General features: G+C 42.8%; 32 protein-coding genes and 3 non-coding genes across 64 annotated transcripts; 19 read left to right on the forward strand and 16 right to left on the reverse strand.

The window, feature by feature from the left end:
* Positions 1 to 12,169: 12,169 nt before the first annotated feature.
* On the reverse strand, positions 12,170 to 59,010 carry tou (bromodomain adjacent to zinc finger domain 2B toutatis). 9 transcript variants are annotated; one of them, XM_070210130.1, is made up of 18 exons: positions 48,481 to 48,658; positions 43,233 to 43,406; positions 28,858 to 29,092; positions 28,505 to 28,756; positions 27,172 to 27,650; positions 26,230 to 26,960; positions 24,885 to 26,160; positions 24,556 to 24,828; positions 24,075 to 24,431; positions 23,947 to 24,012; positions 23,825 to 23,869; positions 23,218 to 23,259; positions 19,008 to 23,135; positions 17,148 to 17,698; positions 16,394 to 16,891; positions 15,094 to 15,706; positions 14,915 to 15,036; positions 12,170 to 14,844 (listed from the first exon to the last, which is right to left on the reverse strand). In XM_070210130.1, exons 3-18 carry the CDS (start codon positions 29,000 to 29,002, stop codon positions 14,688 to 14,690), a joined length of 9,735 nt encoding a protein of 3,244 aa, XP_070066231.1. In that variant the 5' UTR covers positions 29,003 to 29,092; positions 43,233 to 43,406; positions 48,481 to 48,658; the 3' UTR covers positions 12,170 to 14,687. The 9 variants fall into 9 exon arrangements, with proteins under 9 accessions (XP_070066231.1, XP_070066230.1, XP_032291846.1 ...); XM_070210129.1 differs by having other exon boundaries at positions 43,233 to 43,419; XM_032435955.2 differs by lacking the exon at positions 48,481 to 48,658 and having other exon boundaries at positions 24,885 to 25,852; positions 26,066 to 26,160; positions 43,233 to 43,722.
* A 238-nt stretch (positions 59,011 to 59,248) lies between these two features.
* Positions 59,249 to 61,752, reverse strand: Egm (acyl-CoA dehydrogenase family member enigma). The gene is made up of 3 exons (XM_002050091.4): positions 60,633 to 61,752; positions 60,215 to 60,539; positions 59,249 to 60,145 (listed from the first exon to the last, which is right to left on the reverse strand). Exons 1-3 carry the CDS (start codon positions 61,703 to 61,705, stop codon positions 59,621 to 59,623), a joined length of 1,923 nt encoding a protein of 640 aa, XP_002050127.1. The 5' UTR covers positions 61,706 to 61,752; the 3' UTR covers positions 59,249 to 59,620.
* Positions 61,753 to 62,313: 561 nt separating this feature from the next.
* Positions 62,314 to 76,699, reverse strand: atos (atos homolog atossa). The gene is made up of 8 exons (XM_002050090.4): positions 76,176 to 76,699; positions 73,690 to 73,732; positions 68,928 to 70,264; positions 68,728 to 68,864; positions 66,280 to 67,654; positions 65,286 to 66,209; positions 64,883 to 65,211; positions 62,314 to 64,360 (listed from the first exon to the last, which is right to left on the reverse strand). The coding sequence occupies exons 3-8, from the start codon at positions 70,143 to 70,145 to the stop codon at positions 64,165 to 64,167; spliced, it is 4,179 nt and encodes a 1,392-aa protein (XP_002050126.2). The 5' UTR covers positions 70,146 to 70,264; positions 73,690 to 73,732; positions 76,176 to 76,699; the 3' UTR covers positions 62,314 to 64,164.
* Positions 76,700 to 76,849: 150 nt separating this feature from the next.
* LOC6627207 (F-box/LRR-repeat protein 20) lies at positions 76,850 to 97,190 on the reverse strand. Of its 3 annotated transcripts, XM_032435958.2 has the most exons (11): positions 95,004 to 95,296; positions 90,782 to 92,023; positions 90,202 to 90,318; positions 90,055 to 90,138; positions 89,883 to 89,977; positions 89,403 to 89,580; positions 89,147 to 89,335; positions 88,394 to 88,687; positions 88,123 to 88,335; positions 84,605 to 88,065; positions 76,850 to 80,361 (listed from the first exon to the last, which is right to left on the reverse strand). In XM_032435958.2, the coding sequence occupies exons 2-10, from the start codon at positions 91,484 to 91,486 to the stop codon at positions 87,958 to 87,960; spliced, it is 1,983 nt and encodes a 660-aa protein (XP_032291849.1). In that variant the 5' UTR covers positions 91,487 to 92,023; positions 95,004 to 95,296; the 3' UTR covers positions 76,850 to 80,361; positions 84,605 to 87,957. The 3 variants fall into 3 exon arrangements, with proteins under 3 accessions (XP_032291849.1, XP_032291851.1, XP_002050125.2); XM_032435960.2 differs by lacking the exons at positions 90,782 to 92,023; positions 95,004 to 95,296 and adding an exon at positions 97,055 to 97,190; XM_002050089.4 differs by lacking the exon at positions 90,782 to 92,023 and having other exon boundaries at positions 95,004 to 95,280.
* Positions 97,191 to 97,298: 108 nt separating this feature from the next.
* Positions 97,299 to 125,884, reverse strand: Roc2 (Regulator of cullins 2). Of its 2 annotated transcripts, none has more exons than XM_002050085.4 (2): positions 125,625 to 125,874; positions 97,299 to 99,643 (listed from the first exon to the last, which is right to left on the reverse strand). In XM_002050085.4, exons 1-2 carry the CDS (start codon positions 125,776 to 125,778, stop codon positions 99,462 to 99,464), a joined length of 336 nt encoding a protein of 111 aa, XP_002050121.1. In that variant the 5' UTR covers positions 125,779 to 125,874; the 3' UTR covers positions 97,299 to 99,461. The 2 variants fall into 2 exon arrangements, with proteins under 2 accessions (XP_002050121.1, XP_015029923.1); XM_015174437.3 differs by lacking the exon at positions 97,299 to 99,643 and adding an exon at positions 123,235 to 125,540 and having other exon boundaries at positions 125,625 to 125,884.
* LOC6627206 (small integral membrane protein 12-A) lies at positions 98,508 to 98,925 on the forward strand. The gene is made up of 2 exons (XM_002050088.4): positions 98,508 to 98,644; positions 98,706 to 98,925. Exons 1-2 carry the CDS (start codon positions 98,515 to 98,517, stop codon positions 98,840 to 98,842), a joined length of 267 nt encoding a protein of 88 aa, XP_002050124.2. The 5' UTR covers positions 98,508 to 98,514; the 3' UTR covers positions 98,843 to 98,925.
* Positions 98,958 to 99,030, reverse strand: TRNAR-UCU (transfer RNA arginine (anticodon UCU)). Its single transcript has one exon. It is a non-coding gene; the product is annotated as a tRNA-Arg (tRNA).
* TRNAM-CAU (transfer RNA methionine (anticodon CAU)) lies at positions 99,240 to 99,312 on the forward strand. Its single transcript has one exon. It is a non-coding gene; the product is annotated as a tRNA-Met (tRNA).
* On the forward strand, positions 102,643 to 103,319 carry LOC6625105 (uncharacterized). Its single transcript, XM_002050087.3, has 2 exons — positions 102,643 to 102,702; positions 102,762 to 103,319. Exons 1-2 carry the CDS (start codon positions 102,643 to 102,645, stop codon positions 103,242 to 103,244), a joined length of 543 nt encoding a protein of 180 aa, XP_002050123.1. The 3' UTR covers positions 103,245 to 103,319.
* TRNAM-CAU (transfer RNA methionine (anticodon CAU)) lies at positions 108,808 to 108,880 on the reverse strand. Its single transcript has one exon. It is a non-coding gene; the product is annotated as a tRNA-Met (tRNA).
* Tret1-1 (Trehalose transporter 1-1) lies at positions 113,629 to 123,428 on the forward strand. 2 transcript variants are annotated; one of them, XM_032435821.2, is made up of 8 exons: positions 113,629 to 113,674; positions 116,439 to 116,732; positions 117,557 to 118,632; positions 118,760 to 118,910; positions 120,978 to 121,103; positions 121,470 to 122,255; positions 122,326 to 122,611; positions 122,686 to 123,428. In XM_032435821.2, exons 2-8 carry the CDS (start codon positions 116,610 to 116,612, stop codon positions 122,871 to 122,873), a joined length of 2,736 nt encoding a protein of 911 aa, XP_032291712.1. In that variant the 5' UTR covers positions 113,629 to 113,674; positions 116,439 to 116,609; the 3' UTR covers positions 122,874 to 123,428. The 2 variants fall into 2 exon arrangements, with proteins under 2 accessions (XP_032291712.1, XP_015029277.1); XM_015173791.3 differs by lacking the exons at positions 113,629 to 113,674; positions 116,439 to 116,732; positions 117,557 to 118,632; positions 118,760 to 118,910 and adding an exon at positions 120,606 to 120,886.
* Positions 125,885 to 126,709: 825 nt separating the features above from the next.
* Vajk4 lies at positions 126,710 to 128,522 on the reverse strand. The gene is made up of 4 exons (XM_002050084.4): positions 128,392 to 128,522; positions 128,075 to 128,317; positions 127,531 to 128,010; positions 126,710 to 127,460 (listed from the first exon to the last, which is right to left on the reverse strand). Exons 1-4 carry the CDS (start codon positions 128,398 to 128,400, stop codon positions 127,185 to 127,187), a joined length of 1,008 nt encoding a protein of 335 aa, XP_002050120.1. The 5' UTR covers positions 128,401 to 128,522; the 3' UTR covers positions 126,710 to 127,184.
* A 2,600-nt stretch (positions 128,523 to 131,122) lies between these two features.
* Prosalpha5 (proteasome alpha5 subunit) lies at positions 131,123 to 132,243 on the forward strand. Of its 2 annotated transcripts, none has more exons than XM_002050083.4 (3): positions 131,123 to 131,280; positions 131,344 to 131,488; positions 131,553 to 132,243. In XM_002050083.4, exons 2-3 carry the CDS (start codon positions 131,356 to 131,358, stop codon positions 132,155 to 132,157), a joined length of 738 nt encoding a protein of 245 aa, XP_002050119.1. In that variant the 5' UTR covers positions 131,123 to 131,280; positions 131,344 to 131,355; the 3' UTR covers positions 132,158 to 132,243. The 2 variants fall into 2 exon arrangements, with proteins under 2 accessions (XP_002050119.1, XP_032291714.1); XM_032435823.2 differs by having other exon boundaries at positions 131,149 to 131,287.
* A 140-nt stretch (positions 132,244 to 132,383) lies between these two features.
* Positions 132,384 to 138,289, reverse strand: cnk (connector enhancer of ksr). The gene is made up of 3 exons (XM_002050082.4): positions 138,090 to 138,289; positions 137,777 to 137,940; positions 132,384 to 137,556 (listed from the first exon to the last, which is right to left on the reverse strand). Exons 1-3 carry the CDS (start codon positions 138,145 to 138,147, stop codon positions 132,994 to 132,996), a joined length of 4,785 nt encoding a protein of 1,594 aa, XP_002050118.1. The 5' UTR covers positions 138,148 to 138,289; the 3' UTR covers positions 132,384 to 132,993.
* A 533-nt stretch (positions 138,290 to 138,822) lies between these two features.
* l(2)k01209 (lethal (2) k01209) lies at positions 138,823 to 145,261 on the forward strand. 2 transcript variants are annotated; one of them, XM_002050081.4, is made up of 8 exons: positions 138,823 to 138,984; positions 143,086 to 143,372; positions 143,426 to 143,532; positions 143,603 to 143,773; positions 143,963 to 144,099; positions 144,162 to 144,348; positions 144,410 to 145,003; positions 145,063 to 145,261. In XM_002050081.4, exons 1-8 carry the CDS (start codon positions 138,920 to 138,922, stop codon positions 145,177 to 145,179), a joined length of 1,665 nt encoding a protein of 554 aa, XP_002050117.2. In that variant the 5' UTR covers positions 138,823 to 138,919; the 3' UTR covers positions 145,180 to 145,261. The 2 variants fall into 2 exon arrangements, with proteins under 2 accessions (XP_002050117.2, XP_032291713.1); XM_032435822.2 differs by lacking the exon at positions 138,823 to 138,984 and adding an exon at positions 139,017 to 140,253.
* On the reverse strand, positions 145,242 to 147,153 carry LOC6625895 (threonylcarbamoyladenosine tRNA methylthiotransferase). The gene is made up of 2 exons (XM_002050080.4): positions 146,009 to 147,153; positions 145,242 to 145,944 (listed from the first exon to the last, which is right to left on the reverse strand). Exons 1-2 carry the CDS (start codon positions 147,002 to 147,004, stop codon positions 145,279 to 145,281), a joined length of 1,662 nt encoding a protein of 553 aa, XP_002050116.1. The 5' UTR covers positions 147,005 to 147,153; the 3' UTR covers positions 145,242 to 145,278.
* A 20-nt stretch (positions 147,154 to 147,173) lies between these two features.
* Positions 147,174 to 148,826, forward strand: Mtap (Methylthioadenosine phosphorylase). Its single transcript, XM_002050079.3, has 3 exons — positions 147,174 to 147,534; positions 147,635 to 148,414; positions 148,469 to 148,826. Exons 1-3 carry the CDS (start codon positions 147,484 to 147,486, stop codon positions 148,505 to 148,507), a joined length of 870 nt encoding a protein of 289 aa, XP_002050115.3. The 5' UTR covers positions 147,174 to 147,483; the 3' UTR covers positions 148,508 to 148,826.
* A 185-nt stretch (positions 148,827 to 149,011) lies between these two features.
* Positions 149,012 to 150,733, reverse strand: Bap55 (Brahma associated protein 55kD). The gene is made up of 3 exons (XM_002050078.4): positions 150,402 to 150,733; positions 149,499 to 150,341; positions 149,012 to 149,441 (listed from the first exon to the last, which is right to left on the reverse strand). Exons 1-3 carry the CDS (start codon positions 150,601 to 150,603, stop codon positions 149,206 to 149,208), a joined length of 1,281 nt encoding a protein of 426 aa, XP_002050114.1. The 5' UTR covers positions 150,604 to 150,733; the 3' UTR covers positions 149,012 to 149,205.
* Positions 150,734 to 151,481: 748 nt separating this feature from the next.
* Positions 151,482 to 152,676, forward strand: Lhr (Lethal hybrid rescue). The gene has a single exon (XM_002050077.4). It carries the CDS (start codon positions 151,609 to 151,611, stop codon positions 152,584 to 152,586), a length of 978 nt encoding a protein of 325 aa, XP_002050113.1. The 5' UTR covers positions 151,482 to 151,608; the 3' UTR covers positions 152,587 to 152,676.
* EDTP (Egg-derived tyrosine phosphatase) lies at positions 152,613 to 168,261 on the reverse strand. 2 transcript variants are annotated; one of them, XM_002050075.4, is made up of 6 exons: positions 167,432 to 168,261; positions 155,350 to 156,134; positions 154,649 to 155,287; positions 154,073 to 154,264; positions 153,631 to 154,008; positions 152,613 to 153,253 (listed from the first exon to the last, which is right to left on the reverse strand). In XM_002050075.4, exons 1-6 carry the CDS (start codon positions 167,546 to 167,548, stop codon positions 153,118 to 153,120), a joined length of 2,247 nt encoding a protein of 748 aa, XP_002050111.1. In that variant the 5' UTR covers positions 167,549 to 168,261; the 3' UTR covers positions 152,613 to 153,117. The 2 variants fall into 2 exon arrangements, with proteins under 2 accessions (XP_002050111.1, XP_070066234.1); XM_070210133.1 differs by lacking the exon at positions 167,432 to 168,261 and adding an exon at positions 157,258 to 157,344.
* LOC6625856 (glucose-induced degradation protein 8 homolog) lies at positions 161,490 to 164,125 on the forward strand. Of its 2 annotated transcripts, none has more exons than XM_002050076.4 (3): positions 161,490 to 162,269; positions 163,261 to 163,398; positions 163,452 to 164,125. In XM_002050076.4, the coding sequence occupies exons 2-3, from the start codon at positions 163,293 to 163,295 to the stop codon at positions 163,979 to 163,981; spliced, it is 636 nt and encodes a 211-aa protein (XP_002050112.1). In that variant the 5' UTR covers positions 161,490 to 162,269; positions 163,261 to 163,292; the 3' UTR covers positions 163,982 to 164,125. The 2 variants fall into 2 exon arrangements, with proteins under 2 accessions (XP_002050112.1, XP_015029278.1); XM_015173792.3 differs by lacking the exon at positions 161,490 to 162,269 and adding an exon at positions 162,966 to 163,107.
* A 315-nt stretch (positions 168,262 to 168,576) lies between the features above and the next one.
* On the reverse strand, positions 168,577 to 169,134 carry robls54B (roadblock similar 54B). Its single transcript, XM_002050074.4, has 2 exons — positions 168,976 to 169,134; positions 168,577 to 168,917 (listed from the first exon to the last, which is right to left on the reverse strand). Exons 1-2 carry the CDS (start codon positions 168,997 to 168,999, stop codon positions 168,615 to 168,617), a joined length of 327 nt encoding a protein of 108 aa, XP_002050110.2. The 5' UTR covers positions 169,000 to 169,134; the 3' UTR covers positions 168,577 to 168,614.
* Positions 169,135 to 169,208: 74 nt separating this feature from the next.
* On the forward strand, positions 169,209 to 169,786 carry robl (dynein light chain roadblock). Its single transcript, XM_002050073.4, has 3 exons — positions 169,209 to 169,344; positions 169,399 to 169,477; positions 169,547 to 169,786. Exons 1-3 carry the CDS (start codon positions 169,342 to 169,344, stop codon positions 169,756 to 169,758), a joined length of 294 nt encoding a protein of 97 aa, XP_002050109.1. The 5' UTR covers positions 169,209 to 169,341; the 3' UTR covers positions 169,759 to 169,786.
* Positions 169,787 to 170,401: 615 nt separating this feature from the next.
* LOC6625852 (AT-rich interactive domain-containing protein 1B) lies at positions 170,402 to 177,911 on the forward strand. Of its 2 annotated transcripts, none has more exons than XM_002050072.4 (2): positions 170,402 to 170,600; positions 174,347 to 177,911. In XM_002050072.4, the coding sequence occupies exon 2, from the start codon at positions 175,242 to 175,244 to the stop codon at positions 176,853 to 176,855; it is 1,614 nt and encodes a 537-aa protein (XP_002050108.1). In that variant the 5' UTR covers positions 170,402 to 170,600; positions 174,347 to 175,241; the 3' UTR covers positions 176,856 to 177,911. The 2 variants fall into 2 exon arrangements, with proteins under 2 accessions (XP_002050108.1, XP_032291678.1); XM_032435787.2 differs by lacking the exon at positions 170,402 to 170,600 and adding an exon at positions 173,574 to 174,026.
* Positions 177,912 to 189,670: 11,759 nt separating this feature from the next.
* On the reverse strand, positions 189,671 to 193,136 carry Tes (testin LIM domain protein). Its single transcript, XM_002050071.4, has 4 exons — positions 192,708 to 193,136; positions 191,997 to 192,649; positions 190,721 to 191,636; positions 189,671 to 190,664 (listed from the first exon to the last, which is right to left on the reverse strand). The coding sequence occupies exons 1-4, from the start codon at positions 193,012 to 193,014 to the stop codon at positions 190,048 to 190,050; spliced, it is 2,493 nt and encodes an 830-aa protein (XP_002050107.1). The 5' UTR covers positions 193,015 to 193,136; the 3' UTR covers positions 189,671 to 190,047.
* A 173-nt stretch (positions 193,137 to 193,309) lies between these two features.
* qkr54B (quaking related 54B) lies at positions 193,310 to 197,344 on the forward strand. 4 transcript variants are annotated; one of them, XM_032436177.2, is made up of 9 exons: positions 193,310 to 193,533; positions 193,999 to 194,387; positions 194,449 to 194,573; positions 194,862 to 195,349; positions 195,409 to 195,510; positions 195,575 to 195,844; positions 195,926 to 196,245; positions 196,336 to 196,727; positions 197,095 to 197,344. In XM_032436177.2, the coding sequence occupies exons 2-6, from the start codon at positions 194,072 to 194,074 to the stop codon at positions 195,816 to 195,818; spliced, it is 1,275 nt and encodes a 424-aa protein (XP_032292068.1). In that variant the 5' UTR covers positions 193,310 to 193,533; positions 193,999 to 194,071; the 3' UTR covers positions 195,819 to 195,844; positions 195,926 to 196,245; positions 196,336 to 196,727; positions 197,095 to 197,344. The 4 variants fall into 4 exon arrangements, with proteins under 4 accessions (XP_032292068.1, XP_032292067.1, XP_032292066.1 ...); XM_032436176.2 differs by having other exon boundaries at positions 195,968 to 196,245; XM_032436175.2 differs by having other exon boundaries at positions 195,575 to 195,810; positions 195,968 to 196,245.
* Positions 197,345 to 200,060: 2,716 nt separating this feature from the next.
* LOC6625225 (fatty acyl-CoA reductase wat) lies at positions 200,061 to 202,987 on the forward strand. Its single transcript, XM_002050069.4, has 5 exons — positions 200,061 to 200,228; positions 200,745 to 200,857; positions 200,928 to 201,438; positions 201,497 to 202,217; positions 202,286 to 202,987. Exons 1-5 carry the CDS (start codon positions 200,153 to 200,155, stop codon positions 202,371 to 202,373), a joined length of 1,509 nt encoding a protein of 502 aa, XP_002050105.1. The 5' UTR covers positions 200,061 to 200,152; the 3' UTR covers positions 202,374 to 202,987.
* Positions 202,988 to 203,314: 327 nt separating this feature from the next.
* insb (insensible) lies at positions 203,315 to 204,167 on the reverse strand. The gene has a single exon (XM_002050068.3). The coding sequence runs from the start codon at positions 204,162 to 204,164 to the stop codon at positions 203,562 to 203,564; it is 603 nt and encodes a 200-aa protein (XP_002050104.2). The 5' UTR covers positions 204,165 to 204,167; the 3' UTR covers positions 203,315 to 203,561.
* Positions 204,168 to 205,589: 1,422 nt separating this feature from the next.
* LOC6625223 (protein 5NUC) lies at positions 205,590 to 208,727 on the forward strand. The gene is made up of 7 exons (XM_002050067.4): positions 205,590 to 205,642; positions 206,426 to 206,654; positions 206,712 to 206,862; positions 206,932 to 207,185; positions 207,248 to 207,542; positions 207,598 to 207,895; positions 207,958 to 208,727. Exons 1-7 carry the CDS (start codon positions 205,633 to 205,635, stop codon positions 208,443 to 208,445), a joined length of 1,725 nt encoding a protein of 574 aa, XP_002050103.2. The 5' UTR covers positions 205,590 to 205,632; the 3' UTR covers positions 208,446 to 208,727.
* A 2,157-nt stretch (positions 208,728 to 210,884) lies between these two features.
* On the forward strand, positions 210,885 to 214,000 carry LOC6625222 (protein 5NUC). Its single transcript, XM_032435691.2, has 7 exons — positions 210,885 to 211,034; positions 211,832 to 212,056; positions 212,116 to 212,266; positions 212,325 to 212,581; positions 212,642 to 212,936; positions 212,996 to 213,293; positions 213,350 to 214,000. The coding sequence occupies exons 2-7, from the start codon at positions 211,839 to 211,841 to the stop codon at positions 213,907 to 213,909; spliced, it is 1,779 nt and encodes a 592-aa protein (XP_032291582.1). The 5' UTR covers positions 210,885 to 211,034; positions 211,832 to 211,838; the 3' UTR covers positions 213,910 to 214,000.
* A 1,043-nt stretch (positions 214,001 to 215,043) lies between these two features.
* On the forward strand, positions 215,044 to 219,507 carry LOC6625221 (protein 5NUC). Of its 2 annotated transcripts, none has more exons than XM_070209736.1 (7): positions 215,044 to 215,159; positions 217,309 to 217,545; positions 217,602 to 217,752; positions 217,820 to 218,076; positions 218,160 to 218,436; positions 218,494 to 218,794; positions 218,861 to 219,507. In XM_070209736.1, the coding sequence occupies exons 2-7, from the start codon at positions 217,322 to 217,324 to the stop codon at positions 219,346 to 219,348; spliced, it is 1,698 nt and encodes a 565-aa protein (XP_070065837.1). In that variant the 5' UTR covers positions 215,044 to 215,159; positions 217,309 to 217,321; the 3' UTR covers positions 219,349 to 219,507. The 2 variants fall into 2 exon arrangements, with proteins under 2 accessions (XP_070065837.1, XP_070065838.1); XM_070209737.1 differs by lacking the exon at positions 215,044 to 215,159 and adding an exon at positions 215,524 to 215,542.
* Positions 219,507 to 220,968, forward strand: LOC6625518 (protein 5NUC). 3 transcript variants are annotated; one of them, XM_032435695.2, is made up of 5 exons: positions 219,507 to 219,709; positions 219,767 to 219,902; positions 219,958 to 220,214; positions 220,274 to 220,550; positions 220,658 to 220,968. In XM_032435695.2, the coding sequence occupies exons 1-5, from the start codon at positions 219,507 to 219,509 to the stop codon at positions 220,679 to 220,681; spliced, it is 897 nt and encodes a 298-aa protein (XP_032291586.1). In that variant the 3' UTR covers positions 220,682 to 220,968. The 3 variants fall into 3 exon arrangements, with proteins under 3 accessions (XP_032291586.1, XP_032291585.1, XP_002050100.2); XM_032435694.2 differs by lacking the exon at positions 220,658 to 220,968 and adding an exon at positions 220,607 to 220,656; XM_002050064.4 differs by lacking the exon at positions 220,658 to 220,968 and having other exon boundaries at positions 220,274 to 220,656.
* Positions 220,969 to 223,293: 2,325 nt separating this feature from the next.
* Positions 223,294 to 226,425, forward strand: LOC6625517 (protein 5NUC). Its single transcript, XM_002050063.4, has 7 exons — positions 223,294 to 223,446; positions 224,243 to 224,467; positions 224,527 to 224,677; positions 224,736 to 224,992; positions 225,053 to 225,347; positions 225,407 to 225,704; positions 225,761 to 226,425. Exons 2-7 carry the CDS (start codon positions 224,250 to 224,252, stop codon positions 226,318 to 226,320), a joined length of 1,779 nt encoding a protein of 592 aa, XP_002050099.1. The 5' UTR covers positions 223,294 to 223,446; positions 224,243 to 224,249; the 3' UTR covers positions 226,321 to 226,425.
* Positions 226,426 to 227,449: 1,024 nt separating this feature from the next.
* On the forward strand, positions 227,450 to 233,957 carry LOC6625516 (protein 5NUC). 4 transcript variants are annotated; one of them, XM_032435688.2, is made up of 9 exons: positions 227,495 to 227,570; positions 227,729 to 227,786; positions 229,707 to 229,943; positions 230,000 to 230,150; positions 230,217 to 230,473; positions 230,557 to 230,833; positions 230,891 to 231,191; positions 231,244 to 232,480; positions 232,548 to 232,683. In XM_032435688.2, exons 1-8 carry the CDS (start codon positions 227,510 to 227,512, stop codon positions 231,813 to 231,815), a joined length of 1,914 nt encoding a protein of 637 aa, XP_032291579.1. In that variant the 5' UTR covers positions 227,495 to 227,509; the 3' UTR covers positions 231,816 to 232,480; positions 232,548 to 232,683. The 4 variants fall into 4 exon arrangements, with proteins under 4 accessions (XP_015029281.1, XP_032291579.1, XP_070065831.1 ...); XM_015173795.3 differs by lacking the exon at positions 227,729 to 227,786 and having other exon boundaries at positions 227,450 to 227,570; XM_070209730.1 differs by lacking the exons at positions 227,495 to 227,570; positions 227,729 to 227,786 and adding an exon at positions 227,868 to 227,943.
* Positions 233,958 to 235,300: 1,343 nt separating this feature from the next.
* Positions 235,301 to 241,364, reverse strand: nw (narrow). Of its 4 annotated transcripts, none has more exons than XM_070209979.1 (4): positions 240,760 to 241,364; positions 237,789 to 238,164; positions 237,543 to 237,692; positions 235,301 to 236,491 (listed from the first exon to the last, which is right to left on the reverse strand). In XM_070209979.1, the coding sequence occupies exons 1-4, from the start codon at positions 240,809 to 240,811 to the stop codon at positions 235,588 to 235,590; spliced, it is 1,482 nt and encodes a 493-aa protein (XP_070066080.1). In that variant the 5' UTR covers positions 240,812 to 241,364; the 3' UTR covers positions 235,301 to 235,587. The 4 variants fall into 4 exon arrangements, with proteins under 4 accessions (XP_070066080.1, XP_002050096.2, XP_002050097.1 ...); XM_002050060.4 differs by having other exon boundaries at positions 237,543 to 237,695; XM_070209980.1 differs by lacking the exon at positions 235,301 to 236,491 and having other exon boundaries at positions 237,389 to 237,692.
* Between the last annotated feature and the right edge of the window lie 3,118 nt (positions 241,365 to 244,482).

Raw genomic sequence — 244,482 nt, forward strand, 5'->3', positions numbered from 1 at the left:
GATATGACGTTCCAAAACGACATAACTCCGCGCGGAGATATGACATTCCAAACCAACATAACTCCGCGCGGAGATATGACGTTCCAAAACGACATAACTCCGCGCGGAGATATGACATTCCAAAGCAACATAACTCCGCGCGGAGATATGACGTTCCAAAACGACATAACTCCGCGCGGAGATATGACGTTCCAAAACGACATAACTCCGCGCGGAGATATGACGTTCCAAAACAACATAACTCAGCGCAGAGATATGACGTTCCAAAACGACAAAACTCCGCGCGGAAATATGACGTTCCAAAACGACATAGCTCCGCGCGGAGATATGACGTTCCAAAACGACATAACTTTCATTCAAACAAATTAATCATCAATGGGTTGAAAAATGTTTTTGACATAAAACCGATTCGTTCGTAATTCAACCATTTTGATGATTTTTTTGAATATTTCCGTCAAATAACGTCGATTTTGGAATTTTATACCAAATTTGAATCGTAAGGATCAGTACTATCGATTGGCATCAAAAAAAGGAAATCCAAAATTTTGACCCAAACGACAAAATGGCAAGGGGTTATATCACGTTTTTTCTCAAAATCGAGGTCAGTTCGAAAATCGAAACTTGTTCGATGATTTGCTTTAATCTCTCGGGTAATAGCTCCGCGCGGAGATATGACGTTTCAAAACGACATAACTCCGCGCGACATTTTTCAAAATCGAGGTCGGTGCGAAAATCGAAACTTTTGCGATGATTTTTTTTTAATATCTCGGGTAATAGCTCCGCGCGGAGATATGACGTTCCAAAACGACATATCTCCGCGCGGAGATATGACATTCCAAAACGACATAACTCCGCGCGAAGATATGACGTTCCCAAACGACATAACTCCGCGCGGAGATATGACGTTCCAAAACGACATAGCTCCGCGCGGATATATGACATTCCAAAACGACATAACTCCGTGGGAGATATGACGTTCCAAAACGACATAACTCCGTGGGAGATATGACGTTCCAAAACGACATAACTCCGTGGGAGATATGACGTTCCAAAACGACATAACTCCGCGCGGAGATAGGACATTCCAAAACGACATAACTCCGTGGGAGATATGACGTTCCAAAACGACATAACTCCGCGCGGAGATATGACGTTCCAAAACGACATAACTCCGCGCAGAGATATGACGTTCCAAAACGACATAACTCCGCGCGGAGATATGACGTTCCAAAACGATATAACTCCGTGGGAGATATGACGTTCCAAAACGACATAACTCCGTGGGAGATATGACGTTCCAAAACGACATAACTCCGCGCAAAGATATGACGTTCCAAAACGACATAACTCCGTGGGAGATATGACGTTCCAAAACGTCATAACTCCGTGGGAGATATGACGTTCCAAAACGACATAACTCCGCGCGGAGATAGGACATTTCAAAAGGACATAACTCCGCGCGACATTTTTCAAAATCGAGGTCGGTGTGAAAATCGAAACTTTTGCGATGATTTTTTTTAATATCTCGGGTAAATAATGTCTGATTTTAAAATGTTATACCTTTCTGAATGCGTACGGAACCCTACTATCAATTGGCATTCAAACAAATTAATCATCGATGGGTTAAAAAATGTTTTTGAAATAAAACCGATTCGTTCGTAAATTCAACCATTTTGATGAATTTTTTGAATATCTCCGTCAAATAATGTCCGCGCGGAGATATGACGTTCCAAACCAACATAACTCCGTGGGAGATAGGACGTTCCAAAACGACATAACTCCGTGGGAGATATGACGTTCCAAAACGACATAACTCCGCGCAAAGATATGACGTTCCAAAACGACTTAACTCCGTGGGAGATATGACGTTCCAAAACGACATAACTCCGTGGGAGATATGACGTTCCAAAACGACATAGCTCTGCGCAAAGATATGACGTTCCAAAACGACATAACTCCGTGGGAGATATGACGTTCCAAAACGACATAACTCCGCGCGGAGATAGGACATTTCAAAAGGACATAACTCCGCGCGACATTTTTCAAAATCGAGGTCGGTGCGAAAATCGAAACTTTTGCGATGATTTTTTTTAATATTTCGGGTAAATAATTTCTGATTTTAAAATGTTATACCTTTCTGAATGCGTACGGAACCCTACTATCAATTGGCATTCAAACAAATTAATCATCGATGGGTTGAAAAATGTTTTTGACATAAAACCGATTCGTTCGTAAATTCAACCATTTTGATGATTTTTTTGAATATTTCCGTCAAATAATGTCCGATTTTGGACTTTTATACCATTTTTGACTCGTAAGGATCAGTAGTATCGATTGGCATCAAAAAAAGGAAATCCAAAATTTTGACCCAAATCGACCAAAAAGCAAGGGGTTACATCACGTTTTTTCTCAAAATCGAGGTCGGTTCGAAAATCGAAACTTGTTCGATGATTTGCTTTAATATCTCGGGTAATAGCTCCGCGCGGAGATATGACGTTTCAAAACGACATAACTCCGCGCGACATTTTTCAAAATCGAGGTAGGTTCGAAAATCGAAACTTTTCCGATGATTTTTTTTTAATATCTCGGGTAATAGCTCCGCGCGGAGATATGACGTTTCAAAACGACATAACTCCGCGCGACATTTTTCAAAATCGAGGTCGGTGCGAAAATCGAAACTTTTGCGATGATTTTTTTTTTAATATCTCGGGTAATAGCTCCGCGCGGAGATATGACGTTCCAAAACGACATATCTCCGCGCGAAGATATGACATTCCAAAACGACATAACTCTGCGCGAAGATATGACGTTCCCAAACGACATAACTCCGCGCGGAGATATGACGTTCCAAAACGACATAGCTCCGCGCGGATATATGACATTCCAAAACGACATAACTCCGTGGGAGATATGACGTTCCAAAACGACATAACTCCGCGCAAAGATATGACGTTCCAAAACGACATAACTCCGTGGGAGATATGACGTTCCAAAACGACATAACTCCGTGGGAGATATGACATTTCAAAACGACATAACTCCGCGCGACATTTTTCAAAATCGAGGTCGGTGCGAAAATCGAAACTTTTGCGATGATTTTTTTTAATATCTCGGGTAAATAATGTCTGATTTTAAAATGTTATACCTTTCTGAATGCGTACGGAACCCTACTATCAATTGGGATTCGACCAATTAAATCATCGATGGGTTGAAAAATTTTTTTGACCTAAAACCGATTCGTTCGTAAATTCAAAATTTTTGATGATTTTTTTGAATATTTCCGTCAAATAATGTCCGATTTTGGAATTTTATACCATTTTTGACTCGTAAGGATCAGTACTATCGATTGGCATCAAAAAAAGGAAATCCAAATTTTTGACCCAAATCGACCAAAAAGCAAGGGGTTACATCACGTTTTTTCTCAAAATCGAGGTCGGTTCGAAAATCGAAACTTGTTCGATGATTTGCTTTAATATCTCGGGTAATAGCTCCGCGCGGAGATATGACGTTTCAAAACGACATAACTCCGCGCGACATTTTTCAAAATCGAGGTCGGTGCGCAAATCGAAACTTTTTCGATGATTTTCTTTTAATATCTCGGGTAATACCTCCGCGCGAAGATATGACGTTCCAAAACGACATAACTCCGCGCAAAGATATGACGTTCAAAACGACATAACTCCGCGCGGGGATATGACGTTCCAAAACGACATAACTCTGCGCAAAGATATGACGTTCCAAAACGACATAACTCCGCCCGGAGATATGACGTTCCAAAACGACATAACTTTCATTCAAACAAATTAATCATCAATGGGTTGAAAAATGTTTTTGACATAAAACCGATTCGTTCGTAATTCAACCATTTTGATGAATTTATTGAATATTTCCGTCAAATAATGTCCGATTTTGGAATTTTATACCATTTTTGACTCGTAAGGATCAGTAGTATCGATTGGCATCAAAAAAAGGAAATCCAAAATTTTGACCCAAATCGACCAAAAAGCAAGGGGTTACATCACGTTTTATCTCAAAATCGAGGTCGGTTCTAAAATCGAAACTTGTTCGATGATTTGCTTTAATATCTCGGGTAATAGCTCCGCGCGGAGATATGACGTTTCAAAATGACATAACTCCGCGCGACATTTTTCAAAATCGAGGTCGGTGCGAAAATCGAAACTTTTGCGATGATTTTTTTTTTAATATCTCGGGTAATAGCTCCGCGCGGAGATATGACGTTCCAAAACGACATATCTCCGCGCGGAGATATGACATTCCAAAACGACATAACTCCGCGCGAAGATATGACGTTCCCAAACGACATAACTCCGCGCGCAGATATGACGTTCCAAAACGACATAGCTCCGCGCGGATATATGACATTCCAAAACGACATAGCTCCGTGGGAGATATGACGTTCCAAAACGACATAGCTCCGTGGGAGATATGACGTTCCAAGACGACATAACTCCGTGGGAGATATGACGTTCCAAAACAACATAACTCCGCGCACAGATAGGACATTCCAAAACGACATAACTCCGTGGGAGATATGACGTTCCAAAACGACATAACTCCGTGGGAGATATGACGTTCCAAAACGACATAACTCCGCGCGGAGATATGACGTTCCAAAACGACATAACTGCGCGGAGATATGACGTTCCAAAACGACATAACTCCGCGCGGTGATATGACGTTCCAAAACGACATAACTCCGTGGGAGATATGACGTTCCAAAACGACATAACTCCGTGGGAGATATGACGTTCCAAAACGACATAACTCCGCGCAAAGATATGACGTTCCAAAACGACATAACTCCGTGGGAGATATGACGTTCCAAAACGACATAACTCCGCGCAAAGATATGACGTTCCAAAACGACATAACTCCGCGCGGAGATAGGACATTTCAAAACGACATAACTCCGCGCGACATTTTTCAAAATCGAGGCCGGTGCGAAAATCGAAACTTTTGCGATGATTTTTTTTAATAACTCGGGTAATAGCTCCGCGCGGAGATATGACGTTCCAAAACGACATAACTCCGCGCAAAGATATGACGTTCCAAAACGACATAACTCCGTGGGAGATATGACGTTCCAAAACGACATAACTCCGCGCAAAGATATGACGTTCCAAAACGACATAACTCCGTGGGAGATATGACGTTCCAAAACGACATAACTCCGTGGGAGATATGACGTCCCAAAACGACATAGCTCCGTGGGAGATATGACGTTCCAAAACGACATAACTCTGCGCAAAGATATGACGTTCCTAAACGACATAACTCCGCGCAAAGATATGACGTTCCAAAACGACATAACTCTGCGCAAAGATATGACGTTCCAAAACGACATAACTCCGTGGGAGATATGACCTTCCAAAACGACATAACTCCGTGGGAGATATGACGTTCCAAAACGACATAACTCCGCGCGGAGAAATGACGTTCCAAAACGACATAACTCCGTGGGAGATATGACGTTCCAAAACGCATAACTCCGTGTGAGATATGACGTTCCAAAACGACATAACTCCGTGGGAGATATGATGTTCCAAAACGACATAACTCCGCGCGCAGATATGACGTTCCAAAACGCATAACTCCGTGTGAGATATGACGTTCCAAAACGACATAACTCCGTGGGAGATATGATGTTCCAAAACGACATAACTCCGCGCAAAGATATGACGTTCCAAAACGACATAACTCCGTGGGAGATATGACGTTCCAAAACGACATAACTCCGTGGGAGATATGAATTTCCAAAACGACATAACTCTGCGCAAAGATATGACGTTCCAAAACGACATAACTCCGCGCGGAGATATGACGTTCCAAAACGACATAACTCCGTGGGTGATATGACATTTCAAAACGACATAACTCCGCGCGACATTTTTCAAAATCGAGGTCGGTGCGAAAATCGAAACTTTTGCGATGATTTTTTTTAATATCTCGGGTAAATAATGTCTGATTTTAAAATGTTATACCTTTCTGAATGCGTACGGAACCCTACTATCAATTGGCATTCAAACAAATCAATCATCGATGGGTTGAAAAATGTTTTTGACATAAAACCGATACGTTCGTAAATTCAACCATTTTGATGATTTTTTTGAAAGTTTCCGTCAAATAATATCCGATTTTGGAATTTTATACCATTTTTGACTCGTAAGGATCGGTACTATCGATTGGCATCAAAAAAAGGAAATCCAAAATTTTGACCCAAATCGACCAAAAAGCAAGGGGTTACATCCCGTTTTTTCTCAAAATCGAGGTCGGTTCGAAAATCGAAACTTGTTCGATGATTTGCTTTAATATCTCGGGTAATAGCTCCGCGCGGAGATATGACGTTTCAAAACGACATAACTCCGTGGGTGATATGACATTTCAAAACGACATAACTCCGCGCGACATTTTTCAAAATCGAGGTCGGTGCGAAAATCGAAACCTTTTCGATGATTTTCTTTTAATATCTCGGGTAATAGCTCCGCGCGGAGATATGACGTTCCAAAACGACATAACTCCGCGCAAAGATATGACGTTCCAAAACGACATAACTCCGTGGGAGATATGACGTTCCAAAACGACATAACTCCGTGGGAGATATGACGTTCCAAAACGACATAACTCCGCGCGGAGAAATGACGTTCCAAAACGACATAACTCCGTGGGAGATATGACGTTCCAAAACGCATAACTCCGTGTGAGATATGACGTTCCAAAACGACATAACTCCGTGGGAGATATGATGTTCCAAAACGACATAACTCCGCGCGGAGATATGACGTTCCAAAACGACATAACTCCGTGGGAGATATGACGTTCCAAAACGCATAACTCCGTGTGAGGTATGACGTTCCAAAACGACATAACTCCGTGGGAGATATGATATGAATTTCCAAAACGACATAACTCTGCGCAAAGATATGACGTTCCAAAACGACATAACTCCGCGCGGAGATATGACGTTCCAAAACGACATAACTCCGTGGGTGATATGACATTTCAAAACGACATAACTCCGCGCGACATTTTTCAAAATCGAGGTCGGTGCGAAAATCGAAACTTTTGCGATGATTTTTTTTAATATCTCGGGTAAATAATGTCTGATTTTAAAATGTTATACCTTTCTGAATGCGTACGGAACCCTACTATCAATTGGCATTCAAACAAATTAATCATCGATGGGTTGAAAAATGTTTTTGACATAAAACCGATACGTTCGTAAATTCAACCATTTTGATGATTTTTTTGAAAGTTTCCGTCAAATAATATCCGATTTTGGAATTTTATACCATTTTTGACTCGTAAGGATCGGTACTATCGATTGGCATCAAAAAAAGGAAATCCAAAATTTTGACCCAAATCGACCAAAAAGCATCACGCTTTTTCTCAAAATCGAGGTCGGTTCGAAAATCGAAACTTGTTCGATGATTTGCTTTAATCTCTCGGGTAATAGCTCCGCGCGGAGATATGACGTTTCAAACCCACATAACTCCGCGCGACATTTTTCAACATCGAGGTCGGTGCGAAAATCGAAACTTTTTCGATGATTTTCTTTTAATGTCTCGGGTAATAGCTCCGCGCGGAGATATGACGTTCCAAAACGACATAACTCCGCGCAAAGATATGACGTTCCAAAACGACATAACTCCGCGCAAAGATATGACGTTCCAAAACGACGTAACTCCGTGGGAGATATGACGTTCCAAAACGACATAACTCCGTGGGAGATATGACGTTCCAAAACGACATAACTACGCGCAGAGAAATGACGTTCCAAAACGACATAACTCCGTGGGAGATATGACGTTCCAAAACGACATAACTCCGCGCGGAGATATGACGTTCCAAAACGACATAACTCCGCGCGGAGATATGACGTTCCAAAACGACATAACTCCGCGCGGAGATATGACGCTCCAAAACGACATAACTCCACGCGGACATATAACGTTCCAAAACGACATAACTCCGCGCGGAGATATGACGTTCCAAAACGACATAACTCCGTGGGAGATATGACGTTCCAAAACGACATAACTCCGCGCAAAGATATGACGTTCCAAAACGACATAACTCCGCGCTAAGATATGACGTTCCAAAACGACATAACTCCGTGGGAGATATGACGTTCCAAAACGACATAACTCCGCGCAAAGATATGACGTTCCAAAACGACATAACTCCGCGCAAAGATATGACGTTCCAAAACGACGTAACTCCGTGGGAGATATGACGTTCCGAAAGGACATAATTCCGTGGGTGATACGACGTTCCAAAACGACATAACTCCGCGCGAAGAAATGACGTTCCAAAACGACATAACTCCGTGGGAGATATGGCGTTCCAAAACGCATAACTCCGTGGGAGATATGACGTTCCAAAACGACATAACTCCGTGGGAGATATGACGTTCCAAAACGACATAACTCCGTGGGAGATATGACGTTCTACAACGACATAACTCCGTGGGAGATATGACGTTCCAAAACGACATAGCTCCGCGCAAAGATATGACGTTCCAAAACGACATAGCTCGCGGAGATATGACGCTCCAAAACGACATAACTCCGCGCGGAGATATGACGCTCCAAAACGACATAACTCCGCGCGGAGATATGACGTTCCAAAACGACATAACTCCGCGCGGAGATATGACGTTCCAAAACGACATAACTCCGTGGGAGATATGACGTTCCAAAACGACATAGCTCCGCGCAAAGATATGACGTTCCAAAACGACATAACTCCGTGGGAGATATGACGTTCCAAAACGACATAACTCCGTGGGAGATATGACGTTTCAAAACGACATAACTCCGTGGGAGATATGACGTTCCAAAACGACATAACTCCGCGCGGAGATATGACGTTCCAAAACGACATAACTCCGCGCGGAGATATGACGTTCCAAAACGACATAACTCCGCGCGGAGATATGACATTTCAAAACGACATAACTCCGCGCGACATTTTTCAAAATCGAGGTCGGTGCGAAAATCGAAACTTTTGCGATGATTTTTTTTAATATCTCGGGTAAATAATGTCTGATTTTAAAATATACCTTTTAGACCTTTTTGAATGCGTACATAACCCTTCTATCATTTGGCATTCAAGCAAATTAATCATCGATGGGTTGAAAAATGTTTTTGACATAAAACCGATTCGTTCGTAAATTCAACCTTTTTGATGATTTTTTTGAATATTTCTGTCAAATAATGTCCGATTTTGGAATTTTATACCATTTTTGACTCGTAAGGATCAGTACTATCGATTGGCATCAAAAAAAGGAAATCCAAATTTTTGACCCAAATCGACCAAAAAGCAAGGGGTTGCATCACGTTTTTTCTCAAAATCGAGGTCGGTTCGAAAATCGAAACTTGTTTGATGATTTTCTTTTAATCTCTCGGGTAATAGCTCCGCGCGGAGATATGGCGTTTCAAAACGACATAACTCCGCGCGAATTTTTTCAAAATCGAGGTCGGTGCGAAAATCGAAACTTTTTCGATGATTTTCTTTTAATATCTCGGGTAATAGCTCCGCGCGGAGATATGACGTTCCAAAACGACATAACTCCGCGCAAAGATATGACGTTCCAAAACGACATAACTCCGTGGGAGATTTGACGTTCCAAAACGACATAACTCCGTGGGAGATATGACGTTTCAAAACGACATAACTCCGCGCGGAGATATGACGTTTCAAAACGACATAACTCCGCGCGGAGATATGACGTTCCAAAACGACATAACTCCGTGGGAGATATGACGTTCCAAAACGACATAACTCCGTGGGAGATATGACGTTCTAAAACGACATAACTCCGTGGGAGATATGACGTTCCAAAACGACATAACTCCGCGCAAAGATATGACGTTCCAAAACGACATAGCTCCGTGGGAGATATGACGTTCCAAAACGACATAACTCTGCGCGGAGATATGACGTTCCAAAACGACATAACTCCGCGCGGAGATATGACGTTCCAAAACGACATAACTCCGCGCGGAGATATGACGTTCCAAAACGACATAACTCCGCGCAAGGATATGACGTTCCAAAACAACATAACTCCGTGGGAGATATGACGTTCCAAAACGACATAACTCCGTGGGAGATATGACGTTCCAAAACGACATAACTCCGCGCGGAGATATGACGTTCCAAAACGACATAGCTCCGTGGGAGATATGACGTTCCAAAACGACATAACTCCGTGGGAGATATGACGTTCTAAAACGACATAACTCCGTGGGAGATATGACGTTCCAAAACGACATAACTCCGCGCAAAGATATGACGTTCCAAAACGACATAACTCCGTGGGAGATATGACGTTCCAAAACGACATAACTCCGCGCGGAGATATGACGTTCCAAAACGACATAACTCCGCGCGGAGATATGACGTTCCAAAACGACATAACTCCGTGGGAGATATGACGTTCCAAAACGACATAACTCCGTGGGAGATATGACGTTCTAAAACGACATAACTCCGTGGGAGATATGACGTTCCAAAACGACATAACTCCGCGCGGAAGATATGACGTTCCAAAACGACATAACTCCGTGGGAGATATGACGTTCCAAAACGACATAACTCCGTGGGAGATATGACGTTCTAAAACGACATAACTCCGTGGGAGATATGACGTTCCAAAACGACATAACTCCGCGCAAAGATATGACGTTCCAAAACGACATAACTCCGTGGGAGATATGACGTTCCAAAACGACATAACTCCGTGGGAGATATGACGTTCCAAAACGACATAACTCCGTGGGAGATATGACGTTTCAAAACGACATAACTCCGCGCGGAGATATGACGTTTCAAAACGACATAACTCCGCGCGGAGATATGACGTTTCAAAACGACATAACTCCGCGCGGAGATATGACGTTTCAAAACGACATAACTCCGCGCGGAGATATGACGTTTCAAAACGACATAACTCCGCGCGGAGATATGACGTTCCAAAACGACATAACTCCGCGCGGAGATATGACATTTCAAAACGACATAACTCTGCGCGGAGATATGACATTTCAAAACGACATAACTCCGCGCGACATTTTTCAAAATCGAGGTCGGTGCGAAAATCGAAACTTTTGCGATGATTTTTTTTAATATCTTTTTTGGCATCAAAAAAAGGAAATCCAAAATTTGGACCCAAATCGATGATTTTTTGTGTATATCTCGGCCAAATCATGTCAGATTTTGTAATTGTATACCATTTTTGACTCGTAAGGATCAGTACTATCGATTGGCCTCATAAAAACTAAAATCTAGATATGACGTTCCAAAACGACATAACTCCGCGCAAGGATATGACGTTCCAAAACAACATAACTCCGTGGGAGATATGACGTTCCAAAACGACATAACTCCGTGGGAGATATGACGTTCCAAAACGACATAACTCCGCGCAAAGATATGACGTTCCAAAGCGACATAACTCCGTGGGAGATATGACGTTTCAAAACGACATAACTCCGCGCGGAGATATGACGTTTCAAAACGACATAACTCCGCGCGGAGATATGACGTTTCAAAGCGACATAACTCCGCGCGGAGATATGACGTTTCAAAACGACATAACTCCGCGCGGAGATATGACGTTCCAAAACGACATAACTCCGCGCGGAGATATGACATTTCAAAACGACATAACTCTGCGCGGAGATATGACATTTCAAAACGACATAACTCCGCGCGACATTTTTCAAAATCGAGGTCGGTGCGAAAATCGAAACTTTTGCGATGATTTTTTTTAATATCTTTTTTGGCATCAAAAAAAGGAAATCCAAAATTTGGACCCAAATCGATGATTTTTTGTGTATATCTCGGCCAAATCATGTCAGATTTTGTAATTGTATACCATTTTTGACTCGTAAGGATCAGTACTATCGATTGGCCTCATAAAAACTAAAATCTAAATTTTGACCCAAATCGACCAAAAAGCAATGGGTTACATCACGTTTTTTCTCAAAATCGAGGCCGGTTCGAAAGTGAAAACATTTTTGATGATTTTTTTTTTAATATCTCGAGTAAATAACGCCTGATTTTGGAATGTTGAACTTCAATCCCAATTGAATTATTGAATGAATTCATATTAAAATCCTCCTTTAAGTAAAAGACTTGAGAGTACATTTTTGATATTATTTACTTGTATTTGTTTCCATGAGTGCACAAATGTCGAAAGTAGCTTTTATGATTTTACTTTCAGTTTAGGGAATTTTGTTTATCGTAAGATTTGCTGTTTGATTTTTGTGTTTGGTTTTTCTTTGACCATAATCATATGTTTAATATTCTGTCATTAAATAGTTTGTATATGTACGATATTATTTATTATTAGTTAAATACGTTTTAAAAATAAATGTATTTCTGTAATGTATCACCAAAAACAACACACATGCGATTAGTTATTGTTTTTACTGTCGACAGCTTCAAGTTGACGTTTCAAATTGATTTCTTGGGCATCGAAAGGAGACGAAAGCGCTAAAAGTCCGACTAAACCTGAAGGATCCAGTCCTTCTAAGCGCGATATGCCAGAGATCCAATTAAATATATATTTTAATGTAGTCTGATCTTAACTGATCTATGAATGCCAAAAACCCAATTACCATCATTGTCATCTGTGCATGTGCGTTATGAGAGCTTCAAAATGCTGTCATGCGTATGTACATTGGGTTGAGGGTGTTTGTTTGTGTTGGGTTGTATGTGTGTGTGTGTTGGGTGGGGTGAAAAGTCTGAAGCTTTCTATTTACATGGGCAAAGTAATAACCCTTCAATTATTTCATGCGGCTACACACATCTATAAATATCAGTTTATGGCTTAACATGCAATATATGTAAAATGTTATGTTCCCATACCCTCAGTGGGTATTGGGTACTTGTGATATTTGTAGTACTTTATACATATACATCTATTTATTATGTCTTACAATTTGCGTTTTAACCAATTCGGATGTTTCTGTTGTAGGTAGTTCAATTGTTGAGGTTTTCTGTCTATATCTGGTTATGGATGCATCTGCTTCTTGTTGGATGGTTCAAGCTTCTACTCAGTCTTGAACAAATCGTCAGCTCAAGGTGAAAGTTTGTTTTATATTTCGATTTGGCTTAGCTTGAACATGATTTCTGTTTCAATTGTTTCTATGTATTTCTGTCAACGTTTATTTTCATTCAATTATTGTGCGGCACTGCAAATGATTAATAATTTATTTAAAAATTGTCATAATATAAATATTCTCGCATTTCGCATTTCTCGCATATATTTACTGTATGTATATTGTGATTGAGAGTTTAATTTGGATTTGTGTTCGGTTATGTATTTGATTTTTTATTATAATATTGATTTATTTAATTTGTCGTATTTACAGCTAAAATTGTGCAATTTGCAGTGGCTGATTCCTAATATGCCACATTCATTTAAATCGTGTCTAAGCTAAGCTGTAAAATTGCCTTAAATTTTCGATTGTTTTTCTTTTCTTTATTCATAAATATTTAGTTTGAAATGTGTGTGTGTTTCTGTGTATGTGTGTGTGTGAGGGTGAGTGTTGCTCTGTGTGCTTCCTTTAATACTGTATTTCTATGCGATTATGTGTCCTGCCAAGGCATGTAACTTGTTCTTTTGTTTTTTATTTGGCTCTTTAGAAATGCCCACTAAATGTTGTCGTGTTGTTGTTGTTGTTGTTGTTGAAATGTACACTCGGTATTATAATTTATATAAATTTAATTTAATTTTGAATTAATTTACAAAACGTTGCCGTCTACCTTTTGAGTATATTATAGGTAAGATTAGTTTTAGATTTAGGTTTTGGATTTGGATTTAGTCCATATATATATAAATACAATGAATGCTTGCGGTTGCAAACAGATGCGAACGGTCACTAAGTATAAGTACAGATACAAATTAAAACTTAAATGAGCGCTTCGTGATTTCTATCAAATCAAGTACAATGTAATTCATAAAGCATAGATTTATAAGTAGATATAGTTAGAATTACAGTTACGGTTACAGTTATAGTTAAGTCGACTACTATCCAAATATCTAAATTAAATCAAATAAAATAACAAAGCAAAGCAGCTTTGTGCGCAAATACTGTTCAAATGTTGCATAGACACACGTAACTGTTCAGTTTGTCTGCTTCTGGCTCTTCTAATTAGTTTCGTTACCATTTTAGTTGTAGTCTAAATAGTTAGTTAAATGTTGCTGCTGCTTGCAATTTAACTAAAAACCGTTAACTCTTTCTTGGCAAAAAATACACATTTCATTGGGTTTGTTCGTGGCTATAGATATTCACAAGTTGAAGACCTCCTCCTGGAACTGGGACTGTCTATATTGGTGTATATATATGTTTTAATATAATGCGTAATAATACAAACTACAGCTACCTTCTTATGCTTAGCCTTCTAATAATTCTGCCTGCTTGCCTGCCTGCCTGCCAGCCTGCCTGTCTTTAGCTGTGCATCTTCATATATATACAAATTCTATATTCTCCTGATCTCTACCAGAATTGTGCTGCTGTTGCGCTTGTCTGTGGCGGCATTGTCGTCGTTGTACTTCCAGTTGCTACAGTTGCAACAGCTGTTGTTGCTGCTGCTGCTGCTGCTGTTGGTGCTGCTGTGCCTGTTGCTGGATTTAGCTGCGGCAGGGGAGGATATCAGGAGTGCTTGTCGGTGAGCTCCGTCCAACGTGACTCGAAGAACTTGCGCATACCATGGCCCGCTTTGCCTACGGGCGAGTCATCCTCGTTGAACATCTCGCAGTTGTCAAAGATTTGCCGCACATCCACGCAAAAGTCCTCGCGGCACTTGTAGCTGCGCATCAAAAAACGAGATAAAATTCTGTTAAAATCAAACCCAGATTAAACACAAATGATTTACACACCTCAAATCCTGCAGTTTCTTCTTGATTGTTGACAGATCCATGGGCGCTTTAATGATTTTGCGATATGTGGGAAACTGTTTGGTGTTCACAGGCAACAGAAATGGCCACGAATCCTCATGAAGCTATCGAAGCATATGTCAATTAACCTTTTGTAATTGCTTTTATTTTGGTTTCCTTACCTCCATTTCGCCCAGCAGCGTCTTGCAGACGGCCAGCTCCTTGATCAGCTTCTTGGTGGCATGCTTCTCCTTCTTCTCCTGCTTCAGCTTCTCCTTGGCCTCCTGTATGGCGTGTATGTTAATGGGTGGCGGCGACATTTGCGTCCCAGCCCCAGCACCAGCAGCAGCCGGCGGTGTTGGAGTGCATGTCCTCGGCGACGGCATGGCCATCAGCTGCTGCTGCGGAGGCGACTGGCAGGCAACGTTCAACAAAGCCGTTGGCGATGCCTGCATCAAAACAGGCGCCGTTACGTTCGGCGTCGGTGGCTGTAGCGGCGCTGACAGCGCTGGCGGTGGTGGTGTTGGTGCCGCCACGGGCGTGGACGTCGGCGTGGGCGTAGGTGTGCGTGTGGGCGTCACCTCACGCGGTGACATGGCCGCAAACTGCATCGCCTGCGGCACAGACACGACGCCAAAGTTACTCGGCGCTGCATAGCCTGTCGCAAAGGAGCCGCTCTCCTCCAGCTGCACGCCTCCGTTGTTATTGCCGAGATGCGCCTGGAAACGGGTGCCATCAATCGAGTTATTGTGATGCTGCTCATCGTACGTGGCCGAGGCAATCGAATGCGCCGGACTGCAAATTGTAAACGAAAGTTTGTTTTTACAATGGGCGACACATACTAGTCATATATGTAAAATGGAATTATGTAAAATGGTCCAGAGTGTATTCAAATAGAGGCTATCCTAATACTCCAAATTGCTAGATGTATATCTATGCCTATTCTATACAAAGATAGTTAAACTAAGTTTTGGGAAATGCCGATACACATACATATCTTACCATTTGCCAGATTTCCGATCAATTCTACGTAGAACAGGGATGAAAAAAGTAAATATTTCACCTTTGATTTCGGTTCGAGCAACTGTTTTTCCACATTTAAAAACTTTGCTTCCGTTTCGTCACATTTATCATCAGATTTTTATCAATTTCATAACCAAATATATCTTTTTTGTTCTGTACATTCTACTGAGACATTAGCTAAACTATCTCGAAGACTGTTGCTAAAATAACTTGAATACAATTTTATGCTGCTGGAGCGTAGCGAATAATATTTGAATAGTTTGTTAGGTGCTTGCCCATGATGTGAATCAAAAGTGCGAGAGGAGGTTATTGTTGTGCATGTATTTGAGATATGTATTATATTATTTGAAAAATGTATGTATGTACACGATCAAGTATTATGTATTTGAATAACTGTTGTTTTACATAATTGAATGCTTGGGTTCGAAAGTGGAATATGTATTTGAAAGGGTCGCTCACCTAAGCGGCGCTGGAAGGGATGTCATGGACTCGTCATGCGACGAGTTGAGCGACTGCTGTGAGCCATGCAGCAGCATTTGCTGCTGCTGCTGCTGCAGTTGTTGCTGCTGCTGCTGCTGCTGCTGCTGCAGCTGCTGCTGGTGTGGATCGATGGGACACAGATGCTCCATGCTGCCGGCCGAGGCCAACAGCTGATGTTTGTCGCTGCCGCGCCGCTTTGCCGCGGTGCTGGCATCGCGATCCCGTCGCGACTTGCTGCTGCTGCTGCCGCTGCTGGCGGCGCTTCTCTTTTTGGGTGGCGGGGCGCGGGTGATGCAGCCGTGGCAGTACCACTTGCCGCGCGGCACCTTCAACAGCGGCGGAATGTAGCAGTCGGCGTGATAGGCGCGCGGGCACAGATCACAGTAGATCATCTTGCCGACAGGCGAGGGCCGATGCCCGCCGCAGACGATGCACTTGCGCTCGTTGGTCGCCTTATTGACGCACTCATAGCAGTACCTGCAAGCAGAAGGATCTCATTAGTTGCGCACAAACAGGACAGAGACCAGGGCGATTGGGGAGCGGGACGCGGTACAGTGCGTGGCGTGGACTTGGTGGACTTGGACGCGAGCGTACAATAAAACGAAAGTAAACAATTCAAGACGATGCGACAAATGTGCGAGGGATGAACAGATTGATGAGGACCAAAGGGCTGAGTCGGATGAAGAATTTGGCTTGGTTTGGTTTGGTTGGGTTGGGTTTGCTTTCTACTCACCAGTCGCCATCGGGTATGTTGTCCATTTTGGGCTTGAAGCAGTAGGTGTGGTAGCCCTTGTCGCAGCCATCGCAGAGCAGCAGCTTGTCCTCGTTCTCGCCCGAGGTGCAGAACTGGCAATTCTGTAAGGAGTTTGAATATTTGCAAGAGTTTGTAGTAGTGCCTGAACGTCGTCCTTGTCGTTTGCGTTTGCCGTTCGAATACGAATTGCAGTCAGTGTCCGAGTTCGAATCGGAGTCAGAGTTCGAGTTTGAGTTCGAGTTCTGGTCACATCCGTTCTGCGCCAAGGCTTTCAAATTTATTTTTATGGTCATCGAAGGAGTTTTTGCTGCAGCTGGCGCCTCTTTAGCATTTTCCATTTGCTTTGATTTCTTCGGTGTTGCTTTGTTTGACTGCTTCTTCTCCTTGTCCTTGTCCTTGTCCTTTTTGGACTGCTTTTGTTTTGAGCCGCTCTGCTCAAGTTGTTGTTGCTGCTTCTTCTTTGGCGTAGCCTGCTTTTTGGCGCTGCCTTTCTTCTTGTTGGACTTGTTGTTCTTTGCGGGCGTTGCATACTTTTGTACGCAGCCAGATTCAGATTCAGTTCAAGTTGCGTTCGAGTTGGAGTTGCGTTCGAGTTGGGGTTGCGTCCGAGTCGGTTTGAAGGAAATGTTGCGTTCGTTGCAGCGGGCAAACGGGTAAACGGATAACGGCAGCGGGTATGGCAACAAAAGCATTCGATTGTAAAACAAATGGCGTGTTTATGTATGTGTGTGTGTGTGTATGTATATGGGTGTATGTTTATGTGTGTGTGAGTGTGTGTGTGTGTGTGTATGAAAGCGTTAAATTCGTTTTTTGATTTTGAACAAGAGAACACCATTGAACACCACAAACAACAAACAAGTCAAACATTCAGCGAAAGTGTTAAGAAAGAAACAGAACAAACAATAAAAAATTCGAATTAATTTCAAGGCAGTCAATAATTTTGTTCAATTAAGGACGACAGTTGCAAAGGAAAGATAATTCTACATAAGTTTACATGCAAAACAAACAAAATTGCAAATGCTAGATGATCCTAAAGAAAGCACTACTTGGGAACTTGGAACGTCTACAAGCTTCGAATAGTTGGGCATGATATTGGGCTACAAAAAATATAACTACTAATTGCGGCAAGACAAGCACTTGGAAAGCGAATCCTATAAATATCTTGTAGTTATCTATCATTTTGTTACTATAACAATTTTAAACAATACTTTTTAGCTAAGATAGAGCCGTATGAAAAGGCGTTTTGTTGGCTAAAATCACAAACTGATTGTGGAATTCACAATTATGAAAAATTGATTTGAAAACTAATTGGAGGAAAACTTTCTTATTTTTTGCCCAATTTAGAAAAGTATATTATAATCAGATATATTTAAGAAGCCTTCCAAATGTTACGAAAAAAAACCTAGAAAATGCGAGCTGCTGCTTGAAGAGCATAGAATATTATATGAATATTCATATGTCTCTACTACTGTCAGACTATTTCTTTGCTTTTCTTCTTCGGACCACAGGCATTCGAAGGAAACAAGGTACGATTTAAAAGAAAACTGGTGAAAATTGATTAGTGCATATGTGTGTGAGTGTGTGTGTGTGTGTGTCTGTGTGTTGGTTATGGGGTTACAATGTGAGTATATAGATGTATGAATGCCAAAAACTAAATGGGGAATGAAAGGCGTCTGACTGCGGCATGAAGGAGTAGGGCTTCAAGGCGCAATGTCAGTGTTGAATGGTTTTTAGTGTTGGGTTGTTGGATTCGTGGGGTTGGTGGGCTGATGGCTGGATAGTGGTGGGGTGCCAAGCTAAGAGATAAGCAAAAGCAAAAGACAAAGAGCTGAAACTTACCGCCTTCATGATGCTCTTGTCCCATGCCACGCAGGACTCCAGCACATAGAGGGCCATGGCCAGCTGGGCGGTGGTATGGGATCGGGCGACGGCATCTCGCCATTGCACCAGGCCCTTGGGTATATTCTCCACCTTCTCGTCCTTGTCGCTGTCGCAGTTGCTGGCCGGCGATGCGGCGCCAGAGCAGGACTCCAGGGTTCCGGCTGGCGGCACAATCGTCTCACAGGATGTGGACGCGACGCTGGTGCTGGGAGCAGCTGCCGCAGCAGCCGCGGCCAAGGCCATGGCGCGCTCGTTAAAGACGGAGGCGTTCAGATTGTTGCCGGGCTGTTGGGTCTGCTGCTGGGCCATCAGCTGTTGCTGCTGCTGCTGCATCTGCAGCAGATACGCCGCCGCCGAGGCGGAGTTCTGCGTCTGTGTGGAGGTCTGCTGATTCTGGGCGATGACGGCCAGGTGGGCGTCGCCGGTCTGGGAGCCAAGCGGCGGCTTCAGATAGCGTCGCTCGATATTTGCCTCCAGATCGATGATGCGCTCCCTTATCATGGGTATGATGCTCACAAAGTCCGCCTCGCACATCTCCTCCTGCTCGCCCAGATTAATGTCATTGTCGCTGCGCGTGGGCAGTTGCCAGTTCTTTAGCTGCATCGATGCGCTGGCAATTTTATCTTCCAGCGATTCGAGCTGCTCCAAAAGTGCCAACTCGACTCGCCTGGCCACCTTGGGGTTCCAGTCGCCCGGACGGTCCGGCATCATGTACTCGACCAGCTCGGCCTGAGCCTCGTTCAGCTTCAGCTGATAGTTGACGCCCAGCGGCTGTTCGAGTCCGAGGAAGCGCGTCAGATTCTCCTGCAGCTCGCGCTCGCGCAATCCCGACGGATTCAACGTTTTCAGCAGCTGGCGCAGCTTTTGCTCGTCGTCCAGCTGCCACCAACCGTAGCGCTGCCTGCGCGGCACATACACGCCGTGCACCTTCTCCGGAAAGCCGGCCAGCTTCACCTGCTCCAGCAGCCGGTGCTCGTCCGGCGTCATCGACAGCGGCAACGGAATGTCTATCGGTATATAGGTCTGCACGCTGCTCAGCGACATGTTCGCTATGTTGTGGTAATACGCCTGGGACAGGGCCTCATCCAGACGCAGTTCAATCTTGGGCTTCAAGTCCGGAGATTCGACGCTCCCGCCGCCCGTATCTGGTGCGGCATCAGCGCGCAAACGAAAAAACGCTTCCGGCTCGGATTTGGACTTGGACAGCTTTAGTAGCTGCTGCTGCTGCTGCTGCTGCTCCTCATCGGTTGGCTGGCCACGATGAGGAGACGCCAGACCGTTTTTTGACACCGTTAACTTGGCCTGTTCGTACTCATCCAGCTTGGCCTGCATCTGCTTCTCGTCCAGTCCCGACAGCGTGAATATGCACTCCTGACTGAACTTCGTCGGATCCACCTTGCACTCCTCCATGGGTATGCTGTAGTACTGCATGTTGTTGATCAGATCCCACGGATGGCCCTGCAGCTGCAGCTGTGCACTGCAGTGCTGGTAACTGGCATAGCTGAGCTGCAGCTCTGTGGCCACCACGCCACCCTCCTCCGCCGGCAGCTCGCTGACCAGCGGCACCTCGCGCTTAACAATCGAGAACCATTTGGGCGCGGCGTCCTCGCCAATCTGCGTTGTCGACACAATGATGCAGTCGTCCTCCTTCTTGAGATCCTCCTGACTCATTGCCTCCGCCTTATCACAGTTGCCGTTGCTGCTGCCGACGCCTCCGTTGTTGTTATTGTTGTTGTTGTTGTTGTTGTTGTTGTTGTTGTTGTTGTTGTTATTGTTGTTGTTGTTGCTGAGAGTTGGTATTAGACCCGGAATGGTGGGTATCTTGATCTCGGCCTCAAAGTCGGTTTTCGTTGAGATGACCGTGGGCGGCGGTCCCATTAGCTCCATCTCCGATTTGACCTTAATCTCTGGCCTGGCCACGACAGGCTCTGTGGCCTTCACAACGCTGGGCAACACCTCATCATCATCGTCGCCAAGGTCCACAATCTCCGGCTCCACTTTGTTGATCTCCGTCACATCATCGTCATCGTCGTCGTCCTCCTCGTTCTCGTTCTCGTTCGCGTTCACCGGCTGGTGATTCGCCAGCTGTGCTTTGACACTATCCAGTTCCGCCGGTTCATCGACCTCCATTTGCTCTACTGCAGCTGTTGTTGTTGCTGCTGCTGCTGCTGCTGCTGCTGCTGCTGCAGGGACATTTGCATCCGGCAGCTGTGTGGGCTGTTCTTGCTGCTCGGCGCCATCAACTGCCACATTCTGTGTGTCGCTGGGCGTCTCCTGCTGCGTCTGTTGTTGCAGCTGTTCGTCCATGGCCTCCAGCGCCTCGTGGTAGCCGCAAATGTCGTTCTGGGCCGACTCCAGAGCCTCGATGAAAATGCCGCCAGCCTTTGGCAGCTTCCAGTAGCGTCGCCAGAAACGATCCTGGCCGAAGCAGGCGGCCCGCAGCTGATTGGTGCTCTTCTCCAGCGCCTCCTTGCAGTTGAGCGAGGCGCGCACAATCTTGTCAAGCTTCTTTTGCAGCTCGTCGGCACTCAGGCGATTGTCCTCGTCCTCCTCAACGTTGGTTATCTCTGAGTCTAAATCGGACAGGTCATCCTCAATGATGCTCACGTCGTGGCTCTGCGAGTGCCCATCCTCATTGATGGAATTGCGTGCGCCGCTCTTCTTTGCCTGCAGCAGCGCCGTCATCCCGACATCTGGCGCTGCTGTTGCTCCAGCTGCCGTTCCGCCGTTTTGCTGATACTCCTCCAGCTTGGCCAGCTGCTTCGAGGGACTCACCTCGGACATGGGCGCGGCGGAAAGCGGTGCCACTGAATCGCCGCTACTGGAAATCAGCACTGGAGCATCGCCATCCAGTTCCATGGGCTGTGGTTGCTCCGTGTCTGGAGTCTGCTGCTGCTGCTGCTGCTGCTGGTCCTGCCTGGTTTTCTCCTCCTGTGTTTTTTCCTCGCTGTTGCACTCAGCACCTGGAGTTGGCTCTGCCGCAGCAGTTCCCTCAGCCGGCGACTCGGTCGTTGCCTGCTTGTTGGCCTCTGCCTCCGCCTCGGCCTCTGCCTGCTTGGCGAGACGTTCGCGTTCGCGTTCGGCGTCGAGCTTCTGTTGGGCCAGGAGCGCTTGCATGGCCGCTTCACGCTCCGCCTGCGCCTTCTCGTAGGCCTCGATGCGAGCCTTGCGCTGGTGCAAGGCCTTGTATTTGCGCACCTTCATGTCGGTCATGTACTTCTCCTTGCGCATCTGGGCGCAGGTCTCGAGGCTGCCGTCGATCTGACGCAGCACCGCCTTGTTCATCAGCAGGTCGTTGCACAGGTGCGCCAGCATCTGTGCCTTGCGTGTCGGATTGAGCGCCACGAAGGGCCGATCCTTGAGTGCGTGCGAGAGCTTCCATGTGTCGTTCTCGTGCAGCAGCTTGTAGTACTCATGATTCTTGGCCGAGTGCGTGGCCGTATCCGCGTCCAGTTGGTGGTGGTCGGGCACGCGTCGCTCGCGCTCCCTGTCCACAGTGATGCCGTGCATCTGGCGAATCTCGCCGGTGGCGGTGGCGTACAGGTAGATGCGCAGGATCTCGGACACGTTTGAGTTGGTAATGTCCGCGTTGCGCAGCGACTGGCCCAGCAGCGTGGTGTGCCGGCCAGGATTGGGCACACCCGGATCCTCGATGGCACAGACCAGCAGGTGCGTCATCACCGAAAGCAGCTCCTCCTCGGCGTCCGCATTGCTGTCGCTGATGAGCGCATCGTGCAGGTTCTGCAGAGACGGCAGCGACTCCATGTCAAAGCCGAGCGTCTCGCCAAAGTTGTGCAGGAACTCGAACACCATCAGCAAATCGGCCATCGCCTGTCCAGGCAAACGATTGCCAGCGATGCGCTCCAGTTCCGGCACGTTCAGCTCCTGCGGCAGCTCTGAATCCTCGCTGGGTTTGCGTATTAGCTGCAGTATCTCCGCGTCCCGCTTACGCTCAGCCATGCGACGCTCGCGCAGTATCAAGCGATCCAGCACCAGCTGGTGCTTCTTCTTTTCACGCTCTTCGAATTTGCGCCGCAGCTCGAGCATCCTGATCAAGTTCATGTGCTGGCGGCGTCGTTCGCGCTCCTACGAAAACAAGTTGAAAACAAAGAAAGATAAGGAAAACAAAGAAAACGCTGGAAAAATGAAAAGCAACCAAATCGCTTACCATTTCGGCAGCCAGCAGTAGCTCCTTTTGCTTCTGCAGTTCCTGTGTAAGAGAAGAGACAAAACAAACGGATGACAAAATTTGATTGAATGGAAGCTAATCGCAGCGCTAAATTTAGAGAATATGACAACTAATGCATCAGATAATTATAAATTAATAAGTTATTATAAATAACTTTAATACAGAACTATTCAGGATAGCAAATATTTGTAAATAATAAAAATACAAACACAATTTTATAATCCTGCAAACCAAAGCTTGATTGTCTCACTGAAATCTTTAAGTACTAAAGCTTGTCAAAGAAGAAGTCTTTAAAGAAAGTATATATCAACTATTAAAGAATATAAATAAATTATTAAAAAGTTATTCGATGGAGCAGACTTTTACAAGCAAGCAAATTTAACACATATTTTACACTTTGGATTGTTGAAAGTGAAATTAAAATTTGAACTAAAGAACAAACTGCCGAATCTTAACTAGAAAGTTTAGGTAAAATCAGAAACATTATAAAATGTTTAAAACAAAACAAAAAGCATGTGCAGAAGAAGGAGGAGCACAAGAGACGCAGCAGAGAGTGGCAAACGTGAAGGCGAAATTGATGCTGTACCTGTTCTTTAGCTAGAATAGCTTCCTGACGTCGCTTCTCTTTCTCCTAAATATTGCAAAGAAAATGCCAATTTGAAAAGGAGTTCAAACAGAGACAAGCTCTTGAATAAATTGGAAACTGACCTGCTGCTTCTTGAGCAACTCCTCCTGCTTGAGGCGATCCAGTTCTTCCTGACGCTTTTTGCGCTCCTGCAAAATGGGATTTAGACGTAAGTAATTGAAGGTGCGGGAATTTGGTGTGCTGTGCTTACCTCGATGGCCTGCTGGTTCTTCAGTTCCTTCTCCTTGCGCTGCTGCTCCAGCTTGGCATTCTTCTCCTGGCGCGCCTTCTCCTTGTTGCGGGCCAGCTCCTCCTTCTGCTGTTTCTTGGCATCGCGCATCGCCTGCTGCTGCTTGGCGATCTCAATGCGCTGCTCCACGTTGAGCGTCTGTCGCGTAAATACTTTCAGATCCTCCAGCCGCTTCGCCACATCCTCGTCCGTCATTCGTATGTACTCGCCATCGTTGGCATAGGGCGGTGGCGCGGGCTGCAGGAACGAGCCCACAATGGCACGCGCCGAGAAACTAAAGTTCTCGCGCGTCAGACTCGATGGCTGCTGCTCCAAGAGCTAAACAGGGACAAAAACAAAAAGGGTACATGTTTTACTCTCGACATTTTCGCATGTAATAAAATGTGCTCCTTCAGCTAGTGTGTCGCGTATTACAAATTACAAATGCGCCCTACAAACTCACAGCAAACACTTGGCCAATGGTCTTCAGGGGCAGGGTGCTGCCCGGTGCGTAGTAGGTGACCTCGCCGCGTATCTGACCCTGCTTGGTTAAGCCGCGTATGACTGTATCTCGCTTCCAGCCGAGCTCTAGGGGCACACGCAGCTCTGCCACATTCAGTATGTTGGCATCCTCGCTCTCCGACTCCGAAAGTCCGCTCTCGGCGGCGACGCTCTCCGAGTCCGTTGACGTTTCCATGTGTGCGTTAGCCTCGCTCAGCGCCAAGCGTATCTTTTCCTGCACGAAATAAAAGCAATTAGCCAAAGCTAACCAAGAGCAGTCTATAGCCTTACAATGTCCGCGCCCTGTTGGAGCAACTGCTGCGTGGCCAGCATTGGCTTCAGTCCCACGGCGCGTGACTGCGCCAGCAGCGAGGCCACCGTGTTCTTCTTGGGCTTGGACACGCCACGGCCCAAGTTGCGCGGTCGTCCCTCCTTATATGTGGAGGAGCCAGACCCAGAGCCAGAGCCAGAGCTAGACGTGCCCGACGCAGCTGGCATGCTGCCCTGTGCCGGCGAAGGCGAAGCACCGCCTGCTCCACTGCCGCTGCCGGAAATGGATCCGCCAGGCATGCCACCGGTGCCGCCCAAGGCAGCGGTTATGGAGCTCAAGCTCTGCAAGCTATTCGAACCGCTGCCGCCGCTGCCCTGCGCCTGATAGTCGCTGGCCAGATTGCCCAGCGCCGAGGAAGCCGCTGAAGAGGCAGCAGACGATGCTCCTGCTGCTGCTGTGGCGTTCATGCTGTTTGAACTATTTTTGTCCGAGGGTTTCATGGACAGATTCAGTGGTGCATCAAAGTCGTCTATGGTAATGGGATTGGAGGCGGAGCCAATGGCGCCGGTGGCGGGCAAAGCACTCGACTTCAAGCTGAGATTAACACCAGAGGCCAGTGAAGGGTCGGTGGTCAGGTCGTGCAGCTCCTTGCCGCAACCCTTGTTGGACAGATTGTATGCGCCGTTCGAGGTAATGGTCGGCGGCAACTTGATGACCTCCACCCGATCGTTGGACGCATTCTGGCTGTGACTGTGGCTCTGACTGTGACCGGCTGTGGAGCCAGCCGTGCTGGTCACCGTCGACGATGACGACGATGCGGAAACAGCCGCCTTAGAGACGCCACTTAGCTGATCCATGGGACTCATGCCCAGACCCATGGGCATACCGGCGGCGCCCAGCATGCCGTGCAGATGCTGCTGCTGCTGTGCTGCTGCCGCCATTGCGGCGTACTCCATTTCGAGTCTGGCGCGCTTCGACGGACTGAGCCCTGGAAATGCAAGCAGAGAGGTAATTGCATTTGTTGTGCTTTCTAAATCCTTTTGCTGCTGTTGCTGTTGTTGTTGTGTAAGGTGTTGTTGTTGTTGTTGTTGCTGTTGTTCTGCTTGGTGTTGTTGTTGTTGTTGTTGTTGTTTCTGTGTGGACTGTTGTTGCTGTTGTTCTGTTTCGGATATGGTCTTCTTGCGACCGCGTGAAGTACTACCGGGTATCTTGGGGCCCACGATGGAGGACGTGTACTTGATAATCTCCGTATCCGGCGGCAGTCTCACACCCAACAGCGACGGATGTTCGCTGCCGCTGCAAAGTAGATGCAAAATTGATTAGTAATTCACTTGCTTCTGCTCGAAATTCTGAGCTTCCGCTCACCTGCTCATCATGGCCGCATTGCTCATGTAGTCCTTGGCGCTGCCTTTGTTCCCGCTGCCGGCCATCGTTGTGCTGGCCACCTGCTGTTGCTGCTGCTGCTGTGACAGATGTGCCGCGGAGGTGACCGTGGCGCTGGCAGCGGCTCCGCTGCTCGCCGCAAACGCATTCATGGCCGCCTGCACGCTCTGCTGGGGCGTCATGCCGAGTGCGCCGAATTGTGAGAGCGAGTTGAGGGCATTGAGCGACGGATTGTTCTTGTCGCGATCCCGATCCTTGCCAGAGCTGCCCATGCCGCTGCCGGAGATGTTTGCATGCGGCGACATGGACATGCTCGGGTGCATGCCACTCAGCGAGGCGCCGCCGCTCGAGCTTGAGCTGACGTTGGTCGACGCCTTGCTGCTGGACATGATGCCACCTCCACTGCCGCCACCACCGCTGCCGCCTGCGCCCAGGCTCATGGCCAGGTTGGACAGACCGTGGGCATGCAGCGATGAGCCACCACCAGCTCCGCTAGATTTCTTGCCAGAGGAACTGTTGGAGCCGCCGCCACTGCCGAGACCCGACATGCCGCCCACGCCAGAGCCGGAGGCGGCCGCTGCGACGGCCTGCATGGCCAGCAGCTCTTTGTGCAGGGTGACCGGATCGTAGGCAGAGCCAGGATTACTCGCAATACTGTTGCTGCTGCCGCTGCTGGTCATTGTCGAGGGCTTGCCATACGCGCTGGCAGTGCTCTGCAATAAATTGAAGATTCAAGTGAAAACTAAGACAAATTACACAGAAAAACTATCCTTGGATCTAATTAATGTCAAGGTTCATGTCAAGAACTAAGAGAGGAGCTCTTTCAGCCAAGGGCTGTTTTGATCGAAGTAGATCAGCAGGCATATTGCCGAATGATAAGAGTTGACAAGAAATAAACAAGCTGCTCAGCAGACAGGGTCTCACCTTGTAGCCGCCGTGGCCCGCGCTGCTTGTCGAGATGGAGGCGCTGCTGCCGGAAGGCGGCATGCTGGTGCCCGGCAGTCCAAAGCCGTGCATGCTGGCCAAGGCCGCGGCGGGATTGTTGGCTGCTGCGGCAGCTGCTGCTGCCGCCGCGGCGTTCAGGCTGTTGGCCAGATTCTGCTGCTGCTGTTGCTGTTGTTGTTGCTGCTGCTGCTGTTGGGCGGCGCGTTTCTCCTTGCGCGACTTGTTCGACTTGCTGCTGGAGCCGCTGCCGCCGCCCGCGGCGCCACCTCCACCACCTACTCCGACCATGCCCGCGCCGCCCGCTGCGCCCGCACCGGAGCCCGTGCCGCCGCCACCCATGGCCATGGCGGCGGGCCCAAAGGCAGCTGCCAGATCGGGATGGGGAAACGGCGACAGTCCGGAGGCCTGCAGCCGGCTAAAGTAATCCTGTGCGGCCAACTGAGCCATGGACCACCAGCCTGCAAATTACATTTAGCATTAGTTTTACAAACAGATCAGACGATCGGCGGAAATTGAATCTATGTACAATTTATTGCTAATATAGGAATGTATATTTCTTTACCTTACAAAAGCCCAAAATACAAACAAATATCTAACAAAAACAATAAATTTATATTACACTTATTAACAAAAACATTCAAAGGAAATGAAATCAACGAAACTTAAAACAATTATCAGAGAGAATAATAACACAAGTATAAGAGAACAATTGTATAAGAATAATAAATTATAAAAATATGCTTGACTATTTATCGCTTTGTTGGCCAAGAGAGAGCAGCTGACAAAGCGTAAAGCTTTAAAACAGCAAGCGAAATTGTTGCTTTAGGAGCGTTTTCTTCAAGTGAATCGCGCGGATTGGACGAGACACTCGCTGTTGAACTCCAAACAAAGAAGAATATCACTCTATTCATCCTCCCCTTCTCCTCCTTCACTCACAACATCCTCTTATTAAATAATTTTGAATAATTGCACTATAATTCCCAAACAGCAAATACTGTGGTGTTAAAGTAAAGTTGATATTGAATTATTTTTGCTTTTATTTATTTTTCTGGGCTTGACCGGGACTCGAACTTGCGTCGGTTCTCTGTCAGAACTCTCGTTCCTTTCTTTCCCGCTCTCTTTTAAACGTGTCGCACGCACTTTTTAGCGGGCAGCGCCAACACAGCTGCTCTGCTGCATGCGTCGCAGTAGCTACTTATACCCTTTTTCACGTCTCGTTTGTTGGCCTTGTCGACTCGCATTTCGTGTAACGTTTGTTGTTGTTCGTATGCTAATTAATGTGGACGAGTGTCGATGCCGACATTTTACTCACTTGCTGGATGCAGACCTGCCAGGCTGGCGGCCTGGGAGGCCGCGACGGCCATTGTGTTCTGGTGATGGTGGGCGCCAGCAGCTGCCGCAGCTGCTGCGGCCATTGATGAGTAACGATCATTGGCAGCCGCTGCGCCGGCAGCATTTGGTAATAGGCCCAAGCCGGCGGCCGCGGCAGCATTGAACTGCGAGTTGAAGAGCGGATTTGAAGCAGCTGCGGCTGCAGCTCCAGTGGGATCTCGGCCCCAATACGCTGCAGGCAAGAAGCAGAACAAGCAACGCGCACAATTTACAAAATATGTTAACTACATGTGTATATTTTGTGTTTTTTTTTTTTTTTTTTTGAGCACTTACCAAACAGCGATGCAGCATCTAATAGTCCGGTGGGATCGTGGGGCCCGCCCGCCCCTGCGCCGCCACCCCCGCCGGAGCCGCCCTTGCCGTGATTGTTTGAGTTTTTGCCGTCGTTGCCGCTGCCATCGCCGGCATTTTTGTTCATGTTAAAGTGCAAAATTGGTGTTGTTTGTTTTTACAGTTGTTCTTGTTGTTGTTGTTGTTAATAATGTAATTATTATTGTGCTTCTTCTGTCTGCAAGTTGATAAAAGAGAGAGAATGCAAAATGTGGTTAGCTTATTAATTAAAATGTCAGTTACTCTCAATTGAACTCATCACGAATCTCACTTAGGCGCTGCTCTCACTCTTGTTTTCGCTCTTAATGTTGGCAACGCCATTTCGGCGACTCTGCGATGTGGAGCGCAAAGAGGAAGCACAAGAAACATGAAAATCAAAACAAAACTACAAAAAAAACTACACACACAACTTCCACACAAAACCCGAACGGAAGCGGGCAGCGGTCGCGCTCTTGTAGCTGTATGCGTGCGAGCAATGCGTGAGAGAATACGAACAGAGACGCCGTGGCTGCGGCTTGCTCACTCACTCACTCACTCACCACTACACCTGCATACAGGGGAAAACAGAAACAGAGCGAATTCGCAGCGTCGCGCAGCGCGCAACTCACACACAGCGTAACAGAAAAAATGCGGCGAACGGCAACTTATTAACAAATTGCATTGCAAAACGCAGGAAAAGTCAAAAAAATGCAACCTTTTTATAGAGCTATGCAAAAATATTAAACACAAATAATCCGATTAATCTATTGCAAGCAAAATCGACACACACACACACACACTCGCATTCACGGACCCCACAGGCGCATACATAAGCCGCTGTGCTGCGGCGAACTATGCATACACAAAGCGAAAGAAAAAAAAAAAGAAGAAAATGCCGTTCGATTTGCTTTGAGTAGCTTTTTAGCTGAGTACATTTTGTTGTTGTTTTTATACATATACATGTTTGGTTTCTCTTTTTGTAAATTTCATTCATAAATTGTTGCAGCTCAAGTTTTGCTTGCATTTGCATTTCACACATTCTGCATATGAACGCCGCCGCTACGCCGACGACGTCACCGCGCTGCCGACGCTGCTGACTAAGAGCCGACTGAGACACAGACAGTCTGTCGGCCTGCTTAAACAATAAATACAATAGTCGACGCGGATGCTTACTTAAAAAACGGCACCTTTCATGCATCAGCCGTATTTTCTGATACATTTCACATATTTTTTTTCAACAATTTTTGTTAGCGTTTTGTAGTTTTAATCCACAAATGAAATTATTTACGGACAAGCGTTGGCGAAAAGCAAACCAAATATCTGTGGGATAACGCGGCGACTGAGAGCGACAATGTGAGAAAACAAAAACGCGCTCGGTACGTTACAAGTGGAATTGAAACATGAGAGCGGTGCCGTGGCACGAGTGTGAGAGGCGCAATGAATGGACCGATGCCGACGCTGACGTTGTGTTCGACAGCGACAGCGACGGCGACGGCGACGGCGACAGCGACAGCGACGCGTTTTCACAGTGGTTGATAATTACACATTTTTTTTGTTGTTGTTTTTCTGTTGCGAAAAAGAAAATGCATAATTTTATGTATTTATCATTTTAATGAGCATACGTTTAGCAGTCCACAGTGCCACAATAAAGGTGTAGCCCACTTTTGCTCCTCTTGCCTTCTTAATAACAGTTATTGCGCTTTCTGCTGTCACGCATCAGCCGACAGATGTGTCTGCTTATCACACAGCATGTGGAGTCTGTCTCTGTGTGTGTGTGTGTGTGTGTAAGTGAGGTGGTTGGGGGCATTTACGAATATTAAATTGCTTAATATATCGCCACGATATGCGTCAATAGTAAAAGGAAAAGGAAAAGAACACAATACTTGAGTTAACGGTAATGTTGTTTTTGCTGTTGCCAGCGTTCCCCGCCCGCTTCTACTTGTTGTTGTTGTTGTTGTGTCTTTTCTTATGCTTCGCTTAAAGTTTTATGATGGCAACCGCACAGTTGGACCTCTGCTCGGGTCAAAACGTCGTCAACGGCAGCAGCAAAGTCTGTATATGTGTTCGTATATATTTGTGTGTGTGTGTGTGTGTGTGTGAGGGTGTGAGCTGAGCAAGCGCGCGCCACAACAACAATAGAAACAACAGCAAAGCGTTGGCAATATGATTCGAGCATTTATCGTTGACGCTGTCACCGCTGACAACGTCGACAGCGACGCCGTCGTCGACGCGCTGCCAATGAAAAGGTGCGCGAAGCGTGCGTATGGGAATGGGAATGGGAATGGGAATGCGAATGGGGGAGGGAGCGACCAAAGCGATTGCTGCTGCTGCTGCTTTTGTTGATTTTTTCTTTTCTTTTTTGCGCTAACTTGACGTGTAGATATATATGTATATACATATATATAGTGACATATCCATAGTCGCACCCACCCTTTAACATATCTTAGCACATAAGCATAAGCACAATTATAAACATTTCTAATATTGTAAACAAAGAGCCTGGTGATAACATCGACATTGGTCAAGATCAAACTGTCCCCCTTTGGTAGACATAAACAATTCACCCTAAATATCACGCCACTGTCAATGTTCCCATCAGAGTACTATCCCACGCATAATTGCTGACGCAGCTCAAACTTCACTCAATTTTGACTCAAACTCTCTCAAAGCGAAGTTTGCTAAGCGACCGCAACAGTTAGATAAATCAGTTCATATTCGGGAAGCAAATCTGAATGTACTCAACAAAAGTAGCCGTTAAGTGAAAATAATAAATTGAAATATATTTTTTTATAGTAACCTAACGTGTAAAACTTAATTGGCGCAGCCGGTAGGATACGTCGGGAAAAATTAAAGATCGCTAAAGGATAATTAATTCCCAGATCTAACGCACAATCGCGACCGAAAGTGTTGTCGGAGTGTAATAAAAATTTTCTCGAATACGTATCCGCACAAGAACCTTCGGGTCATTAGTAGCTTAATAATATTGACCCTTTGGGCAATAAAGCTACTACAGTTAATAACGACTGGCTTTGCATATCGTTTGATCCCTGCAATACGTTATTACTGAGTCTTTTTAAGACACACACACAAAAAAAAAAAAAAAACATTTACACAATAATCCATCACAAACTTTAACTTAAAATAAAAGTGCAAAATCAAAGAACAATAAAGTTCAAACCTACAAACTCAAAACTATTCAAAAAAAAGTGTATTACACCAAGATGACAATGGAATTATCAGAACAACACCTCAACCAGGCCCTTTCACAACTTAGACAGGTGCCAAGCTTTGACGGATCAACGGATCAACTAAACGCCTTCATTAAAAGGATAGATTACATCCTACACCTGTATCCAACCCGAGATGTTAGACAACATAGCATCTTATACGGAGCCATCGAATTGCAAGTCACAGGAGATGCTCAGAGAATATCACAAAGGACAGCAGCCAACACTTGGCAGGAGCTGAGAAACGCATTGATTGAAGAATACAAAGTGCAGACACCATTTGAAGAACTCCTTCGACGCTTATACAACACGAATTACCAAGGAAACGTCCGTAAGTTCATCGAGGAGCTCGAGAATAAATCTTTTGTTATATTAAATAAGTTAGCACTAGAAAATATACCTAGCAATACAACCCTTTATACAAATGCTATGAATAACACAATCAAAGATGTTATTACAAAAAAATTACCAGATAGGCTTTTCATGATGTTAGCCAGACACGACATTACGTCGACACAAAAACTAAAGCAAGTAGCTCAAAGAGAGGGATTATATGAAAATAGCGTTACTGAAAAACCTAAAAATAATAATGTTCAGGGAAATCCAAATAACAATCGTAGGAACATGGGAAATTATCAGCAAAATGCTAACCCAACCACCATTTCAAGTGGCTATTCCAACACGAATCAGAGTTATCACGCACAAAATAAACAGCATAATAAGTCCGAAGACAATCAGAAAGCTCACCACGAGTTCCAACAGAAATTAAGTCAAGGTAGATACCAAAATCCCTTAAACTACCAAAATCAGTCCCATTCACGCTTGAATGCACCAAACCCTCCGACTAAACGTCAAAGAGATAGTAACAGTGGGCAGATGAAAATGGATACATCCGAAAATTTTCATCAGCAAGCCTCGGAACAAACAGAAGAAATCCATTCATAAAATTGATTATGAATGACGAAGTTCTAAAATGTGTCATCGACACAGGTTCAACCATTAATCTAATGAAAACTAACCGCTTAAATTTTCCAGTTTACAACGAAACATTAAAGGTTCACACCATAAATGGTGTTATTGAATTAAAACAAAGTATACGATTAGGAGCAAGCAAAATTTGTCCGAGCAAACAAAAATTCTATATTCACGACTTCTCAGAGCATTATGATGTTCTGATTGGGAGAGAATACCTTGAGGCATGTCAAGCAAAAATAGACTATGCACAAGGATCCGTAACCTTAGGAGAATTTAACTTTTGTTTTAGATATAACGACGAAGAGGTCGAAGAGGACATGACCGCACAAGAGTGCCTTGATCCACCCTCAACAGAGGACAGACCATTTAACTTCGCTATAAATAATGAATTAATAGAAAACAATGAGTTTAGGCTAGAGCACCTAAACTCAGAAGAAAAAGAAAAAATAAAAAAAGTTTTACATGAATTTCGTGATATCCAGTACCATGAAGGTGACAATTTGACTTTCACTAGTACAATTAAACACAAAATTCTAACAAAACATGAGGACCCAATTTACAAGCGTCCATACAAATATCCTCAAATATACGATGAGGAAGTAAATAAACAAATAAGCGATATGATAAAACAAAATATCATACGTAAATCCAAATCCCCTTACTGCTCACCAGTAATAATCGTTCCAAAGAAAAACGATGCATCTGGAAAGCAAAAGTTCCGGTTAGTCATAGATTACCGCAATCTCAATGAACTAACTATTAATGATAAATACCCTATCCCGATCATGGATGAAATATTAGACAAACTTGGAAAATGTCAATATTTCACAACCATTGATCTAGCCAAAGGCTTTCACCAAATCCAAATGGATCCTGGTTCAATACCCAAGACCGCATTTTCGACTAAACATGGCCATTACGAGTACACTCGCATGCCATTTGGTCTTAAGAATGCACCTGCAACGTTCCAACGTTGTATGAACAATCTCTTAGAAGATTTAATTTTTAAGGATTGTCTGGTCTACTTAGACGACATTATTATTTTTTCCACTTCATTGGAGGAACACATTTTGTCGCTACAAAAGGTATTTAAGAAGCTTAGAGAAGCTAACTTAAAACTACAGTTGGATAAATGCGAGTTTATGAGAAAAGAAACTGAATTTCTCGGTCACATCATCACAACTGAGGGTATAAAACCAAATCCCAACAAGATACAAGCAATTGTCAAATTCCCAATTCCAAAAACCCCAAAAGAAATTAAATCATTTCTAGGATTATGTGGTTTCTATAGGAAATTTATACCAAATTTCGCTAATATAGTAAAACCATTAACACTTAAATTAAAAAAGGGAGCAAAAATCAATATAAAAGACAGAGACTACGAACTAGCGTTTGAAAAGCTAAAAGTACTCATAACATCCGACCCAATTTTAATATACCCTAACTTCGAAAAACCATTTTCATTAACTACAGACGCGAGTAATATGGCAATAGGGGCCGTCCTTTCGCAAGAGCATAAGCCTATATGCTATGCAAGTAGAACTCTCAACGAGCATGAGTTAAATTATTCAACGATTGAAAAAGAATTATTAGCAATCGTTTGGGCCACTAAATACTTTAGGTCCTATCTCTTTGGTCGACAATTTCAAATCCTTAGTGATCACAGACCACTCGTCTGGTTAAATAATATGAAAGAACCTAACATGAAATTACAAAGGTGGAAGATCAAGCTAAATGAGTTTGATTTCCAAATTAAATACGTCCCAGGAAAAGAAAATTATGTGGCAGATGCTCTGTCCAGAATTCAATTAAACGAAAACTTCTTAGGCGAAGATACAATTAGCACAAGAGCAACAATACATAGTGCTCAAGAAGACAACAGTAACCATTTACAAATCACAGAAAGACCACTTAATTATTATAATCGACAAATAGAATTTGAAAAAGGAACCGAGAACGAAACAAAAGTTACGAATTACTTTCACAAAACCAACATAAAAATTACGTACAAAGACATGACTAATACGCATGCCAAAGAATTAATAAAAGAATACTTATGCACAAAGAAAAGTGTGCTATACTTCCACAACGAAGCAGATTTTCCAATTTTTCAAGAAGCCTACTTAGAAATAATAAGTCCGAATAATTCAACAAAGGCAATGAAAACTAGTACAAAATTAATAGACCTTCAAACATACGCAGAATTCAAAGAATTAATATTAAAAAAGCACAAAGAATTATTACATCCAGGAATTGAAAAAACTATCAATTGGTTCAAAGAAACCCACTATTTCCCAGATTATCAAAATCTAATTCAAAATCTAATAAATGAATGTGAGATTTGCAACATCGCAAAAACAGAACACAGAGATACAAAATTAACTTTCGAAATAACTCCGGAAATCGCTAATATCCGAGAAAAATATGTAATGGATTTTTACATAGTAGGAGATAAACAATTTTTATCTTGCATTGATATCTATTCAAAATTTGCATCATTAATAGAAATAAAAAGTAGAGACTGGCTAGAAACCAAACGAGCTATATTACAAGTGTTCAACCAAATGGGTAAACCCATCGAAATAAAGGCAGACAAAGACTCAGCTTTTATGTGCACAGCTTTACAATTATGGCTAAAATCAGAAGCAGTAAATATTAATATAACCACTAGTAAAAACGGTATATCCGACGTAGAACGATTTCATAAGACAGTTAACGAAAAACTAAGAATCATTAACAGCGACTCAGACGTCGAAAATAAACTTACAAAATTTGAAACTATACTCTACACGTACAATCATAAAACAAAGCACAAAACGACTAACAGAACACCAGCGGACATATTCATATATGCAGGTACACCAGAGTATGACACTCAAGCTAATAAAGAAAAACTAATAAATAACCTCAACAAAAACCGAAGAAACTTTTAACAATTTAATTGAACAAAGTAAAGAATTCAATAACCTTATACAAATCGAATACCTAGTAGAAAAATTAAACAGAGAAATAAACGGCTTAAAAATAGCCAAACGTAGCAAAAGAGGTTTAGTTAACATAGTAGGAACAGCATATAAATACTTATTTGGAACATTAAATCAAGAAGACAAAGCAGAAATTGAACAAAAAATAAGCAACTTAGCAGAAAACAGCGTTCAGGTTAACGAATTAAATTACATAATAGAAGCTATAAACAAAGGAATAGAAATCATGAACGAACTAGATCAAGAGAAACAAAAAGGAAAGAAATTAGATATCCTTATATTTAACTTACAACACTTTACAGAATATATAGAAGACATTGAGATGGGAATGCAGCTCACAAGATTAGGAATTTTTAACCCAAAATTACTAAAACATGACTATTTGTTGCATGTTAATTCTGAGAAATTGTTGAATACAAAAACTTCCACTTGGTTTAAATCAGATACAAACGAAATACTGATAATATCCCATATTCCTCGAGAAATAATAAAAAGCCCGGTATTCGAAATAATTCCATACCCGGATGAAAATAATAATATTTTGACAGAAATAGCTCATGAAAAATATTTTACCCAAGATAAAAAAGTTTATAGCAGAGAAACAAAAAAATTAATTAATAATGAATGTTTAACAGGAATTTTAAACCAAATAACATCAGAATGTAGTTATACTAAAATTTTGCAAAATTTTCAAATCAACTACATAGAACCAAATATAATTTTAACTTGGAATTTACCAAAAACTATATTAAACCATAATTGTATAAATAACGAAATAACAATAGAAGGAAACAATATAATAAAAATCTTTAATTGTTCATTGCAAATTAATGAAATTTCAATTTCAAACAATATGTTAGATTATACTCAAAGCATTTACGTAAGCAATGATGTTATAAAATTAGAACCACTTTCGTTTGTACAAACGAAACAAATTATAAATGCACATACAAAATTTAACAATGTATTCCAGATAATTACAATAACCATATTTGTAATCATATTAATAAGTTTAACACTGTATTTGACATATAAGTTCAAAAGCATACCTAAGAAATTAATTATAAAATATAAAAAACCCAAAGTAGAAGAAACACCTACAATAATAGGAGATATACCAATTGTAAAAGAAGAAAATGTTACACTATATCCAAACTTAAACACCTGAGGACAGGCACTTTTCTAATGGTTGGGGGAGTGACATATCCATAGTCGCACCCACCCTTTAACATATCTTAGCACATAAGCATAAGCACAATTATAAACATTTCTAATATTGTAAACAAAGAGCCTGGTGATAACATCGACATTGGTCAAGATCAAACTGTCCCCCTTTGGTAGACATAAACAATTCACCCTAAATATCACGCCACTGTCAATGTTCCCATCAGAGTACTATCCCACGCATAATTGCTGACGCAGCTCAAACTTCACTCAATTTTGACTCAAACTCTCTCAAAGCGAAGTTTGCTAAGCGACCGCAACAGTTAGATAAATCAGTTCATATTCGGGAAGCAAATCTGAATGTACTCAACAAAAGTAGCCGTTAAGTGAAAATAATAAATTGAAATATATTTTTTTATAGTAACCTAACGTGTAAAACTTAATTATATATATATTTTTTTTTGCCCATAGCGAATGACGGACGCTGCCAGCCTGCCGCGACTCTCTCGACGCAACTGACCGACCCGTCGACCGACGGACCGACCGACCGCCTCTGCCCTGCCGCCTGTCGTTTCAATATTTGTGACTGACAGAGTACAAATGTGAAATTCTTTTTATTGTGCTCGACGCCTGACGCCGCCGCTGGCGTCGCTGCCAGTCGATACCCACACGCGACCCCTTCGCTTCGCTAACCATCCACGAGCTTTTCATGTTTGTTTCTTGTTGTTTTTTTGTTTTTTTTTTTTATTTTGTATTTTGCTCTTGATTATCTCTAGCTCAATTGGCAGCCGTCAGTCGCATTTTGAGCGTGTATGCGTGTGTGTGTATGTGTGTGTATTTCTATTGCTGTGTATCTTTGCCAAATGCCGCTGCTTGTGTATTATATGTACACATGTACACACAACGTCGTCGCCGCCGCCTTTTACAATAATTTGTTGATTTCTCATAAGACACACCAATACATTTACGCGACTCTATGCAAATTCTTGTTCCATTACAACTACTTGCACACATTGAAAGAGCTATAGGCACGCGCACGCACACACATGCGAACTCGTTATTTGTTGTGTTTACACTCGCGCATTTAAGGAGTTATTTAATTAAACTGTATTTGTTTTTTTTTTTTTTGCTTTGCATATGCATAAATATTCTGGGTTAACGTTATAGAAAAGTGAACGTTTATGAAATGAAACAGCTCGAGTGCAGTGTGCATATGCATGTATATGTGTGTATATGTGTGCGGCAGGAGAGCTTTGAGTGTGTGTGTGAGTGAATGAATTACTGAACTAGCGTGCGTGTGTGTGTGTGTGTGTGCGAGTTGCTTTGTTTATTGGCTGCTCTCGTCCCTTTGGCGCGTTTCAATTCCAACCGTGGCGCTTTCGCTACACACATACACACATACATACATATGTACGTACGTACACACATACACACATATTTATTTATTAATGTTCACTTGTTCGCGCATTCGTTGATCATCTTCGACGTGCAGGCACACACACACACACACACACACAGACTGCACATTTTAGATTTAGGTACAAATCGTTGTTGTTGTTGTTCTTGTTGCCGCCCCGCCTCTCATTTGATTGTTGGCGGGCGACTTTATAACGCTCCGACAATTTTGAGTTCACTTTGACTTTGCCTCTTCTCATTACTCAAGTTGACTCTTGCTGCGAGCGAGACGTGGAGTGAGCGGCTCATACCGCTTGTTCGCATGCTTGCTTCGTTCTTGTTCTTGCTGCTTCTCTGCTGCGGGGTTATTGACTCAAGCAAGCAACAGACAGAGACAGCTAAACTGAGTGAAAAGAGAACTTGCCGTTTGCCGTCATCGCGATCTTCATTTGTTAGCTCGGTCTTGGTCTTGGTCTTGGTCTTGTGTTTTATGCCCCACTTCTGCAACGTTTCTATCCAGACTGCAGCCGCAGCTGCGCCGCCAACAGCGACTGCGACTGCGACTGCGACTGCAGCAACAAGTAAACTGCAGCAGTAACATTTAACGATGTTGCCCTCTTTCAATGTTCTCTATGCGCTTTCGCCTTGGCCCGCCCCCTCCCCCCGCCAACGCCTTCTGCAGCTGACATAGCATTTTCTCTCAGTCAACCGCAAATCAAAATTTCATTATTTCCATAAACGAATTGCAAAAATATGCACTTTCCAGTTGTCGCATTTCATAATTTCTTAAGAGCATTAAATTTGTTATTTATTTTCTTATTCTTATTTCAATTGTCAAACGCAAGCGTGGCAACACTTAAGCTAAAAATCTATGCAACCCTGGTGTACAGTGAACTGTGCCTAAAGCGTACGGCAAACTCCAGACCTTGAATACGAGAGCGGAAGTGAACGGAACAACAATATTTTGTATAACAACTTTCAAGGTAACATTTAAAATGAAAGCTATTAAATATGAAATATGCCTAAATATCAACACAGACTCGTCTCTTTTCTTGTCGAATGTGTTTACATTTACAAACATATATATTTGTGTTTAAAAGTTGTTCTGTTGCTCTTTCAATTTATATACTCTTCCATCAATATACTCCTCCATTTATATACTCTTTCCGTTCGTTTCTCTGCCTCTTACAGTTGACGAAATATTCTTTGCTTTGAGGACATACAATTTATGTTAATTTATCTATATATATATATACATATATAATATATCTATATATATATTTGAATAGGTTGCAAATCAAAGTTGGAATGAGTTTCCTTTTTAAGTAATATTTACTGTACGCTTCGCCTGCCAATTCTGTTGTGGCTTGCAGGGTGAAGGCGAGAGCGGGGAGGGGAGGGAAGCAAGAGTGGAAATGAAATGCCCAAACAGAACCGGAATAAAATGAAATGGATTTGAGTGCAGCTGGAATGCCTAGCCAGGCAGGCAGGCAGAACTAGATGGGAGGGGGGGGAGGGGGGAGGGCGGGTGTTGGTTGCGTGGAAGATGTTGGCTCGTCCACTTGTTTTTTTTGGTGTTGTACACATTATTATCAAGGATATCGCTAACCAGACGAGGCGGGGGGGCGTTGGGTCTGTCGGCTGCGCGCGCTCAAGGAAATTGTGTAAAAAAAGGACACGGACACACACACACACACTCGCACAAGCACACATAAAATGTAAACTCTGAACCGAAACGGGGAGGTTGAGCCGAGCTATGAAGAGAAGGAGGCGGACAAAAGGGACACGGCACGCGGGACACGGGACACGGGCCAGCTCAGCCGGGACAATGGGTCGGGTCAGAGCCAGACCAAGTCCCAGCCAGAGCCATGGGCTGTCGCACGGTTTGGCGTGGCTTGGCAGAAGCGAGCGAGCGCACAGGAAACGAGCGCGCAAGGACACACGTTACGTGGGTGGCACAACATAAAGGGGGCCATTGTATAAGGGGGGGGGGGGGTGTGCAAAGGAGTGGAAGTTGGCTGTAACGAACCCAAACCGAACGAAGGCAAAAGCAAAACTAAAATTGAAAATGGCAACGACGCCGCCAGCCCCGAAAGGGGAAAAGGGGCAAAGGCAGCGGTGACAGTGACAGCAGCGACGCTGGCAGCGCTAGTAATAACAACAACAACAACAACAACAGCAACAACAACAACAACAACAACAACAACAAACAAATGAATTTATGCAGCCAACAGCAGCAGAAACTTGCATTTGTTGCGGTTGTTGTTGTTGTTGTTGTTGTTGTAGTTGGGTATTTATGTAACGGTGAAATAGTTGCTGTTGTTGTTGCTGCTGCAGCAGGAGGTGGAATGGAAACGGGGCACACACGACCCATAAATTAGAGCGAGAGAGCGCGCACGAAGGAGCAAGCGAGCAGATGAGCAGGCGAACGCAGGCGAGCAAATGGCAGCGAGAGAGTGAGAGTGAGCGAGAGAGAGGAGAGTGAGAGGAGAGTGAGAGGAGAGTGAGAGCAATGCAGCATCGGAGCGAGCGAACAGTGCGCGGGCGGGGTGCAGGAGTAAACGAGGTTGAGCCAGGCAGGCGGCATGCGGGAGGCATTGACGTATTTGCCATTTGCAACAGACCAAAGCCGCCGCCGTCGCCGTCGCCTGCCCACTCAAAACTCAAAGCGAGCTTCGGGCTATAAAAACAACAACAACAACAACAACAACAACAGCGAGCAGCAGGCAGCAGCAGAGACGACGACGCACAGTGCAAGCAGGCAGCATCTGTTCCAGGCCTGGCAGCAGTTGGAGCAAGTGCACAAATACAAACGGAAAAGCACACATACAAATACAAATGCATGGGCAGAGTGAAAGGGTAATGGAATGAGGTGGGGAGGGGGGAGCATGCCAAATAAAGTTGGGCGCGGGGGTTAGAGGTTAGGGTGTGTGTGTGTGTGTGTGTGTGTGTGTTGGGCGGCTTTGTGGCTGCACAGAATGCAACCAAATGTGCTCAGCTTCTGCTGCCCCATGTCATTGTTATGGCAACAACAACAACAACAACAACAACAAACTTTGATAACAAGAGAGAGAGAGAGAGAGAGAGAGAGAGAGAGAGAGAGAGAGAGAGAGAGGACGCTGTAACTGTACCGGCAACTGGGACAGGGGTGTTCACAGTTGGACATGTCGCCTGGCGTGGATTATCTCCAAATCGCAGATGAACAACATTCAGCCTGAAGTCAATCAAATGCGGCTGCTTCAAATTGGATCTTGAGCCACAAGAAGAGCTCTCTTAGGCGGACATTTCCTCTGGCACCACTATAATCCAGGCCACACTCATTACGGCTCTATTAGCCGGAGCTGAGTCAGTCTGGTCATGTCCGGCCAGCCGTTCGTCTATTTCGGCTATCCTTAAAGCTATAGACATCAAGTTGATATTCTGATATATGCGCATATATACGCAGTCAAGGTTTATCCTTATCCCGGATTTTGGAGCATAACTTGAAAACTCGCAGAACTGGATCACGTTTTGGAGAGCTTCAAACATCATGAGAATCGGACTATAAGCTCCGAATTTATTTAGGAACATTTTCTCATAGGGGAAATGGGATCTAAGTAAATAAGAAGAAGAAGCACAGAAAGTTGCATGCGTGCTTGTGTGTGTGTGTATAGAAGGAAGCTAGAAAGACAACTCGAAGTTGAGATCAGGGTATCTCATAGTCGTGCACTCCCCACTCGACCACACTAACTTATTTCTAAGAGTTTATGCATTTTTCCCAAACTTTGATAGGATAATTTTATGGCTATAGGAAAATAATACGAATTATCTCTTGACTAATGTTAACAACTGTACGAAGTGCCCCCCCCCCCCCGCGCACGTCTTGTCTGTGATTTCATTAGACAACAAATACAATTAAAACGCTTGTTGCACGTAATCAAATATGTAATACTTGACAGAGAGAGAGACCAGAGAGACCAGAGCAGGGGTATTTAATTAAGGCTTAAATCGGATTATTCAACAAAAGGATAAAGCAGCAGACGAGTCCTTGCCACAGGCAAGAAGCAGATAACCAAGAAGAACGCCAACTTGACAACTCGAGACGACAAAAACTTGTATCTGAGCATGAGATATCTGATTGGAATAGAAAACGATTAATCGTATTGAAAATTAAAAAATAAGTGCATTCGCAAATTCTTAAAGAGCCGCTCCAAAGGATCCATAACAAAACTTTCGGGCAACAAATACAAAGCTTTTTGGGCCAGCTTTTCGAGTTGGACATATGTGAAAAATTACAGAAACATTCCAATTGGAGTTACACTCGAGTCTTTTTGCCTGCCTCTTCGAAATGTCAACAAAAGAAAGAAGCGAAGAGCAAAAATGCAATCGATGATTTTTACGCTCGTTTCAAAAAAAATCTTTTCAATTCGCTTACAATTTAATTTGTTGGCCAACTAGTTCTTAACTGAAATTTGTATCTGCTACAAACTTTTATTTTCATGGATTTCATTTTACTTGTAACTATTTAACTTATTTAATATTTGTAAGAACTACTCTTCCCATTCCTCTCTCTCTCCCCCTCTCTCTGTTTATCTGCTGCCTTTGTTTTACTCACCAAAACAAATTTGTTTCGTCTTATTCGTTTTCCCAATTGGAACTCGGTTGTTTTATGGCTCTTCCTCTTGTTGTTGTGGCTTTTGTAGATTTTTGAATTCAAATTTTCATATTAAAACGATTAATTATGTCGCTCTTCTTCTTCTCGTATTTTGTGTGTGTTTTTGCTCACTCACTTGCGGGAAATACTTTGAAATTTGAATAATGATTTCATTTTAGATATTTGCCGGCTCCTCTTTGGCCAGTTTAACACACGCACACACAGACAACACACAAAACGATGTGTTTGTTCAGTTTTGGAATTATAATTGTAAAAAATGATGATTGAAATTAACAATTAGCGCGTTTCGTTGTTTTTTTTTAAAGGCAAAGGGGAAGTCCCGAGAGATCAGATCGAACGTAAACTCATCGAGCCGAATCCAAGTATCTAGATACAAATATTGTATGTCTACATTTCTACAGGATATCTTCCAGTCGTGCAGTCTTGTTTTCGTTGTTGCTTTTTGTGGACTTGTTGAAATTAAACAGATTAAAGGCGACCGCACAAAACTGACTTTGCCTCGTATTCGTTTAATAAATGTTTGTCACTCCGAATCAAAGAACCATACATCAGATACAGATAAGCATGTCTGTGTGCGTGTGTGTGTGTGTGTGTGTGTGTGTGTGTGTGTGTGTCGCATGTGAGTCATTGCACAGAGAACAATGACGCACATGTCGGTCAGCTCTAGAGCGCGTCAGTTGCCACTTTCGAGATAGATTCGCGCGCGGAGGGGTTGCGGCAAGCAAAGGGAACGTGTGCGCAAGAAAGCTAATTGGCAAAATAATAGAGACCTGCCACAGGCAGAGTTGCCACCTGAGCAAAACGTTTGCAACACAACATTTGGTGAACAATTGCCAATATTGCATCTTTTGAAAATCTTTCGCTCTCGCACTTTCAGTTTTTCAGGAAAATGTTATCATTTATGCAACTCCATTTTTCCAGTGTATCAATAGTTGATAAATAAATTTCTAGTTTTAGTATTTTTAGGCAATCCTGGCTGCGTTCCAGTGTTGGCAAATGCCGCTTCAAAAAATTAGCTAAATTCAATGTTAACAGCTCTTCGCAGACAAATTGTTGGCAAAAGCTGTTTTCGGCTACAGCCAAATTTTAGCCAGAAAATAGCCAAATTGGCAGCACTAACTCGTTCATTTATGAAATGCATTTCTTTTGCTGCAGCTGCGAACAAAGACAACGGAAACGAAACGGACCATGGGAAGAGAACGTGTACAAGGAAGTGTAGAGAGAGAGAGAGAGAGAGAGAGAGAGAGAGAGAGCGGGTTGAGCAATTGACCAGTGTGTGGGCAACTAACGGTTTGTGCTACTTTTCCAATGAAACGTCGAATTCGCAGTCGCGCTGCAACCAAAGACAAAGACATTCGGTTTATTGAGTAAGCGTAGCCAGAGCCAATTCCGCAGCTGATAAGAAACCAAGCTAAACTAACTGTTCGCGCGTTAAGAATGTAGAAGCAATTAAAGATAAGTCCAAAACAATATTCGACATTGGGTTATTTCCACATAGATCACAAACAAAGCCAATAATTTATTCAGTAAATCGAATTGCGTCACATTTGCGAATTCGAAGTTAACAGGAAAGTTGAAAGAAAGCAGAGGGATTTCTCAGTCTTTAAAGAGACAATGTTTCATTGTCCTAAATGCGACCGAAAAGATGAGAGATATATTTTCCAGCTAGTAAATGTTGTGTAAAGCTTTTGGCTGTATGGGATACATCGTAAGATTTCCACGAGCACGGGTGAATATTCCGAAAAGTGTGAAACACATTTCAAATTAATTTGAATAGTGCTCTTTGAAATTGAGCTTAAAGTCAAGCAAAAAGCATGCAAGCGTTTTCCGCGATTTTTCCACGCTTCCGGGTGGAATTGGCCTTACATTTGTAACTGCAGTTAACATTGTAAATCTCTAGCTCTTACGGTTTTGGCCACAGTATTGCTAATATATACTAACATATACTTTTCAACATATCTAGATACATATGTATGCGCATGAATACTTAATATATGTATGTATAATGGATCCGTGGAAATATATGTATGTATGTCTACGGTTATCTCATTGCCTTGCAATTGAAAAATATTTGTTGCTCTTTAAAGAAGGCAAAGAATATGTGACCAGAATACACACGCCCACGCTTATTTATAATTTATCACTGACTCGACATCGGCTCATTCCACTGGAAACAGAGCTCGCCTCTGCGTGTTAATGCCAAATGCGCCGCTGGAAGACGATCAAATGGCGGCCGATTTACTGGAAGGCCAAGAGCGTAAAGGGGAAGGGGGCGCAGCAAATGTGCAATATTTTTGCTCAGAGCTGCTTTAAAGATTCAAATCCAGATGCAGATGCAACAAGAGTGTGTGTGTGTGTGTGTGTGTGTGTGCGGCGAGGGTGACTGGCGTGAAACGGCAGGGAAACAGAGAAAAGGGCCCAAAGCAACTAAATGACTAAAATTAAACAAGAAAAACAAATTCATGATGAATGCCTCAAAAATGTGAGTTCAATTTGAAGGGATGATGGCGATAATAATGCGAAGCTGTGTGCAATGGACAGAGAACGAGCGAAGGTAAAACGGAACAACTAGAGACAGACACTGGAAATGCAGCAACAGCACGAAATGACGAATTCACAAGCGCACACACACACACACACAGAGACACACACACACGCACACACACATGAAACGACGGCAACGACCACAATAAAAACCAACGAAATAAATTAAACAATATGAAAAAGAAACACTGCACAGCGGCATACACCCAAAACGAGCTGGAATCGAGCTGGGCAAGGGGAATGAAAGGCGAAAGGCAAGGGGCAGGAGGGGGGGGGGGGGGGGGGGGGACAGGCCAAAGCAATCAGCGAGGAACGAGACAAAACCGCCACCAACGGCAGCAGCAGCAGCAGTCGCGGCGGCGGCGGCATCACAAAACTCGAACGACAAACAGACGGACGGACGGACAAACACAGACGGCAACTTTTTACGTGTAGAAACATTGCGAGAGGCAGCCAGAGGACGGACAACAGAAAATCCAACTAAATATCGAAATAACAAATCCGCAACTGAGCTGCGTTATAATAAAAGCAAAAGACAACAAAAACAAAACAAGCACAAAAATTGTATTTTAGAAACGAATGAGTGAAGTGAACTGCGCTGCGCTGCGCTGCTCTGCGCTGAGCCGAAATGAGTTGGATTGAGTGGAATGAGTTATTATAAACGCGAGTGAATGCAAACAGAAACTTAACTGGTCGACAAGTTGTCGAAGCGACATACACACACACATACATGCATAGCTAGACCAAAGTGCAGTTAGATTCCAGGGCGAATGTGTGTAAGTGTACAAGTTTTCAAACTGAAGAAGAGCGGCAAAGGCATCCACGCACTTTTCTATTATTTATACGCACACACATGCATATGTACATTAATATGTGTGTGTGTGTGTGTGTGTGTGTGTGTAAAACATAAATACTTCTCAATTTGCACAGTGGAGCAAAGCGATCGTCGCAAGGCAAGGGAGACGACGACGACGAGCCAAGGGGCATTCAACGCAAAACAAAAAGCGCAAAGCATATCCAACAACAACAACAACAACAGTCAACATCTATAGCCACAGCGACTGCGACTGCGACAGCGACGTTGGCAGCGCTGCGGGTCGTGTCATGCACACATTTGGTATACACACACACACACACACACAAACATATGTATGTGTACATGAAGGCATACACAAACAGAAAACATCGGCCAGGCCAGGCCGTGCCGGGTTGGGCAAGCAGCGCCAACGCCACGACAACAACAATAACAAAAGCAGCTAGCCAAGCAACAAGAAGAAGAATAAGAACAACAACAACAATAACAGCCACGGCAGCGAGACATAAAATAAATGAGCGACGCTGCCGCGCAAACATGTCTCCAATGATGTTGTTGTTGTTGCTGGTTGGCCTGCTCGTTCGGCCATTCGTTCATTGCGCCGCTGCTTCAATTTCGTTATTTTTTTTTTCTCTCAACGTTTCTTTCGCCGTAATTATTGATACATGAAAAAAATACAAACTGAAAACGCCGACGCCGAGTTGACGCAATAAATCCTATTGGAGTTGCAATAGCGCGCACACACACACACATGTGTGTGTGTGTGTATGAATGTGTGCAAGCAGCTAATTATTGCATTGGTCAGTAACTCGTTTAAGCATAGTAGAACAAGAAGCACAGCGAAAAGCTCTGCACTTGGCTATCTGCATCTCTTTTGCACATACATATATAAATGCTATGAAGTTTTTGATTAGCTTTTGTGCTTTGTCTAAATCTGTCATTTAAACAAGTTCATCAGCTTAGTATTGGAATTTTACAGTTAATGTTAATGGCAACTGTTAAACAGCAAAGCGCAGGCGAACGCTTACTGCGACGTTGGCGCTGACTGTGACAGCGACAGAGACTGCGGCGACACTTTGCTCGCGTTTTTATTGATTTGACAATTTTGTTTTGTGTGTATAACGTGCAGCAGCGGCAGCGACGGCGGCGGCGGCTTTAGATAACTGCAAATTGTACGTACACATGTATGTTTGTATGTATGCATGTATGGTTTGTATGTATAGCATATACATACATATAACAACAGCATCTCGCGCAACTGTGGACAATTTTAAATCCTTTTTGGTAGCGTCTTTTGAGGAACAAAAAGAGGCAAAGAGCGGGCATAGAGTTCACATACAACTGACAAAAGAATATACGGTGGCCAGGGTGCACACACACTCACACACACACACACACACACACACACACACTTGCACTGAGAGAGACACAAACGCACACACATGCCGCCTCGAGACAGACAGACAGAACTTGCTGCCTCTGCCTCTGCCGCTGCTTTGGGCTCTGCTCGCTTGGTTGAGTTCTCGCGCTAGCTTCGCTGGCTGCTTTGGATTTGGCCCAAACGATTTGGTTAGGTTTGGCATTTGTGTATCTGTAGCTGTATCTGTATCTGTATCTGTCGCACTTCCTGCGACCGACGCCATCAACGTCTTTTGGCCCATGCAATGCAATTTCTTTTGCTTTTGTTTTTGGTTTAGCTTTTTGCAATAATAAATAAATATCGAGTGGAGCGCACACTTTCTGCTGCTGCTGCTGCCTAGCTAACACTTTTGCTCCGCTATTTGATTCTCCCACTCAAACACACACGCACACACGGTCACACTCACATACATTTAATTTATTTCTGCGGCGCACAGGAAATTTTTCGTAATTTTTCTTAGCTTTGCCGCCCGCTTTTGGCATTTGGCATTGGTTTTGCGTTTGGTTTAGCTTCAGCTTCAGCTTTCAGCCGTCTGCCGTAGCTGTAGCTGTTGTTGCTTGCGCGACCGACGAGTTACCGAACTAAACTAACGAAACGACATCAACCAATCCAAGCCGAAGCCAAGTGCGAAGCGACGGCGACGGCGACGGCGACGGCGATGGCAACGGGCACAGGCAGTGGCAGCGGCAGCGACATCGACGCCGGCAGCAGAGCGCTGATGGAAACAACAACAACATTTGCCTTTAGTTGGGATGGGGTGGAGTGGGGTGCGAAGTGAGGGATAAAGAGGGGGAGCAAAATGACGATGACGACGACTGCGACGACGATTATATGAGAAAATTTATTCAGCATTTAACGAACGTGTTTGTTGCTGTTGCTGCTGTTTGAAATTGTGGGCGCAGCGCAGCGCAGTGACAGACAGGCTGACAGACAGACAGACAGACAGACGAAGGTGTCAGACCCTGGCGGTTGTCAGGGGCCAAAGTAGACTAGCAGTCACTCCGCAGAGCCATTTGTATTGTTTCAATTTCTTTTACATTTAAATATACATACATATATATTTTGGTGATGCGGTTGCGACAGCGGCGTCAGCGACGGCAGCGACGGCAGCGACGACAACGGCGCAGGCAAAGTCGCCCATTCAAGTGCTGGTAATTAAAATTGCTACAATAACTAAATCAAATGAGCGGTAGAGAGCAGCTGCGTGAGTGAGTGAGTGAGTGAGTGAGTGAGTGAGTGCGTGCATGCATGCATGCATGTTCGTGTGTGTGTGTGTGCATGTGGAAAAGGAACAAGTGAGAAATTAAGCAAAATGCATGGAGAAGCAGCAAAGCAACAAAAACTACAACACGCCAGGCGCGTGGAAGTGAGCAAGCAAATTTTGCAATGTTGCGGCTTGTGTTTGCTTGTAGTCGTCATAAGTAAGTGTGCGTGCGTGTAAGAGAGCTAGAGAGAGCGAGAGAGTGAGAGAGCGAGTGTAACGTAATATAAATGAGGCTGGCTAAAGGTGTTCGGGTGTAAGTCTGACTGTCTTCCTGCTGTTGCTGCTGCTCTTCGTTGCCGCCATGTTGCTTTTGTTGTTGTTGTTGTTGTAGTTGTTTCTGTTTCTCCTGCTGCTGCTGCCAAAACTTTTGCTGCGGAAATGCGTATTGCTGCTGGTTTTGCTGCTGCTGCTGCTGTTGCTGCTGCTGCGGAAGCAGCGATGCAAATTGTTGAATAATGTCAAGTAAAATTGCGCGCATGATAAATGGAAATGGTAAATGGACGAATTGTGAAAGCAGGCGACAAGATGCACCTACAACTTTATGCTTACATATACATGCGTACACACACATGCATACAAACATATGTATGCAAGCATGCACAAGACAGTTACGCCTCAATGCGTTGCTGTTAACATTGCTGCGCCAGGGGGGCGTGGCACAGGCGACAGTCTTTGTTGAGGCAGGCGTAAATATATATGCATGTATGTGTGTATATGTGCATATGCATGCTAGATAAAATGCCCCTATTTGTAGAGTGTGACTGCAGTCGGATAACATCTGATCAGCATCATTGTGTGTGAGTGTGTCTGTGTGTGTGTGTGTGTGTGCTGTAATACTCTCCAAAAAAGGGCATAGCTAACAGCAACAGCAACAACTACAACAAATAAATGCAATCGCGGGGCAGGTCAATGCGCAGCCAGCGACAGCGGCTGCAGCTAATGGAGCACTTTTGTTGCTGTGGCCAGTGGCCAGTCCAGGGCAGAAAGAAAAGTCAGCTAAAATCTAAATAAAATGTGTACACACTCATACCCATGCATATGCAAGTACACACACACACACACAAGCAAACACGAAACGGTAAGCATAATCAGGCAAGCCGAAGATTTGATACTCTTGTAACCATGCTCTGGAACAAGTTAACTAACCATAAGGCAGAGAGTTTAAATTCGAGAGGAATAGATATACTATGTATGCCAAATTGTCTACAAGGTTTAAATGTTGTATTTATCGAATATTGTTTTCTTTTACTTTTTGCTTAAAGCTGCAAGTTTCTATCTACTTTATGTATACATCTAGCTACATATCTATATAAATACTATCTTTAAATGTGTTTTCATTTATTATTTCTACTTAAAGTAATTCGACTATAAGAATACATTGAAAAGTGTGCGGCATTCTATTAAGCAAAATCATCTAGTGTTGAACAGCGTGCGAATTTTGACTGAGAGTGAGTGTAAATGTACCCCATAGATACTCTACTCTGCATATACAAATATATATTTATGCTCTCTCGTTTTTACTCAAAAGTGTTGTTGCATATTTTGGGTCAAGCATTGCATTGATTTCAACTTGTTCTCTTTCAATGAATCAAGTAACTATTTTGTAAAGATCGGAATCGGAACTAGCTCTATATGATTTCTTTCTGCTGAACAACTCGCAGCGACTCCGAATGTGTGAAGGGTATGAGGCACAGAATGTTTGTTGGACCTGAAGCGAACTGAAATGTAAAGGGCAACGAGAAGGGCGACAACGATGAAAACGCATAGTGCAACAACAGCAGTAGGGCGGGAAGGGAGGGGGAGGGGGGGGAGGGGGGTCAGGGCGGTTACAGACAAAGGCAGTGGCTGATGTCGAACATAGTTGGTTGGCTCGTTGGTTGCCTGGTTCGTTTGCTGCCTTGTTGGCGGGGGGGGGGGGAGAGGTGCACACAACAGGGACATCAGCAGAGGGCAGCGAAGGGAACTGGAGGCGGGGGGCAAAGTTGTTGCTGCAACAGCACCAGTAAAACAACAACAACAGCAGCTAAAGGCGAGCGTGCCAACTACAACAACAAGGATTACAATTCAAACTTGCTCGTCAGCCAGAGTTGCCACACTGCCCGCCTACCCGCCTGGCTGGCTGCCATTGCCGCGAGGCAGCGAGACCAAGCGGCGAGGGGGGCTCCAGAGGAGCTGTGCCATGCCGTGTCGTGTCGTGCCGTGCCGTGCAGAAGGTGGCATTGGCAGCAGCTACAACAACAACAACTGCAACAACACATTCCAAGTTTTGCTCTTCCTCTCTCCGCTATCCGAAGTAGCAGCAGCAACAGCAAACAAGAAGAAGAAACAGAAGAAGATGAATACACATGCATAAAAACTGTGCGAAAGAAAAAAAAAGTTATAAGTATGTGCGTGTCTGCTTGTATGCATGCATGTATGTGTGTGTGTGTGTGTGTGTGTGTGTGTGTGTGTGCGTGTACGTGCATGCATGCATGCATGTGTGTGTGTGTGAGTGTGAGCATCGTTCTTCTTCTGCCCGCGCTGTCGTCGTTTCTGTGGTCGCTTTGAAATGAAAAGGAACTGCGGCTTCTCCCGCTGCCGCCGCCGCTGCTGCTGCCGCGTCGCTGCTGCTGCGTCGCGCAAAATAAATGAGAGCCGAGCGCGGCCAAAAAGCAGCGCCCAAAGCAGAGCCAACAAAACGAGCGACGTTTTTGCTTTTGTTAATTTTCATCAGTTGAGCAAATGAGTGCAGCAGAGCCCACAAGAAAGAGAAGGGGGAAGGAGAGCGAGAGCGAGCAGTATAAATGCCCAGCCAAGGGCAGGAGGCGAAGGGGGGGGGGGGGCGGCAAGAGCCGCAGGCAAAGTTCCTGCTCGTTGAGTTTCCTCAAAGTCCAACTAATTGGCAACAGTTTGCAACTGGCAACTGATTACGAAGAAGAAGAAGAAACACTTCACGTCAAGGACATCTTGAAATTAACGGAAATTTAACTGTATTCATTTAATTTCTGATACGCATTTTGCAAAACCCAACAGCTGATCGAAACTCGAACTCGAATTCGAACTCGAAAAATCAGTTATCTTTCAAGTTGCCAAAGATTAAGTTCTTGCAAATCTTAAATGTTTAACATAATCTTCATTAAGAAACTAAATACCCTTGTAGAGGGTATCATGGTTTTGTCATTTCCCAAACTCATAATATATATAGATCGGAATACTATATCATATAGCTGACATTGGAATTTACTAAGAAACCTTGATCAAACTGGGCATTTATTGGTTCCATTATGAGATACTTATATATATATGCAAAATTTTATCAACATCAGGCAACTATATCATACAGTTGCTATAGGACAGATCGGTGGAATAGCATAATATAGCAAAATATGCTGTTATCAAAGATATTTGAATAGACTTCGCATTTTCATGCTGTGCTATTCTCAAATATCTACAAAAGGTAAATGTCCACAAGGGTATTAAATCTTCGACGTGCCGAAGATATCCTAACTTTCTCTTGTTTGTTTAAGAAGGTGGTTCAGGCTAACCACAAGTCGGGCACTTGCGACTCGAGCACTTTTAAGTTCTAGGATATTTTAGTCTACCCAAACTAGCTCAAGCTTTACTACTTAAGGGATATTTTATATGAACTAATTAAAGGCCCACCTGATAGATTCGAAGATACAACCTATTACGCGAGATAAAAGATGTATCTCAAATGAGCTTTGCCAATTTTTCACAGCTCTCGTATGACGAATCGGAAAGTCGACATCTGTCAGATAAATAAAGAATACAGGTATTCTCTTTAATTATCTGCCTGCACACCTGTAATTGGATGTTTCTCGCATATCTCAGCTAATAATAGACGATATTAACTTGTATTTGTTTTGTGTGGGCTCTATTAGAAAATAGTCTCAACGCCGAACTGCAGGACTTGCCAGTTATCCTAATTGACAGGTGAGTGGGTAGCATGACGTGCTCGTCAATTAGTTGGAACTCGGCCTGGTTGCTGTAACGTAACGTAAGTCTCCAAATGAAGAGGGACTTGCTCTAATTGCTAGCCGAGTCTGTTTCCCTCGACTGACATCTGCCCACATCTGTGCATTCGAGTTGATGCAACGTGCATTAATTAATTATTGATAATGTGCTCTGTGGGCGTGGCTCGTTTCGCCTGCCTCTTGCAGCTTTAGCTCAAGTGGGTGGGCATCACGGCCAGCCAGCCAGCCAGAGTTTCCCCCGCACGAGCTGCTCCGGGCAACTCATGCAAATTACAAGAATTTCCGCACACATCACACACAAATAGATACAAAATGTTGTCTGTCTGTTTGTCGTTTATTCTTCTGCATCGTGTGTATTCATCTAATGCAGCTAAAAGTGTGGCAAGGAGGTGGTAGTGGGTAGGGGGGGCTGCACATGGTGACAAACGCTGTCATGCTCGGCATCGTCTTTGTATAATTTGCACAATAGCAAAGAAAATGCTCGCTGCGCAGATACAAGATGCATACGCACAACATGCACACGCACAACACTAGGCAAGCGGGGGATAGCAGGTGGAGGAGGAGGAGCAGCAAGAGGCAGGCAGCAACAACATAGTAGAAGCCAAAGCTGGATCAGGCATTGCAGTTTGTGTGCCTGAAGAAGGAGCAGCTGCCCGGGCAACCTTCGTCGCATGCAAACACACAAGTTGCGGATACAGTATCCGCACTTATAGATACACACAGTCAGCCACATGTGCGAAACGAGCGAGCAGCAGCAGTCGCTCGTTTAATTCGTTGGATAACGGCCGTCCACGGCGTAGCCACATCCCAGTCACAGTTACAGTCGCAGTCGCAGTCACAGTCACAGTTACAGTCGCGGTCGCAGTTACATTTGCCACTTGCGCCCCGAGGCTATAAGCCGGATTCAATCCCACTCCCTTATCATGGCACACACACACGCTCACGCACACATAGGGTCACACTTGAACATTTGTCATGCCCATAATGAAGTACAGCGCAAAAGCTTTTGGGGTTGTGCCTTCCTTCCTCCGCTCTGGCCCTCACCCGCCAATCGTCTTTAGCCCTCCCTTGTCCAGGCAGCAGCAACAACAACAACTTCCACACAACAACAAGAAAAACATCGACAGTAAAGCGAGAGAACGACAACAGTTTTAGTTTATTTATTTATTTGGTTTGCACTTTTTCGTCGACTTGGTGGCAACTCTCACATAACCTTGCCAAGTGTTGTAAAATGCTCGCTGACAAGTCGCAAGTGTCGCCGTCCGGTTTCAGTATTGGTAAACGCTTGACTTTAGTTTAATACCCTTCGTTAGGCTCATAACAGATGTCAGCCAGTCGCATTATGGCCCAGCTATCAAAAGCAAAGTATCAGAACCTGTTTCTATGTCGTCGTCAGCATAATTGAATTGAAAACTAGACTGGAAATTCATGTAGTTAAATATCTGTGTTGATCCAAGATCTAGAGATAGCAAGGCACAAAAACTCAACCGAAATAAATTTGTGCATGTTATTGTTTCAAGTTTTCACCCATTTCACGATCGTGAAAGTTTAAATCTTTAGATACTATCTGGCACTCTTCATTGCCAAGTCCATCGAATTCAGATACATTTGGAATCAGAATTTTGATATTACTTTTTTCCTCTTTGACTCGCATTTTTCACCAAAAAGTGGTGGACATTGAGAAACGTGTGAAAAACTTTCAGGCAAACAGCGTACTCGGTTTTATATCTAGAGATGGGATTACTCTCTCTGCTCTTACATATTGAGAGATAACATATATTATACATTTTGTGGATGTATCTAAAAAAGGTTTGTTCATTTGATATGTTTCAAATGTATCTTAAAAGAAAAAAATCTATTTGTAGAGCGTATCTCAGAGCTTTCAAGCACTAGAGATAGACACAAATCCAGATTCCCTTTCCGATGCAAAAAAGTAATTTCTGAAGTCGCATATTCCTGCACCAGAAAATATTATTAGGATCTGGCTAAATACAGCTGATTTAAGAAGAAGCACAGCAGTTCAGGGTATATACCCTAGTCGTGCATACCCGATTCCAAGCAGACTATGTTTGTTGTTCGATTCGTACATGCATTCAATTACAATTCTTTAGGCAAAGACATTCAAGCGAATAAAATGCAATTAAATTGGCTAATTAAAAATGTTTTTGTAATTCACGCCGATAAAAACCAAAACAGAAAACGAAAAGAAACAAACAAATCCGACGAAAATGTACAAATCCAATGAAAAATTGTTTACCGTTAAAAGCGACGCCGACGCCGACGGCGACGCACACGTTACAAACGAAATAATTTGCGGTGCTTAGCGAGAGAGAGAGGGGGGAGCGAGAGCGAGAGTGTGATAAAAGGGAACAAGTGGGTGGCGGGGGAACTGCAATTCGCATTCATCTTTAGCATTTTGCAATTTACCGTTAGTTTGGCTGCAGCTGCACAGCATAAATTCAATTACTATCAATATTTGCAAAACGTTGCCAACAACAGCAAAAACAACAACAACAACAATGTGCAAAACAAATTTAATTTTCATTTATCCAACGACCCTAGCTATCCATCTGTCCGACTCTCTCTATTTCTGTCTCATTGTTGCTATCTCTTGCTCTCACACATTCGCGCGCGCGTGTGTGTGTGATTTTTTGCACTTTTAGCTTGCAGCTCAAATGTGTGTGTTTGTGTGCGTGTGCGTATGCGTGAGTGCGCCAAAAACAAATAAAATGTGTGCCTATGCATTACAATACTGGAGTATAGCACCCCGTTACCCCATCCCCTTTGCCCCCTTGCCACCTTGCCGAGACCAACATCCAATTAGTGGGCAGCCCCAACTGACATCAGTCAGAGCCAGTTTCGATTCTCACTCTCATTGTTCCAATGGGCCTCGCAACGTTTGCTTTTTATGGCCTCTCGATTCTGTTGCTGTTGCTGTTACTGTTACTGTTATTGTTGTTGCTGTTACTGTTACTGTTGTTGTTGCTGTTGTTGTTGCTGTCTGCATTCGGCATTTGCCATTTTGTGTCTTGTTGTTGTATGCCGAACTCTTCGCTTACGCTTATCTGCCATTAAACGACGCTGCTGTCGCTGCGCTTTACTTTGCTCTGCTCTGCTCTGGTTTTGCTTTAGCTTAAACATTCGTCGTTTCGATTTCGGTCGCCCGATGCCGTCGCAATTCCCGTTCCCATTCCATGTGCCCGCGCGCATCTCTCGAGTTGGAGCCCAAGGTGCAACATTGGCAACGGGCCTGGGCCGGGGCCAGCCAGACGCGGCGTGAAACAAATGGCTGGCACTCGCTAGCATACATACATATACAGCAAACTCTCTCACTGACACACACACACACACACACACAAGCGCACTTATGTATATGTATGCGACGCTGCTGCTGCTGCCGGCGCTGCTTCTGCCGCAGCCGTCGCCACCTGCCGTTAGGGGGCGCAGCATTTGTCGCCATTTATTTACACGATTAGAAATCGATTTTATGCGTTTGGATAATATTTCAAATGTATAAAAACACATACACACACAACAATAGGCATTGTGTGCGTGTGTGTGTGTGTATGCATTTACATGTATGTATGCATGTGTGTACATTCAATGTGTGTGTGTCGACATTAAAATGATTTATGTCAAACTTATCGGAAAGAGGGTTGCGAAATCGATTTATGCATGTGTGTGCGTATGTGTTGTATGGCAACACGCCCACATTAAACACCGCCCCTCTGCAGTCACATTAACCAATCCGAAGAATAAACAAACAAAAATCAAACTAAAAAGCTATTTACAATTAAAATTGACTGCACAACTAATTAGCGCAGGCGCAAGCAGCGAACCGTTAATATGCACTAATGCTCAAGTACAATCAAAAGGCTTAAGGCCCAAACACAAACTAAGCTCCCGTTCACACACACACACGCACACACACACACACAGTCACAGACTAACACAAGGCTAATTGATTAATAACTCGATTCGAAAATGAAGAAAACAAATACGTACAACTACTAGAAAAGAACACAAAGGTAATGCGCACTCATTTCCAGTCTGCGTTGGAGTGGGAGGGGCAAGTGTGAGATTGGACCATAAAAGAAACGAAAAGAAAGATGGCAAAATCCAAATTCAATCCACTCGGTGGCGCTGCGTGTCTATTCGTCTGTCCGGCATAGGCCAAATAGTATATGCCGTATACCAAACAACTACAATACACCCACATTGCCAATGTACACACACACACACACACACACACACACACGCTTCGTGAGCAAATCTCAAATAAAAGCAAGCAGAGTCAACGACGCGTCGCAACGTCGCTGCTGCTGCCGACGCTCCTCTGCGTTGATGGATTGTAGCCCACACTAATACACACGAGCAATACTCACACACACACACACACACACACACACGCACACGCGGCGGACCGAGAAAAATACACAATCCAGTGGAATCGTTTGGCCGGTGACTCTTTCGGCTTGTCTTGTGTTCCTTGTTCGCCCTTCGCTCCCCCTCTCTGCCCATACATGAGTGCACGTGTGTGTGTGTCGTGTGCCACTGCTCATGGCGTTCAGTGTCCCCGAGACCGAAAAGAAAAAAAATAACAAAACAAAAAAATTACATACTCTGCGGAACGAAACGAAATAGAAGGCAGAACTCTGCTTCTGCTGCTGCTGCTGTTTCTGCTTCTGCTGCCTGCCCGTTGCTGTTCTTCTTTTTTCTTTAGTGTGTATGTATGTATGTATGTGTTTCTTCTTCTGTCATTCTTTTTTATTGTTTGCGGCGGTTGATTTGTGCGTGTGTTAAGTTAAAATTGGCTCTCACGTTTCCTTCCACCATGTAACCGTTCCAATCTCTCAGTTTTTGAGGCATTCCATTTTTTTTACGGGTAACCCCTGCCCCTGCCCACTTTTGAGAGCAGTTCAATTCCCCTTGTGTGCCTGTGTGCTTTGTTTCGCATTATTGCAATAGTTGCCCATCCCCCCTCCCCCCTCTACCCCACCATCACAAGAGACCAACGACTTTTGCGAGCCGGCAAAAAGTGCGTATAAGAATTGAATTTGTGCGTAACACCCCACATTTTGGGGTAAAATTTGATGAGCAATGCGGCCGGATTGGCGTCTTGTGGAAAAAGTTTACCTGTAACACGTAAAACGCTGGTTAAGAGCCGCTGCGGCGCCGACGGCTGCTGTTCGCTTATCGCTGGCCCCTCTTTGTTGCGCACTTTCGTGTTTTGTTTGTTGTCTGCTTGTCTCACACACGTAAAATTGGGCGATTGCGTAGCTTTTGGCCTGTACGCAATTCCCAATTGATTTTCATCGCCTTTCCCTTTTGGCAAACAATTTTATACGCTCAATTCACTTATTCTTCTTGTTTCGCACACACACACACACACATATATATATATACACATGCATAAACACACACGTCGCTACGGAGCAATAATTTTCGCCGTGGGCGTTTTTCTTCTGCTTTGCCTTTGAAAAATTTCTTCCCATGCGCCGCTGTCGCAAGCAACTGTCACAAATGCAGCCGCCCACAAATGCCAGACATGCAGCGTTTTGCGCAAGTTTCCACTGCACTTAGTATGTATAATTTGTAAATTAAAAATAATGCTTACAGTTGCAACAAATACTTTTCGCACTTCTCACTGCCGATATTAAAACCGCGCGCGAACCGCACGACAACCGAAACGAAAATGAACCGATGCAATGCCATGGAAAATGAAATAAAATGGAATTGGATGCGTCGGGCGTCGAACGTCGGCAGCGCTGCCCGAAAGAGCGACAGCGTGAGCGCGAGCAGCGAGCAGCGAGAGTATAGAGAGTGCGACTGAGCCGACTTTGAGCATTTTTGTTGTTGTTTCCAAATTAAGTGTTGAGTTTATTTAACCGAATGAGCAAAAAACTGCGCTCAATAACTCTCAAGACTCAATATTGTACGTATGTATGTATGGCTGCATTCAAGCACTTTATTAAACAGAGGCTGTTAGCTGTTTGAGTGGAAACTCTTTTTGAGTGCATGTGTGTGTGTGTGACAATCTGTTGCCCTCTTTTAACCAAACTGAGATATGTTTATACCTTATGGGGTCAGAGACGTGTCCAGGTGTTACACATTTTATGACAAAATTATAATACCCTTAAAAGGGACTATCAAAGGGGTATAAGGCATAAATATGCACACTCAATATTTAAACACAATTCCAATTAGAACGCTCACTTATATGCTCAATATTAAAGATGATTCCAATAAGAAAGCGCACAATTGCATAAGTTTGTTAAGAGTTTAGGTTTAAGGTCTGGAGAGGATCAACACTTAAAAGTTAAAGGTGAGCGGATGCACGGCGAAGTAGCCTTTGCTCTTGGCCACCTGCGTGGAGAGCCGGATCAGGTTGTTGTCGTTGTTCACGTAGTTGCCATTGAGGATCTCCATGGCAAGGCGCAGCACATCGGCGCTGCCCTGGGTGCAGATGGCGTTGGCGGTCAGCAGCTCGTGATCGGCCAGCGGCAGGCCAATGCAGTAGGAGCGGGAGGCGCGGGCGGTGCTCGCCCACATTGCGTAAATTGCGGTGGAGATGTTGGCCAGACGCTGCAGTTCGCTCTGACGCTCCACAATCGCGTTGCCATGCCGGGTGAACATTATCTCGACGGCCATGTGAAGGCGCGCCACCGAATGCTCAATGCACTGTGCGGCCGCCTCGAGCGAGGGATGCACATGCTCGGCCAGCTGCATGCGCGTCTTGGGACTCTCCAAGCTGGCCGTGCTCAGGAATTTGCCGAATATGTGTCCGGGATGGAACAATGGATTGCGCGACTTGCGCACGCCCTCATTCATCCGTTGCTATACAAAGGAAATCAAATGGGAATTAGGCCAGGGAACAACATGTTCCAAGCTGCTCTCGCTACTCACGCCGGCATGCTGCAGGCCAGACAACGCGATGAACATGCTCAGCGTGCTCAGGGATTCGCCCTGCGTGCACAGCTGTGCACTGTCCCGCAGCGCCCGCTCCGCCGGCTGCCCGCTGTGCAGGCTGCCGGGTCCCAGAAGGCTCAGATTCTGCGTGGAAATCGCGTACAGCTGCTGCAGTGTGTAGTACTTGGTGATGGCGCTCTCGAGCGTCACATCCTGTCCATGGAACTCGTCCAGCAGGCCGGCCGTCAAATAGAGCATGCTCTCCATGGCATAGACGGAGCACATGCCCTGCGCCAGATTCACGCGCGTCAGCTCCAGATCTCTGCAAGGACATTTGAATTAAAATCTGTGTGATTCCTTTATGGTACATAATAGGTGCAGTCTAATCAGGACTCATTGATACGTGGCCACTCACTTGATCTGGACGCCGCACTGTGTTGTCTCCACGCTGAACGTTGTCAGCTGGTTGAGCAGCCGCTTGGACAGTGCGATGCCCAGGAGACTGCTGCGCAGACGGGCGAAGCGTACGAGCAGCTCCGAGTGCCGGTTGCCCTCGTAGCAGATGCCCAGGATCTGCTGCTCGCTCAGCTGCACCCTGTCGAAGTGGATGCGTCGCATGGGCGCCTCGCGGCAGCCGAAGGTCGCGTGCAGCTCGCCCAGACGCACGCCCGGCTGCTGGGCATCGACCAGAAAGAATGTGGAGCCACGGCCCACATCGCCGGGCACATTTATGCGCTGTGTCTGTGCCAGCACGAGAAACAATTGCCGTGTGCCGGCGGGCGCCACAACCACAAACGCCTTCTCGCCAGACAGCGACCAGGTGCCTGCGTCCGAGTTGTAGATGGCTTGTGTGCCAAAGAAGTCATCCTCGGGCGGCGTGTACTCGAAGATGGCGTCGGTGCCTATGAGCTGGCCACTGCCCAGGGCTGGCAGGTAGCGTTGCTGCTGCTCCGGCGTGCCCAGCTCGCGCAGCATGTCCACAACGACGCGATGCGACTGCAGGCCGAGCGCCAGGCTGGTGTGTGCCGATTCCGGCTCACTGGCCATGAGGCTGGCGCTCCATCTGTAACCCCTGCCGTCGTAGTCTGTGGGCACGTTCAGCCCGTACAGGCCGAGCTGTTTCAGGCTGTCCAGCGCCAGCTGTCCGGGCTGTTCCTCCGCAAAGTAATTCTTCAGCGGCAGCAGCGCGTTCTGCAAGCTGGCCATCTCCTCGCGCGCTATGACCTCTGGATAGCCGAGCAGCTCCTTGTCCGTAATGCCCACAAAGAAGTTCTTCACCAGCGGTTCACGTGCCGGCAGACCCTGCTGCTCTGCCGGCGACACCTCCTCCGGTGCCTGTGCATTGCCACCCCGCGGCTGTGCATGGATGCTGCTGCTGCTGGCGGTGGTTGCTTTGCTGCCCGCTCCGCGTGCCAACCGAAATGTTCCGCTTTTGCTCTGATTCTGATTCAATAATCTGACGGCACGCGAAAACAAATTGTAGCGCATCTTGAATTAGGTAATGTAATGTGCAGCGGCAATAGAGATGGGCAATCCATATTTATATTTACGTGCGCGCTAGCGCAAGTAACCGATAGTATCGAGTAACTGAGTGCCATCGTTGTGACATGTTTTGGTATTTAAATACAAATAACTTAATGTACGTTATTTTTGCAAATAAACATAGTGACAAACGTAACACAATTTTGTAGTATTAAACTTGCTTATAAGCATACGATAATTCGAGCGCCACAATATTGCTCATCTCTAGCTGCACTAATGCACCATCGCGAGCTATCGATATAGCAAAGCGATTATTTTTGTAATCGTTTTTCTAACGAATTTTTAAATCGTATCCAATTTAGAACTGCAAGCCTTCTAGCCTGTCGTTCGCCTTATTTAAATGTTCCATACAATATTCAGGGCCTTATCATGATACAAATATACATGTGTGTACTTTACTTAACCTTAAAAATAATAACATTCTGAATATACATTAAATATTGATTAAACAGTTGTTTTGTCATTTGGATTAAAAACACAAAACCCTTTATTTGATTCATTTTGTATATTGGTGTTATATAATTGCTATTGACTGGGCACATTAAGCTCTCTACTTAAAACAATTGAACAAATAAAGAAAGATTTGTTGTTTTTTTTTTTTTTTGTTTTAGTGTGTTGTGTATTCACTTTTGTTTATTATTATTTTTATATTCTTCTGTTTTTCGTGTTAGTTTCACTTGTTCGCGTGTGGAACTGTTTTATTTATTTGTTTTTGTTTTTGTTTTTTTTTGTCATTTTGTTTCTTATTGCTTTATTGTTTAATTTGTATACCAGCTAGATTGAAAATTTGTTAATAGCGGTAGTTAGTTATACGTAGTTTATAGTCAGGTATCAATGGAAATTAGAGTTTAGTATTAGAATTTAACACAGACGTATGTACATACATACATACATACAAATCTATAGCATACTATTGAAGTACAGTTGTGCTTGAAAGCTGCTCGATCAAACTATCAAGTGGACCAATTGGAAATATCGGCACTGATTAGTCCCGCTCCAATTGGAAACAAACTATTTACATATATGTTTCAAGCACTTATTGCATATGTGTTAAAGCACACACAGAAGAGATGAGAACAAAAACAAACTAATTACAATGTAAATTGCATTTGTTGTAATAAACAAATAAAACAAACAAACAAAACTGTTTAATTGTATTTAACTAAAGCCCTATGTTATTGAAATACCTCAACGGACAGCTCATATCGTATCACAGGCACGCTTTCAAAGACACGCAAAACTCAGAAGAAACAAAAAAAAAAAAGAAACTAAAGGGAAATTCAAAAACAAGGGCTCGGAAAATTCAATTGGAATCTGATTGGAAAACTAGACTGAAAATCGCACACTAAACGCTAACAACAACGATCGATATGAGCTGGCCAACACACACTCTTTCACACACACACACTCACACACACAGCCGCAAGCACAACATCCCAAATTCTGTTTCTGTTTTCACTTTAAATTTTCCTTTGAACACATTTAATCGATTGCATTTCTAAGCTCTACATACGCATTTATAAAGGATTATGCATACGAAAACTTATTCGTCAGTTAAGCTGGGCAGGATCTAAGCTAGGAAAACTCATTGCGATTTCCCTAAAAATGTTTTAGAAATAAAGCAGTGCTTCCTCATTCTGTGAGAGACTAGATCTAGCTCAGAATTCGATTGGATTCTCTCTGCTTACAGCTCGCTGATTGACTGATTGACTGATTGACCCTCGCTTGCAACTGGCTGCTGTGCTGCTAGCTCTGATTGCTCACTGAATACATTCACATTCACATATATATATTCACATTCTCACTCAGACACGCTAGTTATTCACTCGCACTCGTTTCTATATACTCGTATTGCATATGATTGGTTGTAACTACATCTTAGTATTGCTATGCGGAGCTGCTGCTCCTTTCCAAAATAATGTGTATCCTCAGGGATTCAGTGTAAATTGAGATATTTGCTTGTTTTTCTTGTGGTTGGCCCCTTCACAAAGCGAGAGAAATAGAGAGAGAGAGAGAGAGAGAGAGAGACAGAGAGAGTAGAGGCATTAATCTTTAGGTTGTTGTTGTTGCACATCGCAATGTTCTTTCTGCTTAGCATTAACACAATTTTCAAAAATTCAAACTAGAGGCCTTAAACTGACTTAAACAGAGTTGTGGTGGGGTGTTGGGCGTGGGGACAGAGAGAGAGAGACAGAGAATAAAACAGCGTCTGGTCGGAAATTTGTCTCGATTCCCGTTGTTAAGCTTGTCCAGAGAACTGCCCAATTTTCGATGCTCTACAGTTGATACTTGGGGCATTGCTGCCAGAGTTGCCAGCGCGCCTGCAGCTGCTTCCACAGGCGCCGCACAAGGTTGCCGCCGCAGTTGCCGTTGACACATGCCACGCCCAGGGCGCTCAGCAACTACTAAATCTTGCCGGGACTCTCCTGGCGCGCACTGTACCTGGGCTCGGTCGGCATCAGCGTGTCCGTCACCAGCTCATTGGGCGCCTCCACCATGCCCTTGGCGTGCGCCGCCGCCGTATCGCAGTCCGTCCGTCTTGAGATCAGCAGACGAATGTCCGTGTGCAGCGAAAGGCGGCCGGAGCGCGATGTCTGGAACCTGCGATGCACAAAGATCAAAGAGTTAAACATTTGACTAGAAATTAAAGTGAATCTAAGCTAGACAATGATTCACGGATTCCTTCCCAGCGCTAGTCAGTTTCGCTGATTCAAATCCTGGCTTGTTGAAAACTTTGAGTTTACAAATTTCAATTGCCCGAACCAAAGGCAATATAAACACGTCGGTATTCATTCGTCTGGGTTTTGAAGAACGGCTGGTATGTCGTGAAAAGTAGGAAAAGCCAGATGAGAAGCCATACCTGAACTTATTCAGCTGGCATGTCGTGTAACGTAGGAAAAGCCAGATGAAAAGCCAGGCTAGAAATTGTGTCGTGGCATGTTTTGGAAAAAAATGCAATCCTATCTCGACGTACTCAATGAAAAATCGGAAGAATATGTTGGAATAGCTTAAATTTTCTCCGAAACTTGAAACAGGTATTCGATGAAGGTGTTATATTTTCAAGTTTAACTCAGCCCGATTTCCCTGCCTTTTGCCCATTGCTATCCCATCAGGTTTACTGACCTCAGGTGTATAGAGTAGCGCAGTCGCTTCATCTGCTCGGCACTGATGAAGTGACCCAGTTTGCTGGTGGTGCTCATGGCTGTTGGGCTGCCCGGCTCCCTTTCCCGTTGTGGCTGCATGATGATGCCGCCGCCGCAAGGATTGGCGCCGGGCAGCTCCTCGGCGAGGATGCGCTGACGTATAAAGGTGCGATGCAGTGGCGGCATGTCGCGCATGTCGTAGGGTATGACAAACATGCGCACCACAGTGCCCATGGGATTCAGAAGCGTCGCTTGCACAGTGCCCGATCGCGGCACAAAGTAACCTTTGCGGGGCAATCGAATTTCGCACTGCAATTAGCCAAAAAGAATGGTTGTTAAGTGGATCAGGCAGAGCAGCAGCCAGTGCTGGGTAGGATACGCACCAGATAGGGCGTGCTGAGCGTCTCGCCGTGCAGCTCGTAGAAGTACGAGGAGGCCGGAATGGTCAGCTGTGTGGGACAGAAGCCACCCGAGGCGCCCAGCTGCAGACGAAAGCCGGCCACTTCGATCTTGGGCAGCAAACGCTTCTGCAGCAGCGACTCCTCCAGGTTGCCCAGCAGCGGTCGCCCCCCGAACTGTGTCGCTAGACGCGCTCGCGTCTTGAGCGGCGAGCCCGCCGGACTGCACATGCCCGACTCGAGATCCTCGTCCGACAGCTGCTCATCGGAGCCCAGCGAGCTGCGGTCCGACCGGTCGCTCAGATGTCGCGAGCGACGCTTGTAGAACGCCGCCTGCTTGGCGAAGCGCGGCGACACCGACAGCGCATTGGGCAGCGTCGGGGCCGAGTAGGACTTCTGCACGGGCAAATTGGACGCCTCCGGCGGTGTCAGCAGCGACTGTGATTGCGACTGCGTGTGGGCATAGCTCAGCGCTGGCGGCTCAAAGCAAAATGCCAGACCGCTGTCAATGGTAATGGGCGCCGAGCTGCTGCAGAAGATCGTCGTCAAATTGACTTTGGGCAGTGCCTTGCGCAGCAGCGGCGACAGCAACGGCGGCGGCGTCTCCCTGTCCAGCAAGCCGCCGCTGCAATTCAGTCGCAGCTGATTGGGCGCCTTTGTCGGCTGCCCCGTCAACGGCGGCAGCTGCTGCTGATAAAGTGGCTGCTGCTGCTGCTGCTGCGGCTGCGACTGCGACTGCGTCTGGAACTCCTGCAGCTTGAGCGGCACATGACTGATGGGCGTCTTGAACTGCACCACAATGCGCTCATCCATGGCACAGCCAGCCACATCTGTTGGCGTCTGACAGCGTTCCTGGCCAGCGTTCAGTGAGCAGCGATCAATGTTCGGCGTCAGCTTGGTCGATGCGCTCTGCGGGAATGAGAATGGGAGTAGGTTAGCAAAGCAAGGTCATTATGGTCATTATGCTGTGTCTGTTTACCTCTTCTAACTCCTGATCCATGCTGTTGTCGGCGCCCTCGCCTTCGTTATCTGCCACGTGACCGTTCGTTCCGTTCGACGGCAACTCCGTCTCCTTTGGAGTCGCCTTGCCTGCGCCAAAATTGTGCTGTGTCTTCTGGCGCTTGCACACCTGACACCCGCTAGTTGGCGCTGGCTTCAGCTGGTTGTTGTTCTGGTTTCGACTCTGGCCCTGTTGCACTATTCCAGCTTTGAGATCGTTAGACGCTGCTGCTGCCGCTGCTGCTGCTGCTGCTGCTGCTTTTGGTGTGGGCTTTCGGTTCTTTGGCGTGCGCTGTATGGCCTGGAGCAGCAGCTCGGCCTTGTTGCGCGGTGTGCCCACAATGAGATCGGAGCTGCTGAGGCTGCAGCTGGACGAGTCCTCCATTTCCGAGGCGCTAGTGTCGTCGCCGTCATCATTATCATCGCGCCCAGTCCTCGGCTCGGCATCGTCGGCGCTGCAATTGAGGCAGAGCAGGGTCTTCTCGCTGCCGCACTGCTGGCAGCTGCTCAGCGAGGTCTGTGTGCCCGTCGAGATCATCGCGATGCGACGCGGCGCCGTCAGCGTCAGGACCATTGCTTGCGTTTGCGTCTCCTCGTTGCCCTCGTCCATGGGTTCCATGTGCTCCAACTGATCCGAGGGCTTGCGTTCACGCTTCTTGTCCCGGCGCTGCATACGCTTGCGATACTTTTGCAGCTGCCTTTCCCGATGACCGTCCAAATCATCGCGAGCTCCGTCCTCCTCTGCCGCCGCTCCTGCCTCAGCTTCCCGCTCCTGCTGGTGCCTAGCTCCAAACTTATCACAGCTGCTTGCCGGCGGCGTTGTGCTGATGGCAATCCGTGCGCCCAGTCCGGTAGGCGTGGCCGCGCACATGCCCCCGCCGCCTGTGGGCGTGCTGGCCGCCGGCTCGGCTCGCTGTGTGCGCGGCTTGGACACCGCAGGCGAAACGTGCGGCAGGCCGCCGTTGAAGCGCGGAAGACTCTTGACGCAGACCGCCACGCTGAAGTTCTCGGCAATGTTCACGTGCGGAAAGTTGTGCACGTTCGCCTTGGCACTGAAGCCGCCATCGTTGTGGTTGCCATTCGCGCAGCTCAGGTCATGTGGCCGGATCCTGTAGAAGATGTTGAGACGCGGCCGTCGCGTCCCAGCCGCAGCCGAGCTCGTCGAGGCACTGTGCCCGGCCAGATCTCCGGCCGTGCTGCTGCCGCCGCCATTGGCAAAGATGACGCGCCCGCTGTCATAGACCGAGGGATCGCACTTGCGCAGCAGATCGCACCAGGCCACGATCTGTGAAAAGTAAAGCTGGCTGCGAATCGCGCTGCACAGCGACGGCAGCGTCATCGTCGGCGGCGGCACTCTGCGGGGATGGGCAAACAAAACAAGTTTCAGCATTAGCAAGAAACGAAGTACGCAAACAAGATTATGGAAATCAAATGAAACCGAATTTAACAATGCTTTGATCTCTAAACACATCAAGAGCGCCGCGTAGACCAGGACTAGGACTTGGCATTGGGATTGGAATTGGGATGGCAGCTAAAGTCTTAAAGTCAAACGGAAACATTATTCAAATCTCTACTGTCAGATTTCTACGCAATAGACATATGTGTGTACCATATATATGACGTGCATATACCACATATATATTTAAAAAAGTTCGATCTGACCAACTGATCTGACCATCTGATTAACGGACTGCTTAATAATTAATTAAGTAATTTGTGTTAATTGCACATTTCGAACTATTTTAATAGATATTTTCAGACATTTTAAACGAGATAAGCTGCTGCAGTAAATTTTAAATTTTAGTTGCGGGTGGAATAATAATTTCTAGAAACTGGAGATAGATATAAATTTAGAAGCTAGATGGAACTGGGCTTATGCAAAGTTGAATAGGTAAGAAATAAAAGTGCTCGACTTGGAGATAGGTTTTACTGCTGCCTGGTCCCTTAAAAACTTCCGTGTTTATTCCTTGAAGATTTGTCTGGAAAGCAGAATCACAACTGCATTATAATTCTAAGCTAAGTTTAGGCATTATGCTATGTTCTAAGGGAGGAACCCCGCTAACTTTTAAAGTATCCGACGCGACTCTTGATGCTGTCCGTTCAACAATATATATATAAATACTTTTTAGGATCGAAAATGCGTCCATCTGTGTTTGATTGGAGTAGTGCGGAACTGCGCATGGAGGCATGGAACTGATGAGTGCGGAAATGTGGCATTGATTCAGATTCAGGCAGATCGGAGCGCTGCATCGTAAAGTTGTCATGGATTGTTTGTTGTTAAGGATTCTTTGAAAATTGAGTTATTGCATGAAACAACTGTAGTTCGTATGGATTTGTATCTTTACAAATTCAATCTGCGATTTTCAAGATCGTTCAAACATGAACTACAGCCTAATATGAGAACTTTGTTGATCGGCATCACACTTACTTCTCCTTGCCGCTGATGATCCACTGCTCCAGCAGAATCTTGTGGCCAGCGGGGCCCAGATACACCTCGATGCAGACGGGCTCCCGGCGCGCCAGGATGGCCTCCATCTTCATGCAGTGGGCACGCCAGCGGGAACACTGCAAGAACGAAACAGAATATTAGATAATTGCATGTGGAAGAGATGACTCTGGATTACTCACGGTTATATTTACGTAAGACATATCACAGAAATGCTCCTCAGCGTCGGCAGACTCGCCCTTGGCGAGGCCCATCTTTCTGAGGAACTGATCACAGTGTGGCCCGTGTTTGGGCCGCGTGGTGCAGCTGGAGCTGGTTCCGTTTCCGCATCCGGCTCCAGTTGCGTTGTTGCTGGCAGTGGCTGTTGATGTGGCTGCTGCACCTCCTAATCCTACTCCTACTCCTCCTACAACTGCTACTCCTCCTCCTCCTCCTCCCAGCCCGTATCCTCCTCCGCCCCCTGGTGATCCGCTGCCGCCAGGCATTGTCCGGCTGCAGTTGTAGTCCAGCAGACTGGCGGCACTCACAGTTGTTGGTGCTGTTGTCGGCGAGCCAAAGCCAAGGGCCAGGCTCAGGGGTCGCGTCTCGGTGGACACAGCGGGTCCGCCGCGCAGACAGGTCGTGGCTAGCGATTGCAGCGAGTGCAAAATATTATCAGAGCCGGAGCCGGGTGAACTGGCAGCACTCGAGTTATTTGTAGCTAGCTGCTCTCCAGCTGCTCCCCCTAGACCTCCTCCGCCTCCGCCTCCGCCACCTCCTCCAGCACGATTCAACATGACGCGACGCACAATCTCAAAATCGCCCCGATCCGCATTCAGCTCATTAATCGCCAGTGACACGAGCTCCGGCTCGGCACTCATAGTCTGCGCCGCCGGCGAAACCTGCCGCAGCTGGCAGAGCTTCTGCGTCCAACGTTGATGCGTGGCACTGCTGCTGCTGCTGCTGCTGCTGCTTGCGCTGGCACTGGCACCATAACCATATCCCTGTCCCTGTCCCTGACCATGTCCATAGGCGAGCCCGTATCCGTGAGCATGGGTATACGCGGAACGGGGCGTGCCACTTGCCATGGCTGCATACGGATTCGTTGTTATGTTGATGGCTGCCCGCGATGTGGAGGGGCGTGGCGAGAGGCGACCACTGCTAGTCGCTGGCGTCACCTGTTGCTGTCGCTGCTGCTGCTGCTGCTGCACTTGGTACTCATCATCGGCTATGGGCCTGCCCTCCAGTATAAGCGAGGCCAGGCCCAGCACAATCGAGTTGTAGTTGCTCTGCTGTGCTGCCGCCGTCGATGCAGCAGCTGCTGCTGCTGCTGCTGCTGCTGCAGTGCCGCCAACAGCAGCTGCTCCATTCTGTGCCAAGCCAGCGGCTGGCGGTGAGTTGGTGACGCTAGTGGGTATCATGTGCTCCTCCCTCTGCTGTCCGCTCAACTGAATTCTCCCGGCGTATACTTCTGCTACTGATCCTCTTCCCCTTCTTTTAGATGTGGTTGTCGTCCTCTCGCACCTGCACCAGAAGTACACTGCAGAAGAAGAAAGATGTGTGTGATTAGCGATGGAATTGAATCTTATGGCAGGCAGCATAAACCAAGTCCTTTCGGTTCTTCAAGGTCCTCGGACTATGTACATACATATGTATATGTCTCCTATCAAGTATTACACGAAATGGCATTGGCTGCACTCACAGCTTGAATGTCAGCAACTATTGATGGAAACTGGGTCACCTGAGGCACCCTGTATGTCAAATTGAATTATGCTGTGAAGGTCCTCAGCATATACAAATGTACATTGATATGTGCACACATTTTACATAAGCTAATGGAATTTACTTTGGCCCAGATCCTGCGTTCTACAGACGGCGACACACTAACACGGCCTCAATGTGGCCCCCAAAAAAGCAGGCAACCAGGTCGTTACTTAATCAGGCAGCTGTTGCCATGTCACAGCACAGAACAACAGAGTGGCAGCGTAAGGGGGGCGGGCAATGCATTTGTGAATGCAGCTTTAGCAACACATGTTGCTAACGCTATGACGTCATTTGGCACTAAAAGTCAGGCTTAGCGCGCAACATGCAGTTTTTCTTCTTATAAACAATTTGCAACGTTTCGAAGGTCAAGCATCAGCAGAGGGGGGAGGGGGGGGGGGGGCGGCGGCACTAAAAAAGTGCTCAAGTCGCGCTTGGCAACAATTCTCAAGCACACAACGAAAACAGCTGTTCGTATTTGTGTTTGTTTGTTTTTTTTTTTTCTTGTTTAGGCATGTGTTGCCCAACGTTGGCAACATGTTGCCGAAACCAACACAAATGTCAGAGAGCACAAACGCGCCCTCTCTGTCGCGCTCGCATTCTCTGTCTGTCTCAGTCAACTGGTAAACATGTTTGTCTTTACTCTTGCTTTTGTTTTTTGCGTTTCTTCTTGACCTGCATACACAATATATAACTAGCGCGCGAGACGAGGCCTATTTGTCTGTGTATTGGTGTATACACATATATACAAAGAGAGAGGAAGAGAGGTGAGTATATGCCGTGTGTGTGTGTGTGAGTGTGTGTGTATATGTGCGAGCGCTATTAGAAAACATATGATTTTTGTGTTGGCTGGCTCACAATCAGTTGGCAATGTTTGCTCACACGTATTTGAGCGTGCATGTGAGCGTAAGTAGTTTTGTTTATGGTCGCTCGCGCACATTTACATACATATACACTTGGCCCACAATAGACACGCATTCACACACACACACACACACACACACACACACACAGCAACAACTAAACGTACGAAAATGAGGGCAAGCGAATGGAACGTAACAGTCCAAAAAGCAATAACCGCAACAGTAGCAGCCGTGGAGTTTAATAATATTTGATTACATTATCGCTGTTTCGCTTTTATTTTATTTTATTTTTTTTTTTTTTGTATAAATTATGTTTTCTTTTATTTATGTACTTATCTTATGTACCATAAATATGTATGCATATACAATAAATGTGATTGGGCACCAGGAAAACGGCAGATATAAATCATTTCAAGATATGACGCAGTTGAAATGCTCTACAAATTGTTGCGGAACGTAACAAAATTGAACGTGGCAGTTTGTTAAGGGAGTGACAGAGAGAGAGAGAGAGAGTGTGGGAGAGAGTGTGCTCTGCTAGCTGAGTACGAGTGTTAACTGAACGGTATTTTGGCAGACCGCAACAAAACTTGATCAATTGCACTTTTTGTTTTCATTGTGAACTAATTAAATTTCGCTTTGGTTGCCGTCCTTGGCATGCTTTTGATTTTGCAATAATCTGAGTCTGTGTGTGTGTGTCAATGTGTACATATGTGTGCATGTGTGTGTGTGTTTATCTATGTGTGTTCTTTAGTTTTGCTGAGTGCGTTCTGCTTATTCATTGCACATTTTTTTTGAGGCGTGTTGCAAAATTTGCATTTATGTATTTGATTGAGATGTGTGTGCGTGTGTGTGTGTGCGCCGTTATGCAAATTGCGGAAAGGAAGAAAACAAAACAAAACAAAGAGCTGTGGCAACAGTGAAAGGTAAACTATGTGCACATGCATACACATACATTAATGCTAGCTAATGTCGCCGCTAGATGGCGCTGCCGTCAACTGCCAACAAAAACCAGTTCACAATTGTATATTTGAAAAGCAAAAAGTGTTGCAACTTTGAGAAACAAGTTCCGACGCTGTCGTCGCCTTTCGCTTAGCTGCTGCACCACCACCCCCCCCCCCTCCCTCCAGTGCTGCTTCCTTTGCATTTGGATCTGCCATTTGATTATGAAATGCGCCAAAGGCAACGGATGAACCGAACCGCTGCCGACGTCGGCGAATGCAGCGAAAAGCGTTCAACGATATGGAAAAGTTTTCAAACATGTCATCCATTTAGTCTGTTTAGTCACCCCGCCAAATGCGTCATGACATCTGCATATACACACACACACGCACACATGCATATGCATGCATGCATGCATGTACAGGTATAAAGTTAACAGGTATTTATATTCAAGAACTCTTGCATTTAATTGTCAATTCATTTTGCACAAATGTGTCATATATGTCTCACAAACGACAACGACGCATCGCAACGTAATCAAGACAAGTCGGACGGCCATATATCGCGTGATATGTCACACAATGTATGTGCACATATATACATATATATGTATACAGATATCTATTGCTATATATCTTTATTATTTTCACTCATATTGAATGCCATTTTACACGCGTTACCCAATAATTACACAGGCATGCGCTTGCATGTACACTCATACACACACACACACATATATATATATATATATATATGTATATATATGTATATATATTTATGTAGCAGATGACTTTGATTAGACAATAGATCTTTTGAAATCGCTGTTGACCTCGTTGTCGACCTTACAAAGTACCCAACTATCTATCTAACTATCTATGTACATATACATATATATGTATGTATGTACATATATGGGGGTGGGGGTACACGTGAAGCCACAGCCCTCTTTGCCCTCTTTGCCGCCTCTTGGCGCTTCACAGCTGAGCCACCGTTGCGTTTCAGTGGGCTAGTCAAAGGGGCGCACCTTCGGCTATGAGTTCGCTTTGAGGTGCAATACATAAACAACATCTATGTATGTGCACACACACACACACACACACACACACACACACACACACATGCATGTCAACATATCATAGGTAAGACAGCGACTCAAGGTTTTTAAATCAAAAAATAAAGCAAAGAAAACCAAAGAAAACTTAAAAATGTAAATGGGTATGAACGACTAACAGTTGCCACGCAAAAAACATTAATTAAAAAGCTGTTTTTTTTTTTCTTTGTTAAACAACTGTTATCTGTTCGTCAAATTGTTATTTGTCGCGTTTCTATAGTTAATTGTCTCTACTAATTGCAATTACATTTCAAGTTTCTGCATTCGATATACGAAATCAGCATCACTTACCTTTTGTAACTTTGTTAAAATTCCATTATTTGTGCTTTGTGGGCTGCAATTAGAATGGGAGAATAAATGTGTGTTAATTGATTGGTATTATTAATTGCTGAATAAAGATATATAGACTTGCACATAATGTGGCATTGTTCAGATAGCGCCCATTAAATGGAGAATAAATTAATTATCATAGCCAAGCACAAATGTTAGAGATTGTCACACTGAGACACCCTGTTTCTTACACAATGCTCCGTCAAAGAGTTACACGGTTTTGCGCGCTCTCTCTCTCTCTCTTACACAACTACTCTCCCTTGCACACATACACATACACACATACAGAGCGTCACTCACATGTGCGCAGTAAATGGAAAAAGCAAAAACAAAACCTCACGGTAAATTGTAAACAAATACAAGGCAGCAGCAGCAGCAGCAGCAGCAGAAGCAGCAGCAGCAGCAGAAGCAGCGGCAGCAGCAGAGGTTGCGCTTACTTTTGCTCTTCCTCTTTGTCTGTAACGTGAGCACGTGAGTACATCTCGCTTCAACGAATGGGAGGGGGCCGTCTCCAGGAGAGAGGTGAACAGTGGACAGGACAACAAGACGCAATGACTTACAAGTGTGTAAGTGAGTGTGTGTGAGTGAGTGAGTGTGAGTGTGTGTGTGCTTGTTTTATTTTTAGCCAAAAATACAAAATGCTGCCGCTTTGCAAATTGAGAGCAAACGCACATTCACATTCAGAACATTGAGTTGACGCAACGTGTCGAGCAGCAGTAGAAGGAGGTGGAGCAGTAGGAGGAAGAGGAAGAGGAGCAAAAGCAAATGACCGCTCGACCGAGCCAAGTGGACGGAAAGCAAAGCAGAGCCAATGCCTCCTGCGCATTGCTCGATTTTATTTTTACTTGTTATTCTTTCGCTTTCTTACTCTATATTTGATTATGGAATACCAACAACATTTTCCATTCGTTTTTGCCATTCTGCGTCTCGCACACACACACACGCACACATGCACAGCTCTCTGCTCATACATTACAAACTGCGCACGTATAAAATTACACGCGATGCGACGAATTTTTGTTTTTTTTTTGTGCTCTTTCTTGGGCTTTTACAGTTTTACATTGCCTCAATCAAGCGACACCAACAAAACGAAAGCAAACATATTAAGCATATCTATATGTACATAATATATACCCTGTGCATGCATGTATTGGTCTCTGTCTCTGTGTGTGTGTGTGTGTATAAGCTAACAACAGCTGTTTGCAATCGGTTTTGTTTTGTGTTTTCATTTCGCGGCTGGCTCTCATTTGATTTTCCATTTTTGGGCATTCTCTTATCTATAAAGCACACGTATGCACACACACACATTAGTAGAAAGCTGTATTCAATCTAATTGGCATATAAAATAAAAGTGCAACTGTAAACTCGTGGGGTAACGGTTCCAATCAGTGGCTCGACATAATCTAGGCTTGAACCGGTTCGCATCTAACCTTGATATTTCAGCCACTGCTCGCGTATCTTTGTGTGCGTGTAGCTGGTGTTGCGCAACTGAGAGCTCTATATCTAATGTTCTTATCAACTGACGAGTTACACAAGGCCAGCGACAGACGCTGTACACGAGTTAACGAACAGCAGCTGCTGGCTAAAGCTCTAACTTACAACAACTGCACGACGATGTGGTTACTCTTGTTAACACCTGTGCCGTTACAGCTGATTGTGGCGCAAGTTGGCAGCGCCGCGCCTCAAAGTTGACAGCTTGATAAACGATCCACGTTTCATTCGCGTGCGTGTGTGTGTGTGTGTGTGTGAGCGAGCAAGAAAATATGGTAAAACGACGACTTAACGCCACAATTAGAAAATGTGTGTCAATTATAATACAAAAACTCAAAACCGAGTATTTTTCCTGACTTCAACACACACACACACTCAGTCTCTCAAAGAGAGAGAGAGAGAGAGAGACACACACACACACACACATGCTCAAGTAATTTGAGGGAGTGGAGCGAGCGAACAAGCGGGAGCGATATTTGAATTACTTTTCTGTTATTTATTTGTTATACAAGCGCAACGCCAACGCTGAAGGGGGCGTCGCATTGTCTCCCAGAGTGTATATCTGTAGGTGTGTATGTGTGTGTGTGTGTGTTTGTGCGATCTGCAATTATTCAACTTTGACGCTGACTGAAAAGCTTAACCGCGTGTGTCATTTTTATATTATATATATATATATATATACATACTCACACTCACACACACACACACATACATGTCTGCACATATGTGGGTGGGCAAGTTTAAAAGCTTTTTAGCTATTACGCTGTTATTGCCGTTCTTTGCCAGTGTATTACGTCACCAACACATGCGCAACGCACAGCTGAGTGGCTACAGCGACGTCACATAGAACGCATACATACACGCATGCAAGCGCGTGTAAATTAAACAATACATACATTCAAGCACACATACACACACTCACACATATATATACAAAGAGTTATACAAATACAAACCTTTATCTGAAATATGTAACTTTTAAACACGCTTTTGCTGGCAATGGTAGCTTTCAAAACTTTAGAATTTGCTCAATTTTGAATTCTGCTTTGCATTCTGCTTTGCAACTGTTCTTTGGGCTGGCATAATTTTAACTCTTTACTGCGTTTGCGGTTTTTTGTCGCCGTTGCTGTTGTTGTTGTTGCTGGTGTTGTTGTTGTTGCTGGTGTTGTTGTCGCTGATGATGTGTTTGCTTTGTTTTAGTTCTTAGCGGCTGACAACGGCAGCAGCATCCCAAATTTGAACGTAGCATTTGAATTTTCAACGGTTTTGCGTTGCGTTTTCAACGTGAATTGAATCGAATCGAATTGAATTGAGTTAAAAAAGGAGAACGTTCGCTTCACGCATACACGCTCACAGAAACGCAGAGACACGCACACACATTAACAAACAAAAACGGCTTGGGTATCAGTCTCTCTCTCTCTCTCTCTCTGGCTCTGTCTCTATTTATTTTAGTGTGTCTACTCCACACGAGAACGCGAAACAAAACATAAAAGAAAACAAACGTCAGCAGGCAACTGCGAGAGTGGTAAACTTTGCACTGGGCACTTGGGCGACTGACGAAGCGCACAAAAAATTATTGAAAAACTTGTTCACTGCGTTTTTTTTCTTTTTTTTTTTTGATATTTGGCTGTTGAGTTGTTCTTGGTTTTTTTTTTTCGTTGTATAATTTTGTTTTGTTTTTTTTTTGTTTTTTTTAGGTCTCTTGCACTTTTGCTGTGCTGCGCCAACAGCTACCCAAGTTTTGCCTTGCTTCGTCAGAGCTTTTGCGTTGGTGTCTCTCGCTATTGGACCTGGGACGTTTTGATGTTGTCGCTTGCGCTGTCGCTGCTTGAATGAACGTGTGCGCTGCCAGCAACTTTCTAAAACAGCTGAGCGAGCCTCAGCTAGCCAGCCAGCCAGCCAGCCACACGACGGCAGCAGCGAAACACACGCCAGATAAATACGTATGTATGTACAATTCGCTGCTTGCTTTGTTGCTTATATACAACGCGAACGTGACTTATATACTTGTATGTGTGTTAGTGTGTGTGTGTGTGTTATGTATGGAAACTACGTCGTTCATTTATTTATGTACTCATTTATGTAGCTAGTTTTTTGGCATAGCAATATGTCGCAGACGAGACACGTTGTTGGCAACATATGCATGTTGCTAAGGATTGTGAGTCAACAATGTTGCTGCGCATGTATACAAAAATCATCTGGAATTTCTACTCGGGTGAGAGTAAGAGAGCACACAAATAAGAAGCAGAAATCCAAAACATATGCGCGACAAGTAAATAAGAAATGAGTGCCTATGTGAATGCACATGTATGTATGTATGTATGTATGTATGTATGTATGTAAATATAAAGGCAAATTGTTGGTGGTGTTCGTGATAGCGTTTCAATAACAAAACCAAACCATGCAGACAACGCGACACACACACATACACAACAAGCTGGCACATACAACGAACCCGTTTCCATATGTTTGATGGCTGTTGCTGCTGCTGCTGCTGCTGCCGCTGCTGCTGCTGCGCTGCTTCTGTCGGGTCGTTAAGTGCTGATGTTGCTTTTGCTTTATGTACTCATGTTTGCATGTATGTTTCTGTGTGTGTGTATGTACATGGGCAGATTCTATTTTCTCAGTATGGTAGCGTGTGCATCGGTGTGTGAGTGAGTGAGTACTTGTTGGCTCACTTGCTTTGCAAAGTAAATAAACATCGCAAAAACGCATGCGTCGCCGTCAGCGACCCAGACAACAACGGCAGCAGCAAGGTTCGATTAATGTTTGTTTGCTTTATGATTTCTTTGCTTTCTTGCTGCGGACTGCATCAACCTCCTTATCAGTAACACCCGCACACACACACACACACACACACACACACACACACGCATGCATCCCGTATGTACACACATGCATGTACATAAGAAGTGTGTACATAATTTTTATTTTTCTCATCAGCCCGCTGATATGATTTGACTTGATGCTGCTTTACAGAGCCGTGCACACAAATACAATCACTTGTCAGAGAGAGGGAGAGAGAGAGAGAGCGAGAGTGAGAAAGAGAACAAACTTTAATGACCCAAGAAGCCAAAGTCGGAGGACACACGCCAGGGACGCGACAACAAAGACTCGTGCAAAGACTTCGCACAAACAAAGAAAACGCTCGCCGTCTTCTCCTGTCTGGTTCTGGTCTGGCCCGCTTTCCTCCTCTCCGCACAAGACGCACACACAGACACACACACACACACACACACATACATACATATATATATACATATATATATGTATATATACACGTACTTATTATGTCTGTCTCCTCCTGTGCCAAAACAGGAAAGCAAAGAAATTGTTGAACCCTTGAATTCGGGATTTGTCTGCCGCACGCACACACACACACGCACACATACACACAAACATAAGCGCACACCTACAGAGAAAGAAGTCATAAGTTTTAATACGAAGTGTGTGCATATTGGATTTCGACCCTGCTCTCAAGTATTTTAAATTAAAACTAAACGAGTTCCAATTGTCTCTGCTTTTCATAAGAAAAAACTCCATTTAGATATTTCTCATTGCTGATATGTTAAATATTTAATTCAAATATATATTTCAAAAGAGTAAAAACTGTTTCCTCGAGGCTGACCTTGCTCAAAGGTCGAATCTTTTCTGAGTTCGCAGCCAGGGCAAACATATTCTTTCCCTAAACTCGACGGAGAGGTCCGTCTTATCGAGCTCTATGGACAGATAACAAGCAAGTTTTCGACAAATATTGACTGGCTCGGTATTTTTTTCTCATGTTACGTACTTAGTAGTACAAATAAAACGTGTTTCTCCCAAAAAAAAAAAAAAAAAAGATGGGAAAGAAAAAACTCCGAGCGTAGTTCAGGCAACTGTTTGTTCCACGAAATCGTTTTCTAAAATTTTCCATGCTTCTTAGTCCAATCACAAAAACAACAAAACCCAACGGTTAAGAAGGTAGCTGCTGGGCGAAAAGGTGCGTCGCATATCTCACAGCTGACGAAAAGTGGACAGCCCCAACGAAATCGGTCGAGGGACAGCAAAAGAAAGATGAAGATGAGGTCACGCGAACCACAGACTCGCGACTGGAACCGTACATTCGACTTACATCCAATTAAAACTCTTCGAGGGGCAACTCTAATTAAGCCGAGCATGTTAAATAAATGTATCTTATTGTCAAAGTGACAAGAGCATGACTATATGAATACCTCTATTAGATATATAATTATATATATATATAATTAATTTTAATTTATAGAGCATCTAATTATTACACATAGATAACATACATATCCTTTACGCTTTTTTATCATACAAAAATCTACCTTCATCTGCATCTACATACATATACATATATGTACCCATTGGACAACGGTATTACAATGGGAGACATCAGCAGTGTCTCCACACCGCACATTGTATACTTATCCAAAAAGCAAGTTAATTGCTTATTTTCCACTAACATTATTGGGCACACATTGTTTGGTGCCGTTTCAGTGTTTGTGTGTGTGTGTGTGTGCGCATGTGGGGGGCCATGTCAAAAATGTTGCTGGCTTGCGCTCTCGTTTCTGTTGTCGCTCTCGCGCTCTCTCTCTCTCTTTCCCTCTCTCACTGTCAGCACTAAAGCTTCACAGCTGCTGCTGTTGATGAGTGCTGAGGCGTAAGAGGCAGATAACTGTTGATAAAAGGGCAGCGCTTCGTTCAGTGTGTGTGTGTGTGTGTGTGTGTGTGTGTGTGTTTATTGCTTTGCATGTGTGCATATGTTTGTATGTGCGCAGTTGTTTTTATTAATTGCTGCGATCAGCTGTTTTGACAATCAAACGGTTAAAAGCCTTACGAAAGCAAAGATACAATAAACAATAATAAAACTAACAGCAGACGACATATTTAAATGTTTATGAACATATTAGTTAAACAGTTTAACTATGTCACTATCAGGAGAGTCGAGCTACTTTGTACGGGCTTGTGTGTGAGTGTGTGTGTGTGTATGTGTGGGTGCCTTATTTACCATAACTTATAAATTATAGAGCGCTTACTTTTGTTATGGTCCGCACGTTGCTATAAATGTGAAATTGTATAGAACGCAATTGTTGAAATTGTTGTCGATTGCATGTGTATAAGTGTGTAAGTGTGTGCTGTCTGTAAATAGGTGAGCATGTGTGTGTGTGTGTGTGTGTGCTGCGACCATTGGACTGACGCTTGAGATTGATTGTGAGCAAATATAGACGCTCGGCAGACGATTGTTATACAAGGGACATATGTATGTATGTATGTATGTATGTATGTTTGTAGCTGTGTAAATATGCTTGTGTATGTAACTAAATATATGGTAACTATATACAGACAGTTACATACATACATACACGCGGACATGTGCGATGTATACTTATGGGGATCGCTCCCCCCATACCCCACCCCCACCCCCATCATCTAGCAAATGCGCAGAATTTTCCTCAATTTCCGCACTTTTCAAGTGAAACAATAACTTTACAGCAAATGTTTGATATGATATGATTGTATTGCGTTGTTGATAAGATTCTCGCATTATTCTATTCACACATTAATTTGGCACCAACAGCTGCCAAAGCTCTGGCAGCGTGGGACGAGCATGAGGGGGGCGAGACGCAGAGTTGCCTTCCTATAAATGGTTTTTATAATCTACTGCGCAAAATCTCTTAATACATTGTTCAGGGTCGTTTTTGTTACAACAATAATCTTATTTCCGATCTAAATGCCAAAGACAAATTCAAATTTAAATTCCAACTTCAAGTTAACATAAATCAGTTTTCATGAACGCATTAAATTGTCATTCCATTAGTTACAGATTCTAATAAGAATATTCTTTGCAGCAGAGATGATCATAACACGTAATACGAGGGTCTGGATCGAGTGATTGTACAACGAATTGGACTATATAAATATCCACATGCATGTATATATATATATATGATTTACACCCATATATGCCACTTTGTACATATGTATGTGTGTGTGTGTGCATGTTCCAAATGCGGGCAGTGAGTCACTTGAATATAAGCACATAATAATACAAAAAAGAAAAAAAAAACTAGCCAAATAGAGGAAGAGTATGGGCAGAAAAAAAAAACATTGCCTCTGAAAATATCACGTAAAATTGAATTTTGATCGCCACGAGTCGAGTTCAAGAAGCAGAAATCATCTCATCTCTTCTCGTGCGATGACTCCATGCCGTTTAAATTTGTAGACACAACAAAAATAAATCTACATACATACATACATACATGCATACATACGTACATGTGTATGTATGTTCATATCTAAACAAATTGTTTTGTGCTAACGTGTTTTGGAGAAATTGTGTGCATGCTAGTATGTGTGTGTGTGTGTGTGTGTGTAGAAATGAAACGCAAATTCCGTCAAAGCAATGCACACGAATATCAATCAAAGCGAAACCGTCCAAGTCTGTCAGCCCCCCCCCTCTCGTAGCAGAAGGCAACAACAAGAAGCATTGTTGTAACTGTTATTGAAGGGTGCCACGAGACATCTCCATACCAATTCACCTCCACCCATCACACTGTCCACCACACCCCTCGCACACAACTCTCTTCCTCTGGCAGCAATATAACATAAACTGGCGTCCATCAGCTGTCTACATTTTGGTGGGTTCAATGGCTCTCTGGCAACGCTCAAATGTTACGCTCTTTATTTTCTTATTTTCTTTTTGTTTTTTGTTTTTTTTTTTTTTTTTTGCGCACACGTTGTCCAAAGTCATTCAACCCAAAAACCAAATAACGTAAAATAAAACGCAAAAGGAGGCGAGCGACGGCTGCGACAGCAACGGAACGGGAAGCAGAAGCGGCGGCGGGGTCACTGTGCGCGCTCTCACTCGCACTCTCCCCTCTTACTCCCTGTTAGCTTAGCGCCCGTTAAACAACGACAACAACAACAACAACAACAAGTAGCAATGGGGTAAAATTTGAAAATATTGCGTAGCGTGGGTCTCCAAAACGAAGGCGATGCTTCTGAAAGCTGCTGCCGTTGGTCAGTGTGACCACCCCCTCCAAAAAGCAAAAGCAAAAGCAACTTGGTGCACACGACCTCAGGATGTGCTTCATTGAAACTTATTTAGAGCACTGAGCAAATGACAGATCAACTCGAACAGAGACGGCAACACTTTTCACTTCGCATATGTCTCTTTTTACATGTGTATGTAATGTAAGTAGATGTGACTGGAACTACGCTTAACAGTCTGTTAATTTCAATGGCTGTTAATCAGATTTCATACACACACACATACATATGTACATCGTACTTTTCTATTCTCTTTTCAGCATTTCATTTTTATCAACTAACAGGAGTCTGAACTGTGCACAGACCTTCTCCACCCCCATTTCGACTGCTAGATAATCACCAAAAAAGCCGCACGGGCACTGGACTGTCTGACAGCATTTGATAAGCTAGTCCACAGTACGGTTTACTTACCGTTATCTGGCCCGCAGGCCCATATAAAACGTATCAGCTTTGATAATTTGTGACTCAGGGCTTAGGACAAAAACAAAATGAAAAAAATAACCCAAATTAACAATATTCAACGACTACGCAATACCCTGTATGTTCAAGAAACACACAAGAACTTAAATAATTCGAATTATAACATAACTTCAAAATTCTTTTCCAAGCACACTTAATGAAACGTTAAATTGAAATAGCTTTCTTTTAATTTCACCCCAGAATGTTAATCAGTCTTATATGATTAAATTGTTGGTTTCTATAAGTGTATTCGAAACTTTAATTTAATTACATTTTCCCATTGATTTTTTTTAGAGATATGTCAAGTAGATTAAGCCCACATCAAAAGCATTGTGTACACACCAAATATAACCCTCTATATATTCACTTTAACATATGCAGTTTTTTTTTTAACAGTTTTTTCGACGTACAGTCCTGTTTACAGAGATCTTGATTATGACGTCACATATTGCCCAACTAACATGATCACTAGAGGGCATGTTGTTGACCTTAACAATATTATTTGGCTTTTGGCATAATGTTTGCTGATCAAATTTACTTCATATTGGATTTACGCATTATAAATGTGTGCAAAGGTATGCAAGCTGAGTTGGAAAAAGATAAATAATTAGCGATAAGCAAGTGACAAATATGCCAGTAGGGCATAAGACTAAGTTAGTTAGATAAAGAGATTACAAACATTCCGTTGCAGCAAAATGTAGGATTAGAAAAACCACCTCATCTGACTTTATTTACTCCGAATTGCTATGAACAAAATGCACGTGTCTTTTTCAAGTACTAAAGAGCTTTAATCGCGATTAATTAATTGGTCAAAGCTCAATTAGAGAACTGTTAATTGTCAATTCGCGGGCTTACCAATTAGATTCAAGCTTCTAAGCCCCGTTGAACTGTTAACTCAGCATTTACATGCTCTCTCCCTCTCTCTTTAAAGATCTTTTAGGTGTTGTACCGTTCGTAAATATGTATGTATGTACGTTTGTCAATCACTTGCAGTATTAAATCAATATATGTATGTGTGTCTGTATGTACATGCACACAAGCACACTCGTACTTCTTGTGTAAAGCATATTTCTTTGTTGTCTGCCCGCTCAAAAGGAAATAAAATAAAGCTCCATAACGCAAACGAATAAAGTCAAGGATACACAGCGAGAGCGCGTTAACAGTTTCTTTGTCTGCGCGCCGCTGACGGCAGAGAACAAGACGACCCAACAAAGACAGCAACCAGAAGAGAAAAACCCCAGCAAAGCAAGCGACGGCGGCGACGGCGACGTCGACGTCGAGACTCACACAGCTGATTGAGACGGCGACAACAAAAGCAAACGTGTGCGCTGCAGCGGGTGCGGGTGAATTTGGATTTAGATGAAAAGCGGCGGGGCTGCTGTCAACAAAAAAAAAAAAAAAAAAAAATAACAAAATGAGACGCAGCGAGACGTGAATTGAAATCATTTATGTACTCTTGTCCATATGAAGAGTAGCCCCCATATACTAGATATATCTAAAATCATACTTGTACATACATCCGTGCATATGTAAGTGTAGCGTTGCTATGCGATGTACATAAGTACGCACGTTCTGAGCACAGAAACAAGTTTTAAGCTCAACAACGCAATCTTCAAACTTCTCTTGTGAAATTCGAATTCTAACTGCCATAAATTTCGCTCATATCCAAATGCAAATGTATGTATGTATGTGTGTATATATATACATGTACATATTCAAAGTAATTAATTGGTATTGGTTGCATTTATAATATATTAATTGTAGTAGGTATACACTTTCACAAGTACATATGGAGATGAGCACACACATACATACATACATATGTACAAGGCGCAAAACCAAGTGAAATGTGCAATCAAAATGGCCGACTTACCGTTTAACAAAACGAATAAATAGAAGGGCAAAGAACTTGCAAGGTTGCCACAGCTATTCAATTATTATTGTTGCTGTTTGCCAATTCAATTTGTTGCTTTAATTAGACATTATTGCAGTTCAGTTGGGGTTTCACATAATAAATATTGATTTGCGTTGATTTGCTTCAGATCCGTTGCTGCTCCTGCTTCCGATTGCGACTGTTGTTATTTGCCTTCACTCCCAATACACGCACACATAAACACATGTACGCACACATACAGCGACGCCGACGCTGCTGCTGTCGCTCAGCTGTGGCTTTGTTGCTGCTAATGCCGCTAATGCTGCCCCCGCGCCAGCTCACAGCCGACAACGGCAAATTTTCGCACATCGATTATTTGGCTCCGTTTTGAACATTATCATTGCATGCAACTTGAATTGAATTAATATTTATTGCACGCACACACAAACAGGTGCACAAGTCAACAAAGAGCGCTTTTTACATAATACGAAATGGACAGAGGCGAGGCCCAAGCAGCAGGCGTCGTTTTTTTTTCTTACTGCATTGCACATTCTGTTTCTCGCATTTTGCTTTCTGCTTTCCTTGAACTTATTATAGCGTATACATAATGCATACATACATGTGTATGTAAGTATGTATGTAACTGTAAACGCAAGCAGCACTGCAAGTTTATTGGCAAACAAAACGGAAACCGAAAAATAATTAAAAGAAAAAAACGGCAATTGTTTTCTTTATTATGCACTTGTCTCCCGCACTTTTGTTGCACTTTTCTTTTATCACCCCTACTCATCCACTTCACTTTGTTGTTGTCTTTTTTTGGGAAAATTGATCGTTGCTGCTAGAGCGAATGCCACAACAAATTGAACCACAACCGCTGCGGCAAGCCACGAAAACCAATTTCGCTGCAACAACAACACTTTCACCGCCGTTTGGAGCGCATTTGGCTGCTGCTCTGTGCATAATTACACGCGCACATTCACACACACACACACTCGATATAACTGAAATTACAGATTGTTTATAATTTCCACATAATTGTTTATTATTTCGATATGCCTTCGTCTACCGCATACTAAACAAGCACAAACCGATACAAATCGATATGTATTTACAGCCTTAGTGCGATGATGGCGAAAAATGTGGTGGCTAAACGATAGACAGATAGCAAAGAAAACAGTGTTGTCCCATTAAATAATATTACTCTGCAGCTGATTGGGAATCACTGAAAAGGGCGCCTGTTTGAAAATTGTGCAAAGATATGTTTTGGTTTGAAATTCCAGGCCAAAATATCTTCTATTTTGAAATGTATTGACAATCTACTTGTAGATGCACCTTAAAAAGCTTAGCACATTTTATTTAGTAAATTAATTACTGTTGTATTTGTATACGATCCTTAAGTTCAATAAATGAAAGTTGTTTCTTTTATAAATCTACTTATGCACTTTTTGGTTTAAAATTGAAACACATAGATTACTAAGTCATTAGCTATAGATTGTTTAACTAAAACCCATCAAATAGAGCAATTATTAATATTTCAAATGCTACAATTAGTTTGAAACACAAGAACAAAATACACATACATACACATACATATTAATATTGCATTCCCACTTGGCAGCATTCCTCGAATGTTACTCTAAAGCGTTCTGATTAGATTGTGTGTGTGGTGAGTTGTGTTTTAATGAAGTTATTGACGAATTTTCCGGGCGGGAGACGATGACGGAAAAATACCTCATCAGATTGTTTTATGTGTGTCATTTGATAGCTCAATTAATTTAAAATAGTTTCTGCGCACAATGAGCAATGGAACAGTTTGTGGGGGTTTCTAATAGGAAACCGTATGTTAAGCATAAAATCCAATTGGTAACATCCCAATGGGATAATGCGTTTGCAATTGTGCGCGGAATTTACATGAAAATTTGCGTTTTTGTACCCGTTTCGTGTGGATTACATTTACAAAATAGACAATTATACATGTGTATATTATATAATTAAATATATATATATATTTTTCTCATAATGTATATATATAGATTTATTTATCATGTGTTTTATGTACTAAGTATACATATATATTGTATGAGAGATTTGTGTTTTAGAAACGTGGATCCATCTGTTTGTTTGTTTGTTTGTTTGTTTTGTTTGTGTGTAAACGACATGCTTGCACTTGAACGGTTATTTTTATTTCCCTTTTGTTATGCTTATTATTTGTGTTTCGTTTTGTTCTGGTTTAATATACAATTTGGATTTCGTTGACATTGTGTGTGCAGCCATACATACATATTACGTACGCATGTATGTGTGTGTAAGTATAACTATAAGTATAATGCTCTAGGTTAAATATATGCTTAAATATGATTTAGCTGGCACTAAAAAAAAAAAAAAAACCGGAATATAGCAACAGTTATTCGGAAATAGCCTAAAGTTTTCACTGACTGCAAGGTGTGTGTGTGTGTGTGTGTGTGTGTGTGTGTGTGTGTGTGTGTGAGAGTGTGTGTGTGTGTGTGTTGGTGAACGCTTTGTGGTTCTATCGACATGTTTAGACTTGATTAAAATCTCAGTTATATAGTAAAATATGCATTTGCTCTCACTAATTAAAATCATAATTATATCAACAACATGCACGCTTCAAGCTTGTTGAGTATGCGTGTGTGTGTGTGTGTGTGTGTTTGTTTGTAATCTGTGAGCGTACCCGCAGAGAATATTACAGGGTAGATAGATACATATGTATTTATGTACATACATCAGACATGTTTGGTAGCTTGATTGGTTGATTGATTGATTGATTGATGGAGAATTCGGTGAGAGGGAAACACAAAATGAAACACGAACAAACAAAGGAAATATCTAATAATACACATAATGCATACGAGAAACAAAAAACTAATAAAGGTTGTCTAGTTAACATAACAGCTTAGCATTATTAAATAAAATAATCACAATTTTACATTTTGAAGTTGAGTTTTTGAAACTCTCGCGCAAACTAAATACTAAAAGTTAGCGTGGGTACATTTAAGACTACGAATTTCGTGTTACAATTTGTTTTGTTTTCTTTTGTTTCGTTTCGGATCCTTAATTATCGATATTAGAATCTTGCTTTAGTTATACACAGCTATATTCGTGTGTGTGTGTGTGTGTGTGTGTGTGTGTGTGTGTGTGTGTGTGTGTGAGTGTGTTGCTGCCTTCTCGGTGCCCGCCTTCATTCAGTGGACGCTGTCAAGCAGACCGAAGGAATACAGCATCGCGATGAGGATCAGGCTTACGAGCATGGCAATCACAACGATGCACACAGGCCAGCATCAGTCCGTGGCAGATTTGCGCATTATCCGTCTGGCAAAGCCAATGGCCGTATCTCAGAGAATCTCACAGCAGCGACAATACCGTGGTCGGTGACCTGTCGTCACGGCTGGCGGGGTCACGGGCGCAAAGTAAGCGTGCACCTTGATATTTGGTAGATGATTCTAAAGAACAAACAAAGGGATTAGCAATTGGCGCAAGACTCCAAATGCCATGCCCACCTTCAGTTTGCGTATGGCCGCGCGTGAGATGAGCTGGCAGTCGAAGAGCTCGATGCGCTGCAGATTGTGACACGAAACTAAATGCTCCAGCGTGCGATCCGTTATCAGCGGACAGTTGTCCAATTCGAGCACCGAGAGGCTCTCCGCCGCACAGCTGCCCGTGGTCAGATGCCGTATACCGTCGTCCGTAATCAGCTCGCAGTGCGACAGCGTCTGCAGCAAGCATTTAGTTGTTTAACATAACGGACGGTCTGATCTTTTGGATGCTTACCAGCTTCTCGAGACTGGGACAGCCGGTGGCGAGATGGGCCAACGTTAGATCCGTTATCTGGCTGCACTCCTCCAGGTCCATGCGCTCCAGGTACTTGCAGTTGCGGCCCAGCGCCTGAAAGCCAATGTCCGTAAAGTTGCGACAGCCGGACACCTCCAGTGTGTTCAGCAGCTGATTGTGCTGCGACAGCGCCATCAGCGAGAGATCAGTTAGTTCCGCACACTTGGACACGCACAGCTTCTGCAGCTTGGGGCAGCACGCCGCCAGCTGTCGTATGGACGAGTCGCTGATGGTCTGCGACAATAATACAAAAATCAATTATATATATATAACTTAATAAAATGTATGTTTGTGCTGACGAACAGACTAACTGTTTGACCTGGGAGCTTTCACATTCCACCGAAAAGGGTGGAAAATCGGTGGAAGCGGTCAATCATTGAAAACGGAAGCTGTTGTTAGGCTGAGAAAACTCATTTTTAAAATCGAAAACTTTTTCCATCAATTAGAACCTACTTAAAAAGATCTATCCATAAATCAATATCAATATCTAATATCAAGAATATATATTGTGCAACATCCACGTTGCAGAGTGGAAATGTAATTCAAGATTAAATGGTATGTTATCTATAGCACATTTGTGGGTTTAATATAATCTTTTTAGAGTTTTTTGTGTCTAGCTTTTTCTGTCTCAGTCAGACAAACGCACATGACCCGTATGGGGCATTAATGGTGCCTGGGTCAAATGGGCGTTACCTCGCAGCTGTGTAGATTTAGCACCATTAGATCGGGACAGTATTTGGCCAGGCACGTGATGGCATTGTCGTTAATCTGTTTACAACCTTTACTGCAGAACTTGCGCAGCTTGACACAACCGCGCGCCAGCGCCTCGATACCATTTTCGGATACTAGATGGCACCAGGATACGTTGATCTCGAGCAGGTTCTGCGGGGCGACAAGAAAACATTTAAATTGGCAATTGACAGCCTGAAAGGACTTACACTCAACTTACCGGACAGCCATCCGATATATACTTGAGGCTATTGTCTGTTATGTTCGAGCAGGAGTCCAGGTTAATGGCCGTCAGCTTGCTGCAGTATCTGCTAATGTCTGTCACTGAGTTATCTGTGATCTTCTTGCACTCCGACAGATCCAGGTGTTCGATGTTGTGGCAGTGATTCGCTAGAGTTCTGCAAACATAATCGATCGGTTAAGATAAGATACTTTTTAAATGCGAAATTTGCATTAAAGTTGTGTGGAAGTTCTCCAAATAAGTGAAGGCAATTGTCAAGTGGAATACCCTGTAACTAAAAATGTGCGCTTTTCACATATTGCTTCCACTTCTAGCTGATAATTTGATATCTATATTTTTTTCAAATTAAATTCTTCAGTTGATGCCAGAGCAAAAGCATTATTAAAACTTCAATTAAGAAAAATTAAAGGGTATACAAAAGCTTGCTTATATTATTTGAAGACATTGGCTGCAACTTACTTGATGGACTGATCTCCCACCGATTGACAACCACGTAGCGAAAGCGACTTGAGGAAGCCGCCGCATCTTTGCGATATATTCTCAATTACCGGACCCTGTCAGATATATATTTATATATATGTAAGGAGTATATATTTGAGAATAATGTTAGCTGCAACTGATAGATACACACCTCAATATCACGTTGGAAATCGAACAAATTGATTTTCTGCCAGCTGGAACCGTCCAGGGCGAGCACATTCCAATATTTGCACACCTGCAATGCGAGGCAATTAATTGAGTTTTATCAAAATGCTTAGGGTACAGGTGCGGTACATACCTGAGCACAGCGGCATAGCGAGACAACATCCAGGTAGGAGAAAACGCGCAGCAGTACCTCCTTTGGCAGTTGTTTGATTAGCTCATCGTCCAGTTCGGTGGCGCCTAGGAATGTTTGCTGCGAATGCGAAATGCGACACAATCAGCAAATGGATACGCACACACATACACATACACACAAGTGCATATATCTATATATATATATATATATGTATGTGTGTGTGTGTATTTGTAATGATTTGTTTTAATAGAAATTTGATGGATTTGCTGTGCCAAAACAAAACAATTGACTCCGATCTTAATTGAAGCTGCCCCAAAAATGCCCAACAAAAAAAAAATAGATAACAAATTAATTTATGAACAATGCTCGAGACGAAGAGAAAGAGAGAGAGAGAGAGAGAGAGAAAACAACAAAGATATAGGCAAGGCTGGGGGCTAGGGCGAGGGCGAGGCATGGGCAATGTACAAAATGGTGGCCTTGATGAATGACCGCTGAGAGATGCCATATCGAGTGGAAACGATAATCAAAGCCAGATTTTTTTTTTTGTTGAACTGTCATTTTTTTTTGTGTTTTATCTTACGGGCTCGTCCTGCTCCCCGTCGAGCTGCATTTGTATTTGTGTGCGCTGCTGCTGCGCTGCATTGCTGTTGGTGTTGGTGTTGGTGGCCACCGTGCGCTGGTTGCTGCTCTGCTGCTGCTCCACAACGCACACCTCGTCGGCGGCGGCTGGCGAAATCGAGGACGCGCTGGAGGAAGAGTAGCTGGCGCTGGCGGCGCTGCCGCTGCCACTGCCGCTGCCGCTGTTGGCTGCCGTTATGCTGGCGACGGGCGCAGCGCTGCCAAAGGTTGCTGTGCGCCAAATGCTGCTGCAGATGCCGCTGATTAGGTTTGTGCTGTGATTATTATTGTTATTGTTGTTCGCATAGTTGTTGTTGCTGCTCAGTTGTAAGCTCAGATTACGATTGGCATTCGCATTGTTGTTGTTCTCGCCGCCGCTGCCGCCGTCGCCAAGCAGGTCCGCAGCTGACGCCGGCGTTGACGCGCTCACGCTAGTACTGTTAGTTGCCGTTGTGCTGGTGCCGCCGCTGCTGCTGAAGCTGCCGCTGCCGCTGATGCTGCTGCTGCCACTGGGCGGACACAGCAGCTCAATGCTGCCGGCAGTGCCACCGCTGCTGCTGCCGACGCCGACGCCGACGCCGCCGCCGCCACCGCCACCGCCATCGTCGGCGCTGCCTCTGCCGCTGCCCACATTGGGCGCAGCGCTAATCCCACTGCGCGCAAACATCAAGCGTTGTTCGCAAGTGTGCGAGCAGGCGCACGGCAGCGTCGCTTTAGTCTTGCCTTCGCCTGCTGTGCAGTTGTTGTTTTATGTCTTAACAGCTAGCTCGCACTCGCTCACTCCTGCAGAAAGAGAGTGAGTGAGAGGGAGAGAGAGAGAGACGTGTTCCGTTGCTCGCGGTCGTTTGCGTGTCTTCGTGTGAATGCACGATTAAATTATTCACAAATTGCGTATTTTGGTACGTCGCGTCACGTACTTCTCCTCTCCTCTCTTGCTTATGTTTCTTTTAACTGCTGCTTTATAACAAAACAAACCATAAATGTATGAATAAGAGACTGCGGCGAGCTCTCTTCAAATAAGAGCGTCAATTAATTGTGAATATCGCTGTCGCTGCTACACGCTGCTCTTATCGTGTTTTGCAACTGCAGTTTTTGTTGTTGTTTCTTTTTTATTTTTTTTTGCTTTGCACCAGGAACTTGGCTGTTAAATCGTTTTATTTTTTTGTCGTTTCTCTCGATTTCTGGTTTAGATTTTGCTTTATAGCTGCTCGTGGCGCGCACGTGAGAAATAGAACAACAGAAATACATATTAAAATACATTAAAGTGTTACCCAAGGTTGACGTCGCTGCGTGACAATCCAAATGGATGTAATATATGTACATGTATGTACATATCTATATGTATGTGCATACAGAATTCGCCTTCAACCGAACAGATACGGGCAACAGATCTTTCGCACATAATTGAAATATGTGCGCCCAACTCGCACGCTTTGCGTTGCGCCTCCGACTGAGAACCAAAACTGACGACCAGTCAATGACCATGTGAAACCCACCCCCCCTTATATATGTACATATTAAAAATATATGTATGGCATTCAGCTCAAATGAAAAATCATCAAAGCCAATTTAAAAAAGGCAATCATCGATCGTGTACAGTAAAACAATAACAAATCAGCTGATGGGATCTTGAGTAGCCAAGTGTCATCCCAGCATCCATGCCATGTCCCAAAAGTTACAGTTAATTTATAACTAAGCAACTAAAATTATACGTATGTACATTTGTACATCAAGAGGAAGAAATAATAATAGAAAAAAAAAAACGAAATAAATCAATTCATTATTTTTAGCCACATTTCATCAACGAGCAAATTGTTGTTTAATTAACAAATCATCATACACATACATACGTGCACGTGCACCACATATGTATGCATGTATGTACATATGTATGTAGAAAACATTTATGCATATTAAGCATCAATAAAGCTGCCAACTGTCACATTGATGATAAAAAAAAAACTGCTGATTGGAGGAGGAGCATGCGATGAGCGACAAGGCTTTTGAATTAAATTGACATTTATTTAAATACATACATATGTACATATATGTGTACATAACTATGTACACGTCTACATGCTTTATGATGGCACACAGAATACGGCCTTGATATAAATAAACACACTCTTATATGGTTCTTACCCATATGAATACAGGTATTGCCAAATTGAGCACAACTCTTGAAACCATATTTATATACATATATGTGTATGTAAATGTTGATATGCAGTTAAATGAATAGTTAGCACAATGGAAGTGCTTCACTCAATCAGCGTTCATTTATCAACACTAGAGCTGGGCATTTAACTGATTGAGAGACAGAGAGAGTGGGAGAGAGACGGCAGCTATTACACACGCAACAGCTCGCACAAGTTCATTTCACATTCGAATCACTTTTTTCAAGTTCTTATTCATCTAAACTAAACTAAACTAAACTAAACTAAATAGCTTCAATTCATTTCGCTTTATTAGGTGCACACTTTTCACTTGGCACAACGAGATGCGACGGTCACACAGATTGCACAAAATTAGATAAGTTTAACGAGGTTGGTTTCAGAAGTACTTGAAATCACATTGATTTTAAGCTAAAGCAAGCAAACTAATATACAGAATAAACTAAAGCGAATGAAAATTTGAAACACAGCTATTTTCGAGGAATTATCCCGGAGGTTGATTTAGCAACTCATTTGGCTGAATTCGAAACTCGCGGAAATTATTACTATATATTTCCGATTATGAAAAAACAATACATAAATAAAATAGCACATATATCGCAACATAATTGAGCTTTAAAAACGCGTATTAATGTCTGCCAATATGTTGAACTGTTTATCTGCATACGGGCAAGACTGCAACATTTGAAACTGCCCTCGCATGGGCGCATTTACATATGTCGTGCAGCTCGTGGCGTATGTTTCGCGCACAACCAAATTAATGTATGTTTGTGTGAGCGCATATGATTCTGTACGTGATTCCGTACATGTTAACACCTGGATTTGTTGGGCACGTAAAGCTGAAGTCCATCCGGAAAAAAAGCTCTGCAAACAGCTGAGAGGCCATTGGAATTGTAAACGCAATTGAGGTGCAAAAGGCGAACAAACGGCACAGATAGGTGCCAGAGAGATAAGTAGAAAGGTGTTGAGAGCGTTGTGTGTGTGTGTGTTTGTGTGTGTGTGATCGTCTTTAAAAGTAAACAACATTTAAAATGCTCACTCTGCATAGAGCACAATGTAGTTTTATTACGACCTCGATGAATGTAATGGCACAGAGCAGAAACTAAACACACTTCTGTATGTACATACATACATACATATGTAGATATGTACATTCGAGTGCTGGCATTAGTAGGACTGTATCTATGTATATGATGTACATGTAGGCGCACTGGATTTATATAAGCCATGGCCAAATCAAACAGCCCAATCCGCCAGCAAGTCAGCTGTGAGTTAACTGTCAACTGAGACGCTCGCTGTTGCTATTGCACTGATAGCCAGCCCCTAACTGTATATGCATGTACTATATACATACATACATACATACAGACAGACAGACATACTGATGCATATACAAAGCATATGACAGTCTTTATATGGACCCTCGAAGGCCACAAGGTCAACGAAAAGTGGGTCAGCTGTGTGCATATCTGTGCTACATACGCTCTATGTATGTGTGTGTGTATGTGTGTATGTGTGTGTGTATGCATATACCTATAAGAATTATGCGAACACGCAAAAAACAATCAAAAGCGAGACGCAATAAAAACAATGAAAAAGAATAAAGCCTTATCACCACAGCCAGCTACATACACACATGCATACATACATACACACACACATACACACATATATTCATACATATGTACATTACAAAAGCATAACAATTTCCCGTTTGCAGCAGTCCTCGGCCAGCTACCTATTTGAGCGCAAAACAGACAGCGATAAAGAGCAGAGAACAGCTGACGACACAAAAAAAAAAAAAAAAAAAACACCAACTATTTTCAAGCAAAGCACGAAAAAAATCAACAAAGTCAATGTAATAAACTGAAATGTGCACGCACACACTCACACTCACACACACACACACACGCATACGCACGCACATGTACACTTAGATTCAAGTATTTTGCATGTCCAGTTATTAGTAAGGGAACAAAAATGGGTAAATAAAAAAAAAACAGCGAGTACCATTGGTTTATTTTAGTTAACTGCTAAATTTCCTTATTTTTGAGCTGTGCGACGTTTTACATAGTACGCGCACTTTTCACTTTGCAGCAATAGGAATCGCATAGATTTGTACGCAAATAATTTGTTTTTATGTGGGGCTGGCTGCACTGGAATAACCAAATTCACACAAACAGAGTAAATGCAGACACGCGAGACAATGACAGCAGCAGCGAGCGCAACGAGGAAAGCGTCGACATGGATAACAACGGAGCGCAGAATGGTAACTGAGCGAGCAAACAGCTGAAGCTCAACTGCGCTGCGCTCGGGCTTCGAAAATGCATGTGGGGTCACACTGACACACGCAAGTCCATGTACACACACACACACACACACACATGCACACATGCACACATGCACACATACAGAAAGATACCAGAGAGCGCGCGCGTCAGTTGCGTGCGCGGGGGCGTCCGTTTGGGGCGGTGCAATGCACCCGCAAAAATAACAACACGAAAGTCTCAATGAGAGCATATTTATACATATGTATGTATGAATGAGTATGTATGCATGTGTCAGCCGAAGATAGAGCGAGAGTGAGAGAGCGCAAGCGTTTGACAACAAACAACAAAAACAAATGTCGGCATGGAACCAACTAAATTCCACTGCTGCGTTTAAAGCGCCACCAACACCAACACCATCAATCGCTCTATATCTACATACATACATATGCATTCACTTTTTAGCTGCATGCACAGCGCTGCCAGACAGTTGCACTTTCATGTCAGCTGTTTTCGCAATGAAAAGCCCTGCGGTCAATGTTTGCATTTATAATTATTGCTGTTAACTTGTTTTCAGCACCAGCCAGACACAAACTAACTGTAAACGAGCACAGACACACACACACACACACATACACTTGTTCCTAATCTATTTTAGACAGCTGAGAGCGATAGCCACAACGCAAATCAAAATCAACCGCCCTCCCCTCGGCAATTAGCATGGGTTTGGCAACTACAGGAGAGCGAGTTGCGGTCTGGCGACTGCTGCACTCAGGCTCCAATTTGGCGACTTGCGCTGACTCAAACACACTCTTACCCATAAGCATATTTACTTATGTACGTCCGTTTGTGCGTGTGTATGTCTGGCAATGCTTATTTACATTGAAGACTTGAAATGGAAGAGGTTCCCGACACTGGTCATTAGCTGGAGGCAGACTGGGTGGGCACCAGCAGCAGCAGCAGCAGCAGGGTCGTCGCCAACATCAATGGCAACGGCAACGGCAACGAGTTTATTGCACTTTAGCTAAAGTCACTGTTAACTTGTGTAAAAAGACAAACAGAGACACAAGTTCGGGGTTGGGTAACAGCCACTTACACTTTTAGGAGCGGTATGGGCTTGGGAGCAACAGCTCGCAGCGCCAACAAAGGCAACATTTTGTTCTCACAAAGAACCAACTTCGCTATAAAAATATAAAGAAATCAAAAAAGGAAATACATGTGTGTGTGTGTGTGTGTGTGAGTGCATAGCACAACTGCAACCGTATAGCGGGGGCAAGCCGAGCAAAGGGCGGCAATCTTGTTTGACTGACTGTCTGGAGTTTGGGTGTGTGTATGCGTGTGTGTGTGTGTGTGTGTGAGTGAGTGAGTGCATGTCTGTGAGTGTGTGGGTGACTGTTTTGGCTGATGCGCGCAAACAAAAGAGCAACAACTATGTGCACACACACACACACACACACTTGAATATTTTGAAGTGAAATGGCCAATGAGAGACAAGGAAGCTGTTTATTGTTTGATTTTTGGCTTTTATTGCTCTGATTGTTGTCGGCACTGCGCTTAAATTGCATTCCCAGCCAGCCCGTAGCCCACAGACCAGACAAAGTAAAGGAATCACTAGATTCTCACACTGGCTTCCCATACAAGTTTAGTCGTCTACACCGACATGTGAATAAACAAAGTTCTGTTTTCTTTGGGTTTTATGACGAGTTTCGCGTGAATGGCGCAATATATGTACATATGTATGTATGTACATATCTTGCCTTGCATACAATTTGTTCATAAGTTACATCTACTTACATCGATTCGATGATTGCGATGGTTCGAATTGGTCATTTTATGCGCCGCGAATTGCTGTCGTTGCCCTCTTTCTTTCTCTCTCTCTATCTGTGTGGAGATATTTTTCTTTGTTGGCCGGCCGTTACGGCGTCCCCTTCCCACGCGCACAACAGCACACGCTCTTCGGTGTCTGCTTGTGTATATGTGTGGGTAAGCAGGAAATTATGCGTCGCACTGCGGCTGCTGCCCTGTTTGTTGTTGCTGCTGCTGCTGCTGCTGCGGTTGTTGTTGTTGTTGTACCAATTGGTAGTTAATGCACTGGAGTTCTTTGTTCTTATGCGATCTTGTTGCTGCTGCCGCTGTCGCGTCGTTATAATTAAACATTATAACAATCTGAAATTGTATTTAACCCGACTGGTTCTTAATGCGTAAATAACTTTTTCCCTGTCGAGCATTTTCATTCGTATTTTTTTCGATCGTTATTCGCAGTTATTTTTATACGCATTACACTTGCTCAACGTACACAAACATACTCAACAATTATATATTCGTTTTTTATCTCTTTGAACTGTGATTTCGCTGTGCGATTGCAACATTTCAATGCAATTTTGCAATTATATTAAATGCGTTGTTCTACCACTCTTTACACGTCTCGTTCTAACTTTGTTCTGTTTATGTTTATTTTTCTTGTGAAAATTTCGAGATAGCCATAATAAACGATGAATACGATGAATCGATGCAAGTCAGCTGTGTTTTGCTCTGCTCATCTCTATTGGCGACTTGCAATATGCGATAAGCCACAAACAACAAGGTCAGCTGTAAAGTACTATGTTATTTAACAGCAATATGAATATGCACTAACTGCAATCAATATTTTATTTACTTTGTTTGTTGTTTATTGTAAATAAATAAATTGCTGCAAATTTAAGGAAATACCTTGCAATTTATGTAATCTTGATAATAATTGCATTGGCTTTGTTAAGAATCGATACATCGCTGCTTCATTTTGTTACATTATTAATTACTATATTTAATATAACAAAACAAATAAAACAAATCAAATCATCTAATTTCTCACTTATTCACTTCACTTATTCAACTCGAGAGCTCTGTTTAAAATAATCTGCAATAAGCGATATATCGATAAGAAAAAAAAACAAAAGTGCGCGGCAAAAGTTAAATTGAAGAGATTCGACTTCTTGATTTGCCTAAATACCTAAAATTATTCATAGTCAATTTTAATTGTATTGTAAATACTTTTTTTTAAGTAGCTGCTTATTGAAATAGTTTTTTTATGACAGTTTTTAAAAAATACTTTTGGTCACAAATGACCAATGAAATTCACCATTCACCGGTGCAACAGTGTGACCGTTTGTGAGTCCAAAATTAGTACATTTTGTCAAGAGTATGCCGAATACTTGTTGTCTTATCCGTCTCAACTTGGTCGCTTGGTTTATTTCGTTAACAAATAAAAACATAAAATGTGGCCGGTAATAATGGCACTTTTGCGGCGCAATGCTGTCTACATTACATTGCCCGTTGCAGCCGTCGTAGGTTTTATTGGCTACAATCTGGAGAATCTTATGTCCGACAAATACACGCCATACAGTCGTGAGTATCTTTTTAGTTCGGTGCATAACATGCCGTTAATTTTACCTCATGTCTATTATAGCTTCCATACAAGAGGTTCGCTCTCAGCGCCAGACTGATGAAAGCCTTATAGAAAATGCAGGAAACGTGGAAAAATTGCACTTAACGAGCTCCGTGCTGGAGCGCAATTTGTCGCCATCCCTGCAACCAAAAGCATAATTAGTTTACGGCATTGTTACCTAAGTTATAGTGGATGTTAATTAAAATTGTAAAGTAAAAAATAAAATTCAAAGCAAAAAAGATTAGCAGCCTTTTCAAATGACCACATTTTTATCATCCCTTGCGGGGATCGAACCCGCGACCTTTGGATTAGAAGTCCAACGCGCTATCCTCTGCGCCAAAGGGACAGGTGGTGGACGCTTTGCCAATAACTTATACAAGCCAAGTGGAGTTTTTTCAACCAATTCTCAGGCAAAGCTCGTTCTGCGCCTGCTGGCTTCCTACAAAATAATTCAAAACTGTTCTAAGCATACATATACAAAAGCTTAACAGTTGAGCTGAATGCTTCTAGAACAATTCTGACTAAAGTATTTTCTTAAACGTACACGTGTACATGGCCTCGGTGGCGCAGTTGGCAGCGCGTAAGTCTCATAATCTTAAGGTCGTGAGTTCGAGCCTCACCCGGGGCATGTAACTTTTTTTGTGTGTTTCCTTCTCTTCGTTATTTTTATTAAATTTATATTTATTCAGCTTGACAATTTGAAATGATTCTAAGTTATTGCTTATATCAGAAACGCTTACATGCTTTAGCTTAAGGAGTATTTAATTATCTCGTGGCCTATTTTCCCATGCGCTGAATGGACCACTCCTGCTGACACAGCGGGCAGCGATTGTTCTGTTTGACCCACAAGGACATGCAGCAGTGATGAAACGAATGATTACACTCGCCCCAAACGACAACGCAGTCCTGTCGGCCCAGCACGTCCCGCTTGTTCTCCGCCTGGCAGCGCAGGCAGGAATCTGCAAAAAAAAGAACAAATACGTCAGCGATCGAGAGTTTGAGAATTTGAGAAATGTCAGCCCAATGACAGCCGGCTGCTGGCTGCACGGGTAATTGGATACGTGCGGATGACGCACATAGATACTCGGGCCAGTTCTAGATACAACAACAACAACAACAACAACAAGTTTTAACTAAAGGCAACAGCTCGCAGCTGTGGGCTGGATTGTCAACAATTCATTAGAGAACAAATCGGGCGACTTGTTACGCAAAGTTCGCAGATATTGTTTCAAATGTTACGCTGCGTTTGGAGCACAATTGAATTATGACTAAAAATCAAGTTGATTCCATTTCCCGTTCGCTTTAAGTTTTTTTTTTTTCCACATTTCGCAATTTGCAATTTGATGTGCGCGGCCTGGTCTGATTGCATTCATTCAACATTTTGGCCAAATTCACACAACATTCTCTTTCATTCAATATTATTAAATATTGTTAATCCAAATCAGATTTGCAGCCTGTTTCGCTGCAAGGGTCACTGACATCTCCAATTGGGAACGCATCGGTTTTCACCTTAACAAAAAAAAAAAAAAAAAAAAAACAACACATTTTCTCAGAATTTTCTGTAAATTTGCCAAGGCAATGCAAAAGCCAAGCTCAGCCGTTCAATCACAGTGCAGGCGGGTGTGTGTGTGTGTGTGTGCGAGTGTGTGTGTGTGTGTGAGCTTAGGCATCACCTGAGCTACTTTGGAGTGCAGGTGTTGGTGTTGACATTTCGAAATCTGAATGCGTTAGCAAAAATTTATTAGTACTTGCTGCCTACATTAAAATACAAAAAAAAAAAACAACAGAAAAAAAAAACAACAACAGGTAAGTACACAGACTTGTCGACTACAAGATACTCTGTAAACCAGCTGAAAGTCCGAAGTTCGGAATAAATAAGTTTTGATTTATTCTTTCAGTCAGATTTTTGCAAGTAACTTAAGCTGGTTCTGAAGGAAAGCTTTTGACTGTTTGCATTTAATTATATAAATTTTTGCACTGGAATAATTAAACGCCTATTGCATAATTAGTGTATTAGCTTCTCGGCTTTTCTATAGAAGAAAAAGATCTAAGTCGAGTTCAAAGTAATTCAAATTTACTTTAAAGACATTTTTTCATAAATGGGAATATTTATATGTAGAATATAACTAGACATCCAATAGGATACCAATTGGACATACGTTCCGTAATTCTTATGCGATTTTATGCGAACAGATCTGAAATGAGAACTGTTATACGCTGGTTTGAATCTAAGCTATTTGCAACTGAAACTGTTCGAAAATGCTAAAAAACTCGAATTTGAATGTCATTAAAAGATTGATTATGCATTGTATACACTGCGATCGTTTTTACAGGGTATCAACGGCGTAAAAGCGTTGTCAATAAACATGTTGGCGGATGGGGGCATAAAGTATACGCCACATTGGCTGGGCCCTTGCTGACTTGGGCAAAAAAAAAAAAAAAAAACCAAAAACAAAAAGAAAACTTAAAACAAAAATGTGATAAAAAACGAGCGTGGGGCTGGAGGGGGGGGTGGGCGGTGGCACTAGCTGGAGCCAGCATTGAATGAGTCAAAGAAATGACATATGTACATTATTGTTCTTGTTTGGTGTGAAAAAGCGCAACACAATTTGCATGGTTTTTGTGCTGTGGCCTGAAATTGTAAACCGACAACAGGAAATTGTAAACATTTTTCTTTTTTTTTTCGTTTTATTTTTATGAATTTCCACGAATTTCGTAATGCTACGCAAACTATGAAGTCAATAGCCGATCGACCCCCGAACAGGTATTAAATGCGCTTTAAATTAACTCTAACTATCTGCTCGAATGGCCATTCGATTCGGCTATTGGCCCCTGAACTAGGCCCGCGCCAGTCTTGGCCCATTTCAATTGGCTCTGATACTCTGCCAATTACGGGTTCCATTGTCAATATCATGACGCAATCGTAACTGATCTGGCCAAGTCTCCGATGCTTATCTATGGGGTTTACTGTATCTGCCAGATGATAACAGACCTATGTTCGGGTTATTCAAGATAAAATAATGCCACACCTGTTAATTGAACTGGTTCTCCTTATATATACCACGATTCTGATCAGACCTCTCTCCCAAAGATTTCCTATCAAGGAATCGACTGCTAACCAAAAAAACTTAATTGAATTTTCATCGTATTTGCTCTTATTTGAAAATTTTGTACGCTCCAAAAACGAGCCAAGTTGAGTTTTCTTTTTATTAATTTTCCACTATTTTGAAGACTTTGATATACTTCATTAACCATATTATTTCGATTTTAGCTAAACTTAAGCAATAAATCTTCTTAAAACAAGTAAGAGGTTCTAGTCGGAAGCTCCCGACTAGGGGATACCCCGAACCCTCTGTTTCCAACATCAAATGCATATATATATATATATTCTGCCCAAAAAAAAGGATATCGATATCGATTTTTATCGATTGCTTGGAAACGGAGTAAGTTATCGATTATCGGAAATAAACTCGATCTGCGCAGGCACTAGGATGACCTACATCTTAAATTTCTCTAGCTCTTATAGGTTCTGAGATCCTTGCGTTTATACATACGGACAGACGGACATGGCCAGATCGACTCGGCTATTGAAGCTGATCCAGAATATATATACTTCATGGAGTTGGTGATGCTTCCTTCTGCCTGTTGCATACATTTGGACTTTGCACAAATACAATATACCCTTTATACCCATTTTGAATGGGTTCAGGGAATAAACAACAAAATTTTGTTAAATTTTTATTAAAAACATCTCGTATGTGTTTTTGTTTTTCTCGAACCAACTCCAGGCTAATTTTACGCTATTCGACATTCATTCAATATCAATTAGCAAAACTTGGACCATAATTTTGGCCAATGGCTAATGGACTTATGATGATTTGGCAGCCAAGCGAAACCCTGATGGAGAATTGTTTTTATTTTTTTTTTTGGTCAGTTTGTTCCCAAATCAGATGTCGAGATGCGTTCGATGTGGCTGCGAGTGCTGCAAATGCTGCTCGGACTGTGGCTGACGCTGGCGGTAAGTGGAAGCCGGATCGTAGACGAGCAACTGGACTAATCTGGACTTTGCCAATCTAGGATGCGCGTCTGCTCAAGTTCACGAATGTCAAGTGCCTGGAGCTGCCGACAAATGCGGGCTTCAGCAGGTACGAGTACTGCCGCCTGAAGGTGGTGCGGCGCAATCAGGTGGAGCTCTCGCTGAAGGTCAGCCTGCTGGAGCTGCCCATCACGAACCTGACCACCAGGCTGCAGTGCTTCCAGCGCAGCGACGGCTATCGTCCGTTCATCTACAATATACTCTTCGATTTCTGCAAGCTGATGGCCGCACGCAAATATCGCATTTCCTTCGAGAGATTCATCTTCGATGCTGTGCGCCAGCACAGCAACTTTAATCATTCGTGTCCCTGGCGGGAGGATCACATGACCGTGGAGCGTTACGCTTTGGACTTTACCAAGGTGAACATGCCCGTGCCGGCGGGCGTCTATCGGCTGGACTTTACCTTCTACGCTTACGGCATAGCGCGCACCTTGACGCAGGTCTACTTCGAGAAACTCGAATAGGTTATGGCCACAAAATGGCGTGGTTCGATTCAATTCATCTGAATTCATATATATATATATATATATTTTTTTTTTTTTATAATAATTGTCTGGACAAGTTAAAGCCAATCAAGGCAATAAACAATTACGGTACACATATGTATCTATATGGACATGTGTGCATAGTATATGTCTACGATCTAACGTTTGGCGAGGGCTTGTTTAACCAGGGCCCGGAGCACAGTGGGCCGTAAGTGCTGCAAACTGAAGTGAAACAGTTTGTAAAGTCGACGTTATACAACACGGTGAACATATCTATTCACATTCAACTAGCTACAGCACTTATTTTGTGATTTTTCAACACTAAATAGAACAAACCGCATCAATTCGGAACTAGTCGAACGTAAAATGAAACAATAAAAGAATGAAATTAAATGCAAGTTTGAAGGAAAGAATTTAAATGAAAATCATAACCGGAACTTTGGGTTCCGCCTTCACGAACCGAACCGAACCGAAGCGTATCTAAAGCGAGGTAGCTGGTTCGAATCGTGAACGAAACCAGCGACTATTTGGCTTGTCATTGCAGCTGCCCATGGAACACATTGGCCATTAGCATACTGTGTACTAACTAACTAGTCGATGCAACAAATTAGCAAAGCAGTATCTGTTTGTGTTGTTGTTCAATGCACATATTTAGTAGCTCTGTATTTAAGCAGGGAGTTTTCATGCTCCATCGATCCGGTTCAATTAAAAAGTTTTGGCCCACTGCAAACTTATATTATAAACAATTCAAATGCGTCATTTAATTAAGTAAACAGTTGGTTTTTTATTTTCTTTATACCCTGTACCCATTGCAAGTGCAGGGTTTCTTGGTTTTGTGCAAGTGAACGTAACAGAAGGCTTCTTCAAGCGCACAAGGTTATTAATTAATAACAAATATAGTGTAAAATCGCTGCTTGAATATTTCATTAAATAAACTTTAAATCAAAGAATAAAAGTAACACAGTCTGGCCTCTCTGTTTGCTGGTTACAGGGTATTACTAGTCGTGCACTGCCCACCAATGCACAATTGCTGATCGAATGCCCTAGGACCGACAAAAGGTAGGTGTGTCCGCGGTTAGCATCTTTCGTGTTATGGATAAAACAAGTATGGAAAGCGACAATCAGACGACGTCGTTTTAAGCGGGTTAATTAAAAATGTGCATTGTCAGAGCTTGAAAAAGCGAAGACAAATGAAACGTGACAAATGACGCAACAGACCCAGATCTGAGACCGCAGCTCAGGTGACTTGCGGCATTGCACAATGAGAAAATGAAAGCGCAGTGCAAATGTTCTCCATAAGCTCCGAATCTGGCTAACAATTGAAACATTTACATTTTTAACATTTGCGACTTCCATTATGAAGGGCAGCTTTTCGAGCTTAACTAAAAACAAGTTGAGGTATATCAGTTAATTGGCCCCATAAATCGTAACGTCATTTGATCGGATTTTTATGGCGCACCATTAAAAATCAATTTGTAATCATATTTTATAGATAACATTTTCGGATTTATTATGTGATGCATGTGACAATTTTGTATGGTTCTAGTTCATAAATAACATCTAGTTCGCTCAGAATAGAAATTCCGATCAACTCTGTTTCGGAATAGTTCAATTGAACAGGTTCCATAACGCAATACATGTGAATCATTTCATCAAAGGGCAGGCAAGCGGAAGAAGAAGAACAGCAACAAAAACCAGCTCGACTGGCATCAGAAATATTTTTAGCCAAGTCGGCTGATACGACCAGACATCTATAAATACATAACTGCGACAAATCAAATTCCGGTTTGCAACACCTGACTAGACGCCAATGAACCGGGCCTAATGCATTCAGACCCAGCGCCTAGGCGAGACATGCAAATGTGCCGTCTCTCTTGCCTGCGCCCCTCTCTGTCTGCGTCTTATGTAACTTCTGACTGACAGCGAGTGTTAAGTTCAAGGTGAACAACGAATGGACGGGTAGAAGGGTGGACGGGAACGTATGCGGGAATTGCGGCCCGTTCGTATGACAGTTGTCTGTCTACTATTAGCGCCATTCCTCGCCATCAATTTGTGTAAGGAGTGGGGGAGCGGAGGGTGTCTGACTTTATTGTTTCGATAACTGCGTCTTATCGGCTGGAATATCGGTCACATGCTATCGCACTCTCTCTTTCTCGCTGATTGATCAATTGCGTTGATTCGCAACTTGCACGATTCACACACACACACACACACCCCCCTCCCATCGTTCCACTCTTCGTTAAGTTTCCTTGACCACATTTCGCCCAGCAAACACAACTCGTTTTCGAGTCGTTCGATGTCGTCGTTGCTCCTCTTCTTATTCGCTTTGCTGTAACGGTCTCGCTTACGTGACGTCACACACGGGGGCTTGTCTTGTGCGCCGAACAACAGCAGCCACAACAGCAACAACAACAACAACAACAACAACAACGACAACGACAAAGAAAAACAAAACGAACGTGCCCCCAAAACCGGCTCCCTCTTGCTCTTACATTCGCTTACTGCTCTTACCTCCGCTCTTAAATGCATCGCTCAGCAGAAACTGTGATGGCCAAAGAGATGCAAACAAAGAGTAGAGTTTAACGGGCTAAGCTCAAGACGCTGCAGCAATGCGCTACAATGCGCAATGGAAATCTACACAAGCGCTGTGGAAAGTTGTTGGAGTTAGTTTTTTTTTTTTTTTGTTTTGGAATATATCGATTAACTAATGTGCGAATGTCTACGGCTACTTGTGGAAAATCACACATGTGACCAAATGGAAGGTGCGAATCTTATTAACCAACTGTTAACTTAAGGGCGCACAGCAGCGAGATGATCACGAAACGACGCACTTACGTACTTTTCACGGACCTACGAAAGTTTTCCCTTATTTACGGAACATCCAATACACGCGGACTATATAATTGTTTTATAAATTTAAGTCGACAGAATTTCGGGAAATGTGTACTTAATTTAAATCTATACAAGTTTTTGCAAAAAATGTTTTGTTAAGCTAAGCTTTCGAGTTTCTTCAATTTATGGGGGAAGAACAGTAAAGACAACCTAATTTGCATACGTATAGATACATGTATGTATGTATATTATACTTTTACGTTTTCAATTGAAATGTTCGGCCTGTTTTCTCCTGTAAATAACATGATCAACTTGAAGCCAAATAGGAAATCAAGTCGTTGGCATCTTTTGGCAATCTGCCTGTCTATCTCGAGGCATTTGTGAAAACGTGCAGATAAGTGCATAGACAGGAGAGGGACTGAGGCGGAACCAGGAGATTCTGGCATGTTCCACTTGTAGGTCGGCATGCCCAAAGTCCAACGATCGCAGTCACATGCAGAGTGTGATGACTAAAGACACAAAAGGCAAATGAGAAGAGCAGCAGAAATAGCAACAACAACAGCAACAACAACAACAACAAGAGAGCTTTGCCAACCTGAAATCGATTTCGTTCAGCAAGTAAAACAGAATCGATGTACTCGTCTGAAATATTGCGTTTGCGTATGTATGTGTGTGCGGGCCGCAAGATCGAGAGAGAGCGCCAAAGTGCGCTGTCGCTCAAGGAGATCTGCAGGAGAGAGCGTGCAAGGGGTGGGGTGTGTGTGTGTGAGTGTGTGTGTGTGTGTGAGTTACTCTTCATTGCATCCATCGTCTGACGCGTTCGACAAATGAATGGAAAATTTCGATTTTCGTTTCGCTTTTGCCTCTTACATTTATATTCCTAAATGTTTGCACTTCTTCTGCATATGGCAACGACAGTGTGTATGCGTGTGTGTGTGTGTGCTTGTGTCTTTGCTGGTTATTTTCCATAAAAATTTCCACTCGTGTTAAATTTAGGACTTCACGCGACCTCAGGCACGCGAGACATGCACACTTATACACTTTTCGGAGTAAATGCAAGATTGTTGCGTTCGTGTGTTTATGCCCAAAAATTCCAACAGCAGCAGCAGCCGCAATTTTACAACACTGTTACGACTTCTTTTTAAAGAGAATGATGTAAAAAATGTCCAGGGATTAAAACTTTCTTTTCAAATATTCCGATTTAACAATCGCCATGCACATTTAGAGACTTAATTTAATGACAAATTTTAAAATATATAAAAACTACCAGAGAAATGTTAAAACATTATGTTAAACAGTCTAGATCTATTTTTCCTACCATAACTTGTTAGTACTTGTTTACTAGGGCCCCGTGCTAATCCGCCGCTTATCATAAGCACAATAACTCAATATCTCTTATCATCTCATCCCGCTGACCTTGCAGTGTTCGCTAACGATTGCCGGGAACTCAAGACTCCACACACACGCTCTGGGCACACTTTACATAAGCGGTGCTCCGGGGCATGTGCACTCGTAACGGCATGTAAATATCTTCCCGAAAGGTGCCCGATAAGTGCCAAGTTCCAGTTGCCTCTTGCGATAAGCTCAAAACAGCAGTTGTAAGCCGAGAAAGAGTATCTGACCGGGTAATACGAGTATGCGGCCGATAACATTCGCAAAACAATTCTCAGAGCCCCTTAACGCAGATGTCATATATGTTATATACTATTGATTCGTTCATCTGAATAAACATATTCCCTTCCATAAGCTGATGCAAAAGTCAACAAGAATATGAAAGTATCTTAAAGCTGTCGCAGATTCAATACCCCAGCAGAGATATTCCATGTTATCTATTCTTATCTAGCAAGCAGAATCTTATCCATATCGCTTCTTATTATTTACTTTATTATTATTCCTAATTGAAGTCCAAGTTTGATACTTGGAGATTCCAAGTATAAATATTCTAATAAGAATTGGTAATCTTGATGGAAATTTTTGAATGCTGCCCTCAGTTTTTAGGCCCGACTACGATCCACGTAAGACTCCGTGTTGACGTCGTGGGTGTGAGCAAATATTGACACGATGCCGTTACTTAACAGCTGGCAGAAAGTCGTCATCGGTTCAAAACTAACAAGTTCACATTTTCCACATTTAGCAGTCGATAAAAATGTGGCGCGCTTCAATGCTGCCCCCACGTTTTCCTCGCAATCTGCGTCTAAACTTGTAGAATTGTTATTGAAAGTTGTCCTCGAAATTAACAGAATATTTCAAAAGAAAATGGCATATTTAATTCTAAAAGTATGACACATTCGATCCCATCTCTATCACATTTAAAATTCGATTATGTGGCGCCATTTTATGTTCTCAACTATTTTTTATGAACTCTCGTTACGTCCGAATACCGTTAATAATCTCATCTAACTGTAATTGCCTCTTTAACCTAAACTGTAACGGGAACTACGCCCATGCCTGGATTACTGACGACATATGCCTGCCATTTGACAGATTAACTCCCATTAAGTACTGGAACGGCAACGGCAACCGTTATATGGCAATGCATATAGCAACAGCATTCGCGTAATATAATAGTTATTATTATTGTGGTTTACTGCACGCAATTGTTATTTCAAGTGAGTTTATTGCGCTGCTGTATATTTTTTTTGAGCTCTATGCATTTAAAAAAAATGTTTGAAATTATAAAAGTAGAATTTAGAAGAAAAAAAAAATTACATGCCCCGGGTGAGGCTCGAACTCACGACCTTAAGATTATGAGACTGACGCGCTGCCAACTGCGCCACCGAGGCTTATGCTCAATCAATACCCAAATGCTTACTTCAAACCTGCCACGTTGCAGCTCTCTGTTCTTTTGCTAAACTTTTGATAAAATGCTAAAAATACACATGTTATTATTTTTATGAAATGTTAAAAGGACTTCAAACATATTTGCACTTATGTTAATTGAAATGTATGGAAAATAACTAAAACGCGTTGCAAATACTTTTTTCTCATGCAATATATAAACTGTTAGTACTTTAAATAGTTGTTTAAATGATGAAATCAAATTTACAAAAGCTTTTCATTTTATTTTTAAAATTAATTTTGTAATAAAATGAATTCAGAAAGATTTTTTGATCTTATTAAAACATTTAATTGAATATTGAATATTTTTGAAATAGTTATAAAAAGGACTAAGGGATTGATTCATTAAGCTCTTAATATGTCTGTTGTTTGGCAATGGAAAATGTTGAAAGTAATATATTATTTTAGTGTATCATGATGATCAGGCATATTTGTTTCCATGTACATGTGATGAAATTTTAAATGATTTTATCTCGTATCTGAGGAATGTCTGGAATCTATCCAGTTAGATTCAGCTTGGATAAACAGTGTCTAACTAGAAAACGTGTTGGTCAGACATTTTTTGACTGGTTTCTAAGCCGAATGACGTATTATGAGGGTAGATCGAATATGTACATTTTTCGAATTTAACGGATACAATCCATAACCAGATAGACGATTTTAAAAATATTTAAAATACTAAATTAATATATGCATAGACATACGCAGGTATGTACATACATATGTATAAATTAATTCATCATAGATTTGCATATATGTATATCCACATACATACATACATGTGTAAGTATGTGTGTATGGGACTAATTAGCAAAGTGCCGTCGATCTACGTAAAGCTTTTATTAGCGCTAGACGACGACAACTTTGAACCGGTCAACGGCGCGAGACTTTGACCTTGACTGAAGGGCGCTGGTTTTGCCATTTAGCCATAATAACCAGAATGAGTGTGCATTAAGAGCAAATACTTGCCTCGCTGCACGTGTATGCGGCTCTGCTCGCTGCTGCGTTCGTATACGTATTTAGTAGGTCTGTGCATGTGTTGGTAATTCGCAACGAAACACATATAAAAAAAAATTAGGACAGATGTTCGCTTAAAAATAGAAACCATCAAAAAACGCAACAACTTTGCCCGTTGGAACTTGCGGTATGAGTGGGCCATAACCGATTGCGGCCCCGCCCGCACACTTTCCAGTGGCCGATCGTATACTGATTGTTTAAAGTTTAAAGTGCGTTTGCTGTTTCAATTCCTAATACTCACAATAAATGCCAAGCTTTTCGATAAGCCTGATAACTAAACCAACATTTTGAAAGACTTTAGAGGAACAAGATTTGTGTGTGTGTGTGTGTGTGTGTTTTTTATAAAGCACAAATGCCAGTGCAAAGGCATTTGTATGTGTGCGTGTGAGTGTGAGTATGAGTGCTGCGGGCTGTTTCAGAGTATTAGTTGGAGGCTCGTCAGTCGCCGCAAAGCTCGCCCCTCATACAAACAGCCATCATTACATGTGCTCATACATGCACATACAAACTGTATATGTGTATGTATATATTGTCTGAGACATGTATGCACATATGTATATGTATGCGCATTGGCAGCTCTTTTTGCATGTATTGTGTGCCAAAATGGGCCCACACGTTGGAAATAAAAACAAAAAAAAACACATACACACATGTTTACATACATGTGCTTACTTATAGGTTCGCAAGCGGGTGGGCGGCACAACGTCCGACATCACATGCTTAAGTTAATTTCTTTTTGCTTTTGTTTAAAATGTGTAGAATTTTGAGTTCGAACGCTAAATTTAGCAATTTTTGGCTGAACTGCCGCAGCGTCAAAGAAAAAGGTTTCTGACGGATCGAAAAAAAAAAAACATTGTGCTCTGATGCCTGTATAAGTGTTTGTGTAAGAGAGAGAGTGGGAGAGAGACTGTGTGAGAATGAGAGCGACTACAGTTGTAAGATGGCTCTCTTAATCATGAGTTCGACCAATTCTCTCGAATACGTGTCATTAGGCGCTCTACCACAGTGCCAGGCCGGGGGGTAGCCGGGCAGTATTTATCGCTTGGTAATTGTGTTCTGACTCCAATTAGATAAATAAGCTTTTAATGATTTCTTGCAATTTATTTGATTATGCGCGTGCTTTTTGGCGAACGTCCGGAAGCGTCCGTACCGAAGGCGTGGGCCTATCAGCTTTAATCAGCGCGTGGCTGGATTTGTCGCACATCTACATATATGTGTATCAATACTAAGCACACACATTTATAAATACCCATACATTATTTCTCATGTATGCGCATCTGTACCCTGCGAAGTTCACGTACAGATCAGCGGCTTACTGCAGCAACAAAAATTGGTGACGCAATAACTGTCAATTGCATCAGCTTTTTAGGCAATACATGCGCCAGCGCATGCGTCGAAGCTGGCGTCGAGCCGCTGCGCCGACTGCAACGCCGCAACTGAACGCGAACATCTTCGTTGCCGAGTCTACAACGCGCCGTTACCAAGCGATGCACCGCTCTTTGCTCTCTCTTAGCAAGCTGTTTTTTTCTAGTTGTTGTTGTTGTTGTATATGTATATGTACGTGCAGAAGTGGCCGCCAATTCTTAGGGGCTCGTCTGTGTTTTTTTTTTTTTTGCTGCTTTTTTTTTTTTGCGCGAACCTGTTCGTTTCTGCTTAGTTCGCTCTAAAAATAGGTAAAGCGAATGCCGATTGCTGAGTGCCTGGCTGTGATTTTGAGTAACGGTACTTGTCAGAGTGACAATTGTAATAACAGTAGGCTATACTTAAGATAATGCCTCTAGTGGATTCTATTTATCAATAAGATCGCAGAAAGTGAAAACAAGCCATATTAGTTAACAATTTGTTATCAAGAACAAAAAAAAAAAAAAAGGAAAACTAATCTTTGGGCTAGGGAGGTTTAAGGTTAAAAAAGGCACCGAATGAAATGAATCTGTTTGTACTCTTTTTAAATAACATACATATTTATGATCTGTACATATACGTTGGCATATATACATACATATGTCTGTTTTAAACGTTATCTTTAAATAGAAGTATTATCGAAAAGTATATTTTCCTTGGTATTTCATGATGAAGCAGCGCAAAAAGTAGTTTCTATGTTTGCTCTCATTTAAAGGGTATATTCACTTTTTGCCAATATGTACATCTTTTGCAACACTTAATGGCACAATACCGTTATTTGGTAGGACAGCTTTCTTGCTTTGAGCTTAAGTGAAAACTTGATGAAATACATTTTTTGGCCAAACACGATTGAAGTTTGTACCGAAGTCGAGGACAACTGACGGTCGTTGGCTCAGATCAGGACAGTGATGAACAACTATTAAATACCCTGCATAGCCAATATTGTGTACGCATGCTAGTTTCTTTAAAAAATGTACAAGAATCAGAAGAATTCATTAGCTGTATGAAATATATGTACGTATATGCATATAAGCAAAACCTTAGAGAACGTTCGACTGTTCTCTAGAAAAAAAAAAGTGGAAAACTGATATGCTCTTAGTAATAGTTTGGTTAAAGGGTATGGTGAGTGATTCAGAAATTGTGATTCAAAACTTTCCGTAAATCTATGAGCATACAAATGTGAATATGTTTATAACTGAACTGTATCTTACGCATGTGTGTGTGTGTGCGTGTGCGTGTGTGTGTGTGTGTTTACTGATATAACAGTTGGGCATTGTGCGCACTCATTGAGAGGCAATGTTTATGCCACGTTATGAAATCCATAGAAAGGCGAGCCCCTGACAATTGGGGGCCCGTTTTGCAGGCACATAAGCGGAAAACAAACTAATAGCAAACCAAGCCACAATTATTATTTAGCTATAATAAAAACAATTGATTGTGTTGGGCTGGACTGGACTGGACTGGACTGTGTTGGGCTGGGTCGGGTTTGGCATCGGTAGCGGGCTCGGGATAACATTTGAGAAGGTTGAACTGAAGATCTGACACGCAAAATGCTCGCCAAGGCTGCGAAAATTTGCACGCGCCCTCAAAGTCAATTTAATAATATTCAATTGAAAATATGTGTAAATAAAAATCAATTGGCGCAAACCAAACGCATGCGAGCAAAGCAATTGGCTATTAACACGACTCCAGAGCAGAGCAGCAGCAGCAGCAGCAGCAGCAGCAGAGCAGCAGCCAAAACAAATCAATAAAAAATATACATATATCTGGCCGCTGGTGCCACTGAGTCGCGGCACGTCCACCAAGGCATGTGCCGATAGTGCGTCATAAAGCAGCGCAGCATCTAAAGCGTGGCAGTGGCACTTGCGGCGTCTAAGTCGCGCCGGCGCGTCGAGCAGCAGCAGCACCAGCAGCAGCAACAACAACAACTTCAACACCTTTGACTTTGCTCTCCCACATGTCATCTAATGTTGGCGTCATCATTCGCACACGCGAGCACACTCTCACACACTCACACACACACACACATAGATAGATACATGGGTTGGCGCCTCAATTCATTCATGCCTTCTTTTCGACCTTCGCACACTTCACTCTTTAAAATTCGTCAAAGTTTCCTTACTCACACACACACACACAGTCTCAGACGAGCGGGAGAGCCCATGGCGCTCTCTCACTCTCACCAGCCTGTTTACCGTTCAGTACGCTCGAACGAGTTTCTCTGAATTGGAATTGGTCGCCGCTATATAAATGTTGCGCATTCGAATCTCGTGCTTCAGTGCCACAATAGTGGATATCACATTTAGTAGTTTGTTGAAAAGGTAAAATAATCAGCGAAGCCAAGCGAACAAGAAATAGCGAAACTATGCAAAACTACACGTTCGTTAACAACAATAATTGAAATATTCAAAAAATTTAACTATTTTTTTTTTGTTTTCTCAAAAATATATTTCACTAAATAAAGACATTAAATTTATAAAACTATTGAATGCGTTGACTGTGAATTATTGTTATATGTTTATAGCTCAGTTTTTTCGCGCTACAAGTTCCGGTCGTAGCCTTATCGGAAATTTCTGTGTCGCGTCGCTTAACTTTTCTCAAATTTATGCAAACAAAACAAAAATTTCAAAACTACATTTGACAAAAACAAAAAGTCTCTGACTTGCGGTTGTCTAGTGCAAGAAATTTATGCGCCAATCGACAAGTTAATTTATGCGCATTTTTTCGCACTACGTCAAATCGCAACAAAAAATTAATGAGCACTCCAACTGGACGGGCAGTTGTCCCAAGTTATTTAACGCAATAGTTTTACGTAATTTGTGTGTTTGGCAGAATGGCAAGTGTTGTAAAACAACATGCGAGCGCAAGCCCCATCAAGGCTAAAACAGACTGAGAAAAAAGTAAAAGAAACAAAAAAAAAAAAAAAAAAAAAAAAAAACAAGAAATAAGAGATAAATTGCAAACGGTCGAAAAATATTTGAGAAGCCGCGACCGTGAAAAAATGTTTAAATTTAGAATTTGCTTTTATCGCAATACACAGAGACCTGAGCGCAAAACACTTTGTAGACAGATAGATAGATAGTTTAGATATGTATGCATGTATGCATGTATGCATGTATGTATGTATTGTAGTGTGTCAGCAATATTTGCGAATTTTGAAATATAATGAACGCGCAAAAGTGAAAAGCTCTGAGCTGTCTGGCCAGACTAACGTGGGCGATACAAATTGAACCAAATTAAAATATACATACGTATGCATGTAACATACATCAATTGTATCTCGTATAAGAAACCGCAATTCGCGGCACGACTTTGTTAATTAACAAAACACAACATTTAAAAAAGTATTTGGTTTAAAAATAAATGCCCAAAAAAACGCAAGTCGGAATTCGCAACGTTGCACACTTGACAAATGAGCAGTCACAGCAACAATTTGCACCTGTGTGTGGGCACATTTGTGTGTGTGTGTGTGTGGGAGAGCGTGTGATGTTGACAGCACGTGAGCGCATTGTAAGAGAGCGTTGCTATTAAAGAGAGAGAGAGAGAGAGCGCGCGCCATTCGAGCTGCGCTTAAGAGCATGTTGTTAAGCACGGCGCGCCGCTCAGCTTTCAAGTTTGCATGCGTGCGTGTGTGTGTGTGTGTGTGTGTGTGTGTGTGCGCCGTATAGTTGTTGTTGTTGCTTATTGTCATAGTGGTACATCATTCAGTTGGCCATTTAGCGATAGGCAACCCCAACAACAACTTATCTATGAATCATCAGATGCCCACTCGCACACACACACACGCAAACACGCGCCCAAATGCATTTATGAACGTTCAAGGCCAACAGCACAATTTTAGGCGCATTTGCGCGTATCTAATGTAAGCTGAATACGGCAATAGATTTTCACAGTTACAGATACACACACACACACACACACACACACAAGCATAGCCAGAAATGTAGAGCAATAGCCGAATAAGTTCTTTCTTATGTTATATCATTGCCGCCCTAATCACCACCCACCCAGCCAACAAGAGAGAGCATCGAATAAGTAAATGCCAGCAGCCTCAAAGGCGTCGACGCTGGCATCGACGCTGGCATCGCCGGTCGGACGCATAGGCACCGGTGTCGACGTCATGGCGCCCACGCGTCCCGTTAGCAATCGCATCACATGACGCAGGAGCAAAAGGCAAACAAACAAAAAAAAAAACAACAACTCATATTTATATTTCTCAACCAAATTTAGTCTCACGAAAAAATCATTAATTATTTCAGCTAATAAATAAATATATGTCTTCATATATAAAGCTGAATGTGGAAAATTTTGAAAACAAAAAATTTTGCCAACTGCAAAAAGATAAATTTAAAACATAAACAACATTTTCTCAAACTATTTGGCGAAAGTGAAAAAGGCGCCAACAGTGCGCAGCCGAAATATTGACACAAGTGCTTCAAAAAAAAAAAAAAAAAAAAAACAAGAAGAAAAAACAGAATTAGAAAAAAAAAAGAGAACGTGTCACACAATACAAGCTTGCGGCTTGGCTAATAAAAGAATTGAGCATTGAAAAACATTTTTTAGTTGTCAAAAAATATGACAAAACTAATTTTCACACAGTCGCGGCAAAACGGACACATGAGATATGGCAGCTATTTTTGTAGCTAACTGTACACAGTAGCAGCCAAATAATTAGTCACGCGTGCTATACGAAGAAAATCAATCACAATCACATATCTATATATCTCTATATATATATAAGTTTGGCAAATATTCATTTAAAAGTACAAGCTTTGCAAAGGTGGGCGTGGATCTTGATCAGACCACAATTATTAGGGGGCTCGTACTATAAAAGCAAGAAATACCCAAAGCTTGTCTGCCAGCAGGCATAAATCAACTGATTAGTTTCGTTTTCGACTATCGACAGAGTCTATAAATAATATATATATATATATATATATATACTATTTAAATGCAACTAGGTACTTGATAAGCGCCAGACACTTTATCAATTGGTCTAGTTACGAATAACTGCATAGTTTCTATACAAATTACTGTATTGTTATATATAAGTTTTATTAACGTTTTACGTAATTCTATTTGCAGCAAAGACAAAATCCAAGCACAAGCAACAAAGAGACCTTGTTCATAATTTACACACAAGTCTCTGTCTGATAATCGTTATAGAAAAAAAAAAAAGAAAAGAAAAAAAGTAAAAAGTAAGCTGCCCAAGGTAAAACCAACAGTTCAAGTTCAACACATAACGCTATTGATAAGATGAGTGGACGCGACAATCGAGGCGCCGGTGGCGGCGGCGGCGGAGGAGGAGGTGGTGGACACCACCATCAGCCGCTGAGCAGCGCCATGGGAAAACTTAAGGAAAAACTGACACGTGCCGGCGTAAGTAGCACATTATTTTCACATATATATTAGAAAGTTTTATATATATATATATATATATCTGACTGATCCATCAGCTTTACGTGTTCTTAGCATCGTTTGGCCACGAGTCAATGGACTCCTCTGATAGGGTCGAGCTGCAGCCTCAATTGAAATTTTGATAGTACAATTTAATTGAAATACAACTGATTGCAGAATTTTATTTGAAGCTGAGCGCGACGCACAGATACCCTAGCATTCATGAAGTTCTTATATTCATTCTATATAATTCTAATATAAGATCAGCTAGAGCTCGAAAATGTTGCTAGAGCGAGAGAGGGGGGTTAGTCTAGACAGGCAGGATGACCTGTGTCTCGGGTGGCTGAGATACATTTCACTAAGCTAAAAGTTCGATTAGTATATATCTAAGAGGCATAATACTTGGTTAAGATCTTGCGATATATAGAGACGATTTCAAGGCTTAACAGAAAGAAGAATAAGCATTAGATATTCTTTGGAATGAAGCTGAAAGTTAGAGTGAGCTTAAGTTAATAAGTTGGTAAGCCCCAAATGCGGGCTAAGTCGAGATTAAGGTAGATGAAACCAGAACTGGCAGGAGATAAGAGTTGCCTGGCAAGCTGTCATCCGGAGGCAACCTTTGGCTTCGATTTCAAGAGCAGTTGCCAGTTGAGGCGAGCAGCTATATAATCAAAAGTCGTGGCACGATTCACTAATTCGCAATTGTCTGCGCCGCATGGAAGCTTAAGAATTTCAATTTCAATTTCAATTTCAATTTCGAGTACTTGTTGGCAAATCGGACTAACGTTTAATGCACCTTTTGGCAGGAGGAGCTGGGCTATCATCGCGTGGAGAGCAATCTGTCCACATCCAACACAGGCACCAGCCTGGACACAATACTACCGGAGGATCCCTTTCCGTTTCCCCAGGCGGCACCACAGCGCCATCCGCAGCAGCAGTTTCCACATTTGCAGAGCCCACAGCAACAGAGACAACAACTGCAGCAGCAACAGTTGCAACAACAACAACTGCATCTGCAACAGCCGCAGCAACAGCTGCAGCAACAGCAACAGCCACAACAGCAGCTGCGCCTGCTGCACGACGTCGACGACGAGCCGCCGCTCTCGTTCCGGCCGCTACTCGAGGACGTGGACATTAACGAGCCGCCACAACAGATACACGTGCAACAGCAACAGCAACAGCTGCCGAGAACAGCGTTGCGGGCCAGCGGCAGCTTGGAGTTGACGCCGTTGCCGCCGCCGCCGACCTCGCTGGAGCCGCATCGGGATCGCCAGCAGCGGAGCATTGTGACGGGCGGGGAGGAGCTGCAGCGCAGCAAGCAGTCGCTGAAGGGTTCGCGCGTGTCGTTCGAAAAGCCGCGCGGGGAGCAGCTGCCAGCCAAGGCGGCGGAGAGCAGCGACGAGGATAGCTTCGAGGATAAGCGCATCGGTTTCCAGCAGCAGAAGGCGACCAGTGTTGATCACAAGGGCATTCTCAAGGATTTGAAGCATATACTGGCCAATGATAATCGGCGCCAGTTTCAGGCCAAGAAGCACGTGTCGCTGGACATTAAGGGCACGCGCTTTCTAAAGGATCTGCTCAAGGACTCCTCGTCGGAGGAGGAGTTTCACAAGACACGGCGTGAATTCCAGGGCCGCAAGCATCAGAGTCTCGATCCACGTGTCACCTTCAAGCTAGACAAAGTATTACAGGGCTCGAGCACCGACAGCGACGAGGAGGGCGACGACGCCGAGCACAAGCGGCTCATCCATCGGCCCAAGGACATTACCAAGCCAGTCATTATTGACCTCAAGGACTTGGAAAGCGAAAGCGATGAGGACTTTCTCACCTCGCGTCAAAACTTCCAACAGCAGCGCTCGATTAGCACAGATTCACGCAAGAGGTGAGTGATTCCCAATTCCCCCTTTCACCATTCCCGTTGCCACATTCCACCAAGCCTCGATCTAGTTGATGACGCAACAATTCCAATTGATTCAGCTCTGATACGCAGTTTCTATTTTTATTTGCAGCCGTCGACTGTACGAAATGGACGAGATGGGCAACAAGCGGGGCGACAACATCCGGCATGCGGTGCCCTTTGTGCGCCAGATAACCGAGGATGGCAAGCCCAAGCTGGAGGTCTACAGGCCCACAACGAATCCCATCTATATATGGACACAGGTAGGTCAAACGAATGACGACAGCCCACTCATGTGATCGCGATTGCTTATTGAGATTTATAATGGGTTTGCGGCGACAGTCTCTTAATTACGACGTTTACACGAGGACAATCGCAATATGCATTTGCCCGGCTAGGGCAATTCGTAATAAACCAAGCGCAGAAGAAGATCCTAATCAAAAAAGGACAAAAGTGGTTTGTCATAGAACATAATTTCGCCCCAGACTCTGATATAGGTCTTTCTGAAGAGTCCGAGCTCCGCGAAGAGAGTATGATAAAGTTGTAGAATCGCGACTCGAAGAAGACTTTCAACTTCTCTCAGAGTTTCTATAGAGAACTCTTTTAACTTCTCTCAGAGTTTCTATAGAGAACACTTTAAACTTCTCTCAAATTTTCAATAGAGAACACTTTAAACTTCGCTCAAATTTTCAATAGAGAACTCTTTCAACTTCTCTCAAATTTTCAATAGAGAACTCTTTCAACTTCTCTCAAATTTTCAATAGAAAACACTTTAATCTTCTCTCAGAGTTTCAATAGAGAACACTTTAAACTTCTTTCAGAGTTTCAATAGAGAACTCTTTTAACTTGTCTCAAATTTTCGATAGACTCTAAACTTCTCTCAGACTTTCGATAGAGAAGATAGACCAAAAAGTCCATGGGGGAAATATAATATTCGATTGGAAGCAGAAATTGATGCTCGAATTCGTGATACCTTGTCCCGTATGGACAATAAAAATATGAAAATATTATGATTAGCTGCGATTAACAACAAGGCATAAACATTGTCGTAGACGCTGTAGCTGATGCTTAGCCGGACCGGACCATTGTTGGCTCGTTAAGCGCTGAGACTGCTAAACTGGCGCCTATAAATGAGTACTCGAGTGTGTGAGTACTCGAGTAGACGAACGAATGTGAGTGTGGGGAATGGCCTTATGAATGGCATTAATATTGCCATAAAGCAGTCAGGCTCGCATTCATTCTTTGCGCAATTTAGAGCGTAGTTTGTGGGTCGCCATTGGAAAGCGCGTGGCGGGCTATTTTCGCACGCCCAGATTGGCCTGCCCCCTCTCCCCCCCCCCCCCCCCCCCCCCGTCCCGTTTTGCGGCTGTCTTTAATTGAAATTGAAACTGAAATAACGCAGTTAGTTAAGTTATGCGAGACTAAAAATACAAGCACACACGATGGATCGACCCGTCAGCTGCCCCCTGATTGACCTAACCCGACTGGCTGCAGCTGCTGCTGCTGCTGCTGCTGATGGCCAAATGTGAGTACAGCTTAGTTGCACTTTGCATATTAGCAGCAGCGGCTCGTTGTTCGGTGCCAAGGAACCGCCTTAAACCGCCTTTCGGCTATCGGTTGTCGATTGTCGGCTGCGTCTTGAACCTAATCTTGGAAGCTGTAATCGGGCGGCACACGTAAACAGCGTGATAAGCTTATGTCAACAGCTGTGCCAAGCTGAGCTGAGCTGAGCTGAACTGAGCTGATCAAAAGTGTGGGCCTGTTGGGCGGGAAGGCCCTGATTAAATGGCTATTGATAAGCGATCCATCAGCTAATATAAATACGTATATATATATCAATACATAGTCTATCGACATGCGTTATAATTCCGTGCAAACTGATGTACGTACGTGACCGCGCAAATCGTACTCAAAATCTAACGGCCTAGCCGCATTCGAGTCGCCAAATGACAGGTTTCAGTTTCAGTTTAGTTTCGTCCGGCAAAGCGCAACAAATGCGTTACTAGCTAAGTCCAAGTCCAAGTCCAGAACGCAAGGCTTCAACTCAAAGTGAAAGGCGGCAGCACGAGGCAAGGTTGCCCCACAGCCCCAGACACGAGTCTAACAAAACGCACAACAGTTTGATTGTAGCTGCATAGCTTAATCCAATCCCATTATGAAGATCCTTATGCGCGCGGACACCCATGTGTCCTTCTCGGTGCCGATTGACGAGCCCAAGGCAAAGTGCACCTACTCTCAGGTAGATCCAGAACCCGTCACGAACCAGCTCCATCCAATCCAAATCAAGCAGTTTGCTAATGCATCATCTATACGTTTCCATTCAATTGCAGGTGCTCGCTGCGCTCAGCGTCTCACTGGGCTCCCTGGTCGTGGGCTTCGCCAGCGCCTACACCTCGCCCGCCCTGGTCTCCATGACCAACACGAATCTGACGTCCTTTGTGGTCACGCCCCAAGCGGTAAGTCAAACCCCATTTAAGCTAAGATCAATGAGAACAGAGCACGACAAGACAATCAGAGTCTTAGCCAGCTCCTAATTGACTTGCAGCAGTGTCTAGTTGGAAAAGATTCCTAACTACTAAACACACGTATTTCCGGATAGAATACATTCCGTACATTCCTTGAAATTCCTATTACAAGGCAATTTCAATATTTTTCTAGTCGTAGTCCAAGGAATTGCAATTCCTTTTGCAAATGCGAATCCAAGGAGTTCGCATTCCTTTCACAAATCGAATTCAACTCAATTCTCGCTAGACTCTAGAATCCTTTAGTTATCTTGCAATTCAAATAAATTCTAAAATTTGAATTTCTCTTCCATTTTGCAGGCATCCTGGGTAGGTGGCATCATGCCACTGGCTGGTCTGGCTGGCGGCATAGCCGGCGGTCCGTTCATCGAGTATCTGGGCAGGCGCAACACGATCCTGGCGACGGCTGTGCCATTTATTGTCTCCTGGCTATTGATTGCCTGCGCCGTAAACGTGATCATGGTGCTGTGCGGCCGTTTCTTGGCCGGCTTTTGTGTGGGCATCGCGTCGCTGTCGCTGCCCGTTTACCTGGGCGAGACGGTGCAGCCGGAGGTGCGCGGCACGCTGGGCCTGCTGCCGACGGCATTTGGTAACATTGGCATATTGTTGTGCTTTGTGGCCGGCACGTATATGGACTGGTCGATGCTGGCCTTTCTGGGTGCGTCGCTGCCCGTGCCGTTCCTCATCCTGATGTTCCTCATACCGGAGACGCCGCGCTGGTATGTCAGCCGTGGACGCGAGGAGCGCGCACGCAAGGCCCTCGTCTGGCTGCGTGGCAAGGAGGCCGATGTCGAGCCGGAGCTGAAGGGTCTGATGCGCTCGCAGGCGGATGCCGACCGACAGGCGACTCAAAACAAAATGCTGGAGCTGCTGAAGCGCAGCAATCTGAAGCCGCTGTCCATTTCTCTGGGTCTGATGTTCTTCCAACAGTTGAGCGGCATCAACGCGGTCATTTTCTACACGGTGCAAATCTTCCAGGACGCCGGCTCCACCATTGACGGCAATGTCTGCACGATCATTGTGGGCGTTGTCAATTTTGCGGCCACATTCATCGCCACGATCCTCATCGATCGCGCTGGACGCAAGGTAAGCTTCCCGAATGCAGTCTTTTTCATTTACCGGCTCTACAATAGATTATGCCATCCGTATCGTCTAGGTTCTGCTCTATGTGTCCAACGTGATGATGGTCTTGACGCTGTTCGTGCTGGGCGGTTTCTTCTATTGCAAGTCCAGTGGCATGGACACCTCCAATGTGGGCTGGTTGCCGCTGAGTTGCTTTGTCATCTACATTCTGGGCTTCTCGCTGGGCTTCGGGCCCATTCCCTGGCTGATGATGGGCGAGATTCTGCCCGCCAAGATACGCGGCTCTGCCGCCTCCGTGGCCACCGCCTTCAACTGGTCCTGCACGTTTGTGGTGACCAAGTCGTTCCAGGACATGATAGGTGAGTCACATACATGTTTGCATATTTTCCAACAGACACATGCCTAATCCCTCGATATATGTTCTCGTATTCAGATTTCATGGGCGCGCATGGTGCCTTTTGGATGTTCGGCGCCATTTGCTTTATCGGCCTGTTCTTTGTGATATTCTATGTGCCCGAGACGCAGGGCAAGACGCTGGAGGACATCGAGCGAAAGATGATGGGACGCGTTCGCCGCATGTCCTCCGTGGCGAACATTAAGCCCTTATCCTTCAACATGTAATTCTGTGAATGTTGGCCAAAACACACACACACACACACACACACACACACACACGAGCACGCATACAAATGGATCTTGAAGCGATCAAACCAAATATTAGTCTAGTGCCTTAGTGCTTAAGTTGTACAACTATGAAGAAATCGATGTCAATATCGATATCGATATCGATAAACCGTATCGATAACGATTATTGTAGCTATCACTGTATCACATGTGTTATGAGAGAGCGTGCCTTTTTTTTTTAGCAAAAGATTTTCCTTTATTTCTACACAATTATTGTTATTATTATGATTATTATTATTATTTATATTGCTAAGTCGCGTAGTTTTATGATTCGTGTAAATTATGAGTTTAGCACTAATTTTGTTGCCTAGATGATGATGATCAGCATTATTATCATCATCATCATGAAGTAATCTCTGTAGAAAAATGACATAACTATTTAGTTAAGAATGCAAGTGCCAAATGCAAAACTATCCAGAACTATCCCGCTCCCCCACCTCAAAGGAGTTCAATCCAATTGGCTATTCGAATATAGAAAGCTTGTAAAAAGAATATATGAATCTTTTTTTAGTAGTATAAATAACTCTCGCAGCAACTGCGTCTATGTAAATTATTATGTATGTAAAATAACTTTATGAATATATATATATATATATACAAATATATATATACAAAAAATGAAATACACGTTCTTTCAATTAGATCGGAGCGGACCCTCAACAAATAATTTAACAACAATTTTGAATGCAATATGAAACACACATATTTGCATGCGACCTTCGAAATGCAATTTACAGTTGCACAATGTCGTTGCAAATACGTGAGCATTATATTTTATTTTATATATATAGAGAGAGACATATATATCGCAGCCCAGCCCATTCTAGAGTGCACCAAATATGCACCTACACACATGCGAGCACATATGGCACACATGGCAGCTGCACATGCGGTGCATGCGAAAATATCAGCCACGATTACAATTGATTATTTTCCATATTTATAGAATATTCGACGTATACAAAGTCAGAGATAGTCGTGCACAGTTCGGATCTGGCGGGCAAAGCCACGAAATCTGAAAATGGCGTTGCATTTATTGGATGAATGCACCTGATAATAATGTGCTCGGAAAATATTTAAATAATCGCAGTGAAAAAGTCAATTTATTTCGCTTCTAATCGAAAATAAATTGTATAAGCGAATGTTTTAAAACAAAAAAAAAAAAAACCCTGCGGGAGGCATTCCCTGCCCAGAGGCATATTATAAGCAATAATAAATTAAAGATTCGACTCTGTTTCACAAAATGTGTTTTCTTATTTTGTTTTAATAAATGCAAGCCAAAAGCAATCTTTACAAACATTTGACTGAAGACAATCTATATAGAAAAGTATGTCAAACTCAAGCGGATCGAAAATCTTTCTCAAGAAATCTTTCTCCTGAAACTCAGTTAAACAGCCACGCCGAAACTTAAATACCCTCATTTACACAGATAAGTAGAAAAGTGAAGCACATTAATTGCGAATTTTGATAAAGATATCTCGAAAGAAGAAATAAAACAAAAGTAACCCAGACATAAGATAAATTTACGAGCTAAAATAATACGATTTAGTAGCTTTCGATTTTGATGTTGATTAGATTATGGTAATGTATTAAGAGCCTGGTTAACTTGGTAAATACCAAGGCTTAGATATTTTACAATTAAATGGAAATGAATTTGTATAGAAAAAAACAGATGAACTTATGATATAGGTAATTTTTGTTTGGGGTCGGAGGAGGCTATAGAAATAAGATGTTCAAATGCTGGTCTTGTAAAATACATTAAAGCATCTATAAAAATATATCCCTACTAATAGAATAATATATCAACAGCCGTTCCAACTAAGTTCTAATATTGTTTATGCGCCGTTGCCTTTTTCTAATGTTTTCTCAATGTTGAAAGTGTATAATATAATAATAGCAAATTTTCAATAAGAAAATACGATTTTCTTTAGATAAACATCAAATGAAATTGGCAAATATCAGAAACTGTAAATCAGTTTGTCATTTTCCAAGAAAACTCAGTTATTAGGGACTCAAAATCGTCATGCGACTATAATGACATCCAGTTTATATAGAAGCTAGAAAACTAATCTAATGGATGTCTGTAAGGATATTAAATCTTCTATACCTTTCCATGCCTAATCCATTTTAGCTTAAGAATTTCAAGAAACGAAAAACCGCAGACGAACAATTGGAATTGGCTTGGAAAGTGATTAACATGGATCTAGTTGAAAACTTGATTAGGTCGATTCCAAGTTAGGGACGTGATATTATGATTTTCGCCCAAGGCAATACAATATCCATAGAAAAGTCAGGGATATGCTTGTTCCTCTGACGAGTTCGTTTACCCAGCAGAATATTATTTTTTATATATAACAAACATAACTGGATATGCAGATATCAAGCTGTTGTTGGGTTTCTTTTGTAGAGGATGGATATCTCAATATTGTCGAGTTGGCTAACGTTTGCGTCTAGAGCACAAAGCTGCAAGCCAGATGCGGGTGGGAATATAAGCTGCTGATCAATCTTGAATCTGTGTATTATGCATTTGTTGTTAGAAGCCCCGTTAGATTTGATTGTCAATGCAAATTGCAGGGAACCAAATGCGGTTGCATTGTTTTTTGGCTGTCGTGAAGTTGTTGTTGTTTGTCGTACAAATGCAGCAGATATTTATAAATATTACATGAATGATCTTGTGCAGCAACTCACCCATGACTTGGACGCGGCAAATGGCGCAGATGTCGCACTCGACGTCCCAGCTCCACATGGCAACGGCGTTCCATTTTTTCAGCGTGAACATTTTCTCCGGCTTGTTGTCGTCCGTTGGCCTGTTGTCCACGGAGTTTTCGGCATCATCGGCCATGTTTTGTGCACAATTTTAATTAAATATTGTTTAAGTTGTTTTAAGTGAGAAATGTGAATGCCGATCTGCTTCTTCTGCCTCTGCAAGCAACAGCTGACTGGTGACTGGCCAAGCGACCGCAAGTTCCACACCATCCACAGGGCAGCACACCCTGTGCTATGTGGAACCCAACTGTTTGCCACAGGGTGTTTATCTACTGGGCGCGCACTTCAAATTGTTGCTGTTCGTTTTAGTTTCAACCAGACAACAACACATTACAAATGTATTTTAATTGCAATTTCGATGGCTCGCACTCACGGCGCAGCCTTTCGAAATACAATAATAATCACAATATCTTTACAAGTTACCACTTGGCCAAAACGAGGCCGCGTCTCGCGTCTCTTGAGCTTGCTGCGGCTTGTGTGTGTGTGGGTTTCGGCAGGTGCCACGCTGCCTCGTCTCCAGTTGGTTGCGCTTCGATTGCCAATAATAAAAATGAAGCAGCAACACGTCAAACTGTTGCCAACACTTGCAACTCAAAATAAACAAGCGTACAGACTGGTCGGTACGGAAATTTTTGAAACACTTTATGACGCGGCAGTTAAAGAAAAAAAAAAAATTGCGAAAATTTGCGATTGCCAAGCGGCGATTGCTCGTTTGGTAAATTTGAACGTTAGCGAGTGTTGGCCGCTTCCTGCAATTAGTTTTGTGATGCAATCGCAAATCGCGCCTCCGTCCGACTCGCTTGCATAAGCAACTGGCCAAGAATACACAGAGCGAAATTGCAGATACAGCGACAACAACAACAACAACGCTTAACTGGTTTTCTTAAGTTTTCATTTCAATTTGGTCGACTGCACGATCTGTGGGCTGCTTTTCACTTTCACTGAAATGGCAATCCCCCCGTTCCGCCCAGCGCTCCGTTCCGTTCCGCTCAATTAATGCTTTTCGCTTGTTGTTTTCAGTGTTTCTTTAGCTTATAATTTAAATAAAAAAACTCATACTCGTACGGTTAACACAATGATACAAGTAAAAGTATAACACATTTGGCTTAAAACTTATGCGAGTTCCGCAAAGTGGAGTCTTTTTTGTTTTTTTTTTGTTTTTGTTTGCGGAATTCGCCAGATCTCATTGCCAAGCAGCCAGTTAGTTTGTCCTCTCACTGCTGCTTGTTGGTCTTCTCGAACTTCTCCTCCTTCTGCTCTGACTCCTCTCCTCCTTGTGTTTATCACCCGTTCAACGTCCAGCTCAACGTTGCTGCGTGGTTGCGACAAAGACTCTCTGCCCATGTCCTTGTGCTCTCTCACATATATCCTTCTTCTCGTTGTTGTTGTTGTTGTTGTTGTTGTTCGTTTTTGATGTTCGTATACTCCTTGTGCTCGCGTTCTGTGCTGGCCAAACTGGGCCACACTGACGCCTCCTAATCCTTAGTAGTGACCGTGGTGGCTCTGATGGTAGTCGTGGTGTTCCTCATGGTGATGATCGTGATGCTTGAAGATTGGCACCTCGACGTGGTATTTCTCTGGTACGGGAATTTCCTTGTGAATGGGCACCTTAACCTCCGTGTAGACGGGAATTGGCTTCTCAATTGGCACCTTAACCTCATACGGTACGGGCTTCTCTACGGTGTACGGTACCTTCTTTTCGACGGTGTACGGCTGTGGAACTGGCACCTTAACATGCACTGGATATGGTTTCTCAACCTGTTCGAGAGACACAAAATCCACGGGTTTATATTTGCCAACTCGATAAGGAGTTTAGGTACTCTCTTACCTCAACCTTGTAGGGTTTGTCAACGGGTACTTTCACTTCGTAGGGCACCTTCTTTTCGACGACAACAGTGTACGGTTTCTCGACCTCGACGTCGTAGGGTTTCTCAACCTCGACGGGATAAGGCTTCTCGACCTCAACTTTAACCTCGTACGGCACCTTCTTGATGACTTCATAGGGCTTGGGCACTGGCACTTCCACTTTCACCTCATGTGGCACCTTCTTGATGACTTCGTAGGGCTGTGGCACCGGCACCTTCACCTCGTATGGGATCTTCTTGATAACTTCGTAGGGCTCTGGTACATGGACTTTCACTTCGTATGGCTTGTCGACGGGCACTTTCACCTCGTACGGGACTTTCTTTTCCACAATGTAGGGCTTGGGCACATGAACCGGCACCTTGACGTATTCCTTAACATGCACCGGATATTTCTTCTCGACATAATATGGCTGTGGCACATCTACTTTCACCTCGTAGGGGATCTGGGCCAGGCAGGCAGTTGCAAATCAATGAAATTGCTACGCGCCTCGAAGGCCAATCACTTACCTTCTTCTCAACCGTGTAGGGAACATGTTTGGTCACTGTGTAGGGCACCGGTACCTTCTTCTCAATGGTCACGGTCTTGATGTGCTCATGATGATGATGATGGCCATGATAGTCGCCCAGATGGAGGCCACGCTTCTCCACATTCTTGCCATCCTCGGCTGGGGCAGCGTCAGCGGCGGCCTTCTCATCGATGGCAGCACAATGGGCCATTGCCACGCACACGGCGAGACAAGGAAGTACGAACTGTAAAAGGACAACGTTCTTAGCAGCTATTCCTTGCCCAGATCCGCGCACACTGGACCATATCCGATCTTTACCATTCGCATTGTTGAGCTGTTGCTTTGACGTCTCACGAGGAAAACAATTACTCCACAATAAACTGTGTTATACCAATAACGAGATCCAAGCTGGTACTGATTCCCTCACTCGCTGCACTCGGCTTATATACACCAAGAAATTGGTCTATCGCAACGCAATTCACTAATCCCCGCGCGTCTACCCAAGCTCCCCGGGCTGCGACTGCGGCAACAACTTCGGCTGCGACTGCGCGCACATTCGCAACTCGGCGTTGTTGTTGTTTTTATTGTTGTTGTTGTTGTGGATTTGGCTTAGTAATGAAATGTTGGGGAACGGTGTTCGGTGTTATATGAACAACTCGTTTCTCATATATCGACGACGTTAGAGCAGGCATCCCGTTGGCAACTGCAGGAGCCATGCATGATGTATTGCAACCAGGTAATCGGGTCGTTATCCTATAACAATAGCTAGGAAATTGTTACAAAGACCCAAAAACAAACAAGCACACACACACACACACACACACACACACGCACGCATAGGTGTGTGTTTTTATGTGATTTTGCGTTTTGATGATTGTTTAACATGTAAACAAGACAGATATATCTCCGATTACCGGCTTTATATAATGCAAAAAAGCCAGACATTGACATCGCGTCTGATTTGGTTCCGTTTTGAGCCCGTTTAGATCTGCTACAGTCATGGACATATCAATATGCACACCTCGACAGCGAACAATGTTGCTGCGGATTATGTAAATCTTCGGCGATTGCATTTGTGCTATTGACTCGACGTCGTAAACAAAATGTGTGGTAAGTGGCAAAAACAATGAGAAGGTTAAACACAATGCGTTCGACATTTGATAGGCCGTTGCGCCCATGTATCATATTTGTGCATGATTCCATTTTGTTCGGCGTCTTTATAATCAATAACAATGTATCACGGTTTTGGGCGTTTGGTTTATTGGAGCTTAAACATGCTTAAAAGAAACTGCGTTGGCCTGGGGCTTCACAAAGTGGCCAGACCTGCAACAACTATTTTCGAACTGCATTTTCGAACCAGTTCTGGCTTGATCGTTCCTTTCGTGAACGCAATTTGCCAGATCTAAGTTCTTAGCTCGAAACATGATTGTGATATTTTCCAAGAGAACAATTAAATTTATTATAAACTATATTATATGTATCTAACTATATGCAACTAACGGAAGCGTAACGTTTAATATATGTACTTCCTTAGACAAGTAAGCAATTGGTTCAATGTGGTTCCGTTCATGTTAAGAATCGGTTTTTCGGTTCGGTTCGCAGCCAATTATTTGAGTGTGCCCAAAGCTGGGCTTTCGAGCTAACCATTTGGCTGTCACACTTCCAATTGGCTCGATGTGGCACGATCGTGATTACAGCCTGTAGGAGCTGCCAGCGTGACTGTGCATATGTATGTAAGTATGTATGTAAATCTGTTATGTTGTATGTGTATGTGTCTGTGCGGCTGCACTGTTTTTTGTTTTTGTGCAACAAGAGTCATTAAATTGAAAACGTATCCACTGTTGGCTATTTAAAAACCAACATGCAGTTGCTGCCGCTACTTAGTGTGCGCTTAAAACTAAAACAAAGCCGAAATTAAACACATACACACGGCACACACACACAAACACGCACACACACTTTGGCTGGCATGTGGCATTAGCAATGCATTAAACAACAATAAAACATAAAACATTTTTGTACCGAGCTGTACAAATTTTTCGAAACCCGCCACAGACGCGGAAGACAGTCGTCTTTGGAAAGATGTTGAACGAGGACGCCGAATGGCGGCGGTGCCGGGGGAGAGGAGTGAAGCGGCTTCATAGGCATTTACATGCTTATTCTATTTCGTCATCGAGCCGAGCGCCATATTTCGCGCACTAATTGCCCATTATTGCGTTTATAATTATGAATTGGAGCTACAATAATACAACAACTGCAATTCTTGGTGTCATTATTTCACAGTTTTAACTAGTTAAAGGCAATTAGCAAGCTGATTTTAGTTTTTACATACTGCAAAAAATCACTTTGGTCAATGACCTTCGTGTGATTTGTGGGCTATGTGAACGCCTCTCCCTTTGGAAAAGTCGCTATTGTTGTTGTTTTATTTTCGGAGTTGATCTTTGTTATAGAAGTGCCTTGACCCAGTAATTAGTTTTCCTATTTGTAGTAACAAATCAGGCATTTCTGCTTGTTGACTGGGCAAAGAGATTGCTCGGCCCTTTGATTTTTTCAACTTCGTTTTTCCCCTTCATTTTCATTTTTTTCTTTTCATTCACTCTGTTAATCTGTCATAAACAACATAAGCAGTAAGCTGCGTTTAAAGAGATTGTTCAACTTCTTCGTTTCAAGTCCTTGAAACGGTGTTTTAATACACAAAACTGGTCAAAATTTACATATGTACGTCTTTTTAAATTATGTTGAACATTTGTTCAAATTTACAATCGAAATTCGTCACACTAAAACGTGAATATTCCAGTTAATTTCTTGATTTCATTTAAATTGAATGCTCGCATGATTGGCTGCATAAAAGGGAAGTCAGTTTTTGCAATTGAACGGATTTTCACAAGTTTAAAAACCAAAAATCTAGAAGTAGTCCATTAATATTATTGTATAATTATATATAATTTAAATTAAAATTAGTTTATTTATGCTTAATATGCTAGCTTTGTTTGCATGATGAAAGCATTTGAAATAACCGCGCTACGAAGCAGATGCCAAGTGTGACCGCCTTTAAATATTGATTTGCTTGCCTTGTGCAGCACTGTTTGTACTGGGATTGTACAGCACTGCTGCTGTCATTTTATACGCAAGTCATTTTGGCATCAAAGTCATTCCGGCATTTGGAAATTGGATTGTTTGTCGCTTCATAGACAATTTTGAAGAACAGTGAGCCGTAATTTGCAATTCAATAGTAAATTAAACAGTTAAATAATATTCTATTAATTTCAGTTATATACAGTTATGTTCCTAACACGTTCTGAGTACGATCGTGGTGTAAACACCTTCTCTCCCGAGGGCCGCCTCTTCCAGGTGGAGTATGCCATTGAGGCCATCAAATTGGGCTCCACTGCCATCGGCATTTGCACAAACGACAGTAAGCATTGGACAGTAAAGTACCCACAATTGAATTTAATATACTAGTGATGATCATTTCGCAGGCGTTGTTTTGGCCGTGGAAAAGCGCATCACCTCGCCGATGATGGTGCCGAAGACAGTGGAAAAGATTGTTAAAGTGGACGAGCACATTGGCTGCGCCACCTCTGGCCTGATGGCCGATGCACGCACATTGATAGAGCGTGCACGTGTCGAGTGCCAGAACCATTGGTTCGTCTACAACGAGGCCATGACCGTCGAGTCGTGCGCCCAGGCTGTCGCCACGCTGGCCATACAGTTCGGCGATAGCGGCGACAGTGATGGCGCCTCCGCCATGAGTCGTCCCTTCGGTGTGGCCATACTCTTTGCCGGCATCGAGAATGGCAAGCCTCAGCTCTGGCACATGGATCCCTCCGGCACTTACATAAAACACTGCGCCAAGGCGATCGGCTCTGGCAGCGAGGGCGCACAACAGAACCTGCAGGAAAAATACACGCCAGAGATGTCCCTCAAAGATGCCATCGATTTATGCTTGAACACGCTCAAACATGTCATGGAGGAGAAGCTAAACGAGACCAATGTCGAACTGATGACCATGACAACGTCAAAGAAAGAGTTCACCATGCTGGGTGAGGATGAGGTTAAGAAACTAATCGAGGAACTGGTCTAAATGAATCACAGCTGCATTTTCTCTAAACACATGCAACATTTTGGTTATTTAAAACTATATGTGAATAAAGGGATTATAAATCGGAAGCAATGCTTCATTACAATTAGGGATTTGAAAATGTTCCTTTACAAAATAGGCTTGAAAGCGTATGCCTTCTTATTAAGCAAATAATGGAATAGTTGGAAATTGTTTTATCGTTAAAAACAAAACCAAGATCCATCGACAGTTTTGTCTTTATATACAGTTGACTTTATTTAATCGTATTGATTTATCTTGTGTATACTAACTAAAATATTTGGGGGTCCCTTAGGGTGTTACCCCTGGAGGCGGCCCCTACAATGCACGCCTTTTGATGTATGTATGTAAATTGATGCGTATATATATTTATTACTGTATGCTAGACATGAACTGTTGAGCAAATCAAACAGCTTCGATTAACTTGGTTAATCTCAATATAAAGGCAAATCATAAAGAATTTTCGTTAATATTCTTTTCTAGCGTATTTCTACAACATTTTTTCCCACATCGATGCACAGACTTGATATATGTTTTGCGCTGCCTCGCGTGTAATACAAAATCTTTCTAAGTGGAACCAAAAGGCGAATATGCATAAATCTAAATCTCTATATATATATATATATCAATCAGGATAATGGGGTGAGTACCAAGGGAATATGTATGTGAACCGGCAACTCGCTCCGAAAAGGACAAATGCCAAAAGAACAAAATTGTATATACTTATTAATACGAGTATGTATAGATATATATATATATATGCGTGTAAATATATATATATATGTATATATATAGAGCATTCACAATAGTTTACATCACACCTAGGTTGGATGCTCGCCGCCACTGGGACTGTTGGTGTTGGTGTTGGTGTTGCTGCTGCTGTTGTTGCGCAGCATGAGCCGGGAGAGGCTCGTGTTGGGCTCGCTGAGCGAGTATATTTCCGGCTCAAAGACCGGCGGGCACTCCATGTTCGGATAGTCCGGTGTGGCGGCTTTTGAATCTAAAGAATTGGTGTTGGATACTTTTGGTGTTGCTGGCTCCTGAACAGCATCTTCCCTTACAGCAACTGCCGCCGCTGCTGCTGCTGCTGCTGCTGCTGTTGGTGGTGGCGGAGCCGGTGGCAAGGGTGGCAGCAGCGATTCGGACGCGCACAGGTTGGTGTTAGATGCGGCGGCAGCGCCACGATAGCTACGCTGGCTGTGCTGCGTGGGAAATATGACCTGCGAGAATATCTCCTGATCACAATCCGCATCCAGATCGGCGCTGCTGGGCGTCTGCTGATGCAGCTGCTGCTGCTGCTGGTGCTGCTGATGGTGGTGCCCGAAGAGCGTGCGATGCAGCATCGGCGAGCCAAGAAAACGATTCTCCTTGGAGGGACGCGTAGGCGTCGCACTCGAACCCGACGTCGATGATATAGATAGCTTGGTGAAGATTGGTATCGGCGCCGAGTTCTTGCGATGCGCATCATACTTCGTGCCCGCCACCTTGTCACGCAGATCCTGATTGTACGTCTGGCTCTTCTTGATGTTGCTGCTGCCGCTGCCCATGTTGCTGCCGCCGCCGCTAATGCTGCTGCCGTCGAGCGCATGATTGGACTTTGACTTTTTGTTCAGCGGCAAGGTCATTGTCATCGGCGTAAATGGGAAGCGCCTGTCGCTGCTGCCGCTGCTGGATTTGTTCTTGCTCTTCTTGCTGCTGTTGCTCGACACGGAGCCGACATCTGCATCATTGTGATGCTTCTTGTTGCTCTTGTGCAGGAAACTAGACAGCGGCTGCGATCGCAGAAAGTATTTCGAGCGTGAGCTCTGCGGCTGTTTCTCCTGCTGCAGTTTCTCCTGTTGCTGCTGTAGCAGCAGCTGCTTCTCGTGCTCGTTGTAACTGGTTTGCCTGGAGACGCTGGCGCTGCTGCTGCTGTTGTTGTTGTGGTTGCTTGTGCTGTTGCTGCTGCTGGTGGCCGGCTCATCGCCAAAGATGAGCTCGTAGCCAAAGTCACGCAGTTTCTGGCCCTCCTTGGTGCGTGTTCGCTTTATGCTCTCGTCGCTGGGCTTGAAGCTAAACTCATAGTCGGGCGTCTTGGGCAGACTCAGACTTTGAATCTTTGCCGGCTTCTCGCCATTGCCATTGCCCACTGGCTTGGCGGCAGCCGCCGGCGCAACTGCCACGCCCGACGCTGCAGTTTGCTGACTCGCATTGGAGTCGGTGCGCAGGTGCCGGTTGTGCTTCTCGATGCCAAGGTGGACTCGATTGTTGTACATCTCCTGCGACTCCTCCAGCTGCTTGCGCAGCATCAAATCCTTCAGCGTCATGTAGCCCTGTATGTTGTTCGTCTGATGGTGCGGCTCCAGTGTACCGTCCCCACCCCCCTTCTTGGTCATGAACGTTTTCGTGTGCGAGTGATGGTACTCAAAGACCTCCAAATTGGGATTCGAGGCGTGCAGATAATGATAGGGCACCTTCTTCAGGCTGGACTTGCTGCTGGGACTCTGGCTCTGGCTGGGACTCTGGCTCTGACTGGGACTGGGACTGTTGCTCTCCTCGAAGCTCTGCTGCTGCAACGAGCTGAGCGTGGGCGCCGGCGAATTCGGCGGGCCCAGACTTGCTGAGGCAACGCTCACCACCGAACTGCGGCTGGAGCTGCGCGATAGCTTGCGCGTTGACTGCTGCTCCTGCGTTCCGGAGCCACCTGGCTTGGGCGTTGGCGTCGGTGGTGCTGGTGCTGGCAGCAATGTTGTCGGTGGCTGTGCTGGATCGTGATAGCCGGGTGTGTTGGCGCCTATCTGGATGCCGCAGCTACCGCCGGGCACCTTGCGAAAGGTCTGAAAATTCGCCGTTGGCACGGGTATGTCGCTGGAGCTGCTCTTTGCCGCACTGCTCTTGAACGTGCCCATTGTGAATTTGCGCAACGAGTCAAAGTAGCCGCGGTCGTGCTTCAGGCTATTGTTGCTGCTCAGGCTGCTGGTGGGCGTCGCATTGCCAGATGCTGCCAGTGTGGCAATTACATCCTTGGAGGCCTGCGGCGAGGGCGTGCATAGATTTGTGCTGACCAGCGCATCATTCTCCTCCTCGCCGGAGCTCTCATTCTCGGAGTACAGATCCTTGCTGGTGCAAACCTCGCTGCTCACCGCTGGCAGCTTGAGCGAGGCGAGTCTGAGGAATTCCACCCACTGATTGAGCGCGTCCAGTGACTCCGCGGCAAAGTAGAAACTCTTGGCCGTGTGGTATACTTTGAAGGCATGCGGCTTGGAGTGCACCTCCTTGGCCAGCGAAACAGTGAAGCCGGGCAGAAAGATGACCAGGCTGGCGCTGGAGCTTTGCTTGCTGCGAAACCCGTACAAAATGGTGTCCAGCATCACAAAATAGATGCGCGCCCAGTAGGTGACGCCGCGCAGGTTCTTCGTGCGCCTGTAAAGATGACCCTGAATGTCACCGGTGCCCAACAGCTTGAGGTTCGTGTTGCGGCGCTTGGCCATCAGACTGTGCTTCTTCTTCAGCGTCAGCGTGCGCGTCTTTGTTGGCGTCAGCAGCTCGCTAATCTCCTGTTCCCCCGTTGCTGCTGCTGTTGTTATTGTGGCTGTTGTTGCTGCAACCGGCTGCATGCTCGCTGGCTTGGGGGGTGGCGGTGGCACAACCGGGGGTGTGAGCTCTCGTTGCTTGCGCGGACGCGGCGGCGGCGCTGGCGGTGTCACTAGAAGAAACTCTTTGCGCGGCTCAATGGCTGGCGGCGGTGTATCCGACTCCTCCTCACCGGAATTATCATAGGCCGGCGTGCTGTGACTCTTGTCCAGGCGGCCGCGTCGGTTCTGCTGCTGTTGTTGCTGTTGGATGAGCGGCGCATTAATGGCCTCCGCCAGCGGCGGCGTCTCACGCGTAGCCAGTTCCATGGCCTGAATAAGCTCGGCACTTGTTTCGCTGGCGCAGCTACGCAGCGTTTCCAACGCATCCTCGTCCCCTTCGTCAGCAAAGGGTATTGGCTCGAAGGTCTCCAGTATGGTGTTCTCCACATTGCACGTAAACTTCTCGTTCTTGACCACATAGTCCTCCACCTTCATGTTGGCGTCGAAGCGCACCACTTTGCTTACGCCGGGCTTGTAGCGGTCCAGCATCTGCAGCTGCTGTTGGGATTGCAGGCCCGCCTCGGTCAGCTGCTTGAGCTTGCGCGCCTCGTTGAACAGCCGCTTGGCTGTGTCTGCGCTGTCGCTGGCCGCCAGGCCAATGCAGGTGGTTGGCCTGGGCGCAATCTCGAGGCCATAGCCAAAGGATATGGACTTGTCGCGAATGCTGGGCGAGCCAGGATCACAGATGGTGGCTCCACCGACACCGCTGCCGCCAGGCTTACGCTCGTGCCAAGAGGGTATCACCAGATGCGGATGCTTAAGGCTGAGAAACTCATCGCCGCAAATTGTGTTCCGTCGCTGAAGCAGAGCTCGCGGCTTGGGATAGTACAAACGCATTTCGCGACTGGCGGACTTTGTGTCCGTGGGAGTGGGTATATCACTGCAACTGGAATCCGAGTCTGAGGCTGCATGCGCCTGCACCTGCTCACCCTCCTGCTCACGCACCAGCTCCTTAACCTTTACGCCTTTTCCGTCGTCGCTTCTCTGCGTTTTAGGCGCCGTATCTAGCGTTAGGAATGCGGCACGCGGACTCGGGCTGGGCAAGTTGTCCGCCCAGCGACTGGCCATGTTTCGCTTCTTGCTAGGCAGCCGATATGGCTGCATGTAAATCTGGCCATACATCTTGGTGTGCTTGGGCCGTTTCTTGACAGTGAGCACCACATCGGGCAGCGCCTCGCACAGATGGTGCAACACAGTCTTATGCTGCCAGCCGACGACAGTCTGGTAGTTAATCTGGACGATTTCATCGCCATCCTCGATCTTGCCCGAGTTGTGGGCGGGTGAGTTGTACTTGATGTCCGTGACGCGGTGAATTCCATTGTAGCTGGACTCAATATTGAAACCAAGATCCGATTCGCGCTTCTTCAAAGTCACAAGATTCAGCGACGCCGGCTGCAACACCATCGGATCCGATATGTCCTGTATAATGAAATTCGCCAGACGCTCCAGCCGCTCCGCCGTCGCCTTGATCTGAGCAACTGGCCGCTCCGCAAAACGATCTCTATGCGCTATCGTCGCCAATTCCAGGCCGCAGCGCAGCACATTTCCGCAATACTCCCGGTACATGTCCTGGTTGCGAAACGGCGAACGCTCCAAATTCCCAATCAGCGGCTTCAGCGTCGCAATGGTGCGCGTAATGTCGTGCAGCGTCCGAGTGTCAATCTTTGTGCTGTCCGCGTGGTTCTTGGCCAGCTCCCGATGCAAGTTCCGTGCCGCGGTGCCCACATGCAGCGCCATAAACTGCAGGTTATCATTCTTCAGGTGATAGTGCTAAAATGGATAAGGGCAATGGATGAACGCAATCCAAGGCTGAACCACTGCACAATGGATTAAATCTTGATCCAGCGGCAAATTGAATTTTCTTTAGCTAAGAAACATACTGTATAGAATTAAATCTATTTTTTCGCTTATGCTTTTGTCCACGATTAAATGGAAAATACGAATTAATTGCCGCTAGAATTTTATTTTATGCCATTGGGGATGCACTTACAAAGTTGCGCAGGTTTTCGACAGCCTCAAGGACAATTTCCTGACGGCCTATGGCCTTCATGCCCAAATTTTCCAACTCATATGGCCGTATATTGAGCAGGGCCCGTCCGCCGATTTCATGTTTCGAAAATTCGTACAAATAGCCTTTCATGGACTCGTCGAGACCTTTGCACAATTAAACAAATATGAGAAATTATTTCAAAGTTGGATGTGAAAGGAATGTTGCTGTTGTTGTTGTTGTTTTTGTTTTTGGTGTGTGACTGTTGCTGCTGCTGCACTTTTCCTTGACCTGTTAAGAGAGCCCATAGATTTACCTCGGATCCAGTCTGTAACTTGGTCGGGCGTCCATTCTGCTATATTTATATAGGCCATACTAATTGATAGAAGCACCAGCCAAGCACACAACTACTCCATATTAATTTCAGCACAACATAAACAATTGATTAAAATAAAAGTTTTTGTTCCAGAGCCAGGGCTGGCAATTCACGTAGATATCTGATATTGTTGCGTCCGCTAGCTGCACTAGAGATGGCCGATATTCGGTAACTGCTACCTATCGCCAGGCTGCCAAGTTACCGTATATATGAAATATTCAAACTGAATGCAAACTGAAAATTCACAGGGGGGCGCACAGGCTTACAAAGTCATAAATCGCTCATCTCTAGCATACATAGGCTGCACTTTAACGGTTGTGTTGTAAAACAGTGCACTGTAAAACTATGTCACTACAATGTATTGCCCAGCCGCCACAATAAACAGCTGGTCTGTGTAGTGTTGATAAATATTATTGTATTTGCATATTGTTCACTTTAGAAACAGCTGAGCAATAAAAAAATACCGAGTTTGTGTATGCCACAAATTCCAATTCCTAATGAAGCTGGAATATTTGGTCTCTGATTGATGCTTAAATGATTTACTTTATTACTTTTCATACATTACATTCAGGTTATCGTGACGCTTGATTCAAAACCAGATTTAAAAGAAAAACAACACAACTGCGCACATATTTCGGTTGCCTATGTACACGTTAAATGATTTGACTGAGACAGAAAGCGAGAGAAAGAGAGCCGACAAAATAATCACCGCGTGGTTCTAAACGTTCTTAACGCATTGCAATTGCAGCTGCAGATAAAATTAGGGAAACATGTCTGCAACCCAGACAAAACAAATCAAATTTTACAATCCAGCGAGTTCCGCAAGTTCCGACAGGTAACAAATATATAAAGTGGCGATAATAGTGATACGTGAAAATCCACCCAAAACTCATTCATCACCAAGAAGCCTCCCCAGCAGTTGAGCACGCAATAAATAATACGTCAAATCGCAAAGATACTCACATGCATGTTTAAATGAATAAACATACATATGTTTACATATAATTATATACATAGAGCGTGTGATATAGCGTGGTTCTGTTAGATACCTAACATACATGTAAATACATACATACAAACTGTGTACATGCTCACATACATATGATAAATTAAATATCATTCGCTACTGAAATTCGACGTCAACGTCGAGAGCCGCGACGTTGCAGCAGAATGAAAAAATATTTTTTTGTACAAACAACAAACACAAGCACAGTTATAACGCAACGAAGCAGCAGATACAACAACAACAACAGCAGCACAACAGCAGGCAACAAAAAAGTGGCTGCTCTACCTTTCGGCTGTACCTTCGCCATCGTCGACGTCGTTAGTTGCTTTTAACCTTAGCTCTGCGAATCGACAGACACTGAAATAGACAGCGGCCGATTGCGATTTCTTCACACATTCACATTTTAGTCATTCTCCAACGCGACTGCTGCACGTTGCTTGTTTTTTGACCGGCGCCGGTAGCTAACAACTGCGTGCATTGACATCTAACAACGATTTTCCAGCGCACATAGAACAACAACAACAACAATAAATAATAATTAATAATTATAATAATATCAGGAAAGACAATTAAGTTCATAAGCACGCTACTCCTTAGCGCCGTCAGTAAATCGCATCACATGCGAAAGGCGTCGGGCTCGTCGCCTTCGGCCACATTGTGCAAACATTTGAGTGTGGGAGTGTGCGTGTGCTGTGTGTCTGTGTCGGTGCCTGTGCTTGTGCTTGTGTTTGTGTGAGCGAGTGATTGACCCATTTAGCTGCTATATACTGATATACTTAACGCATACGCTACATCGGATTTTGGCATTGGCTCATTGTCTAAAATGAGTAGCAGCATCACGTTTTTGTGCAACAAAACTAACACTAATAGCAATAACAACAGTAAAGATGCGGCAGCCAAAGGAAAATCAGCTACAGCTTCTTCAGTATATGCTTCAGCCGGCTTATTAACAACAACAGCAGCAGCAGCAGCAGCAACAACAACAACAACAACAGCAACGCATCAACAACAACAACATCAGGCACAAGCACTGCTACAGCTGCACAACCCGTTGAAGAAGGTTAAGGCTGCAGCCAAAACCAACGGTCACAGTCACATGTAAATCATTTGCATTTTTATTCACATTTTATTTAACATTCAATATACATGCATACATACATACACATTTGTGTGTGTGTGTGTGTGTGTGTGTGTGTGTGTATAAGTATGTATATCCAGCTCTATGTGCTTGTTTGTTGTATCATTTGTTTTTGTTCTCTTTTTCCATTTTCGCCACATATACACACAACACATACACGTGTGCATACGCATACACATGCAACTGCACATATATACATACTTGCCTGCATATGTATGCGTATACACAAGCTCTAATTGTTTTGTTGTTACTCCCTGTATTTGTTTCTGTGTTTAATTAACGTTTTTTTTTTTCAATATCGTTTATCGTGTCGCTGAGTCAACTATCAGCCGCTGTCGGGTTGGCATCGCAAATAAAAAAAAAAAAAACAGCGTCAGCGACTGCGTCTGCTTCTGCTGCTGCTATTTGTTTCAATATGGCTGCGATCAAGCCACGTCTCCGCCTCTTCGCTCTAATTATGTGCCCATCCAGGAATTTTCTCTTCCTTCTCACCCTCTCTCTCCATCTCGCTTTGTGTCCTTGGTGCCTGCCAACCTGTTGGTCTCAACACGTGCAATCAGCACGTAACCCCCCTCCCCTTACCCAACTCAATTTCTCACGTTATGCTAAATGTAACGTTATGTAGACTTATGTACCCACACAAATACAAATACAAATACACGTATATATGTATGTATGCATATGCGTGCGTAGTTCAACTATAAATAACAAGGAAAATTGACGCAAAGGCAGCAGCAGCAGCAACAGCCTGAACGTTGCGAACATTTCTAGGGAAAATACTGTGAAATTTTTATGGCACCCACAATGAGAGCAATGAACGGTACGCGCTATCGTAATGGCGTACATACACACATACATGCATAGGTGGATGTATAGATTTGTGCATGTGATGTACTAGTTGGCACAGCATCCGAAATTCGTAAGTTGAGCGTCGCATTGTCTGGCTGGATAGTGCAAAATTTTCCCGCATGCGTTATGTGAGGTTGCCTTATTGACGACATTTGCCGCATTGGAATGTCTGTGAAGTTGGGTGGGGCTGTAGGGTAGGCTAGACCATATTGATGCCCTGTACTTGTCAAGCAGGGATAGGCCTACCCGAAAAATCCCTTCAAGTTGTTCGATGCTCAAGAGCTTTTCGCATCATCTGCCATTTGATGTCCCCGATTTTGGGGATTGTTATGAAGCATTGATTATCTAAAGTTATACAGTTTCTTTAGCTATGAAGAATGGGATAATGAAAAAACCATTTTTAAATCTAATTTGAAAATGTATTTACTTTGATTCATAAACAGCAGGAACTTTTTGTTAGACATATCCGAAAGTTAATGATCAAGTCAGGAACTAATTAAATAACCCCTTACTGCTCGTACAGGGTATTGATCAGCTGGAATAACGGTGTTTTCGACTTGGATACGATTTTATCGGGTTTCGCAGAAGACTTATCTAATTCCGCCATGCTTCAACACACACACAGGCTTATGTGTGTATGCACGTTCGTTTCTCAAACAACGCCTGTGCTTTTATCCGTTTATCCGTTCCGTCTGGATATTCCTCATTGTCTTGGAATATTACAGGCATTGGATGATTGCATGAAAAATCCGTTCAATTTGTTAATGTAAATATATATATATATATACTTATTTGTATATGCATATGTTAGGGTAACTGTAAGATCGTGTTTTGAGGGGGAATCTGAAGATTTCTATTACTTTGGCGTATGCCAGCAATGTGTGTCTGAAATAATTTGTCATGAATGCATTTCTTTGTTCTTGTGCACTGTCTAGACTTGAATATTGAATAATAAATAAATACACACAAATATAAACACTCGGCTGCATGGTGATAAATCTGTTTAGAAGATCCTCGAGTCTATTTCTGGGCATTTTGTAGTTTTTTTTTTTTATTTTATTTTTATTATCTCAAAATACTTCGAGGAGTCAAATGTCGTCGACTTGGTTTTAGAAGCCATTGTGTTGCAATTGAAGAAGAATTTATATGAGCAACAACTGCAGAAATTAATTTCTCAGACAGTCTTTATTGGAAAAATTGGGTCGTTGAATCTATTAATTATTCTATATTCTTCGTATAATATCTTCTAGAAGTATGAAAGATTTGACTGCCCAAGAAGAGCGTTTCCTGAACTCAACACAATCTGTATAAACTCTATCTGCAGGCTATTTATAAAGTTTTCATCATATGCCCAAATGAACGGACATAACATAAATATACAAATGTGCAGACAACATGCTAGTCATTGTTTATCAAAGATTGCCGCAGCGTTGCGCATTGTCCAAGTTGTTTTTTATTTAGGGTATTCTAATTTATTGAAGAGATATGTAACGCTTAGAGGGTTTTATCCCTGAACCTCACAAATATCTGTTCTGCTTCGACTCGATAGCCATGCTTTGGACTTGCTCCTCGGTTTCAGCCCAATCAGAGCTCCATAGCCGTAGTTTTTCCCAGGAAAACATTATTAGTATTCGAAATCTAATCGACATAGAATCACTTGACATGTGTCTGGAAGGGTATTTAATCTACGGTTTGTTGTTCTTCCTGTGGCGATAATTTTCTGCAATCGTTTTGCGCATTGTATTTTCGGAACGTGAGTTAGTTTTAGTCGCGTGCCAAGGAATCTTATCTGGCTAATTCGCGGGGGATGGCCAATAAACTTTGATTTATTACGTGGTACTTGAACCACGTATATTTAACGAAATTGTTGCCCATGTGTGAAAGTAATTGTTTAGAGTTTATTTACGATTAAGGTTGGTTTCACGAATCTATCGATTTTGCAGCGACGATCGCTCAGATGTAACTGAACCGCTCTACATTGATCCCGGCGTTGCGGTCAGCGAGCGCAACTGCTGCCCGGCTTCGCCCACTACGGTGCCAGCCAAGTCGGTCTTGGAGTCGCCCATGCGGCGCGCGGGACGACGCCAGCGCACAACCTCGATTGGTAACCAGACGACCACTGCCAATCCGTCCGAGTGCATAATACGTTCAAATAATCGCACCATTTACACGGCCGGTAGACCGCCGTGGTACAACTGCGCCGGCCAGCAGGTGGAACCCTTTGTCATAGGTGCGTATACGCTGCTCAACCTGTGTTTGGCTTATCGAGAATTCCATGTGCAGGCATTTGCGGAGGCAGTGCATCCGGCAAGACGACCGTCGCAGAGAAAATCATAGAAAGCCTAGACGTGCCTTGGGTGACCCTCCTGTCCATGGACTGCTTCTACAAGGTAGACGCCGTCGAACGCGACGCCAACATAATTGTCCGTAGTCCATGCTAAGCTCTAACCTAATACGCAGATCCTAAACGAGAAGCAACATGAGCTGGCGCTCATCAACGAATACAACTTTGATCATCCGGATGCATTTGACATTGACCTGCTCGTCGATGTGCTGACCAAACTGAAGGAGGGCAGGAAAGTTGAAGTCCCAGTCTACAATTTTGTGACCCACGGTCGCGAGAGTCAGACGGTAAGTAACATAGCTCAAAACTGTTGCGATACAAATGCTATCACTATTTTGCTATTTGTATAAGTATAAGAGAATGAGGGTTCTCCGACCACATGCCCCCATAGCATGATGAGATGAGAGACAAGATATAAGCTATGCGCGAGTTTAAGGCTCTTATTAATTACATTTATCACGTTCTATATCTTTTAGAAAACCATGTATGGTGCTAACGTTATAATATTTGAGGGTATACTTACCTTCCACAGTCCCGAGGTGCTCAAGATGCTCGACATGAAGATATTCGTTGACACAGACCCAGACATACGCTTGGCCAGGAGACTTAAGCGGTAAGAGAAGATACTTTTGATTATCATTGGGCATTTAATTAATATTCTACGCACACTTACAGTGATATCTCGCAGCGTGGACGGGACTTAAAGGGCGTGCTGAAGCAATACCTGAACATGGTGAAGCCCTCCTATGCAAATTATATAGCGCCCACAATGGCCCATGCGGACATCATAGTGCCACGCGGCGGCGAGAACAAAGTGGCAATAGCTCTGATAGTGCAGCATGTGCACACACAGCTGCAGCTGGTAAGAGCGGAGCAGCAAGCGGTTGATCCATTGAGTAAATGTTGTTCATTGATTATTGCAGCGCGGCTTTAAGCTACGCGAGACTTTGGCCAATTCGTATAAGGACCAACCGATGCCAGATTCGTTGCATTTACTGCATCCAACGCCACAGATAAAGGGTCTGCACACATTCATACGGTGCAAGAACACTTCACGGGATGAATTCATCTTCTATTCAAAGCGGCTCATACGGCTGGTCATTGAGTACGCGTTGAGCCTGTTCCCCTTTAAGGAGACGTGCGTGGAGACGCCACAAGGCGTCATGTATGAGGGAAAACGCATGGAGTCGCGCAAAATATGCGGCGTGTCCATACTGCGTGCAGGGGAAACCATGGAGCAGGCCGTGTGTGATGTATGTAAGGATATACGCATTGGCAAGATTCTTATACAGACGAATCTGAAGACTGGCGAGCCCGAGCTTTACTATCTGAGGCTGCCAAAAGACATTAAAGACTATAAAGTGATACTTATGGATGCCACCGTTGCCACAGGCGCCGCAGCCATGATGGCCATACGGGTGCTGCTCGATCACGATGTGCCCGAGCAGAATATCATTCTGGCCTCGCTGCTGATGGCCGAGATCGGTGTGCACTCGATCGCCTATGCCTTTCCCATGGTGAGTAAACTATGGCTACGGATGCATTTGAATCCAAATCTCATCTTCGTCTTTGACAGGTTAAAATTGTTACTTCCGCTCTGGACCCGGAGATCAATAGCAAGTTCTATGTTATACCTGGCATTGGCAACTTCGGCGATCGCTACTTTGGCACTGAGCCCTCCGACGAGTACTAGGGCCAACTTATTGCGAACCAAGTTTCTTAAGTACTATACCTAGGATTAAATGAAATCGTTACTTAAATTATCAATTCAAGAACTGCCTTGCCTTTTATTTTACTGAGATAAAAATCGGAGCAGCAGCTGCAGCACAAATGCTACAGCGCCCACGATTAAAGCGATGCCCACATAGCGCTGTCCTCGACTACTGCTGGTGCTCGCCTTGGGCTGCGTCTGTTTGCTGTAATCACAGCGCGTCCAGTCGCTCTCCTCGTCCAGTATCTCGGCCATCATGCTGAATTTGCTGGTGCCTGTGATGCGAACACGCACTCGAGTGCCCAGCAGATTGTCGCGCATCGGGAGCAGCACCTGCTCGTAGCTCTTGTTGTGGCCCACATAGTGCAGCTTGTCGTGGGATATTTCCGTCACCAGCACCGTATACAGCTGGCCCTCACGACCCGCATACGGCTCGTAGCTGTAGAAAAGGTCAGTCAGCCGTTTGGTACGCTTCTTTACCAGATTCGCTGGTATGCGCTCCATTTTAGCTGCCGGCGTGCCCGGACGCGGAAAGAACTGATTGATAAATAGACTGGGAAAACGGTATTTCTCGCAAAGCGTCATTGTTTCCTCAAAGTCCTGCTCCGTCTCTGTCGGAAAGCCACAGATAATGTCGGTGGCAATTGTCAAGCCGGGCACACGAGACCGTAGGAAATCTACCACGTGCTCGAAGTCCTTACGACAATATTCCCGCTTCATTTCGCCGAGCACCGAGTCGCTTCCACTCTGATTAGAAAGAATAGTGAGAATTAATAAAGTATTGATTGAAACTTTTGATATAATTGCTTACTTGTACGGGCACATGGAGAAAGGCGTAAACGCGTGGATGCTGAAGCACCTTGGCCACCTCCTCGAGGTGTTCCAGGATGTAGGGCGGATTGGTCATGCCGACACGTAACATACAATGCTCAGGTATGACCTCGACAAGCTGCCAGAGCAGCTCTGGCAAAGAACTGCCAATGTCACGACCGTAGGCGCCAGTATCCTCCGAAGTCAACCATATTTCGCAGCAGCCCTCGTCGAAGGATTGGCGCGCACGCTCCACTATTTCATCGGGTGGATAGCTGGCCAAATCGCCGCGTGCATGCTTCGTCTTGCAGTAGGTGCATTGATTTAGGCAGCCGCTGTTGATGGATATGATCTCAATTAGCGGATTCTTGCGCACCTTTGGCAGGGACAAGGCAGCGCCGGCCACACGACGACCGTGCACCTTCTTGTTCTGCAGCAGGCGCACGCTATGACCCTTGAGCGTCTCCTCGACTACCTCCACGACCCGATCGATTTGCTGCACCCCAATTACCGAAAGGCCACGCAGATAGTCGGACTTTGGTGCGCCTTGAGGTACGCAACCGGCCACTACGACGTGCTTGCCATTGCGCATGCCCGACTCGATCTCATTGCGAAACGTGTCCTCCGAAGGATTCTTTACGGTGCAGCTGTTCAGCAGCCACAAATCAGCCTCATCCTTGCCGCTCAGGTTATAACCATACGCGGCCAGCTGGCCGGCCATGTACTCCGAGTCGGAATTGTTGTGTGCGCAGCCCCATGTCTTAACATACACCTTTTGTGTTCCTGGCACAACACTTTCGTAAATGGTTTTCTGAGCCTGAAGCGGCGCCTCTGTGCCCGCATCGCCTAATGTTGGTTTGATTTGTGCTCGTTTCTTGGCCCGCACTGTAACGCTCTTTTTGTTTTCATAACGTTCGCGGGGCTTTATATCTTCGGCCGATATAAGGTCTTCGATATCGTCTATATCGTTACCCGGTAAGTCCACTTCAAGTCCCATTATTAGATTTCTTCGTAATCCCGGCGATGCACATGTGCTTGCCTTTGCTCAGCTGTTTACATTTGTCTTCTTCTTGCAAAAGAAAATGTGACCAGAGTATGCACAGTGTTGGAAAACAAGTTTTGATTCGAGATAACTGTACGAACTTTAAAGCTTGAGTTGTAACGAATATACAATTCCTTACTATTCAAATGATTGTGACAAATAATTTGTTATAACATAAGAAAAAAGTGGTTCTACGAGATGTGTATTGCTTAAGTTAATAATATAAATACATAATTCAATCAACTTGTATGCTTGGTAAAAGCAACAGTGGCAGACTCCACTTACAAATGAGTATGCCTTACATTTTCAGCTGCGCTACACTTTTGACACCTTATCATCAACAACGCTATCAGCGCGGAAACAGCGACAGTTCCTCAGCACATTTTAATCCGCACAACGGCAATTAAATCCGTCATTTGCAGCCGTCTTTGAGAATGATACACATTAAATGTAAAGACACCAATCTGGATCCGATTCCAGTCAAGGTGAGAAGGGGCATTGCTCCTCACAGCTGTATACACATGTTCACACACACATATAAATATATATATATGTATATTCCTTTGTGATTTTGTATAAGCGCAGATTGGAATTATTGGCGGCTCTGGGCTGGATGATCCAGATATCTTGGAGCAGCGCCAGGAGAAGGTAATTGAGACGCCATACGGTTCTCCATCGGATGCGTTGATTGAAGGCGAAATCGGAGGTGTACAATGTGTGCTATTGGCCCGTCATGGTCGCAAACATGATATAATGCCATCCAATGTTAACTATCGCGCCAACATTTGGGCTCTGCGCCAGGTGGGCTGCACACATCTCATAGTGTCGACGGCTTGCGGTTCCCTCAGAGAGTCCATTCAGCCGGGCAACTTGGTGGTGCCGCACGACTTTATAGATCGCACCACGAAGCGAATGCAGACCTTCTACGATGGCGAGCACGCCGGAATGACTGGTGTCTGTCATTTGCCCATGTATCCGGCCTTTTGTGAGCGAACGCGCAAGGTGCTGCTCGATGCGGCAAAGGAGTTGGAATATGCAGCGCACGATAAGGCCACGATTGTTACCATAGAGGGCCCACGCTTCTCCTCCCGCTCCGAGAGCAATATGTTCAGACAGTGGGGCGGAGATCTTATCAACATGACAACCTGCCCAGAAGTTGTGCTGGCCAAGGAAGCGGGTCTGTTGTACGGTTCGGTCGCAATTGCCACCGATTACGATTGCTGGCGCATGGGCTGCGAAGGTGTCAACGTGCAGGACGTGCTCAAGACCTTTTCCGAGAATGTGGTTAAAGTGAAGCAGATTCTAGTGAATGCCGTTGGGCGCATCGCCAAGGAGGACTGGTCTGAGGATATCCTGAATGCCAAGGTAGGTGCAGCTCAACAAAAACACGGCAGTTTTTAATTTAATTCCCTTTTGCAGCAATGCGTCTGCAACAACACCATGTCCGGTGCCATGTGACGCCTTTTAAAGCTCTGCACCGAAATAACCCGAGATACCATCAGGCGCAAAAAGCCCCTCATGATGCCGGGTTATTACAAGAACTCGAAGAAGCGCGAGCCGAAACTTCACTCCATTTCCATTGCCTATGAACTAGAACCGGGCAGAGGACGACGAGAATTCACCATCAAACCAGAAAATCAAGCTCATACTCCGTCAGCTCAGTCCTAAACATAAACATTTCCGCACAACGAATAATTTGAATAATCTAAAGCTTTTGGCATGTGATGTTTTAGTAATTATCCGGAGAAGTCTAATAAACTAAACACATTTAATCGAACTTAAGAGTTTCATCTGTAACTAGTGTGAAAAATAGCGTAGCTATCATATTATATTTTAAATGTTTCATTTTAACTTGAATAATTTATAATCGACTGCTTTCTGAAGTTGTTAATTATAGAGTTAAATATGAAACAATTAGTTAGTCAGAAGTTGCCAGGCGATAAATTGCTCAAGAATACAAAATACAATTTTAGGAAATATAATTAATACAAGTACATTTAACGGACCTGGTAATATAACCTTTGCAGGCCAGTTGACAAAGCAGCCCAAGCGATTAGGTGCGCATTAAATAGTTCACATATAAAATCATATCATCGTACGGGTTACTAGGCATTACAATTAAAATTGGAATTCGTTTGATTGACAGAGAGCTGCACTTAGGGGCACTTGCGCTCCACTTGGCTCTTGCCAGCCTCCTCGTACTCCTGCGATGATATCCACATCTGCTGAAATGTGCCAATGCTGGCCAGTATGGAGCCACCAATCCAGGCGCCAAACCTTCGCTCGACACTGCCATTGGCCGATATCATTTTTAGGCGCGTGTTCGAGGGTGCGCGCAATTGCAGATCTCGATTGAGACGTTCCGGAAAGCCTTGCAGCAGTGTGTTGCCGCCTTTTCAAACAACAATAATTAAGTCTATGGCATTGATTAAATGAAATCTTAGCCTACCTGTAACCACAACTGAACCGAACAGCGATAACCGCACATCGGCATCGCACATGCCGACGCTGGTGGACGAAAGTTGACCCGCTCCAAGCATTGCGTTGTCGAAGAGGCTTTCCGCAATTTTAAAGCGCTCTGAACCAAAATCTTGATGGTAGCCGTTGGGGAACTCATAATGGACCATGGGTATTTGGGAAGCGACGCGCTCGTCGTATGGATTCTCCAGCACCTGAAGCACATTCATTTGAAAGTCCTGCATCATAAGCTGCACCATATAGTTCTGCCACGACTGTGTGAGATTCTCAGGCAGTTTTCGCAGAGTGAACCGTGCGTTGTCGCGCTCTTTAACCACATCCTTCGAGGCGATTTTATACACGGGCGACAAGTCTATGTTGAGTTTTTCCAGATGCTGCCTGCACTGCCGAGACAGAAAATCGCCGCCTAGCGGCGACTTGACCACTGCCTGCGAGAGCACGTAGCCCTCGTGCACGGGCACAGCCGATGTGTGTGTGGCGCCGCTATCTACAACAAGAGCTGTGGCACGTCCGCTGGAGAACGCCGCCAGCACAGCGTTCTTGACCAGAAAGAAGGCCGGCACATTGTATTTCTCGAACATAAGCTCGGTTAGCTTTTCCCGGTTGTTTCGCACGTTCCACGATGCCTCCGAGAAAAGCACTGGATGATACTCTGGCTCCGATTGTATGACATTAGCGTATGCATAGTCGATGACTTTTTCGAACAGCTCCCAGTTGTCAATCATGCCGTCCTTCATATATGTTTGCACCTCCATCTGCGACCGAGGCACATTTACGTAGTTTGTGTCCACATAGAACTTCCGACCGTCGCTATCTATTGTGGATAGGGGGATGAAGTTGTGCACTATACGAAAACAATATATGCTCTACTTACTGTTTGGCGTCACGTTATTGTCTGTTTTTGTCTCAGGATCCAGATTGGTGTCTGGCGCGCTGCTGCCAATTCCCACAACAGAGGGTATTTCTGCTTTGGGCGAATCCTCCTGAGCGTATCCCACGCGTAGCGAATGGTGGCCCGGGTCGAAAACTAATGCGCCAATCTCATCGCCACCATACAGCATAGTTCCGCCACTCATCTTGGCGTTTTGTTTACAACTTTCTACTTATTTACCACAATTAAATAATCTGTAAAATGTGTGTATATTGTGTACACGGGTGCCTCAAATCACCGGCAGATGCTTAGAAAATAGTGTTGGAAAGCGCATGAATAGAAGAAAAACAAAAAGGCTACCCCCAAATGAGCGAACTAATTATTTTTAAGATATTTAATTTAATTTAATTTTTTTTAGCAATTTGAAAATTGTTTAAATGAAATATATGCTGAGTATTAAAGATTATTTCTAGTAATGAAAAAAAAACAGGCACAGAATGAGCCAAATTAACAAATGAGAACTAGTTCTTTGGAGTACGCAGTGTTGGGTAATAACAAATATCGTATGTCTCAATATGTTAATGGCGCCAAAATATCAACATATACACATTAGGAGTATTCAGGAATGTTATTGAATGTTATTGAACCAATGTTTTAAAAATCAAAGGATAACATTCCACCATAAGGATCGATAATATAATCAGAATTGTAAATCGGATAGTTTTCTAGGTAAAAATGGTCTCTATTGCAAATTGTTATCTACAAACTTAGTTTTGATTATTCCATTAAGGTATATTGTGGGTATGAGAACGTGTTGACAGGCAATTCAATTATATATACATCCAAAGAATCTGTGAATGTTTCCAATACTATTTGAAAGTTTCGTCCCCAATTTATAGAGTATTTTTTAAGAATATACCTACGCTTTTACTTTACAGTTTCTATTTATCTCAATCATTACACTACAAATGCCACAATGTAAGATCAGGGTTGATTTTTACAATGAAGATTGTCAGTTTGGCAATTAGGGATGGAACAAGTTGAACCACCTCTAGTTCCACTTAAAAGCGATAACAGCATGCAGTTATTATCGATAGTTTTATCTTATTTCTTGTAATCCTTATTTTTGAGAAATAAAGGAAAGAATTATATTTCATTAAGTTACGGACGGAAAATATAACTGGCTCTCATAAGCTTAATATAAAATACAATGGATGGCTTGGAGGATGCATCCCAAATGGAAATCAATCTCTCCAATACAAACGCGAACTCCCAAATAGTGTTAAACGATCTTCGACTTCTCGAGCTAATCTATATGTATCCGTTTCTATTCAGCAAAGCGGTACGTCCCCAAAATGACAAAGACTATGAGGAATGGGGCTGGGGGGAAATAGTGAAGGCATTCAATTTAAGTTACGAGGGCTTAGAGCTCTCCGCGCCCTTCTCCGTCGAGGAGCTCCAGTGGCGCTGGTACAACCTGCGGCCCATATGCCCGACGCTCGGTAAAGCGTGCGGCCAAATACCGAGCGCACTTCGGGATATAGTTAGCAAAATAAACCAAATGATGAATGTGAAACCGCCGGCAAACATCAAGGGTTTGACTTCGACGCAACAGTTTTTACTCGATCAACTGCCGTTTATCGAGCAGCTGTCGACGGCGCACCAGCGGCAGTTGGAGGTCGAGGTACTGGACGCCATATTCAAGGAAGAGCGCAAGGTGCGTTTAGTTTGCAAGGACCTCGGTAAAAAGGAGCTGGCAATTGTGCTAAACGAGTACGATGCCTTCCTAAAGGCGATACGCGTCAAAGAGCTGCCCGTACAGGTCAGCTCTCGCAGAAGCTCCGCTAGCAGCAACGGCAGCAGCAAACCGGACAGTTCTGCAGCTGCTCGTTCCAGCAATCTGGTCATCAGCGATGTACGCGGCCACAGCGAACCGCAGCCGGAGCCAGCAAACCCGCCCACATCACCGCTGGTCATAAAGAATGAGCCACCGGATCAGCTTGAAATAGAGCTGCAGCCGCTGTCAAAACAGTCGCCCGATAAAGAAGCTGATCCAAGGCTGCGATATGTGCCGCTCAAGAGCGCCAAGTACTATGTGAAAAAGGTGCAAGTGAGACTGAAGCGCCTGGATCTCGCCGACTATATGCCGCTGTCGTATGTGAGGAAGACCCGCAACAGAAGCTCCTGACTGCGTTCGGGAGCTATTCAGTTAAGTTAGTCTTATATCAAATGCACAATAAGTTTATTTAAAAAATACATTACTATAAATTACAACTTAGAGCTATTGTTTAAACTGATTTGATTTTGTTGCAATCACTAAACAAACAGTTTCCGAAACATATGGGGCCGGCGACATGCATCTAGCCGAGCTGTTGGCTGCCCGCTGCCCGGCGGAGCGACTGCAGCAGTCCCAGCGCCTGGAGAGCACAGTTGTCCATATGGTATGTGGCCTCGGGCGCTGAGGAACTTGGCTACTTGTACATTACATTTTGTTCTACATTTTTGTAATCGCATTTGTGTTTATTATCAACAAGAGTCACAAGAACGTAATTCAACATGTCTACAAAATACAGTCCATGGTAGAAAAAAAAAAACGCGCAGCACTAACAAGACTAACTAACAAACAACAAAGCCACAATCCAGCAGTCAGTCGGTTGATGCGGATGTGGCATACTTTCATCGGGTGCACGCACATTTCAGTTCCAGTGCCAACCACACTCTAAAACAGCTGATCCGCCAGATTCCCAATGAACGTGGCCAGGTTCATTGAGGAGCCCTCCTTGAATTTCAGTCCAATCGTTTTTCCATACGCCTGTATGAATATGGCTCGAACCGCGTTCAACCGTTGCTTGCGTCTGCAAAATTTGAAAATCATTGAGAATGTTTGTTGATGAGAATACTCGGAAAAATGTTGTGTATCAAAAGAATGATAATAAATAGATGCGATTTCTTGTTATCCAGCTAATCCCTTTAAAGGTTCAGTTCGTGGTAAATAAAATTTAAGCTTCGCGTTCAAATTGGTTCGCATCCAAACCGGATTTCAGTTCATCTGTCATCTGTCCAAAAATATAACTCTATTCCAATCTTTTGCGAAATCTTAGAAAATTTCGCCAGCTTATGAAAAATGATTGAGAATCTTTCTTAATTTGTTGCTTTAAGCCAAGTGGTTCCAGTATTTTCTTTTAGATTATCTCTATAGATAGAAATTTTGATTTTGAATGAGTGTACTTACAAATTGATGGATTGCTTGGAAGCGGCTGCGCTGGCGCTGCCCGCCTCCTTGGAGGAACCATTAATGAAACCGTGCGTGTTGCTGCTGCTGTTGCTGTTGCTATTGCTGTTGTTGCTGCTGCCGCTGGCGCTGGGATAGCCGCTGGGGTAGGCGCTGGGCGTGTTGGTGCTGCAGTGATAGCCATTGCCGCCGTTGCACATTGGAATGTTGTCTGTCTGCTGATGCTGTTGGGCCACGAAGCGCATCATGTAGCTGCCGTTCATCATGGAGTCTATGGAGCCGGTGTCGGTGACCACCTGCCAGCTACCGTTCGACGATGTCGACTCCTGGCGCTGGCGCGCATTTGAGCCGGGCACTGAAATGGGGCTGGTGCGGGATCTGTGACCGAGAAGAACCAAGCATGTGAAATCCAACCGAAGTCAATTCAAATTGCTTCACTTACCGCTTTGGATTGGGCGATCGACTGGTGAGCGGATTGACGAGCGCCGGAGGTGCAGTTGCCGCCGTAGCTGCTGCTGCTGCTGTTGTTGTTGTTGTTGTTGTGGCAAAGAAGTTATCTGTTATGGACATATCACAGTTGGAACAGTTTGAGTAGCTATCGTTGCTATCTTGATCGAAGGCCAAAATGTAGTCTCTGCAAGAGTAAAGCAAACGTTCGCTTAAGTCCCTAAACAGATCTCATCAAAATCATATATAAAAACTTTTCTTGACTTTCTTTCATTTTTTATAATCTCAGACTATATTAAAATCGTTTCAACAGAAGGTAGTCTTTCATAATTTTCAAGAAATCCATCAATCTACAAAGTTTGACGGACCGATCGAAGCATAGAAGAACAGAAGCATTTTAAAAGCGATTCACCAATTGCGGAAAATGGATGGAAATGTGAATTAGAAAACTTTTAGTAAATAGCAACTTGGATTGGCTAATATCCGCCTAATCTCCGCTATGATTCCTGCACATCTATTCATGTTTATGCCTAGAATAATTCTTCCTAGCATTTAATGCGGCTTCACTTACTCCTTGAGCGGCTCGTCGTCGCAGCAGTCGGACTTGATGACAATGACGCTGCTGCCGCTGCTGCTGGACGTCTTGGTGCGCTTGCGGTGCTCCACGATGCTGAACTCCTCGTCGGTGATGAACTTGAGCACGTGAAAGCAGAAGAACATGATGTCCTCGCCGCGCTTGAGGCGATCGGGCAGCTGGTGGCCAAACAAATACCAGTCGTAGGCCAGCGTAAAGTACGCCATTTGTAGGGCATTGAGTGACTGATGGATGAGGCCGTCGGCCCAGAGCGACAGCCGCACCAGGGAGACAAAGAGGGGCGTGCGGTCCCAGCCACTGATGCAGTGTATTAGCAGACCAGAGTTATCCTCCTGTATATACTTAAGCGTGGCGCGCAGATAGTTCTGCGTTATGGATACCAAATCCCAGTCACGGTACTCCGGCCAGATGATGTCGATGTCGGCGGCGGGTCCCAAATTGGGTATGTTGATGTTGGCATCGTTGAACGACTGTTTCCAGTTGTAGTGCAGATTCTTGGCCATGTAGTTGTTGTCCCGGAACTTCTTGAAGAACTCACAGCCCGGATACGGCAGCGATAGCAGATTAAAGCTCTTGTAGTGCTTGTTAGGATCGGCCTTCTCCGACGAGGAGACGCTATAAAAGTGCATTTATATGTAGCCCAAAAGGAAATTCGATATAATCAATTGCGGACTTACGCCATGAAGTATTTGATTTTGCGATTCTCCACCATGAGATCCACAATTGTGGATACGTTTAGCGTGTGCAGCAGCTGGATGTCGCTCTTGATGACCTCGTCGTAGCTGAACTGTGACTGCGCCTGGTCGTTAATGTGATTGATCAGCGACTCGTCCGTGGTGTCCGACTCGTTCTCCTCGCCATTGGGCGCGGCATAGTTGGTGCCGCTGAGGCAATCGTACGCATAGTCCACCACCTTTCGGCCGTACGTCTCCGGCATCACGGAGAGCGTGGCCGAGCGGCAAATGTATTTGCCCCGATACATTATGACGGGGACGGCGAAGCGCTGCCTGCAGCGCGCATACTTCGCCATCGTCACCAGCTCCCGCATGCGCTGTATATCATACTGATCCTCGTAGATGGTGTTCTGCTGCGGCTGTTGGTGCGCCGATGGCGGCACCGATTGCTGCGGATGTTGCGTCTGCAGCGGATTGGCAAAGGTCACAAAGGCTTGGATGCCGATGCCAGCTGTGCTTCCGTTGCTGCAGTTGCTGCCAACGCTGCTGTTCAGCGGCGTCGCTGTCGCCGTTGTGCCCGCTGAGCCTCCACCTCCTCCGACTAATCCTCCTGCACCGCCCAACCCGTTGCTGGGTATAAGCGTCTTGGCCATGTGCCCATGCTCGTATTCCGGTATGAGTATGCGTCCAGGATACCTCGGACTCAGCAGCCCGTTCGTATTGTCCAGCTCAATGAGGCTGTAGTCGAGCTTGAACAGAAATTCGCATTTTTTTGAGATGCCATACTCCTGTAAAGGAAAGTCGAATAAGCGCATATTTATGAATTGAAAACGACTGCAAACATAGATGGATCCATTATAGTCCGGGTGTAGCCCGGACTTGTCCCTGGCAAGGCATACCCTGGAATTGACCTGATGCTTCTCCCTAAGCTCACACACACCTCAGATACTCAAGAACTTTAGCTGTGCCCATAAAACAGATAATCAATCTGACACGAAATTTCCACATGAAGTTCTCATATACATCGCTTCAATATAAATCCCCTGACCTTAAACTTTTGAATAAAAGGTATTATAGAAGACTTTTGTTGTTTTTGAAATAGTTGACGCTAGCTTTCTCCGTATGGTTTTACGTTTTGTAATCTCTTTTCAAATTGCAGCAATAAAATAATTTCCTTGTTTTGGTTTTGACATGATATTGAATCTCGCCTTGACGGTTCACATTCTTGATAACCTTTTCATTTCGCTGCATCCACAACATTTGCTTTGATCTTTAAATAAAGTTTCGCCTATAGACATTTTGAATATTGTTTAAAAATACGGGCAATGAGACGAACAATTTGGAATCGCATTGAACAGCTGCGTGGCACGCGTTTCAAATTAAACATACGATAAGCCCCAGAGTCTCGGACCCCGCTGGGGGTTATCGTCCATATAAAGAGTCGAGTAACCGTGAAATTCGGAATTCCTGTTTTCAATTTCAATTAGCAAATTACACAAATATGTTAAAGCTATAAATTACACTATAAAGAGTTGAAAGCGTCTATCCCAATTGAAAGTATTATGCAAATTGGGTAGAGAATATAATTTTCGAATTTTGTAGATATTTTAAAGTTACCCAACTTAGTTTTTTGATAACACAACGGAATCCTGTTGGCTTATCAAAAATCTAGCGCAGTTATAAATGCGATTGCATAACTGGGATTACATCTGGGAAAACCCTAAGCGTTGTTTATTCCTAAAGATCGGAAGCATCTGTCCCAGACAGCGGATGGCTTATCGAAAGGAACGAACAGGTTTTTAGCACAACAAAAACGAGCGATAAACATGGCAAAGCGAAATGCGAATAAATAGAAACGTTAAAGTAAACTGCGCAAAATGGCTAATGCGGCGCAACAAGCGAACCACATACCAAAACAAACGTGCCAAAAAGACAAACACACCCACACACAAATGCGTTCACACATGCATGAGGCGCACACATGTGCAGGCAAGAGAAAACTATGCGGAGCGAAACAAACGAGCAAAACAACTAAAACGCAATTACCGCCACGCGCTTGCCTGTGTGTGCGTGGGGGTGAGAGTTTATGGTGGGCGGGAGAGTGTATTCAGGTTGTGGTGAGAAAGTTTTTGACGACTGAAAGGTGTTTTGAGTGGGCAGCGAAAGAGAACGAACGACACAAGTAACGGTTCAGTTGACAGCTTGACTAATAGGCAGGGAAGCTGTAGAAGTGAAAATAAATATATTTACGTATATAAGATATTCGTGTAAACACACAAGATATTTTTAATATCTACGTATATATCTATATATGCATGTGTAATTAGTAAATAGCTGGCAAAAGGGGGACAATAGTTTGTTGTTGTTTACATCAGCGAATTCCACGTCATTATCTTTAACAGCACGCCTCTCTCTCCCACACAGACACACATACATACACGCACAAAAGCAAAGACGAATGCGGCGCTCTCTCCGACGCATGCACAAGTTTGCACAAGTGTTAGCTGGCGCGAGAGAGACGGATGCAAACAATGTGCATAATTTTGTGTGTGTGTGTGTGTGTGTGTGTGTCGTTGAGAAACCAAAAATCTTGGCGTTTTTATCGGCAACTTGTTCGCTGTATCGCCGCAAGTGTGAGTGAGACAGTGAACATGTAGCTGCTACATGCTGTAGTTGTTGTCGCTGCTGTTGTTACAAGCGCAAACACACGCACACAAGTAGCCGATTGTCTTGTGAGTGCGTGTGTGTGTGTGTGTATGTGTGTATTGAACTGCTTGCTTGTTGTTGCACTTTTGTACTTCTGTACTGTTGTACTGTTGTGCTGTTGTACTGCTGGCTGTTGTTGTTATTATTATTGTTGTTGTTGTTGTTGCTGCTGCTGACGTGTAGTGCACATATTTATTTTCTTTGTAAGCGCAGCGAGGCACACAGCATGCAGTTGGCTGTGCTTTTTTCGCTGCGCGCCTGTTAATAAGGCGCTGTAAAACTTAAAAACAACAAACAGACGCGCGCGAAAGCAAAATAGTTTTGCAGACTTGTGTTGTTGTCGCTGTCGCTTTTGCGATTACAGACACCGACACCGACACAGACACAGACACAGACACAGACTGACGCCAAATGCAATAGTTTTGCTGCCGCTGGCGCTGCTAGCAGCGATCAGCATCAGCATCAGCTGCTGCCCTGACCCAAAAAAACAAATTTAAGACGAAGTCTGTTGCTGCTAAGCAGCTTACATGGTCTCCTCCAACTCAATCTTGGTCTTCCTCTCGCTGTCTCCTTCTCGCTAGGCGCTTGGCTCAAGCAATGCAGTTTTCTTGCAAACCCGGATTTTGAAGACTTTACCAGTACTGGGCAAGCAGAAACCGTCGCTGCAGCCGCAACAATAACACACAGCTGCACAGTTTAGTTAACAGCTGCGCTTTCTGCAAACGAGCGGCCAATCAAGAAAAGAAACTAACACCAGCGACAGCAACACCGACGCCATGACACACCAAGACCAGGCCAACAGCAGCAGCAGCAGCAGCAGCAGCAGCAGCCACAGCAGCAGCGACAAGAAAAGAAAATAAGAGAAAACGACAAACAGAAAATAAAAGACAGCACAACATGTAAATAAACGTTCCTCTGACTTCGCTGGCATTTGGGCAAGGCTTATCACGGACATCACGCGAGTCCACATGTATATATATATATATATGTGTGTATGTATGTATGTATGTTTTTACATATTTATTCATGCATATTCATCGATCGCCGAACACGGAAAATTGCTTTTCTTGAATGAATTATTCAGGGCGAGCGACACTGGAAACAAGTTCACGTCAGGCCCGACACGGCTCGGGCCACTGACCACACCTCGAACATGCATTCTGTTAAGTTCCGTTTTTGTTGTTTACAGAAATGAGTTTTTGTTTTTCTCTTTTTTTGGGTTTTTACTGCGTTCAAAGACCCCAAGCGAACACGTTTTCGATAAATGCCCAGCTATCGACAGACAAGTTATCGGGCGCAACAGCTATTCAGTTCGTTTTTCAAACTAATCTGTTAGCCAACCTTTATCAAGCCAACTATTTTAATGTGCAATAATAACCAGGTTTTGATATGCAGTTTGACAAGGTCATTCTGAATTTCCAACATATGTATTTGATGGGCAACAACATTTGCATATCTCGACGGTTGGCAACTTTTTAAAGCTTCAACTTACAGCAACAACAACTCGTTTAGCCGGAAACTGGGCGCACAAAGCACAAAGTTTACAGAGAGAGCAAGAGAGAGAGGAAGAGAGAGAGTGAGAGAGACATGAGCTTTTAATTGGAGGCCGTTGCAATCAGGAAGAGCTTTATTCCATCCGCCTGCCAAGCACATGCACAGCATTTTCTTTGAATGGGTAAGTAACAGGGGCTTGACTTCGATCACCAGCTATTTAACATGTTCGCCTGTCAATCAGTTCATCTAAAAGTCTCTTAGGGGTCAATGTCAACGATTCCACTGACGTGTCGAAGGACACATTTATAAATAAATAAATCAAAATTTATTTAGCGGAAAAACTGACTAAACACTTTTTAAAACTTATTCGCAGAACTGGTTCCAAGTCAAGAAGGAGAAAGACATCTTATTTGTCTCGAATGTACGACCCACAACTTTTTGCGTCATGCCACAATCTGTTGCCACGCAACAATCGCTGCACAAATTAGCGGATGCCATATGCAGCCGCCATTTCAATTATTATCGATTTTATCTGCTCGTCAGCAGGCATTCATAAAGTGGCAGCAGGCCGCAGCAGCAGGCAACAGGAGCATCAGCAGGAGCAGCAGCAGGAGCCGCCCCTAATCAGGATATGTGCGTGCCTGGGCTTTGCGGATATCATGCGAACCTTGTTTTGACGGTGCCTGGTTCGAAAATCATAATGCCGTGTGGTGAATGCGACGACAGACGTCGCCAGCTCCTGGAATTGGCAGACGCATTGGAACTTCAATTGCGCTGCACTGGCATCTAATCGAATTGCACTCGCTGCGTCTCCCGAGGCCACTCTCCCGGACATGCGCCCGGGCTGTAGCTGCGGTTCCGCCCGGTTCCGCCCGGTTTCTGCGCACCTGTGCCAAGTGTCTGTGGTTCGTCCCACGCTAAAACGCCAACAGCTGCCAGCCAAATGCAGTACAATAGCAACAACCAGCCAACTAAATCCAAGGACAGGGGTTGTGCAGCGCTTCAACTGTTCAAGTTCGACGCGCAACAGGCAATCATAAACACAAGGTGCCCAGCGTGTCGTCTTCGGCACAGTGGACACAGGTATATTCTATAAGTGTGCGGTTGCTCATGAACTGGAACCAGGAATTCCAGTACTATAAACTGAACTAGTTGCTCAGCTCAATCTTAAGCCTAACCCCCAAAAACCTTACAAATACTTCAAATTTTGATTTAACGTCGACCAGGTATATTGTCTTCATCAATTAATTAATTAATTAATTAATCAAGCCTAGGCTCGAACTAAGATCTGAATTTATGGTTCGAAAAAAAGAATTATAAACGGAATCGACAATCTCTTTTCGCTTTATTCCTTTTATATTGTCGAATATATATCAGATTTTAAAGTCTTGTGTGTTTGAGAACTTCTATTTTTGGCAAACTATTCAAAATAATCTATATTTAAGAGGAGTTTTTATAGAAGCCAAACGAAAAAGATTTCTTTCATTCATTCATAAATGAATTATTGAAAATTCCATTTTAAATTACATCGGAGTAATAATTTAAATATAATTAACTTTAAATCATCAATTTTGATGACATTGAACTGTTTGTGTTTGATTGTCACCAGAAATATATTTTCGTTATGGCGAATCGTTCCGCTTCAATTTGTGTGTGTTTGGATGCGGACTTGAAGTTCATTATTAAAATGAACTAAATTTAAAAATAAATTATTCTGATTTGATTGAATATACCCAAAGTATACTACGATTTAAATTTTTCCTAATACTTATGAAAACGAGTGAAATTTTGAACCTTGACCTTTTACTGCCAGCTGATTAAAGAAACCAAGCCCAAGCCTCGGCTCGGTAACATATATATATTTATCAATATTAATAATTTTCCAGCTTATTTTTTGAGCATTTTTTTGGGTGGTTTGCTCCACTGTGCGGCGTCATTTGCTGCAACAGCCAATGCGCTGGAATTAGCCGCAGCTGGTCGGCATCTTTGATTTATGCGCGCCTGTGTCCCGTATTCGGAAGCGCCCACACAAGTACGCGGTACAGTGGACAGAAGAGTCAGGCGACGAGCAACGCGGCACCCACACAGGCGCTGCCAGACGGCACAGGCGCACAGGAAAGAGCGCAGCAGTGCAGAGCGGCTGCAGCCAGCGCCAGACAGATGACGTTGACGTCCTGCGCAGTCGGCATCAACTGGAGACCGCTCCCGCATAGCCAGGCAACACTGTGCCGGCTGCATGCAACCCCCAAAAATGTGCAACTGCGTGGGCGTACAGAGTTTGTGCAGCCTGGAAGCGATTTGGATTCGAGCTGCTGCCAGGCGAGATACATAAAACACACGGAAGGAAACGTAGCTGCAGCTGCAGTCGCAGTCGCCGTCGCAGTAGCAATCGCATCCGCATCTTGGCCTGGGCAGGCTGCAGCCAGGCCAATCGAATTTTGAGTGCGCAGTAAATGAAATAATTATTTTTTTTGCAAGTGCTGTGAAAAAATACATCTGCATGGAGCTCGTGCTGGAGGATCATCTATTCCTGGCCTCCCTCAGCCTGCTGGCCCTGGAATTCTATTGCCTGGTCCGTTTGCTGGTCATCATCTACCATATACTCGACTGCGTTCTGGCCACCATCAACACTTGGCTACACACCAATTAGCCAGACGATAGCAACAACAACTGGGCCACACAAATAGTATTATTAACAAGAACAGCAGCAACAACAACAACAGGTGGGTTAATATATTGTAAAATCTTGTTGAAAGTGAAATATTTATACACACATATATTAAAAAAAAATATATACATATATATGGCTGCATATTTATGTGTATGTTTGGTCTATTTTTATTTGCTGCCCCGAGCAGAAGTAGATGATTTTTTTTTTTGGCGCCCACACGATAACGGGTAATGTCTAAGCACACACACTCGCACACACACTCACACACTCGCACACACATGGACACCTTGTTGCAGTTGTGCTCGGGCTATGCCAATGTCATTGGGCAAGGTTTGTTATAAATAAAACAAATGCAAACAAAACAAAAAAGTCAAATTTGTTGCTCATTTTCATGATAAGTCCATAAGCTAAATACGTAGCCAGTACAGTGAGCTCTCCTTTGGACGAAACAAACTGGTTCCCAACGAATTGAAATAAAATCGAATGAAAATATTTACATGCAAACAAATCTGTTTTAAAAACCAGGGCTGCAAATGCAAAAAAATGCATTGCTGGTTCGGTTCACGGTTCAAACCAAGTGGTTTAGTTAAAGCCCTGGTTCGTCAATTTTCCTAGAGCTTTCATGACTATTTCATATTAAATAGTTCGAAAATAATTTGTTTTTGATTCGGTTCAGTTTATCGAGCAATCACTGTACTTGACTTTGCGCACTTTTTGCTTTTCGTGCAATTTTTTAATATGCATTTGAAGTTCAACACTTTAATCAGGTGTCGCCATGACAACAGATTAAACCTGATTATAAACAATTGTAGTGCTATTATTTGAATTTAATTGTATGAATCATATGTTTGACTGCAAAAGTTCTATACCCTATAAACAATACACATGTGGTATGTATGTTTATTGCGAAAATGTTTTCTTACGAATTTCTATTTCCAAAGCTTAGAAAGTTCTTGAAAATGAAGTAATAGATAATTAATTTCAAAAAATATTCATTTCCTTTAAACATTCGACACTTTTCCTTTAAAAATGTCTTCGTTTAGCGATCTCCCACGGAAGTGCAGAATTGTCTGAGATGGCGGCGGGCAGCAATCAGAGAACTGGTTGGTCGCATCGCATGAAGAGCTTTCAGTCCAAGCAGGCGGACATTAATCGTTTGATAATGAAGTATTTGGTGGCAGGTGTGTATTTAATGAGATCCTGTGAGCATTTCAACATAGTTGTCCACTGACAGAGGGCTATTTGGATGTGGCGCAGGGATTCGAGGCGGTGGCCAGGCTGGAATCGGGCGCACAGGCGGATCCCGTCGAGTATCAGGAGCGCATAAGGAAGGCGGTGCGAACGGCCCAGGTGCAGTACGCCATTGACATGGCCAAGAGACTGTACCCAAAGTTGTTTGAGAGCGAGAACTACATGTACTTCCACATGCAGCAGCTGCGCCTCATCGAGCTGATCCGTGAACGGAATCTGGAGCGCAACTCCGGCAGCGGCGTCTCCGTTGAAACGGAACCATCCGCAGAGAGTTCGCTTGGAGACGATCTCCTGCAACACAGCTGCAGGCAGCAGGTGAGCCATGAGCTGGAATCGACCCTGCTCAAGTACGAGCAGACGGCGAGCATGGAACCGAAAATGATGTTCCTCGTCAAGCTGATACTCTGGGCACAGAGCAGGCTCGACAAAGATGGCTGTGCCGGGCGCTGTCAGCTGGATCTCGAGGCCGCCGACTTTGAAGTGGAGCTGAAGCGCGCTTTGCAAAACGATTAGAATATCGTGCAGCATGCCCAAAGGGCGAATCCGGTGTCTACTGCTACTATACAGATCTATAAATCTATATTTATATATGTGTACAAATACAATTTTTTTTTTTAGATGTGCTTAAATACAATGTTCTAATATCTTGATGTGCAACAGCTACACTTGCTTTTATTCAGCTCAGCTTCAGATCAAGGAAATCTCCATTAATTGTCGTCATTTTAATTCTCTATATAACTGAATTGCGATCAATTCACAGACAAAACAGTAAGAAATTATTATCGACGATGATTCCACTCGCAAGTGTGAAAAACCCGTGGAAAACGGTCATCCGATCGCCCTCAAACTTATTTTCAAAGATATTTTGTAAAAAGTGAATGGAAAATAACTATTTCAGCGTTTCCACCTGTATCGGTGGAAAACGGGCGAAACGCAGAGGAAAGTTTTGTAATTTTCTCCGATCGCAAATATCTTTGTGAAAATGTAGAGTTTCGTCTAATTATCTTCAAAATTATTTACATAAATCTAGACTAAAACTTTATACATTTAGAAATTCCACCCACATGTGTGAAAAATTGGTGGAAAATCAGTTTTTCAAACGATCGGCCTTAAACTTATCTGCAAATAATCTTTGCGTACATTCATTTGACACATGTTTTACACTTTTCGCAAACTCCACCCCTCCCACAAAAAAAAATGCATGTCAAGGGATAAATTATTTTAATTTTTGGTTTAATGCTTCACGCAACTAAAATGAGTTGAAAAATGTTGATCCAACTCGATCCTAACTAGAGATAGCATGAATATATAAATTTCCACAAACGGCAAATAGATAAAAAAAAGTGATATCTACAATTTAAAGCCAAAAATCACAATGCCAGAGAATTTGAAAGATTGGTGTTCAACGCAGAGTCTAAGACTGTAGAAGTTCATGTTTGCGTTTAGAAATGTGTTTTGTATTATTTAAAACAAGTATATTCTTAATCAATATGTCTTGTAGAAAGAAGTCCATGTTTGCTGGCTTTTCAAATTGTCATTTCCCACATTGTCCACTTGTCTCGTGTTCCTGCATTAATCTGTGTGAAGATTAGTATTTACATTCGCTTATGTAATTGCCCGGAATGAAACTTTGCCCCGATGCACAGATCTGACTCGTTGTGGCGCCTGTTCAAAATAATCTGAAACGCAAATTGCTTGGTCACGTGCCAGCATCAAAGCTATAAATAATCTTTCCCCAATGACAAAAAAAAAAAACTAAAAACATTAAAATAAGAAACTAAAAAAAATAAAATAAAAACAACAGCAGTTAAGTAAATAACTTTGAACAAAGAAAAATGTTGAGCAACAGAAACACATAAAAAAACCAAAAACAAAAACAAAAACAAACCCGCACTTATCGAGGTGCAGTTCAAAGATAAGAAACTCGGTTAGTATACTAAGTTACAGTATTCGTGCGGGTCTAATCACTTTCTAAGGTCCCTTGACTGATTGGGCGAGTTCATATAAAGCAAGCGAGATTAAGTCAACCCTAAAAACTAAGGGGCGTAACCCATATAATTTACCTATAAGCCAGTATATATATTCCCAGTTTGAAGTTCCTCGATTTTCAACGACAGGACAAGAAGTTATATAAAACCCTAAACTTTTACTAATTGAAATATAATTTGATATATTTATGATAAGCAAAAGACAATCGCTTTGCCGAGCGAAGTGCGCCAAATAATATTTAAATATACTTAAATATTTTATATTAAATTGAAAGAGTAGGTAATGTACTTGGTTTCGACAAAGCTCAAAGCTCTGGAACTCACGTTCAGATCGTACGTGTTTAAGTGATTTTATTGGAAAGAATGAAATTTCTTGTCACAGCAACCGAACAACATTCAAATATGGTCTATGTATAAAAAGTGGCGTAGGACCGAAAAGTATTCAAATTTCATGTGATTCACGAAATGATTGAGTCTAGAAATAACGCCACGCCAAAGATTAAATACTCTTACAAAACATATTTTATCAATAGAGCCATATAGTAGTTGGAAGATCTTGAAATCAAAACGTCAAGAATAGATATTCTTTGTGTCATTCTCTAAACAAAAGTAAATCAAGCCCAAACTCATTTGCTCGACCGATAAGAAAACCCAGTTGCTTGTTAGAAATCTTGGAAAGAGCATTCAGTATTTTAATTTGTTTTGCACTTGTCATTGTTGTGCTCTGACAATGTTGCCAGATAGGAAAAAGCTTGCGCTCGGCGCTGATAACGGGCAAATGTTTGATAAACGAATAGATAATATACACAACATTCTAGAGTTTAGAAACTGCAACAATGCAACAGGCAGGGGCAAACATTATTTAAAAGTGCATTTGGCTTCTATTCATTTCAATTGATTGCAAAGCATTCGCGTTTATCAGTTGCAGTGCTGCAGCTGAGCAAATGCATTGCATGAGGAGGGGGGTGGGGGACTGTTACGTGCCAAGTTTTGTAATACGCGGGCCATACACGTATGTCCCCGACGAAGGTATTTGTTGTTTCACTGTTGCCAACTGTTTGCGGTTTTCATTTACATATACAAACACATGCACTCTCTCTTTTGCACACACACACACACACACATGCACACGCACAGATGCTCCCATAAAAAACCATTTGTTGTTATTGTTGCCGGCTAACGCTTAGCGGCCTGTTAACATTGACAGTATGTTAACAGAAAATGTTCAAGATGCAACAGCAATGACAAAACAAGCAAATCACACTAATTTTTTGTATAGCCTTTTCTTTCTTAAAAAGGCGCTTATTTGATCAATATCAAACATATATATATATATATATATCAATATATGTAGCACACTGTTTTCTAGTTATTTATATTAAGTCAATAGGTCGAATATAATGTGATATGGTTTAGTTGACACGCTTTGTTGTCCACTTTCCAGCCCCAAATAAGTACCAATTGAGGACTATGCGTGACTGGGGGCAACATTGGGCCTACTAAAGAAATTAGCCTAGTGCGTGTAGACAGTTTGTTGTAAAAGTCGTTAATGTTGTAGTTGCACTGCGACTAGTCACAAACATAACCGTAACTTGAAACGAGGGCAGAAAGAAGAGAAAAGAAGAAGCAGCAAGGCAGGCGACCATACATACATACATACATATGCAAGTATTTGTTGTTGGGCGAATCTTAAGACGCACCTATCGATTTCTTTTGATTAGAGTTGGAGAGGATTTAGATGGTAAAGGGAAAAAAGTTAATTTGGGACAGACTTTTTCATCGCTCTTTTGGGCGCGGCCACCTGATGGGAAGGGAAGCAATGGATGTGCCAGTTGCTGCCCCCCAATCCAGTCTGCAGCCCTGTTACTGGCTTTGGTAATGTTACAGCACGTGCACGTGCTTTAAGTGGATTTGTGTCACAGGGTTTTTTTTTATTGTTAGTGGAAGGCTGGCTGTTCAGGTGAACTGGACTTACCGTTGTGCCTTCCTCAAAGGCCACCGCCTCGAATGATTTTTTTTCGAAAATTTCTAATAGATCGTGTAAATCCTGCTGTGTCACGTTGACCATTTCGTTTAGCTTTATGCTGCTCATTTTTGCGGCGCTGCATTTACCGTACGTTTTGTGTGGGTGTCGCGTTCGTATGTAAATTCTATTTCTGCTACGCACACTTGAACACTGTTATTTTGCAAAGACACACAGACGCACAGACACAGTGACACGAGTAAATGTGGCAGAATAGCGCTGGAACGATGGTTATTTATTAAACAACTTCTAGGTCGGCTTATGCTCTGCCTATTTACGTTTTAGACCGAATTTTATTTTGTTGTTGTTTTGCTTTATTATCTGCTTCTGCTTAGCCGTTTTGCGTTCCGCTTTGGAGTTTGTTTTGTCAACGCCTTTTTAGGCTCAAGCGCGACGTCACCAACTCTTGCCGCGACGTCAGTATTGGCTTTCGCGTCACCGCACGCACAACAAAACACAATTTGCACACCTTTGAGCAAATTTGTACAAATTTGATTAATTAATTACGCGCTAGTCTTTTTGAGTTTACTTTAATTACGACGTAAATAGCACACGGACCGAACACAACAAAACTCTGCGTGCGTATGTGTGCTTGGCTTACCTCCCGTTCGGTTGTCTGCTAAATTAACATTTTATTAACATGTTATTAACAGCGGAACCAATTTTTTCTTTTGGGATAATTGATAATGCAATTCAATTAGAACTACATTTATTAACACTTTAATAATTACAATTTTTTTCTCTTGTCATATTAAGAACAAACATGATTAATAACAGATCCATAGCAGAGCTAATGCAATGTCTCAACATGGCCACATGTCAAAATACTACTTGAGACACGTTCGATACCAATTTCGATAATCCTGTAACAGTCTGTTAGTGTACTGTTAACGCACGAATAAATTTCTGTTACCGCAAAAGTGGCGCAATGTGGAGTCCGATACTCTATGCAAATTGAATATTTCAAAATTGCATATGCACTGTTCCCTCAGAATAATATACCAATAAGAATATTTATTAAATTTGTTATCAGAATTAACTTAGTTTAAGAAACAAATATTGAATTTATTTAATAGTTTTACAAATATTTTCATGCTAGACAATCCGATTTTTATACAAATATATTTCGTTTTTATTATTTTGCTGCATTTTGAACAACAATTACAGTTATTTTTACGTCTGGCACTAACATAACTTCATGAGTTTTAGTGCGTACTCTTAACATCAAGAATTCATCGTTGGGATCCATTTTCTCCATACCTCGCTCCAAACGTCCTCTTAGTTCTTGAAAATGGCCAACAAATTTGACAGAGGTGTCAAATTCCATTGTGCTTTTAACAGGAATTCCAAACTCATTTATAATAATAATATCGCGAATATTTTTCTTCTCCTGAATTTGTCTAAATGCTTCATCGACATATCGACGTGTTCGTGGTGGCTGTAGATAAACAAACATTACTTCGTAAATAGTTCAATTAATATAATATAGGTTTTACCTTTTCTGGAGGGCTTTTAAACATATTTCACTATATCATTTGATCACTTTCTCCCACACAATGCGTGCATTCAAACATTGTTTTTTCTCTTCATGGTTGTCAAGACAGTTTCTAGAGGTAACGGCTGTTATATAGGTCTGCGGGTCAAATGCCAGTATCCAGTGTGGCCAGTGCGTGCTTATATACTTTTAAGGGAATTGCTATACACTTTATTAAAAATACCACTCTATTAGTATTTTTATACGCTTAAAATAATACATTAAACTTACTGCCAGCTGGTCACACTGCGGTATCGAGCAAACAAAACTTTATTTTTACTAATGAGACATTACTTTTGCAAAAGATTCAGCTAAATTCAGAGTTAACATGGTAAATAAAGTGTGTAATATTTTGAAAATAATTTACATTCGTTTTTATTGACAGTCGCAAGAAGTCGAAGAAACGTTGAAACGAATCCAAAGCCATAAAGGGGTCGTCGGCACGATTGTCGTCAACAATGAAGGTGGGTAAATATGCATGCATATATTCTGACCACTTCGGCTGCCTTAGTAACGCACAGTTGGCTTATTAGGTATTCCAGTTAAGTCGACTCTCGACAACACGACGACCGTTCAATACGCGGGCCTGATGAGTCAACTAGCCGACAAAGCTCGCAGTGTGGTGCGCGATCTGGACCCATCCAACGATATGACATTCCTTCGAGTACGCTCCAAAAAACACGAAATCATGGTTGCTCCCGACAAGGATTTTATTCTTATTGTTATTCAAAATCCAACCGATTAAATGCTCATAGGCGAAATTAAATTGCGAACCTTGTGATATGTGGTTTTATTTTCTGTCTTCAAAGGGGTGTAACGAAAAAATGTAAATACAATATTCCTTTATAAATCAATACCTTCATGTAAAACTAAGTTATTCGCATGTTGTGATCTCATAGGGTAGCATAACAGTTGTTTTTATAACATTTGCCATTTATTTTAACAGCTGGCTGAAGAAGTAAGCAATATGTTAACATTACGTCAATAGGGCACAGCTGTTAAATTAAAAAGGTGATGAGAGTTCTTATTTCTAAAAAATTGAGTCCATAAGAAATCGATAACTCTGTTAATCATTTGCTTATAAGAAATGTGTTTTCCATAATGTTTATGTGCTTAAATAAATTTACATACAAAATATGAGTTTCTAAAATAACTAGTGATTGATGATTCAGATTAATATCGATATTTTTAATCAATAGGCTTGAAGTTTTCTGTTAATGTAAAAAGAAATTAACATTAACATTAGCTTAATTTAATCAAACTTTGACGAATATATTCTCGAAAAAGCTCAGCTCAGCACACAAATTTAGATTTTTTAATATCGATGTATCGTTATTAGTCAGTCCGATAGTAAAAAATCGTAACTTGTAAAGTATCGAGACGTTACCATCTCCATAACATCAGCGAGTCTGTCGACAAGTCGTGTGTGTGGAAGTGGTGAAAACTTATAAGTTTTAACAAATGCATTTAAAAATTCGGTAATGGAAAAAATATAGCCAATAGTTATAAAAAAAATTAACACTTCGAATAAAACGGTCACTCAGTGTACGCGTGTGCAAAGAAACAAATTCCAAATTTAACAAAAAGGTAAATGTGAAATTGGGCGTGCAAGAGTAAAGAAAATGGCGTAATCACGCACTCAAACCAACAAACGGCAACGCAAACGGAATCTACGCTCCCCAATCAGCCAGTCAGCATTTAATGGTCGTTCGTTCTTTCAATATTTGATTAAAAAACCAGAAATACATGTATACTTATGTACATATGTGTACATATATATATATAATTGGTGTGAATGTGAAAAGTTTTAATAAGCTTTAATGTGAGCAGCGTAAGCGTTTTCAACGCTACTTATTGTGCAGCCATATTTGTTCCGTGAAAAATGAAAATGATATGTACATACATGCATACATACATATTCATGTATGTATGTATTAAAAAGATACGTATGTATGTACATGCATACGTATAAAGAATTAACTTGAAAAAGAATCACTTCGTATCAGATCGTCGTCCCGTTGTTCGCAAACCCAAGCAATTTTCAACGATTCGTATAAAGCGACGTCGATACGTCGTATTATGTACAAATGTATAAATGTTCGTACATACATACATACTTTCAATATCGACGATGGCATCACACAAGAGCGCACACGCACACGAACACAGGCAAACCTCATGCACGCACGTACTACGTAGAGACAATGTGTATGTACATACATACGTATGTCTCGCCAGCCGCTGCTGCTGGTACATAACAGAGTTGAACACATAAGGGCTGGCTGAATTTATAAATAAGAGGCGAAGCATGTGCTGCGCAGCAACTGCGCTGTCTGCTACGACTGCATTGCAGCGCAAGGGATTTTATTACGTACAGCTCGAGCGGACAGCAGCTTGTTGTTTTTGTTGTTGGTGCCGTTGTCGTTGGGTTCGTTTATATTTTTGGATATTTACATGTGCATGTGCTATATGCGTGTGTGTGTGTTTGTGTTTGTGCATCTAGGAGAGCTCTCGTTTAATGCATATGTTCAACGTAAAACGCGACGTTATACAAAACAACGTAACTGTTGGAACGGTTCAGTCCCCACCCGCAACGCGTAATCCTCGTATGTTTTGTGACATTCCATTTGCACACGCACACACACACACACACACACAGAGCTCTTAATATACAGCAACAACAACAACAGCAAATAAAAAGTGTCCTAAAACTTCAATTACAAATGTGTTATACGCATCTCTAATAGATAAATTAATTCATTTGACATGGTGCGAAAATCAATAATCAATCCGATTGTGAACAGTGAAATTTTAATTACGAATTGTCAAGTGTGAATCACATGGTAGATGGAACAAAAAAAAATTCACTTGCAAAAGTCAGCAGCAACAGTCGCAGCAAATAACAGAAACTGTTTCCTCGAATCATATGGGAGATAACGTGACTCAAACGACGTGTGTTTTTTTTTTTATATACATTTTCTTAGTCAGCATTGAGCAAATATATCAAACGATTCAAAATTACTTTTGCCAATGGATCCAGATTGTGAAGCCTTTAATTGCATCTGCTTAAAGAGAGATTGTTTTAGTTTAAAGTCCAATAATAACGATCGTTGTTTCGCATTTTTAGTTTGTCAACATCTTATCGCATCAGGTGTACATAATAAGGCACACATACCACGCGACAAATTCGGAAAATATCAATCAGAGCCAAAGAGTGTGCGTGTGTGTGTGCGAGGTTTATAGAAATACGCAGCAGTTCTGCAAGTCGAAAACTCAACTAAAAACGCAATTGAATCGCAAATAGAAAATATAAAAAATATATCTAGAATAGGTTTCTATGCAACAATTCAAGTGTGCTTTCCATTTAACATTATTATTTTTTAATTTTTATTATTTCCAAATGTTTCAATACATTTTAAGATAGTTGCCTCTGTTTTTAGGGGGGTCTCTGAACTTTTGGCCAGCTGCTGCACTCGCTTCGATCAAAAGTGACCGACAGGCGACCGACTTATGCAGCAGCAGAACAACCCCAAAAGAGATACACACACACACACACACACACGCACGCACGCACACAAAGGCGAATGGACCGGCAGCAGCAGCTTTCTTCCCTTACTCTACTTTTTGGGCAACAAACTGGTTTTCATCCCCGTTGCGCAGACTTGGTTTTCATTTGGATATAACTGTTAAATCGCTGGAGCAATGGGAAACTCACAGCATTTAGGCATTGACTCCCACCTCTTTAAATGGCCAACACATTTTTGGCCAGCTTTGCTCTACTGCATTGGAGTCGTTGTCGCGAGTGCGGCGAATACAATGTAATCAAATTTATGAGCTAATTGACGAAGCGGGCGCGGGACGATGAGGGGGGGAAAATCCGCTGTAATATAAAGACTGGAGCTGCTTGTGCGTGCCCGTGCTCGTGTCTACCGAAGCGTTTGTCAGATGATAAAGCTCGGAACAACACGTAGAAACATTGGCCTATGTGTATACCATATGTATTTCGTATTTTTCGTACACATTTTTTTTTATATGCATGAGTTTGTGTAATGCATATATTAAACGCCGTCGCGTTATCGCAAAACAACAAATCAAACCAGCAGCAACAACAATTATAACAACAACAACAACAAAATTGTTTTTGGCTTCGTTTTGCTTGAGCCACACGCAACAAAATTTGTACAAAAATAATCGAATGTCTATAGGGCACATTTTGGCTAAATATACCAGGGATGCAAAACAACATTAAAGTCTCGATCCGTGGCTCAAAGCTTTAATCGATTCTGATTTATAAACGAGTTGCCCCTAAAAGGTTGGCTTAAACCCTCTCTCCCAAAATTTATATACAGATATAGTTCGTTTTTTCATTTTGAAAATATTGCAACAATATTAACGTTACAAAAAAAAACAAAGAGAGAATGGGGTCAGTTTTACCTGAAATGTCAACTTGGGTATTTTGAAAATGTGCTCTTTTTGTTTTTGTTTTATTTGGACTTTGTCGTTTTTGAGTTTAGTTTCTTTTAGTTCAGAGCAAACCAGTTCTCGTCCCTCGCATGTTGAATTGACCAAAAACATGTTTCATAGCAGCTGGATAGTGTTTATATTAAGGACTGAACTGAGATCCAACACCTGTCAAAACCAACTACCTGCGCTTAAGAAATCTCTCTCCTTGGCCGGTTGAACTTTGACCCAACAACCAGCAGCAGCAGCAGCATCTTCGCTGACGAAACACACAGAGAAACCAAAATAGCCGCACACAACGATCTGCAAAGTGAAATTTGCAAAATTCCCAAATGTGTTAAAATCTCCAAAATACCAAATGCAACTGCACTTGTTTCATGTGTGTGTGTGTGTGCGTGTGTGTGTGTGTGAGTGTGCTCTCATTTTGAAAGAAACGACAAAAGGCACCAACAGCGACGCTGCTGCTGCCTCTGCCGCTAACGAAGACAGAGAGACGACCTTTTATTTACTTTGGCATATTTTGGCATAGGAAAACAGGGACCTGAAATCTGAGTACGTTGAACATCTGTTCCCAAATGTTTTCTTTTTTTTTTTTGTTCGGGCACAAAGAAGATTTCACCAAGAAATTATTGGAATACATGTTTCGGCTGATGCACACAATCAACTCTTAAAGTACCAGACACACACACACACGCACATATATATATATATATGTGTCAGCGTACATGCATGTATGTGCATTTGGGTGCATTTATATAAGTGTCTCGACTGTGTGTGTGTGTGTGTGTACTGCATATATTGTATGAGAAACACAATGCAAAGTGTGAAACAAGACTCTTTCTCACATACGTACCTGTTTTATTTCATTCCAGGTAAATCGACGTCGACGACAACTGAATACCTAAAAGCAGCAATACAACAACAGCAAGGGGCAACATCGAAGCAGCGGCACGCAGAATAAAGAAACAAGGAAACATTTGCACAGCAACCAGCCGACAAAAATAACAACAACAACAACAGCAGCAACAGCAACTACAACGGGCACAGCAACCGACAAGAAAAACCACTTCAACAAAAGAGGATAACATATTGAAAGAGCTCCGCACACACACACACACACACGCAGTCACAGACTGGCACAACAAACGCCAACGGAGCTGCCAACTCACACGTATGTACGTGGGAAAGTAAACCGACATCTTTTTACGACGTCGTCGGGTTTTGCAATCGGGCTAGAAAGAGAGGAGAGGAGAGAGCGAGTCACTGAGTTTTGAAGCTCAGAGTTCGACAAGCAAGCACAGGGCCAGGGCCAGCCCTTTAATAACGCACTCATCCACACACACACACACACACAAGCATACGCACGCACGTACGCCCACAGAGCAGCGCTGGCAGTCGCGATCAACGAAAAGAGCGGACGAAGCTGGACATCGCGAGAGCGAAAGAGAGCACGCGAGAGCGAGTGCACGTGAGAGAGTGTTTGTTGAGTTGGCGTTCGTTCGGCTCTCGTTCGGTTGCTTAACAAGCGCATTTGGAAATCTCAGCAGCGGCGCATTCGTGAAAGTGCGTCGTCGTCGTTGTGCGTGAGCGTGATCAACTTGGAGCCGCGCACTCGACTGCATTTACGAAACACACCAGTGTTGCCACATTGCTGAAAGCTGCTCGGGCACATGAAAGCTTAAAGTGATTAGACCACTAAAATACACATATAAAAAGAACAACAACAAGTGGAAGAACAAGCGGCAGGAAAAAGACGCCAGACTTCAAATGAAAACGCTCGTGCTCAGTCCAGACGATCTGCAGAACTTTAACAAGTTCATCTACGATCCCAAATCGGCAGCCCAGCTGGCCGCCAGTGCGGGCGCCATAGCGGCAGCCGCCCATGGACATCCCGGAGGCGTGCAGCTAGTGGCAAACGGCACAGCAGTACCTGTCTCCGCCGTAACAACAGTAAGCGGCGCACCAGCAGGCACAGTCAACAGCGCCAACAAGCTAATGGCGCTACACTACTATCTGAACCATCAGGGCAACTATGTGGGCGCCCAGCCCGTGAATGGTGGCAGCACGGCGGCGGCTGCTCATGCGCAGCAGCAGCAGCAGCAGCAGCTGCTGGCACAGTCGCAGACGCAGCTGAAGCAGCTGCAGCTAAAGCAGCCGACAATACACCAGCACCAGCAGCACATTAGCTACCATCATCATCATCCCTACTACCAGCAGCAGACGCAGCAACTCAGCCACAGCCTTCCAGCAGCGCATCATGCCCAGCACAAGGTACAGGTGCAGGTACAGGTGCAACAACAGCAGCAGCAGATCCAGGCCAGCCATCAGCAGCAGCAGCAGCAGCAACAAAGTCATTTGCCTGTGCATGCGCTTAATCAGAACTCCAACTTCTCGGCGGCCAGTTCAAGCACGGGCGGCACCGCCTCCAGCCATGCGCCGACACAGCAATCGAACGGCTCCAGCGTATCACCCACAATCATCAGTCACCAGCCGCGCGGCGGCGTCGTCGTCGGCGGCGGCGGCAGCAACAGCAATATAGCAGCCGCTGCGAATGCGCTGCTGCGCGCCACGGCTGCGGCTGGGGCGGCGCCGATATTGTCAGCGTCGTCCTCGTCATCGTCGTCAGCGTCCTCGTCATCCTCTTCAGGGTCGTCCGCCTCGTCATCATCCACGTCCGGCTCGACGTCCGGCTCCGCCAATTGTGCCAAGAAACTGAAAACCGAGCCGCTTCTCTCGCAATACAATCAAACGGAACGGCTGAACTTTGCCAACACGTATATCGTGTGGAGCGAGGAGCACTGGCGGCGTGTCATCTTCCATGATGAGCGGCGCTTCAATTTGGACGGCCCGGATGGCTTCTCCTACTACTTTCACGATCTGCGCAACTATGAGCGCACGCTGTCGCAGCGGCCGCGCGGCAACTCCGTCTACATCTACCTGATGATCTGCGTCGGCGGCGCTGTCCACCTGGAGGTCTCGTCCGCCAAGCAGCGGCCCGAGTCCTGCATTGAGGCGATCATGCGCGAACGTCCCAATATTGTCAGCAAACTGGGCGGCAATACGGAGTTTGTGCTGCAGGATCATAACTGGATGTCGCACGCGCTGCCCACCGCCCAGGAGCTCTTGAATGCCGAGGGCCTTAAGACGCAAAAGTGGCCAACAATTGCCCACGATCTGAACATCATGGAGAACATTTGGGGCTGGCTAATACGCGAGGTGTTTGACGGCGGGCGTAAGTTCTCCCGCAAGGACGACTTGATATTCCGCATCAAGGAGGCGTGGTCGCGCCTGCCGCTCGACCTGATCACCAACCTGTACAGCACGCTGCCCGAGCGCATCACCGAGCTGTATTACACTCAAGGCGTCTACACGAATTGTTGACAACCGACGCCGCAAGACGCTGAATGCGAAGATGACAGTGATGCAGCCAGATGTGGATGGGGACCGGGACGGGGAGGGGAAGAGGAACGGTATGGACATGGCAGAGGCTTCCTCTCACCCAAGTGGCAGCTGCTAACACGGATTACGTTCTAAGTGGCGGCTATCCCCATTACGCTGGATCCTCCCCTCCAGGACATTGGCGATTGCAAATCTTTTCGTACATTTAACTTGACATTTTTTGTGTATAGCTTTAAGAAGTGTGTGCGTGTGTGTGCGTGTGCGTGTGTGTGTATGTGTGAGAAGGGAGCAACTAAATCCGAATCTGAATACGTATTTGTGTCTGTGTCCGTGTATCCGTATCCGTATCTGACGACTGGTATCTGTATTTGTATCTGCCACTGCCCGCATTGAATTCTCGGTTTTGAACAAAATGAATGCGAGATTCCCGCACGCCACGTGTGGCAACACTGGCCAAACACATGCTAACCTCACCACCACAGCCAGTGTTGCCATGTCGCTTTGTAATTAGTGTTTTATGCAAAAACTCCCGATCTTAAGAATGTAAGACCTACTTTTAGTTATCGTTTTTAATTAACACCTCTCCCCCACGCAAATTAGTTACAAGAGGATTATTTTATTTGCACTTAACTCATTTTGTTGATTGTTTTTAGTTATGCAAACAAAGGAGGAAGAAGAAGAAGATGGAAGAGAAAGGCGAACAAAATTAATGCAAAGCGAGAAAAATAAAAATAAAAAAAATGTAACTAAAGTATTATTTTAAGGCATAGTTTTTTGTTGTAGCAAAATACACACACAAAACGAAACAAAAGAAAACAAGAAGAAAAACAAAAACAAAACTAAAATCCTATCATGTAAAGTTTGTTTACAAGCAGATATAAATAATTATCAATGTAATTAATACTTATTAAATTTAACGAAACAAAAAAAAAAGAGAGTAAAAGGAGAAAGCTAGAGCAAAAATTAGCGTTAATCTAAGATCAAAATCAACTACTAATTGGTAAAACTGAAGAGAAATAAAAAACAAAACAAAAAGAACACATCTGAACATAGAAATCATGCTGAACAAACCATATTAAATAATTCAAAACTCAACTCATTTAACTTAATCCATAGACAAAGCAGACGTGATCCTTCAGATCCTGCCGGTCGCTGCTGATGACGATCCTTCGTTGTTTTTTGTTTTTTTTTTTTTTGTGCCGGCCGTGTTGCGGTTCATCAAAGCAACGACAAAATACCCACTAATATGGATGATGTTGACGGATACCCTATAAATATGTAGAGAGAGTACACACAGACATATAGATACACACTATTGCACACACTTGGCAGACACGACGAACTGAACAGATGCAAATGCAGGTGCATTTGCAGGCAACCAATCGCAACTATTCGAAAGTATCCTGGGAGCAAGCAACTCCCGAGTTCTGTAATTCAGCAAATTATGTGATTTTCCTTTTGTTTCGCTTTTTGCAATCAACTCAAAATGTCAGACAAAAACAAAACAAACTTAAAATAAAAATAAAAAAAATAAATCAACAATCTTTATACATACACCTAATACATATAAAAAATGGAAATATTATGATTAATTAATAATGAAATGCAATTACCAATAAAAACTACCAGCAAATACGTAAAAATAATTTAAAATAAACCCATATTATTTACTCCAAAACTCGTGTAAAATGTGCCGAATTTGTTGTTTATAGACCATTGAATATAAAGGCATATCCGATCCTATAAAGTTCGACCAACTAGCGAGAAGTCGCCGTTTCAACTCCAAGTAAAAATGTTTTAGTAATTCGTTAAAGGAAACGGAACTTAATAGCGCATCAAAATTCATGTGATAATAGTGTCCTCAAATATCCTATATAGACATAGGTCAAAACTTCCCACCCCCATAACTCTGTCAAAACTCAACCGATTTTCACGAGGTTCGACTTTTTATTCATGGTTTGACCTCTAGATAAAAGTGGCATCAAAATCTGGCAACGCTATTTTTGGTCAAAATTCATGTGAAAATAGTGTCCTCAAATATCCTATATAGACATAGGTCAAAACTTCCCACCCCCATAACTCTGTCAAAACTCAACCGATTTTCACGAGGTTCGACTTTTTATTCATGGTTTGACCTCTAGATAAAAGTGGCATCAAAATCTGGCAATGCTATTTTTGGTCAAAATTCATGTGAAAATAGTGTCCTCAAATATCCTATATAGACATAGGTCAAAACTTCCCACCCCCATAACTCTGTCAAAACTCAACCGATTTCCACGAGGTTCGACTTTTTATTCCTGGTTTGACCTCTAGATAAAAGTGGCATCAAAATCTGGCAACGCTATTTTTGGTCAAAATTCATGTGAAAATAGTGTCCTCAAATATCCTATATAGACATAGGTCAAAACTTCCCACCCCCATAACTCTGTCAAAACTCAACCGATTTTCACGAGGTTCGACTTTTTATTCATGGTTTGACCTCTAGATAAAAGTGGCATCAAAATCTGGCAACGCTATTTTTGGTCAAAATTCATGTGAAAATAGTGTCCTCAAATATCCTATATAGACATAGGTCAAAACTTCCCACCCCATAACTCTGTCAAAACTCAACCGATTCTCACGAGGCTTGGCTTTTTATTCATGGTTTGACCTCTAGATAAAATTGGCATCAAAATCTGGCAACGCTATTTTTGGTCAAAATTCATGTGAAAATAGTGTCCTCAAATATCCAATATAGACATAGGTCAAAACTACCCACCTCCATAACTCTGTCAAAACTCAACCGATTCTCACGAGGCTTGGCTTTTTATTCATGGTTTGACCTCTAGATAAAATTGGCATCCAAATCTGGCAACGCTATTTTTGGTCAAAATTCATGTGAAAATAGTGTCCTCAAATATCCTATATAGATATAGGTCAAAACTTCCCACCCCCATAACTCTGTCAAAACTCAACCGATTTCCACGAGGCTCGACTTTTTATTCATGGTTTGACCTCTATATAAAAGTGGCATCAAAATCTGGCAACGCTATTTTTGGTCAAAATTCATGTGAAAATAGTGTCCTCAAATATCCTATATAGACATAGGTCAAAACTTCCCACCCCCATAACTCTGTCAAAACTCAACCGATTTCCACGAGGTTCGACTTTTTATTCATGGTTTGACCTCTAGATAAAAGTGGCATCAAAATCTGGCAACGCTATTTTTGGTCAAAATTCATGTGAAAATAGTGTCCTCAAATATCCTATATAGACATAGGTCAAAACTTCCCACCCCCATAACTCTGTCAAAACTCAACCGATTTTCACGAGGTTCGACTTTTTATTCATGGTTTGACCTCTAGATAAAAGTGGCATCAAAATCTGGCAACGCTATTTTTGGTCAAAATTCATGTGAAAATAGTGTCCTCAAATATCCTATATAGATATAGGTCAAAACTTCCTACCCCCCATAACTCTGTCAAAACTCAACCGATTTCCACGAGGTTCGACTTTTTATTCATGGTTTGACCTCTAGATAAAATTGGCATCAAAATCTGGCAACGCTATTTTTGGTCAAAATGCATGTGAAAATAGTGTCCTCAAATATCCTATATAGACATAGGTCAAAACTTCCCTCCCCCATAACTCTGTCAAAACTCAACCGATTTCCACGAGGTTCGACTTTTTATTCATGGTTTGACCTCTAGATAAAAGTGGCATCAAAATCTGGCAACGCTATTTTTGGTCAAAATGCATGTGAAAATAGTGTCCTCAAATATCCTATATAGACATAGGTCAAAACTTCCCACCCCCATAACTCTGTCAAAACTCAACCGATTCTCACGAGGCTTGGCTTTTTATTCATGGTTTGAGCTCTAGATAAAATTGGCATCAAAATCTGGCAACGCTATTTTTGGTCAAAATTCATGTGAAAATAGTGTCCTCAAATATCCTATATAGACATAGGTCAAAACTTCCCACCCCCATAACTCTGTCAAAACTCAACCGATTTCCACGAGGTTCGACTTTTTATTCATGGTTTGACCTCTATATAAAAGTGGCATCAAAATCTGGTAACGCTATTTTTGGTAAAATTCATGTGAAAATAGTGTCCTCAAATATCCTATATAGACATAGGTCAAAACTTCCCACCCCCATAACTCTGTCAAAACTCAACCGATTCTCACGAGGCTTGGCTTTTTATTCATGGTTTGACCTCTAGATAAAATTGGCATCAAAATCTGGTAACGCTATTTTTGATCAAAATTCATGTAAAAATAGTGTCCTCAAATATCTATATAGACATAGGTCAAAACTTCCCACCCCCAGAACTCTGTCAAAACTCAACCGATTCTCACGAGGCTTGGCTTTTTATTCATGGTTTGACCTCTAGATAAAAGTGGCATCAAAATCTGGCAACGTTATTTTTGGTCAAAATTCATGTGAAAATAGTGTCCTCAAATATCCTATATAGACATAGGTCCAAACTTCCCACCCCCATAACTCTGTCAAAACTCAACCGATTTTCACGAGGTTCGACTTTTTATTCATGGTTTGACCTCTAGATAAAAGTGGCATCAAAATCTGGCAACGCTATTTTTGGTCAAAATTCATGTGAAAATAGTGTGCTCAAATATCCTATATAGATATAGGTCAAAACTTCCCACCCCCATAACTCTGTCAAAACTCAACCGATTTCCACGAGGTTCGACTTTTTATTCATGGTTTGACCTCTAGATAAAAGTGGCATCAAAATCTGGCAACGCTATTTTTGGTCAAAATTCATGTGAAAATAGTGTCCTCAAATATCCTATATAGACATAGGTCAAAACTTCCCACCCCCATAACTCCGTCAAAACTCAATCGATTTCCACGAGGTTCGACTTTTTATTCATGGATTGACCTCTAGATAAAAGTGGCATCAAAATCTGGCAACGTTATTTTTGGTCAAAATTCATGTGAAAATAGTGTCCTCAAATATCCTATATAGACATAGGTCCAAACTTCCCACCCCCATAACTCTGTCAAAACTCAACCGATTTTCACGAGGTTCGACTTTTTATTCATGGTTTGACCTCTAGATAAAAGTGGCATCAAAATCTGGCAACGCTATTTTTGGTCAAAATTCATGTGAAAATAGTGTCCTCAAATATCCTATATAGATATAGGTCAAAACTTCCCACCCCCATAACTCTGTCAAAACTCAACCGATTTCCACGAGGTTCGACTTTTTATTCATGGTTTGACCTCTAGATAAAATTGGCATCAAAATCTGGCAACGCTATTTTTGGTCAAAATTCATGTGAAAATAGTGTCCTCAAATATCCTATATAGACATAGGTCAAAACTTCCCACCCCCATAACTCCGTCAAAACTCAATCGATTTCCACGAGGTTCGACTTTTTATTCATGGATTGACCTCTAGATAAAAGTGGCATCAAAATCTGGCAACGCTATTTTTGGTCAAAATTCATGTGAAAATAGTGTCCTCAAATATCCTATATAGATATAGGTCAAAACTTCCCACCCCCATAACTCTGTCAAAACTCAACCGATTTCCACGAGGTTCGACTTTTTATTCATGGTTTGACCTCTAGATAAAAGTGGCATCAAAATCTGGCAACGCTATTTTTGGTCAAAATTCATGTGAAAATAGTGTCCTCAAATATCCTATATAGATATAGGTCAAAACTTCCCACCCCCATAACTCTGTCAAAACTCAACCGATTTCCACGAGGTTCGACTTTTTATTCATGGTTTGACCTCTAGATAAAATTGGCATCAAAATCTGGCAACGCTATTTTTGGTCAAAATTCATGTGAAAATAGTGTCCTCAAATATCCTATATAGACATAGGTCAAAACTTCCCTCCCCCATAACTCTGTCAAAACTCAACCGATTTCCACGAGGTTCGACTTTTTATTCATGGTTTGACCTCTAGATAAAAGTGGCATCAAAATCTGGCAACGCTATTTTTGGTCAAAATGCATGTGAAAATAGTGTCCTCAAATATCCTATATAGACATAGGTCAAAACTTCCCACCCCCATAACTCTGTCAAAACTCAACCGATTCTCACGAGGCTTGGCTTTTTATTCATGGTTTGAGCTCTAGATAAAATTGGCATCAAAATCTGGCAGCGCTATTTTTGGTCAAAATTCATGTGAAAATAGTGTCCTCAAATATCCTATATAGACATAGGTCAAAACTTCCCACCCCCATAACTCTGTCAAAACTCAACCGATTTCCACGAGGTTCGACTTTTTATTCATGGTTTGACCTCTATATAAAAGTGGCATCAAAATCTGGCAACGCTATTTTTGGTCAAAATTCATGTGAAAATAGTGTCCTCAAATATCCTATATAGACATAGGTCAAAACTTCCCACCCCCATAACTCTGTCAAAACTCAACCGATTCTCACGAGGCTTGGCTTTTTATTCATGGTTTGACCTCTAGATAAAATTGGCATCAAAATCTGGTAACGCTATTTTTGGTCAAAATTCATGTAAAAATAGTGTCCTCAAATATCTATATAGACATAGGTCAAAACTTCCCACCCCCAGAACTCTGTCAAAACTCAACCGATTCTCACGAGGCTTGGCTTTTTATTCATGGTTTGACCTCTAGATAAAAGTGGCATCAAAATCTGGCAACGTTATTTTTGGTCAAAATTCATGTGAAAATAGTGTCCTCAAATATCCTATATAGACATAGGTCCAAACTTCCCACCCCCATAACTCTGTCAAAACTCAACCGATTTTCACGAGGTTCGACTTTTTATTCATGGTTTGACCTCTAGATAAAAGTGGCATCAAAATCTGGCAACGCTATTTTTGGTCAAAATTCATGTGAAAATAGTGTCCTCAAATATCCTATATAGATATAGGTCAAAACTTCCCACCCCCATAACTCTGTCAAAACTCAACCGATTTCCACGAGGTTCGACTTTTTATTCATGGTTTGACCTCTAGATAAAAGTGGCATCAAAATCTGGCAACGCTATTTTTGGTCAAAATTCATGTGAAAATAGTGTCCTCAAATATCCTATATAGACATAGGTCAAAACTTCCCACCCCCATAACTCTGTCAAAACTCAACCGATTTCCACGAGGTTCGACTTTTTATTCATGGTTTGACCTCCAGATAAAATTGGCATCAAAATCTGGCAACGCTATTTTTGGTCAAAATGCATGTGAAAATAGTGTCCTCAAATATCCTATATAGACATAGGTCAAAACTTCCCTCCCCCATAACTCTGTCAAAACTCAACCGATTTCCACGAGGTTCGACTTTTTATTCATGGTTTGACCTCTAGATAAAAGTGGCATCAAAATCTGGCAACGCTATTTTTGGTCAAAATTCATGTGAAAATAGTGTCCTCAAATATCCTATATAGACATAGGTCAAAACTTCCCACCCCCATAACTCTGTCAAAACTCAACCGATTCTCACGAGGCTTGGCTTTTTATTCATGGTTTGACCTCTATATAAAAGTGGCATCAAAATCTGGTAACGCTATTTTTGGTCAAAATTCATGTGAAAATAGTGTCCTCAAATATCCTATATAGACATAGGTCAAAACTTCCCACCCCCATAACTCTGTCAAAACTCAACCGATTCTCACGAGGCTTGGCTTTTTATTCATGGTTTGACCTCTATATAAAAGTGGCATCCAAATCTGGTAACGCTATTTTTGGTCAAAATTCATGTGAAAATAGTGTCCTCAAATATCCTATATAGACATAGGTCAAAACTTCCCTCCCCCATAACTCTGTCAAAACTCAACCGATTCTCACGAGGCTTGGCTTTTTATTCATGGTTTGACCTCTAGATAAAATTGGCATCAAAATCTGGCAACGTTATTTTTGGTCAAAATTCATGTGAAAATAGTGTCCTCAAATATCCTATATAGACATAGGTCAAAACTTCCCACCCCCATAACTCTGTCAAAACTCAACCGATTTTCACGAGGTTCGACTTTTTATTAATGGTTTGACCTCTAGATAAAAGTGGCATCAAAATCTGGCAACGCTATTTTTGGTCAAAATTCATGTGAAAATAGTGTCCTCAAATATCCTATATAGACATAGGTCAAAACTTCCCACCCCCATAACTCTGTCAAAACTCAACCGATTTCCACGAGGTTCGACTTTTTATTCATGGTTTGACCTCTAGATAAAGGTGGCATCAAAATCTGGCAACGCTATTTTTGGTCAAAATTCATGTGAAAATAGTGTCCTCAAATATCTATATAGACATAGGTCAAAACTTCCCACCCCCAGAACTCTGTCAAAACTCAACCGATTCTCACGAGGCTTGGCTTTTTATTCATGGTTTGACCTCTAGATAAAATTGGCATCAAAATCTGGCAACACTATTTTTGGTCAAAATTCATGTGAAAATAGTGTCCTCGAATATCCTACATAGATATGTAGACAAATTTCCCAACCCCACAGCTCGGTCAAAACTCAACCGATTCTCACGAGGTTCGACTTTTTATTAATGGTTTGACCTCTAGATAAAAGTGGCATCAAAATCTGGCAACGCTATTTTTGGTCAAAATTCATGTGAAAATAGTGTTCTCAAATATCCTATATAGACATAGGTCACAACTTCCCACCCCCATAACTCTGTCAAAACTCAACCGATTTCCACGAGGTTCGACTTTTTATTCATGGTTTGACCTCCAGATAAAATTGGCATCAAAATCTGGCAGCACTATTTTTGGTCGAAATTCATGTGAAAATAGTGTCATCGAATATCCTATATAGACATAGGTTACAACTTCCCACCCACATAACTCTGTCAAAACTCAACCGATTTCCACGAGGTTCGACTTTTTATTCATGGTTTGACCTCTAGATAAAAGTGGCATCAAAATCTGGCAACGCTATTTTTGGTCAAAGTTCATGTGAAAATAGTGTCCTCAAATATCCTATATAGATATAGGTCAAAACTTCCCACCCCCATAACTCTGTCAAAACTCAACCGATTTCCACGAGGTTCGACTTTTTATTCATGGTTTGACCTCTAGTTAAAAGTGGCATCAAAATCTGGCAACGCTATTTTTGGTCAAAATTCATGTGAAAATAGTGTCCTCAAATATCTATATAGACATAGGTCAAAACTTCCCACCCCCAGAACTCTGTCAAAACTCAACCGATTCTCACGAGGCTTGGCTTTTTATTCATGGTTTGACCTCTAGATAAAAGTGGCATCAAAATCTGGCAACGTTATTTTTGGTCAAAATTCATGTGAAAATAGTGTCCTCAAATATCCTATATAGACATAGGTCAAAACTTCCCACCCCCATAACTCTGTCAAAACTCAACCGATTCTCACGAGGCTTGGCTTTTTATTCATGGTTTGACCTCTAGATAAAATTGGCATCAAAATCTGGCAACACTATTTTTGGTCAAAATTCATGTGAAAATAGTGTCCTCGAATATCCTACATAGATATGTAGACAAATTTCCCAACCCCACAGCTCGGTCAAAACTCAACCGATTCTCACGAGGTTCGACTTTTTATTCATGGTTTGACCTCTAGATAAAATTGGCATCAAAATCTGGCAACACTATTTTTGGTCAAAATTCATGTGAAAATAGTGTCCTCAAATATCCCATATAGACATAGGTCAAAACTTCCCACCCCCAGAACTCTGTCAAAACTCAACCGATTCTCACGAGGCTTGGCTTTTTATTCATGGTTTGACCTCTAGATAAAAGTGGCATCAAAATCTGGCAACGTTATTTTTGGTCAAAATTCATGTGAAAATAGTGTCCTCAAATATCCTATATAGATATAGGTCAAAACTTCCCTCCCCCATAACTCTGTCAAAACTCAACCGATTCTCACGAGGCTTGGCTTTTTATTCATGGTTTGACCTCTAGATAAAATTGGCATCAAAATCTGGCAACGTTATTTTTGGTCAAAATTCATGTGAAAATAGTGTCCTCAAATATCCTATATAGACATAGGTCAAAACTTCCCACCCCCATAACTCTGTCAAAACTCAACCGATTTTCACGAGGTTCGACTTTTTATTAATGGTTTGACCTCTAGATAAAAGTGGCATCAAAATCTGGCAACGCTATTTTTGGTCAAAATTCATGTGAAAATAGTGTCCTCAAATATCCTATATAGACATAGGTCAAAACTTCCCACCCCCATAACTCTGTCAAAACTCAACCGATTTCCACGAGGTTCGACTTTTTATTCATGGTTTGACCTCTAGATAAAGGTGGCATCAAAATCTGGCAACGCTATTTTTGGTCAAAATTCATGTGAAAATAGTGTCCTCAAATATCTATATAGACATAGGTCAAAACTTCCCACCCCCAGAACTCTGTCAAAACTCAACCGATTCTCACGAGGCTTGGCTTTTTATTCATGGTTTGACCTCTAGATAAAATTGGCATCAAAATCTGGCAACACTATTTTTGGTCAAAATTCATGTGAAAATAGTGTCCTCGAATATCCTACATAGATATGTAGACAAATTTCCCAACCCCACAGCTCGGTCAAAACTCAACCGATTCTCACGAGGTTCGACTTTTTATTAATGGTTTGACCTCTAGATAAAAGTGGCATCAAAATCTGGCAACGCTATTTTTGGTCAAAATTCATGTGAAAATAGTGTTCTCAAATATCCTATATAGACATAGGTCACAACTTCCCACCCCCATAACTCTGTCAAAACTCAACCGATTTCCACGAGGTTCGACTTTTTATTCATGGTTTGACCTCCAGATAAAATTGGCATCAAAATCTGGCAGCACTATTTTTGGTCGAAATTCATGTGAAAATAGTGTCATCGAATATCCTATATAGACATAGGTTACAACTTCCCACCCACATAACTCTGTCAAAACTCAACCGATTTCCACGAGGTTCGACTTTTTATTCATGGTTTGACCTCTAGATAAAAGTGGCATCAAAATCTGGCAACGCTATTTTTGGTCAAAGTTCATGTGAAAATAGTGTCCTCAAATATCCTATATAGATATAGGTCAAAACTTCCCACCCCCATAACTCTGTCAAAACTCAACCGATTTCCACGAGGTTCGACTTTTTATTCATGGTTTGACCTCTAGTTAAAAGTGGCATCAAAATCTGGCAACGCTATTTTTGGTCAAAATTCATGTGAAAATAGTGTCCTCAAATATCTATATAGACATAGGTCAAAACTTCCCACCCCCAGAACTCTGTCAAAACTCAACCGATTCTCACGAGGCTTGGCTTTTTATTCATGGTTTGACCTCTAGATAAAAGTGGCATCAAAATCTGGCAACGTTATTTTTGGTCAAAATTCATGTGAAAATAGTGTCCTCAAATATCCTATATAGACATAGGTCAAAACTTCCCACCCCCATAACTCTGTCAAAACTCAACCGATTCTCACGAGGCTTGGCTTTTTATTCATGGTTTGACCTCTAGATAAAATTGGCATCAAAATCTGGCAACACTATTTTTGGTCAAAATTCATGTGAAAATAGTGTCCTCGAATATCCTACATAGATATGTAGACAAATTTCCCAACCCCACAGCTCGGTCAAAACTCAACCGATTCTCACGAGGTTCGACTTTTTATTCATGGTTTGACCTCTAGATAAAATTGGCATCAAAATCTGGCAACACTATTTTTGGTCAAAATTCATGTGAAAATAGTGTCCTCAAATATCCCATATAGACATAGGTCAAAACTTCCCACCCCCAGAACTCTGTCAAAACTCAACCGATTCTCACGAGGCTTGGCTTTTTATTCATGGTTTGACCTCTAGATAAAAGTGGCATCAAAATCTGGCAACGTTATTTTTGGTCAAAATTCATGTGAAAATAGTGTCCTCAAATATCCCATATAGACATAGGTCAAAACTTCCCACCCCCATAACTCTGTCAAAACTCAACCGATTTTCACGAGGTTCGACTTTTTATTCATGGTTTGACCTCTAGATAAAAGTGGCATCAAAATCTGGCAACGTTATTTTTGGTCAAAATTCATGTGAAAATAGTGTCCTCAAATATCCTATATAGACATAGGTCAAAACTTCCCACCCCCATAACTCTGTCAAAACTCAACCGATTTCCACGAGGTTCGACTTTTTATTCCTGGTTTGACCTCTAGATAAAAGTGGCATCAAAATCTGGCAACGCTATTTTTGGTCAAAATTCATGTGAAAATAGTATCCTCAAATATCCTATATAGACATAGGTCAAAACTTCCCACCCCAATAACTCTGTCAAAACTCAACCGCTTCTCACGAGGCTTAGCTTTTTATTCATGGTTTGACCTCTAGATAAAATTGGCATCAAAATCTGGCAACACTATTTTTGGTCAAAATTCATGTGAAAATAGTGTCCTCAAATATCCTATATAGACATAGGTCAAAACTTCCCACCCCCATAACTCTGTCAAAACTCAACCGATTTCCACGAGGTTCGACTTTTTATTCATGGTTTGACCTCATGATAAAAGTGGCATTAAAATCTGGCAACGCTATTTTTGGTCAAAATTCATGTAAAAATAGTGTCCTCAAATATCCTATATAGGCATAGGTCAAAACTTCCCACCCCCATAACTCTGTCAAAACTCAACCGATGTCCACGAGGTTCGACTTTTTATTCATGGTTTGACCTCTAGATAAAATTGGCATCAAAATCTGGCAACGCTATTTTTGGTCAAAATTCATGTGCAAATAGTGTCCTCAAATATCCTATATAGACATAGTTAAAAATATATATATATAATTTGAATAAAGGTATTGAACTTTCACTTAAAAAATGAAAGCAATGTTTTATGTTTTATTTAAAGTTTTAAGTTTTTAAAAGTTTTATTGTGTAAAGTGCATTATAAAAATGTTATAAAAAACCAGTATGCTTAATAATCTTTATAATGTGCATACTCAGTTATGTGTGTAAATATGTTCCATAAGAGGCTATTGGCACGGCTAACAAACGTGTGTGGAGTGTATATATCGTACTATATATATATATATATATATATATATATATATATATATATATGTCTAGGCACTTTAAATACATGGAAAAAGGAGTTCAACCTCGTAATTGTGCACAGTTGCATGGCTAGTGGATACGCTAATCTAGGCATAGAAGTGTCTAATCTGCGTCTAATCAGATTGTTTTTGTGCGTATTCGAAATACTGTTTAGATTGGTTCAGTTCCGCTTTAGGCTGGAATAATGCTGCGCACACAGGCGGGACTGCAGAAGGGCATGTCCTGCTTGACGCAGAAGCGGCCGCCAATCAGGGACTTGGCGCACTCGGCACCGGCGCACACGAAGCACGGCCCGTGCCAGTGGATGTCGCCCCAGGCGACGCCTTGATCGGCTGGCCCGATGGGCAGCTGGCAGCGCTTGCAGGTGCCGGCATAGAACTTGTCGTAGCACTGCAGGCAGAGCGGCATGTTGGACTTCTCGTCGGGTATGTACTGCTGCCCGGCCAGCGGCTCGTCGCACTGCAGGCAGCAGAAGTGCTTGATGTGGTACGTGGCGCCCTCGGCGGCGGTGTACTCCTTGGTGAAGATCAACTCGTCGCAGGCCTTGCAGCGCGGTATCTTCAGCTTGATGGCCAGATCGCGGCCGCAGTAAACCTGTCCGTGATGGAAGAAGTACACCAAGTCGGCCAACAGTTCGCGGCAGGTGTGGCACTTGAAACAGCCCGGATGCCAGGCAATCTCCTTGCCCGCCCGCTCCGCCTTGACGGCCACCTCGCCCAGCTCAATGGCTAGACCGCAATCGCGGCAGCTGATGTTGGGCAAAGCTACCGCTCCTGCTCCTGCGGAATCTGTGCAATTAAGTATATCAGTAGTATAATGGAACATTCTGCTTAGAGCTACTCACCTCTCGCCGGGCTGTCCTCGCCCAGCTGCAGCTGCTGGAACTGCTCCGGCATGCCCGCACACTGGGGATACATGTTCATGTGCTCAATGCCCGGAATGCTGGTGAACTTGCCCAGGCTGGCGTTGATGTCTTCGGCCGCGTGCCCAGGCGTCGATGGTTTCGAGCAGAAGCCAGAGTCATGGCTCGCCGAGTTGGTCAGCGTGTCGTTGCCGTAGCTGATGTCGCCGCCAGCTGCATTGGCCATGTTGGCGAACAGCTTGTCGATGTCGTCGAGCAGCTGCTCATCGTTCAGCAGCCAATCGTTCATCTGCTTGAGCGGCTCCAGCAGCTGGCACTGGTCATGCCGGATGCCCTTGTCCTGCAGCGTCTGGAAGAGGCGACTGTAGTAGGGCGCGTTGGCCGCCGCCGATTGCAGCATCTGCTTGTCCACGCCCACGCGCTGCAGCTGGGCTTTGGTAACGGGCGCCAGGCCCTCCAGCTGCTGCAGATTATCGGTGGCTGCGGGTGCTGAGGCAATGATCACCGACGGAGCAGTGCGCCCGGAGCGTGCCTCCTGCAGTGCCTGCTTCAGCGGTTCCGCCTGCACGATCTGAGCAAAGACCGGATCGCGTTCGTAGTCAATGTGGGCGGGCAGTCCACAGTCATACAGAATGGTGGACACGCCGCCAAACTTGACGCGCCGCATGGGCGTATCCTGCCGCATCTGGGCGCCAAAGCGAGCCTGCGCCGGATTCTTGAGCGGCAGCGGCGAGTGAAACGGCGTACCCGGCGATGATTTCAGCGGAGTTGTCGCCAATGCAGGCGGCGCACACACCGTATTAATCTCAGCCCTAAACTGGGGATTGCTGGCATATTCCTTGCGAAACTCCGAGATTGGGCCCAGCCTGGCATCACGCGATATATTCAGGTTCTTCTCCTGCAAGTGGACAATTTGTATACTTTCAGAGTTATAATTATTGCTTTATAATTAACTTTCAAAATTTGACGCTAAATACATTTAAGACGGAATTCACCTCTCAATGCGCGGAAAATGGTGAAAACCAGCTATTAGAAACCCGTATTTGTGAGAAGTACAACACGAGTTGTATATCCACCAATTCTAAGAATATGCATATGCGGACTCAAGCTGACGACTGTCTGACAAAAGCTGCGTGATATTTCGCATAAAACAAATCGAACTTAGGAAACTGCAAGATCTAACTGTTCAAAGTCGAAAACTGTAATACTGTTATTTTTAGAGATTTAGCGCCATCTAGATGACTCTGGCGGAACTTACCTGCAGCAAGCCGAGGAGCTTGTCATAGACGACGCCGTGGGTGACGAGGCTTTGCATGGATGGCTTGCTGATGCCCAAGAGCTTGATCTTGGTCTCGGCACGCAGTGCGGGATGTGCATCGAACTCGGTTGTGGAATCGCTCAGCGGCTCCGAAAAGGCCACCAGCAGCTTGGGCTGCGCATGCGTTCCTTGTTGCGAGAGGGCATGCGCCAGTTTCTGATTGGACAGCAGCTCGTACAGCGTGGCATCGAGTACGGGCGGCAGGCCGAGCGAATGGAACAGCTTGCGGGCAGCCTCCGGCAAGACTGGCGTCGGCTGGGCCGGCACAATGTGCTCCACATGGCCGTGCGCCAGACGACCCACGCGCACCACGATGCCTTGACCGACGCACTGATCGCGCAGCTTTTGCACATATTGCTGTAGCTGCTGGGCCTCGGTTTCGGTGAGATTGTCACAGAGCGCGGCGTCCAGGTCATGTGGCGGCACCTGAAACTCCAGCTGCTGCTTGCGCTTGTTGGCCGCGTCGCTGCCGGCGACGGGTATTTGAGCAGCGCCCAGCTTCTCCATGTAGTCCGTGACGACGTCGGGTGCTGCATTCGGTGGCACCCATTCCACCTGCACCGGCTGGCTGGCCAACGCCTTGATCTTGATGTCTGTCGGACGGTTATACATATAGCCTTACGAATGATCTGTGATTGATCTTGCACTTACATGCGGGCTTTGCTCGTATCTGGCCGAGGATCTCGAACTGCGCCCAGCCGGTGGCGTCGTCATCCGTGCACAAGTGCTGGTCCTTGCGGCACATGCAATTGCGGCAGACCTTGCGCCAGAAGTGCAGATCCAGGCCGGGACACTTGTCCTGGCACTCGCCACAAGGTGCTCCGGCGCCGGATTCGTGGCCAAGTTTCGAACGCTTCAGCAATTCCCGTCTGCTTTCCAGCTTGGACAGCCACTCGGGTGCCGTGGGCGTCTCCACGCACGAGTTGGTATTGGCATTGTTAGTCGCAGTGTTCGCCATTTTGTTAATGACTCATACCTTGGACACCGGTCATTAATTTTAATAGTTAAATTTAGTAAAAAGCCAAATAAATATGAAATTTTGCAAAAGGCAAAGACAAAGCACCGAGCAGTGTGACCAGGCACAACAAACACTAAAATACCCAATCCAATGTGCAGCTGGTTTCGTTAAGTTTGCTCCACAATTCGTTTAGCCTGGACATCAACACATTTAGCGAGTGCAAAATATTACAATCAGCTGATTTGCGAACTTCGAATAATAGTTAACTTGGCTGCGGCTCATTCAGTGCATTGTTTTTCGCGAACGTGCAGCCCTGTCCAACAACCAAAACTAAATTGCCAGCCATTGCATAAAAAAACATAGATATTCCGTGCAAAAACGTTTAAAATACATTAATAAACGGAATAATTGCGTGATGCGTAGATATTGAGCAAAACGCTAGCGAAAAACTGTCGAAAATTATATACGCGAGCAGCGTTCACGCAGAATAAGCGAAACATTCAAGAAAATGCAATAAATGTATGTGTATGTAGGTGGAAACAACTGCGTCCCACTGAAAAGTGAAAGTGCAGCAGGACGGACGGACGGACGGACGGACAGGCGGGCGGACGGTAGAGCTTGGCTGCGGCCAAAAAGTGGCCAAGAAACTGGCCAAGATAATCGCTTACAACTACAGCTGCAATTGTAATTGAAAATTGTTTTAATGTGCGTTTTTACCGGTCTCATACCATTCGACAACAAATTGACTTTGGATTTCGCATGGTGGTTGTTTTTGGTTTGCTCTCGTTTCTGCTTGCTTGCTTGCTTGTGTGTGTGTGTGTGTGTGTGTGTCCGTGTAAGCGTGTGACTCCTGTGGTAGGTGGAGGGGTGGGGGGAGGTGCATTTGAATTTGAGTGCGTTTATAAAAAAGTGATTTAAATGTTGCTCCGTCAAGGGGTTGACCATACACACATGTATTCACATTTTGCAATTTGATAATTTCAGCTGCTGTGAGGGTCATTGTATATCCATTAGCCAAATCAAACGCGGATTGCTGCCTCTTGATTCACACGTAAACATGACCGAAAAGTACGACGGCAACGGCGACTATTCCTCGTACAATGAGGAGGACAGCAATGAGTATGGCGGAGGCGGTGGCAGTGTTGGTGGCGGCGGCGGCGGCGGCGGCGGCGGCGGAGGCAAGCCGCGCAAAAGTGTGGGCAGTGGCGGCGCCCACAATGGAGACAGTGGTGTCCACGATCATCATGGCGGCCCCGAGGGCAGCGCCAATGTGCAGCTGAATGAGAAGGCCAGCGAATACATACGCGACTGCATGGCCGAGAAGAATCGCATGGACAGAAAGTTTCCAATTGCCGAGAAGCTGTTGGAGGGCGGTAAGCGTCAGTCGAATTCACGCATTTCTTCATTTCACCTGTTTCAATTGATTTCTTGCAGAGATTGAAAAGGTTCAGACCACCGGACGCATACCGTCGCGGGAGCAAAAGTACGCCGACATCTATCGCGAGAAGCCGTTGCGCATATCGCAGAGAGTTTTGGTTCCCATACGCGAGCATCCCAAGGTATAACTGGTACAGAGACCTACAAGTATTTTTTCCAGCAATCAAGCTATCATTTTGGACATAATATGTACGAAATCCTCAGCCTGTCTATTGTTCTTGTGTACACCAATATCGTTGGTGTTGGAATGTCTATTGAATTGGAATAGATTGCTTTGAATAACCAATTGTGTATACAGATAACTGCAAATGGAGCTTAACTTTAAGTCGAACCAGTTTAATATTTGTTACTTTAAAATAAGCTGTTTCATCACTTTAGTTTATACATGTTTCTTAACCTTATTATTGCAGTTCAACTTTGTGGGCAAGCTGCTTGGACCCAAGGGCAACTCGTTGCGTCGCCTGCAGGAGGAAACGCTGTGCAAGATGACCGTGCTAGGCCGCAACTCGATGAGGGATCGCGCCAAGGAAGAGGAGCTGCGCAGCTCCAAGGATCCCAAGTATGCGCATCTGAACAGCGACCTGCACGTCGAGATATCAACAATTGCGCCACCCGCAGAGGCATATGCGCGCATCGCGTATGCCATGGCCGAGCTGCGCAAGTACTTGATACCGGACAGCAACGACATCATACGACAGGAGCAGCTGCGCGAGCTAATGGACAGCACCAGCCTCAACGATAACGACAACACCAATACCAAGAACAGCTATAAGAAGATGCCGCACATGCAAAACGCCAGCGTTGGTGCCAATGCCATGGCTGGGTCTGGGCCTGGGCCGGGCAATGCTGGAGGTGGCGGCGTGGGCATACCTAAAAATGTAGCCCATCACAGTTACAGGTGAGCCCTTTAGATACGCAGGCGTTGGTCAACCTAACTCGATCGATTCCCATAAGCAGAGGCTCCCAGCAGACGTCGTTTAGCAAAAATGTATTGGCTCCTAAACAAAAGGTTATGTCGATTCTCGAAAAGGCCAGAACAGCAATGGACGAAACCTACGGGTGAGTTTCACGCTCCGCAATCGATTGCCTACTATTCTTATACTTATGTGGCCCCATCTTACAGTCGCGGTTATGACGATGGCATTGCCTATGATCCACATCAGTCCTACGACGCCTACAGCTATGCATCGCATAGCGGACACGGACACGGGCCCCACGGGCCGCCCAACAACATCTTGGGCGGCGTTGGCAACATCAGTGGCGTCGGTGGCGGAGCACGCGGTGGCCACTACGATACCCAAGATTATGATACGGACTACACAAGACGGGACTACTACCAGCACTCACCTGGATATGCAGGTACTTAAGATAGGTTTTCACACTGATGAGGCTGGTAAGCTAAGAGGAAAGATTCTCGAATCAGCAACATATTGTTTGTTTTGAATTAGTAAGAACAATGTTTAATACTTTGCAGCTGGCGGCTCGGCGGCGCAATCAAACCCAAACAACTCAACAGGCCTAAATTCAAATCATAATCGCAGTCATGTTAATAGGTGAAATTTGCTGGGATCTAGCAACGCCAGCCGCGATGGAGATGGTGTGAGAGGCACAACCAGTGCGACAAGTCCTATACCGAAAACCCACAATCTGATCAGGAAAGCCCAATTTGGTAACATCAGCAAAAGCAAAAACAACAAAAACAACAGCAGCAACACGTTCGTGCCAAGCTATGATAAACATGAAAACAAGCAAAACAACAACAACAATAACAACAACAGTGGCGGCTGCTTACAGGTAACGAGAATTGAAAGTTTGGCTGATCCGCAGAGCAATAATTTTGAATTAAAAATGTTTAATATTAATCACGAGTATTTTATGCCACAGCAGCAGCAGCAGCAACAACAGACACAACAACATGCCCCACAACAATCGATGGTACAGCAACAACATTCACAGAAAAAATACCCACCGCACAACAGTTACAACAACAAAAACAGCAACAATAACTACAATCACTTGAATAGAACAAATTATAACAATTCCATCGATGCAACAACGACGACGTTATCAATAGCTTCTTGTACACTGAACCAAACGGATCAGGCGAATGGTCAAACGAATGCTGCAACTGGCCGCAATCGCACCATCCACAACAACAACAACCACAGCAGCAACAACAACAACATTCACACATTAGGCAGTAAAAACAAGAACAACATGCAAAACAACCAGAACAACACAACAACTGTTACTGCGCCCAGTATGCTATTAGTAAGGTATTGAAAAGCAATTAAGAGCATAATTAATCAAATGGATATTACAACAACAATCCCTTGTCCAGACCAGTTCAGAACTCCTTCACCTTTCCTTGCACATCCAAACGCTTGTCCACGGCTGATATGCTACAAATGTAAATACATAGATAGATTTCGTGATGGCTGCTTGCTTCAATATACCGATATACTATATCTATCTATACATATCTAGCGCATATTCTATTTATATACATATTTGAATATTTATCCTCAAGTTAAAACTCATCATGATAATCTATTTATTTACATTCGCCAAAAGCCGTCGACTAGAGACACTCACATACAATTGAAATTACTCTAAATACTCTTAACTTGCATTCTCTTACAGCCCTACTTATCCTACGCTTCATTTTCGCGAGATTCCGTTCTTGCCAGTGCAGTTTTTCTAAGCCACATTCAAATCTAACAGATACAATAACAGCAAATACAGCAACAAAATACAGATAAACAATAACAACAAATCAAGAGACAACATCACAAATACTTTGTACACTAAGAGGGAAGAATATTTACAAACGAAAAACTTAAGATATACATGCTTATATATATATATATATATATATATATATATATATATATATATATATATATAAATATATAAATATAAACTAAATACAAACATATACAATATATACATTAAAATATATATATATATTCATGTATATATATATATATATATATATATATATATATCTATTTTTGAGTGCAAGGAAATCGTTGGATGACACAGCTGGATCTACAAATTGATATTTTACCTTGTGTTGGCTGGTGGACGATGGACAATTTATGCCAAGGATATATTGTCCGGTTTTTTAATCTATATTTACACAAAGAGCAAAACATCTTTAAGATACTCGTATTAAAAGTGCGTGCATAAATAACAAATTATCAAGAGATATAACCGTTAAATACTTAGATAAGCACAGCTTAAAGCTGGCTCTGATACTTTGACATATATAACAAGCGTAATACTAATAAATATATATATACATATATTTATTACAAATCTGCTAAATGAACAAAATCTCTCAATACATGCACACACACTACTCGATCTCCAGAATAGAACGCACATGTCTTTAAAAGGAAGCCCAAGTTAATGAATTTTCTGAATAGTAAGAGTTCGGTTACAAATTAGAGAATCGAGTCAAGTAACTACAGATTCCTAATTATTATTTAAATACTATAGCTTCAAAGGATTTAGTTTATATTTAGACAATTCTATCCTGGAGATGGAGGCTTGTGTGCATAACGTGCAGTAGGTCTGCAAATCTATGAGATTCATTACGTGAAACTAAATAATTGGGCACACTTAAATTAAATATTTAATATATATATATATAAATAAATATATACAAATATAGAATTGAATATTTACATTCGAGCAACAAATAAATGAATGATTGATCAAATAAAAGTGAAATGCTATTTATATAATATTAATATGAATAAAATACTCATAACATAATATACATACATATTTATATTAATCAATGATTGTGGGATGAAGCCCATATGTGGATAATGCTGCAAATGATTACTTTATTGAAACAAACAAAAGAACACTAAAATATTGTAACAAATAATACTCATTGAATTTACTCAACTAAGCTCAGAATATTAATCCCAATTGTATTTTCTACTTTAGTAAGTTCCCTTTTTTGATTATGATTTGTACTTCATTTGTTAATTGACTAAAAAATTTTGTGATTCAATGAAATTTCGAATACGACACCTGGTTTGCGTGTGCCCTAAAAGTGAATATGAAATACATTGAAAGAGCAAGAGAATGTTAGAGTTTGTGCCAAATGTAATAAACAATTGATGGAGCAGTCAAGTTTTCAGAAACACAATCTTCCAGTTCGATGATCCGTGACATTGTTTATACGAGTCGAAATAAGTATTCTGACTATTGACTACTTGTGAATTTCCTTCTGCATTGCAACACAGTCGAAATGTTTTAAAAATTATTATTTTGTTGAACTTATAAGCTGAGCGAAGCGATATGAGCATAAAGAACATAAAGTCTAACCTATTGTTAGTAAAGTGCAAACATAATGAAATCAGATAAAAATAAATATCTTGTCCAAAAATGCAAATTGTTGCAACTAAAGCAAAAAAACCTTAAGAAATATTTACTTATAAACATGTGAAAGTTGAATTGTTAAAAACAATTAAAATCTACATTGTATAACAATATCAGTAATAAAGATACATTCATTTATTTCAAGTAAATATTGTTATTATTATGCTAATATAACTAATAAACGTACATACTTAAACGAGGTTCGCGAAACCCAAATACAGAACTTAAATTATATATTAATAATACTTAAATGAATGGCAACAAGTTAAAACACATTTACAATACAAACTATAATAATCGATACTAAAAATTCCCCGCCCTAAAAACAATAAAAATATGAAAACGAAAACGAAATCGAAACAATTAAAATATTGAGATATTCTCATTAATTATTTCATGTACAATTAAATAATAAAAATATTTAAAACTTACGCTCGGTCAGCTTTTCACTTTCAATTTGTTGCATCCATAATATTTAGAGATTATTTAAAAAAGAAGCTAATAACAATTTTATCTATTTTATCTTATAGCTGGCATAGGAACTATTCGTCGGAAACAAAAGTCCTATCAACATCGGAGCACTATGTCTTATATCTGTTGGAATATTAGGATCTTAATATATATATATATGAAAATGTCTACAAGCGTATTATATATTCTTTACTATTCGTTCTATATATTGAACTAGACTATTACCTTGATCATGTTGTCTTATGTTCCCTATAATATACTTAGTATTGGGAACCGGCCGACGCCGACATGTGTATACCCTGCACTAAGCGAACGGACGTCAAACTTCAAGAAGGGTTTAACAGAATAGTTTTTATAGATGTTCTTGGATGAATCGGTTTTCGATATAGTTCAAGAACTGATTTACTTTCTTGCAAGTTTACTGGGTCTGTTTTAATGCAATACACACAGACAAATTGCAGGTAAAATTGCAATTGCATTATTTTGAATCTTATCAAATTTGCTAATTGAGTTCAATAATATGGGGATTCAAAAAGTAGGCACGCATTCGAGTGGCTACGTCCACGAGTCGAGTCAGAGGCGGGCTTGCATTGTATCAATTCAAGCAAACATAAAATGGCACTAAATGTTTACTTGTTTGACTTTTAGCTACTTCATCAATATTTATGAGCTCGGGGTTATAAAGCTTAGGAATGAATTTATCGAATGGCCTGTATAAAAGGTTCTGCAAATTTGGAAAGCGTGTCATTTGAACGTCGGCTCTTTAACCTGATATCGGTTCGATCGAAAATTCTACTGCGTGTGTAAAGTGGATATAATATTATACAAAATGGAATCCGAAATTAAGAAATTTTATAAAAATAAAACGATTTTTTTAACCGGTGGCAGTGGATTCCTGGGCAAAGGTATAAAAACGTAAAAGTTAACTACGGCATTTCCTATGAGTATTAAAAATAACACGAGAAAGTTGGGATATTTTCGGCACTTCGAAGGTTTAATACCCTTGTAGACATTTGTCAGAAAAGTGAAGCTCGCAAATGTAGAACTCGGAAAAAATACTCATTTTTCCATCGGTTCTTCCTATAGAGCTATATAAAAAAGAAGTGTGAACTTGATTGGATAAAAGCTGAAGAGTTTAAGTGGAAAATGCTGGCGTTTTTCTCACATGAAATTAATTCTCCTCCGATCAATCCCATAAAAGCTGTAAGAGTTAGCAATACCTTGAGAAACTAAAAGTTAGTTTTCGATGGATCTTTTTTATTGTAGCTATAAGATATAGATATAGATATAGAAGAACCTAGATATAGAAGAACCTTCATGACCAAATTATAATACCCTCTAAAAGGGTATTATGAGACACGTGCAAAGTATCCGATTCTTTGGATTCAGAGTCTAAAATTCTGGAACATAAATACTTTCAGTGATTATTGAGAAGCTGCTGCGTGCAACAGATGTGAAGCGCATCTATTTGTTGATCAGATCCAAACGGGGCAAGGACACACAGGAGCGCTTTGACCAATGGAAAACCAATTCCGTGAGTATCAAACCGAGTGGGGAGGGAGTCCTAGCCTTTTGAGTCGAGCAATATAACCCGCAATCTGTAGCTCTTTGATGTCCTGCTGAAATCCAAACCGAACATATTCGATCGCGTGGTGATTATAACAGGTGATTGCAAGGAGCCGGATCTGGGCATCAGCCAAACGGACCGCGCACTGCTGACGCAGGAGGTGGAGCTGGTCGTGCACAGCGCGGCAACGGTGAACTTTGCCGAGCCGCTGCACGTGGCATTGGATATCAATGCGCATGCCACTCGCCAAATGCTGCAGCTGGCGAAGGATATGCAGCGCCTGGTGGCATTTGTGCACGTTTCCACCGCCTTTTCCAACTGCGTGATCCATCACATTAAGGAACGCTTCTATCCGGAGCACTTGAGCTGCAAAGTGAATAAGGTATTGGAGCTGAGAGAATTGTTGAGCACGGATCTGTTGGATCGGATGGCTCCAGCACTGCTGGACAGGTTTCCCAATACGTACACCTATACGAAGGCCTTGGCCGAGCAGCTGGTCCAGACGGAGGCGGGTGATTTGCCCGTCTGCATCTTTCGTCCGGGTTCCAGTGGGTAGCACTAGCTAAACCATTTGATTCATTTGTAAATAGTCCATTAATCATTCAGTTGTGGCGACCAGCAAGGAGCCCGTTGCCGGCTGGATAGACAACATCTACGGACCCATTGCGGTGCTCTACGGCGTCTCATTTGGGGTCTTGCGTGTCGCCCCCCTCAATCGGCGGGCTATATCCAACATTGTGCCCGTCGACGGCTGTGCCAATCTGGTTTTGGCCTGCGCCTGGCGTACGGCCATGGAGGCGACGCAACGTAAACAGCAGGTTATTCCAGCGCCTGCGACCATTTACAACTATGTGCCCAGCAGCGAGAATATAATCTATAATTCGGATTTCACTGGCGCCGTGGAAAAGAAACGGCACGTTTTTCCCATGACCCAGGCGATATGGTATCCGTTTCTGCACACCACCACGATGCCGTGGCTCTTTAAATTGGCCACCATTTTCTATCATCTGCTGCCCGGCTACTTGGTTGATCTGCTGTTGCGCCTGCGCGGCCAGAAGCCGCGCCTGATTCCCATCTACGAGAAGATACACAAGAATATCGATGTGCTGCAAAAGTTCATGATCGAGAGCTGGAGCTTCGAGACGCCCAACACGGATCGCCTGTGGCAGAGCATGTCTGCAGCGGATCAGCAGCTGTTCGACTTCGATATGAAATCCTTGGACTGGCAGGGCTATTTCGATCGCGCCTTGTTCGGCATGCGCACCTACCTGGGCAAGGAGGACCCAAGCGAAGAGTCCATCAGGCTCGGTGTTCAGAAGGCAAATCGGTACGTTGACAACTATTTAAATTTGGCGACATATCCTATCTGATATCTCAATTTTTTTCTACATTCAGCTTTCTTATAATGCATCGACTCTTGCAATTCGGCATTTTCTGCCTTGGCATTGCTATCCTGAGATGGCTGATCTGCCTGTTCCTATAATTATAGCAAGCCAGGAAGAACACTCAATGCATATTTTAGAATCTTAAGTAGGTTAGTTATATTAGGCTTTAGCGTTCTGCTAAGGAATCGGAACTTGATATTGATACCAATAGAAATAATGTTGCAAATGGAAGTGGTTCTTTTCCTCGAGCGTTCCTGACCCATTTAAAGGCCTTCTTGTTCCTGTTGTGGCCCAATCAACAAACTAAGTTAATGCTGAATAAAAAACTCATTACTGATTTTCTGAAAACTTAATATCTATAGTTATCTATAAAGAACCATTCTTCTAATTTAAATAAAACTAATATTTTCATATTTCGAAATATGGTAAATTAGCGGAAAGGTTTTAAGGTCTCTGTGAAAATGTATCTTTTACATCTTTAATACTTTTCGTACAATCCAACTCTATTCCACGAAAAATGAGAATCACAGGGAGTATGAATAAACGTTTAGTATTCGGATTTAGACCTTGACTAATTATATGCTAAATATTTAAATTGTTGACTCTAGGTTTGGCAATAAACTCATGCATATTCATTTTAGATAAATCGATGCTTCCGGGAGCATAAATCGAAAAATTTAAATATATTCAAAATAAGTACGTTTCATTATCGGTTGAGGCATTGTCAAAGTGTATTATTAGTAATGTATTAATAAGCCAAGGTATAAAAATGTTAATATCTAACCGAATGGCTTTCATAGTTCAATTTCATTGATCCTGTCACAGTCAAAAGCTACTCGCTACACCACCTCGCAGCGATGACAAGAACCAAAAAGTATCCGAACCAATAAAATATCCCAAAAATTCGCGCTACTTTCGAACGGATAAATATGTGTATACCGACCGTACTTGTATCCGAATCTCAACGGAAATTAAATTTGAATTTTCATTTCGAATATGCTTTTGACAAAAAAAAAGAATGCATAAATAAATAAAAATATATGTTGTATTTATTTATTACATAAAATATAGTTTAGTTTTTATATTGCTTCACAATAACTGACTAGAGTAAATACCCTAAAAACTAAAATTTGTAGTAAAAGTTGAAACTCTCCCTCGTCTTTAGGATTGCGTTGCGGAGCCCTTATCCAATGTCCTCAGGCATCCACAATGTTCGTTTTAGGTACAATAAAATTGTACATTAAACTGACTAGAATGTCCCGAATAGGGATCGTTGGTGCCTTCTTTTAGGCATGTAATAGTCCGTCGCTTTGACCTACCAGCTTGCCGAGCAGCGCCTTGTACAGCACGGACTCCGTGGAGACACCCTCGCTCTGCAGGAAGAGCAGCGTTTCGCGTGCACACATGGCAAAGCCCAGGGCCTCTGCTTCGCTGCGTCGGGTTGGCGCTGGAAAGTTGGCTGCCAGCTCGGCACCCTCGAGGACTTCTTCGTCGCTGTCGAACGCGCTGGCCTCGCGTTCGTCCAAATCCTGCTCAAACGAGTCCAGCTCTGACTGCAGCTCCATGATCTTTTGCAGTGCCTCGAGCAAAATGCTGTTGGGCGCATCTCCAATATCATTTGGCGGGCTATCAGACGGCTGCGCTGGTGGTGTATCCGATCTGGGCTCCAATTCCAAGCGATGGCGCTTCTCGCCAGTTGCCTCCTGGTCCAGCTCCTTGTCCTGCTGCTCCTCAGCCTGCTGGGTTCTTAGCTGATCCGCACGTTTGCGTTTCATAATCAGTTTCCCGGACATAGGAGAATCTTCTTCAGCTTTGGGTGTATCCTGTATCCAGTTGGTTTTGTCCGCGGCACAACCTTCGTTCACCTGGTGATCACAACAACTGAACATCGAATGCACCCCAGCGCAGCACGAACGGCTCGAACTGTTGCAGGGAGCGCGATCCTGAAAGCAACCCCAATAAGAGACAGCCGGGCATTAGGGGATGTGCCTGGCTCGAAATTAAAAGCGACCAACAAAAAATTGTTGCAGCTGTTGAAATTTGTCGGCCGCTGCTGGCAGCTGAAGCGGGAGGGCAACAGGATACAGGCAGGATATTGTGCTGCAATCCAAAAGCAACCCCTGACAATCTGCTCTCTCCTGCTGCAGCGGCCTGCTATCTCGTCCTCGCCCCAGTGACCCTCGCCTCGTGTCCCTTCCGTTCTCGTTGCCTTTGCCGTTGTCTCGTGGCAGTTCCTGTGTATCGGCTACCCTCACTTCGGCATACTCTACTCCCCTGTATGTGCTGTGCACCGTAGCGCATTCGGTGCTCGTTGCATTCCATGCCGAGCATTTGCAGCTGGCACGCTTCACAAGCATCTCTTCGATTTCTGCGGCGCTGTCCCTCCCGAGTACGCTTTGACCTGTCAATGATAAGTGTACAACCTTTACACTGGAAACAAAAATTTTGCTGTTTATTGTTGGTTGCACTTTGCATTTCGAAGGAACAACCTTAAAATCTAACAGCATACATAAACCCTTATTGCTCAAAATTGATATTAATAAGGGATATTTTGCCATTAATATTATTTGAGATCTTAACATTTTATTGTGCCTTCTTTTCGTTGGGCTCTCCTAAAAATAAATAATACAAATAAAAATTACAACTAAATAACAAATAATAATAATGAAACGCATTTTGTTCAGTGTATATTATACCAAGCATCATAAAATGGTTCTTAGGAAATATTTTAAAACCATCTAAAACTAAGATTATTTTAAAATTAAATAATATATAGATCTATTTATATTTCAAATCGATAAATAAGGACAAGTTATAAGAGGTAGTCAACTATTTTCGTCTACAAAGATTTCGAATATTTTACTATTCCCCATTTTTGGAGGTATATCTATAAAGGTTGCACAATGAACACTCTAACTAATTACGAAGGAATTTCCCACAATGTAAAGCTTAGGCGCAGAGTAAAGGGTATCTGTCAGCAGGCACTCCCGATTACAGTCACATTTGTTGTGTGCTTAGCCCCTCGACAAGTACTCTAATACATAGGCCTTTTTTTGCATAGAAAAATCCAAAGGTATTCGTTAAACTACTTCGATTTTTTCTGCTACTTTCGGATGAAAATAAAAGTCGCATTTTATTTGGGATTTTCGCAAACGCAACTTGAGAATTTAGCCATGACTTATTGACAGATTGTTCACATATAGCATTAGCTAATGTCGCTATCAGATCGTTCTCTGTGCTACAAATAGAGGGAACATAGCGGCTGGCACCTGCTTGAAGAGAGTGTGCTTAATTTTAATTTTAATTTAAAAAGCTGTTTTCTAACGATTTGAGTCCAGTTTGTGTACAGATTGTGCGATGAGTGCATGTAAGCGCCCAGAGTTCAGTTCAGGCAATTTTTTTAGTGGATATCTTCTAAATCTAACAGGGCTTGGATTCACTGCATATCAAAATGATAACCCCAAGTTACTTGACTGAGATAAGGCTTTAGATCTAAAGTATTTGCATTTATTTATATATTATTCAGCCACAAATAACGTACTTAGTTTAAGTCGTATGTTATGTAAATATTTTGCTACATACCCTACATCAATTGCATTTCCGACCTAAAATATAGCATATCAGTTTACCTTCAATTGATTTCAAGTTATGAATAATTCTCCCACTTATCACTAACATCGATTTATACTTATTAAAGTCGAGCTCTAGCTTGATAATTTCAAATTTTGGCACTCAAGTTCTAAACGATTTTATGCTCTTCAAGTTGTGTGCTGGGTATCTCATAGTCGGTTAACCTTGACAAGAACATTTCAACTTGTTTAGTGTGAGAGAAAATGTATTAGCTACTAGGTCAATAATTTAGATTAGACCTAAAGAACTTAGGTTGTAGAGCTTGTGATTTAATCGTCAATTAACCTACATTAATTATAATCATATATTTATATAATTATATATAATTATAATTATTAACAACAACAATGAGGTGCTTGAAATTGAGATTTTTCCATTTGTTAACTAGTCTAATTGCTTACTTTTTCATTGTACGGATTAGATTCCAAGTTGAAGTGCACCAAAACTGGCTAGATTTGATCAAGATATCAAGATGTTACACAGACTTTAATCCAAATCAAACATTCCATTCATATTTCAGTTCCGACAATGAGGCAGCAATGGATTTTATTATTTTTGGTGGTATACGGGCACCTGATAGGTGCTAATCCCATCGTATCCGGAAACTCTGTGCTTACTGAATTCATAATTCTACACAATAATGACATGCACGCGAGGTTCGAGCAGGTGAATAAAAATGGAGGAGCTTGCACTCCGGAGGATGTCAGCAGGGACAAATGTTTCGGCGGCTTCGCACGTATTGCCCATGTGTAAGTACCATGACTAAATTTTGGTCAATGAAAGTCAATTAATTTCCAATCTTGCAGAGTGCGAAAATATCGAGAAGAGGCAAAGAACGGAGGAGCTGCAGCACTATATTTAAATGCAGGCGATACCTACAGCGGAACCGTGTGGTTCATGGTCTTCAAGGACAAAATTGCCAGCACCTTGCTCAATAAACTTCATCCGGATGCTATGGTAAGATCATATCAGGAACAGTATCAGTACGAATCTTGCGCTCCTAATACCTGTCTGCAATTGGTCTAGTGTCTAGGGAATCACGAGTTCGATCTGAAGATTGAAGGACTTGTGCCGTTTCTTAATGCTGTAAACTTTCCGGTGCTGGTCTCGAACGTGGACTTCTCCAAGGAGCCCGAATTGGTGGCCACCAATAAACTGAGCAATTCAACAATTCTTGAGGTAAATGGCACTAAAGTTGGCCTTATAGGATACCTCACGCCGAAAACGAAGGAAGACTACATCAACAAGGTGGAGTTCAGTGAAGAAACCGTGTCCATCAAGTAAGTGTGTAGGTTTTTTTTTTCGCTAATTCTCTCTCTAACTCTTTGTAACTCTCTTCTAGTGCTGAAGCACAGAGGCTAAAGGATCAAGGCATCAATATAATAATTGCCTTGGGACATTCTGGTTACCACAAGGATCAGGAGATTGCCAGAAACTGCCCCGATATTGACATAGTAATCGGAGGTCATTCGCACACGCATCTAGACTCCAATCAACCCGTCGCTGACAAGGACGACACCCATCCCGAAGCGGTTAGAGGACCCTACCCCACCACGGTGGTGCAACCAAGCGGCAAAAAGGTGCCCGTCGTGCAGGCCTACACAAGCACAAAGTATTTGGGCAAGCTACATGTTCAGGTTAGTTCTGGACACATCCCTAATGACTTAATAATAACCCATATTTATATGACAGTTCGATGCCAATGGCGATTTAATCAAGTTTGATGGCGAGCCGCTGCTCCTGGATGCTTCAGTGCCGCAGGAGCAAGATTTCTTGGATTTACTTGATGTGTATCGTCCCAATATCACCGCCAGAGGAGAACAAATTATTGGCCACACTAAGGTCTACCTAGAGGGCGGCAATATGTGTCGATTAAGAGAATGCAATCTTGGTAATATGATTGCCGATTCCATGGTCTACGCTCGCATGCTGGAGAACAAGGGCGGCGAATACTGGACTGATGCGGCGATTGCCTTGATCTCAGGAGGTGGTCAGTTTTATATTGGGTGAAGGCAATTGTTGTGCCACAATTGAATGCTTCTTCTGTTGCAGGTATACGCACCTCAATTAGTAAGAATGCCGAAGGTTCTATTACTTTCAGGGACATGTCGGAGACCATTCCCTTTGAGAATCGTCTATTTGTGACGCGCATTACCGGAAAAACATTGCTCAACGCCCTGGAGCTCTCGGCCTCAATCAGGAACCGGGACTCAAACGGCGGCTTTCAGCAGCTCTCTGGCATTCGAGTCGAGTACAACTACGACTTGGAAGAGGGACACCGAGTGACCTCCGCTCTGATTCGTTGTGCCGAATGCAGTGTGCCTTCCTATCTGAATCTCAATGAATCGGCCTACTACAAGGTTGTTGTGCCGGAGTTTTTACTGAATGGAGGCGATGGCTTTCACCTGATTGAGTCGAAGGATCCGTTCACTGAGCTCTTGGAACAAGACGACAAAGGTGCCCTACAACAGTATCTACAGGGTACACATTTTGTTTATCCTGCACTAGAGGGTCGCATAGTTATAAAAAAATCCAATTAGTTACAAAGTTCCTAAACAAATAGAATATATTCAAATATGTTCAAAGTTTTTCAAAATTTTTGCACAAACTCTATTTTATGACCACAAATTGGAAATACGCACTGAGAACGTCGTTTCCACAGACCGTAAAATCATATCTCCAATAACTTTTCTGGACAATATATATATATATAAAACATATCTAAAATATATATCGATTTAATAGAGTTTTGTATTTGCGCAAAAGTTTTTATCAATTTCGATACTAGATAATAAACATAAAATGTTGCAACATTAATTAATTAAATGCCTAACAGCCTGAACATTATCAAGTCGGCAATTAATTGGACTATCGTTATTTAAATATATATATTTTATTATAATATACAAATTTAGTATAAATAGGTCAATTTATTGCATTCGACTGAAATGCTCTTAAGCAAATAAGAGTGTTGAGGTCGGATGCAGCCGACTGCGCAATACTCTGTTCATAATGTTTCAACTGATCAAAAAGGGCTAGAACGGTAATAATAGAAACTCTAACATAGATTTTAAAACTGGAGGCAATATAAATTTTCACACTGCGTTAAGTAAATACTTAAAAAAAAATGTGATGAGTAGAGCAAAGGACATTTATATTGCCTTTAGTTGAGTCCTAAAATTGTAAGAGTTTGGAATCTCCAGCCTTTAGGAATATATCGGGCTTTACACATTTAAAATATCAAAATCGCAACTTAAGATAAATTATAATATTTTATTTTTTTATGCTATGCAAACATATGGATACATTTGATTTGCATCTTGGTCAGATGGCAAGCTTAGTTGCTCTGATCTCAGAGATTTGAATACTTTAGTTAGGACTTAGCAAAGTCATGCTGGTTTCTCAAATCTTGCTCAAGAAACTTTGATGTGGGACCATAAAACTCTGACCTGATGTTTCCTAATATGCCCGGGAATAGTTGTTTGCAGAGCCCACCATCTGTGTTATGGTTAGGGGCTTTATTGTGCAGGTGACATTTGCTTGTGTGTCAGGTAGGCAGATCTCAACTTTGCTTGTCAATGTGCCTCAAGCCAATAAAGACACAGCTAATCTAAGCAGCCTATTCCAGACACTTTATATTAGTAATAATTCGATTTCTGACAAAGTTTTGGACTTTGTTGTACAGTCATCGCAGATAAGGAATTATGTTGTTTTTGGATACCTTATCTCAGTGAACCGAAATAAAACAAAAAACTATTTTTAATGTGAGTTGTCTGATCAAAAGCTTTAAAAGTATTTGTTAATGCAACAATTGCTAAAATACAAATTTAATTTTGGTAACGTGATCATGTAAACTATATATATAAAATATATTGCTTCTCAGGAACTACACAGAGCTTCAAGATACTTTTAGTTGAATTACAAATTTGATAGTTAGCAGTAAATATCAAGTATTAAGTTATCACGGAGCGGAAGCTGTCAGTTTTCTCAGATCTGACGAAAATCGAATTTATTTATTTGGAACAGAGCCTAATAAATATGTTGTCAAAGTAAAAATCGAAATGTAGAAAATGTACGTGAGCATAATGTTTGCCATAATATATACAATATTATGTTAGAAGAAAAAAAAACTGGATGATAAAATGACACATGGTCTAGATTGTTCTTGCCAAGAGTTCTTTGATTTACGATCGGGAAACAATGTATGGCTTTGTTATCATTTTGATTTTTAATTATTTTTGCGTAAAATAAGTATATTGATAGCAGAAGAGTTTTATAATTCACGGCCGCAGAATGAGATAATGTTTGTTCGAAAGATCTTTGAGCAACTTCTGCAGCTGTCTTTTCTGTTGACATTGACACATTAATGTGAATGTGAATATGAGCCGTGAATAAGTGTCTGAGTGTCTGAGTGCTTATGTATAGAATACATAAAAAGAAATATTTAAATACAACCGTGTACTAGCGCAAAAGTTACAGTAGCTAAATAAATACATGAGTACATAAGTATCTGTGTGCTTATGTGTGCATGTATGTGTGCATTGTTGATATTTGCGTGGGAACATCGCGTTCTGTTTAAGCAGCTGTTCGACATATAAAAAAAACCTGCAGAGTCTAAAATATGTACGCGTGTGGAATGGCAGTATCTTCTGCATGAAACACGCAAACAGTATATATGTATATCTACAGGTCTGCAAATTTTGATTATGCCTAGAACTTGCGTTTTTATCAGTATCAGTATCTGAACCCAATGACATCTATGGGCTAGAGATGCGCTGCTTGATAACGCGCTACGCTGTGTCCTGCTGCTAATATCAGTTTGTCAAAAAAAAAAAAAAAAAAAACTAAGACAATATTGGAGAGATAATCACATCACAAATAGCAATTAGAGTCGTAGTGCTCGTATCTGCAAATAAATACAATAGAGCTATTAAAATCATTGCCTCCGCCTGAAACACAGCCAAAACAAAAAAAAATAAAAACCGAAAAAAAACAGCGACAGTCGCAACCACGCGCTGCTCGTATCGTAATCGGGCGCTCAGTGAGACAATATTCAAGTATTTCGGTTATAGCCGCTGTTCCACGACGTTTTTGGGCCAGTTTGTTGGCGGATTGTGCGACGAGAGCATGTAAGTACCTACGGGCTCTGGCTGGGCACAGAGTTTCGAGCGACCTGCACAGGTGTTTTTTCCGTTGCACTACCTGTTGGCCAGCTGATATCGTGCAATTGTCAATCTGTATTGTTCGTATGTATATAGAATTACATGTAAATGGAGATTACCATTGTTTTACAATGTGCAATGATGCACTTAAAAACAAGCGAGACGTCGAGAAAGCTAATTTATCATGTGCAGTATTCGAATCGAATCCAATATTCATTCATTTCTTGTATCTACACAGAGCACACCGCAATCACCTGCTAATTAATAGGTATTATAGTCCATAACAATAACAAATGTGCTTGTACTTCGTTGTTGTTTTTGTATTTACATACACAATTTGAAGTCCATGCGTAAGCACACACGTATACATATTCATTTTTTAAAGAGGCCACAAATCATTTAATGAACGAAAACCTGCGTCCGTCCATCGTTTCACGTAGTTCGTGTAGGTACATGTGTTAGATTAGATTTAGTGGCTATTATAATCTCGTATATTGATTTGCTTTGAAAATTTGCAACCAATCGAGCCCATGTCCTCTGCTGATAAGCTGTTATTTATTAATGGATCGCCAAAAACAAAATTGATTTCTCTTACAACAAATAATATGAGGCATATATATTTGATAGATATAACGATTATTACGAAATTCATAAAAAGCCCCCACTGACATTCGCAATTAAATTCGAGATCCAATTGCGTTAGCTTCGTGAACATATATTATATACAAAAATATATTACATGTAATATACATACACCTCTTCAGCTCGAGTATGGCTTATCAGTTGATTATCGTGGCCTGGATTTTGCTGCTCAGCCAGAGTAGGGCCAATCCCATTGCTCCGAGAAGCGTTGCCACGGAGCTCATAATTCTCCACAATAATGACATGCACGCGAGATTTGAGCAGACGAACAAGAACGGAGGCACGTGCACCCAGGAAGATGCCAATACGGACAAGTGTTACGGCGGATTCGCCCGTGTTGCCAGCGAGTAAGTGTAACTGACTGAAAGATCCAGGGAAAATGCTCAACTTAAACAACTTATTTCAGAGTGCGAAAATATCGAGAAGAGGCCAAGAATGGAGGGACTCCCGTGTTTTATCTGAATGCAGGTGACACCTATACCGGAACAGCCTGGTTCTCAGTCTTCAAGGACAATATTACCAGCGCTTTTCTCAACAAACTGCAGCCGGATGCTATTGTAAGTGCCAATCAGCTCGTAAATATATTCCCATAATAACTACTTTGCTTTTTTGCAGTCACTTGGAAACCACGAGTTTGATAAGAACGTTAAGGGTCTGATACCATTCCTCAATGCCGTGGAGTTTCCCGTGCTGGCGTGCAATTTGGACTTGACAAATGAACCCGAACTGGCGGCGACTAAGAAACTGGCTAATTCCACGGTGCTAGAGACAAACGGAGTTAAAATAGGTGTAATTGGTTATCTCACGCCGGATACCAAGAACCTTTCCTTTCAAAACAACGTGGAATTTGTCGAGGAAATCGTTTCAATCAAGTAACAGCGCCCGATTCTCACATAAATCGTAATATCTGACCACTTTGTATGTATTTTCAGTGCTGAGGCACAGAGGCTAAAGGATCAAGGCATCAATATAATAATTGCCTTGGGACATTCTGGCTACCAGAAGGATCAGGAGATTGCCAGAAATTGTCCGGATATTGATATAGTAATCGGCGGCCATTCGCACACTTATCTGGACTCAAATCAACCTGTCGCCGACAAGGACGATACAAATCCTGAAGCGGTTCGAGGACCCTACCCAACCACGGTGGTCCAAACAAGCGGCAAAAAGGTGCCCGTCGTGCAAGCTTATGCTTACACAAAATATCTGGGAAAGCTGCATGTCCAGGTGAGTTCAGGATTACGTACCCATTAGTATGTGATTTAAGCCCTTCTCCATTCATCCAGTTCGATGCAGAGGGCAATTTAATTGAGATTGATGGATCGCCAATACTTTTGAATGCATCAGTTACGCAAGAGCAGGACCTGTTGGATTTGCTTGAGGTATACCGTCCGAATATCACGAGGTTGGAGCAAACAATTGTCGGATACACCAAGGTCACGCTTGAGGGCGGCAATGTGTGTCGCCTGAGGGAATGCAATCTCGGCAATCTTATTGCGGATTCCATGGTGCACACCCGAGTGCTGGAGAACAAGGGTGGCGATTACTGGACAGATGCTCCTATAGCTCTGCTGCAAGGCGGCGGTAAGTCTGACAGCTTTGAGTTGGAGCCAATCTAAGTCCAAAGTTTTATTTTGTAGGCATTCGCAGCTCCATTGACAAAAATGCGAACGGTTCCATTACGGGCAGCGACATTCTCACAGTGCTTCCTTTCGAGAATAGCCTCTATATAACGCGTATTACGGGAAAAACATTGCGAGCTGCCTTGGAACGTTCTGCCCTTGTTCGCAACACGGACTCGAACGGCGGCTTCCTCCAGTTTGCCGGCGTACGCGTCGAATACAACTACGACAAGGAGGAGGGACAACGTGTCGTCTCCGCCCTGGTGCGCTGTGCAGAGTGCAGTGTGCCCACCTACAGCAACCTTAACGTATCCGCCTACTATAAGGTGATCGTGTCCGAGTTTTTGCTGAACGGTGGCGACGGATACGTCTTGACCGAGGAGCATGAACCGTACTCTGAGCTCTTGCAGAAGAACGATCAGTTCGCGTTCGGTCAGTATTTGGAGGCGCGTCATTATGTCTATCCCGAAATCGAGGATCGGATTGTGATACGAGGTCCCACAGATGCTGCCGGTAGCATTATTGGCTCTGTGGCATTGATAATGCTGTCTACCGTGCTCACGCGATTCTTTAACTAGTTCAACAAGTTGTAAATCGTTCCAACTATTCAACTGCCTAGGTTTGAATTTATCAGATTAAATGTACAATAAATATCTTAATGCCCCTATAGATCTCTAGCACAACCAACCATGCCTTAGCTTGCGATCAGAAGAACATAAGTTTCGAATTTCTCAAATTTCACATCTATTTGTAGCATCACGTGCGCAAGTATGTGTCGAGTGCTTATAAGTAAATCTGTGCATGTGTAAATACACAAAACAGTCGAGTCACTGAACACATTTCGTTTATATAGTAGAGATTATTGTGATCATAAACAAGTAACTCAGCATAATGCGATAAGTCACAACCTTATCACAGGTAGCGTGAATGATTTGCCATTTTTACACTACACTACATAAAACTGAAATCATCAGTGCGAATGACTATTCAAATCCCAAAACAACCCTTTCTTATTGTGCTTCCATCAGGCATTATTATAAACATAAGTATAAGTAAAACATTCTTCCTAACAATGTGCCCAAACCTGAATGGCTAATGGCCTATACTAACACTCTAGATTGTAAATAAAAATTGACAAGCTGTTATAAAACGACAATAATTATAAATTGAAAGATTTTTGATATATACAAACTATTCAAGGTACTTGTAACAACTTTTATATTGCCGCTTCAAATGTCTTAACTATGAACTGACCGTTTATCATGATACACCGCGCATAAACGAGGCATGTGTTGATTTTATGTGTCTGGAAGACACTTTACTTTAATTTCCGAGTCAATGCATTTGAGAAATGTGACAATATACACTTTAATTTCAACATTGCGCCAGTGACAATGATAAAAATGGCAGATAAGCAACAGATTCACATACATACATACATTGTATTGCTGTCTATGCAAATGTATGTGTGTCCAGATGCTGAGCATATTTTGCGATCGATGCTCAGGTCGCAGCTGATAAGACAGCCATGCAGACAACGTAGAGTAATTGCAACAGTAAACTGTCTCTCTTATGCTCGCTCTCTCGCTCCCTTTCTCTTTTGCGTGGGTGTTGTGCAGAAGTGCAAATTTGCAAACAATTTCGATAAGTGACAGATGGCAGATCGCCCGAGAACTGAACTAGCGCCGTTCGCGAAGTTTGTCTCTCTGTTAGCCTCTCTGCCGGGCATTCTCAATGCGTTTAATGACAGTGCGGCTGCGGACGTTGATGGCAACGGTTGATTCGCTGTCAGCGCGAATAGATTGCATTTGTGATCTTCGCAAGTGTTGTAAGTACCTTGAAGGAGTTCGCGCGTATGTGTGTGTCTGTGTGTGTGTGTGTCGCATTAGCTTAGCCAATTTGGCTTGTTATGGCCCTGTTTCCAGGCAACCGCCAGTTTAAGGTTTTTACAATCGATTTGAAACTGGCAATTGTAACTGCTTGTTCGTATCCACAGGTATCTGTGTGCGAGTTAACGCTTACCTTTTTACGATACAACAAGTAGATTGTTTATTGTAGGTATACCATAAAAAATGCATTTGCCACACTAACATATGTACTTTATTTTAGTTGCCCTTACTATTCTGCTACACTTAAATTAATTGCTTGCCGTTTGCGGCTGCGGCTATTCGAAAGTCAGACACGTTGTGATATATGAGAATTCATCTAAAAGTGATTATTTGCAATTATTGAAATTAAAGTTGAACTAAAAAAAAAACGATCTAATGAGTTTAACAATTGCGCTACTTATATTACCAAGCTTTTAATAACAGCAATATTTCGCGTCATTGTAACAAAAACGAAAAAAAATCAAAAAATGTTTATATACCAAATAATTATTTAATTTGTTTACGTATTCAATTTAAGAGAAGATTAATTCTGGCAAAAACTGAAGGTCAATAAACAGTTGAATATTTTAAGGTACTGGACAATTAATTAGAGCCCATATTCACCCAGATTTATTTGAATAATGACGAATACTTTTGAAATATAAAACACTTTCCCCACGGGCAAGAAAAGATACATCATCTGATGTTAAGGATTGACACGTAATTGTGTAATTTTGTGTTATTTTTCATAAGGTCATTGACATCCCACAGAAACTGAAAATGCCAACATAAAGTTGAACCTGTGCCAAGTTGAGTATTTCCAATAAAAATTTGTTGTGTAAACAAATTAATTGGGCTAAAAATCAAGCTGGTCAAAACAACACTCTTGCTCTGAAACTCGTTTCTGAATACTTTATTCGTTTTTATATATACTTATTATCTGTTTGCTTTTGAAATGAAATGTCGAACCGACTATTTACCACGTAGATAACTTGTTTTATGTAAGCGGAAGTAATTAACTTAACTTAACTTACATATACAGTTGGGTGACAAGCTAAAAAATGTACCTTAACTCATATTTAACAATAAGTATTTAAGTTCATATTGATGAACAATAATTTTTAACAAACATTGTTAAACAACAAACAATATTTGGGCGCATGGAGAGGGTAACTATTAAGTCATTCATAAACTGTGTTAATATGAGCTGTAGGGCATTCGGAAGGTGTAACAAAGGTGAACAACTTCCTTAAAAACGGAATATGGGGGGATTCACAAAAATGTATTATCATGAGCGGACGTATTCGACGGTCTAAATAGATATATATTACGCAAAAAGTTCGTCCTAAATGTATATAAAGTTTCAAGTTTTTGCTTGAATCTGTTATTTCCTAACTTTAAATATTACAATATTTAGGAATCTATGAATGCGTTATATAAACTGTATGAGGGTATACATAAAGTAGTATTTTCCGGCTTTGAACACATTCTTAGCTATTTGTCTAGCATATATATATATTTAAAGTGAGTTACAATGGATAAAATATCACTAATCTATACTCTTGACTAACTTCTATTATACCCATTTTGTAACTATTCCTAATGGAGCACTGGGTATGAATAGGGAACTTCCCAATTGATTTTGATTTTGTTTTATTCATTTTCCGAGCTATTGATTCATTTTATAGGGGGATAAACCCAGGCCCATGATCGAACTGCATTGCATACATACATTTGAAGTGCATATATACATAAACACTTGTTGGTGTTTCAGCCTCAGCCGGCATAAGTTGTTTGCTGCAAATGTTATATGTAGCGAATAAAAAAACTATTTTTTAAGAATAGAATTAAAATGTGTTTTCAAAATTATGAATTGGCTAAGCTTGGTTTGAATCGGGTCAGAGCATTAAAAAACAAACTAAATTCCGGCCCGAATCAAATCCAGTTTTTTGATAATTACCGAAAACTCGTCATATTTTTCTGATATCGATAAATATCGATCTAATCTCCTTTTGATTGTGTATGGAATATAACTTTTTTCAAGTGCTTTAAGGTATTGAGTTTTGTAAAAATCCTTTTAATAATCTTTTCTTGTCTTAATTCTTCAAGCTCCAGTCTTAAAATGGCTCATCAGTATAGGCTTTTGGCCATCCTGCTCCTACTTGGCAACAGGATAACAGCACATCCAATAGAAGTGAAGCCCGTCGTAGCCACAGAGTTCATTATACTCCACAACAATGACATGCATGCCCGGTTTGAGCAGACGAATGTCAACAGTGAGAGCTGTCCGCCGGAGGATGTTAAAATGGACAAATGCTTTGGCGGCTTCGCACGTGTGGCCAACGTGTAGGTGATAAAAAATACATTTCTTAACTTGCCTAACAAACCTCATGTAATTTCAGAGTTCGCAAATATCGGGCAGAGGCCAAAAATGGAGGAACACCTGTGTTCTATTTGAATGCCGGTGATACATATACGGGCACAGCGTGGTTTACGGTCTTCAAAAATAAAATCGCCAGCAATTTTCTCAACAGGCTGCAACCGGATGCCATTGTAAGAACAAATAATATAAAGTTTAAAGAACATTTCACATTTATTTGATGTACCTAACAACCGCCAGTCTCTAGGAAATCACGAGTTTGACGAGAAAGTGGAAGGACTCGTACCCTTCCTGAATGATGTCAACTTCCCAGTAATAGCCTGTAACCTGGATCTCAGAAAGGAGCCTGCCATGGCTGCCTCTAAGCATCTAGCCAATTCAACAATACTGGAAGCAAATGGTACGAAAATTGCCGTAATTGGATATGTTACGCCGGACACAAAATTGCTGTCCCTAAAAAACAACGTGGAATTCAACGAAGAAGTCACTTCAATCAAGTGAGTATACAAATTCGAATTATATTAATATTGTATATTAATTTTAATTTTATTTTAATTTAATTAATTTTCTACACTTGCAGCACAGAGGCAGCTAAACTAAAGGCTCAAGGCTTTAAGATTATCATTGCCTTGGGACACTCTGGTTATCAAAAAGACCAGGACATAGCCAAAAATTGCCCTGAAGTTGACCTTGTTATTGGCGGACATACGAACACATTTCTGTTCAACGGAGAGAAGCCAAGTGTCGAAAGTATAGACGGTCCATATCCCACCGTAGTTACACAGCAGAGTGGTAAAAGAGTTCCCGTGGTGCAGGCCTACGCCTACACGAAGTACTTGGGTAAACTTCACGTGAAGGTTGGTTCAGGTTCAGTTTGGTCACAAAATTCCTATTAATCATATATTCTTTGACAGTTCGATAAAGATGGAAATTTAATCGAGTTCGATGGTTTGCCCATTCTATTGGATTCCGGAGTCGCGCAAGACAAGGAAGTGCTTAACCTGTTGGAAGTTTACCGCGAGAATGTTACGGCCCTAGAGAAGTCCATTGCGGGGCATAGCAAGGTGTATCTGGAGGGACGTAAGGCCGTTTGTCGTTTGGTCGAGTGTAATATGGGAAATCTAATTACCGATGCCATGGTATTCAGCAGAGTTATGGAGGATCAGGGCGGCGATTACTGGACAGATGCGTCTATTGCAATTCATCAGGGCGGCGGTTAGTTTTCTCAATTGCCAATACATATCGAATACTCCATTTGGAAAGTAACCTCTCTATGTCCAGGCATACGCAGCTCAATCAAACGGAAGTCCGATGACATTATCACTCAGAGCGATCTGTTGACGGTCCTTCCTTTCGATAATGATCTTTATGTCACAAGAATCAGTGGCAGGACCTTACGGAATGCACTCGAAAATTCGGCCGCGGCTAGAAATAAGCATTCCGACGGAGCATTTCTTCAGGTATCCGGCATACATGTGGTCTACAATCCGGATATGCCAGAAGGTAATCGAGTTGCTTCAGTGAAGGTGCGTTGCGCCAGTTGCACAGTGCCAACCTACAGCAGTCTGAACGAGACCTCCTACTACAATGTGATTGTGCCCCAGTTCATACTGAATGGCGGTCTGGGTTTCATTTTGTTAGAAGAAATGAACCCGGTTACAATACGGATGCAAAAGACTATTGTTCAAGCTGTTCGACAGTATTTTGAATACCATCAATTTGTGACTCCGGAAGTGGAGGGCCGCATTGTCTTCAGAGGATCAAGTTAAGCTGAGCTCAAAATTTTCGTATATCCTAGCAAGCAGTCTTAAATAAATCCTTTTACTTGTCATAGTTAACTTATCAAATGTAATTATTTTTATAAATAAAGCCTTATAATTTGGAGGCACATAAGTTCTAGACGCAAAAGGACTTGAATGGCATTCAAATGGAACTATGGTTAAAATTGTACTGGTCTTCAATAATATTGCTAGTGCTTGTTAGACAAGACACGGGTCTTAAGTTCTCCATCGTACACACAAATGATATGCACGCCAGATATGACCCGATGAAAGATAGCAATGAAAAGTGCGACATGGGTGACGATGAGAAGGGCCTGTGCTTCGGGGGCTTTGCAAGAGTGGCTACGGCGTAAGTTTTGACCGGTTACTAGTTTGACTTTAAGACTTTCCACTGTTAACCATTTAGTGTGGCAAAGGCACGAGCCGAGGGTCCAACGATTTTTTTAAACGCAGGCGATACCTTTCAGGGAACTCCCTGGTTCACAATATTCAGGAGTGAGCTGGCGGGCGAACTGATGAATATGCTGAATCCAGATGCAATGGTGGGTAATTTGGTCGGCACATGCAAGCGTATTGCATTTCCCTTTCCTTTAATAGTCGCTGGGCAATCACGAGCTCGATGACAACGTCAATGGATTGGTGCCTTTTCTTCAAATGATCAAATTCCCCGTTGTCTGCTGCAATATAATCCTGAAAAACGCTCCAGTCTTGCAAAATATGAAGAGCTTGGTTCACTCGACCATCATCACGAAGTTTGAGAAGAAAATCGGGATTATTGGATATCTGACGCCCGTGACAAGAAAACTAGTCTCAGCACTCGATATTGAAATCCATAATGAAATACCTTACATTAAGTACGTATTCGATTTGCTTAGCTATATAGTTGGGGTATTAAAATTGTGAAACACACAAGTGCCGAGGCCAAAAAACTAACTGACAAAGGAGTCGATATTATAATTGCACTTGGACACTCCGGCTACAGCATGGATCAAGATATCGCCAGGAGTTGCCAGGATATTGATCTTGTTGTCGGAGGACACTCGCACACGTTCCTATTCACGGGCACTCCGCCGGAGAGGGAGAACCCCGTGGGCAACTATCCAACTGTGGTCACCCGAACAAATGGGCAACAGGTGCTGGTCCTTCAGGCGTATGCGTATACCAAGTATTTGGGGAAAATCGATTTGGAGGTAGGGGTCATTGATGATGCTAGAAGCTAAGCATTGATATCGGGTTAATCCATAAGAATTATATTTTATTATATATCTGAATCTCAATGAATCGGCCTACTACAAAGTTGTTGTGCCTGAGTTTCTACTGAATGGAGGCGATGGCTTTCACCTGATTGAGTCGAACGATCCGTTCACTGAGCTCTTGGAACAAGACGACAAAGGTGCCCTACAACAGTATCTACAGGGTACACATTTTGTTTATCCTGCACTAGAGGGTCGCATAGTTATAAAAAAATCCAATTAGTTACATAGTTCCTAAACAAATAGAATATATTCAAATATGTTCAGTTTTTAAAAATTTTTGCATAAACTCTATTTTATGACCACAAGCTGAAAATACGCACTGAGAACGTCGTTTCCACAGACCGTAAAATCATATCTCCAATAACTTTTCTAGACAATATATATATATATAAAACATATCTAAAATATATATCGATTTAATAGAGTTTTGTATTTGCGCAAAAGTTTTGATCAATTTCGATACTAGATAATAAACATAAAATGTTGCAACATTAATTAATTAAATGCCTAACAGCCTGAACATTATCAAGTCGGCAATTAATTGGACTATCGTTATTTAAATATATATATTTCATTATAATATACAAATTTAGTATAAATAGGTCAATTTATTGCATTCGACTGAAATGCTCTTAAGCAAATAAGAGTGTTGAGGTCGGATGCAGCCGACTGCGCAATACTCTGTTCATAATGTTTCAACTGATCAAAAAGGGCTAGAACGGTAATAATAGAAACTCTAATACTCGAACATAGATTTTAAAACTGAAGGCAATATATATAAAGTAAATACTTCAAAAAAATGTGATAAGTTGAGCAAAGGACATTTATATTGCCTTTAGTTGAGTCCTAAAATTGTAAGAGTTTGGAATCTCCAGCCTTTAGGAATATATCGGGCTTATCACATTTTAAAAATCACAATCGCAACTTAAGATAAATTATAATATTTTATTTTTTTATGCTATGCAAACATATGGATACATTTGATTTGCATCTTGGTCAGATGGCAAGCTTAATTGCTCTGATCTCAGAGATTTGAATACTTTAGTAGGGAAGTAATTAGAATAAAATATACTTATAATATAGTTAGGACTTAGCAAAGTCATGCGGGTTTCTCAAATCTTGCTCAAGAAACTTTGATGTGGGACCATAAAACTCTGACCTGATGTTTCCTAATATGCCCGGGAATAGTTGTTTGCAGAGCCCACCATCTGTGTTATGGTTAGGGGCTTTATTGTGCAGGTGACATTTGCTTGTGTGTCAGGTAGGCAGATCTCACCTTTGCTTGTCAATGTGCCTCAAGCCAATAAAGACACAGCTAATCTAAGCAGCCTATTCCAGACACTTTCTATTAGTAATAATTCGATTTTTGACAAAGTTTTGGACTTTGTTGTATAGTCATCGCAGATAAGGAATTATGTTGTTTTTGGATACCTTATCTCAGTGAACCGAAATAAAACAAAAAACTATTTTTAGTTTGAGTTGTCTGATCAAAAGCTTTAAAAGTATTTGTTAATGCAACAATTGCTAAAATACAAATTTAATTTTGGTAACGTGATCATGTAAACTATATATATAAAATATATTGCTTCTCAGGAACTACACAGAGCTTCATGATACTTTTAGTTGAATTACAAATTTGATAGTTAGCAGTAAATATCAAGTATTAAGTTATCACGGAGCGGAAGCTGTCAGTTTTCTCAGATCTGACGAAAATCGAATTTATTTATTTGGAACAGAGCCTAATAAATATGTTGTCAAAGTAAAAATCGAAATGTAGAAAATGTACGTGAGCATAATGTTTGCCATAATATATACAATATTATGTTAGAAAAAAAAAAACTGGATGATAAAATGACACATGGTCTAGATTGTTCTTGCCAAGAGTTCTTTGATTTACGATCGGGAAACAATGTATGGCTTTGTTATCATTTTGATTTTTAATTATTTTTGCGTAAAATAAGTATATTGATAGCAGAAGAGTTTTATAATTCACGGCCGCAGAATGAGATAATGTTTGTTCGAAAGATCTTTGAGCAACTTCTGCAGCTGTCTTTTCTGTTGACATTGACACATTAATGTGAATGTGAATATGAGCCGTGAATAAGTGTCTGAGTGTCTGAGTGTTTATGTATAGAATACATAAAAAGAAATATTTAAATACAACCGTGTACTAGCGCAAAAGTTACAGTAGCTAAATAAATACATGAGTACATAAGTATCTGTGTGCTTATGTGTGCATGTATGTGTGCATTGTTGATATTTGCGTGGGAACATCGCGTTCTGTTTAAGCAGCTGTTCGACATATAAAACAAACCTGCAGAATCTAAAATATGTACGCGTATGGAATGACAGTATCTTCTGCATGAAACACGCAAACAGTATATATGTATATCTACAGGTCTGCAAATTTTGATTATGCCTAGAACTTTTATCAGTATAAGTATCTGAACCCAATGACATCTATGGGCTAGAGATGCGCTGCTTGATAACGCGCTACGCTGTGTCCTGCTGCTAATATCAGTTTGTCAAAAAAAAAAAAAAAAAACTAAGACAATATTGGAGAGATAATCACATCACAAATAGCAATTAGAGTCGTAGTGCTCGTATCTGCAAATAAATACAATAGAGCTATTAAAATCATTGCCTCCGCCTGAAACACAGCCAAAACAAAATAAAATAAAAACCGAAAAAAAACAGCGACAGTCGCAACCACGCGCTGCTCGTATCGTAATCGGGCGCTCAGTGAGACAATATTCAAGTATTTCGGTTATAGCCGCTGTTCCACGACGTTTTTGGGCCAGTTTGTTGGCGGATTGTGCGACGAGAGCATGTAAGTACCTACGGGCTCTGGCTGGGCACAGAGTTTCGAGCGACCTGCACAGGTGTTTTTTCCGTTGCACTACCTGTTGGCCAGCTGATATCGTGCAATTGTCAATCTGTATTGTTCGTATGTATATAGAATTACATGTAAATGGAGATTACCATTGTTTTACAATGTGCAATGATGCACTTAAAAACAAGCGAGACGTCGAGAAAGCTAATTTATCATGTGCAGTATTCGAATCGAATCCAATATTCATTCATTTCTTGTATCTACACAGAGCACACCGCAATCACCTGCTAATTAATAGGTATTATAGTCCATAACAATAACAAATGTGCTGTACTTAGTTGTTGTTTTTGTATTTACATACACAATTTGAAGTCCATGCGTAAGCACACACGTATACATATTCATTTTTTAAAGAGGCCACAAATCATTTAATGAACGAAAACCTGCGTCCGTCCATCGTTTCACGTAGTTCGTGTAGGTACATGTGTTAGATTAGATTTAGTGGCTATTATAATCTCGTATATTGATTTGCTTTGAAAATTTGCAACCAATCGAGCCCATGTCCTCTGCTGATAAGCTGTTATTTATTAATGGATCGCCAAAAACAAAATTGATTTCTCTTACAACAAATAATATGAGGCATATATATTTGATAGATATAACGATTATTACGAAATTCATAGAAAGCCCCCACTGACATTCGCACTTAAATTCGAGATCCAATTGCGTTAGCTTCGTGAACATATATTATGTACAAAAATATATTACATGTAATATACATACACCTCTTCAGCTCGAGTATGGCTTATCAGTTGATTATCGTGGCCTGGATTTTGCTGCTCAGCCAGAGTAGGGCCAATCCCATTGCTCCGAGAAGCGTTGCCACGGAGCTCATAATTCTCCACAATAATGACATGCACGCGAGATTTGAGCAGACGAACAAGAACGGGGGCACGTGCACCCAGGAGGATGCCAATACGGACAAATGTTACGGCGGATTCGCCCGTGTTGCCAGCGAGTAAGTGGAACTGACTGAAAGATCCAGGGAAAATGCTCAACTTAAACAACTTATTTCAGAGTGCGAAAATATCGAGAAGAGGCCAAGAATGGAGGGACTCCCGTGTTTTATCTGAATGCAGGTGACACCTATACCGGAACAGCCTGGTTCTCAGTCTTCAAGGACAATATTACCAGCGCTTTTCTCAACAAACTGCAGCCGGATGCTATTGTAAGTGCCAATCAGCTCGTAAATTTATTCCCATAATAACTACTTTGCTTTTTTGCAGTCACTTGGAAACCACGAGTTTGATAAGAACGTTAAGGGTCTGATACCATTCCTCAATGCCGTGGAGTTTCCCGTGCTGGCGTGCAATTTGGACTTGACAAATGAACCCGAACTGGCGGCGACTAAGAAACTGGCTAATTCCACGGTGCTAGAGACAAACGGAGTTAAAATAGGTGTAATTGGTTATCTCACGCCGGATACCAAGAACCTTTCCTTTCAAAACAACGTGGAATTTGTCGAGGAAATCGTTTCAATCAAGTAACAGCGCCCGATTCTCACATAAATCGTAATATCTGACCACTTTGTATGTATTTTCAGTGCTGAGGCACAGAGGCTAAAGGATCAAGGCATCAATATAATAATTGCCTTGGGACATTCTGGCTACCAGAAGGATCAGGAGATTGCCAGAAATTGTCCGGATATTGATATAGTAATCGGCGGCCATTCGCACACTTATCTGGACTCAAATCAACCTGTCGCCGACAAGGACGACACAAATCCTGAAGCGGTTCGAGGACCCTACCCAACCACGGTGGTGCAACCAAGCGGCAAAAAGGTGCCCGTCGTGCAAGCTTATGCTTACACAAAATATCTGGGAAAGCTGCATGTCCAGGTGAGTTCAGGATTACGTACCCATTAGTATGTGATTTAAGCCCTTCGCCATTCACCCAGTTCGATGCAGAGGGCAATTTAATTGAGATTGATGGATCGCCAATACTTTTAAATGCATCAGTTACGCAAGAGCAGGACCTGTTGGATTTGCTTGAGGTATACCGTCCGAATATCACGAGGTTGGAGCAAACAATTGTCGGATACACCAAGGTCACGCTTGAGGGCGGCAATGTGTGTCGCCTGAGGGAATGCAATCTCGGCAATCTTATTGCGGATTCCATGGTGCACACCCGAGTGCTGGAGAACAAGGGTGGCGATTACTGGACAGATGCTCCTATAGCTCTGCTGCAAGGCGGCGGTAAGTCTGACAGCTTTGAGTCGGAGCCAATCTAAGTCCAAAGTTTTATTTTGTAGGCATTCGCAGCTCCATTGACAAAAATGCGAACGGTTCCATTACGGGCAGCGACATTCTCACAGTGCTTCCTTTCGAGAATAGCCTCTATATAACGCGTATTACGGGAAAAACATTGCGAGCTGCCTTGGAACGTTCTGCCCTTGTTCGCAACACGGACTCGAACGGCGGCTTCCTCCAGTTTGCCGGCGTACGCGTCGAATACAACTACGACAAGGAGGAGGGACAACGTGTCGTCTCCGCCCTGGTGCGCTGTGCAGAGTGCAGTGTGCCCACCTACAGCAACCTTAACGTATCCGCCTACTATAAGGTGATCGTGTCCGAGTTTTTGCTGAACGGTGGCGACGGATACGTCTTGACCGAGGAGCATGAACCGTACTCTGAGCTCTTGCAGAAGAACGATCAGTTCGCGTTCGGTCAGTATTTGGAGGCGCGTCATTATGTCTATCCCGAAATCGAGGATCGGATTGTGATACGAGGTCCCACAGATGCTGCCGGTAGCATTATTGGCTCTGTGGCATTGATAATGCTGTCTACCGTGCTCACGCGATTCTTTAACTAGTTCAACAAGTTGTAAATCGTTCCAACTATTCAACTGCCTAGGTTTGAATTTATCAGATTAAATGTACAATAAATATCTTAATGCCCCTATAGATCTCTAGCACAACCAACCATGCCTTAGCTTGCGATCAGAAGAACATAAGTTTCGAATTTCTCAAATTTCACATCTATTTGTAGCATCACGTGCGCAAGTATGTGTCAAGTGCTTATAAGTAAATCTGTGCATGTGTAAATACACAAAACAGTCGAGTCACTGAACACATTTCGTTTATATAGTAGAGATTATTGTGATCATAAACAAGTAACTCAGCATAATGCGATAAGTCACAACCTTATCACAGGTAGCGTGAATGATTTGCCATTTTTACACTACACTACATAAAACTGAAATCATCAGTGCGAATGACTATTCAAATCCCAAAACAACCCTTTCTTATTGTGCTTCCATCAGGCATTATTATAAACATAAGTATAAGTAAAACATTCTTCCTAACAATGTGCCCAAACCTGAATGGCTAATGGCCTATACTAACACTCTAGATTGTAAATAAAAATTGACAAGCTGTTATAAAACGACAATAATTATAAATTGAAAGATTTTTGATATATACAAACTATTCAAGGTACTTGTAACAACTTTTATATTGCCGCTTCAAATGTCTTAACTATGAACTGACCGTTTATCATGATACACCGCGCATAAACGAGGCATGTGTTGATTTTATGTGTCTGGAAGACACTTTACTTTAATTTCCGAGTCAATGCATTTGAGAAATGTGACAATATACACTTTAATTTCAACATTGCGCCAGTGACAATGATAAAAATGGCAGATAAGCAACAGATTCACATACATACATACATTGTATTGCTGTCTATGCAAATGTATGTGTGTCCAGATGCTGAGCATATTTTGCGATCGATGCTCAGGTCGCAGCTGATAAGACAGCCATGCAGACAACGTAGAGTAATTGCAACAGTAAACTGTCTCTCTTATGCTCGCTCTCTCGCTCCCTTTCTCTTTTGCGTGGGTGTTGTGCAGAAGTGCAAATTTGCAAACAATTTCGATAAGTGACAGATGGCAGATCGCCCGAGAACTGAACTAGCGCCGTTCGCGAAGTTTGTCTCTCTGTTAGCCTCTCTGCCGGGCATTCTCAATGCGTTTAATGACAGTGCGGCTGCGGACGTTGATGGCAACGGTTGATTCGCTGGCAGCGCGAATAGATTGCATTTGTGATCTTCGCAAGTGTTGTAAGTACCTTGAAGGAGTTCGCGCGTATGTGTGTGTGTGTGTCGCATTAGCTTAGCCAATTTGGCTTGTTATGGCCCTGTTTCCAGGCAACCGCCAGTTTAAGGTTTTTACAATCGATTTGAAACTGGCAATTGTAACTGCTTGTTCGTATCCACAGGTATCTGTGTGCGAGTTTACGCTTACCTTTTTGCGATACAACAAGTAGATTGTTTATTGTAGGTATACCATAAAAAATGCATTTGCCACACTAACATATGTACTTTATTTTAGTTGCCCTTACTATTCTGCTACACTTAAATTAATTTCGTGCCGTTTGCGGCTGCGGCTATTCGAAAGTCAGACACGTTGTGATATATGAGAATTCATCTAAAAGTGATTATTTGCAATTATTGAAATTAAAGTTGAACTAAAAAAAAAACGATCTAATGAGTTTAACAATTGCGCTACTTATATTACCAAGCTTTTAATAACAGCAATATTTCGCGTCATTGTAACAAAAACGAAAAAAAATCAGAAAATGTTTATATACCAAATAATTATTTAATTTGTTTACGTATTCAATTTAAGAGAAGATTAATTCTGGCAAAAACTGAAGGTCAACAAACAGTTGAATTTTTTAATGTACTGGACAATTAATTAGAGCCCATATTCACCCAGATTTATTTGAATAATGACGAATACTTTTGAAATATAAAACACTTTCCCCACGGGCAAGAAAAGATATATCATCTGATGTTAAGGATTGACACGTAATTGTGTAATTTTGTGTTATTTTTCAAAAGGTCATTGACATCCCACAGAAACTGAAAATGCCAACATAAAGTTGAACCTGTGCCAAGTTGAGTATTTCCAATAAAAATTTGTTGTGTAAACAAATTAATTGGGCTAAAAATCAAGCTGGTCAAAACAACACTCTTGCTCTGAAACTCGTTTCTGAATACTTTATTCGTTTTTATATATACTTATTATCTGTTTGCTTTTGAAATGAAATGTCGAACCGACTATTTACCACGTAGATAACTTGTTTTATGTAAGCGGAAGTAATTAACTTAACTTAACTTACATATACAGTTGGGTGACAAGCTAAAAAATGTACCTTAACTCATATTTAACAATAAGTATTTAAGTTCATATTGATGAACAATAATTTTTAACAAACATTGTTAAACAACAAACAATATTTGGGCGCATGGAGAGGGTAACTATTAAGTCGTTCATAAAGTGTGTTAATATGAGCTGTAGGGCATTCGGAAGGTGTAACAAAGGTGAACAACTTCCTTAAAAACGGAATATGGGGGGATTCACAAAGATGTATTTTCATGAGGGGACGTATTCGACGGTCTAAATAGATATATATTACGCAAACAGTTCGTCCTAAATGTATATAAAGTTTCAAGTTTTTGCTTGAATCTGTTATTTCCTAACTTTAAATATTACAATATTTAGGAATCTATGAATGCGTTATATAAACTGTATGAGGGTATACAAAAAGTAGTATTTTCCGGCTTTGAACACATTCTTAGCTATTTGTCTAGCATATATATATATTTAAAGTGAGTTACAATGGATAAAATATCACTAATCTATACTCTTGACTAACTTCTATTATACCCATTTTGTAACTATTCCTAATGGAGCACTGGGTATGAATAGGGAACTTCCCAATTGATTTTGATTTTGTTTTATTCATTTTCCGAGCTATTGATTCATTTTATAGGGGGATAAACCCAGGCCCATGATCGAACTGCCTTACATATATTTGAAGTGCATATATATATAAACACTTGTTGATGTTTCAGCCTCACCCGGCATAAGTTGTTTGCTGCAAATGTTATATGTAGCGAATAAAAAAACTATTTTTTAAGAATAGAATTAAAATATGTTTTCAAAATTATGAATTGGCTTAGCTTGGTTTGAATCGGGTCACAGCATTAAAAAAACAAACTAAATTCCGGCCCGAATCAAATTCTGTTTTTTAATAATTACCGAAAACTCGTCACATTTTTCTGATATCAATAAATATCGATCTAATCTCCTTCTGATTGTGTGTGGAATATAATTTTTTACAAGTGCTTTAAGGTATTTAGTTTTGTAAAAAGCTTTTTAATAAAGTTTTCTTTTCTTAATTCTTCAAGCTCCAGTCTTAAAATGGCTCATCAGTATAGGCTTTTGGCCATCCTGCTCCTACTTGGCAACAGGATAACAGCACATCCAATAGAAGTGAAGCCCGTCGTAGCCACAGAGTTCATTATACTCCACAACAATGACATGCATGCCCGGTTTGAGCAGACGAATGTCAACAGTGAGAGCTGTCCGCCGGAGGATGTTAAAATGGACAAATGCTTTGGCGGCTTCGCACGTGTGGCCAACGTGTAGGTGATAAAAAATACATTTCTTAACTTGCCTAATAAACCTCATTTAATTTCAGAGTTCGCAAATATCGGGCAGAGGCCAAAAATGGAGGAACACCTGTGTTCTATTTGAATGCCGGTGATACATATACGGGCACAGCGTGGTTTACGGTCTTCAAAAATAAAATCGCCAGCAATTTTCTCAACAGGCTGCAACCGGATGCCATTGTAAGAACAAATAATATAAAGTTTAAAGAACATTTCACATTTATTTGATGTACCTAACAACGCCAGTCTCTAGGAAATCACGAGTTTGACGAGAAAGTGGAAGGACTCGTACCCTTCCTAAATGATGTCAACTTCCCAGTATTAGCCTGTAACCTGAATCTCAGAAAGGAGCCTACCATGGCTGCCTCTAAGCATCTAGCCAATTCAACAATACTGGAAGCAAATGGTACGAAAATTGCCGTAATTGGATATGTTACGCCGGACACAAAATTGCTGTCGCTAAAAAACAACGTGGAATTCAACGAAGAAGTCACTTCAATCAAGTGAGTATACAAATTCGAATTATATTAATATTGTATATTAATTTTAATTTTATTTTAATTTAATTAATTTTCTACACTTGCAGCACAGAGGCAGCTAAACTAAAGGCTCAAGGCTTTAAGATTATCATTGCCTTGGGACACTCTGGTTATCAAAAAGACCAGGACATAGCCAAAAATTGCCCTGAAGTTGACCTTGTTATTGGCGGACATACGAACACATTTCTGTTCAACGGAGAGAAGCCAAGTGTCGAAAGTATAGACGGTCCTTATCCCACCGTAGTTACACAGCAGAGTGGTAAAAGAGTTCCCGTGGTGCAGGCCTACGCCTACACGAAGTACTTGGGTAAACTTCACGTGAAGGTTGGTTCAGGTTCAGTTTGGTCACAAAATTCCTATTAATCATATATTCTTTGACAGTTCGATAAAGATGGAAATTTAATCGAGTTCGATGGCTTGCCCATTCTTTTGGATTCCGGAGTCGCGCAAGACAAGGAAGTGCTTAACCTGTTGGAAGTTTACCGCGAGAATGTTACGGCCCTAGAGAAGTCCATTGCGGGGCATAGCAAGGTGTATCTGGAGGGACGTAAGGCCGTTTGTCGTTTGTTCGAGTGTAATATGGGAAATCTAATTACCGATGCCATGGTATTCAGCAGAGTTATGGAGGATCAGGGCGGCGATTACTGGACAGATGCGTCTATTGCAATTCAGCAGGGCGGCGGTTAGTTTTCTCGATTGCTGGAACAGTTCGAAAGTAACCCCTCAATTTCCAGGCATACGCAGCTCAATCGAACGGAAGTCCGATGGCATTATCACTCAGAGTGATTTGTTGACGGTCCTTCCCTTTGAAAATGATCTTTACGTCACAAGAATTACTGGCAAGACGTTAAGAAATGCTCTGGAACATGCGGCCGCGGTTAGATATAAGGATTCGGACGGAGCATTTCTTCAGGTATCCGGCATACATGTCGTCTACAATCCGGATATGCCAGAAGGTCGACGTGTTACTTCAGTGAAAGTGCGTTGCGCCAGTTGCACAGTGCCAACCTACAGCAGTCTGAACGAGACCTCCTACTACAATGTGATTGTGCCGCAGTTTTTATTAGACGGAGGAGATGGACACGTAATGATTGAACAAACGAGTCCTGTGTCGACACGTATGCAAAAAACTATTCTTGAAGCCGTTCAGGAGTACCTTCAGCAACGGGATTATGTCTATCCGGAGGAGGAAGGTCGCATTGTGTTCCGAGGCACAGGGAACAGAAAATCCAATGGATCCACGATAAGCATTATGAGCTCCTTGGCATTGATGCTATTTTCATTTGTTGTAAATCGCAGCTTTTAACTGATCTTAATGTGAATAAGCATCAAATGATAAACACAGTGCAATACAATTATAATAAAAAAGTAATACACATAGTAATAATATTAAATGTTGTGTTATATAAATTTTGTTAAAAATTGGTTATTTCTGTGATTGTGAATTAACATAACTTTAAATATTTGGTATGTCCTATCAAACCAGCTTGGCTTAAGTCAAGATAATAATTGAATCGATCCATGTTTATATTTATTTGTTTGTTTTCTGTATGAATTGTGTAAAAATGTAGTCAATCCAAACCTGGAAAAATGTGGCAAAATAACTGGATTTAAAGCTGAAATTTGAAGTAAATTGATATATTTATGTTGTTATAAACTGAGTAACAATTCGTTTAAAAATTTTATACAACTTATCTGAGCAAGTTTTCTTTTGCATTTATGTGAGAATAAAAATATAAAAGCAAACATTAGGTTTCTATTGGCAATTTCCATGGATTGGTTAATAGTGCTCTGGAGCTTAATACTTCTCCCGCTGTTAACCGCAGGAGTCCACAGTTTTAGATTCACAATTTTACACAACAACGATATGCACGCCAGATACGATCCAATATCGAGCAGCTGCGGCAAGTGCCCCAAAGGAGACGACGAGAAGGGCCTGTGCTTCGGAGGATTTGCCAGAGTAGCCACTGTGTGAGTTAATGCTGAATTTGTGCGAAGGATCACAGATCACAGATCACTGATCGACTACTGATCTTAGCGTTACGCAGGCTCGGAGCGAGGGTTCCATGCTTTATCTAAACGCAGGCGATACCTTCCACGGCACGAATTGGTATAGACTCTACAAGGGGGATCTGGCAGCCGACCTATTGAACATACTCAATCCGGATGCAGTGGTAGGTAAGAGCGAAACATATATGGATCCCGTAATCGTCGGATTACTTGGCAGTCCCTTGGCAACCACGAGTTCGACGACAGCTTTGAGGGATTTCTGCCTTTTCTCAAAAAGGTCCGGTTTCCCATTGTGTGCTGCAACTTGGACCTGCGTATGACCCCAGAGCTACACAATCTGGGGAATTTAGTTCGTTCAACGATTATTACAAAGTTGGACAAGAATATCGGCATAATTGGTTATCTTACGCCAAGCACGAAATATTATGTACCCTATAATTCAATTGAGTACTTTCAGGAAATACCCTCTATTAAGTAAGTAGACTGTGAATACAGCTAAAATTGTCAAATCTTTAACGGCATTAACAAGCTTGGAGGCGAAGAGGCTGCGCAATAAGGGAATCAACATCATAATTGCCCTTGGACATTCTGGCTACGAAGTGGACAAAAAGGTTGCTCTGCACTGTCCAGACGTTGATGTCGTCATCGGTGGACATTCTCACACTTTCCTATACACGGGCACTCCGCCAGAGATAGAGAAACCGGAGGGAAAATATCCGACCGTGGTAACCAGACGAAATGGTCAACAAGTTCCTGTTCTTCAAGCGTATGCATTTACAAAATATATGGGTAAAATCGATTTAGTGGTGAGCATTTCACGGATGGAAAGACCGTAAAGCTTAATTTAATTTTACTGTTAATGCAAACGAGGGTTCAGGGTATCTCCAAGTCGGAAATTCCCGACTAGAACCTCTTACTTGCTTATAACATAAATTTTAAATAGTCTTTATTGAAATGGGGTAAACTTTTTATGTATAAAAACATCGGGTATTGCTGATCTCTTAACTATAATAATTAATATACAACAAATCAATTTTCGCATGTTAAAATCTTTTCATTTTTAAATCTTTTAGTTCGACGATAATGGGAACTTGGTAAATTTCAGTGGCAGCCCCATTTTATTGGACTACTCGATTCAGCAGCAAGCCGATATAATGAGTCTACTGGCAGCAAAGAGACAGCGTGTTGATTACCTGGACAGCAAGGATGCCAAAAAGAAGACTTCGTTTTTGAAAATGATGTTTTCCGAATCTGCATTACAAAAATCCACAGGATACGCAGCAAGCATAGTAAACATTCTGGCTTTATTTTTGTCACTGTTTGTGTTATTACGAAATAACCGATAATCCAAACATTTTTCAGTTTCGTGTTTTTACAGAGAGTATATATCCATAAAAGAAAATGGAAAATAAAAAAGTTGTGAAATTTGTTTAAGGAATTAACAAGAAGTGTAAATGCGTACACGGCATTCGCATTCATATGTACTACACAAGAGGATATTACCCGGCCTTGCACGTGAAAAGTGTGTTGCTAAGAATTTTAGATATTTGCATTTCCACGAACGTGAAACATTAAAATCTACCCAAACTATCCTGATCTCATCTTCTATTAAAAAATATGTTTTATGTCCATCGAACAAGGAACCAAGTTTTTGAGTCAACGACTTCCGACCATGTTAGTCTTGTGATGAGAATCTTGAAGCCGAAAAATTAACTTTCGTTTAAAAGGGAGCTTAAGGTATCCCCTAGTCGGGTACTCCCTACTACGTCCCCTTTTATGTTTTCTCCAGTCGGGGAAAGATGTATGAGCCAATATTTCTTATGATCCTTATTAAAAGAATTGTTGCACAAGTACTTAATACAGTTTTTTTTTTTTTTTGGTCTCGTTTTTACCCATTTGAATTGGGTAGAGGACATTAAAATGAATAACCGGAATGATTTTTAGGTTCCGCACCAAATAATACCCGTTTACCTGTTGCTGTGGTTATTGTTGTTGTTCTTGTTGTTTTTGTTGCTGCATTTCAAAGTTGTACGTGAGGAATGTTTACCTTTTTGTGAGTCTGAGTTTGCCGTTTCAGCAAAGGAGAAACTTTTTTATATTCGTTCGTTGGACCCAGCTAAACATTTCAAGGTTGTCTTCAGAGCCGCCAGTATGAATGTGTGTGCCTGTGTCCACGAATGCGTATACATACATATGTGCAGGTGTAAAACTGTATAGACCTCCTTTCATTAACCACTTTCCGGCATCAGTCAGAAAAACTTCAAACGAGCCCAAAGTCAAAATCAGTCGCCCTCGTCTCCGTCTCCGTCTCCTTCTCCCTCGCCGACTAAGTCTGTGCTTGAGGTGGACTTGAGATGCTGGCCAAGTTAAAGGCGGTGGCGGGGGCGATGGCACTCCCAGTCTGACGTCTTTTAGTTATCGTTAATGTGTTCTGTCTACTGTGAACAGTCCGCTGTCCAGTGTCCAGTGTCCGTCACGACTTCATCTTCATCCTCATCCAGTTGTGAGTGACACCAACACCCTGGCACATAAAAGTTCATGTAATGCGTCTGCTTCAGCTCTTTTAATCCTCTTTTAAATTAAGAAAAATGATTTGCACATTTGAGTGCAAGCCATGCCCTGCCCTTGGCCCCGTCCAGTAAGCTTTAGAATTCACCAAGTAATTTATGGTTATTGGCTTTCGGCCAACTAAATGGGCATTAACTTGGCAGCATAATGCGCTTCATAAATATCCAACATCCATGCAGTTTTTTTTTTGTCTCCCCAAACTGATTGAGTATCTTTTTTACATTTACCAAATTCGTTTTATTAATCGAAGAGTTTTGTCATACAATTAAAGCATATATTATAGTAAGTAGTATATAAATTTAATATCCACACTTTCAAACTGTCTAGGCGGCATGGAAAGGTGTTCATTAACTTCTACAGAGAGTATAAACTGTCGTGGGTCCGCAGAGAGAAGCGTCATTTTGCATGGTTATTGAAATGAACATTCCTCAGTGGAACCCACGCCAGAGCCCCAAAACCTAGCTCCTTACGCTCGACAAACTTATGGATTATGTGTAAAACTAAAAGCTGTGCGGTTCCGGCAACACCTTGAACTTGCGCGAATCTTCGTTGCCCACGGCGGCGGAGGTCTTGCCCAGGACACGCATGGCATTGGAGTAGTCCGAGTCGATCTGCGGTATGATTTGTTGCTCGTTGGGACGCAACGTACGAATCAGATCGCTGAGCGAGAGCGACGACTGGGGGCTGATCTCATCCTTGCTGACGACGGCAGCGGCACGCTGCAACTCTTGGGAGCTGGTCATCTTCTCAAAGTCCTGGGCGATTTGCTTGAGACGCACCTCAATGGCCGGCGACTCCGTGGAGCTGGGCAGCGCAGCTGGTGGTGCATCGCTGACCCTGACAGACGACTCGAAATGCGAGTCCGTCTCAGACTCAGACTCGTGATCTGCGTTGCCGTTCTCGTCCGCATCTTGCACATCCTCCTCGTGCTCGGGTTGGTCGTCGTTGGCATGGGATTGCAGCTGCAGCTGCAGCTCCTCGATGGAGTGCATTTCGTTGTGCAGCTCATTGTCGTTTAGTGGAAAAACGTGCTCCTTAACGTCGTCGCCGTCGGTCAGCTCGCGTGCATGCTCATTGGAGGCATCGCCGCCTTCGTGCTCGTGCTCATCGAAATCAGTATCGCCGTCGGCATCGTCGTGCTCCTCAACGTCCGCCTCCAGGTCTGTCTCCACATCGGCGGCATCCGAGTCGACCAGCGACCGATCGTGATTCAGCTTGAACCACACCGTCGACGGCTGCTGAGCTGCATCTGCCGCACTGTCGACTGTCATTCCCGACGACGACTTGGGCTTGGCGAACAGATTGCCGCCGGCGCTGGTGGACATGATGAGCGGCAGCGGAGTTGTGCTGGGCAGGCCCAGCAGTGCGGCGGGTGTGCGTGGCGTGGTCGAGGTGATGGGGCGTCTACATAGAAGAGGAGGAAGAGAAGAACAACTTGATTAAACACACAGAGATCGACTGGATGGATCGACTGGCAGCGAGCTTGGCAATGGGTTAGTGCGAAAGTGCGAGTCTGAAGCTAAAGTTAGTTAGTTGAGCACAAATCTCAGTGACAACAAGAACAACAACAACAACAACATCAACAACAACAACGACAACAACATCTATGGAAAAGCTAAGCCCCAAACCACCAATTCTCAGCAGGAGTCTCGAAAGTGGCGCTCAAATAGCCCCAGTTGCTGCAAGCCTCAAGGAAATCAATGAATTTGAGTAAAACAAAATGAATAAAAACAAAACAGGTTTTCATTCAACAATTTTATGGTTCATTTTGTTGCTTAGCGTTGACATTCATTGTTTTCCTTGCTGATTGCACAGTCAATTTTCTCGATTTTCTCAATTTTCATTTTTCTTGAATCTCGATTTGTTGTAAAAATAATTTGCATAGTGATCTTTTAAGTTAGTAATAGGCTGATAGCTGCGCATTAGTCTTTCTGTATTAGGTATATGACATAGATACAGATACATCCGGAGATCCTGTAACGGATCCGGCATCTGTATATATGTGTGTTGTATGTGTGTAGTAATGGTATATTTTAACGATTTGGGGTTTAGCTCACCTATTTGATTTCGTTTTTGTATTGTATTAATTTTTGAACTGAACGCTTGGCAACGTTCCATATAAGTTTCTTTACTTTTGTTTTGTTTTTCTTTTGTTTTGTGGTCAACTAAATTAACTTTTATTAATCACGTATTTGATCGATTGCTCAGTGCATTATGTGTTTATAAATATGTTTATTTTTTGTTTTTTTGTTTGTCGGTGTTTCGCATTTCTTAATTAAGGACATTCGCTTAAAGTGCAACTTAGCGATTTATTATACTTAGAGGGGGAATAGTTATTATTGCTTAGGCGTTTGTAATTCAGTTATTATTATTATTTTTTTTTAATTTAGGTTATATGATTTATGCTTGTTTATATATCGTTTAGTTGGTGCCCATGCTCTCTAGTTGTCCTTACCCCTGCGCAGACGACACCGGAATGCTGCCATAGTTGTAGTAATAGCAGCGGGTCTGCTCGCAAATGAAGTCCTTCACGGCCGAGCAGTCCTCGGGCATCCACTTGAGCGTCGGCTGCTTCAGTATGACGCAGCCCTTCTCGGCACCACTGCTGCTATAAAGAGAAACGGGCAAACAATTCGCAAATCGTTAAAGGTAGCCTCAGGTAACCCCCATGTATCCCCATGCTGGCCGAGGCCTGTCTTACCTGTCACGTGCCGTGCGCTGCGGCGAGGTGTTGCTGTTGTGATCGACGGGATCGAGCAGGCCGGCCTGGATGGCATCGGCCGAGTTCTCGAAGAAGTCAAATGTGGCATTGAACGGTAGTCCGGTGCTCATCCATAGGAACATGCCCGTGCCCAAGCGATTTCCGGATGTCCAGAAATCATAATTGCCGTAGCCGGCATTCTTCAGATACGTGGTCATCGACTCAGCCTTCTCCTTGGTCTCGAACGAGGCCAGCTGCAGGCCCAGCGATCGACAGTACTGGTAGGCCAGGAAGTAGTTCAGCTCCGGCGAGTACGGATTCATGCGGCTAATAAAGTACTGCACGCCATCCAGATGTATGGTGGTAATGCGTTGACCTAACCGCAAAGAACAAGGGAAAAATCAAATCAAATCAAATCAAAAAACTAAATTAGCTAACGCTCAGCTGGGAACGGGAACGGGAATGGGATTGGAACTGGGGCCAATGAACCCGCAGACCGAGACAGTCCGCTCTGAATACTGAGTAATCGCAATTGGTAACCGTAACGGTTGCTTTTCGGCATCGAATGCGTAATCATAGAGCCGACAAAAGTCAAAAGATATCCAAAGTAAATATCATTAAATAGGATTACCAAAACGAGCAATACGAATGACAAAACACATTTTTCAGCGTATGTGCTTGGTGCCTATAAAAAGCCGAGTCCGACTTGGACTTGGACTGGAACTGGGAGTCGCAGTCGCAGTCGCAGTCGCAAGTCGTAGTGGGATTCAAGTGCCTGATGATTCATTGCAATGTTGTTAATGATGATGATGACCAGAAGCATTTATCGGTCTATGACCCACAACATACACAGAGATACGCACACTAACAGATACAGATACAGATACAGATACGGATACGGATGCAGATACAAAAGCTAATTACACAAAATCCGATGAAAAATAATGGCGCTGATGACATTAATTAGCTCAATGGTAAGAAGCGAAGCACCAAGAACGAAAGTAACTGCCTCATTTTCAGCTTTTTGGGGTTCTTCTACCTCTTATGTAATCGCTGCGCCTCAAAGAAAACCCGATCTCAGAGATGACCATGACTTGACTGGGGCTTAGCGCTTGGTCAGGGGACAACAGGTAGCTGGCCGGTCAGCCAAAGACGAATCCCTCATTTTCTCAGCCCGGGCCAGGCACTCGGAGCGTGCTAAACAAATACAACAACAACAACAACAACAACAGCAACTACAACAACCTGTCATGTTTGTATTGTTGGCCTTACCCAGCTGGAAAGACAAACATCCATACACCCATGTCGAAGATATTTTCGTTTTCAACTCTGATTCGGAGCCTCTAGCCAAACGGAAGAGTGCCTCATCGGACAGTTGCCTATTTATGGAACTTGTCTTGGATAGACAACGAGTATGCCTGGCATATACTAGCTCTATACGTCGGCCAGGGCCCAATGTTTGCCAGTCTGAAATATGTATGTATTTCTGTGTATCTGTGCGTGTTTGTATATGAAATTATTTCCGGCGATTTAAATGCAAGACACACACGAAGTCAAAGTCTTCTGATTTCAATAAGTAAACGAAGGACTGTCAGACACACGCATTGTCATATCTTTCTTGACTTCTTGCCTTTTTTTTTTGTCAACTGAAGTGAGTTGCCGAATACATTATTTTATTTGTTTTCTCCTATTTAAGGTAATAAACCATCAAATTTAGCCAACAATTGTACCGAATGCTCCTAACAAATCCTTTCTTAATTAGATATTTTAAATGTTCTTCTTATACTCATTTAAATATTTTATTTATAATAGCTTTTTGTTAGTCTATTTGCCTGCACCTTCTGTAAAGAAATTGGAGCAGTCCAAATCACAATTGGCTTGACTTGATTCCAGCTCTCATCGAGCTGGAGACCTAGGTAAATAGGCATTTTGCATTGCTGCTAATTTGACTTGGACTTCTGCATGAACTGCCATCGGGTAAGCCAATAATTGAGCTGCAGTTGCCCAGTTTGCCAGTTTCCCGTCTCCAAACCTAGTTGAGTACTATAATTCGAGGTAATTGCGTTCGCCTGGCCCCTTATTCTCTTATTCTGGAGCGATAGTCCACGAATCTGGCACGTCTCTAATGATGCACTCAGAGTCAACTCTGGCGGATTGCGGATCGCGAGACCCGCGGCACAAACGTAATCAAATGACGGGACGGGTTAAGCCTAGTTATTTGTTGGCACCTAAATTCCCCCCTCACCTAACTAGCGGGCAACTGATTACTATGCACGGGCAGCTCTAGATGCAGTCGGGATAAGAGCAAAATTGATAAAAAACAAAACAGCCTGCGGCTAAAAGAAAAGCGCACAAAGCACTTGAAAAGCGGGAACGATCCAATCAAAGCTGGCAACTTCCCTCCCTCCACTCATAATCGGTGAAAGAAACTGCATATTTAATGACTCAGAAATAATGTTGGGAGTTCTTAATCCATTTCTTTTTTTCTGTGTTCCCTTGATTATTGCTGTGTATTTACATAGTTCTCGCTTAAAAACAGTTTGTTGATTATTTTAAATTTCAATGGATCTTACAAGATCTCTTCTAGATCTCTTGTTTAGACAACTTTAAACAATAATAAATCAACTCGAAGACTTATTCTGTGAGTTTTTAAAATATTTGAATACCATGCATAAATTCAAATAATGTAGATTATATATTACTTGATCAGTCAACCGAATCTCGAGGACCCCTGCTTAAATCCCAGGCGAATGATGAATGAATATGGTTCTATTTTGGTCCGTGTTACGTTAAAAGTTAGTTTGAATCCATATAAATAAATATGTGCTATGATTTAAAATAATTTTGGATATTTTCTCGTTGAAGTAATTCAAAAATATTCAAAAGATTTTAATAGTTTTTCTAGTCTCAACTTAGATTAATATTAAAATAGAATTTTGTTAAGTGGTTGTCTCTTAATTCTATTACTAACCTGCAGCGCATGCCAAGAGGCTGAGCACACAAAACAAAATGATTTTGGCCATATTTGAAACAAGAGGTTATAGCTCTCGAGGATCTTGGTGCACAGGCGATTGAATAACGAACGCGTTGATGCTGTTGGGATCGAGGAGGAGCCGTTGGCACTTTTCGTCGCGTTCACTGTAAGCCTTCGACTGAATTGACTGATATCCAGGCAATATCACGCAACCGCGAACCGTCAAGAAACTGAAGAAGAAACTTGCTGCTGCTGCTGCTGCTGGTGCTGCTGTTGCTGCTGCTGCTTCCAGAACGCCAACACTTCCAATTCCAGTTTCCAGTTTCAATGAGAACTTCCTATTCCAATGCGCGCAGCACGATTCGAATTGAGCCGATCGACGATGGCGATGACTCGCACCCAGCACACACACGCACACGCACACGCACACAAAATATGACACGCACGTACACGTACACGTACACACACACTCAAACACTGAGGCTTCACCTTAAATCCTTGCACTAAATGAACACACAAATAGAACTTGAGGACTTTGGGCTGCTGCTGTTGCTGTGAGCTCTGTTTGGTTCGGTTGTTGCCTGGCCAAGTACACAATGGTAAATGTCGTGAAGATGGCCAGATTCTTAGCTTAAAAAGGAAATTGGCGAACAGGCCCAAAGGCCGATTCATATGGGTCTATGTACATACATACATGCATATGTGCAGACATACACATATACATATGTGCATGTGTGAGCATGAATGAACGCGATGAAACAACGAAAGCAGCAAAGAATACAAATACTAATACAAGCGTGACGATGGCAGCAGAGAAAAGACGAAGAACCAGCCAGAAGTAGAAACAGAAACAGAAACAGAAACCGAACCCGAAACCGAACCCAAAACACAAACCCGAACCCGTACCCATTCCCAAAAGCCGAACAGCTATTTGCGCATTTCGTGCTTGTGTGCAGCGGGTGTGTGCGTGTGTGTGTTCGTGTGTCTGTGTGTGAGTGTGTATCTGTGTCTGCGTGCCTTTGTGTGCGTGCTTGCGATCGTGCGGCACTGGGACTTGATGACTTCTTGGTCTTGGTCGGGCCAAGGCCCGAACTCACTGGAAGACAAAGAGCGCAATAAAGCCGCGACGGTGGCGTCGGTGCAAAGGTACAGACAAGCGGGCCAAAACCGAAATACCAAACACAAGCACACACACACACACACACACACACACACACACACATGCAAACGTGCCTGAGCTGCACGCTGCTGCCATCATTCCAATGGGAGTCCGCTGTGCTCATTGTTAGTTTTATTCTTTCTCCCACAACGCCGCTTTGGTTTTAGGTTCTGCTGGTCCCACTTCTTACCTGGCTTGTGTCAGGGCCCCGGTCCCGTCCCGTGCCACGACTTCTTTGCCACCGTCACCGCCATCGCCGTCGCCGTCGCCGTCGCCGCCTCTGGCCACAGTCAGCTCCAGCCCTGCGCGGTGGTTCCATTAATTTGGTACGCTATCGCAGTTACCGTCAACGTCAACGGCGACGTCGACGTCGACGTCGACGTTTCGACTGGTTTGTGGTTTCGGTTTTACGATCCCTGCCTGGAAGCGTGAAATGTAATAATGATCTTCTCTTTTGCATTTTGACAATAATTCTGCGGGTGCTCCCACCAAATGTGCCTGCCATATACCAAAGGGCCAACCAAAAGTTCCACTATAAAAAATTGTAATATTCGTTAAGTATTCATACATACTTACATACATACATATATGTAAATATGTAAATATGCACATATGTATTTATGGCAAAGTACATAAATTCTTGTTGACATATTTATACCAATTCGCATAAGCCTTAATATTTCTCATCAATTCATCTAAAAGCAATTTCATTTAAGGGTTTCTTATTTCTTAAGAGCTAGAAAGCTGATTTGTTTTCTAATTATAAAGCAGAAAAGGTTTCAGTTGGGAATTCCCGACTAAAAGATACCCTGCACCCTCTTCGCGCTACTAGCTAATGTCAATAATATGAAAGATAATCTGTACTTTTCTAAGAGCTAATTGTCAAATTTTGTGACTTTAGCCTTCAAAATCTTAAATTTCTGATGCTTTCTTCTGGCTGTCACATACATTGGCACAAAAACAATATACCCTTTTTAGCCAATTTCAATGGGCTCAAAACGCGTATAAAAATAGCCGAAACCCTTACCTGTGGGTTCCAAAATCGTTTTTACCGATATTTCTGAAAATTAATTTGAGACGTGCTTCACACTTTAAGGAAATCCAAAACGACAACTAATCCATATTTCCTGTGTGCATAGAAATTGTTGGATGATCGATTATTTTTGTCCGATCGGCTTTGAACTTATTGTCAAGGTAAATGGGTTTTGCAGGATTGTTGGAAGTCCACATCGCTGGTGGCTTGTGGCTAAGTAATATGGAAATATTTTAACTTTTGACTTTGGCTATGGGATTCACTGGAAATTCACAATGCATTTGTAAGATACATAAATATCTGAGTGTAATCCTTATGATTTTTTATAATAGGCGTGGATTTTTTTTTTCAGTTTCTATTTTATGTGGTGTAGATATTTGCATATGGTTTATAGTTATGAATGAGTCAGTTTTTAATAATATTTATGATTTGTATATACATATAAAAACTAGCAAGTCAAAAAATTGCATATGTACTTATATATACACTAGTTAGCTTAGTTAGTAGTTAAGTTAGTAGCTAAGTTATTCGATTCACTCGCTCTTGCTGCAGATATTTTCTGTGGCATCTGTCCCCCAGTACCCCCGTGTCCCCCACTGCAGGGCCTCTTCGTGGAGCAGCCTAATCAATAGTTAATCCAATTCGACACATGGCTGGATAAATAGGTGGATAGGTGGGTGTGGGGCATAATTATATACAAGTCCGCGAACGAGTAAATATAATAATAATGGCCTGGTGATTAAGAGTCATGGGAAATGGAATGCGTTCATTTTCCCAGTTGGCCAGGCCGGGGCCAGGCCAGGCCAGGCCAGGGACTAGCACTAAGTAGGGCTGAGCCTGTGCCTCGAATCTAGGCGGTTGTTGACCAGCAAAAAGTTGGCACTGTGTCCGTGTTCATGGCTGGCACTGAGGCTGGGACTGAGACTGAGGCTGAGGCTGAGGCTGGGGCTGGGACTGTGCGTGCGTATTGCAATCAAAATTCTATCGAGGAACGCACCGAGATTTTGGGCCGCCCTACGTGTAACTTTTATTAAGGTTGTTGTTCTTGTTCTTGAAGCTCAAACTGCCGCCGGGCCGACGCCGACGCCGACGTCGACGTCGACGACGACGCCGAAGCTGACGCCTGTCGACGCATTCAGTTTAATGTGACCGCCGCGTCGCGTCAGTTGGGCTCCTCGCTATCTGGATTTAGTTTGGCGTCTAGAGGCGGCCATTTGGATGGCCTTCGTCTTAACAGCATTCATCCATATCCATCCATACATGTTGCTCTTCCTCGCTGGCTTCTTTTACTGCTGCTGCTGCTGTTGCTGCTGCTGCTGCTTCTTTTACTGCTGCCTCTGCCGCTGCTGCTGCCGCTGCTGCTGCCGCTGCTGCTGCTGCTGCGTCTAGTTGATCTTGTGATCTTCAGCATTTGTGTGCTTACTTTGTTGGCTCGTCTTCGTCTTGGCCTGCGTCCTCTTTGTTGCTGTTCCTCTTGTTGTTGTTGTTGTTTTTTTTTTTTATCCCTTTTCTCTGGTTTATTTCATTG

This window comes from Drosophila virilis, chromosome 5, assembly GCF_030788295.1.
Source record: "Drosophila virilis strain 15010-1051.87 chromosome 5, Dvir_AGI_RSII-ME, whole genome shotgun sequence".
Taxonomy (NCBI): domain Eukaryota; kingdom Metazoa; phylum Arthropoda; class Insecta; order Diptera; family Drosophilidae; genus Drosophila; species Drosophila virilis.

Coding starts and splice junctions, on each gene's coding strand:
- tou (XM_070210132.1), bottom strand. CDS start 29,002: ATGAACAAAAATGCCGGCGATGGCAGCGGCAACGACGGCAAAAACTCA. Junction 28,757..28,857: donor AGATGCTGCATCGCTGTTTG/GTAAGTGCTCAA, acceptor TCTTGCCTGCAG/CGTATTGGGGCCGAGATCCC. Junction 23,136..23,217: donor TACTGCTGGCTGCCGAAATG/GTAAGCGATTTG, acceptor TTGTTTTCGTAG/GAGCGCGAACGACGCCGCCA.
- Egm (XM_002050091.4), bottom strand. CDS start 61,705: ATGCGCTACAATTTGTTTTCGCGTGCCGTCAGATTATTGAATCAGAAT. Junction 60,540..60,632: donor CAGTGCGGCGTCCAGATCAA/GTGAGTGGCCAC, acceptor ATGTCCTTGCAG/AGATCTGGAGCTGACGCGCG. Junction 60,146..60,214: donor CTGGCCTGCAGCATGCCGGC/GTGAGTAGCGAG, acceptor TCCTTTGTATAG/CAACGGATGAATGAGGGCGT.
- atos (XM_002050090.4), bottom strand. CDS start 70,145: ATGATACCCACTAGCGTCACCAACTCACCGCCAGCCGCTGGCTTGGCA. Junction 67,655..68,727: donor ATCATCAGCGGCAAGGAGAA/GTAAGTGTGATG, acceptor CCATCCCCGCAG/AGTGCCGCCGCCGACGATGA. Junction 65,212..65,285: donor CGCTCAGCACGCCCTATCTG/GTGCGTATCCTA, acceptor GGCTAATTGCAG/TGCGAAATTCGATTGCCCCG.
- LOC6627207 (XM_032435958.2), bottom strand. CDS start 91,486: ATGTTTGCGCGCAGTGGGATTAGCGCTGCGCCCAATGTGGGCAGCGGC. Junction 90,319..90,781: donor ACGGGGAGCAGGACGAGCCC/GTAAGATAAAAC, acceptor TCGCATTCGCAG/CAAACATTCCTAGGCGCCAC. Junction 88,066..88,122: donor CGGCCATACGCAAACTGAAG/GTGGGCATGGCA, acceptor TTTGTTCTTTAG/AATCATCTACCAAATATCAA.
- LOC6627206 (XM_002050088.4), top strand. CDS start 98,515: ATGTGGCCGGTAATAATGGCACTTTTGCGGCGCAATGCTGTCTACATT. Junction 98,645..98,705: donor CAAATACACGCCATACAGTC/GTGAGTATCTTT, acceptor TGTCTATTATAG/CTTCCATACAAGAGGTTCGC.
- LOC6625105 (XM_002050087.3), top strand. CDS start 102,643: ATGCGTTCGATGTGGCTGCGAGTGCTGCAAATGCTGCTCGGACTGTGG. Junction 102,703..102,761: donor GACTGTGGCTGACGCTGGCG/GTAAGTGGAAGC, acceptor TTGCCAATCTAG/GATGCGCGTCTGCTCAAGTT.
- Tret1-1 (XM_032435821.2), top strand. CDS start 116,610: ATGAGTGGACGCGACAATCGAGGCGCCGGTGGCGGCGGCGGCGGAGGA. Junction 118,633..118,759: donor AGCACAGATTCACGCAAGAG/GTGAGTGATTCC, acceptor TTTTATTTGCAG/CCGTCGACTGTACGAAATGG. Junction 118,911..120,977: donor CCATCTATATATGGACACAG/GTAGGTCAAACG, acceptor ATTCAATTGCAG/GTGCTCGCTGCGCTCAGCGT.
- Roc2 (XM_002050085.4), bottom strand. CDS start 125,778: ATGGCCGATGATGCCGAAAACTCCGTGGACAACAGGCCAACGGACGAC. Junction 99,644..125,624: donor TTGCCGCGTCCAAGTCATGG/GTGAGTTGCTGC, acceptor TTTTTTTTGCAG/ATTCCTGCCTGCGCTGCCAG.
- Vajk4 (XM_002050084.4), bottom strand. Junction 128,011..128,074: donor CCTACACGGTTGAGAAGAAG/GTAAGTGATTGG, acceptor TGCCTGGCCCAG/ATCCCCTACGAGGTGAAAGT. Junction 127,461..127,530: donor ACAAACCCTACAAGGTTGAG/GTAAGAGAGTAC, acceptor TCTCTCGAACAG/GTTGAGAAACCATATCCAGT.
- Prosalpha5 (XM_002050083.4), top strand. CDS start 131,356: ATGTTCCTAACACGTTCTGAGTACGATCGTGGTGTAAACACCTTCTCT. Junction 131,489..131,552: donor CGGCATTTGCACAAACGACA/GTAAGCATTGGA, acceptor ATCATTTCGCAG/GCGTTGTTTTGGCCGTGGAA.
- cnk (XM_002050082.4), bottom strand. CDS start 138,147: ATGGCCTATATAAATATAGCAGAATGGACGCCCGACCAAGTTACAGAC. Junction 137,941..138,089: donor AGTTACAGACTGGATCCGAG/GTAAATCTATGG, acceptor AATTGTGCAAAG/GTCTCGACGAGTCCATGAAA. Junction 137,557..137,776: donor TCGAAAACCTGCGCAACTTT/GTAAGTGCATCC, acceptor TATCCATTTTAG/CACTATCACCTGAAGAATGA.
- LOC6625895 (XM_002050080.4), bottom strand. CDS start 147,004: ATGGGACTTGAAGTGGACTTACCGGGTAACGATATAGACGATATCGAA. Junction 145,945..146,008: donor TTCTCCATGTGCCCGTACAA/GTAAGCAATTAT, acceptor CTTTCTAATCAG/AGTGGAAGCGACTCGGTGCT.
- Mtap (XM_002050079.3), top strand. CDS start 147,484: ATGATACACATTAAATGTAAAGACACCAATCTGGATCCGATTCCAGTC. Junction 147,535..147,634: donor TGGATCCGATTCCAGTCAAG/GTGAGAAGGGGC, acceptor GTATAAGCGCAG/ATTGGAATTATTGGCGGCTC. Junction 148,415..148,468: donor AGGATATCCTGAATGCCAAG/GTAGGTGCAGCT, acceptor TCCCTTTTGCAG/CAATGCGTCTGCAACAACAC.
- Bap55 (XM_002050078.4), bottom strand. CDS start 150,603: ATGAGTGGCGGAACTATGCTGTATGGTGGCGATGAGATTGGCGCATTA. Junction 150,342..150,401: donor CAATAACGTGACGCCAAACA/GTAAGTAGAGCA, acceptor TATCCACAATAG/ATAGCGACGGTCGGAAGTTC. Junction 149,442..149,498: donor CGGTTCAGTTGTGGTTACAG/GTAGGCTAAGAT, acceptor TTGTTTGAAAAG/GCGGCAACACACTGCTGCAA.
- Lhr (XM_002050077.4), top strand. CDS start 151,609: ATGGATGGCTTGGAGGATGCATCCCAAATGGAAATCAATCTCTCCAAT.
- LOC6625856 (XM_015173792.3), top strand. CDS start 163,053: ATGAATCATATGTTTGACTGCAAAAGTTCTATACCCTATAAACAATAC. Junction 163,108..163,260: donor CTATAAACAATACACATGTG/GTATGTATGTTT, acceptor GTCTTCGTTTAG/CGATCTCCCACGGAAGTGCA. Junction 163,399..163,451: donor AATGAAGTATTTGGTGGCAG/GTGTGTATTTAA, acceptor GTCCACTGACAG/AGGGCTATTTGGATGTGGCG.
- EDTP (XM_002050075.4), bottom strand. CDS start 167,548: ATGAGCAGCATAAAGCTAAACGAAATGGTCAACGTGACACAGCAGGAT. Junction 155,288..155,349: donor AAAATCAAATACTTCATGGC/GTAAGTCCGCAA, acceptor GCACTTTTATAG/CGTCTCCTCGTCGGAGAAGG. Junction 154,265..154,648: donor GACGACGAGCCGCTCAAGGA/GTAAGTGAAGCC, acceptor TTACTCTTGCAG/AGACTACATTTTGGCCTTCG.
- robls54B (XM_002050074.4), bottom strand. CDS start 168,999: ATGTTTAAAAGCCCTCCAGAAAAG. Junction 168,918..168,975: donor TTAAAAGCCCTCCAGAAAAG/GTAAAACCTATA, acceptor GTTTATCTACAG/CCACCACGAACACGTCGATA.
- robl (XM_002050073.4), top strand. Junction 169,478..169,546: donor GATTGTCGTCAACAATGAAG/GTGGGTAAATAT, acceptor TTGGCTTATTAG/GTATTCCAGTTAAGTCGACT.
- LOC6625852 (XM_002050072.4), top strand. CDS start 175,242: ATGAAAACGCTCGTGCTCAGTCCAGACGATCTGCAGAACTTTAACAAG.
- Tes (XM_002050071.4), bottom strand. CDS start 193,014: ATGGCGAACACTGCGACTAACAATGCCAATACCAACTCGTGCGTGGAG. Junction 192,650..192,707: donor GATACGAGCAAAGCCCGCAT/GTAAGTGCAAGA, acceptor ACCGTCCGACAG/ACATCAAGATCAAGGCGTTG. Junction 191,637..191,996: donor AGCTCCTCGGCTTGCTGCAG/GTAAGTTCCGCC, acceptor GTCCACTTGCAG/GAGAAGAACCTGAATATATC.
- qkr54B (XM_032436174.2), top strand. CDS start 194,072: ATGACCGAAAAGTACGACGGCAACGGCGACTATTCCTCGTACAATGAG. Junction 195,350..195,408: donor GTAGCCCATCACAGTTACAG/GTGAGCCCTTTA, acceptor TCCCATAAGCAG/AGGCTCCCAGCAGACGTCGT. Junction 195,511..195,574: donor GCAATGGACGAAACCTACGG/GTGAGTTTCACG, acceptor CCCATCTTACAG/TCGCGGTTATGACGATGGCA.
- LOC6625225 (XM_002050069.4), top strand. CDS start 200,153: ATGGAATCCGAAATTAAGAAATTTTATAAAAATAAAACGATTTTTTTA. Junction 200,229..200,744: donor CAGTGGATTCCTGGGCAAAG/GTATAAAAACGT, acceptor AAATACTTTCAG/TGATTATTGAGAAGCTGCTG. Junction 202,218..202,285: donor GGTGTTCAGAAGGCAAATCG/GTACGTTGACAA, acceptor TTCTACATTCAG/CTTTCTTATAATGCATCGAC.
- insb (XM_002050068.3), bottom strand. CDS start 204,164: ATGTTCAGTTGTTGTGATCACCAGGTGAACGAAGGTTGTGCCGCGGAC.
- LOC6625223 (XM_002050067.4), top strand. Junction 206,655..206,711: donor TTCGCACGTATTGCCCATGT/GTAAGTACCATG, acceptor CCAATCTTGCAG/AGTGCGAAAATATCGAGAAG. Junction 207,543..207,597: donor TGGGCAAGCTACATGTTCAG/GTTAGTTCTGGA, acceptor TTTATATGACAG/TTCGATGCCAATGGCGATTT.
- LOC6625222 (XM_032435691.2), top strand. CDS start 211,839: ATGGCTTATCAGTTGATTATCGTGGCCTGGATTTTGCTGCTCAGCCAG. Junction 212,582..212,641: donor GAGGAAATCGTTTCAATCAA/GTAACAGCGCCC, acceptor ATGTATTTTCAG/TGCTGAGGCACAGAGGCTAA. Junction 212,937..212,995: donor TGGGAAAGCTGCATGTCCAG/GTGAGTTCAGGA, acceptor CCATTCATCCAG/TTCGATGCAGAGGGCAATTT.
- LOC6625221 (XM_070209736.1), top strand. CDS start 217,322: ATGGCTCATCAGTATAGGCTTTTGGCCATCCTGCTCCTACTTGGCAAC. Junction 217,546..217,601: donor TTCGCACGTGTGGCCAACGT/GTAGGTGATAAA, acceptor ATGTAATTTCAG/AGTTCGCAAATATCGGGCAG. Junction 218,795..218,860: donor TGCAATTCATCAGGGCGGCG/GTTAGTTTTCTC, acceptor CTCTATGTCCAG/GCATACGCAGCTCAATCAAA.
- LOC6625518 (XM_002050064.4), top strand. CDS start 219,507: ATGGAACTATGGTTAAAATTGTACTGGTCTTCAATAATATTGCTAGTG. Junction 219,710..219,766: donor TTTGCAAGAGTGGCTACGGC/GTAAGTTTTGAC, acceptor TTAACCATTTAG/TGTGGCAAAGGCACGAGCCG. Junction 220,215..220,273: donor AATGAAATACCTTACATTAA/GTACGTATTCGA, acceptor GAAACACACAAG/TGCCGAGGCCAAAAAACTAA.
- LOC6625517 (XM_002050063.4), top strand. CDS start 224,250: ATGGCTTATCAGTTGATTATCGTGGCCTGGATTTTGCTGCTCAGCCAG. Junction 224,678..224,735: donor AACTGCAGCCGGATGCTATT/GTAAGTGCCAAT, acceptor GCTTTTTTGCAG/TCACTTGGAAACCACGAGTT. Junction 225,705..225,760: donor AGCTCTGCTGCAAGGCGGCG/GTAAGTCTGACA, acceptor TTTATTTTGTAG/GCATTCGCAGCTCCATTGAC.
- LOC6625516 (XM_032435688.2), top strand. CDS start 227,510: ATGGCAACGGTTGATTCGCTGGCAGCGCGAATAGATTGCATTTGTGAT. Junction 230,834..230,890: donor TGGGTAAACTTCACGTGAAG/GTTGGTTCAGGT, acceptor ATTCTTTGACAG/TTCGATAAAGATGGAAATTT. Junction 231,192..231,243: donor TGCAATTCAGCAGGGCGGCG/GTTAGTTTTCTC, acceptor CTCAATTTCCAG/GCATACGCAGCTCAATCGAA.
- nw (XM_002050060.4), bottom strand. CDS start 240,811: ATGGCCAAAATCATTTTGTTTTGTGTGCTCAGCCTCTTGGCATGCGCT. Junction 238,165..240,759: donor CCTCTTGGCATGCGCTGCAG/GTTAGTAATAGA, acceptor CTTTGCGGTTAG/GTCAACGCATTACCACCATA. Junction 236,492..237,542: donor CCGGTGTCGTCTGCGCAGGG/GTAAGGACAACT, acceptor TCTTCTATGTAG/ACGCCCCATCACCTCGACCA.